This window comes from Alosa sapidissima, chromosome 20, assembly GCF_018492685.1.
Source record: "Alosa sapidissima isolate fAloSap1 chromosome 20, fAloSap1.pri, whole genome shotgun sequence".
NCBI lineage: Eukaryota > Metazoa > Chordata > Actinopteri > Clupeiformes > Clupeidae > Alosa > Alosa sapidissima.
Genome location: NC_055976.1, coordinates 5,639,635 through 5,845,581, shown reverse-complemented (window position 1 = coordinate 5,845,581; position 205,947 = coordinate 5,639,635). Strand labels below are relative to the sequence as shown.

The window sequence follows — 205,947 nt, the reverse complement described above, 5'->3', positions numbered from 1 at the left end:
TGTATCGTACCCGCCGACCTTCAGTCTCACAAAGTCTCAGACATCGCGAGAAGCAGGATCAGTTTACATCTGCATCTAGCACAGAGGCAGGCTAGTGTAACCAAGTGCAGTCGCACCAGGGCCAGTGACCTCCCGGGGCCCGTCGCTACCCCCGCCCTGCCTCCTTTTTTTTTTTTTTTTTAGAACTTTAGAATGTTAGAGCACGGAGAGTGAAGCGTCACTTTGACGATCTATTGGAAGATGAGCGCTTAACCGATGCAGAGAGATACTTCAAAGTGCAGGTATTTAATGCAACTCTGGACATCATAATCAGTCAGCTCTCCCAAAGATTTGCAAGTATGCGGGAAACTTGTCATGTGTTTGAGTCTTTACGTCCTATGACCCTTCAACTCGCAGGTAATGATGAACTGCTTGAAAAGGCAAGACGTTGTCAGACCATTATAGCAGGGACATTGCATCGACATTCCCAACACAACTCCTCTCATTCAGGTCTTGCTTTAAAGCAGAGATTTCATAGAAGTCATCTATTTTTCAACTTGTCAAAATGCTGGTGGAAGATTATGACAGTGTAACATCCACATTCTGGGAAGTGTGTAGCCTACTCATGTTGTTTCTGACATTGCCTGACTGTGGCAACAGCTAAGCGATCTTTTTCCAAACTCAAACTTATTAAGACCTATACCTAAGGAGCAGCATGGGCAGGAGAGGCTCCGTGGGTTAGCTATCCTGTCCATTGAAAATACGAGAGCCAGAGCATTAAATATTGGGAACATCGTTGACGATTTTGCACAACAAAAGGCTCGTAAGATGGCCTTCTTCTAATGGCCTAATTCACACATATTGGGGATTGTATGCATATGAATGATTTTATTTGGTTTCTGGACGGTTAAATAAGTTAGGCTACATTAAGTTTTGTTTCTGCGCAGTGCGAGTTTATAAGCAAGCAATCTACGCTTGCAGTTTCAGCAGAGGGTTGAAGGCGCATTGAGTGTTCCCATAATTCCATGCGAGTTGATGTTAATGCAGTAATATTAGATTACCCTGACCTGCAGGCTGTTAATACAATTTTTTTTTTTTTACATTAGTTTTCACATGTAATGGATATGTAGTCGTGTGTTTTTTATTTGAAATTGTAATCTGTAACTACTAAACTACTTCGGTGCCTCAGGCCCTTTGCATAAACAATTGAAGTCACCCTTAATGTGTATTGCATGTATCAGAGCTAATTCATCCTGGGCCTAAATTCATTTGTATGGGGCCCTCGTGCGAATTTTTTTTTGTAGGTAGGTAGGGTGGTAGCGGAAGACTGTCTGTGATTGGCCAATACCGCCCTACTCTGTCTGTGACTGGCTGGGATATGCATGAGAATACGCCCTACTCTGTCTGTGAATGGCTGGGGTTATGCCTGATTGACAGTTGCTGCCCCTCTGGCTAAATCAGACGAGAATGTTAAAAAATCTAAAGACAAAAATGATGGGCTTCTATCACTAGTATCAGCCAGAAATGTTAAATATCCCACCTAAATGTCTGACTATGACATGTTTTACGCCTGCAGCAAATATACAGTCCTAAACTCCTGTTAATAAATTATGGCAGTTCAATTACCCTGATAACCTAGTTACCTTAATGCTATCCCTGTTATCTAGCTAGCACTACAGGTTGCTATGCTAGTTGTCAGTTTGGTTGTGGCTCACGAAGGATCCACTAGCTAGTAGCTAGCGCTACCTATCAGTAGGGAATTTATCAAAATAAGTTGGGGGGAAACCCCCCAAACCCCCTTAAATACTGTAACACTTATTCATCATGTTGACAACATAGACTGTAAACAAGCTATTTTACAGTATTTGGTTGACAACTTCAACCCTAACCTTAATCAATGCAATCCTTGTTAGCAGGTTGCTATGCTAGTTGTCAGTTAGATTCTGGCTCATGAAGTTTAAATACTACCCATATATAGAACAACTATCAGTAGGGAATTTAAAAAAATAAGATATAAATAAAATTAGTTGGGGGGAAACCCCCCAAACCCCCCTAATACAAAAAACCTATTTTACAGTTTTAGGTTGACAACTTCAACTATCATTAAAATTGTTCAACGTCCACGACCAGAATGATGATTTGATTACTACCCATCTCCATAGAAACGGACGAGGTACTAGCCTTCTAGCCTCAGCTGGCCAATCACAGTAGTGAGTAGGGCGGGACTCTACCACCCTACAAAAAAAAAAATTTGCGGCCCGCGTAGCGTTCTCGCACCTGGGCCCACCATTGGATTGTTACGTCACTGAGTGTAACGCTAGTGATTGTTGCAAACGTGTGTATGATGGCAGAGTTGGCGAAGAAGCAGCGAAAAACCCTTGACGGAAGATGCAAAGAAAAGAAATAGAGCATCAGACCGAGCGAGGGCTCGCACATGTATCGACACGTACAGGCGCTAGGGGGAGTTTTGTAGAGAAAAAGCATCACGCTTGCCTGGTGTCCCTTTAATATTGAACCAGTTGTGCCAATACAAAGACATTGTATAATGCATTTGAAGTTTTATATGATTCCGGTGATAGACAGCACTGCCACTGATTCTCCCCTTTCATTTGCAAATTGAAGGCATTGGTTATCATACATAATCATGGCCCATGGAATGCCATGGAAGCAGTTGGGCCAATCAGTGCACCCCTCTCAAAACTATTGCAAACCACTGGAGTTCTGTCATTGAACTCTCATGTAATGGATTTTAATGCACATTTAAGTGCTTTTCGTCACTAGTGCAGTCCTCTGCGATTTACATTTGTGGTTTGATTTACATTGTGAACATGAACTAACAAGGTGTTGACTGTTGGGCCACTTCCCCACTGAAAGTGAAGATGGACCACTGCAACTGTTTTTAAATTAGACTTGAGCATCAGACTGAAAACTTCAATATTTTAAGGTGTCAAAGGACACAGAGGGCCTAAATTGCCAGCAATTTTGTATATCTATCACATATCAGGACAATCATGGACTGAACAGAGTGAAAGGTTTCTGCCATCAGTGAGCGAGAAACTAACATTTATTAGCCAGGCGAACACTGCCCCCCCTTCCTTGCAGGCAGGCTGCTGCTGAGGATGTATCCTCTTCCCAGCTTAGCTAATGCCGAGGCTATCTTCCTAGCAGCAGTGCAGCTTTAAGGGGATGGGTGGGCTGGGAAATGTTCTGTTGGCTCCTCCCCCGACGATGATGTCAATCGGAGGTGGAGAGGTAGGCAGTACTAAGGGACTGAGTTCATACTATACAACTGAGACTGCTAGAGCTTTGCGTGCACCAACAGCATTACGTCCAATTCAGCCTGTGTAAGTGATGCTGCGCCAAGGCTCACCCGCATCCTACTCCGTTGGGGAACGCAAGCACTAACTATAGTTCATGTTCATATCTGTGTGTTAATAATATTTATTATTTTTTTTATTTTTTGCAAACAACGATTTTGGTTGCACACACACGTACATACTGATGACAAACTATATAACACATTTGAAAAGCCTTTCTGAAAACAGTTGAAATCTAGTGCTTATGAACATTTTTTTTTTTTTTTAAAAAAGCTCAAGTTCGGTGTGATGTGGTTCCCTATCCACTTTTTTCTAAGATGAGTTGATTTATTACTTGAAATCAAGAGGCTCATCTTGATCAATCGACTTGGACCACCGGTGTTTGCTGCTTATGGAATTGAACCAGAGTGAACCCACTGTCTGAAGAGGATTTACATCGCATCTTCAAAAGTAAATCACCGTTCGTAATTTTTGTCTTCTGCGTTTGGACCACGGACATTTTAGGACATGGATACTTTTCTACGCGTGGATACCATTTGAGTCGTTAATTACTTGAATTTCTTTTTCCGAAGAGGATTTTCTTCTCCGCTCCACTTCAGTCTAATTCATGGCACCTCATCTCTTAAAGCACTGATGTGTCTACGTGACAGGAATTTCGAGTGATTTTTATCGAGAAATTCAAGGTAAGAGCAGATTAAATTACTCTTTTCTAACAGAATGCTGTAGCTCATCACATGCAACATGCATCTAGTCAACTTCACTGGTTTTGTGAACGACTTGAGTGACATGTTGGTCGAATGGGCTATATGCGTTCAGTGGAGAGTGTTTTTGCCTGTAGGCTGCTAAGCAATACTAACTAAAATGAAAACAGAGAATAAAGTGCCTTAACATAACGCGAAAGTTAGGTAAGTGTCGCCGGCTCATGTATTTGGTCAATGATACTTAGGCTTTGCCACCGCAATCACCAAACATCGTTGCTAAAGTAAAACGAGTTGCCTACGTTTTTGTAATTGGGTCAGGTTGTTGAGAATTTGAATGTTTTGCGCACATGACAAAAATGCCATATCAGGATAAAGACCCAACTGTTTGCTCCAATTCATTCTAGACGTCCATAAAATAAACTGGTTGAAACGTTACAGTAGGCTATACTTAAATCGACATTTCCCCTCAGTCCTTTTGAACAATAATCGCATGTGTTTGCAGTATTTTAGGTTGCTTCAAATAATATATTCTTAGTTGAATAGACGTTTCGTGTCTTTCATATGATCCATGGCATTCTCAATGCACGTGAATTTCCGACTGCGCTGGTCACAGTGCCCGTGCGTCGGTGGACTTCAATGCGACTCCAAAAAGGATATCAGATGTATTATTTATAGCCTTTTATACGGGCTATCTTACTACAACCACGTTTAGGGCTCAATTGAGCTCACCATATGGTCCAACAGAAGTCTATAGTCTGGTTAGTGATTAGTTTGTGACTTTAATGGCATTTAGCCTACATGTTTGATAATACCTATCTGAATAATATTTATGTCCTGGAATGCAAATTTCTAAATTATACAGCGAACAAAGTGCATAGTGCTAGCAAGTCAGCTTCACGTATAGGGTACCGGTCAGAAAGGGAGTCGGTTATACGGCACGGCTAGTGTCCACCGTGGCCGTGATGCCGCATTCATGCAGCTCGCTGGTACTATTTTCAAAGCGGTCTTCTGAATCTTATCATCTCAAGCAACTAAGTAAGAACTCAAAGGCTACTTACTACTCCTTGCTGTCAGACACAACATACTCTGGAAATATAAACCGTGTCCAGGGCTCTATTACTGGCACTAGTTAAAAATCTGAAATGTCTCATCATGATTGTCATCCTTCTGAACATACAACCCAAGTAAGTTTACTTTTTAAGTAAAAGTAAAATCTTCTTTGGCATGGCTATGCCTGCCTTTGGCGCAAGCATGTGTTTAAAATTCTCCTCTCTATAAGTTCTTTATAAATTAGGCTAATAAACGGATTCAGTTGACCATGCTAAATACACCATTCTTGAATTAGGAAATAATGCAAAGTTTGGTCAGTAGTACAATGAGATGTCAATTTATATTTTAACAATGGTAACACCAAGGATGATTGGTACATGTCGGTGTATGGAACACATTTCTTGTCATGGTAAGAATCATATCACTTGCACATAATTGTTGAATTATTTCTCTGTGCTCATATCAATTAAGGGATTTTAACCATAAACAGAAATAGTTTTCAGATTAACTGAGAAGTAAGACTATCTTAAACCCTGACAAGACATGCAAAATACTGAGCAATCACCCAGATGAGACATGTTAAAACCAATGCATGAAGGAGTTTTTAAACTGTCCTGCTCTTAGGTGATAAAATGAACTAAATTGAGTTTGACTCACAAAAAAGAGTAAAATATGTTTATGAGACACTGTCATTTGTAATAGAAGTAATGGAAGGATTGTGTCATATTTGTGTCTTTTTGCAAAACACTTTTCCCAAGGTAACAGGTTGAGTGACAGGTCAGTTGCTTGATTTGAAAATGCAATACTTCATACTCAAAGTAAAGACCATGTATAAAACAATTAATCTGAAAACTAAACTATCAGAAGGTTCTATGTGTAAATGAAAGGAACGGTGAAGCTCATATCCAAGCAATGATATTACTAGTGTGGTTTCAATGATATAAATGTATTATGTTAATTATCTAGGTCCTGCTCCACTCAGCTGCATACATACTGCAATTACTTGTCTAAGTCTAACCACAAGCATGTATGGCCTTTTCTTATTAGTTAGTGTGAGTAAGTTGAATGACGTTACCCAAATGTCTGGTGCAAAACTGATACATTGTAAATCTAAATGTTAACTGCGTAGACAAATATAGTAGGCCGTAGTTATCATTGTTATATTAGTTGATATATCATTGTGAAATACACTGTCATGGGACATATGTAGATACCTTGCAAAACATCCCATAGTTATGATTTTCCACATTTAGATTGGCTAGTTAACGCAGATCTTTGAATAGGATTGTTATCCCACTTCTGCCCCCTATGGGTTGGTTTTTGTTCCGTGTCTTTAAACTATTGTAATAGCAACAACAACAGAATACGTCAGTTATTGGCTATCCCTGTGCATCAATTCCCATGCAAAAAATCCTTGTGATACAGGGAGTGATGTTAGAAATCTCTATCAAGCCTCTAGTGTTACAGTATACTCATAGCTTGTCTTTAATTAAGCAATTTGTATCAACTGCCCACACGGAATATCTGTCATGCGTTCTGTCACTGGGAGCCGCTCTGCCATCACTTAACTGTAAGGCTACACTTTTTTAAATGGAAGATATGTGTGACAAGGTAGTTTGTCATTCAGTGATATGCATGTGGGCATATCTGGTATACCCAGTGGTTATTGATTCTGCTTGACACTGGAAAAAAACCCCTATTTTATTTCAATTTCAAAAACATAAAAACCCTCATAGTGTGTTCTATATGTATTTCAATTTTGTATGTTGAAAATTAACCAATGTAAAAACCCTCTCTGAAGTTTGATCTTATTGGCTAACGGGCAAATAAAGTGTCTGCCTGTATGTCCAAGATTTTTCACTGACAGAGCAGATTGTTATTTTCTTTTGTCATTTGCTGGGCGGAAACGAATAGGTGAATGGCTGACATTGCTTTTTGGTTGCATAATGATTGCTGACAGACATAAATCGACTGGATTGCTTTGACTACATGTGTTTATCCTTTTCGATTGACAGCCTATTTAAGATGTTAATACCTCACGATTGATCACCTAAAGCTCTTATAATCAATGTAACTTCCATCAAGGCCACTTTGCAGATTGGCCAACATCCACTGCTTTACATGTTGAGAAAAACTCTCTCCTCTAATCAGCAGTTTACACCAACATCATATGCACCAAATATAATATTCAACCCAATGACCTACAGCCTCTTTACGGACTTACATTTACTATGCAATAAGCACATGAACAAGTCCCGCTGTGTTTGTAGGCTATTGTGTTGCTTCAGAAACGAATGATCTAGGTGTAGGGCAAGTCTGCACAGAAAATACAAGTAGGGAGGTGGAGAGGCCAACCACCCACAAATGGGTCCCACGTGGGTGGTGTTGCGTGGGATGATTGTTAACTCAATCAAGGCATGCTTTATGTTTTTTGTAAGAATAACAAGTGGCCACGGGGTTGAAATAAATTTGGTGTCGAGAATGCTGCTTTCGAGCATTCATCTTATAGCATAATTGCATTGAGATTGACTTTAATTACTTGTGGGTGACATTTTTACTGAACATGCCTCAGAAATAAAGTAATATAGTGTTTACACATGCAGGCCTTTCCTAATGGACCTCCATATAGGCCCATTGTATGTATGTGTGTGGTGTCCCCATAGTAGTCCTGTATATTATACATGGGTTTTATGTAGGTTTATATACATATAAGATGATAGATACGTTGTCTTGCTTTCTTCATTAATGGCTGATATTGTCCTTTTCATGAACTATGCCAAATGTTCCTTGATGTCATGGGAAAAGCTGGTTAAACAGTTGATCACACTGCAAAATTATTGGGAGAATGACCACAACACATTCACCACAGTCATTATTTTCACTACATATATGAGGTGTTTTGGGACCTAAATGCATGAGGACATGGATGCAAACCTTTTGTTTTTTACTCTGTCCTTCTCCTTCAAAACCATTAGTTTTTCAGTTTTTCATCAGAGTTGAAATGCCTGCAAATCCTTCCAGCATATAGTTTTGAAGGCTAGTCATCGCTCCCCTGTGTAAAACAGAGTAGAAAATGGCTAAACAAGTTTTTCAACAAGATAAACTGTCCTAAATATGGTGAGGACTGACGTGTGGGATCCCTTGTGGAGTTTTCTAATCCCAGCTCTATATCCCTTGATGACAGTGCTGCTTACAAAATGCCAGACACCACTCACTTTCAACTTCCTTCTATTCAGGACTATTTTTGGTTATATAAGTTAGCCCCAGGCCCATTTTATGCAGGGCTCCACAATTAGTGATATTTGAAGCCAGACCTGAAATAAGCAACTTGTCGTGGCTACAGAATGTGATATGCAGTAGTAGCCATCTGTGGCCGGTGATGCTGGAGAGCTGTTTATGAACCTGTCCCTATCATGGCTTTAAAGAAACAGTAGTAACATGTTGGAGAATCTAGATCATCTTTTCATCTTTTATTCACCACACTGCATCTCACTCCTCAGCCAGTGTGTTCTCTTCATTATGCATCGTTGGCTATGGCCTTGGACTCTTTCGAGCTTATCACAGTATAGTAGGTGAATAGTAATTGCCTGCTCCTGTCTTTCTCTTTATTTCACATTTTCTGTGGCTGGGGAAAGGGACACACTTCAAACGCTGTTTTCTAGGCTTTTCTTTTTTTTTTTTAAACCACAACAACATGACACTTTGTGAATCTGTTGAGGAATGTCCTCCACATTGATCACTGTCATGTAAATACCATTAGAACAGTTCTCCTACCCAACCAACCTTTAATGAATCTCTCCTGAGGTCCTTCCCGAAAGACCAGGAGAAATGGAGCATTCTCTGACAATAAACACGGCTGTTGCTCATTACTATTCTCATTCAGTCACAACAGGTTTTATGTTTTTTTTTTTCTGGTCTAGGATAGTTTTCTCCTTTCAGACAGTTAACATTAATATTGTGATAAAAATGTCACATTTATCTTATCTTTTAGTGGGGTTGTAATGGGCGTATTAATGTAGCCTTCGCATCATGTGGTTTCAGCTCGCTCAACACTTCTCTGTCATTTGAGACATTTTATTTACCACATAAATGAGAAAGTATGTTAGGGTGAAAGAGGGACTTCTAAGGATGATCAGTATCCCAGTGGAGTCCTTCAGTGGGATCTCTGAAATGACTGCAAATGTCCTGCTTGCCATTTTGCCAACTTCTCTTTCACATTATAACAACTTTTTTGCTCTTCATGGGGGAAGTAATGAGAAGGAATCTTTTTGGATGAAAGACGGTTATCATCACCAGTGGGCCATCTGGTGCTTTTAAAATGTAAATCAGGACATGGCTCTTAAGTTAAACATGTAACATCCCACATCTTGTATATAGGCTGGGATATTTACACATCTTGCAAATAGTCAAGCTTTTCACTTTTGGTCTTTTTGTGTCGGAAACAGTCTACTTAGTATGCTAGCACTATATATAACTGGGTGTTAAGAAATCTGCCAGCATTTGGGACAGAACCCTTTATAGTGCACCAAGTTGTACCAGCTGTACTTAAAAAAGACCTTGAATATTGTTGGTAAAGCTTTGATTAAAGAGAAAAGTTTAAAAGAATCGCTTCTTGGGATGTCAGGGGAAATTACTCAAATTACATTCTATCTCAGACACTGCATTAAAAAAAGAGCAGGAATAATACCGACAATCATGCAATAATACAGACAATCAAGCAAGTCTCTCCATTTTGTCTCAGTGACCTAGTTGCATTTTTTGGCACCAAGTTGGGATTTCAGCCCTTTGGCTATTTTTTTTATATATAATGCCCTGACTGGATTTTCATCGAAGGGATATGAGCAACCACTAGCAAAGTGCTGATATTAAAATCTTGTTAAATGATGATAAGACTTCTTGGACTTCCATTTCTTATTCTGTAAGCTACTTTGTTGAAGATGTCTACTTCAATCAACACTGTACAGTATCCACTAGGGGTGTGAATCTCTCATGTAAAAGACGATACGATTCGCATCTAGATACATGGGCACGATTCGATACAAGAAAAGATACATGTTTATACAAAACGATTCAGTACGATTCGATGCGATGCGATTCGATGCAATTCGATGCAGTTCAAGAATGGAAAGCATTCTGAAAGATTTTTTATAATTTGCTCAAGGTGCACATTCATTTTATATTATCAATTATCATGGTTGTCAATTAGGCAACAAAATGTGTGAATATGATTATCTAAACTGAGGTTTGTTTCATATACTGTATTGAAATGAAAAAAGAATAGTCTACATTTCAGTCAAACACAGCAACCAAATACAACATAAAAATACATTTTTATAGACGTTACAGATTTTATAGTTATATCTGATTGTTTTCATGGAGCTGTAGCCTTGTTGAGGTAAGACAATACCGAAATAAAATAAAACAGTGCTTAAGACACTCTTGGCCTTTTCTCATATAGGCCTAGCCTACCCTACAAGAATAAAATAGGCCTACAAATCATTGAACTCTCAGGGCTTATTTTGTTCCAACAGTAGACCTAATGCAGAAACCTAAAATGCCACAAGTCTGAGTGAATATGAACAAAATCATTGGCCAATAATTTATGCATCGTTTTAGCAGCAAGGGCCAAATTATTATTTAACATTAAGGAAATCCCTTCATCAAAGGTAAGGCTACTCTACAGACTATCGTTGCTGTTTAGGAATGCTGTAAATTCTTAATTTCGCGCTGGATTTCGAAAAACAAAAGCCGACCGAGTGCAAGTTGTCACAAGCTTAAGGAGATGTATGGGTAATGAGGTCATTTGACCACTTTGGGCAATGAATGTAACCAAAAACGAACTGCATTACCCACAATTCCGTGCCATGTATAGTTTTAAAACCAGAAGTGGGGTGAACGCGGTGCTTGGAACGTAAATGAGCGTCTGAGCGAGCAGAAAAGGTTGTGCACCGATTCATAACAAGTAAATCGATATAACGACTGGTTCATTTCAGTTTTTTCCCGATACGGGGCTTCACGTATCGATGTAGCCGTATCTGACACGTTAAAAATGGATACCGATACGTATCGGTTTATCTTTACACCCCTAGTATCCACCCCTCTCATGTTTTTCTAGTGAACTATGGAAAAGCACTGAAAATACTAAAAACAAACAACAGCAACAACCACAACTGAAAAAATAACATTTGTAGCTCAGTAGGTGCAGTAGACAGGGTTGCTTTTTATTGTTGTGGACATTCCCAAGACATAGAAGGGAATGGAACCATGAAAAACTCAACCAGACTACACAAACGAGTATGTACAAATTTAATTATCTAGTATTAATCTAAATAGGTGGTGGTTGCCAGAATCATATGAAAACACTGTATGTTTATGTTTACTAATAAAAACATTGCTGATGTGGTGTCTAGTAAATTATCAGTAGAATAAGATATTTATTGAAGCTGCTGATTAAATTTAATAAAGTTGTGTGTGCGTGTAGGGTTTGCACACAAGAGAGCCCTGAAGAATAGCTTTACATGTGGTCTCTGAATGAGACATCTATCTCTAAACACAACAGGAGTTGAAACGTCCTTTATAAAAAGAACAAAATCCACCAGGGAAAGTCGACTAATTAAAGAGCAACATGTATGCTTGTTTCAAAAGCCGTGGCTGGTTTTAACAATTGCCTTCTTTTTTTTCTCTTTCTCTCTTTATTGTGTTAGAATTGCAGCCCATACACAAGAAGCTCATCCACCCTGATTATGGACTTGGCAAGTGAGGCCCATGCTCTGCTGCTGTTGCTCAGCTGCCTGGTCTTGCTTTGCTGGGCCCAGGAGAAGGAGTACACGGTGAAGGAAGAGCAGCCAGAGAACATGCGCATCGGGAACCTTCGCAAGGACCTGGACCTGGCGCTCGACCCCAACATCAAGCTCTCGTCGCCGTTGCAGTTCAAGCCCGTGTACAAGACGGGCGACGTGCAGCTGGTGCGAGTGGAGGCCAACACCGGGGAGATTTTCACCACGGCGAACCGCATCGACCGTGAGAAGCTCTGCTCGGGCATCTTCGCCGAGAAGCAGTGCTTCTATGAGATCGAGGTGGCCGTGCTGCCAGATGAGATCTTCCGGCTGGTCAAGATCCGCTTTCTAATCGAGGACATCAATGATAATGCGCCCCTTTTCCAGTCCACGGTCATAAACATTTCCATCCCAGAGAACACAGCGATCAACAACCGCTATCCTGTGCCCTCTGCCTTTGACCCAGATGTGGGGATCAATGGGATTCAGCACTATGAACTTGTCAAGGTGAGTGGTCCTAAGTGTGAATTAAATTGATGGTGCATGATGCCCTAAATGGCCTCTTCCTTGTTCTCTCACTCTCTTTATTCTCTCTCTCTCTCTCTGTCTATCCCATCTATCTCTATCTCTCTATCGCTCTCTTTCTCTCTGTTGTGTGTGCATCCCTCTATCTCACACAGACACACATACGCTCTCACATACCACATGCTCTTGCTCTCTCTCTCTCTCTCTCTCTCTCTCCCTCTATCAGCTAAATGCATTACTTAATTGATAGGTCGACAGATTCTAATTTGGTGATTGATCACCTGCTCAGAAGAATCAACATTTTAGCTCAAGGTTCCAGAGGTAATTTACTATAATTTGTATATGCTCAGTGTGTAATTGAACAGGAGTGGAAAATACATGCAGAAGGAGGCTTGTGTTTTCTTTCATCATTTAATTGGTGCTCTATGGATAAATAGTGCGGTAGTCTCAGTGGCTTAATATAGTGAGCCCAAATGAGAAACTAGGATAATTGTATGCATTTTATTAGGGTCTGTACCACATCTCATATATTGTTGGGATGGTATTTATTGAAGATATTTCTGTTGGCAATAAAATTGTGTTTGAACATTAACATGTATATATGGTATGCACAAACAGGTAAACAATATAGTTTCATAGGATGTAAACAGTCAGAGAACAGTCTTTCACTAAATTAATGCAATTTTAGTCTGTCATGTTAGAATGACGAATGCTTTGTACTTTTGCTCCTGATTAGGAATTCTGATTGAATGAACCCCAACCATGTTTGATTCATACATCAATTTGCATGGGAAGGGCTTTTGCAACCAGTGTCTGTCTTGCCTGTCTGGTGGATGTCAATTGTTATGCCTGGAAAAGGACCAATCCAGTGCAGTCGCAGGCCTGCACACATTACACTTCAGCATCTCCAGAGTGCGCATTCCACACTCATTTTGGATCAGCTCCTAACTCAATGTCTGTGAATCACTTGCATCTTGAACCCAGATGGAGGCTCAGTTGTATTGCCTTTACAGTTCAAGGAAAAGAGAGTGAGTGAGGGAGAGGAGAGAGAGAGTGAGAGAGAGAGAGAAGAAAAGCAAAGCGTTTTACACTTGGAGTGGTTTGAGCAGGCTCTCCCTGGAGTAGCTGCTGGCCCGAAATCCACCCCTTGGACTTTATTTGCATGGTCCTCAGAGATTATAGCAGAGAGCTCCCACACAGCGATGCTTCACCCTGCATCCCTGCCTCGTCCTCAGCGTGAAGTTTGGTACGATTAGCCGGCACGAACCCACTGCTGCTGCTGCCGCCGCCTCGACTCCCTCACAGTAGCCAACCAGAACCAACACGAACAAGTCACTCCCACTGCCATGAGAAAGTGTAAATGAGATTACCAGCTTCTCCCCATTAGTCATTGATGTGATTTCATAGGCAAGACTGGCACGTTCGTGCAGAGGACGTTCATTGGGCGTAGTGGTTTCATTGAGGTGAAATATTAATTGTTCTATCAGCATTAGTCTTGTTATGTCACCTGGAACGATGCGCTTAAGGCACTTTCTGAAACGGCCAAGGTCAGCTCGGGGAAAGTAATACCATGCATGGCTAGAGGAGGGCATTCCATTAGAAGAGATTTTATCACTTAAAGAGAAGCTCTTTACAAGTTCTATCTTGGAGCATGTGGATCAGATCAGGCTCAGGGGATGGAGCTATTGACTTTTTTTTGTTGCAGGGTCCACCCAGTCCATTGTTATTTTTGAACCACCATTTAAGGGTTTTCTCCACATTACATGTAACCAGCTTCTCCTCTCCTTCAATCCCTTAAGTCTTTAATCTCTTCAAACTTGGCCCGCTATTTATTTATTGGAATCTGTGTCGGCTTCACATACACCAAGAAACAAATGAAGTGAAATAGTGTTGCTGTAATTTGTTAGGCCATGGGCACATGTTATTTTGCCATAAGGTGGCAACTCTTATTTGTGCTAATAAATCATTTTCAGTGATATTTTCCTAATGCTGTTTTTCCAGTTCTTTGAGTTTATAATTGAACAATCTATCAAAGAATATAAGAATCAGCCACCGCGGTTTGCCAGCATTAATATGTATCCATTTATAAGCATTATTCTCTTGTATATTATATATTACTGGGATGCGATTAACTATTTTCACTAAATAAATATGTTGTTTCTCAGAATTTAGTCTAACTTTTAGAAGATAATAAATTGGCACTAATTAATCCTAAAAAGTTTTTTGCAATTGGTTCGTGTAGGTGTATTTTCCCTTAGTCTGTTCATCTAAAAGTAATGAATGGTTGCTCTTCTGTATTTCATATCAGTCATGACTTATTGAAAATAATGAATGAAGACAGGGAGAGAGAATTATAGCTGAAAGAGAGTGTGTGTGTGTGTGTGTGTAGAGAGAGTGTATGAGAGAGGGAGAGGGAAGACAGAGGGAGGGAGGGAGAAAGTGTCCAAGGGAGAGAAAGAGATAGGAATAAATACCTTTTTGTCTGTGCCATCCATTGCCCTCAACATCCATGAATTTCTGATATATTCAGCAGACTTTCAGTCTCCATTGACTTTAATAAGGTCATCACATTGATTTGAAGATGCAGCAGCTGATAATCTGAAGCACAAAAAAACGCAGCTTTCTAGTGGAAAGCTGTGTTTTTTGTGCTAACGCCATGCAACCTGAAACTGTCTGCATGGGCCTGAGATCTCTACTTTAAGTTACAGTGCCATAAGGTTAGATTGTGTGATTGTAGCACTCTAAGGTTACCACTCTCAGTTGTACTGCTCATCTCTCTTGATTGCTCTAGAGGAAACTATTTTCGGTATCAATTACTTCTATTATATATCATCATCTGGCTGTGTAATATTACCTGCCTGTCTTTCCTAAGTTACAGGTCAATTGGAGTAAGGTTAGACATATATTTTTTTCCGGTGGCATGCTTATTATTTTCAAATGATTGTCACTTCCCTTGGGCTGGTGATTCATGCTCGTCTTGCTCTTTCTAAGCCTGCCCTGGAGGTAATCACAATCCCCAAGTCTCATTTTGCATGTGAAGAAATAGAGAGAGAGAGATGATTGATCACTGATTCAGCCACAGACATAGCAGCACCGTGTAGCTTATTGCATTCAGCAGGAGCATTGCCAGGAGTAGTTTGTGTAAAACTAGAGCAAACACAGACAAATAGAGGTCCTGTCCATAACCCATAGCAATGCTGTTCTATTTCTCTGTTAGGATTGTATTCTTTACACAAGAAAGCTTTAGGACGAGGTTGGAATACTGTAGAGCTGGGCCCCAGATGGAGAGGGCAATGTATGGATGAGGGCAGAGAGGGATGGAGACATGGATTGATACGCAGACAGTTGGTCTGGAAGTGGGACTGTTTTACATTTAGTTTTTACATATTAAAATAATCCACAAACAGGCCACAGATGGTGACAACACAGGCTTTGGCAAACACTATAGAAGGATGTCACACAATCTTGGAAAGCACAAGACTGATTTTGTCCTCAATCGAGAAGTCGTTTGCATAGACAGTTACTGCGCGGATCAAAGGCAGGGTTTTGTTGTTTTTTAACACATAAGTCTGGTTTGTTTGTGTTGTTCAAATGCGGTTGGGCAGACCCTTTACAAGGCAAAAACACATATGTTAATCTCGTATGAAAGATATGCCTAGACAGAGTAATCGTTCAGTGTTTGTGTGTAGCATGAAGCTTATCTCTTAAGAAAGATGCGTTTTCTTGTTTCAGCATGAAAATATTTATGACTGTAAGAGCATCAAAGAGTCTCTTTGTTTGGCAAATGTGTTGGGAGACATATTTTTTTAACATTATAGGCCTTTCTCAGTCTTGTTTTTCAAAGGTGGAAATGTACCAGCTTTACTCCATAGCTGATCTGTAATCATAAATATTAGTGCTAGTTTTAGAGGGGAAGGCAATTACTTTGAACAGTCGAGGCTGGTGTCTCATGAGGATTACATGTGCATTTGTTTTCATTTTCCTCAGGCTTTTAAAATGTGCTTTTCCCCCCTCTCTCTTTAATCTATGGCTGTCTTGCAGCATATTTAAAATAAAGCTTATCTCTTGGCTCCCTTTTCAACTGTCTCTCTTGAATGTGAACTTGAAGTCTTTGGAGGTGTCTCCATACCAAAAGCAGACACATGATTGTGAGGTAAAATGCAATCTCATTTTGGGTGAAGCATGGTGGAATGGATCAGAGTGGGGGGACAGAGCTGAAATCACTATTCCATTAAGGCAGCGCAGTGAGACTGAATCGCATGACTTTGTTCTTTAAATTGGTTTGTTGGTCGCTGTACATCGGGCATTCACCAACAGAGAGAATTGCGGCATCAGGAGTGTCAAGTGTGCCTGTGGCACCACTCGAAAAAATATACCTACACAGATGTGTCTGCTCATGAAGCCAAGTGGAACACCTTTATTAGTGATTCAACCAGCAATGTGGGCTCCCACAGAAGTCAATAGACTGCTCCTCAGATCTCTCTGATGAAAAAACATGAAAGTTAATTACTATTTGCAACCATCACTCCATCGATCTCTCTATCTCCCCTTTTTATCAGTTTATCTTGAGCTATTTCTGTCTTTGCCTGTGTCTGTCAGTCTTCTTGCTTTTATTGCTCACCAAAACTCAGATTTACTCTGTTTAAGAGGAATAAAGCAAATGTCAAGGGCTACTCATGGAGCATAGAAATGCCTGTACGCATGGCAGAGGGTTGTTTACCTCCTCTTTAGCATCCAGTGTTTGCTAAAGGCTTTACGTTGCTTAAGTAGTTTTTTTCCCCTCTGGTTGTGTTTTGTAAGTCAATATTTTGAAGACCCTATGCATAGGTTTGAAGTACTTTCACCCCAAGGTTTGTTGCTGCTGTTAAAGCAAACATGCTTTTAAGGCTAAAACAAACCACTGCCTCTGAGTTTTGGTTGAAATCCCAATAGCTGAGTGGGATTTATGCCCCTTGTCTTTTTTTCAGAGCATTATTTTACAGCACAAGTAAAGGTTGAATGGTCTGTGAATGATTCATCCATACACAATGACTAATGGCTTTGATGCTTAATCCAATTTTAATGTAATTTGAAAAAAATAAATAATACTGATTACCCTTTGTCCTCTCTCTCTCTCTCTCTCTCTCTCTCTCTCTCTCTCTCTCTCTCTCGCTCTCTTACTCTCTCTCTCTCTCTCTCTCTCTCTCTCTCTTTCTCAGAGTGTCAGTGAGTTTGGCCTGGACATCATCGAGACTCCAGAGGGAGACAAGTGGCCCCAGCTCATTGTGCAGCAGAGCCTGGACCGGGAGGTCAAGGACACCTTTGTGATGAAGATCAAAGTGGAGGACGGGGGCACACCACCAAAGTCCAGCACCGCAATCCTGCAGGTCACTGTGTCGGACGTGAACGACAATCGGCCCGTCTTCAAAGACAGCGAGGTGGAGGTCAGCGTTCCAGAGAATGCGCCCACCGGCACATCCGTCACCCAGCTCCACGCCACCGACGCTGACCTCGGCTCCAACGCGCAGATCCACTTCTCCTTCAGCAACCAGATCTCGCCCGCGACCCGCCGACACTTTGCTATTGACAGCAACACTGGATTGATTACCGTGAGACAACCTCTGGATCGGGAGGTCACCCCAGTTCACAAACTGATTGTGCTAGCGAGTGATGGCAGCGCCACTCCCTCAAGAGCTACAGTCACTGTGAATGTCACTGACGTTAATGACAACGTCCCGTCTATAGACACCAGGTATATAATAAACCTGGTGAACGGCACTGTTCTCCTGTCAGAAAATGCTCCATTAAACACAAAGATAGCTCTAATTACTGTGACCGACAAAGATGCTGATCTGAATGGGAAAGTGACGTGTTACACAGACCCAGATGTACCTTTCAGGTTAAAGCCTGCTTTTAACAACCAATTTCTGCTTGAGACCGCTGCCCCCCTCGATTATGAAACCACCAGAGAATACGCAATTAAGATAGTTGCCTCCGATTCAGGAAACCCTCATCTTAACACGTCAGCAATGGTGCTCATAAAAATCAAAGATGAGAACGATAATGTCCCCATCTTTCCTCAGCCCGAAATTCAGCTCTCTATCCCCGAGAACAACGACCCTTCCACCCAGTTGATAAAAGTCAGTGCTACTGATGCAGATAGCGGGCAGAATGCTGAGATCATTTACACCCTTGGGCCTGACGCCCCTGATGGATTTAGCATAGATCGGCGCTCCGGAATTCTCTCGGTGAACAAAAGGCTTGACAGGGAGAAGCAGGAGAAGTACACATTCACAGTCATTGCGCGGGACAATGGATCCACCTCCCTGCAGAGCAACGTCACTGTGAGACTGATCGTCCAAGATTTAAATGACAACAGCCCGGCCTTTACTCACCCTGAGTACAACTTCTACGTGCCTGAAAATCTCCCGTTGTATGGCACTGTGGGATTGATCACGGTCACAGATGCGGATGCGGGGGACAATGCTGTGGTCACCCTCTCCATCCTCAATGCTAAGGACAATTTCATTATTGATCCCAAAACCGGCGTCATTAAGCCTAACATCACGTTTGACCGGGAGCAGCAGAGCTCGTACACGTTCATGGTGAAAGCAGTGGACGCGGGTCAGAAGCCGACCACCTCATACGCCAAGGTTACCATCAATGTCGTCGACGTGAACGACAACCGCCCTGTGTTTGTCATCCCTTCCTCCAACTACTCCTACGACCTGGTCCCATCGAGCACCAGTCCCGGCTCCGTGGTGACCAGAGTGTTTGCCATCGACAACGACACGGGCATGAATGCAGAGCTGCAGTACAACATCATCGGGGGCTCACAGAAAGGACTGTTTTCCATTGACAGAGCCACTGGGAATATTACACTGCAGGAGAAGATTGCTGCAGCTGACCAAGGCTTACACAGACTAGTGGTACAAGTCAGAGATCTTGGCCAGCCGGAATCGCTGCACGCCATTGCCTTAGTCCATCTATTTGTGAATGAGACGGTGTCCAATGCCACCTACATCCAGGAGCAGCTACGCAAAAGCATGGAGACCCCACTGGACCGCACCGTGGGAGAGAGCGACGTAACGCCACAGGCCAACGGCTATGTGATTGTGGTCATCGCCATCATCGCCGGCACCATGACCGTCATTCTGGTCATCTTCGTCACGGCTCTCGTGCGCTGTCGGCAGACGCCGCGGCACAAGGTGGTGCAGAAGGGCAAGCAGAGTGGCGAGTGGGTGTCGCCGAACCAGGAGAACCGACAGATCAAAAAGAAGAAGAAGAAAAAGAAGAGGTCTCCCAAGAGCCTGCTGCTTAACTTTGTCACTATCGAAGAGTCCAAGCCCGACGACCCTACCCACGAGCACATAAACGGCAAACTTGACCTGCCCGTTGAGTTGGAGGAGCAGACCATGGGCAAGTACAACTGGGCCACCACGCCCACCACCTTCAAACCTGACAGTCCAGATTTAGCCAAGCACTACAAGTCTGCCTCCCCCCAGCCCACGTTCCAGATCAAACCGGAAACCCCTGTTGCACCCAAGAAGCACCACATCATTCAAGAGCTCCCTCTGGACAATACGTTTGTGGTGGGCTGTGACTCACTCTCCAAGTGCTCCTCCACCAGCTCTGATCCCTACAGCGTCTCAGAGTGCAGCTGTCAAGGGAGTTTCAAGACTCCTGGGCAAATCCACACCCGACAGGTAATTCATGACTTCCTTTTTAAGCCTGCACACTGCTCCCTCTCCCACTCCCCCTTTTACTGTCCTTTTGGAGATAAGAGTGGGGTTGGAAGGTGGCAGCCAGGAGGGGGGGTGGAAGGGTTGGTCAGGGGATTAAACCACACAAAGGCGGAAATGTGCATGAATTTCATCAGAGGTGAATATTAAGAATATTGTACTAAGATGGGGAGGTGACATATAAGACGTGAGGAGTTTATTTCCCTATTTTGGCTAGTTGCTTTGGTCCTTAAAAACGACGGCTTCTGGTTGTAGTCCACGGGCAGCTCCACACAGTAGGCAGTGATACAGCGGCGGGTGAATGCGTTGAAAATGGGGCTATTGTGATGCTCAGTTGAGTCACTGTTGAGTAACTGCTGTAACAAGGGGAGAGGAGATGATTGGGACATTATTTGGACCTGTTTAGCTTCTGTTAGCTTCTGTGTTTTTTTTTTCTCTTGAAGGATAGGATTGCTATTTAAAAGGTCTAATTAGGAGATAAAGAAAATGGTTTAGGATACATGAGTGAGCTCCAGCTGACTCACAAAAATGCATTGTGCCACCACCAACTGGCATAACAAACCCAAACATGCCTAATAGATAAGCAGAGTCCCTGGGCAACATCAACTTACAGAATTTACATTTTACAAATATACATGCCTAAGCACAATAGTTGCTTTTAACTCATCTGATAAGTTTGATATATTCTTGTGTGGGTGTGTTAGTATTCTCTCTCTCTCTCTCTCTCTCTCTCTCTCTCTCTCTCTCTCTCTCTCTCTATCTATCTATCTACCTCTCTCTACCTCTATCTATCTATCTATCTATCTATCTATCTATCTATCTATCTATCTACCTCTCTCTCCCTCTCTTACATACAGTATAAATAAGAGAAAGACATAAAGAGAGAAACAAGCATATTCTCCAACCTTGTTTTCATTGTGCTGTACATGAACCATTGGCAAGCTCAGAGGCTAGGAGATAGCACTAATGAGGCAAATGTTTATTTAAATACTGGCGCAACTCAGATCAGGATTCCTGAAGAGATATGCCAGATGCAAAGTGGCTAATAAATAAAAGCAGGCGAGGGGAATAAATGTAAATCAGAGGTGACAAGACCGGCCTCACACTGCTGTAGCAGCCCGCATGGAGCAGAACAAAGACAAAAGCATGCAATTTGAGGTCACAGAGACCAAGGTTAAGCCCTAGCTGTGGGACTGAGACAGTCCAATGAAGGCAAGGGGGATTTAGTAATCACTTTCAGAACCCATCTATTTTTACCAAGCAAAGCTCTTTTAGTGGTGTCCAAAGGAAATATGTGGTTTAGTTTCACACCTTTGTATATGTATACAAACAAAGCAGCACACTGCTATTGATGTCAACACTGACTAGAGTCATTAGATGAAGGTTTCTAATGCGACATTCAGGTGGATCTGATGATGATGGTGTAATGCATTCTGTTTGACTCTGTAGTTCATTTCCTAATTACCCACCACTCTCCACACACACACACACACACACACACACACACACACACACACACACCTGCTTCTCATCTCCTTGTAGAGTCAAAGGCTCTATTTTTTTTTTACCTTCTGACATTATGGGTCTGGTTTCTCAAGATCTCTCATCCTTAGAGCAGAAAATCCTTCTCTGCATATTTCTTGCAAATGATAGTATATCCACATTGTGCGCATGGTAATTTAGGGTGACACCCACACAGCGCTGATATTCCTTTCTCTCCATCCACCTCTCATTTGGAAACCATGCGAAAGCTATGCTCAGCCACGCTTCATTACATGTAAACCTTTCCTAGACAGATTACAGAAAAAAGACAACATGTAAATCAGTTTATGTTTGTAATACTTCTCTTCAAATTGTCCAAATGACTTTTTGACCGGCGTGCCTAAGACTTTTAAATTATCAGTACACACACCGCAACATGTCCCGAGTGCACAACAAAATGAGACTTTATGTTTTGGGACGATAATGGGGGCTGACCGATTTAATGGCAAATTTAATGGCCTGTATTAGTAGTAAGAGCTCTTGCATTAGATAATGCAGTGCTACCCATAATCAGAGCACGGACACTTATTGAAATGGCTTTGAAGATTTCATTCAGGCACATTCAGAGTCACATATAGGCACATCTAAATCCGAAGGTGTTGAGATCAACTCCTGTCTTGTCAGACAGTCACTCACCCCCATTCATGTTGCACAAGCTGTACAATGGAGAGGCACAGGCATCTAGGGATCCCTAGAGAAAACACCGCATGGCAGATGAGACACTGTGCCTGAGCAGCGAGGTGCAACATTAATAGATGTAGAGTCTAATGCTACATCGAGACACATGTTATTGCTTCTTTCACAAAGTTCATACAACTAGTTCAGAATAAATAAAATAAGAATAAGAGAAACAGAGGTAACAATGACAGATTACCCCATTACAATAACATTAAAATAAACATTATCTTATGGCACCAAACAATGTGACTTATTAGCATGTGGGTTATATATGGCCTATTCTAAACATGTCTCTCCAGACACATAGACAATAAATAGAACTAGGCTATACTGTAGGAGTTAGTATACAGTATCACTGCATATAACCCATACATGCTTGCTTACTGTATATAGAACATCGGCATGAAATTAATTAACGACCGTTTGTACGCACATTTGGACCTCTGATGTTGTTTCCATGACAGGAGTTAAGATCAGCGATGAGCAGTTCCCTGACAACATGGATGCTGAATGCCAGCGCTCAATATGGTTAATATTTAATAGCTTGTGATGTTCAAAGTCTGTTTGATAGCACAGGGACTAGAGTGGAGTAGCTGATGTTTGTACTGGCCTGTGTTTGTAGGGAAACAGTAGCCGAGGTAATAGGAAGTGATTTTCCTTGAAATCCATGCATATGAAGGTCATCTGAATGTTGCGCGTAACGACTTAGGGATGTGGCGACTGAAGAAAGAGGCTTGTCAAAATGCATTTGCGAGCGGCACCCATTTATGGCACCATAAGGCTCGTAATACTTAAAGAGGTCCATTTGCAGGACTCAGGATGTAATGTCATGAGAGCCTCTTTCCCTCTCTTCGCCATTTCTACTCATCACCCTGCTTTTCTTTTATCTCTTTTCTTACTCCTCTCAGTCGCTGATTTTAGAGGTCAATCCCCCCAACCATCACCCCCCGGTGATGGGTATCTTCCGTCTGACTACATGCTTTAGCTGTGGCAGATCAAATAAGCCCCCACCCTGCTTGACTGATCTCAGACACAGCAACGCAAATGCAGGAGCATAAGAGCCGATAGGATCTATGTTTTTGCATCCTATTGGCAGAGCTGGTGTTTTTTCCAGGTCATTCTGTGTGTCACAGTAACCTACTCGTGACCCCATTCAAGAGCTCCTTGTGCATTCAGTGAGCCTACTCTTACTCTGTTAGAAGTGTGTTTGGTAGTTTGGCGCGTTGATGGATGAATCTAAATAAGATGACACAAGTGAAGCGTTCACAGACGTGTCGCACAAAAGCGCACTTTAAAAAAAGCCCTTGGGGAAGAAGTTCTTGTATAAAACTTTTCAGTTCTGCAAACATTTAGACTACTTTATTTCTTTAGCCAGATGGCTATCTTGTCATTTACCTAGTAACTACCTAGTCAGTAGTTGGTGTAGAAGCAATGCATATTGCACAGGGAATAGGCCGCAACAAGGTAAAATATGTTCTTGTTACAAATTTATTGTTATTTTACATATACTGAAGAGGTCTTTGCCCTGTCAGGAACAATTTCCTCAAGGTTTTCCATCTTGTGAACAGAAAAGCCTTGCGGCTGATTAATTTGCCTCAAGCTCTGGCAGAACATATTTCACTTTATTTTCCTTGATGCTTATCACTGTTTGCATGCATAAAATATATACTGTAGATAGGTTGTTGATAATAGCATCAGTACAGGGAACAGCAAACCAATTTGATACCCAGATTAGGTTGTGTCCTACAGTACCAGTGGCCAGGGGGCTATTAGCCTTCTAATAAGACTTAGAGACAACATTTTGCACAGCCCAGTATCATCTAGTTTCTTTCAGCACCACAAAATGCAAATTGAGATAACAGAACAGCATAAGCTCAGTCACCAGAAGATCCCAGCAGTAGGCATGATAAAATAAGCATGTGTTAATATAAATCTGAAAGGTTAGCAGCAATGATAGCATGTATGTGAATTCTGAATTTTGACGGTACCATTGGGCATGAATCAATGCATTACACACGCACACATTTCGGTGTGGATCCAGTTAGCGAAGTATAGTGCAGATGCCCAGATAAAAACACCATTTACAGGCAAAAGAGGGTGAGTGTTGCTATACTGTGGTGGATATAAAGACAAATTCATAGCTGAAACGTTTGTGTAAATTTGCATGCAGTGACTAGTAAAATGCACCAGCCGATAAGGCAGACAGCAGCATTCTTCAAGGGAATCTGACAAGGAAAAATGCCCTTTGTAGTTTGGCCCTTGAAAAATGCTCTTTCCTCATCGTTTTTTTGCTCTATCTCTCTCTCTCACTCAAACTCACTGTATGCATATGTAAGTATATGTAAGCAGGGAGAGAGTTTTTTTTTAATTTAATGTTATTATTATTATCCTATACTAGAGTATGCATACTGCCGCTTAGCTACCTAGATGACATTGTAATTGCAATCTCCCTATATCTGTCTGTCTCTCTATATTACAGGAGACGGCACTGAAACCACCACTGTATGGCACACTCTGTGGCACAGGTACAACTCGCTCCCAAAGGATAAAAATCAATCTCTAGCTGCCAGTTCCTAAAGAGAGGGAGTGAGAGAGAGAGAGGAAGGCTGTGACTGAAGAGCTGAACCCCATACTGTACAGGTTCTCTCCCGCCTCAAACAAGACCTAGAGAGGAACGAAAGACTAATTGAACAGACTCGACACATCTTGTTGCCTGCTTGTTGCCTGTGCAATCTGCTAGCGTTGTAGTAGAAGGTTTGAAAAAATTCTTTGTCGAATCTTTTGTCCGCACTTATCAGTGTCACCGTTAGGGCACTAGATGACTATTTGGAGTACTTCTCCCACATATTTCACCAATATCAAGCATAGGAATTTAAAGGAGAATTGTATAGTATGTTTATGTAGATAAATGTACTTAACTGTATACTTAACACAGTCATGATTGTCTGTGTCTATTGATTCTGTTTGCCTTGTTTTGCAAAAAAAAACACTTTCACAAAGATTGTGAAAACACTGACCTACCGGGTGGTTGTTTGATATCACTTGCTCCTACCACTAAGTTTGCCCCTCGTGGGTTTGCTCAGAGACTTAGGTAAATGGCTGATTATGTGCTATACTCTAAGGCTCTTTTGTGTGTGGAGGTATAGGTGACTGTTCTGCTTATGTCAGACAGTGCCATTTTGTCGACGACAGACTTGTTAGTGACTGGGCCTTGAGTGCAAGTGTAGAGTGTGGCTATCATTTCAGTGCATGGCTGTCCATAGGAAGCTACACCACACTAAAGTGTTCGTGCAACAGTGTGACTGGATGCCTCAGTTTGTCATTTGGGACTTGAAATTAAATGAATGAAACGAGTTTTAATACTTTGTGCTAAGCCACAATCACAAGGGACTGGATCCTTGCTTAATAATCAAAAGCTCTTTGTGTATGACAGTATAGAGGAAGACTAAGTCTGACCTTTACATGTTTGTGTGTAGTAGTCAGACTGTGAAATCAAAGCTGATTTAACCTGTGGGATGTGTTTAATTGATTCCAAAACGGAAAAGCTCAGGCAGTCTATGAGATGCGGTAGGCTTAAGGAGAAATTCTTGGATATGTGCACATATTTCAATCAATGTATTATGTATTCAACAAGGATTAGAAGACAAAGTCTATTGAACACCAAAACAAGTAGAGTATCCAGGCATCATATTATCAGCAATAAAGTAACCATAGGGATCCACAACACACAAGCACATCCCTTGTTTAAGTTACTTTGACAGTGGCTTTTTGTCCTCATTACTGAAAACCTGTAAACCTTCATCCTGGATATATTTATTTATTTATTGGACCGATGGGTCACACGTTGGTTTAATAAGGTCAGCATTTATCTGGTATGGATACTGATTCCGTAGGTAGAAAAAAGTCTTCAGGGGTTATGTTTGACCTCAATATTGATATTCTTTACAAAAAAAAGAACTTCTGGCATAACTTTCAGACACCATTATGATATCAAATACATTATGATGCTATAAGGATAACCTTTACACCCCATCTATATAAATTTAGCACTATGTAAAAATATTAGACTTGCCTGAATTTTTTGGAAATTAAAAGGAAATATATATACAGAGCTTTTGTATTAGTGGTGGGGGGGGGGGGGGGGGGGGGTTGGACACCATCACTTATGTCAAATGTGAAGTACGTTATGCACCTTAAATTATCTTTGTACTATTCTTTGATTTGCCAACATGTGAAGTAAAACTGTATGATGTTATATTTTTTTGTTGATGTATGTTTTGGGCTTCTGAACTTTATTAAAGTCTTTTGCATTGTATTGCATATTCCTATGAGTCATTTCTTAACAAGGTGTAATTCCACAGCATTGTACAGCATCTCTCACCATATATAAATCATTATAATTACATGATCATACTTTCATAACAATATCAGGTAACTGTCTTGGAAAAAACTTGGAATTGAACTGAATTATGTTAAACTGGATAGCTTCTATCCAATGTTTACTGGATAGCTTCTTTAATGAGTATATATACTGAATATACATTGAACTCAAAACAAATTATATTGCTTATGCAAGCTGATATAATAATTAAAACTAAAAAAAGTCAAAAACTATTTATTTTTAATATTTACTCAAGCACTATACTGTACCTAAAAGAGTCATTCACTAATTTCACCTCCACCAGCAGTAAGAAGGCACATACACATGTTGCGTCTCAATTTTTTAAATTAAAATCACCGCTCATGCAGTGGTTCTGGGGTAAAAAGGTAGGTGCGTTCAAATTTCCATTCATTCACAATATGCGCTAGTGCACTATAGGTCAGTGAGTGAGTATGCTAATTGTGTGCTATTTACTGAGTAGGGCACTTTGTATTACACAGTGTAGTGTGAATGAGTGGATGTTGTGAACGCAACTTTGTCTTACCACTGTTGTACCACTACACTACATTGTGTACCACTACACAATCTACGTTATTACACCTGCTGCACAAATGTTGACAACAGCACATACTGTATCCATGGACAATATTACGTCTAACTAATGCTCTCAAGCTGTCGTTCCAACCGCCAAACTTTCCGACCCGGTTTTTCGGTTGATATTGGAGCTACCCTTTCTAGAAACAAATCCACGAACCAACCGGCCAAGTTTGCAACGGAAGTTAGCCAACAAAGCTTTCTAGAAACAAGCTCCAAAACAATATTTACACTACTAGAACAGACAAAGGGCCTTGTACAGGAGGCCCAACATGAAATCGTTTAGATGTTTTGTGGAACTTTTTTTGCTTTGATGGAAGTTTGATGGAACTCCCATATCTTACCCACCCATATTTGTGTTATGAAATTGAAGATATTGATCGTGGCATTTTTTTTTAAGTATATATTTTTGGCCTTTTATGCCTTTAATTGACAGGATAGTAGAGAACCCAGGTCGCCGGCGTACAGTGCAGGTGCCCCAGCCAGTTGCACCACGACTGGGGCCTACTGCTGTGTTGCCCATCAATGAATTTGAAGGCTAAAGTGTTCATTTATGCATCAATAGAGCTGTTTTTGTTGTAGTTTAATAACATTTATTTGAATACTGATGGCCATATTGTTGTAGTTAAACAAAAAACATTGAGGTTAGTGTTTTTATTCTAAAAATTGATGTTAAATCTCAAGTCTGACTAGGCTTCTTTGTGTGACCACTGTTTAGCCAGTCATATAGCCCTCAAGTTAGTGGGTTTCAAAGAAACCGATGCAACAAGACCACAAGAAAAAAAGAACAGAAGATAAGAGGCTGAGGCAATAGGAATAATTTAATTGCTTATCAAAGTTGCTTTATATTGCACGGCCAGAGAGCTAATCATTTCCCCTGAGGGAAGTATGTCCTTGGTGATTAGCGGAAATGGTACACACCAGAGTTGAGTATGCCCATCGCTCTCAAAGAGGGTGTGCAAATGTCAGCCTTCTATTAATAGCTAAATGTAAACCTGGAAATTCGCTCATAAAATATTAGGATCTCAAATGGAGCTCGTTGTGTTTTGAATCATGGCCCTCTGTGTGCAAACCATGGACCAGAGTATTATCACACATTCCTGGCATCCCCCTTTGAACATGTTACATGAGTCATCGTGCATGTGCCATACTCATGACTGAATGATGTTTTTTTTATTAAGTCTCACCAAATCCTTGAAGATTATATTGCATCCAAAAAAATGATTTACCGGTAATATACACATTTGATTGCATTTGAATATCACACTACCATAGACCTATCAAAAACTCCATCAATACAGATATGTCAGACTTTTGTCTGCATACCATACATTTCTACATTCCATCTGGAGAGTGAAGGGTTAGCACTGGCGCAGGCAGGAGCCAGGGAATCTTTCACTCCTTGCCATATTCATTCATACATGTCCATTATTTATGAGGCGTATGTATTGGGTTACATCCAACCAGCCAAGAATATGATCATAAATTGTAACATCAATTACCCATAATGCACAGACTAACACAATAAAAACACACACACACACTCTCATCACTTGAGAACAGCCTCCTCATTCTCTTCAAGTCCACCCCCTCACACACACACCCATACACAAAAGAAAAAAATGTGGATTTGTATCTGTGTGATTTGCTTTCTATTTATTAAGTACATGGTAATTCTGCTACCTTCTCAACGTAAAATAAAGTAAACACCATAATGTGTATTTACAAGCGCCTGCTCAGATAGTCTCTTGTGAATTGCCAGCAATTCTCATATATAGTATATCTTTCGTCATGGCTGCATAATATAAAATGTGAAACCTCATTAAAGAATGAATCATAGCACAGTATAACATTAAACATAATGCTTGTGATTTAAAAAAAACACCAGCTGTAACATACTGTACAAACACGATGGCATAAATATGGGAAATCACCTGGGCATAAATTGCATTATTACTAGACTGTTGTCTGCATGGTGTGCATACATTAGTACACATAGCGAAGAGTGTGGGAGATAATGTCCTCAAGCTGCCAAGGCCTCCACACTGTATATGTGGACTAGTTTTCACTTCATCGGCCTGAAAGTCAGGTGTCATTTTTGTTGCTGTATTTGTTGCAGAATCATACATACATGAAACATGAAGACCACTGTGTTATAGCCCTAGTTGTAGAAATATGTTGTGAGCTACTGCTTTGTGAGGCAGTACAAACCTATAAGTGTAGTATAGTATTATATGTGGCATTCAAACCTATAATATAGTATAGTATTATATGTGGCATTCAAACCTATAATATAGTATAGTATTATATGTGGCATTCAAACCTACAGAAACTTGGACGATGATAGCTCTACAAAACTAAGATGGAGACCTGAGGGAAATCACTGAAAGTGTTCACTCTAAAAACTAATCACTCCATAACTAATGACTTTTTTTCTTTCTCGGGAAGGAAAAAAAGTACCCTGCTGTAGGGGAACATTTAAAGTTTTAGGTGAGAATTCAGACTATCAACCTGAACTAAACTCTCTAATTTCATATGGATAGAATCCAGCTCTCTGAATCGCATCACTTATAGCTCATGGGATAGGGGCACAGGGGGCAGAGAGAAGAAGACTTTAGACAAGTCATCCATTGTTGTAAATGATCTGTTGCACTGTGTGTGTGTGTGCGTGTGCGTGTGCGTGTGCGTGTGCGTGTGCGTGTGTGTGTGTGTGTGTGTGTCTGTAGGCCCCTAAGGTGTGCTGATGGTCTATGTGTGCATCTATTTATGCAGGGTCTGTGCAATGGCGCAGGAAACAGGAAGATGCTTCCTCGATGCTTTCTTGCACTCAAGGCAGCACTCCAGACAAACTGCTGCCAAATCTCTGCCAAACTGAATAATTCAATCATACCTTTGCCGAGGCAGTGTACCTTTTTGTGTACTAATCAAATCACAGCAAAAGCCAGCATGGGGTCTCGCGGAGACATCAAGTACAGCTATGGCCAACATGGCTCCAGTGATCAAATAAAGCATAGTGTATAGTGTATAGAAAACAGTGCGGATATTTTAGGAAGCATGGATTTATGACCCACATATATATTTTTATCCTGTGGCTTTGCACTGTAGCTTTGCTCTGCAGTTCTCCAGTCTGTCAGTGGCGACACGGCTTATGATTCCTTTGTCCCTTTTTAGCAATAAGTAAGCAAGGGCCTGGAGGGCTCTAACCTTCACAGGGGACATTCTAGGTGTTCAAATACATACAGTGATTACAAATTGCTTTTGAGCATGGTTGTCATACATTGTTTTTTTATGGATGAACAAGCCTTACAAGCTTTGTATTGTTTGGAAAGAGACTCCTTTTTTCAGATTAAATACTCCAAGAATTTCATCTACAGTGAATGTTGTTCCATCATAATCTCCACCAGGAAGCTATCTTAGAAATGCACTTTCCTCCAATAGGGATCAAAATTTAATTTAGGGAGCTTGTACAGAGTTTGGTTTTGTCTATACTTTCTTTTTGGAGCAGCAGTTGAAAGAGTGATGTATAGATGACGAGGTGTGTGTGTTGCTCTTAAGCTTATCTATGGTGATTGTTGACAGACTGGTATGTGACCATAGACTTTAAAGCACTCTTATGTGATAGCATGACTGGGTGAATTGTCTTAGTGTCCTAATACAATTGTCCTGATTATGTTGTGACACAAATTAGCAAATGAATGCACCCTCTCCTGACGACCATTGGGCTTAGGCATTGCTTCTAAAACTTTTTGAGTTACTTTTTTTGTCTGTAGCCTACTTTAATAACAGATGGAGAAATGGTCATTTATTTTCCAGACAGTGCCAAAACTGAGATGCTGCTTCTTTTCAGGAAGAAGTAGAGCCTTCGTGAGTTCTTAAGTGGTGATTGGTGGGTGGTCAGAGGTTGGTTCCTGTCAGCTTGATGGGGACTGACTTAAAGACACAGTCGAGAGCCTTGTCTTTGACCAATTTAATATCGCTAATCCGGCACGGAATGCTGATTTACTTGTGTAAAAGAGATTGGGAGACGATAAGAGCCAAGCCCATTTTAGAATAGCTGGTAATCTGGTTTGGACAGAGGACTCAGAGGTATTTACCCGGCCTTGACATTTGCCGAAGCAGATGGCAGGAAGGGGGGCAGGAGTAACTGAACTTCCTCCTCCATCGACAACGGGGAAAAAGAACAGTGGATGATAATCAATGTTGTTTATTTTGCTGCTTGACTCCTTAAGTACTTTCAGCCAGATTATAGGCTTTCCTGGGGATAATCGGAGACAGCAGACAATTGCCTTTTTTTCATCCCGAAAGTATCCCCTGCGAATGCGTAAAGAAGGCGGTTTAGAGTGGATGTCGGCCCTTAATTCCCGATTAGTCCCGTTCCAAACCCTGCTAAAATTAACTGGGCAGGGTGCTAATCACTGTGCCTCAGACACCCTCTGTTCTGTTGTTGAGTGGACATTCCACATCTGACATGGAGTAGATGTCCCACGAGGGAAGCCCAATTAGAACAGGCTTTTTGAACCTCACTCGCCCGCATTATGTTGACCACTACACAGAATAGGCTGCTGTCGGACTCGTAAAAAGTCACGTCACGTTCATCCGTCACCATAAATTCCATCAGTCACTGCTGAACCACAGAAAAAAACAGATTCCTGTGAACAATCCCTACCACTTGTCTTATTGAAGGAACTGGTTTGAATACAACTGTCCAGATCTCTGGAATGGACAGTGTTTCGCAGTATTCTACGTGCTCCCTTGTCTTGTGCAAAATGTAGTATTGTGAACACTGTGTTGCACGGTCCTAACCCCCACCTCTGCATACAAACTGAATTAAATCACGGCTGCTAGCCTCTTCTTCCTTTCCACCATGGGCTTTTGGCAGTCTCTTCAATCACAACTTGGTGTCTGCAACAAAGGCATTTTTGTCTAATTAGCCCAGAGCATTGATTAATTAGCGCTTAGAGCAGCAAAAGAGACCAGGCAAGCCTGAGAGGTGTTTGCCCGTCTTTGTAACCAGCTCTAACTTTACATTTCCAGAGTATGAAACAGTTCACATTTGAGAAGAATTAGCCCATCAAGATGTTTTAATTGGACCAAGATTCTGGACTAGGAACTGGTCAGCCAGTGCCATCTGTCACTCCTTATCTTCAGTCTGACCCATGAAGCAGGCTGTCAGGCCCATTCAGGATGAGAGCAAATGAGAGTGGACGGCCCGTTTAGCATTGAGACAGGCAATTACGATGCTAGTTTCCATGTATTGGAACAATGCAAGGCTATAGTGGGAGAGAAATGAACTGGTAACAAAAGTACATTAATCATACAATAATGCTTTGATGAATTTAGTGGATATAAAATATTAGTCAAATTCTGATGATTTTATTGCAGGTGTTACTCAAAGCCTTGGCTAGCAAAAATCTCTATACCCTGCCATATATCACTGGGTTTGCATTTCTCTTTACATTTCTTCAAAATGTATTTCATATTTATATGCATTGTGAAAGGCAGCCATTTCAGGTACAGTGGGCATATGAGACATACTGTTCTACAGATTGCCAACCTCAGAGAAGTGCCCTTGTGAACCCACTGCTCTTCAGATGCCTTGCTCTTGCTGAGTAAGCATTTTCAAAATCATTGTTTAATTCACTAGCCCACAGATTTCATTTTTTTTTGTCTTGGTAGAGGCTATCTATTGTGCCTGATCTATTATAAAAACAATCTTTTAAAAAAAAAAAAAATCTATAAGTCTTGGGAGTTTTATATATACATTCACTGTATCTTTTTAAGTAAGTTCCCTCAAAGGCATGTGACATGTCATGATAGAATGTATGTGAGATCCTCGAGGAATGGGATGGATGTTTATTTTAAGGCACTTCTGAGATGAAAGACAATATTTACTTTCATGAACAAATCCCAACCATTGCCTCAATATATTTACCATCATTTTGACATCAGACCTCTCAAGTGGAGTGGTGACATATTTTGGCAATATCTAGATCTATGTATCTTTAATGCGACAATTTTGTTCAGAGAGCATCACAGTTTTCAGTTATTACACTATTGTAAGACAGGCTGTCAGAGAATGGTTTAAAGCCCAGCTGCATTTGAAAGAGAGCTTTGGCTGCAATCTGTCTGTACAGGACAATGCATCTGTAGTGCCATGGGTGGTGGATGCAGCAGATCTCAATGTGCAGTAGCCAAGAACATGGGCTGATAATTTTATTCATCCCACACAATAATTATCTACGGTCTGCTAATATGAACAGCCAGATACAGCTAATGTGATGTGTGGAGTGTGTCAGAATGTAAGGATCGGGGTGTTCTGAAGCAGAAGGTGTGAAGGGACACCAATTAATTCCTATTGATCGTGTACATTGCGTTTCTCATAAGTCACTGGAGCATGCTTTTGATCTGAGCGTTGTACAGGTTATTTATTTTGTCACATGCTTTTTGAATCAGTGGTTGTTCCTTGCATTGTTGGAGATATGCGTACTTCACTACAACTACACACACTGTATCTATAGAATACATTAATAAATACAACAATAACAGTAATGCTTTATGCAACATACTGTAGAGAGGTAGACCAAAGAACAATTTTCTTTCCTCTCTCTCTCCAAACAGTGAGATACTAAAGAGGAGCACTTGGAGAAGGTCTCCCAGCCAAAGGACAGTGGAAGATGTCGGCCCCCCGATCAGTAAATTCATGGCCAATCTGTGATAATTAAAATGGAGAAGCCAGATTGCTGCTAGGCAGGCAGGTTTGTCTAACCTGATTTAGGGCCCAGCGGTTCCAAATCAAGACTGTAGAGGAGTGATTAGATGTTCAATGGCAGAGAGTGCCTCTCACCAACGAGAGACCTTTATGCAGGCCTACTTAAATTTACCAGATATACAGGGGAAAAGAAACCCCCGCCTGGATTGCATGACTGACCCGTGTGCGTCAAATGGTTTTATTCTGTTATTCTCTGTAGGTTGCGAGGATGTCTCTCTTTTGTCATGTTCCCTTTTCATATGTGTGCCTGTGGAGGACCAAGATAAAGGAAGGCTTTGTTGAGCAAATTATTCCAGATAATTCACTTCGTAGATTAGCACAGACTGCACAGGAGTGGTGAATGCACATGTGTGTAGCCCGAGGAAATGGACAACACTTCACTGAATTGTGTGAACAGACCTCATTTTATTGTCTGGGTGATTGTGTTCTCTTCCCTGAGATAATGACTTTGGCCTCCTTTGACTTTGAGGCACTGACCTGAAATAAGGCTCACAAGTGAAACCTGAGTTGGCTTGAACCTGAATGTGATTAAGGTCACACTGACATACCACATTTGCTTGACCCTCTGCTCACATCGACCGCAGTTTGGTTCCAGTGGGGGGTATTTTTGCCGTCCATTGTAAACAGTGGACAATGACGGTGCTCCAAGCGCTCTAAATGTGAATGAATATTTTGATGTGGATGAGCATTGCCAATTCCATTTTTTTATATATATTTCTCACTATTTTTCCAAATGGTGGATTGAGCTAATATATTTCTGCACTTCCCACTGCCACCAGTCAGTTTCCTTCCGAATCACATCCAGTGGGTTCTGTATGTATACTAATGGCAACAAAATGGATGAACGAGAGGCACAGCGAAATACACAATGTGTGTCAGGCTCCTGCCAGTGCCTGCATGCAGAGATTTATGAGCTCTTGCTTTCTGCTTTTCCCTCAAAATGTCTCTATTTTCCTGCTCACCCTATTAGGCCTTGAAAGTCATCCCCGGCTTTTGTAACTTTTAAGTGTCCTGTCTGCGCTGACCAGTGCTGTGGCCATATAGTATAACCGATGACTGTAGCACAATATCCTCAAGCTCCCGTGTCGAATGTTGCTCTGTTCCCTCTGTCAGTGCTGACAACAGAGAGAAACACACTGATGTCACTGCTACTGCTGCTGGGAGCACCACTGCACTTGCCCTTGTACTGTTATGTGTAGAGTGAGTCATGCCATGGAATTTAGACATATTTGTTTCACAAGGAAACAACAAGGTAGGGGGAAAGGTAGGGTAGAGAATGGCATCATAGCACAAAGCATATTTTGAAAGCGTTTGGAAGCCAAGATTATATAATTCTGTTCACTCGACTCTCCTCGCTTTGTAATTAATATTTAACCAGTTTGGGGAAAAAAAGGGATTTTTTCCCTAGTATTGTCCTCATTGCTCTGACACAGTGTGCTTTTATGCTAGGGGAAAGCATGTATAACATGAGATCATGGCTGCCCTGAGAGATTAAGGAGAAAAACATGAGAGTAGCTTTCCATCTTGGCCTTCTCAAGAGGGCCATGGGAGGGTTGTCATTTCTACATGAGAATCTCAGAGAGGCGCAGTCTCAGAATAGCATAGGTCAGGTACAGCTCTTGCTGTCAAAAAAGTGATGGCCCACAGAGATTTCCCCCTATTAGAATGTAAGAGCATAACTACCCCTCGCCACATTTCACTTGATATTGCCATTAGAATCGTTATATCATGCTGGACACCTCGGTGGCTGTTATCCCTTACGGAAAACCTGTACAGATGGATCTGGATAGAGAAATTGTTTGTGTCATACTGTAATAAAAAAACTATCTGTGTTTTATTTTGAATTACAATAGATACACCATATGTTATGTATACTACAATACATAATCACCTGTTTTATTATTGGGACCACTGGGAGACACATATTTTGGCTTCATCGTATTTATTTGAATAACAGACTGTGTAGGTGTTCCTGATAGAATGAATTCAGAGAACCTGAATTCCATAGGGCAGTGCGCTGAAGTGAACCTGAATTGACCATCTATGGTAGCTTTCCTGGCATGCTATAGGGCATTGAGGCAAGACTCTGCAGAGAATTGCTGCATCACTGAATAATGTAATTTATTCATGACACCTGTACCCCTCAGTTCATAGTAAAGCCACACGGCTTTCTTTTAGTCTCTTAGCCTTGTAAACAGGGTGTCTCGCATTATGGCCGTAGAGGGGCATGAAACAGGGTAGAGGTCCATCAATACATTTTTTTTGCCGTGCAGATTAGGAGCTTTCAAAACTAACTGTCCTTGACTGCTTAACTTTAAAGCACAGACTTAAAAGGCAGTGCGAGAGTCAAGGCATACATTCCCCTGCAAAGTGAGAAATCCTGCCTCTTATCTGTTTGATTTTGCACTTGGGGAATTTTTCTTCATCTTCGTCTTCAAACATCAAGTGCCAAATTCATTTACATGGTCTGGAGGCAATGGGAGTTGAAACAAAGGCATATGACTGAGCAGGGTTCACAGACAAAGGGAGGAAGAGGAGAAGGAGGAGGGGGGGGGGGGGGGTGGTAGGAAATGGGAGTGGCACAGCAAAATGCAAGGGGAGGGGCCGTGGGCTCAACAAATCACATGGATCGGATTGACATTGGCTCCCTCTCACCATCCTCACTGGCAGCTCCGCTAAGCCGCCCAAAATGACTTAAAATGCATGAATAATTTAGCAGCTTGGACTTGAGAAAGCAACGAACCCTCTCTGACTTCAAAACTGGACAGAATAGTTATGATTAACTACAAGTTGGCATATTTTGCAGCAATTAATACCAGTGTCTGGCAAGTTGTCATAGAGATGCAGCTTCAAAGCGATACTTACCAAATTAACTACTGTCCATGAGAAAAGGGGAGACAAAGACAAATGTAATTTATTCAGACCAAAAGTTTTGCTAACATCTGCTCCACTTAAGTCCAACTGTTGTAGACTACCTGTTTTTCATAGCATCATTAATGTCCAAATGAGAAGGCAGATGGGAATAGATGAACAAAGAGATCCAGTTATTTGTCGGTATAGTCAAAAAGCAGTTATTTGCCGCTCATATGTTTTGTGATCAGATAATAACAGACTTTGCATCTCTCGGCCATTTGGTTAAATTGTGTTTAGCCATTTGGTTGACAATAATGGATAAATCAACTCTGAATGTATGATACAAGTGACTGCTGGTAAAGAAATGTAATCACACTGTGGGAATTCATCGCAGATTCAAAGATCTCTTTATAGTGTGATATCATGTGCAATAAATGCATGTTAATGCACTGGGGTATTTTCCTGATAGTTATATAAATATATTAGCAGAAGCAGTTGGCTCAGTATAGCCTTGGATACCCAATGTCTTGTAGCCATTTTGAAAATAAATTACAAGCACAGAAAATAGATCAAAGTTGTGTGCTAAGTCATAAATAGTCTTTAAACCCTTTTCCTCACAGTCTGAGAGAGAAAAAACTAATTACCAGGAGGCCCTGTTGATTATGCTTCTCAAACAAGAAATATTCATCTTCCTAGCCTTGAAAAAAAAAGTTTGAGCTTGGAATTGGATGCAGTTGGCAAATAATATGCATTGTAAAGTGAAGTACAACACACTATTGGAGGGCAAACCAATTTCCAGAACCTGCCGCTGTGAAATATATGTAGACAATCCTAACTAGCTATGGGAGGTAGTACACAATGTCCAGGAAACATCCACAAATATATCATGTAAATATTGTTCATTAGATATTGTTTATCAGATTGGAGGACAAAGCCAGGCAGAGGGAAATGTTTTCCTGCAATGCATTTTCAGCCAACCATGAATATCTAATTTATCAATTGTGCTTAAAGAGGCATACAATGCAAGGAAAAAGGAACATTATATGAAGGGGGTAATCCTTTACAAGACATAGCCTGGAGTTGCCTGGGGGGGTTGCAGAACAAGGGCACAGATCCTTCTTTCGAGCGGAATTCACAACTGTTATCTGGTTCTCCTATCCTCCTGTTTAGTGGTATTGCATGCTGCTCTTTGATATTCAAGTTAATCCTTGAAGTGAAACGATTTAACCCAAGATTATGCTGTTTTCTATGAACATGGGCAGAACCACTCTCGTGTCTGCGGCGCTACTCCTGAGGCGGTGGCGTAATGTGAGCTTTGCAGTGGGGGAGCTATTTCAAACACACAGGATCTTACGTTTTCACAAAGCTGTTAATGTGCTTTCAATGCATGCAGTACACACACAAACACACACACACACACACACACACACACAAACACACACACAAACACACACATACACACACACACACACACACACACACACACACACACACACACACACACACACACAAACAAACAAATTGTCAATTGGAAAATGAATTCAGTAAGCTAAGGTCTCATTGAGATCTGCACATAAAGTTAATTGTCATGAAGCTAATTGTCATGACCTCATCTTAAAGCAAAAGAGTGATTCACATGTGGCTGTGTGGCTTCCTATACATACTAGCAGTGATTCAGTAATGCCATTACACTCAATTAAGTTCTTCAATGTCCTTTCATGTAATGACTGCATGCTTTCTATGTGGTACAAAGAGATGTAATTGTTTCGCTGTTGTTTGCTTATCATAGAGAGAAGCACAATTTTGTTTTGCACAATTTCACATATTTCACATATTGATCTGTCTCAGTGCTCTCATGTCCAAAATGAAATTGATATGCTTAAGTCTATAAAAGTTTCAATCCCCACATCCTATTCTGTCACTGTGTGCAGGGCATGGAAACTAACATTGTGTTCAGACAGAGTTCTCAGCTACTGACATTGTTAGAAATAGCTTACATTGCCCACGATGAACTCCTTAGTCATTTAGGCCTTGGCTATCCTTGCTATTGACTCATATATTCTGTTGAAGGTGCATTTTTGTAAGAACAATCAATTGAAACAATCAAAAGCAATGGCTTTTTAAATCAGACTCTTTGAGTGCTGTCACAGGTTATTATGGGCTGCTGTTTAGCAAAACACATTTGCAGTTTGAAGAGCATCCTGAGATATTAGTAGCACCTAATTGCATTACCTGGAGGAGACGGATGGCGCCAGTTAAAATGGTTGGCTGGAGCTCAAGCTGTGTCGAAGACAAGTGCATCTCTACAGCTTTCACATCGCATATCCAGCTGGGATCCTTTATTGTCAACTAAGTGATTTTCGAACACATTTTTACCCCTGCCCACCTCCCACTTCCACAGTATCAAACCAGTCAGTGATACATATTCATTTTTTTTGTGTCTGTGCTTTATTGAACAGTGTTCAGAAATGTAGTAGTTCCCTCCTTTGGTTAAATTGTGCAAATTGGGGAGGTAAATTGATTCTAAATTAAATTACATTTCCTCATTCTACAAGTAATTTATTAAATGTAATGGGTAATTGTGTCGGCCCCTCAAGGAAAGTGCTTATAGTGCAGTCAGCACCATCGCTGAACTTACTCCCAAACTTCTATTTGGGACATATTTATTTTTATGATTTTCTTGAAACAGCTTCAAGGTCTCAAATATGTCAGCCCACTGCACATAGCCAGAGGTAAGGAAATCAAGGTTAAAAAAGTCATGTTTTTTTATTTTTCCCGAGGACAGCATGATGGAAGTAGTTCATATTGTTTTTTTCCAAGCTTAAATGCAGAACAAAAGTGTGAAATATTGACCTTGAGGGTAAAGACTTGGAATACAATACATACGTTACCTCTCATGACCCGTCGGTCAAACTGTTGCCTTTGCCAGAACAGGTGTCCATTGAAAACACCTTTCATAGGCCCGGTTCAAGTAAACTCAGATCTTTATATTGATCAGTGCATACATGAAACATGACCTGGCTTCTAACCCTGCATATCTATATATTTAGCTATACATTCCCCTTCCGTTCAAGGACTATGACCTCACACATTTCAGTCAAAGTCAAAGCACAACCACATACACATATTTATATATCATATATGACACTCCCAAATATACATGAGAACATTGTGGTATGTCTGCGTACCCCTCTCACCTGATGTGGACTGTAGACGGAGAACTCCAGTGGCATATCAAAATATACTGCCAATTTAAAAAGGAGGTTTCCATAGCAATGCAAGTCAGTCCCTCTACCAAGCTGCCACAAGCAATATCAGTGGCACTGAGGATGATTAGATGAGCATCGCCAAGTGACCTACCCAGGTTGTCATAGCGCTTGTTGCAGTTGGAGATTCATGGTGCACTACATTGCACATGGCACTGAGGCTGTGTTAAGCGGTCCCGTTGCAATTCCTGTTTCTGCAGCGAAACTCCCGTGGAGACAGACACACTGGCTTAGGAGATACTGCTGAGAGCTCTGTTAATTCAGCTCGGAGTCGTGCATTTATAGGTGCAGAAGCCACACTGATTGTGAACAATGTAATGGATCTTTTAGTCAAAAATGGAGAAAGCCCTGCCGAAAAACAAGGCTCCTCGGAGGTCTGACTGCATCAGCTGGTTCAGGGAGATAGAGTATGATACATGGAAGTGAACCAGTCTCCTCCTCCAACTCGTCTATATGCTCACCATCACATGGATGGCAGGGAATGCCTTTCTATCCAAAGATAGCTCATCATATTATGAGGCTAAAGGACAAGGAGTGGCAATCATTTACAACGCCACTTCTCAGGTGTTGCTCATTGTGAAGTGATAGAAAGCTACATTTCAACTTGAAATTGGTCTTTTGGGAGTCCTATCTATTGGGACTGTTAACCTTCCGCCATTCAGCTATAAAGGCAATGAGTTCCATTAAAATACATAATGCATGAGGTACAGTGATTGTGAACCATTGATCAGCACTTGAATAAATTGAGTTGAAATCCTATTAACATAACCAGCAGTTATGCACAGAGATGGATGAATATTTAACAATAGTGCAGTTTTTACATGTAGTACTGTAGAAATTCCTCAAAATCGTGTGTGGCCATTCAAAAATATTCAAAAATACATTGAATCAAAAATACATCAAAAATGTTCAAAAATACATTGAATCAAAAATACATCAAAAATATTCAAAAATACATTGAATTGGAGGTGATGTTTGTATTTTCGTCGGAGCGTTTAGATGTGTGAAAATACGGTAGCAGCCAGTCGGTTGTTTTTCAGTCAAGCAGGTTTGTTTCAAATGATCAGGAGCCTAAATACACTGGGCTTTTTTTGGACTGTGTGCATTTTACAGTCCACCATGGGCTATTTGTCTCTGTTAAACGGTGTGCATCTGCAGAGGAGAGCGCATTTGTCAGTTTGAGACGAACAGCCCAGTGGCTTTGCCGGGCTCTGTCTCCGTGGCGCCTGTCTACTCCACCTCATTGTCTGTGGAATAGTCGGGCCTTTTCCCTTTCCCCCTGTGACCGCACTTCCCTCGCTAAATGCATTTGCATGTACTTGCATTTAAAGCAATTAAGGCCTAAGCTGTCATCTTGACAGGTGGTCTCCATCTCCCTGAATGTGTTTTTTTTTGTGTGTGTCCTGTGTTACGCACTAAATCTTCCTGGGAACAGGTAGACGAACCAATGGCTTTATTCCCCCCTGTATCGAGAATAATTAGGCCAATTAATTCAAGTGATACATAATCAACATATGTGTGTTTTCCTGAATAGATGCAGCAAGGGTCTGTCACTTCATCCCCACGTGGACTGAGCATTGACCCAAATTAAGGAAGAGATCCCTCCCCCTTGCTCCCTGCCAAGCCCTCCGTAACAATGCCAAGAGCTGCTGCCAGCTGAGGCCGCCTTAATAAAATAGTAATGATAATGACAATTTGTGAGCCACCATAGTTATTGTTTAGTTCCACTACATCAGGCATGGGGGGAATTGTTTTGTGGGTGTCTATTCATGAACGATGCAGTGATTATCCCAGAGTGCCATTGTTTGGTGAAATGTCTCTTTCTCAGCCTTGCGCACAAAAGTGCAAATAAGCGCTCCGATGTGTCATTCGGATCCGCTTTTGTGTTCCTTTTGTGCGAGCACTCAAAACCCAAGAGCTCAATGTTTTCTGTCATCTTTTGAGTGTTAGCATTATCTTAGGCCTCTGTCAGAGCCGCGGCGCAAGATTACCCTCAGGGATTTTGCACTGAGAACACAATGAGGGAATGTTCCTCACACAATCCAAAGAGTATGGCGACATCTGTCCAACATATCTTTTCAATTCCGACTCTCCGGACAGGCCTGTTCGCTCATGTAATGTGTGTGGATTTGAGAATGAGAATTGTGTGTTAAACGGTCATATGGCTCGGACTACAGATGCACAGATGGTTATGGTTACTTTTGATTATTTTTTTTTCCAGTCCCAGGATCTCACGTGTTATTTCTTTAAAGCCTTGCGGCGTTGAGTAGGATCACAACCTACATCACAACACATCGTCTCTTGCTTTACAAGACTCCCAGTGCTAAGTACTGTGGCATGTCCAACATGTGCGTACATGAAGCTGAGTAATGATAATAATGTCCCCAGGCAATAGTATTACTAGAAATGCTAGATAATCTCAATGACATGCTATCACTGTCTACCATACTATGGTCATTGTATAATATGCCTTCTGTCCAGACATTGAATGGCCTAGACATAACCTTTGATTACACTGACCTTGAGGGCTACATGATGCAAAACAGGATTGTTTATTCAAGATCTCTTATCTGTTGTTATTGTCCCCCTTCTTCGTTTACCGTCTCATGCAAATGTAATGCAAAGAAAAGGTGCTGTTATCAAAAAACAGCCCCGTGCTGAACCACACCTATGCAAAACATACGTGTGTGACCAACTGAATGTTTCTCACATTTTATTTGACTCCTAACATTAGCAAGGTGTTGCTAGTCGACTTTATGGGAGTTAGTCATGGGGGAGTGTAAAAACAACACAGAACACATACAGTGACACCCACCCCCACCACCACCACCATTCCGACTTGTTCAAAACACCAGCGACATGCTTGGAAAGTTCAAGTACAGAAGATAACTTGTGGCAATCTCATGAGAGACTGCGACTGTGTGGTGTGGATGGTAATGCAGTCTCTTTCATGTCAACAGAGAGTATCTTAAAAAAAAATCAAATGAGACTATCTGTCAGTAGGGCTCTGGGGAACTGCATCCAGATTCATGTCCATAAAAGCTGGGTGTGGGGATGCACACCATGAGTAAAACAAGGCTTCTGTTTTTTACTTCGCTACTTTGTGTCACCTTTTGCCTTAACACTCGAGGCAAAACAACAACCAAGTTCCCTTTTTTGCCCAGAGAGAGAAAGGGGGGGGGGGGGGGGGGTGTAAAACTAGATGTTTTGTGTCTGTGCTCTGGCTGGCAAAAAAAAGAAACTGACTTTGAACCTGCTTTTGCCTTACACACATGCACAAGCTCACACATCACAACAAAGCTTGGGCGTCTGTGTGTTCACGCTCACCACAGCCTTCTGTGTGCAGGCATGTAGCACCCAGGCCCTGTTCTCAGTCCGTTTAGATCACCCTGCAGACGTTCTTAGAACCCAACGCAGTTCTAGATGTGTCGTATGTGTATTATGCAAGACCATATGGTCCATATATGATACAAAATCCACCATTGTCTGTAGCTTACTCAACAGCCCTACACCCTTACATCACTTGCAGACTGCTGGTTTACAGTTAGCTCACTGTATGTAACACTAGCTTGGGCAGCCAAGGTAAAACATCACACCAGTAGGCCGTCAAGTCTGTTAATACAAAGCACAGGTGAGACTTTACTTCAAGCCAGTATCTGCAATGCATTATAAACATCATATCGTATCGTAATGCATTATAGTATAATGCATAATGCATTGTGTATACCGGTTTTAAGTAAAATGTCTTACATGGGGCAATGAAACTGCATTTACAGACCATTTAGCTCATTGCATATTATCTTGAATGATCAAACCGCGCCATTCCATATGGTACTTCAAGACTGACAGTTCCTATGGGCCAGTTTGAGCACGTTTTGTGTTCACGGGAGCCGTCTGAGTTGAAATCCTCTTTGAGGAATGAGCTCAAGTACCACAAGTACCAGTGCGCCAGAGCAGCGCTCATAATAATATGCAATTATTTACAATTAGAACGCTGACAGGTGTGCGAGCATCCCAGAAAAGATGTAATGAGGACAAGTAAAACAATGCTTAAGGAGGAATATATTTACATCTGCTTGAATATTTACTCTGCGCTGCTTATATCCCCATGGCAGGGTGTCATCCTAGAGCAAATGAATCTCTCATAGGAAAACAAAGTCAGGTGATCTTAGCACACTTCCCCCTGAACATCAAAACCCTCTCATGCATGTATCGCCAGCATCATTTCCATGCTACAAAATAGCTGCATATTGTTTAAAATGTGTCATAATTTATGAAACATCAGACAGTCCTTACTGGGAATGAGAATAGTGTTAAGGCAGACAGTGTTGCCGGTGTGCTCGAACACATTTGTTTGAGTTTGCAATTTGCACACTACACAGTGAACGCCAAGGGATTTAGTTGAGTTGGGAAAAGTTGAGCTGAACATTTGAATACGGATATAATTTATATTTATCATTTACTCTTTTGCATTTACTCACAAAGAACTGCAAGTTCATAGAAATGAGATAGAGTTGGTGCATTCCATTCAATCAAGTGAGCTTCATTACCATAAATGATTAAGAGGAGTTTCTGTACACTAAGTTTCCTTAGATTGCAGATTCAATACAGAAAGGGAGTACTGGAGAGGTTGGGGGAAAAGTGCTGAAATTGCTACTCTGTATGTTGTTCAAAAGACTCTAAACATCTAGTGGACTTCCTTAAATGAGCATTTACATACGGTAATGGCACTTTAAGTTGATTTTGTTTCAAGCGCACTGACGGAAGACATGCATTGTTGAGTCAGACAGATCCCTCGCTTAGCTCACGTCACGCCATCTCACAGTAGCAGCTCGCTGAGCTCTCTGTGTTCCCAGTAAGACGACAACTGCTTGACAGATTGTTTCAAAGAGTGTTTCAAAGAGCATTCTGATACCTGAGGGGAAGCATGGCAGGACTGAGGGAAATCACAGGAATAACATACTTATGCAAAAAAATCATGCTGAGTATTTTAAACTTCCTTCAAACAGGTAACAATTGTAATTATATACAGTATAAGGCTAGTATGTCTTTATGCGATTCTTCATGTTGAATATATATAGAGAAACATGTAGAATAAACTGCCGCTGGAACAGCAACATTGTTATCGGCAAATATGTAGGCCAGAATGATATTGCTTTAATTGCATTGCCTGTTGCTTATCTAAAACAGCTGGCGAATAATATGCATGCGCTCTCGATATGACGTAGATTTTATTAAGATGACTCATCCTTTGCAATAACCTGCTTTAACAGTAGGCTATGCAACTGAAAGTAATATCACACTGGCTGCAATATTCATTTCATCATGAAATATCAAAGGCATTGAGCTGCTTTCCCGTTCTAGCAGTATTTTTTTGTCCTCTGGTTTTCTGATGAAGTTATCCAAACAAACAACCCTCATCTGCACCTCTGGTCACTTTGCAAAGCTGTGGACGTACAGTAATGCTTAGACATAACATCTCACAAATCACGTGGGCCATGACAAATATGACAACTTTAGCTTTTCACGCCTACACCAAAGGTAATTTAACCTTTATCTGTACCACATTTGAAATTTTTTGACATAATGTCTTTACAAGGTTTGCGTTATGCCAGAGCTAAATTAAGCCAGGTTATTCATGGAGTCTCGTTCTCTCATAACAAATGACTGCAGTCAGTATATTACACAGTGCCATTTCGCACTAATGTTGAGCAGGGCTGCGTTATAGGAAAAAAACCCTCATTAGCAGTAGAAACTGGAGAGTCCCAGCGTGAGGCCTGCTCTGGCTAAAAAAGACACAGGGGGCTTTTGACCACGATCACCCCTCTGACAAGCTGAGAATGTGAATGTGTTGCTGCCTTGTCAGTCCAGGAGGCAACATTGCCTTGACACATGTGAAGATAGCCACCACATCCTTTAACCCATTTGCTGTTGGCATTGTCAACAACCCTGACATTCTCATTAGGCTAATCTAGCGAGCATGTCAAACCGACCCCCATTAAACCTGGACTTGCCACGGAAGCAAAGGGTAGGGTGGGGGTAGGGGGTGGGGTCAACCAATCTCATTCCAACACATTGCCAATAACAGGTTTTGACATGCACCTACATCAACACTGCACACAAAACAAAATTGTCATAACCTGTGGTGTTACTGTGAGGTTACTGTAGGTATGTAAGATGCATGCAATTAAGGTATGACCATTAAGACTGGCTATCTTCTTTTAACATACTAAGTTAATGACTACAACTGCAAAATGTGGCGTTGAATTTGTCATTCATATTTAAACTTTTAAGCATTTTCTGTAGGGAGATATACTCCCATACTGTATATTCTCTCTTGAAACCTGGAGAACTGATGGAATGCATTGGGTTTAACGCATAATTGGCATTATACATTCTGTTTTAAATCCATATGAGGAATCAGAGCTGACACATCCTCATTAACACGCGGACACATGTCTCTGCACAGAAGCTAAACCTCTAGAGCTAGACCACTCTGATAATTACGCCAGTGAGTATGAGGAAGTAGGAGAGTAAGAGGAGGAGGTGGTGGAGGAGGTGGTGGAGGAGGTGGTGGAGGAGGTGGGAGAGGAGGTGGTGGAGGAGGTGGGAGAGGAGGAGGATTGGCGCATGGTTACAGGTGGCACTAATTAAGTTTAATCTGGCAGCACACTCCTCCATTTTTTTTTCTTTTCCCTCTTTCTTTCTTTTTTTCCTCCTTTTTGGTAGGCTCTCTCTTGCTCTCCCTTGCTCTCGCTCTTTCCTCCGAGCATCATGCCTCTAGGTGCGGGGGCTCCGAGGCAGCCTCCCATAATGAGCTCCTCAGCCACACATTGGATGCCCTGGAGTACAGTCCCTACAGAGCCATAATGAGCACTCCAGAGCACCACTCTACGCCTCTCAGCCAGGGGTGCCAAGCCTGCCTCCCCCCAGACAATGGCACACGGGTGGGCACGGCTTGTTCGCCCTCCTCCTCACGGGGAGGTCTCCCCAGGGGTGGAAGGGGAGGAAACGCTCGCCTGTAAGGTGGGAGGGATGGCCCATAGCCTGGGGTTGGCAGCAGCCGCCGTCAGCAAGCACGAGGGGCCGGGGAGGGGGAGGTGTGTGTGTGTGTGTGTGGGGAAGGGGGGGGGTTTCACCCTGCAACTCGCCAACAAACCATCTTCAGTATACACTGGTCTGGCGGGAGAGAGAGCGGGGAGGGTTTTAGGGGAGGAGGTGCGTGTCTGCGTGGATGTGTGTCAGTGTGTGTGGGCACACATATATTTCTGAAAAGAGGTGAGAGAAAGATAGAGAGAGAGAGAGAGAGAGAGAGAGAGAGAGAGAGAGAGAGAGGGGAAGCGAGAGAAGGAGAGAGGGATGAGAGGGATGGAAAGGGGGAGGGCTGTGGAGCAGTCTATCCTGCTGTGCTGCTGCATGGATTCTGCCCCTGTAAGCAGCCAGGAGGTATGCTCGGATCTGAGCGTCCACCAGACTGGACCTGGAAGCACCGCATCAGCACAGAGACAAAACTGTTTTCCTCTGAGAAAGCTTTTTTTTCACACTGTAGATAAGCAGTTGTAGAATGAGGCAATGTGCTCTGTGTTTTAGATACAGTTTGTGTTTGTTTGGGTGTGAGTCTATCTGTGTGTGCCTGTCTATCCGTCTGTCTGTGCTAGGATGTGTGTGTACGTGTGTGTGTGTCTATTCGTCAGTGTATCTCTCTCTCTCTCTCTCTCTCTCTGTGTGTGTGTGTGTGTGTGTGTATGTGTGTGTGTGTGTGTGTGTGTGTGTGTGTGTGTGTGTGTGTGTGTGTGTGTGTGTGTGTGTGTGTGTGTGTGTGTGCGCGCGCGTGCGTGGGTGTATGTGTGTGAATACATGTGTCTCTGCACGAATGAGTGCACTCCTTTGATTATCTTTGTTATTTAATGGATTTGCATAACAATCAGCGAGATTTTATTAGCTGGTGAAATGCAGATAACAATCAGTGCCATGTTGTTGTGAGGCTCTTAATTACAGTGTTGAATAATGTCAAGCAAATGAATCAAGCCAAGCACCTCTCACATCAGCTTTCATCAGCGTGGAGACTTACATAGGGAAGGCTCATTAGGCATGCACTGTGTGTGGATCTTTGTGTTGGAGCCAGGGTGGCTTTAGAATGCACTGCAGTGCAGCTTCATATTTCTCCAAAAAGCCAGATAGGTTGAGAAGACATCGGATAAAATTATTTAAACATTACTGGGGCAGGGGGGAAAGGAACAACAATTTTTATTACTCCATATTTGCAATGACTTTACCTCTTTCTCTCTCTCTCTCTCCTTCTTGGAAAAAAGAAACTCTCCCAGCTAGAAATGTCTTTCCTGAGACTACTCCATCTGGGAATAAGGATTACATTGTTATTATCTTTCGGGAGGATTAAGGATTTGTGTCTACCACTGAGTGGTGCAGCAGAACACAAGTAAATCACAACATGTTGTTATTACTGAGCTTCTATTGTTCCTTTAGCAGTAATCATCTTCACAGAGCCATTGACTGATGGCTGTATGTTGTTTTATTGTAACACTTTCAGGTCTTCTGATCATAGAAAAAAGGTCATACTTACACACTCTCACTCTTCTCCGAGAGGAATGAGGTCAAATATTAAATCTACCCCCCCCCCCCCCCCCCACACACACACACACACACACACACACACACACTTGGAATTTGATTGACATAAATTCCAGGAACATGGACATATCAATGAAACAGTAAGGTATAAATAAATAGGTCATTGTGTCACACTTTTATCTTGTCTTGATCAATACGTAAAAAAAAAGGAAAAACATTGCTGACATTTATTAAATTACTTTTCTGCTGCATAAACACCAGGGGATCCTTTAAAAGCTTAACCTTTGTCTTCTTAATCAGGTCAAGTCTGACATTTCTGCCAAAATTCATCACTTCTCAAATTCACAGCTTTAGCATGAAGCAGTATAATTGCCAGTTTCCTAACAAATGGAGGCTGAACTGAAACCCCCCAAGCCAGCCATGACCTTTGGTGCTTTGGCAACTTTCTGCCACTCATGTGCTGTTTTCCACAAAATTCCATGTTTGGTCTTTGCCTGTGACTCCCAAATCAGCAAGTTCATATTGCAGCCATGTGAGCAATAGCACCAGGTGACCACCGCCTCGGTTTTTTACACCAGCTCAACTCTGCTCATCGTCGGCCATACTTTGAAGGAGAGCGTAATTGGCAGAGTGGAACTGTAGGATTACAGGAGCATGAAAGAGAAATTGGCTCGATCGTCGAGCAGGAGATGACATTGTTTTCTCAAAACAGCTTAGTGTTGGACCCTTAAAGGTGTAGAAATCTACTGATGGTGACAGTGAAAGACCTCTATGTAATAGCCCAATCACGTCTTTTTTTTTACATTTTGTTCCATGGAAGAGACAATAACATGAAAATGTGTCTGGATTCTAAATATAAAATTCCAGCTCCATCACTGCATATTTTTGGTTGCTTGTCAGAGCACCAGCTGATATGTAATTTGGGGAACAGATGATGATTTGCATGTACAATAGCCAATTCCGACTTAAAATTAGCCTCTCTTTTGATCCCCTAATTGAAACTTTCATATATTCTTTGTTCCGCTCCAGCCTGCTATCTGCTGAACTGTCCAGCAAATTCTCCAGAGGCAGGGCTTTACTGGAGAACCAGAGGACAGGCTCAAAAAGTATAAATAACCGCCATTTACATTGAGCAGAGGCAGAGGAAATGTGATCAAAGCATTTCCTATCATGGTAAATTTGGCAAGGATTCACAGCCTGCCCCCCCCCCCTGCCTACATCCATAGTAGTTGTGTTTGTGTGTTTCCTTGTGTTTACATGCTTGTCATTTTTTATTTTTCTCACCAAACCTTGAGCACTCCCACAGACTGTGACATTCACAACTTCTCTGCCACAATATGCTGCTTATAAATCACTTAGGCGCTTCTGATGCAAAAACAATGGTGAAGTGAGTACAGAATCTCACTGAGCCACCGCTCATGCAAAGCTGTTAGAGAATAATACTTTTCCATCCAACATAATTTGGTATTAATGGATTGGATCAACTCACAATGATAAAAGAGACGGCACACTCTGAGTGGCACATTGTCCCAAGCTGAAATACGTGTCAGCAGGAGGGGAGTGTGTGAAACCATTGGGCCATTTTTTGCATTGACCCCCACAGACCTTAATCGATTAGTGCAGCCCAATTATAGTTCACATTCTCAATAGCGAGAAACAAAGAACAATTCAGTCTCGCTTTCCATTCAGTGATAATTGTATCCCTTTTAACGCACATTCTAGTGGGTGAGCTGTCGACTGTGTCAAAAAAGAGGGAGGAAAAAGTTCTGTAAAGCCGGTTCCTCTGTTCTTCTTCCACTGAGACCTTGGATCAGGAGGCTGTAGGGCTTTTGTCCTCGCATCGAGAGCGTGGAACACTTGGCCTTGTCCCTGGGTGCTGCCAGGATCAGAGCCCTCCGTCGCCATCATCTCCGAGCTGGCAGCAGAAAAGACTGAGCTCCAAGTGACAAATTGGCCGGCAACACAAGTGACAACATGCCAAGAGACACTCTCAATATATTTGCCGACTGGAACTGTAAAATATCACACTGAAAACTCCACTCCAAACTCTCGACTCTGGCCGAGAAGTATGCACTACCTTGGGTACACTGAAAACGCATTTATCCTGACAAGTGGGGCATCGGCCCTGGGAAGTAAGAGGTGGACACCCCACACTGATAAGCTGTAACAGAGCAATGGCGAGCAGAGAGCTCTCCTCTGTAACGCTGCCTGTGTGTCGTGGCTCCAGTGCTCTGAAAATGGAAAGACAACAGACTATTTGTGACAGATAATTGCTGTGAACGCAGCATGATGGCGCGTGATGTAAGACACACGCATACTTTATTTTTCCTTCTGTATTTTGTACAGCTTTACCTTTGTTGGGTACTTTTGTTGTCCATAATAAAATAGCTTGTAGAAAGCTTTAGCTGGCCTGGTGTGGAGGAAGCTAGGTCTGCTATCCCCACACCGGATCTGTTAAAGGACTATAATTACATTGTTTCCATTTGTGTTTGGGTGTGCTGGACACAGTTACTGGAGCAAGGTCAGGAGAGCTGGAGGAGAAAGCCCTCCTGGGAGGTAAACAGAGGACACATATATATGAGCCCATGCAATACATTAACTATATTTTGTCAGGCGAGTATAACAACGGGTTAGAAGCGCGAGCCTCGGTGCTCACAGCACAGGCACCCATGTTTTTTTTCTCCAAGCTTGCTCTGAGGTGCAATTTGATAGATTGGAAAATAATAGATGCAGGCAATTGACTAGTCATGGCATATTATTTAAAGATTAGTCAAAACACTCACGTTAGACTAAGTTTCACACTAACATTACTGGATATGAGCTCACCTCACACCTACAATAAACATGTGCTTCACTGAGCTTCACTGACACCCACAAGCCACTTGCCCTGCTGTTGAAGCTGAACTATCTGTAGTCACCGGGTCTGATTTTGCCTTCTCTTCGTCAGTACAGCAACTGCATGCCGTTAGAGTCCCTCTGAGTTACAGATATATTCATGTATAGATTTAGTTTGAAAAAAGATCCTTGAAGTTAACCGGCACCTCAGCTTTGTACACAACCCAAGGCACTTTTTCTATAGCATGCAACATTCCACTAGCATATCTGCTCTCAATTTGGCCGTGACTGACAAGACCTATTTAAGAATGTGGCAGGTGGGTGCTTTTGCTGCCTTGTAGGTTTTTTGCTATTAAAATGATATCCAGCTTGTCTTTGATGGGTTGCGCCTCAAACTACGCCTTATAATGATTTCAGGTAGACCATGCTCAAATTGGAAGCATTTGTTACTTGAAGCCATATCAAAATAATTGTTTTGATTTGTCTCAGCTTTATTTGGCACTGAAATTAATTGGAAATGATCCCAGGGAACAATGACTTTTTTATCTTATGAAGAAAAACGCTGGCTGAGATACGCTACAATCCTCTGGCTCACAATCACAATGTATTTTTATCTCTTTATCATTCCCATGCAAAGTCAGTTCAGGGTTTGTTTTTTTCTGTGGGAGGGTATGATAAATGTACAGTATGGTACTTTGATTGCACGGCCAAAGCACCAACTAAATAATAATTCATGGGCAGAAAGGCTCTTGCCTACGGCTCTGAAATTGCTAATGATCAGCTGTGGTGAGGCCGTCTGATAGCGGTGCCTAGGGACTCTGATGCAGATCCACTATTGTGCGTGCGGAAAGCTGAGCTTCGCATTGGAAACAAATGGAGGCTGCATGGAGCGGGGAAAAAATCAACAACAAATGAATAATCGGCAACTTCTCCAGCCATGTAGATAACAAGGGAGCTCAGACGACACACACACTGCACATAGCCCACAGATACCCGTCCGTACACAGACAGAGCATGCATAAGTATTGCTCGATCAAAGCACAACTACATGCAATGTTTCCAGGAAACCAAGGTGTGTGACTGTTTTGTGGGAAATCTGTCTAGAAATGTTTCCGTGAATGTTATGTTCTTTATCTCCCCTACCTAGAGCCCCCCCAACCCACCCCCCACCCCAACTGTCATCGTTCCTTGTCATATTATGCAGTGCCACTGGCAATAAGATCCACCAGGGTTTTTTTTCTCTTCTTCTTCAATGTGCTGAAAGATCAAAAACACGGGAGTCACATGATGAAAAGCATTTGATAATCCTTGAAATACAGACCCCCTTTAATCCCATAGAGAGGAATACTGATGTGTTGTTTTTTTTTTTTTAAAGAAAAAAAAAAACAACAACAATGTTGCAAACAGGAATAGAGAAGCCACAGCAAGTGATGGGAATGCAACTTACTTAACGTCAGGCCATCTTGAGTGGCAGCCAGGAAGTACGGAGAGGAAAGGGGGGAAAGCGAAGAGAAGAAAAAAGGGCACAAAGTCTCCTTGTATGTGGGGGAGACTGCCGCTGGGGCGGATCGCCTCCCAGTGCCAACGTGCCAAAAATGCCCGGCGCTTCTCTTCCAAGAAGGTGAATAGTGTCCTTGTTTGATGGCTGAGGGGGAAAGCAGCCCCAAGAGTGGCTAGTCCACCTGGTACAGAGTGGAGAAGACAAGTTAATGTGACAAACTCGGAGGATCTCCCCGAGACTCACATCACAGAGAAAATAGTGTTCATGTCTGCCAAGGCCTTGTGTGGCGCTTTCAGTTTCCATTTCATAGATGGGCTTGGATGGTACTTCGCCTCGAAAAAAAAAACTGGCAAGAACGTGTTATGGTCTTTGTAAAGGATTTCTTATCAAATAAGGAATATATGTTAGGATTTGGAGGGGATACATTTTATCTTTCAGTCACATTCTTTAGTTTTTGTAATGAAAGTGTGTATATTAAGTCCCTGCTAAATTGCATTTGTTATGATGAAATATTCATGGATTTCATTAAAGCATATCCGTAGCAGCAATAAATTAACTTCTGTGGACAGCTTTTTTAAAAGTGTTGAAGTGAATGAAATGACATTTCTAATACTGTAAATCTTTTTTAGAACACATACCAAATTCGTAATACCCTGAGGATTTGTGCACTTACGTGTGTGTGTGTGTGTGTGTGTGTGTGTGTGTGTGTGTGTGTGTGTGTGTGTGTCTGTCTGTGTGTGTGTCTGTGTGTGTTTGTCTGTGAGTAAGTGAATGCATATGAGCATGAATGTGTTTGTGTGTGTGTGAGTGTGTGTGTGTGTGTGTGCGTGCATGAGCGTGTACATGTGTGCTTGTGTACATGCATGAATGCATGTGTGCCTCACCCTAGAAGGACCTACTCTTATGCATTAAGGCTGCTGAGAGCCTGCAGTAACCACCATGTCTGGAATGCAATGCTCTCTGAAAAATGTATAGTTTCAGTAGCAGAGCAGACGCACTTACCCGACTCTGTACTGCCAGTTCCAACATCTTAATTGAGACTTCACCCTGAACCCCTTCTTTCCTTCTCTAAAAAGAGGGATTCACACTGTCTAGAAAATGAGCACACCAGGAGGAAAGATCCTCAGCATCTTGATGCACTTGTGGGAAACTGTCATTTCAAAGAGCAGCCCCTCTGTAACTATGACACATGGAGTGTTAGTCAGTTTGTAGACGATTATGGCACTTTGCAAAATGCTGTCTATATTACTTCTTTCACAAGAACTTTTTTTGAAGTCTTATTGAAGTCTTTATGTAAGGAAGCACCTTTTTTCAGTGGAGGGTCAAGCACAAATTGCACTTTAAGTATTTCTGTAAAAACTAGACGAAGATCTTTTAGCAAGAGATCCTGTCCTCTTCCAAAATGAGGCTATTGGCCAGGAAGAAATCTATTTTCTCACAGCAAGGCAGTCTATACCCTCTTAGAGACTCTCCAGCTAGGCAAGCAGTTTATGAGAAAGAGCCATTTTAAGAGAAGACTTGGGGGAAAAAAGAACAGTTTCAGAAGTCTTTGTCAGTGTGCCTCAACCTTTCTCATTCTCTTTGACTCGCTGAAGGAGGGGAACAAAGACTTGACTCCAGATGTGGTCTTTCACATGCGCTCTTCAGACATAAAATCACTAGGTGATCACATAACAGTGCAGGCCTGCCCAGGGCAGAAAAATTAGCATACAGTGCTCTATGCATCAGCATATCGTTTCACCCCCCTATCAGACAAAGGTCACTCCGTAAAACATACAGGTCAGCAGTCACGGATAACAGTGAAAGTGTGTACACATGAAAGTGGAATCAAAGTGGTCTGCTGTCACATTCAGTGTGCTGTGATTAGTGGACCACAACAAAGCCCACAGAGCTGAACCATAAGCTTTCCATCGGAATCAACAGCCAGCTCGGAAAAACTCATTGAGAAAGGATTGTCCGTATGGTGGCAATCAGTAAAACAAGCTGCTCTGTTAAGTCCGATAATTTAATAACTTCTCCCCTTCTAAAAACATTGAACTCATGCTATTAAAGGGGAGTTCAAAGACACCCTAAATTGCTAACATTTCTCAATGGAAGTGGTGCTATTGCCAAGACTAATAGCATGCAGAAAGCAAAGCGGATGTTTTCCTTTATCGAAATACAGGGCAGACCTGGAATCAGTGCAAGAGCCGCTGACACCGGCTCACTTAAATAAACACGTCCTGTTGGTTGCCCTTGCAACCAGGCAAATGTGTGGTTTATTAGACCCCAAGCTTGCCTACCTGTGTCAACCGCATTCAGCTTACAGCACGAACACTCCTCGGGACAAGCTCATTAAATCAGTCCGAGGGAAAAAAAAGACAAAAAACGAGGTGTCTGCAAAGACAGATACGACAGCTGAGAAGTGATAATTGGTCAGCCTCGGCTGCTATTAATGTGAAATGTATTATTATGTTTCTCCCCTTGGCTTGGCTGATCTGGGAACAGTTAGGACCAACCCCCTCAGTGTATAGTGTATAATGTATAGTGTAAGAGGGCCAGGGCTGTACCCACAGTCTGTTTATCTTTTATGAGCTGCTGTGTGTGTGTGTGTGTGTGTGTGTGTGTGTGTGTGTGTGTGTGTGTGTGTGTGTGTGTGTGTGTGTGTGTGTGGATGGGGCGAGTACTAGCTAGCTAGCGCCTGCCTCTGAGTTTATGTAGGCTCTTTTAAGTGGATATGAAATATAGATGTTGAAGTCTGGACAGTTCAATGTTTCATCTCTCTTGGTGATACCATAAGGAAGCCATTAATAGTGTCAGGGAGCATTAGGCATACCACAGGAAGATAATTGGATATGAGGGGGTGACTGGCGGCACCTGCTTGGAATCAATGTGTCCTCCCAGGAGGTCGACTGAAGTGAAGTTTGTGAGGCCCGTCACCCCCATCGCGAGCTCACCTCCCCAGTGCTGTTTTTCATATATGTCTCTGGTCACCTCAAGATGGTTCTTTTTTGTCCTGGGCTGCCATTGTCAGTGGGCCTAACATCCTGCATAATCGCAAACAGCAGGACCATCTGTTGTTGGCTTGTTGACTTACCTAAGCACAACCTTTTCAGTGGTGTTAGCCATGTATTTGCAGGCGATGTGCTGTATTTACAAAATGGTAATCACTCAGCTAAAAGCTGTTTTTGAGATTGCACATATGTTATGTTAAAACGCTGTGATTACCACTTGAATAATGCATTGGCACGGCCGAGACGTCTGTTCCACCGTCCTCAAGGGTCAGGGTTTAACGAGGACTCAAGATTTATGGCCTTGACCTTTTTTTGTGGCCGATTTGGACTTCTAAACTTTTCGACTTCTCAAGACGGCACAGGCTAAAAGGTTGTGCTGCAGATGCTTTAGTGGAAAATTCCTGCCAACACATTTTAAAAGACACACTGACATCAATGTTTACCATCAGTTCTAATAAAAGTCTTTTTGACTTCCTTGCAGAATCAAAGTTCAACTCCAGACAAGACATTCACTGCTGTGCCCCAGGCGTGCCCTCATAAAGTAAGTCGTTAGTATTTTTATATTTTCCCCACAAATATCTTTTATTGTGGCTTCTTTTTTCTCTTTATCATGTTTAAGTCCCACAAAATGTTCATGAGGAAACAAAGCCCTGGAGAATGTTTCTGCTACACATCTATTGTATGAGTGCGTTTCAAGTTATTTTCCAAGTCTCTGGCTAGTACCAGGGTTACCTGCCATTGCTGTTCATTTCTGTGTGCAAATGAGGAGCTGTGAGTGCGTGTGTGCGGATCACCTCTGGATGAAGTGTGAGGCCGTCTCAGTAAATGCCATTTCACAGCATGGTAGCTTCTGAACAATCCCCCCACTAATTTGCCTCTGCTGGCGCCCACTTGTGAATGTGATAATGTGCTATATAGAGAAACTTCACAGAATTTCCAGTCGACTAACCCAAAAGTGTCAAAATGCTTGTGTCCTTTTCTGGATGACTAACCAGGTCAAGAGTAAAAAACACAACAGAGTCTTATGGAGAAAAAGAAGCCCACTGGAGTGCCATGTCTGACAGCCTGTCAGCAAGTGGTCAACCAGACAGTATCTTAAGTGTAGTGCCTTCTTCTGCTTGGTCGACTGTCGAACTGGCCGAACTGTCTTGGACCTGCCAAGAGGAAGCCACAGCTCTGGCTCCGTCATGGCACATTATGTGAAATGACATGAGCCCTCATGGTAAAATAATAAAATAAGGCAATCAACTTTGTCCTGAGCCGGCTGACATGAAATGAGTCTCTAATTGCCGGCCTGTCCTTCACTCCGCGCCGGCAGACAGCGGATGCCACGTAGATCACCCCTAATGATAGATTCCGAGTTGTGCTGATGCGAACTGAGTCACCTGAACAGTCACCTAGTTGGCACACATTGTCCTTGAAATACGGGGAGCGCTGCAATTCCACCACCTCCCCAACAGTGGCATGTTGTTGTCAGCGACTCTATTGAGCAACCTATCTGGACTGACGTAGTGGAGGGATGCCACGTATTGGTGGCATTGTGTCAACGTTTCCCTACACCCAGCAGAACATAATCTCTTTCTTGTTGAGACCCATTAGCATCTGCGCTCGGTACAAATCAATATGCGAAAAGGGAGCAATGAAGCAGCGGAGTAATTGAGAGTGTCGCTCAGCGTCCAAAATGAAAGTATAATAGGTAAATGGGCGGACGTGATTTATATAATCAGGACGTCTTATGATGTGGCACTAAGAACATTCCTATTCCTTTTGTCTGTATTGTGCGCGTTCTGAATGAAAGGGGGCTAATGAACAGCGCGCTTATAAAAGATCTGTGATTATGTAAAGGCAGGAGAGGAAAAGACACAAAATGGGGCAGAATGAGCATAAAAAGAGAACAGAATGTGGGCATGTATATGAGCACAGCAAGAGAGAGGAAGGGAGAGAGAGAGAGAGGGATGGAGTGAGATGGAGAGAGAGAGAGCAAAGCAGAGGGAGGGGGAAGAACACTAAGTATACATAATTGCTGCTTGACACATTGGCCAAATTCTGCTGTGCCAGGATCAGAGTGAAGATGATTAACGGCTGTCCGAGTGGGTGGGTAACTTGGTCACCCAGGGCCACTGGTTTCCATAGCGATGCTACTCCAAAGGCCATACATTAAATTGTGAGCATCCCCGGGGCCCAAGCATTGTTAAGCTCCATAATAATACCTCACATTATGCGCATTGTCCTTCCTCTCTCCGGTTATTCATTCAATGCACCATTATTCACCGTCAGATGGCACGCTGGAAATGGAGAGGCTCCAAATCTCTGCCTCACCAGTCAAACTGGAAAGATGGCACACCTCAGCATTTAAGTGTGATAAAGTAGCCCCCCGCTTGAGACCGGTTATCACTTCGCCCGCATTAGAAAAGCCATCGTTTCATGTTTCTCCCCTAGTGATGACTACAGGGCAATCTCTTCTCTCTTTTTTTTTCTTCTTCTTCTTTTTTTGAATAGCCACGTTTTTGCTATGGAACAATGTAAATCTCACGACTGCTGTGAAAGCCATGCAAAGTAAACACATATAGCCCTAACACCGTGTTGGTACCACAGGGCTCACAAACAGATGGCAGATGGAGGAGGATTTTCAAGCCTCCCTCGGTGTGTGCGAGAGGCATGCTGAACCCTGGCACCGCCAGCCAAATGAGAATGTTGTGGCCGACGCCCCCCTTCCCTCGCATGCCTCTGGGGAGGGAGAGAGTGTTGCGGCTATTCCATGATGTCACATCCTGTTCTCACTTAAACACTCTCCCTTGTAAGATAAGGCAATGCATTACCATGCAGTTTTATTATAAGGGCACAAACATTTTCCCCCCTCCTATCTCCTTGTTTTTTTTTCATACTCCAGGAAACCCAGTGGTGAATAAGCACATCTTAATAATGATTCATACGGGATAATAAATGGAAATCCCTGCGGCGCACAAACAAGAGACTAGTCATGCAGCAATTAAGCTTCATTCCATGTGCGACTCAAGGCAGCAGGCTCTGGGGTGAGGGGTCTCCTCGTATACGCCATTTCAGCAGGAGTAGGCGTGATCCCGGCAGACAAGCAGCCAAATGCCCCGCGCTCACGACGCCCGCCCGTCCGACCGCCCGCCCAACACACCGCCCGGGGACGCATCGGTGGACAGCTTCAGACAACCACCACGTGTGCGAGGAGGAGGAGGAGGAGGAGGAGGAGGAGGGAGAGAGAGAGAACTGCACAAGGGGGGGGGGGTGGGGGGGCGGATTACACAATCCGCCAAAAGGTCAGGAGTGACCTCTGGGTCCAGTCCTAGGCTTTGGCTGTCAGCGCAGGGCACAGCATGTCCATGTCAAACAGTGCGAGGTACGCTGCGACACCACTCTGTTCACCAACAATGAACAAGCCCGGTGTACAGAGCACGTTCATTGGCTCATTGCGCTAGCCTGTCCCCCACACAGGTTCCACAGACTCATCTGCCAGCTTCACTTTTGCACACTTACATCACATCCAGCAACAAACTGTGCTTTCCAAAGGGCAGATCTAAAGATGCAATGTGTAGATAATGACACTGGCACTACCCAAAATGGGCTATTGTGCACAGAAAAACATCACATAGCACTAGCAACGTAATACCTCAAATAACGCCTCTAATGGCCCAGAAGCAGACTGCTTTATGGTTGCCCATTTTTCCACTAATGGCGTTCGTTAATATGGTAACTTGTGCTGTGTCTTTGTTTCAAGGATGTCTCCTTTTGATATGCCCTTCCCCCATTAATTATAAATTGTATATTAATGCACAGTCAGAGCCTTTTCTCTAATTGGCAGATAGAGGCTGTTTTTTTTTTTTGGTACACATATTAAACGCTCAACCCAGGCGTAGTGCACTGTGTTTATAGACTGGCCCCCTCACAAGGTCTCTCGGTTGAGCTGACCCAGCTAATGAAAAGATGAAAAGAAGTCTAACCCCTGGAATTACAGCTGTAAACCTGCTTGGATTGGGTGATTTATTGCATTAGAGTGAGATTAATTTGTCTCATTTTTCATACATATTTCAGTTAGAATCCGTGTGTGACTTCACCGGCGGCAAGTAAAGCGCCACCAATTTTTAAAAAAAAATGTTATCCCCTTATTCAGTGGCAAACTGCCCGGCTTTTCCCTCTCTAGTCGTGGCACAGATCCTCCTATCCTTGGTTAAACCAATCAGGGACTTAAGCGTCTCACATCCAATCAATTAAGGCCCAAATCAGCACTGGCCTCTTTGATATGGAATCATTTGTCAAATGGTCACAGATGGCTGGGTACGGGTACCTCAGTGTCAGAGGTGGTTGACTCCATTCCACCTGGAAATCTATTTGTTTGGATGCGCTTTCCCAGTGCCCACCCCCCCTCCTCCCCCCATTAACAGGGTGTCATTGTGCACACTGGATTTCCCCCAGCTCGGCCTCCCAAAGCTTCCCCATGCATTACCTCCTCCACTGAGCAACTTAACCTCTTAATTTTTTGAGAGCCGGTTCCCGGGAAAGCTTGATATCCCTCTAGCCTACCGGCCATCAGGATGGAGATTATTTTGTGCCAGGCCCCCTTTTTGTGCTGATTGCATTTATTGCCATGCGATACTGCTGCACATCTTTGCTGCAGCTTTAAAAGCATCGCTGATAATTTCATTACGGACCCATCCCTTCCTAATTTGTATGCATTCATGAGTATTTCAGGAAATCTCACACATGCAGACAACACATCATTTTTTTCCATTCCAAAGGTTCACCAAAGGTGTCTCGCAAAAAGGAAAGTTCTCTACGACATTACACATCTCAAAAGTGCAAAGTGCAGGTTGTTAGGCGCAGAGCAGGAATGGACTGTTCAAGTGTGAAGAAAATTCCCTGCAAGTCGTGGCTTTGTGCAAGAACTTGGTTCCCTTTCAAATTCCCTCTAAATTCATAGATTCTTTCTGACCACAAGAAAAATTTGATATTTCTTTTAATTATGACATTCATGAGCATAATGCTATTCAGCCGTTTCTTTTCAGCATGCAGTTACACTCTGACTGTGGTTCCATCCACTCATTATGAATCAATGCAATGCAGTGAGTTGATATCAGTGGCAGCTTCCCCTGCTTTGTACCCAGGCGGGTTCTCTGTAGTCCTTGATGTACTTTCTTCTGACAACCACCCCACAGATGAGTTACTACTCGCAGAACAGAACAAAGATCAACTAAATGAAAAGAGTAGCATGCAGTGGAAAACAAACTATGGGTTTTAAATTCAATCGCAAATGTGATTGAAATGGAGTAATAGACAGTGTTCCTTCAAAGCCTAACACCTGTTTCATCTTCTTTCTTGTATAAAAAACAATGATAATGAATGAAAAAATAATAATGATGATGTTTAGTGTTCTTAGTACATGCCACCATTTGTCCTTAGTAAACAGAAGATGGTGACTGATTCTTGCAGTTCCATCATAACCTCATTACTTTCATCTTGCATAACAACGTCTTATTTTATTCCTTTTTTGTGTTCAGTGCTCTTTTGCCTTCTGGTACATTGTAATTAATCAGCATTGTCTCATGCAAATTTTAAAGCCTTTCCTCTAGACTGTGTGCTCCACTTCTAAAAATTGGAAACACACACACACGCAGACACACACACACATGCACCACCTCCCTACACACACAGACACACAAACACACACACACACACACCCACAAGCACCATCCCCACACATGTACATGCACCCACACACGCACATTCACCCACACGCGCATGCACCCACCCGCCCCATACACACACACACACACACACACACACACACACACACAACCCGTACGACCTCCTTTAAGCTTGAATTGTGCTTATTGGTGGCTGTGAGGTGTTCCTCTGTATTGCTGTGTAACGCTGATCTGTCCGTGAGGACTCCCGGCTTGTTTAATTTGGACTAAGATGCTAATGACCGTGTGTGTGCTTGCGCGTATGCGTGTTTTTGTGTGTGTGTGTGTGTGTGTGTGTGTGTGTGTGTGTGTGTGTGTGTGTGTGTGCGTGTGTACACTGCTGATGGCCTTAAACACGGCTCTCCTCTATCTCCTCCTCCTCCTCCTCCTCCTCCTCCTCCTCCTCCTCCACTTGTGTGCAGGGCCACTCTGGAGCTCCCATAAGCTTAAAAGCAAATTAATGCCTCTCACCTTCATGCAACCTTTCTCCCTTCCCTCTTTATGCTATTATTCATGGCACTTTCTGTGCCAGCTCCTGCAATCATTTGTGTACTATTCTTAAATATGTCCCCCAGTACTCAGGAAAAAATCATGAACATCGTGGATAGAATGGCGAGCCTTTATTGTTCATTGTTTCTTTTTTTTACTTTGGTTTTTAAATCTTGATGCTCGGGAGTACAATGGACCATGAGTGGGCTTTATTGTGGGATACTGGCATTCCTAAAATCATTGTCTGACCCATCAATTAGAAATTTCCTGCAGAAAGGGCAGAGGAAATTGCATTAGAGTAATTACCATTAAGATCAGCGTGGGCTTTCTGTAGAGAAAAAAAGAAAAGCAGAAAGAAAGGAGAGATGAAAGCAGATGAGGAAGTGTGTTTGTCTCATCCAGCTTCCTTTCAATATTTTATTTTGCTTGAAATAGCATAAGTTATTTCAAAAAGACTAAAAGTCTAAAAAATGTAAAAGCTTGAATCATTTGAGCACCAGATAGTATCATTTCACTGAAACTGTGGATACGTTAAACAATAATAGTGACACGTTATATCTCTTCATGCTTTTTTGGACATTTTTAAATTTATTTCCAAAGCAAATGGATTAAAAAGGAAACAAAGAAGACCAGTGAGCAGTGAACAGAATAAGGGCCTCAGACAGCTACTGTATCAAAGATCCTTGATTACTAGCTCCGCTTAACCCTCTCTGACTGTATGGCCTCAGCCTTCAGCCAAGTTCTTAAGCATAGTAACAGTGCACCATGACAACATATGCTGATAAGAACACCGGTGGCCAGAACACAGTGTGAGGCTTGGATTGTGAACATCCTGTAAATGCTCTCTCTATATAATTTGGTAACAAAGCCGCCGACTTTAGTACATAAATAATAAAAAAAAAAACCCTTTGGTTCATTTGTATTTTTTATGCATTTGGGTCTACATGTTGTTTCCTGTTTTGTGTTTTTAGAGGCATTAATGGACCATTAGCATAAATTGAAATTAAACATGCCTGGGCTGAAATGGACCCCTCTAGTGGAGCATCCCTGATGCTTGTAAATAGAGTCTCACTATTCACAGGAAGCCATTTCTTACTCTTACCTGCGTTGAGCTGCCTTGGTGTCATCACACAGCTGAGGTAGTTCAGCATCTCTTTCAAGAAGAAGCCTGCACTTTGTTGCTGTTATTTCCAGCTTCTGCAAACATAAAAGGGCACTCTTACTGTAAAAGCAGAGACCAACAAAATAAGTGTTCTGGCAGCGAAGTATAGACTCACGTGCATTTTATCAGATGCAGATTGAAATAAACAGTGTATTTAGCAAAGTGAATACACCTTGAAAGGAGAGGTAAATGCCATTTCTCTGAAGTGGTATGATTGCAGACGTCACTGTAATATCATATTCCCATAGTATAAGGGTGGATATAAGACAGAGTGGAAATGGCTCCAGATTTATTCCACACACTAGTGTGCTGTTTTTCATTCCTTGTTGCCCTTCTTATACAATCAAAGCCATTTCCTTATTTTTTACTGTTTATTGCTTTACTTTTACTGCCATTTTCATTCGGAGATATAAACACATGACCTTGTCTCCATGCCTTTTGTTTTTTATGAGTTGCTCTGATGTCTGGAGCCGCTCCGCAAGTGGATGGGCTTGCATCAGTGCCGCGCGTAAATAGATGGCGAATTTGTCCGAGAGAGCTGGTCCTCATTTGTAATATTAAAAGGTCTCTTGATGGGTATCCTTTGCTTGCCAACATCAGTTGTGACTCTTTAAAAAATGCCTTGGACTTGAAAGAGACGGCTCTCGTGGAGACTTGGACACGTCCATAAACACTTGGAATGCGGGCGGATATTATTGTGCTAATTAGCCTGGGCCTATTAGGATTTTCCCACTCCTGGAGCACCCACAACGACTCTTTGTATTACAAAAAGCCCACCTTAGCTATGCACAATCTGTTTCTCTCTGTTAGAAATCAGTCAATACAACTGCTATTAAAAGGGTATTGCTGTTAGAGGAACAAGAGCCAAGTCATTATGTTTAAGCCCACCAAAAGCGTAAATAAATCCTTGGGTGGATAATATTGGACTGCACATTGCATGGCTATGGACAATGTATATAAGAGGAGCATAACTATCACCCCTTTGTGAAAGTGTGTGTGTGTGTGTATGTGTGTGTGTGTGTGTGTGTGTGTGTGTGTGTGTGTGTGTGTGTGTGTGTATGTGTGTGTGTGTGTGTGTGTGTGTGTGTGTGTGTGTGTGCGCGCATGTGCGTGTGCGTGTGTGTGCATGCGTATGTGTACATTTTATACTGCTTTAGCTTGGAGGTTATGTTTTGATGAATAAAGGTTAGAGTTAAGGTTAGTGTAAGGGTCAGAGATAGGGTTAGTGTAAGGGTCAGAGTTATTGTTGGCTAACCTACGTCAAACCTAAACCAAAATACTTCTGGTCGCTATGACCCAAAAGGTTAGATCTTTCTTATTTTAACTAGATTGTTTTTAAATATAAAATGTAGCATATCTTGATTTGATTGATTTTGATTGGATCCAAAATTATCAATAAGCTTTAAAGTGCAACCACATGCATTGTGTCACTAGAAATCAAATGCCAGTAGTCCACTTTAGATACTTAAGACCCACTCCTTTACCTTTTCAGCAGTCACCTATAAGGCTACCTCTAACCTGGCCTGACCCCTGACCCCACATAAAGACCTAAAACCTAATGGCCATCTCACTCCCTCAATGGCCACTCTCCCTTTTCCTCAGACTGAGCCTATATGTAGTGCCTGGGAAATGCAAATAGTGTGTGACTAAAACAAGCTAAATAAGAAATATGGGCATACAGCAGGGAATTGTAACTAAATAGTAGCTTTAGGATATTTTCCAGACCGAATAACCATCTGTTACCATGTGTGCTTTTAGTGGCTGTTAAAATGCTTACAGTAGAAACTTTTTTCAGTGTGTGCTGTGTATAAATTACATTTTATGCAAGACAGCTTGCCCTAATTTTCGACTATACAACTTTATATCAGGCATGTGCCATCAGTGTGCAACTGTGAATTTATCAATGTTGGGTTAATATAGATGTTTTGCAACATGGACACATAACTATTTATATTTATAAGATTAATGCAAATACTTTAATGTAATACTGAATACTTACTGTAGTAGCTGAATGGATATTCAGATGTCACTTGGACTCTTCCTGGTTATGTAGTTAACTCCTTAAATGTATGAATATCAGTAAAATGCATTAACGTGAACCAATCAGGAAATATCCAATAAGACAGTCATCCATCATGTCTGCAAATCTGGCATATATACTGTAACCAGGAAGTGGACTCCTGCAGCGTGTCTGTGTGCTGCAGAAGTTAGCATGAACTGCTAGCATCACATCCAGTGGCTTTAAATACAGTATTAATCCAATGGGCACCATGGAGGTCCTGCTGCGTTAACCACTTTCCTGAGAGTCATTAATCAGTGTCGCCATCATGTGTCGTGTTTGCTAAAGGAGCCATAAGTGACAGTGATAAGTGATCCTGTCCTTGTTTCAACATCAGCCTTAATACAGTGAGCCTCACACATAATCATCCGAGGACAATGCCAGTGCCACTCTCAATGAACAAGACTGTCAGGGAATTCAATGGGAGAACAATCTACAGCATTAACAATTTAAATGTCACTGCCAAGAAACGGGTGCTGAAGGTTGACACTGCAATGATACTGCTGTTCTTTTTTTGAATACTGCAACCTCCAAAACCTATCCTTCATTATAAAATGGAGTCGCAGTGACATTGCTCAAGTAGAGTGCGGAGGACACGCAGCTTCAGTAGACTTACAGGTGTCATCATACACCTGCATAATGATTCTCTCATGTCGCGCACTGTCAAAGTGAAGCAAGCTCAGTAAAATACTTCCATTATTATGACCTTGTCTTAACACACCATAGTTTCAACTTCCACTCAACATCTAATATGTTATTTCAAACTATGAACATAAACAGTTGTTTTCTTACATAACCATTGAATGATATAATATCCATACGATTTCAAGAAAACATGAAAATTGCCTTCTGCTGTCAGTTTTTTGAAAGTGAAGTGTTTTTTTCCTCTGTCTTTAAATGCAAGCAATTGTCACAGAATGTTTTTGCACTGTCTGATTCATTACCCGTCTCTTGGAGTTCTGTGTCATAACCCCCCTCTTGTTTTTGTTGTGTTATGACTGATTGTCTCACCGTGTTGGGCTGAAATGTGTGTGTCTGGCCATCGTAGATGCACTCATCACAGTCAAGGAAATCTGCTGTCAAAATGGTACATTACAACGGAGGATGAGAGGAACTTTATTTAATCTCCTCATAGGAAGCTCTTTTTGAACTGTTTCCTTACTTTCAAGTCAACCTTGCTAAGCATTTCACTTAAAGTTATTTTGTCTGCTGGAAATTGCATTATTTCATGTTGCTTTTGTCTCAGAGACTGCTAATGTGAAGCATATGAGGTGAAATTGTATCCTCACTCTCCTTTTCACATGCCAGTGTGCTCCAGTGAGATCTGATTATTAAGTTAGATGTTGATTTATTATGGGGGTTGTCCTTCAACCATGCCTGCTTCCAGGGAATACTTTGAAAAACACTGACTGCATTTTTTTGCGAAAGCATACCTAATTGAATTTTAATACGTAATTAAATTAAGCAATGAATCAGTTCATCTCCCTCTGCACCTGACCATCCAGCTCTCCAAAGCATTGGCAGCCAACTATGATGAAATTACGAATTGGGAGGACGAAATGATACTGGATGACTGCTTATATGGGACAAGCCCAAGCCTCGATCTCTGAGGGCCCTCAAAAGGCAGAGTTCTTTACCATAAACCCAGGAAGTCCCCAAGCTCCCACACAGTAGGTACTGTATAGCTCTGAACATTGGGGCTTGATTACTACACAGGTCCTTTGTATAAAGCATTTGGATGCAGAGGTGTAAAATCCCCAGTACCACCTACCCCCAAATGTGTGTTTGAGTGTGTGTATGTGTGTGTGTGTGTGTGTGTGAGAGAGAGAGAGAGAGAGAGATAGAGAGAGAGATAGAGAGAGAGAGTATGGTGGGCGGGGGGGGGGTGGATTCTGCCCACAGGAAACACACTTGGCCGGGCCCAGCCCACACAAACACAGAGCAGCCGGGCCTCGTGGTGAAGAACCCAATAAGCCTGGAATAACTCCCCTAAATAAATCCTCTACAACCATTACTGGGGACTCCTGCCTCTGCATAATGTGATGGGCAAAGGGAGCATTGATGAACTTTTTTAATTATTACACCGCCTGGGAATTTGACACTGCCAGCTCAGGGATCCTTGCCGTCAGGCATTTCAGCGTTTTTTTTCCCACCTCCCTTTTTAATTCACCCAATTTGTTGGACCGAATGAAACACTGAAAGGTTAGAGAGTGGAGTAATTAACAGCACAGAGCCTAATGTAATCAGGAGGGGATGGTACATTCCATGAGGATCAATACTGGTCTTTGAGTGTAGGTTGGGTGGGGAATTGTTCAAGGAAATGTCAACCACTTAATAGTAATAAGCTGATGAAAAGGCAGGAGACCCACATGTAGGAAAGGGAGATGGCTTTGAATATGAATAGAGATGTCAGTATTCTATGTCTATTCAACAGAATCAAGGAACTTATGTGTGATTAATATGGTTAGAAGATATGTCTCTGTGAGAAGGCCTTGTCCAAATATTAATATACTGTATATCTACTATAAAAGGATAAGAAACCCTTTATTTATGCTCAACAAAGTATGCATACAAAATTCGAGGTAAAAGTGCTGCAATATTTTTCTACTTTAAATATACATGTAAACACCATGGAGTGTGGCATATGTATCATGTCATCTTTTATGTTGACCTAACACTTAGCAGAAATATTTATGCTTCTGCACCATCATAAGTGGTGAAGAGAGTGGCGCAGAGCCAACACATACTTAGTTAAGGAGCTAGAGTGACCTTTGAGAGTGCTAAGAAATGCCTGTAAAACAATGAACCTGTGAAATATGCTCTTGATAAAATGAGAAAGGGCAATCATTGGGACAACTGGCTTGCAGGGTTCTTGTAGAATGCCAGGATAACTAGTTTTCAGTTTACATTGCATGTGCATGATGACAGCAAAACATAAATAACCATATGTGTTAAAAAAAACAACAACCAACAGACGAATACAACAACAAATACAGATACATAAATAGAATATTTCCAGAGCAGAATTTAAGGTCAGGAAATTACAGTGTATGGCAGTTGTCATCATATACACTGTATGTACTGGTATGCAGTCTCTGTACTGCATGTGTATGTGTGTGTGTGTGTGTGTGTGGGGGGGGGGGGGGGGGGGTGGGTTGTGTGATTGTGTGCATTCTGTGTGTATACGCCTGCACAGGTGGGTGGCGGGCTCTTTGGGAATATGTGCCCAGCAAGGCGCGCTGAGATATTGAGCTTCCGATGCTGTGCGCCGTATTTCACATCCACCGATACCGCGAGCATAAACAAGGCTTCCCCCGGAAAACCCGCTTGATAGCAGGTCACATGATCTCCTCACCTCCACTTAACAGCTGAGGTAGAAGTCCGAGGCCCGCCTGACAGTTCCGCAAGGCTGAGCTGCCATGACAGGCCGCGCTTGACGGTCATTTCACCGAATTCACACATTGAGCCCTCCTGCTGCTCCGCCTGCCAAGGAGCTGCACGCCACAACTGCAGTGAAATGAAGCCGCCACTCTGGCAGCCAGAAACACAAGACTGGTCATTTCTCCAATATTTGGACAAATGCTGTTTGACTCCATCAAGGAGCTTTTTGACGTGAAGGGGCCTAAATTTGTGTTCACAAGGACAAGTTGAAGGTCAGCAGTGTGTGAGCGGTGTGTGAACGTGTATTCTGAGGAGTTAATGAGAGTTCTGAGAGGAATTGTGTTAACGGTATTAAAGCGGGCATCAACGTTCATCACGACCTGGGTGGCCTACTCCAGAAATAGCTTGAACTTGACTAATGTTGTTCTCATTTTCTGATCAGAGGATTAACGAGTTGGTCAGCCTCAATGCTCATTGCAAAGAGCCAGGGCCAGTGCTGTTTTAGTTTTCTTAACATGTTAGATGTTCAGATATTCATGTGTTCAAATGCTTCACATTTTATAGAGCATAATGCAAATTCCACAAACATAAACCCATCAATAATTCCATTTTCTTTAGTGGATTAAATGCTGGAAAGAGCCGTTGGAATTTTGGTTCCCATGGCCACCGACAAGGAAAATATATCATTCTCCAGAACACACACACACACACACAGACACACACACACACACACACACACACACAAAATATGTCCAGCAAAGGCATCTGAGTTGAGGGCTGGAATTAGTCCCTAATGGTATTTCTACATGCCAAGTCTTAAGAGGCAGGTTGGATGAGTGAACTGTTGAAGGACACATTGTATAAGTAGTCCCCTGAGATTTCAAACCCCTTAGTAATAATTTTCCTTTCACAACGGGGTCACTTTTACACTTTACAAGGACATATGAAACAACAGGGCAACACTGGTGAACAATTTATTATATTCATTAATATCTTTGTCCAGTTGTCATGCTATGTTATACGAAGAGTTCTCTCATTTTCAGTTGAAATAGTACAAAGAGTATAGCCTGGGTGTTCCCATGCTGCCTTGCGCGCGATTTGATTCACGCTGCTAAGGCAGCCTGGAGACCATGGAGCAAATTTTCGCCTGAGATAGGGAACCAATCACAGAACAGGGGGGAAAGCAAGACGATGATGAGCTATGCACAGACGCATTTGATAGACATCCGTGGCACCCAATAAACGGATCCGGGCATTTTTTTCAAATACGAGAAAATGAACGTTTGGTTCCCAGACCACGTCTCATTGAGAAGTGGTGGTGCTAGCCAGGCTACAAAGAGTATGTATCTGATTTCTCTTTGCATAAAACATTGTGGGAGATCAAACTGCAAACTAAGAATGGCTAGAATTGAATGGGAATTATTCTTGATACCCTTCAAATACATTTTGACTGAGTTGGTGCAATAAAAATCACAGAATGTGATATGAGACATTGCTTGTCTAGCACTCCAAATAAGCTCTACAAATTATGTAAAACAATCTTGAACAAATGCAATTTAAACCCAGTATTAAAAGAAAAAAGTAAACTTTGCTAACAAAAAACTAAATGTATCTCTTTGTTCATATTCATAAAGACTGTCATACTGAGGGGCATTTATTTCACCATGCTGTCTGTTTGGATAACAGCACACACGAGACCAGCAGGATTGGAAAATTGTGTCAAAAATGTAACATGACTTTAAATTCATGGCATTCCTTTTCTCCCTCAAAAATGGCAAGTGCAGTTGTGGGCATATATTAGCTATTTTGTTTTGAAATATTTCAGTGTTTTGACTGATAACAGACTTTCCTCCAATCAACCATGCATTCCATTGACTGCTGTCAAGGGATACAGATAAAAATGGTTAGAATGTCCAGCCCATCATGTGGCCCATCACCATCTCTCATTTGAATTGCATGTCTGTGTTAATCAGGGTAATAGACACCCCCCATCCCCCCATCCCTCTCATTTGAAGAGAAAATCGTGGCTATGAGTGTGCCATTCTGGGAATTCCACAATATGCTGACAGGAATGGAATATACTGTATGAGCGAAAATTAATGTGGGCAATGACCTGTAAGAATCTCCCTCTGTGTTCATCTGTGATTACTCACAAAAATAATGCCCCAATTGCATCATTATCATCTAAAAATCCTACCCATTAATGCATACCCAGACTATCTTACCAAATGCAAATGCAAATGCAAAAAGGTTAATGCAAAGTCAGGCGTAAATTGTGGGCTTGCTCACTGTCATGCACAATATTACATAGGAAGTATCCCGATACTAAGTATCTCGGAGACATATCCATATATTTATTCATAGGAGAGGAGACAGTCTCAAGGTTGGAATAAATTGGGAGCTAGAGACACAACACAATAAGCCTTGGTGTTTTTAATCAATTATTAATCCAATATTTTAATGATCAGAAAGCTTGGCATGATCAAAGCCTCAGTTCATGCCTCTCTGCCTCAGTTCTCTCAGACACACTTCTCGTCTTTGATGTGCTTCGCCAACAAATGCACTTATCTCCACATTTCACTCCCAGGCATGTATGTGGGGGCTTTGAAACCGCTGGTCTGGAGAGGCCCTTGCCAAGAGGCTAGGGTCACTGACCTGCTCCATCATACTGGATCTCATGTACAATTCTGGGCTCCAGCAGCCTCTGGTCTGTGTAGGCAAGTTTTGCCAGTGCAGGAACTTCAGTATTGTTACTTCAGTTTATTTGTCTTTCATGAATGCTTTCATCCATCCTTACAAGATATTTCCCATAATAGTGGACTACAACTAACCATGGGTCTACACAAGTGTGTAATTTCAGTGTCAGTTTCAGTGCAGTGAGGATGTTTTTGTTAATTGTCTTGGTTGTTTCTGATCTGCTGTCATGATTACAAATTCATTTTAATGTTTATGTTCATGTTCACGATTGCTTTGATGCTTATGTCAACTCTGACACCACGTTTTCAAACAATTATCGCGCAAGTCTAAACTAAAGCATGCTTGCAAAAGGCTCTTACTCTCTCAAAACATTTAAAACATGCAGCAAAAGCAAATTTAGCCTCCAAACAACATCTTGTAGTCTAATCACTGTGTGATTTCAATAAATCATTACACACTGGACAGCAAAATACAAAACATAGTTCTCAAAATGTGCCGATCCATACTTGCAAGCAACACAGAACAGACATGGTATCTCTTATGGATAATGAATGATTGGTGATTGAAGAATTGTGCACAGGAGATTCACACAGGCATCAGAGATTCAGACTTATGCAAGGAATGTTGACCACCTGTGAATAGATGTTTTCTTTTTGTTTAGCACAGGGAAACCAATAGAGTTTGGGGTCTTTGAATGACATCCGTGTTACAAAAGGGTGGGAGAAATGGTGTGAGAAATTTGTGTGAACCCAATGGAAACGTGTGAGCACGTTTGCAATGAAAACGTGTGAGCACATTTGCAAAACTGTAAGTTGTTATTCAGTTATTAGGCTTTTAAACCTAAATACAGTTTCTCAAGTTTTTTTACATGCTTCAAGCTTATTTTTTGTTTTCCATAAACTATGGTTTAGCAAAATAATTTGTTAAGTAAAAATGATCTCTTCCCCACATAATCAAAAATGCACATTCCAGAGATATAGCCACATCAACATTGTATCTGTTGTGGACACTGTTATGTTGCTGCCGCTTGCCACCCAAACGTTCACGCAGGCAGGTTTCATTCAAAAGTCTTTTGCAGTGGCAACGACCACCACGGTCTAGTTATTGTTGGTCTGTAGTCTCATAAACCAGAATAAGCTAAATGAAATTGATCGGATGCAGGCTACAGTAAATTGGTAGAGCCAGGCCACTACTTTCAGCAGACTAGCCTATCCTACTCTATCTCACCACTGGTAAGTGAATGGCTTATCACAATCATATCAGCAAAAATATCAGAAGTTGGATGAAATCTCTGTAGGCTAGGCTATGTCCCTTTATGGTGTTGTTGACCTATTTCAACAACTATTAATTTACCAAAAGTAGCCTACTATAGGGCTGGCCTAGCTATTAGGTTATTACAGGATAGCCGCATGTTTTTTTTCTTCTTGCTCATAATTCTTGTGCAATAGGTTAAATGACTCTTTTTCATAGACAGCAAGTGCCAACGTGAGGCTAAGTGATTCAGTCAAATATTTGCCAGCAGTTAAACAGCATTTACTGGAAGTTTTACAGGCTAGACGATTTATTCGCACGCTTTTGAGGCACACATGGTTAATCCATTCATATAAGAGAAGCTAATATACCGGCTGTTGTAACTTGTCCACAATAGCCTCTTTTTCTCCAGTGATTCCTAAAGGGTTGACACTAACAGCTGGGTTATTGTCATTTCTTGCAAATGCCAAATAAATCGTGCAGTAGCCTATGTATAAGAAATCTAATTCATATTTGGAAACCTGTTCATGTGCGTCAAATTTGGTTGCAGCAACTTATAAAAAAAACAGAGCAACTTTCAACAGTCACAGTAGGCCTACACATAGCATAGGCCTAGTCAGTTATTGTGCTAGTGAAACATCCAATCTCCCATAGCAATACGGTCAACCATAGTAATAGATGATCCCATACCTAAGTTACCACCACATTTTTGTGGAAACTGTCAGCTTAGAACTTGTATTGCTGCATTTAACTCTCTCAGATATGCCAAATTAGGATAGGCCCCAAGCCACTAAGATGATGACATAATTCACTCTACACACATATCAATAGCTTGTGTTAGCTGGATGCAGTAAAAGCCAAGGATGCTTTATTGAGATCCTAAGCTTGTGTATCATTCCAAATGTGCTGGGTCTGAGCCTTTGTGAGCTATTTCTTTTTCAATTAAATTTAAATACAACATTCTGTCACCCGATGCAAGGGCATAGCACACATTAACTCTCCACACAAGCAGAACCGGCTGGAAGGACTCCCCGTTGTGAGAGCACAGTTCCATTCATAGCTTTAACCTAATGAGCTAATTAATTTGTTGATTACTATTTTCTGCCTCAAGTTGGATTGTCACATGGCAGTGTTTGTCTCTGTGAAGAACCAAATCATTCAAGGGTAATACATTTAGTGATGACTCCAATTGGAGTCAACACGCAGAAAATGTGGAACTCCCACAAAGAGAAGGAAGTTTATTAACAACTGGCAGTTGCACACAAACAGCAATTTTGTTTTCGGAAGAGAGATAGTATGTCTCAAGATGGCATACAAATAAACCTCTTCTGAAGCTCCTTTGACAGAGATGGTTGGTGTCAAAATAAGTTACCTAAATGGCACACGCGACTATAAATAGGCTATGTTGACTAGTTGTCAAAATAAATGGTCTCTTTGGAGAATAAATTAATCCCAACTTTTAATAAATTCATTAGTTTATCACTGACTAGAGAAAGACTATTTTTGACACTTAAGGAGATAAATTCAAAATGTCTTCATTGTTTGAAGTGTAGCATTATCTATTGGTATATAGAGAAGGGATGTCTCAAACTGCACAACAATGGAAACGGCGCTCCTGTCTTAACGATCTCTTCACCCTCCTCATCATCATCTTCTTCACATTAAGGGTGGAGGCCTTGTACTTGGGTACAGTTAATGCAACTCAAAGTAACTTATTCAAAAGGGGCTTAATACGAACATTTCAATATTTGATGGATCCCAGTTGTTTACAGTAGTGCCACTCATTTTGTCTGTCCCGTGATGTGTTGTGTAGTGAGGTAGTGTGTGATTGGATGTACAATGGCACACGAGACCCTGCTGTGACAATGTACTCTGTAGCTTAGAGGACCTGACAGTCCACATCACTCACCCCAACCAGGCTGTACATCTAATGCGCCTTCGTCACATCGCCACTGAAGACCGGGGCTGAGAGCGTTCTGTGTGATTTGTTGATTTGTTGACATGAATACTTTGCTTCCCGTTCACTTGCAGATCAAAAGACATAACCATCATTTCACCTCCTGCAGTTCTACCCATTTTCTCTTCATCATCGTTGCTTCTCTCCATCCCATTTATCTCTCGTTTGTGCGTGGCAAGTTGTGCCGTTGGATTTTTGTGCGCACGGAACAAAGTAAACAAAATCAGTGATTAAAAATTAAATGCCGTTATTTCTTTCGGAGCTATTACCGGGGTCCCCCGAGAGAGAATATTACGTTGCTGCCTTGTAGGCATCTTTTGTTCCCAATCTGGAGGCTTGTCACTATTTATTGTTAATTTTTGATGGTTCATTTGATATTCTGTGCTCTTTCTCTGACATGCATAGATGGCTTCATCAGTCTGTCACTTATTGCTTGTTAGGCCTAAGTCGTGATGTCAGGTTCTCACGGCACAGGCAATGCATTTCACCACAAGGTATGTCAGGGAGCTAATTCAGTAATCATACTTGACTGGAATCCCAGACTACAGAGTCTCCATTTGAAATCAATATATAGTCACAATAAACAAGCAAAGTCATGCCTTAAAACTGGCACATATTGGTGGAGGATGATGATTAGATTGAAATGCCTGGCTTTTTGTTATTGTGTAAGTTTTTGCCATTTTTGAAGTATTTCCATTGTTGTTGCCTTATGGATACGTCTAAGTAGCCTGCTGCTGTAGCATGGTATGTAGTCTTTTATGTAACTGCTGTACAGTGTATGGTACACTTGTGAGCTGTTGTTTTACTTGCTTGTATGAGACACTAATTAACGCAAACAAGACAAAGGGAAGACACGTTGAGATCTTTCCTTAATAGCCTTATGTCCTCCAGCAGACATTTTAAGGTGCCATTATAAAAGCAGTGTGTGTTCACAGTGTCTTGTAGTTTGAAGACGATTCCAAATCAGTGACCTTGTTGGAATCGAGTCTTTGCCTTGCCCTTTGCCTCCACCTGGTAAGTGATATTGCTGAGAGATGTTCTTCCTAATGAGGGTGGCAAATTTTCCATCACATGTTTAACGAGGCGATGGTTATTCAACTCTCTGTTCCCTTTCTTAGCAAGTCCGGTTTTGGCCATTTACCTGTTTAATACAACTTGTTATTTTCAGAACCATCCAAAACAATTTGTTTATAGGAAATGTCACATGGAAATGTACTGTGACTCAGTGTGTTGTGCTAGGGGACAAGCCTGAGAGAGCATTCTTTGTTTGTTTCAAGACTGTCTTTCAAGTTTTTGAAGTACCTCTGTGGATGCTACTTTCATTACTGTCAAGTACTGACCTAGGCAGAGTGGTTATTTGAAAAAAATGAGATTACACACAAATCTTTTGCACTCATTTGCATAATAATGTTTTTATAGTCTAGTTGGGTTTTTGAGAAAGTCCCTTTTTATTCTTTTGTTAATTTGCTGCTGTTTTGGGATGCACTGAGGTCTAGTTTTTTGTGGAATCTTGACAATCTAATGTCCTTGTAAAAAGCGGTGGTCTTTCGAATCTCAGCCGTTCAACACTTGGGTGTCATAATGGTAGACGACATCATAGACATCAGGCTTCTTTTTGCAGAAAGACTACAGAGTGTTTTCACCTCAAACAAGCCAGCCTCTTTCCTCCAAAGCTGTAGACTTTTGCACCATCTGCGTGTTTATTTTCTGATAAAAATGCTCAAATTAATCAAATATTTAGTGTAGTCCATCTTCTGAACCATTTTTCGTGTTGCAGAACACATTGCTTTTTTCGCCATGCCTTATCAGAACATCAAATTTGAATGAGTGATTAAAATATCCCTCCAAGTACAATAAAGCAAGTGGACACTGACAGTGTTAAGAAAATAAAGTGGAAAATATACAGCCGTTTACTTTGCAGGGTGCTGTGATAAAACAGGGCACTGCTCATATGCCCCCCCTCCCTAAACAGCCGCTGCGAGGATATCTGGAGAGCTGCCTGCTGGTGCTTTGCTGGTTTGTGAGCAGCAGCAAACGAGAAAATTAACCATAATGCTATTTCATGGTGCTCCACTGTTGGAGATCACCCCTGCCTGGATCTGCAGTGGCTAGATGGGGCGAGAGCAGCAGCAGGACTGCGGGTCACTCGGCATGAGCGCTCACATATTAGTTAGCTTCTCATCTTCTATTCATGGGTACAAGATTTAAGCTGCCCAGAAAAATAAAACTGATGATGATCCCGCATTCAGGAATTGGCAAGGGAATGAGGAGAAAACTGTTAAGAAGCTAAAGTAGATGGGGGGGGGGGGGGGGGGCAGAATGGCGTGAAGGTTCCAGCTCGCTCGGAATCAAAGAAGCATTTATGGTGCATTAGCAGCAGGCTTTCGTGAATTTCCCACCACCCTTGCTTTGAATAATAATGTCACATGTACTGAAGATGCCTGAATAGAGATGAGTTGAGATGTTCCATATGCTTTATGTTTTCCTCTACCGTCCTTACAGACAAAACAATCTGTACTAGATGAAAGCATTTCACATCTTATTTCTTCCAAGAGACAAACTAGTGTTGTTAATGACTTCAACATCTATCAACAAAATTTAGAACGCTGTCAGAAAAGTATGCAGCAAATCACGCCAAAGATACATTTCTTTACCACAACAATTACTGTACACGGCTCTGCTTTTGTATGCAGAAGCTTTATTCCTGGATGTAGTTATTTTGAGTCGTATAAAAAACTGCATCTAATGCAATCCTCAGACTACAAGACTACTTCTATGCCTATTGCACACGTTTACTTTCTTGATATCCTAAATATTTTCAACTATATCGACCTACCAATCCTGGAATAAACATACTGGCTCATCATTTTATACTGATTTGGTTCTGTTCCTTGTAGGGATGGTGTTTATGAACCATGACATGATTATCCTTATCCCTAACCTGAGTCTGAGAGATGTACTTACATACTCAGCGGTGCCTGATTTTAGGCTTAAACTCTTTCCCAGTGGATGAGAGAGGCTACATGAAAAAATAATCCCATACATCTCTTTTTTTTCCCCCAAAGATCAAACAGGTATGTATGCCACTTAGATCCCATCTCCAGCATGAAGAGCAAATCTCTAGTGAAATACTACACTGTGGTCAGAGTTGATTCATCAAAGACTAAGGGGGGGATTTAGCCACTATTGTTCCTTGCCAATACACATACACACACACACACACACACACACACACACACACACACACACACACACACACACACACACAAAGATGTCCACTTCTTTTTGAATTAGACTTATATTCAGACTTTGCATGGAGGAGATGGCGATTCGTTGATCTGTGACTTCCCTGTGGACCAGGTGGCCGCTGTGCTGCCTCCCGTCCTCTCCATTTTAATATGCGGGGCATCTAATCCTCTAACCGATGAATCCGGCTCCATCTGCACATTGTCTGGTTTGCCACCAGCGAGGAGCTTTGGCATGGACTCGCTCGTTGGAGAACTTGGCTTAATTTCCACCCCTCTCTCTTTTTATCTCTCTGCACATACTTTTGATGGCAATGTTTTATCTGGTCAGACAGGCTTTGTTTGGTCTTGATATCTCCTCCAGCAGCTTGTGTTTGCTTTGCTGATTTCTGGCATGTTCTTTAAACAAGTGATAATGCTTCACAAAACATACACACCTTGACATTGACTTTTGAAAAGCATATATTTTACTTATATACACATTAAAATACATTACAGAAAGATGAAAGAGGGAAACAATTAATGACCAACTGTGGTTTCTTAGATTGAAAAAGTCCCGATTCTTTAAAATTGTGGTTGTCCTTATTGTCCTTGACAACTGTTTTTAATCATTTCTGGCACTATATTCTGGAATATGTTAAGTAGTTGCAATATAAGTACACAACAGCAGTCTCTGATTTCCAGGGGCTTGGCAATCCTCTCATAGATATTTTGATAACTGGCGTCCCATTGATCAATTGAAGTTGGCCTCTGTTTTTAAAAAAGTTTGGAGAAAAGGAATCCATGTTTGATTCTCAGGAGACTTATGTAAACTTTTCAAAGCAGCGAGTAGGTCAGACTCTCTCACAAACTTGTTAGTTTGATGAGAGTGTAATTAAAAGTAAAATCACAGCTGGTGTTGTGATGCCTTATTTTTATTCGAATGGCTTGTGAATAATAGACCGTGATTCTCATGCAACATTCTGTCGCTCTGTCAGCTGTTGTCATCAGTAAACTACCCAGCAACCCACTCCTGTTCAAGTTCATGGGACTGAACAGTTGCCTCACTCCTGGTTAAAATCCACAAATTATATGGAGAGGTGTATTTTGCTTTACAAATGTTTGCCTAAAATGCAAAACAGGACCAACTGTTGTCTGTTTTCAATTGAACAGTGTGGCACTAAAGCCAGTATATTTTCAGTGACAGACCACAAGACAAAGGGAACATTATCCTACAACACTGTACACCACACGAGCCAGGCTCTCTAGTATCAAATACAAGCTTAGTCAGCCAAAAAAAAAAAGAAAAAAAAATCTTTATGTTATGTGTGTCAGACACACATAGCCATTTCATCAGTTACTGTAATACAAGATATTTTGATTAAAAATCTTGTTATGTGCAAAAAAGGTGTGACCACCAGTCTTGTGTTAGGATATATGATATGTATATCTTATCTCATTGTCAGGCAGGCCTGTGATGCAATAGGCTGTGTGTTTTTTGTCAGTTGTTAGTGTTTTTTCCTAAGCCTCAGAACGTCTGATGTTATAGAGGGAGTGGGAGGACAAGAGGAGTAAAGCTACCCTAAGAAAATGAATTTACACCCTGACTACTAATTGTGAGGATTTTGTTTGAGGAATCCTGCTGATAGCTGTTAATTTCACTGTTAAGCTGTTTTGAGATCTGTTTTTTGGCAGTGTGTGGCATTCATCTGCTGCCAAGATGTCTCTGCCACCCATTCTTCAGTCTGCCTTATCAAAAGACGTTGAGGAGTTTATCTGTGTGCCTCAACAACCACATTTGCACTGATTGCTGAAACTCAAAAGAACGTTGCATTAGCTGAAGTAGTCACAGAAAAAAATCATTTGATTTATTTAGAAGTCAATTTTTCTGTGACTGCTGATGTGGTAAATGAAGATGTTTGGGGATGAATGAAATGCTTCTTTGATACCTGGCCAAAGAGCAATTATTTCTTAAGTGTGCAGGAGGGGGAGGAAAACAGTGAAGAGAAAAAGAGTCAGACACACAATGGGGAAATACAGGCAGAATAAATGGTTTGAATTTACCGCCTAATGCCTGCGACACAGAATGGAAAATGTCTCCTGCCCAATTTCACAAAGAATCGAGAAAGTCGGTTCTCAGAGTTGCCTTTGGCTGTTTCCCTAGTTCCACCAAATTGAGTGTCTGCAAAAAGGTCACGAACACAAACCACTCCGGCTCTCCAGAGAGATGGTGTGTTCCAGCTTTGAACATGAAAATCTACATACATTTCTCAGGCCTGCCAGTTGAAAGCCTCTGCATCTCCCAAACTAGGCCACTGTGTCACAGGTTCAGCGTGGTGAAACTCACTGAATATTTAGAATAACTGTGGGCAAATTACAATCAGTTTAAATCTGAGCAGATGTTGAAGTCACACAGGGGGTGAATGTTTGGTGGTGGAGTCTGGATCTTTGTTAAACTTGAAGCATTAATGTACATTAAAATAAGCCGCAGAGATGAATTTTCCACAGCGGACTCCCATCTCAATACCAACCAAAGTCATTAAGATTTAATTAAAAAACCTTTAATTAGAAACCTTTAAAATGAGACTGATTAACTTGTTTTAAGTATTGTGGGATTTAATGATCATCTTAATAGGCCGTTGTAATAATTGTAGGTTTTGGTTTTGTCTTTTGGTATTGATACAGTATGGTATTGTATTTCAGTGGCCTAAATGGACATTATATTCACAAAAAATCTTTTCCATGATACTTTTACTTTTCTTCATGTCCAAGGGATGCATAGACCTACCTTTGCTTTGTACATATCCACTTCCAAGTCAATTTTATTAAAACAAACAACACTGACTGAGACGAGACCCTCATATATTTAAATCGAACCACATCCACCACCAACACCAAATATTGTTTCTACTGTAGGTCCGTTTGTTTGTTTGTCCCAGATCAACAATTGATGTGTCTGTATCTCTTGTGCTTCTTGCAGACGCAACGGCGAGTGACATTTCACCTTCCGGACGGCTCTCAGGAGAGCTGCAGCGACAGCGGCCTTGGGGACCACGATCCAGCCAGCACGGCCAGCACCACGCAGCCCCTGCCCCTGGGCTTCCCGCAGGAGGAGTACTACGAGCAGACCTCGCCCAATAGCCGCACCGAGGGAGACGGCAACTCCGACCCCGAGTCCAGTGAGTACTGACCACTAATTCGCAACCCAGGCCTGGCCTCGCCTGTTTATGAGGCGGGATTGGCAGCGGTCCACACCAGGGGATGAGAGGTTTGCGTCGAGGCCGCGGGTACGTGGCAACAGTTATTGCACGCCTATCAGTTCAGCCGTTGGCTGGCGCTTAGGAAACAGCAGATGTGCTTTGATGCTTCACGCCATATTTTCTCCCTTATTCCTTATAAGGAACTAAAAAAAAAACAACAACAGCAGTGGCTTCTTTTGTTTGAGGGGTTGTGATGATGACATTTTCTTTGATGACAATGATTGAAAATTTCAGTTAGAGAGGGTCAGTGGTAAATGCCAGGTGTGGGCTGTGAGCTCTTGGTGTGTAAGGAAAGCTTGTTAGTGAGCTCCCTGCTACGATTGCTTAACGATCGAAGCAGAAGGAGTGGTAACGCTTAGATTTATGGTTTCCTATTTGTATGACCGGCGGGAAAAGTTGTGCGCTGGCGAGGATTTATGGATATCGTCTGTCATGTAAATATTAAGAAGCGGGCGCATTCTGTGACCCAGTGATGAAAAGCCGCTGGTATTTGGCGGGCAGAATGCAGTGGAGCTGTCAAAAGCCAGCACAGGATGCTTTGATTCCGCGGCCATTTCCACACCATAATCAGAAAGCAGTGGGGTGACTCTGATCAGCATAGATCTCTTCATTTTCTGTGTTCTACACATCAATGATATGGGTGAATTACCATAGCATCGCTCAAGTTGTCAGAGGCGACACAATTTGCCCCCCTCCCCCCCAAACTCTTTTTTTTTGCGGAAGACAGAACACAGGAGAAATAAATTGCTTGGCGTTCACCTGGAGATCTGCTTTCAGTCTTGGTCATAAATGAGACAATAGCCACTCACATGTCTCCCTCTCTGCATTGCAGCACTGTCTTTGTCAGAGCTCGGTGTGTCAGTATGTGACTGGAAATGCATGTGAGAATGTGAATGTGTGTGTGTGTGTGTGTGTGTGTGTGTGTGTGTTTGTGTGTCCGTGATTCTTGGTAGGCGCTGCTATTTCCATACACATGACTTTGTAATCTTCTGCTTGAGATTAGCTGTTGTGAGGCTAGCCAGTCTGTGGTAATAACCCCTCTGCTGAATGCTGTCCTGATTAAATGGCCGCTACTTCAAATCATCCCCTTTGTATTAGAAAGGGGATGAAAAAAAGACCCTATGTTTTTGTACTTCTGCAACCAATATTTTGAATGGCTGTCATATGGTCATATTTGTGAAGGACCATTCCAAAGAGAATTACTGCATGAGCTTGGCTTTGTTAGAAAACAGATGAGGCAGTCATTGTTTTTTAGTTCGGTGATGGCCATGTTACACTGTTGACAGTGATGTCGGCTGCTGTCATTAAAAGATATGTTTCAGATAGCAGCGCACATATGAATATGTAAATGCAGTCCATCAAAATCTCACTACACCCATCAAAATTGACAAAAAAATAAGAAATTATTAATTTCTTCATAAAATATGTAATGGCTGTGGTCTGCTTACAGGGGAGCGTTTGGTGGTTTATTTTAGTTTCCAGAGTGACAGTCTCATGCATAAACATTAACAACCACGGCTGTGATAAATCAAGGACACACCACACGTTTTTTTATTTTTGCTCATTTTCAGAAAGACGCTTGGCCATTGTGCAAGTGTAAACGCGATAGGATCTTGACATGCATTCATCTTGTGGGGGCAGTCCAGAGCTCTGTCACCTAGACCAGTGAGACTGAGGGGTTCCTTAAAAGTTCCTCCAGCCTGAGCAGTGGGAACCTGAACATTACGCCATGCTAGGATAGAAGTCAACCAAGCCTTTCAGACCCATTTCCTTTGCCCAGAAGTTCACTGATAAAACCTGACACTGTAGTCGAGGGTTCAAAAGGAGAGATAGATCCGCTGTCTGTTGACAGACTCTGAGACGAGTGCATTGGAGGCGTAGGAAGCCTGAGACGGATTAGATATGGTTTTATCAATGAGCAGCAGGCAGCGGTGGCTGTGGCAATCGCTTATCTTGTCGTCTCAATTTGAAAAGAGTGAGAACAAGAGAGGGAGAGAGAGAGAGAGAGGGAGAGAGGAGAGAAAAAAGACAGAAAGAGAGGAAAATCAGGGAGCAGAGGAAGACAGAAGGAAAAGGTGAAGTGAAAAGTGAGAATAGGGGTAGAGAAAAAGGATACCGCGACGCTTTTATGTTTTGAAGGGTGGTCTGGGTCTTGGATGTCAACGCACCATGAGTAACTACCTGTGAGAAAGCAGACAATGCGGCCTTGCTGGGACGATGAATTTCTTGACTCCTCTTTAAAACAGCATCTTTATTAGACCACCCACTCCTGAAATAAAGTTCATGTGGCATTTATGTTTCTATTATTTATGAGATGGGAGGCAATTCATTTTATGGCCTCTTTGGCTTTCCTTCCTGGGCTTGCTTTATCCGACTGTCAGCAGTCCCACTCCTGCCACCCTGTACCCTGTGCCTGTCAAACATGCCACTGCCCCTAGCCCACTGGCTAAAAGCTTCAAATTAGCATGGCACACGCCGACTCCACCCAGCCAACCACGGTAACAGATGGCATTAAAATGCACAAATAATTAGCAATTATAATTCCGTCTTACCTATCCCTCTAGGCTGTCACCAAAACCTTTGTGCTGCACATCAAAACACGGGATGCATAGACATATATGGACAGTTTGGATCGCCATGGAAACAAGGAGGCAGGGCATGTGTGTATTTGTTGTCTTCCTTCCAGGTGAACAGGCCGTCCTCCCCCCCTCTCTCCCTCTCTCTCTCCTCTCTCCCTTCCCCATGTCATCTTGATTGTTCAAACAAACTCTGGAATGCTGAGTAGCTCCGTGAAATGTTCCGCACAAGAAAAAGGGTGTCATCTGTCTGAGATTGGGGCGCTCCAACTGCAAACCCTTAATATTTAATTGCCATGGTTGTTGGGAATCATAAATAATTCTCTAATTACAAATACTCTGGCAAAGTGCATCACATTAATTGTGTCAAGACTGTTACATGCAAGAGCTAGTGTCTAGTAGAGAAAATCAGAAAGAAAAAGAAATCACCACAAAAGCTAATTTGGCCTAATGGTGTGTCTCATAATTGCATGAGTCAGTTTGTTTCTGTCCAAATAAGTCGAATTAATTACATAATGGATATTTATATATCTTCCCCACTGAGAAACTGCAATGTGTTGATTTATGACTTTAACAGCCCTTCAAGACATCCTCTGGTCAATGCTGCAGCGAGCAGTGCTTAAGTAATCAGTGGTGTCCACTTTGAGTGAAGTTGCCAAGCATGATTTGTTGAGCTTGCATTAAACAGACAGCTTATCTAAAATCGAATGAGCAAAAAAAAAGCAAAATAATAAACAAATTAATTTTAAATCCAATATTTTTTGCGTCAACATATGGTATGACATGACTTTTTACAAATGACACACAGTGCTCCAAACAAAATACTTTAAAGGCAAAGGATTTTCCGCACACAACATAATCACTTAGATAAAGTTAAGAGCCATGATGTCTGCTTGGTGAAATCCTCACATCAAATCCACCACTTCTTCTGGATGGCACAGTTTGTGGTCCAATCAATTTGTGAAACCATATTGCAATTGTATTGTACAGTACTGAGTGTTCGGATTTGCTCTTAGAAGGGAGCCTCCATTATAGGGCCTAAAAGCATGTGGCTAAATGCACTGCGTTTGTATGTGTGAGTCATCGAGAGATAAAAAATATATCCTAATCTCTCCCATATGGCCTCCGATGGCCATCATATGCCTTGTCTTTCAAATATCTAAATCTGCCATGAAAATAAACCCACCCTTTATATTCATTCATCTTTAATAAGATTACAGATTTAATCATACACAGTCTTAGAGTAAGAGTTTTATTGAACACTTTCCCTAAGTGTCTTTGGGGGTAATTATTATTGTTTTCCTCACAATCCTGCACTTAAGTAAAGAGTGATCCATATAAAACATATTTATTGGATCTATTCCAATTAAAGCCATATCTATACCATTACAAAGATCTTATTATTGAAAATGTCATATGTTGTGTGACTGCTCTGAGGGATGCTTAGAAAGGATGCCCCTAAATCTGAATGCGAACAAACGTACTGTACCGTACAGTGTGGAGTCGATGTGTAATATGCTTTAGATATGTTAACATATCTACAAATCCATAAATTGCAAAGTAGTGACCATGGCTTGTTCATTTGTTGCAATGCATTTCTTTGCAAATTGTGGTTTATATGCATCTAAAGCATACACTTTGCACTTCGACTTCACACTGTAGTAACTAACGCCATCTCCACTGTAGTTCACAGTGTCAGCAGCATGGCCATAGAAATGTGGAGGAGGTCTTTCCTTGTGCAGATGTCATTCATTCTACCAAATAGCCCCATCGTTTCATGCATTAAGTCCACATTTTTTAAAAAGGGTCGTTTTACCTTGGATTTCAGTCAATATTCCTCCAATGTAACATGCAGTATTTGATGGTGAACAGACAACTGTAGTTCAGGTGACAGCCACACCTAATCAGTTCAAATGTAAGACTTACGCTGTGACCTATGAGGGAGGGCATGAGCGCAGCTCCTTGGAACTTGGCATCAAATGCACCTCGTGAACTGCCAGTATACCCTATAGTACTTCAGTAAGACAGTGGTCACTCATGCCATTATCTAAGAAACGTTCAATACGTTAACCTGCTGAGTGTGGAGAAAAATAATAATTAAACTTGAGGAAGTCTGTGTAGACCTAATTGCCTAAATTGTACTAATACATTTTTTTTGCATCAACCTTTATTTGGGAAGTGTCGTTTTACAATCTTAGTTCCTAGTTAACACTGACTAGTTATTGTTATTTATAATTTAGGAGTGGTGGTGGTCGTGCAAGTCACAAGTTTACAAATACAATATCTGCCCTATTTAACACAACTTCCAACATAAACCACTCCTTCTTCCGTTCTGTTGGTTGATACCATGATAATGATGTCACAAATCCAACAGTTTTTTCGTCAAAAAATGTTTACTAGCGCAACCAGACGGTTTTCGCAACTTGTAAATGTCGTCAATATCACTTCTGTTTTATTAAGAGTGAAACAAAACCGCTTAACTTTAACGGAGTAATTATTGTAGCTGTGCAGCCAGATGATACAATCAAGAGTTAGGGTATTATTCACGAAAAATAGGATTTTATTAGGTTGAGGCATCAAGTGAGTAGTAGGATGACAATTTTCTTAAAGGCTAGACTGAATAGCAGAAAAAATAGTTTATTTTACTGTCTATGGAGAAAGATTTGCAGCTCTGAAAGCCGTTGGACCTGGAAAGAGATGTATTATCCCACTATTGCATCATCACTTAATAACTGAATATTTCTAATGTACTACATCATTTGTTTTGTAGAGGCTATGTCTTTTATAAAGTGGTTGATTAAGCCTATCAGAGACTTAAGCAACATTTAATTTTGTATATTCTTAGACCAGTTTCCCTCTGTGGGAAACACACAATGTTATTAATTATAATGCATCATGGCACCACTTCAGCACTTAGGAGTGAAAGAACATGAAACTTAATGACATGGTGCTGTGTATGCCTCTAGTCCCCAAACACTCTGATTGGAAATAAGTAGTGAGACATTGACTGACGCGTCATGACTCTAAATCCATCCAACACCCTGTAATGCCCTTAATTAATGCTAAATCACCATAAGCATCCGCCATCACAAAGTCATTCTACATTAACATTGAGACATGTTTTTTTTCCATAACAGTTATGTAACGGCTTCTAAGGCAAGTTTTATCCGGCAAAGTAGCAAATGGTAATGGTCACATATGAAAGGGAAAAAAGCAAAGAAAGAAGAAGATAACAAGACAATAACTTAATTAGAAAAAAGTTAGTTTACTCTACAGTTAGTTTAAAAACTATAGTTTATTCTAAAGTCTCCCTGAATTTGCACAACATCATTAATAGGTCCAGCAATGGATGTAAATGAGCATTGTTTGTCTTAACCTATGTCTTTGCCCTTTTTATATTCTGTATTTTTTTTCGTAATTTAGGAATCAGGTTGGCCATTAAGACATTTGAATGATTTAATTTGTATATTTATCAGAGGCCGTAAGGTTTGTGGATGGTGGAGGTGATCTAGAGGAGAATGCTGTTTTGTCTGGTTCAAATGCCACTGAGAGTTGTCTCTGGGAGACAAGCTATTGATCTGGAGCATCAACTCAAATCACTGAAATCTCCTTTATTTCCTAAGAAGAGCCAGGAAAGTGTCATGCAAGAAACCTGCCCTCAAGTAAATTAAGCAGTCAGTATTGGTGTTTGAGCTCTCAAAGGGCAGGAGAGAAAAGCTGAGTAAGACCCCAACCTTGCACAGTGTGATTAATACAATATTTATGGAAATATATCTAAGGATGTAAATGTAGCTAAGTTAACTTTTTACACCAAGATGTTTTTAAAAACAAAGATTTGTTATTTATTTTTCTACCTCACTCATTGTGGCTTTTTCTGAAAACATTTCAGAAATCCATGGATTGGATGTTCATAAGTAAGTGATTAATTAAACGATCAGGTAATATTAAGTGATAATAGTCATCATTACTTTATTTTCACCAATAAGAAAGAACAAATCCTTCAATTTGTTGTTTGAATGAGAGCTCTTTGTCAATTGATTTGCTGCATGGATGAGCGAAAAAAAGCACAACGCAGGTTCAACTTCTCCCCAGTCACGGGCCTTCAGAAGGCCTTTCAAAGACTTTCACAATTAAAACACCCATTCTGAACTTGTTACCACGTTCAGCAAGGCTCATGTCTGGTTTGGAAATGGATCAATAGCTGCCACGTTTGATTGTATCTCCGGACACTGCGGGCTCAACTCCGCAGGGGGAACATCAAAAGGCTTCCACAAAGACTCTGGCTAACAACTAGCTATCATTTTTTTGACACACAGTGTGATTTTCTAAATGGAAATCACCTTTCCCAGAATACAAATCATCTTGAATCTGGCCACGGGAAGACCGGTGTATAAATTATTTTAAATACAGCACAAAAGAGAGTCTGAATGGATACTGTACAATGTGTTTCGACCGCTGCCATTTCAGCGTTGTTTTTGACCAAGCCAAGCCATTGTGCCATCATGTCACTGACAGCTTGAGTTGGGACAAACTGCTCATTTTGGTGTCAAACAAGCAAACAACCAGCTTCACACATCTTTAAAGTGCGCTTACCGAACCAAACATGGCCACTGTCCACGTTTGCAAGTTGCCAAAGTTGACTGCACTGCCAAACCACCGTCTATTTATGTGACTTGCACATCAACAAAAGGATCCGTGCGACTGCCTCCAGTCCAATTGGCATGATCCCACTGACACTGTTGGTGTGTTCATGCCAGTGAAATATGTACTGCAGCTCATTATCAAAGGAGTGAGGAGCAGCACGGGATGTCCAGGGCTGGGAAGTGTGTTAATGTTTCATGTTCCCGGTTGCGATGATGAAATACTGGCTCCAGCTGTCTGGAAACTCCTTTGCAATCCTTTGAGATCGAGTGCAGTTCGGTAGCCCGGCAATATCTCCGTTTCATTGATTCAACATAGAGCATGGGTAGCATGCTCCAGACCTGCTGCTTCGTTTACATACAAGGCAGGGAGTCCTAGAAAGCCAATGAAATATAAATATGGTGATGTTTTATTAAATGCCATTTGTTGCAGATAGCTTTCACAAGATTTTCTCTCTTTTACACTTAGATCTTGTAGAGTGTGTGGCCCTTGCCTTGCACAAGGCCAAGCACAAGAGGTGCTGTGCGTGGCATGGGAATCTGTTGATGCACACGACTTGGGATTTACAAATTATTGTTGTCTTTGGTTGTGCATTCCAGTTACATCTCTCTGGTTTGGTTTCCGTTCTGTTTGTGTATTATGTGTTTTCTTTCCCTATTTGTTGCAGGAAATGCAGTTTAGATGTGAATGTTTTTAAAAGTGGAATGTTTATATTGATCATTCTCTGCAGTCTCACCCTGCTCTGACTTGAGTCTTCCCCTTCTACCTTTGATTTCAGCAGAAATCTCTTGTTAGCTTGGGAGTGCTGAGATGAGAGAGAGAGAGAGAGAGCGAGCACCCAATCATTGCCTAACAATTTGAGTAAAAATCCCTTTGGCTCTCCAATTGCTCTGCACAGCGAGCAATTTCAATGCTGCTGTCAGTGCAGACAGCTGTAATGTTTTCAAGAAATCCAAAAAAGTAAATAGCCCTTCCATTTGCACTTAACATAGGCAACATTACTGACCAATTACATCCAGAGTGTTTGTCAAGAAAGAAAAAATCAAACTTACCGCTGAATTTCTATATTTTCTGTTGCTACAACAAAAGCATGCAAAGACTCCCAAAACCCTCCCAAAGACTTATATCCCTTTTTGATCAGCATCTGATCTCCAGGCAGCTGAGGTTATGGGGGAGGCACTGTGACGTTTCCCTTAAGATATGGCGTGCTGCATTGATTAAAATACACAGCCTCATCCCCTTCTCATTTTTCACATGCAGACAGTTTCAAGGATAAAGATGGGTCTGCTCAGAAGGAGTTATTGACCAAAATAACCGAGCATCAATATGTCCCCTGAAGGCTGTACCGACTCAGCAGCTGAGGGGTTGTATTTTTGGTCTGTCTCCGCCATAACGCTATTGACCTGCATTGTCCTTATATCCTCGGAACAGCGTGGCTATCATGTCAAACATATGCTGTTGCCATTTAAGAAGCCACTGCTGTCACATGGAATCATTCTAAGTTAAGGTGACGTAGAGTGAAAAGGCAAGATGGTTGTGGAAAGAAAAGACAGGTATTGTTACTGTACATCCAGTGCTGTTATGTCTCTTATAGTGTTGTTTTTCAGAGATAGCAGTCACCAAAGCACAGTCTTTCATTATGCATTTTTAACAAACTATACATATCCTTGAGCAATTTTTCTTCATTTGAAACTATAATTAAAATGGATTTAAAGTTCAATTAATCACCGCAATAGAATCAATTTGAATATTTAAATAGCATAATTAAATTTTTTTTAGCTTTTTGCTTCTCATTAATTTCACTGCTTTCACACATTGAAATATGATTTTTTAATATGGCAAAAATTAGGGCTGTACAAACATTCTGTACATCAGAGGTAGATTTTCCCATTCATCCCATTTAAAAGAGTCTGGGAGATGCAAAATCACACTGTGCCCTGACAATGAGTGATGGTAGAAACTGCGGCAAACCAGGCCTGGTCTTGGACGAACAATCCGATATGAGTAAATACTGCTTCTTGGTGTTCAGTCTCTCATCCTCTCTCAGGTCAGGGTGATTGGCTCTAGGTGTGTCTGTGCATGCGTGAGGCAGATTAGCGCGTGACACCCCGCAGTGTGCTGATCAATGCCCCGCACTGATTCTTTGATAAATTGGTATTCCTGGACAAAAGGAGGACTTCAGAAGGCGCTAACACAGACAGATGGAGTGTGGGAACACCGCTGCTTTGCCGAATGAGGAAAAAGGATTGCGGGTGGGGGTGGGGGTGGGGGAAGGTGGTGGCATGGTGGAGGAGGATGGATTAGAAGTTCCTTGGCAGGAAATGTTTGGGCTAACAGCGTATGACAGGAGCTTTTGAGGCCCCGACACTGAACACACAAATGTGGATGCATTCGTCACATTTGCTCTGGTCAACTTTGCAGGGCCCAGTGCCTTTTTGCTGTTTTTTCTTCCTTCCATGGAGCATCTGTGGGTCCTCAAGGCAATGGAGCACCAGGGAGGTCAGTCAGCTGCCTGCCACTCCGGGCTGGGAACAGCAGACACGGCCACCGGTCAGAGCCAGAAGCCCTGCACCCAAGCCACGAGTGTCCCTCTGCCCTGGTTCCCTGTGAACACCTGCTTGGCTGCATTGATTTGTCCTCATTCAAGTCATCCGTGACTCCCACTGGACCTGACTGTCTAACATCTGTCAAGCCGCTCTGTCTGTGCCCATAGAAAAGGGCAGATATTTTAGTGAAACAGCTAGCATTATTTGAACAATGAGCCAATTTAGTCCATTATCAGTCTATTCTCAGTAATTAGCAGTTTGTTGTATTGAAATATGTACTAAATATTACAGTGGCCGTGTGCTCTATGGCATTCATTTAGATTTTCTGCAAATATATTAAGATGGAAATTAAAGGTTATTAAAATATTTGACCCATTTATAGATAATTAATCCTTTTATAATTAAATTGGCCGTTGCTATTGTCTCAAGTTTCTTGTGATTATAATATTAAAAAGTGCAGCTTCGTTACCACCCACAGAGCCACCAGCACGGGCAGCACCAGTGTCCTTGACTGTGCAGCTGGCTCAGACGGTCAGGCACGGGGGAGGGCATATGTTGTCTTGCGGCATGGCCCTGTGCTCCTAATGCCGTGCTGCTCGGTGTCACTGCACTTACAGGTGCATTGGGCCACCGAGCGGCCTCTGCCTCTGTCTTGCCCGTGGCCATAGCTGCAAGAGGTGGAATAGATGGGGAAAAAGCCTATTAGATCCAGTGAGGTATAATAATTGATGATCAGCCCTGCTGTCCATGTAGAAAACCACTGGTCCATACAGCAAATGGCACGGCGGAGTGTGCGGCTAGCCGCTGAAAATGGCCCGTGACGTGAGAAACTTTCACAGGGGTATAAGCAGCAGCACCTGCCCAACTGGCCCAAGGAAGGCCCGACCGTGCGCTTGCCAGATGAGGGTTTTGTCCTTCAAATGGTAGATTTGCATTCTAATGATGTGAGAAGCACTGGAGGTGATGGGGAGCCTTGATGTGTTTCAGCCCATATATCTCCTCTCTCCCACCTCTGCACACGGTGCCCCACCCCCCCTTCCCACACCCCCAGCCCCAGTTAATTATGCATGTCTGCATTGAGACGCAGTGTCTCCAATGGCAACACACAGGTACTGAGCATCTCAGTCTGCCCGGGCCCCGCTGAATGCCTTATGGATGAGGCGCCTCTCTCTCTTCCTCTCTTCAGCAAAACTGTGTGGTTTTTCCATCAAGCGCAAGCTGCCTCCCCTCATACAGCCTCCTCTGGGATGGCCTTATAAGTTAATAATGAGCAGGCTTGAAGAGCCGTAAACAAAGCTCCATAGAGATGGGGGCTCATTGTTGCAGTTTGACTTTTGTGGCAAAGAGTGGCCTTATTTATGTATTTGTTTATTTATTTATCTGTCTAGTTGTCTGTCTATTCAATTAATTTTATATAGTTTCTTTCTATATTTGGATGGATGTAGAAGAAATCATGTGCTCTGGTGTCTTCTAGCAGACAGACGTGGTGTGGCATTCTTTCATTGTGCCACTTTTTTTTTGGGGGGGGGGGGGGGGGTGATTTGGTATACAAACATTCCCTCTTTTAATTTTGTATGAGCTCTGTTGACAGGGAGCTTCTTTGTTTTACCTCCCTGAACCGCAGCAAGAAAGCACATCAGTGTTGTTACGGCACAAGCAGGATTTGGGACTGCGAGGTTTCCATTGCCACAGGTGTTTGGTTGGTTCATTTTCTTCCGCAAATATGTTGTACAAGGTGTTCTCGATTGGATATTTTATAGTCCATTTCTTTTGCTGTAGCACTGAGCACAACTGTGGGTCCTTTCGTGTGTACGCCTCATCTGGACGAATCGGACAAGCACCTGTTCCTCCCAATCTGGGAAGTACTGTCCAGCGAAGCAGAGCGGCGCTTGGCCTGAATGAGGGAAGGTGTCTTTAATCATGTCCAACAGAACCATCCCTCACTGGCTCCTTATGTCCCTATACTCATACAGTGAGAGTGACTGGGGAGAGGAGCAGGGGGGGAGGAGGGGCAGCAGAGTGTGGGGCAGAGGACATGCAAACACATGCAGTCTGTACTTGCCTTAGTAGAGAGCATTTTTTACCCCTCCCCCCAGTTCCCCCCACATTTTGTTGTAAGAATTATTATTCGTATTATTCCCCAGATAAAAATGCCCATAGCTTCGGCACTCTGAAGTACATCCCATCTGTTTTACCTTTTGGAGCATCTGCCATGGCTTGCAGGGACATCCACCTCATGAGTCAGAGAGACAGAGGGACATCTGTCTCCGCAGATAGAGAATCACCGTCCACTGCGTCCACGCTCCACTGAGCTTCGTGCGGCGGCTTACAAGAATTTGCCATGCTATGTCTAGGCAAATGGGTTTCTTCAGCGAAGTTGGTGTTTCTAATTCTTCCCTTGCAGCCATTCTGCTAACCGATAATTTGATAAGCTCCGTCGTAATCGTCCCGCTGGATCTTGATAAATGTGTCTAATGCAGCCGTGGGTAATGGTAACTAAAATAATAAGCGGACTCTCCACACTAACGCCAGGGCCGAGTGCTGCATTTAGGGCGCTTCCATATGTATTAAGGATACCCTTTTTTATTTGGGACTAAAACACTTGGAGTATGATAATCTGTAGATGAAATTTGCAGCAAATATGTGCTCTGTGGCCTGTTTATTAAAAAACATTCCTCACCCAGATAGCCCCTCAAACAATTCATTTTCAATATTGTTTTCATATATTTTCATTTCAATTATTATGCCCCTCTCACAAACATTTCATAAGAACAGGCCAGGCAGAAATAGAACAAAGAGAATTCATCATGCGTGCGTCATAGCAAGCCAGCCTTAACTTTTCATACATATCTTGTAAATGCACTGCTTACTGCTCGCCCTCCTATAGGAACTCCACTTAGGGTCACAAAGCCATTGTGCTCTTACCACAGAGCAGTCATTATTTTCCCTTTCTTTGAGACCAAAGCAGCATGAAAATGAAGCTGATTTGGAAACTGACCTATGAACAAACAAACTTGCAAGCTACGCTCTCTCCACCCCCTCAACTGAGGGCTTAATCTGTGTCAGATTTTTCCCTTTTCTGTTAAAATATTCTGTCTGTGCCTGCCAGTCTCTGTGAGAGTTGCTGGTTAATCCTCATGAATACATGACTTTGTGCGCATGAATAAATAAAAAGCTGCTCGCCGGGTAATTGAGGTGCTGTGCCACTAACAACGAGGACACAATTTGTAAATGAGATATTTCCCATCTAGGCTTATGATGAGCTATATCAAATTAAAACCATTTACCAAATCATGAGAAGGAGGCGCCTCAGCCTTCCTACCACAATCCCATTGCGCTCTCTAAAGACTAAAAAGGATGCCCCGATTGTTATACATATTTTGAGACTGTTTTTTTTCCCGTTGTATTTCTCAGCCCAAGTTCCTTAAATGTTTTATATTGTAGTCACTTTTCAGTTGTCAGTATCCACACCCAAACCTTCTGAATTAGTAAAATGGATCATTGCTAACTGTAGAAGTGCAATGGTATTAAATATTCACATAGTGAAAATTGCACAACATAGGTTTTGACCACATCAGTGGAGTACTCGAGAATGTGACAGGATTATCCGTTCCCTACTTGGTACCATTGTTTATATCTTATAGTGCTTAAAATGTCCTTCCCATGGTGGAACATACAGTAAGCACACTAATACAATAGCATGTATGTTTCCGCTCTGTTATATTACAGTCACTTACTGATCACCTTTGCCTGCTCTCACAAATGCCCTTGCATATTGTTGTGAGGTTTTTTTTTCAGTCAGGGCTGTACTTTGTTCAGGCAGCGTGGAAATTCAATGAATAAACAGTACAGGGGCCAAGCATTCTTGTTGTTGCTGCTGGGAAACCTTGCGGCAACAAAGGAAGTGCTAACTCAAGATAAACCTACCTCTGCCATGTTAGATAGATAACAGAGTTAACCTAAAGCAAAATAGCTTATCTGTGTAAAAACACACCTGTGATTCGCAGAGGAATGTTTTAAGCGACATTATGAGAGTGTTTAGTGCTGAGTATACCCGTGGCAAGATGCCGCAGGCCTGAGTGCGATAAATAAATTATTTCTAGTCGGGAGAAAAACGTGCGCGATGCCTCTGATGTGTGTCTTCTGTTTTGAAACAGTGACACCTTGCCAGGAAGGTGAAACATCAGAAGGTTCTGCTACACAAACTAGCAGAATATACAGCTCGGTGACGCAGGCTACCATGTGCGTTGCACTTTTTCCCTTTTGGGGCTCGTAATGTACATGTCAGATGGTGCAACTGTGAGTATACTGCTGTAAATAGAAATCCATTTGTCAGAATGGTCCCTATGCAGAGGGGAGTAGTCATGAATGACCGCTGTGTCTGTTGTTTGCAGTTAAAAGCACAAATAATACCAATTATCTCCTGGTGGGAAGAAATACCCTGATTCTGGTTGGTATAGCGGGGGGGGGGGGGGGGGCTATGAAGTTGATCTGGCAAAAAGTTTAATCACTGTTCCATATCAATGCTCTTTTCAATGGTAACTAAAAACAACTGTCGTAAATGATGGCCGAACTGGGAAGCAGGTTTTGCAACAATGGAATCAACTGCTGTAACCAAGCCAATTACCCACCGTCAGTAACCAAAGAAAGCGCAACAAAGTCTGCTTCTTTTTAAACTGAACTGCATGTTTTCTTTGTGTGCTATTGTGGGGATAAGCGGATAACAGCCTTCGAGGTATCCAGATATACGGAATTAATAAACCTAGCGGAGGAAATTCTTTGAGTCTGCCTTGTCCGTTAATTCCGTATATCAGGACACCTCAGTGGCCACTCTCCCTTACGTATTTCAGAGACCATATGTTTAAAAGCAAATGCTGCTTTGGCTAAAAAAGGCCTGAGTCAGCAAAGCATACGGTAAGGTAAGAACTCGATGTGTACAGCGAGAAGACACTAACAGGAAGACAGACAGGCTTGACTCGCCCAGGCAGCACAGCACAGGCCAGCACAGGTCATAGCAACATGATGCTCCTCGCCTGTGTTTTATGTGTTTAAATGACTGCGGCACTGAAAATATGGAATAATCAAAGGTGAGGATAAAAAGATATCGCCCTCCGTCCTGTCATACACCACTTTGCAACACGTTTTATGGTGTTCGATATCCTACAAAAAGCAGCCCCCTTGAAGAGAGCTCCATTGATTTCTGAGGTCCTCTTCTCTCCCTCTGCCCTTGTGCCTGGTGCTTGACCCACTTATTTTCTCATCTTTCCTGGTTTCCTCATGAGGGTTTTGCTTGCCTACTGCTTTTCCCATTACAAAGTGGATGCCCGCCAAGTATCCCGTACAACCTCCCCGAGAATGAGTTAGGTGATACCAGCTCAGTTAGTCAACATCATAAATCACCAGACAAATTGACATATGTGCCACGGGAGAGGCGAGCCTTAAAAGAGTCTGACGACCACATACAGCTCAAGCGCTGTGCCATTGTAATGGTGGATGATGAATATTGACAAAGCACTGGGGTTAGACACAGTCTGGGTGAGGGCATTTGCCCCAATTCCAACCGTATGGATTTCTAACAGTAATGGCCATATCGAGGGAGGTCTAGTTCCTCCAATACCAGAGAGCCACTGAAACAGCAACTGTCGGATGTGAAGTTTGTTGAATGTGAACAGTGAAGTCACTGGCACTGGCTTTAGCTCCCCCAGCTTCCCTAGGTTCCTCCTTTTGCTCAGGCCTAATTTGTGTAAAGGAGTAATTTTACATGGAAGACACAAGAACATGATTCAGATGAAGGAAGTATTCACTTGGGGTGTGTGTGGGGGTGGTGTATGGGTGGAGGGGGCAGCAGTAGGCCTGCTCCCAGAGAGGCTAGGTTTTTTTTCTGCACCTAATTAATGTCTCTTTTTCAGCTCAAATCATGCAAAAGGTGAATCTTAATGGTTTAAAAAGTGCTCTTTTGGAATTAAATGCAACCTATTGTGGCAGAAACTCCCAGGTGTGTGTTCCTGTTCTTTCAATTAGTTCAGCACACTTCTGCATACATTGTTTTAGGTTTTGCTCGGTGCATTTCAGTGTAGAACAACTCAGTTTTACAGTGACCTTAAGACCAAGATTCTATCGGGCGACAGCTCACTGCAGAAAGATGAAATAAATATCAGCAAGGCTTCCAGAGGGATGATATTCTGAGATTTCTTGGCACAGACAGCATAAGAAAGTAGGAGTAGTCCCAAGTATTCTCATGTAAAATGCTGTGTAGTTGTTCATAACAATCCTAGAACAAGACACTTGCACTGAGCAGATGAGATTTCCCTTCCCTGCTTGAAATAGCTTTCGGTTACCTGGCAACATTGTATCCACAGCCCCAATTCTCTGTAGATAAACATCCAAATTCATATTATAACATTATTATAAGATATGGACTTTAAGGAAACATATCTCTAGAGATCGATTAAAAATTATAATGTTGCTACTTTCCCTTCCCTTGTTTGATATTGAACTATGTATTGGACAAATCATTGAAGAAAAGGGAACAAACTGAATGTGTGTTGTACTAAATAGCTTAGTTGTTTGTATGGGAAAGGCTCCTGGGCACCCTGGACTCATTGAGTAATGTGGGAAACCTACAGTAACTACCCACTCTACCCAGGTCTCTCTCGTCTCCCGAGACACCAGCATGGCAAACCTGCCATCGCTCTTATATAAGACTTGACAGTGGTATAGTTTGACACATGGTGTTTTCTTGTAATGTGGAATTGCAGTTTGTACTCTGCATGTCATATGCAAACATACTCCTATGCAGGATCTTGACAACTTGCAAAACATGGGTGCAAACATTGGATAAGGAGATTCAGACAGGCACTAATTTTGTCTGATTTCCTCTCATTTTTTATGTGCGCCATCATGTCACTAAAGGAAGTAGCCTCGTTATTGTATCTTAGCTGAAACCTTGTACAAAAGTCTGCATCAGCACTCTACAGTAACTTTGTACAAGAGAGATGATTGGAATTATGAACAGGAGGGCTTAATAGGATTGCAAATAGGATAAATATAGGAAATGACCCAATTTAGATTAATATTTATAAATAGCCTTGAAGAATACCGTACAAGCGTTTCTCTCTCTCCAGGCCTCTGACTGCAAAGCATTTGGAGAAGTTTTCCTGACAGGAAACATATTCTTATTTGCATGCTCATGTTTACTGAGCATGAAACTACCCAAAGCAGACTCTGTTTTTGAGCATCTAGTTTTGTGAGTCTGACTTATTGTGATTCACTGTAGTGTGTCTGTGTGGGTGTGTGTGTGTGTGTGTGTGTGTGTGTGTGTGTGCGTGCGCGTCCTTTATTCCATATTAACCTAGTTTAGTAGTGTTGCAATACCGTTAATTCCGTTATTAGTACAGTATGAAGTGAATAATCACAAAAAGCCTACCTAACACTTTAGTGTATATACTGTACCTGTGAAGGCGTTTTACTGCAATCCTGGTTTTATTCCAGCAGATTTGTGTTTCGATATGAGCAGGATTTGAGTATGCAGGATGATTGCTCTCTTTGCTGGTTAAATGTTTAAAGAAGACATGCAATTTGAGTTGCTGCAGAGCTCATCAATATGAAATTGGTGCAGAGCAGATGAAAAAATGGAATGAGACAGCCTGATACTCATCTTCCCCAAATCCAGGACTCAATCCATTTTATAAAGCCTCCACCTGTCAAGATCAAAAATTGTGTAAAAAACAAAACTTCTAACATTGTAGAGTTGAGGGTAGCGCATACTGAGCAGTGTTCAGGAAAAACGTGAGCGAAACTCAAGTGACATCATGAGATTTTTTTTTAGGATTCTTACCACATGTTGCAGGAACGTGGAATGTGGGACGGATTTGTACATGGTTAGCACAACGAGGAGAGAGCAATGTGAAGCCACAATACAGTTTGTTTTTGGACATAGAAGCGTGGGGGCTGGCCTATATAAAGAAAAAAAAATATTGTTACATGTGATCTGTCATGGTTGATGCACTACTATAACCAACCTGTTCAGCACAATCACATACTGAGTCAGCTCTGAGATGAATTGCTTCTTCTTAACCGAGTTGGCCTTGCACATTCTCCTACCTGTGTGTATAAAAAGCTGCAAAAAAAAAACTCCTGTGTCCAGTGAAATTAGTATTCCGCGATGTGTTCAAGATAGTGTTATATTAATAAAGGTGCATGGCATGTTCCGTTGTAAATGGCAATTTATTCTGAATTGAAACTTGAGGCCATTCCTGCAATCTCCAAGGCTGATGAAAATGCAGTCAACATTAATTTTTTGACATATATTGAAACATATTTTCACACTCCCCGTGGAATTGGGCGTATAAAGCAGATAGGGCCTGAGTAAAATATGCAGCGTTATATGGTCTCTGAATACATATTACCCCCATCTCCACTCCCCTCTGTTTTAGTGGGGGAAGGGTGAAATTAATCATTTAATTATGAAATTGTGGTGCCACGGCACAATGAAAACTGAGTAGACCAAGCATACAGTCTCCCGACTCCCCCTTCAAGGAACTGGTGGGTTCAAGGAGAGGTCTCCCTGATGTATACGATGTTGATGATGGACAAATACATCCTTGCCCAGTTTATCAGTTGTCAGTCATCGTGTGATGTCTGTAGTCGGCGTGGTGAGATCTGCAGATGCCCCCACATTGCTCCCCATTTGGGATATTTTGCTGTGTTTGAAGAATTTCTGCTGCAGGAAATGATAGAAAATAGTGTCCCTTAATCCCCTGAGTGTTAGCCTCAGCAGAACAAATGTAATTCCTGCAAAATGTTAATGACCTGAGGAGGAAACGAGAGCCGCAGTTAAGGGGGGAAAAAAAGGACCCAAACTATAAGTGAATCCAGGCTCTTTATCACTTGTCTTGACAACCGTCCATCATATTGATTAGGTGGGTTTACAGTTGAATACAGCAGCCTGGACACAAATCAATGACGTTGATTGAATAATAATTTCAGAGAACTGTCAGAATCCAGTGTGGTCGCCGTCATCCGGTGCGGCGTGAGATTAAGCGCTGGTGGCGGCCGGGGAGGAGAGGCAGACATTTGTTGAGTTGACAGATTTAGCCGCGGATGACTTTTGAATACCTGAGTGCAGCTCCTTCTCGTCAGCGCAACCCCGGTGCCCTCCACGAACAATGGGAGCGATGAATCAGCCTTTATGGGCACCTCATGATACCGGGGAGGCCAATCTACGCGATCGGGCCGTTAAAATAACACAGCGCATGACCGGGCCTTTTTAACAAGCTCTGAGACAGGGTTCAGTGCAGGGTTGTGCCGAGTGAGGGACCCCAGCTGCACACTCTGAGCTCCAGCACCATACGTTGTGGAGCTCCCCGCTGACATTACCCATAACAGTTAATCCATTCCAACATGCCATTCCTTCCCCAAATGATCATGAGACTGGCCCAGCATGTGCTGTTTTTGGTGCTATTGCTCTTTTTTCTGATGCTATTGCACTGGAAGCAAACTGTAATGACATAATAATTGCGGTAGCATTCCTGAAAAAAAACAGAACACTAGTTTTCCACACCCTTGGAATTGTTAACACCTTCACCCCACAATGTGTGCCTCTTTTCAGTGGCAAACAAATGAATGGAGGAGCATAATCAAATTACCAAATGCTTTGCCTTGAGATATATTGTAGCTGAACAAAAACGTGCTGGCTTATTGTCTCTCTGTTGGCAGCAGCTGATGAACTAATCTCTTTGAAGTCATGTCCCTTTCATCATTAAAGCCCAAAGGCACAGCAGGCAGCCAAAATAAAAACATCCAAGTAATCACACAAAACTTGCAATATTGAAAATAAAAAGGCTTGCTCAGACAGTAATTAATTTAGCATTTAAGCCTACATTATAGAGGGAATCAGTGTGAGATGCTGTGTATTGACATTTTGACACTCTTTTGATTTAGACAGTTAAATTAACACTGGAAAGTGTAGGTGTTAAGCTATTAGGGGTGGGTTTAAAAACTCAATTTTCTGATTTGAATCGATATTCAAAAAAATGGTATAAGTTGAATGAATAAAATCCTGAGATCAATATATTTGAACACTTTCACCAGAACCTATATGAGAACCTGCTCACTTCCTTATAAAACCATTGTACTGAAATTGTATGCAGTTCACCTAGAAGGTGCTCACTCAGTGAGGGAGAGCGGTGAATAGACGCTCACGATCATTCGTCAACAACTGTAACGTTACTCTGCAGAGCTGGTGACAGTATCAGATGTGTTCAATGTTTAGATTATTAGGCTAAACACACTTTACATCGAAATAGAGAATACAGTGTATGTGCCCAACTATGAATTACAGTGTTATAGTCTATGAATGTCCCACACAGTGTTTCTTATGTCTATAAGGCATAGTTTGTCCATGGTGAGAAAGAAGCTAGCCTCGCTGCTAACCCAGCTTGCAAGCTAATCTTAGCAACATATTTGTTTTTTTTATTTACCATAGGCAAGGCAAAGCCCTTTTCTTGCAAAGTTATGAAGACTGCTGTACATGAATAGCTCAGTTAGTGGACTATTTAATGAACTAGTGCAGTGCCTGTTCAAACATGCCATTCCTGTAGAAAACCTGTAGCCCAATTACTTGCCCGCAGGTATGCCTGCTTTTAAAATAGGATGATAGGGAAAACCATCCTTCCAGCTAAGCATTCAATAATAAATACTGAAAATTATATTATTATTATATTATATTATATATTAGACATTTCTACAGATCAGAATAACATAAGCCTAACAGCTGATTTGAGTTAAGGCTATATGTTAAGCTTATTGAATAACTTCCAGATACTGAAGACAAACCATTTTGTAGAATGCATCACCGTTTGAAATTTGCACTGATGTGACATAATCGCTGGTAGCCTAGGCTAGCCAGGCCTATAAGTGACATCACGCTCTGTCTGCCACTCTTTGTCTGTAGCTGATCAAAATGACATAAGCCTAAAGCTTTGATGATGAAGGCTATACTGTATGTTTAGCCTATTGAATTGCTTAACGATATGGAAGACAAACCATTTTGTAGGAAGATGCATCATCATATGGGATTTGCAATCCCATGTGACTCAAAAACAGTCTTTGGTAGCATAAGTGACGTCGCTCTGTCTGCCACTCGTTGTCTAGCTGTGTGGCATGTCTTCTGAAACATTGTTACATTTGGGACCATTAGCCTATTGCTTATTTAATTTGGGACTTTGCAGTTGGAATTGTCGTTTGTTTATTCAAAGTCTCAAGTTCAAAGTAGCCTGAGCTATTCGAAGCATCAGTTTATTGCACATACTTTTCATGTAATTTTGAATAGCCACTACATACGTACCTGTGTTTGTTGGCGTGTTGTTGCAAATACAGGAAGTCTTTATTGTTGAGGTCAGACATGATAATGATCCAAACACCTTGCATCTTAACCCGTATTTCAGTGCTGCCAAAACTCCGCTCATCATCTCTGCCTCTAGTCCTGCGCTGTGCTGTGTAAGAGGGGGAGTGGCTACGCTAGAGCGGAGAAAGCCAACGTGTGCTTCTTTTAACGATATTTTTAACTGGCTATTCAAAGTGTCAGTTTATTGCACATCATGTTTTACATAGTTTTGAATAGCTAGCAGTGGCAAACCTGTTTTGTTGCCGTGTTGTTGCAAAATTCGCTGACTCATTGTAATGCAAGCGAACTGCATTTAGCAAAATCCGCTGACTCATTTTAATGCAGGCACACCGCATTTAGGAAGTCTTTATTGTTGAGGTCAGACATAATAATCACATACCTTGCACTCGCTTAACTTTTTACCCGTGGATTCAATTCTGCCAAAAGGCCCGCCTATCCTCTTAAGTAGCCCACAGTGCTGTGTGAGTGAGAGGGGGAGTGGCTACAGTAGAGCGGCGAAAGCCAACGTGTGCTTCTTTTACCGATATATTTATGTTTATATTTATATTTAATATTTAATGATATTTTTTTGCATTTCCTATACAAACAATCTCAAACTTGGCACTGCCCTTACTTGTGCCTGTGGTAAGACAAGTTTGAAATCAACCAGATACAGTATGGGAATAGCACACAAACACAGAAACGGGGGAGTAGAGCGGAGAAAGCCAGTGTGTACTTATTTTACAGATACATTTAAGATTTTAGATTTTGCACTACTTATCCAAACAACGTCAAACTTGGCACTGCACCTACTCGCGCCCGTAGCAAGACACCTGTCAAGTTTGAAATCAATCGGACCATCGGTTCGAGAGATGTGCGAATAAAAGGCACACATACAGACATACACACAGACAGACAGATGTTCCTGCAATTTTTGATTTTTTTTTAAAGCTATGTTTTTAAGTCTAAAAACACACCACTGGTTATTATGTACAGATTTTTTAAATGTGTTTTTTTTTTGTAGAATACAGTAGGATGCATCCTTCTATCACTACCTGTCTACTGAGTACACTTGTCTTAAGGGTGCACTGACAGCGGCCCCACAGTAATGCCCTCTTTTTACACTTAAATCCAACAGACATAAGCAAGTGCTTCCCACCACCACTTTGACATGATTGATTGGATTATAAACTGCCAAATGCTTGGGTTTGATAGCCATGATGTCAGTGATGTATTACTGTGCTATCTGATTGCATCACCCCTGCTGAGAGGAAAGTGATGAATTCCATCTACCTGCATAGGACCTCTATATGCAGCTCTCCATATAGTCTGCATACGTATATGTACTGTGTGTTTTCAACTAATATGTATTCAATTCAGCTTTTAAATTATATCCTATTGGATTCAAAATCTATTTCACTTGTTATAATCAATCATTATAGGCCTTTTATCTTACATATTTCTAGCAGTACTGCAGCAGATTTTTCTTCTTAGTCAACATTCAGTTTGTATTCAGTCCCGGATCTATTCTCTGTGTGGTCCATGTGACTTTCATTTCTCTGCTATAGGCTCTACTGCATCGACCATTACAATAGTTTCCACGTTAGCACTTAATGCCCTTGCTGTTGTTTTGTACCTTTGTGAAAAACAAGCATGACCGGAGGATGACAGTAGGAAGCGGGCCCCATCGACTTGCCTGATTTCACACTTGGAGCTGAGTGAGGACTTTGCCACATGCCATGCCCCTGAGCCCTGCATCAGGACCAGTTGATCACTTTCCAGCTGCTACAGGCATGTCTGCCCCAGCCATATGGTGCCTATCCAACTCATAAAACAAGTAGCACACGAGCGTATCCTCCCCTGCGCAGCAGCTCTCTGAGCATAGATGTTGACATTGCCATCAGTGTTGATTTGGGAGCTAAAGAAAATGAAATCATAATAAAAACGGCTTGGCATTTTCAAATGAAAGAGAGGAAATTTGAAGTACTGTACTATTGTACTATTCACATCATGCCCACAGTAAAATAATCTCCTACATCAATATTTCTAATTCTGAACAGTAAATCTGAAGTTTTTTTTCTTTAAATATCGACAATAGTAGTTCCACAGATGAAATTGTAGATGACATGACATGAGAAACGTTTTTTTTTTTTATTTAAAGCCTTCATTGGAATGGATAATAGATGTTGTGTACCAAATGTTGGCACATCGAGTTGAATCACTCACTTTTTTTCTTTTTCTTAAAAGCTTCTATGGATGAAAAGCTTCCCTTCTTTTCAAAATCTGGTCCAACGATTTAGTTGTGTTGTCATGACAACAGAACAGCCTAATGGAGACTATTTATCCATTAAAAACAGTAGACGTACTGATGGACAATCATGTTCGTGGGAAGTTCCTTTTTCTACAAAGTTCATGACCGCTGAGACATTTGCCGGAAACTCATTACACTTAATCAAGTTAAATACAGCCTTTGCCTGCAAAAAAGAGTGATCTTTGCCAGATGTCATTAAACCGCGTGCATCTGTCACTCAAATTACTATGAGAACATTCGTTTTTTAAAAGCAAGCCACAAAGTACGTTTCATGATCTGGCAAAAAGCATAGCTCAGATAGTAATTTTAGCTTAGTCTTTGTCTCTGATCTCGTTGCACTATGTTTGCAGAGCTGTCAGATTTATTTATCTGCTCGGAAGCGACAGGAAACGTGTCTGTTGCCTGATATAAGGTGATACGACGCTATATCCTTTCATTGTCACTGACATCTCTCAAGTTTGATGCTTCATGCCATCTGGGCTTTTTTTTTTACTAGCCCTGATGGAAAAACATACTTACATTATGCAGTTTGCGTTTAGACACAGAACCTATCTGAGCCCACAATAAGGCACTCATACAAACACTGAATGTGCATTGAAGGTGCTTATTATGTGATGTACAGTGTGCCAGAGAGGTTTGCATCTCTATCCTGATCCCAGCTGATATCAGCAGTTCTGGCCTTTCCCCCAGGCTTTTTCCTTTAAAAAAATCTTTCTGTTAAATGTCACTGTCAGAGTCTGACAGAGAAACAGAACTTAACAGTATCCACGCTGTCAGTCTCTATTTATAACAACATTTACTTGACTTCTAAGAGCAAAGGGAAGGAGGTGTATTTTGACAAGAGTTTTTTTTTTGTTATTTATTATTTATTCAGATGTACAAAATCATAAAAGTACAAGTAAAAGTGAGAGTGAATCAAGTGAATATCTCATGAATATATGTACATAATAATGTTTCTAGGGCCTGTAACTATTTTGCTATAACAAATAAAATTAGTTTCTTAAGTCTCAAAGCGTGACTTAGCAGGACTGTTTTTTAAATCATACAATTACTCGCATGATGTGTTCCACTCTGAAGCAACATTCAGCAGTGGCTAAATGTCAATTCAGTTTAATGCCTAATAACACAACATAGCATACAAAATGACTCAATTACATTATTGAATCAATTGTAAATTGTATTTGTATGGATCATCCAAGGATTAATGGCACTGTGTACTCAACAGTACTGATAAAATGACAAAATGCAATTTTGTTTGACAATTAGCCCTTAATTATTAAAATGTATTAGTCTTCCTTTCAGACAGACACCTGATTCCATGCCATGAATAATAGAATTAGGTCATATTATTGCACAGTAACTCAGTTACTGTGATACAACAAACTTTCATGCATCCATTTGAGGCATATATTGAAAAGTGGGGGAAAGAAATTGACTTGAGGAGATGAAAAATCATCAACAAATGTGTTCCTTGGGGAGATGATGCTATTGATGAGCTGAACTCTAAGCCCAGCACTGCTCCACACCACCCTGAGTCCTTCTGGCATGTGCGCTGGGTTATCTGCTCCCCCAGTCTCCAGCGCTGTGTGCCCTGGGGCCTCCCCGGTGGTTCAGCCATATCGCCCTTGACTGTCACCACTCCCCTCGGAACGCAGAGACATTGTGATTTCTGTTTACCCTTAAATGTTACTTGCCGAGCTTAATGGGCACTTAGTGGACACTGATTGTGCTTATTAATTTGGTGCAATCTGAATACAATCCATTTAATCTAATTATAATGGGCAACACAGGACCTGCTGCGCTTAATACACAGTTTTATACATTAACTTAATTGAGAAGAAATTAGGTATAGTGCTGGTTTATTGGCATCATCGCTATTCAGAGCAGTGCGTGCCCTGTTTGACATGAGGTAATTTCCGTTTTTTTTCCAGGTGTATGTGTGTGTGTGTGTGTGTGTGTTTACCAAGAGGGTGCCCGGCACATGTGTGCTTTACTCATGCATGAGAAGTTTCCGGAAGGGCTCTGGATTTCTCACCTCCGGATAAGGAAAACTTCAACAGATGGCAAGCCTTTAGGGTCCATAGCACATTGTCGACACTGAATTAGAGTCCAGAGGGAGATGGGATGCTTGATAACCTCCATCCCCTGGTTCCATCTGGTGAATCCTAAGCAAGGACACCATTCTCAGAAATGCAGACAGTATCACACCAAATCTGATGGACAATAGCAGAACAAGTGCAGTTCCAAACTTAACACCCCCCCCCATCGACACAGCACAAAGAAACACACACACACACACACACACACACACACACACGCCACATCCCCTATCTTCCCGACCATTCCTCTAAGGGTGCCTAACAATTCAATTTGGGATCACAACACCGGCTTTGAAAGCACATCCATGAATGTTTTCCATCCAGTCCAATAATCTGGCCGATTGAGAATGTGTCCGTGTGATAATTGGCACGGCGACCGTTATTAAAAACCGCACAACGCCCCCTCTTAAGTTTTCCCCTCACACATCGTCTCCCTGACCCCAACCCCCCCCTTCTCCTCACACCTCGGGGGCTGTCCAAGTGATCCTGATCACACGTGAAACCCCGATCTGATGACAGGAACCTGAAATGAAACCGTGCACTGACCTTACATTTTGTTTGGGAAGCTGATCCACTGCCAGCCTGATAGCTTGTCAAGACCTTGCCACATGGCGGATGGGATGATGTCAGCAGATCATAACATAACCTTCATGTCCTGCCGTCCATTTGGCAGGTCGTAACATCAAGATTAAGGTGCCTGCGCTTCCACTAAGATGTAGAGACACGGTAGTGTGAATTTGAAAATGTGTCTTGTGTGTGTGTGTATATATACAGTATATATATAATATATTTAGTTATTTTTATATATATAAATAACTAAAACATCTGCTTTGAGTCTCCTTGATGAAATGGTCGTCTTTATGTTGCGTCTCTTCCAAAAACGGAGGATTTTTTGTACCATTACAGTGTGGTTTGGTGCCAAACTCCCACCATGTGTAACTGGTGGTGGTCCAGACACATTAGTTTTATTAATCTCACGATCCTGACAGGACTACTAAGCACTCGACTCAGTCCCTCTCATGCTGGATAATGAAGGACGTTCTTTTACCTCCAGGAATGGTTGTGTATGTGTACTCTTTTTTGTGTGTGTAAGTGAGTGTGTGGGCTTGTGTGTGTCCGGATAGAATGAACAATTATGAAGGACTACGGCACATTGATCAGTGGGTGGACATCGCTCAGAGATTACCCAGTTCTATGACAGGCCTTCAGCAAAGATGTATAGCACAATGCCAGACCTTAAGCTCACAATAGCTTGCTTTGTAATGCCATACATCCTGTGCTCAGCACACAGATTGATGAGAAAACACTTACGTACGTTCTACTGCAGAGCATTTGTTAAGAGTCTATGGAACATAGTGGAAAGTAGGAATGATCACAGCATTGTTCTGTGTTTCATCCTCACTAAAATAGGAATTTGTGACTCCTTACAAAGGCTGTATTTTTTTTTTGTCACATGAATGACCCAGATACAAAAGGCTTAAAATGCTTGTAATGTATATTGCCAGAAGACTGGTGCAATACATGCTATTGTCTCTCTTTGCACAAAGGTTTTTATGTCATTGTTGGTACATTTAGCGAGGAGTTGAAACAAGAATACATAACAATAGACCATCTAATTCTGATTGTTTTGCATCAAAGCTGTTGTTTTGCCTGAATGGCTGGGAAAGACGCTGTATCTAATTTGAAGACAGTCCTCCATGTTGGGTATAATCTCGCACAATACGTGTTGGTTCCTTTCACAACATGCTTGTACCACCACCCAATCCTGCGGCTTGCAAGTCATTTAGCTGACATTATTACTGTTGCTCCTGGCACTGAATTCCCGGCATGCTCAACCTAAGCGTATGAGGCCTTCATTGATATGCCATTCTGTATGCCCTCGCTATGATTGGCGCCAGAGTGTGGTCACACATATTTAAGCATAGTGGCATTTGCCTATTTTTTTGGGGGTGGACATTTTTTGAAGCGAGCCCCTGTCTCTCTGCTGAGGAGAATCAGCCAATGTCTCCGCAGCAGCTGTTTCCCCTTACACAATGGCTGCAAGATGTCAGTTCATATTCTGGCTGGTGAGACTGTCACAAACCATTAATCTAGGTCCTTCTGCAGACCACACTGTCATACACAGCACCGTGGCCCCCGTGGAGAGAGGGGGGGGGGGGGGACCATGCGCGACGAGAGGACGTGCAGGCAGGATCGGCAGCTCTCTTTCATCCTCCCCCTCTCCTCTTCCCCCTCTCTTTCCCTCTCTGTCACATGTAGAGGACATGCTAGCCACAACCCCACAGCTTCTCACCACCTCGCCTCTCCTGCACCTGTTACCGGCCGGCGTCTTCATTTAGCAAGCCATCCTCCGCTGCTCTGATTATGCTCTCTGTCTGTTTGTTTGCGGTGCCTGTCACAAGTGTTAACAGCCTTAATACTTCACTAACGACCAGAGCTTCGTCTCCCCCCACCCCTCTCTCTTCTCTCCCCCTCTCCCATTCTCTCTCTCCCTCTCACTTATTCTCTCTCTCTCTCTCTCTCTCTCTCTCTCTCTCTCTCCTTTGGATTCCCTTTCCTGTCCTCGCTCTGGCATTCATTATTCAGTCGAGTGTGGTCAGGATAACGCACGCTTCTTTCTCAGAACTCAGTAGGCTTATGTTCTCAGGTCTGGCCACTGGTGGACAAAGGCCCACTAACAACAGAAAGGTAGAGCTGCATGCCACAAGGAGTCTGGCGCCCAGCAGAAAAGGCAGGAGTGCTTGTGCCTTCAGTAAAGTGTCTTAGAGTCCTTGAAGCTGCAAGGGAGGAGGGGGGGGGGGGGGGGGGGCACACGTGTTTTTCAAGAGATGTCACATGCCCTCTACTGGCCATGAGAAAATAAAAGGAGACGTGTAAAAAAATAAGTTTCAACTTTTCCAAAGTCCCATTCAGCCCATTCATTCAGGCCTGATGCCCTCACATTAGTATCGGAGATTTCATTGGGAGAAAGCAGAGCTTGACCACTGTGCACGTGCTGGAAAGCCACACTGCAGAGGACAGTGTGTTAGGGGTGACTCTGTTCACATTAGTCAAATAACTATATGACTTAATTCAAAGCAGGAAGCAGCAGCTTTCATGTACATTTCAAGGCAGAGTTGACACAGCATTTGCACCACATACATTAGCACCCTGACAGAATCAGCTCTGTTCTCGTCTCTCTGCTTCTTTTGCTTTAGCACTTCCACCAACGTTGTTACCAAATCTATAAAAAAAAGAAGACCCATGAAGTTCTGTAGTGAAAATGTGTTGAAGGGTCACAGTAAGGGAAGATTTGCTTGTGGGCTTTTTTTCTCAAATGTGTTCTCAGACATCTAAAAACTCCATAAGTTCACAGCCTGGGTCTTTTCTTAGATGTGCAAAATGATTTTCTTTATAGCCTATTGAAGATGCCATCTTTCAAAAGATTAAAGAAAACTAGTGTAGGGTGTCTATTGTTCTGTGTATGGTGAAAGAAGACATTCAGGTTTGCGCTTGAATCACCTTTTTCACATGAACTACAGTTTTTCTAGAACTAAATCAAGTTTGTTCTCCACAGTTCCTACACTCCTAAAACGAATGTGTTGAAAACAACACAACTTGCGTTGTTTTTAACATATCTCTGTGTCCAGATAGGGACAACACAGTTTGTGTTGTTTCCTTTTTTATTTGTCACAAAATATGTGTTGAAAATAATATAGCTTGCGTTGAAGAAAACATAACTTGCGCTGTTTTTCAACACATCTCTGTCCAGATAGGGACAACACATTGGTTTGAAAAGTGTAGTGAGAATGATTTTGATTCAGCAGAGTTTTGCCCTAACTCTTCATGGACACTCTAATGTGACCAAACCAATCATTTTCTTCCAAAAAAAAACAGCCAGTGAAATAGCCGGGACCTTTAGCCCAGCAAAACATTTAATTACTTTCTGAGCTCTTGCCCCCGCAGCAAGTGGTAACAAGGTGAATGAAAATAGGAAATGTTGAGACAAACATGAATCGGTAGTTAAACACCCACACCTCCATTTGCTGACCCCACTTTGGTCATGAGGAGAAATGTGTCCGCTGTGCCTGGCTCCAACCATATACTCAATCCTAGGTGTTAATGAGTTGATCAGTTCATGGGTCAACATAAATTAGCCCAGTGCTTTCCAAACCGGGGGTATATTAAGTTATTGACCCTAATTAGAATGGATGGCCTTGTAACTTTGGTAGTCTCTGACTCTCATGTAAAGTAATGTAAACTCATTACCTCTGCTCCTTTTCTTGAGAAGAAAAAAAAAAGGCACTGTTTATGGCTTGACCTTTTGAGGTGGTCATTGACAAAGCCATGATCCAGTGCAGATTTCATTACGGAGGGGAACTCATCTTCATTGATCAAACCGAGAGCGTGGTGGGAGCTCGCTACTGGAGACGCAGAGTAGCAGCGGAGTGATCAAAGAGCTCAAACCACAATGTCAACAGGCGTCTGGGTTTGTCCTCTGCAGGAGAGGCAACCAACCCCCCCTCAGCTGAACAAGTCGGGCACACAGGCAGTGCGTAATCTGATACAGACACATTCAAATGGACCTCTACAAGCCCCTCTTAAGGGTTCGACTTTGGAACAAAGGCAAACAAGTCTTTTGTTAACAGAGAAAAAACAGGGGCGCATCAGCACTTGTTACTGTCATTTAATTAGAAATGAGTGGTTGCAGTGATTTTTTTTTTCACTTTTATTTACTTCACAAAGGACATCCTTTTTTTCAGGGTGTAAAGTTCATATATTCATATTTTATTAATTGATGCACTGTCCACTGTCAAGGCGTGGTATTCCATGAAGAGGTAGACAGCATTCCCTTTCTCTTCACATTCTAGAGTCGCATTCAGAACAGAGAAAACATCAAAGGCAAAACTGAGGACGACATGAATTAATTAACAATATGGAGTGAATGTGTGTACAACAGGCTGCTGTTGTGAATTACTATTCATTTGGAATAAGACACTTATCACAGCTCTGCAGACAGCACAACACACCTCCGAAGAAGTTGTATTGACACAGGGAGGCAGAAAATACATTCCTCCCTCAGAAAGGAGAATTATCCACTTCAGAGGCTTTTGGTTCACAAAGACAGGCAGACATGTTGCTAAATATTCTGAAAAACTAATAATACCGTGCATGCCTCTACTTTGTGTTTACTTCTTTCAAACGTCTGGCCATTTTGCATTCCTGTGTTTGTTGTCCTGTCGAGAAATACAGACAGGAGAGGCATGTGTGCTGATATTTATAGTATTATCCACTTTTATTTTGACATATTTGGGCCTGTCACAATATAGATGTTTAACAGCGCTGCATCATGACACACTTAGCAGACGTTCTTAAGGAGGCTAATACCGTTTGTGGTGCTTTACAGTTTGTTTTGTTTTCATTATGCCGGCAAGTCCCGCTGATTGATAGTTTTACAGATGACCCATGAATCAGACACCATGACCACACAGCAAACACGCTGTCGACACAACACTGCGTGATCACGCGACCGGCCGCAGCATCCAATATAAATGAAGATAGAACCCTTGCCCAAGCCCTTTTTAATGACTCTGCTTTACTTTGCTTTCATTTTCTAGGCAGTTGACAGTTGAAGTATTGGAGCAATCTGTGCTCATTTACGAAGTTCGATACCTCACAGTGCTCCCTTCTCCATATGCCCTTGCTCAATAGGTTAGGTAATGACAGAATATATACTATTTTTCATATAAAAAGCCAGAGAAGAAGCCTGGAAAGGGCGTGCAACCACTATAAATGGTAATTGTCCCACACTGGTGCTGCGCCGTGTATGGAAAGCAGTCCAGTTTATAAATGAGACCTTTTGCCAGATACACCCTCCATATGCTCATACAGTACCAGCCCCTTGTAGAAATTATTCAGCCCCTGCTTTTAACTGTAAGGAGGACCTGTCAGGATGTCCTCCTTCAAAGGTTTCCGATGTTGTGGAAGCTTTCCTTTGTCGGTTTCACAACATAATTCTCCATCATTCTCTTAACACAGTGCTTGATGTCTGAATATATTTTCCTAATGGATCATAAATAAAGATGACCCAGGTCGCCCACTAGCAAATTAGTAAATTAGCCTGCAGCTTGCCAAGGAGATGGATAGACCACACTTACTGTACAGTACATACCCAAAGTCCTAATGCTTGGCTTGATTCTCTCCCATTCAGATGTTAATAACTCACGCACAGCACTGTGATGTGAGTCAGAACATGACGAAAGTTTTTCTTTTTTTTTCTTTTTGATAAAAGACCTAAGTGGACCGTTACAGTGAGGAAAATAGCTCTCTCTCTCTATAAGTCTCAGTAAGCCTCTTCCATTTCCGGTCAGAGGAAACCCATTTTATTCTGGGCTCTTGTGTTCTTAAAATGCAATTAGTGTCCTTGACATTTCACTGCCAGTTGTTGAAAGTTTATTTCCTGAAAATGGAGGCGAAGGTATTTTCGTTATTAAAACAAGATAATTCACAGAGGACTGTTCGGTATTATGCCTGGGCAGGAAATCTGTGTTTCGTCGTAACAATCTCCCCTTTGCTTGACATTTCTGGGGTAGTGACTGGCTATTACAGCTCAACACGGCCATGCCTCACATGAATTCACATTAACACGTTTCCGCTGAAATGATCATTTGTGCTTTCAGCAAGTGATCACACCCCATTATTCTGGTCATGAACCGCGCGTTGCAGGTTTAAGACAGCAACAGTGCAGTGGGAGATGGAGGAGAATGGAGAGAAACAAGTGAAAATGTCAAACTCAATGAATTCCACCAGGCTACCTATACATGCACGGAACCATGCTAAAGCTAACACCACTGCTGTACATGGCCTGCCTGTGGGGGGCTAGCCTCTCTGCCTCTTTCAGAGTTCAGTCAAGGAAATCATAGAGTAGTTTGTCATTCAGGGCCAGGCGTGACACATGTTGATGAATACAGTGGCAGGTGGAATTAATGTCACTCTCAGTTTGAGAGGCCATCGCTTCTTGTTGCTGCTTATCTGAGGGGCAGAATATGAGAAGTCTTTTAGGGGGACAAACCGTATTGATTGCCAAGGCTGAGATGAAGATGCTCACAGGACAAATAAGTTGTTTTATAGCACCTCCCACAGAAATCAGGACAGACACTTTTATTTACATATTTACATGCTCTCATTTGACCTCCTAAACTCAATTTTGCCAGTGTCTATAACACATGTTGGGTAATTTGAGTATTTTGCCAGTGTCTATAACACATGTTGGGTTATTTGAGTATTTTGCCAGTGTCTATAACACATGTTGGGTAATTTGAGTATTTTGCCAGTGTCTATAACACATGTTGGGTAATTTGAGTATTTTGGCTAAAATGGCAGTAAATATGAGTGGCCATAGGAGTGTTATTGGGTAATTAACAGATTGCGATCAGGAGTTGGAACTGTGTGCAGTAGGATGTTTTTTTTTTCTCATTTCCATAGATACATTGTCCCAGTTTCTCTAGTTCCAGTTTAATTGTACATATTTTGAGTATACTCTAAACCAAGACCATGTGCCTAAACATTTACCTTTTTTATGCTTCTTCATCGTAATCACCATCCTCATCATCATCTTCTACCCCCCTGTGAGATCTACTGATAGAAGATGAAGGGAACTGTAGGGAATCTACTCTTTCCATCAATTCTGAAAGAGATGGCATTGTCACTGATTTCCCAATGAAAAGCAGCAGCTTGCTGAATAAACATGCAGATGATTGGCACCAGATTGGGTCTCGGGGTGCTCTGATTGCGCAGCACTTTTACTTCTCCAGTGTAGGACATTATCCTTATTTTATTCATGTCTGAAGAAACAGTGCATCTGAATCACTGAATCATCACCATCTGAATCCCCTCATCTAATCACCTGCATATATACATTTACAAATACACTTGAACTCTCCTAACCTACCTAACATCATATATTCTATTGCATTATTTATATTATATAATATTATACTATATATTACATTATGTTTTATTATGTTGCAGTATATTTTTTGATAAAGACACCAAATATTGATTTGTAATAAATGGTAGTCATGAAGTCACAGCTCCTAATGAAGATTTACAGCCAACATGTGTCAGGCTAGTAAATAGCCCCAGCCATAAATTTAGGTGGTATACCATCAAGACTGTGGGGTTAATTGGGTCAGCAGTAATAATCACTTCAAGGATATTGTTCTACCCTGTGCCTCTCTGTCTTGAAGGGGGTGCATGCATATAGATTAGATATAGCTAGGTCCAAGTTCAATTAAATTTTATTTTTAAACAGCACTCTGAGGTGTCTGTGCATGGCGCTGGTCTATATAGAGCATTCCCCTGTTAGGATGAAGGTCACTAGGGTACACAAGTTTTAATTGAAAATGAAATTGTCTACCTGATGGGTTCGCCTAATTATCAAATATTTGAGTGGAGAGCAGGCGTCCAGAAAGTGAGAAATTACAGAGGGATCACCTTGACTATGATGGGCCATGGTGCATTCTCAACCCTTCTACTGACCAATGACTAGTAATTTTTGCCTCGAAATTAAACGTGTCCCCTAAGCAGGGTTACAAATTCAATTCAAAGTCAGCGGTTGTAATTTTAAATCAGTCATCTGTCCAAGATTGTCAGTCTCAAGCCTTTTGGTGTGCACAGCCAAGTGATTTGTATCATGCATAATGTCTTGGTGCTGCCATGCAGAAAATGAGCATTATTATCTGCATCGAATCAGTGTGCACACAGCATGGTCCGGCCGTGGTGGCTTTAAACAGACTGCGGAGCGGGGCGGAGGGAATAGGTTGTGACAACAAGCATAGAGGATTAGCCAGGACTCCAACTCCGCTGTGCACTGAGGATACACCCTGCATGGAGCTGACATTTGGTGTAGCAAGTTTATGCCTTTCCATGGCATCAACAAGCTGTGCTAATGGGTCTTGACATTACATCTGTACAATATGCCAACCATAAAATGTGACAGACAAGGGGGTTATCGAGAGAGAGAGAGAGAGAGAGAGAGAGACAGAGAGAGAGATAAAGAGAGAGATAAAGAGAGAGAGAGAGAGACTGAAGCCCAATAGCACACACCATCCACCCTGCTCTGGAGCTACAGGACGGGCAAATCAGGGTGAAGCACGGGGTGTATAGAGCCACAGATCCAGTGTGCACGGTGTTAATGTTTGATGGTCATAGCCTCGGGCCAAACACAAAAACTTAAGGCAATGGGGTCAATAGGTTTCGGGCTGTCTATTGAGCCGAGCCCTGTGGCTATTTGCCATTCGTCTGGACTGCGGAGTGTCCTTCTTCTCCTCCCCCCGAGCCCTTCATCCGACTCACACATCCTCCGTCTGTCTCATGGTGGGCCTGTCTCATATGCACTCGCATATTCATGTGCTACTGGGTCTTTTTTTTCCTCCTGTTTTTCATATCTGCATTTTCCTCCATTCACATCCATTATAAACACAGCTTGCCCCACACCACACACACACACACAGAATTTCGAAGATGAAATCGCTCTTAGCATATAAACTTGGATGTCAGAGGGAAGATGCAGGTATGGACTTACTTACTAGATAAAGAAAAAAATGTGCTGGAAAAATGGAAAGGAATATAACCCCTCAGGGTATTTTTTGAGAAAATCAGAATTTGTGGATAAAACTAAAAAATGTTGTTATGTCCCATCATTTGTCACTACATGGCACTAAATTCCTTAAAATGTGGTTGTGTACTAGACAGTGTGAGTGTTCTGTTTGTAGGGCACTGACAGAATTACTGTATGTTGTGTCGGCCGCCATGACATTCTGTGGGTTGTTATCAGATGACATTCCCTTGAGTACCTGATTTGAAGCATTTTTAGGTGTACTTCCCAGTTCAACAGCATCTTTTACTTCAGCAACTTTTACCTCTGCTTTGCTCTTGACACCTCACTGAAATGATCACACTTGCTTCTCAGAGTCCTGAGAGTATAACTCTAAAGTATATATGACTCTCACTAGGAAAAAAGCCTTGTAGACCACAGTTTATCAAATATTCTCAACAGTTAATTAATTAGCTGTGTCATTCTTGCCCTCACAATGTAAAAGATTTTATCATTTCCGAGAGCATTAATTCCCGGAGACAATGATGAATCAGTGGCAACTAGCTCTCTGTCCTGGCAGTACGGAGTTGAAAGATGGGATCCCTTCATGCCATGTACTTACTATCTGCCTGACCATAGAAGCAGTAACAAAAATATATGGCTGTGGGAAGCAGAACAAATCACATGTGAATAACAGATATATTGCAGATCCGGGGGCTGCTTTATTGCCATCTAACACGCTGGAATACGCTGAAAGGAGACTGTGAACAAAAGCAAAAAAAGCTTTTTATTTTTTGATACTTTGCTTCTACTTTGTATATTTGTATTAATTTATTTTTAAGGGTAAATTGAAACCTTTATTCAATGTGAAAAATCGTGTTCTTACAAACTTACCTGGAATGGAGATGGTGTATAAAAAGGTGGAGGCAAAGGTCTCTGCTTCAAGTGTTTGAACCTTTAAGTCTTGGAAGAGCATTTTGCCTGCTAGTTTGGTATGGCTTCTCCTTTATCATTCTGGGCCACCTTCCATGCCAATGGCGTCCCTTTTTGGAGACACTTTGCTCTACAAGTTACAGCTTCCACTTGAGGTGGAATAACTATTTTGTAAGTCACATTAAAGGAAATACTTGCAACATCTTAGATTCTTGAAGATGCTTCAGCTTGATGTAATCGATTGCTTCAGTTAGACCGTGCCATTGTAATGCATTGCAACACTGTTGTAAGATTAAAAGAACAGGTTTGGGATTCACATTACATTCATAACATCCCAACATGTATTTATTGACCCAGCAGTGCTGTTCATTAAGGAAAACATCAAAATAAATATTCAACCAACATACTTGGATGTTTTTTTGCAAGGCAGTTTCTTAAGGTCTCTGATGAAATCTTGGGTCTACTCCAAACTCCCATGCAGCAGTATGGGCCTATCTCCATTTGACTGACCTTTCCATTGAATGAACTGACACACCATTCCAGATTTATTCATTTCAAAAGGCTGCAGTCTATTTTATATTCCACAATCTCTGAACATTTCACACCTTATCTTCCCAGGCCCTCTATCGTGTGATCACAACATGTCAGCTTGTACAGTACATGGGTCCTATGGTCACCTGGGACTGCTTGTGGAAAAAATAAGTTTTGTAACTGCACATACAGTACATACATGTGTTGGGGTAAACAACAAAATATAAATACAAACCTCATCCAATTCATTCATTCATTCATTCATTTCATTTCATTTTTAGATTATTGACATCCATCGTTTGAATGTCTGTACTGTTTTGATCATTTTTTGGTTTTCTACATTGGCATTTCCATCCACAGAAATGGTTTTGAAAGCTCCTCCGGCGCAGGCTACCTCCCACACTGAGTCAAAAATCGGGCACCATGTAGATCATCCACCTTTACAAATAAGTGATATGAATGGCAGCCTGGTTTGAGAGTGGATAGAGCATGGCTCTGCTGGTGCCCTTACCTTCAGAGCTCCCCCTAATCTCTCCCAGATATTGCTCCATCCATCTTTGTTATCTCTCCGCATGAGTCCCCGTCTCAGTATACAAGGTGGATGTTTTACCCCCATGAAATTGTTTCCTTCCCTTTAAATTTCATCACACATTTTCCCCAGAATATTTCACTCCTGTGACAAAAATCTAGACCACCCTCCCAACCTCAAAACAGACAAGCGAGAGAAATCCGCGCGGAGATACACGGAAACTTCTCACTTGATGGCACTGTGAAATGTTTTATGAGGAAAAGAAGAAGAATTCTCTTTTATTCGTGTTCTTCTAGCCATCCAAGTAATGTATTAATGTATTGCCTTTTTTCCCCCTCACACTGAACCTATCCACACAATTACTGGTCTTGGCAGGACAGGAGAGCGCAGCATGGATCTTGTAGGACTCTGTGTTATTATCATGATCAGTGCTGATTGCTGATTGTTATGGTGTGGGTTGCCCTCCTCTCCTCGCCACACGCTGTGTGTTTGGGCAGTGTTGATTGTGTTGACGCTGACACTCTCAACCCACCAGCACCCCCACACCCACCACCCCCACTCCCACTGCCCAGCTCTCTCTCTCTCTCTCTCTCTCTCTCTCTCTCTCTCTCTCTCTCTCTCTCTCTCTCTCTCTCTCTCTCTCTCTCTCTCTCTCCTCGGCTCTTAATGGAGGGCTGGCCCCGCCGGAGGAGAGATGGGGGCCATCAGACATAATGAACGTCAGACAATCAGAGCCATCAAATAAAAGAAGTGGACAGAAAAAGTCAAGTAGCGAAGAGACGGACAACACAACAGAACACAAGGCGGCTGTAGCGCATGTTTGGGGGCTGCTGGGGCTGCTGGGGCTGCTGGTGCTGGCCTTTGTCACAAAGGAAAAAGGACACAGAGAATGACAAAGCCAGGGAGAGACTGGATGTACAAACAGAAAATGAATGAACAATTTATTATTCAAAAGGCTGTGTGTGTGTGTGAGTGTGTGTGTGTGTGTGTGTGTGTGTGTGAGTGTGTGTGTGTGTGTGTGTGTGTGTGTGTGTGTGTGTCGCGATTTATTTATTTATTTTGGGGTCAAAATCAAATGTAATCTGTTATCTACACTGTGTTTTTAATCAACGCCAACAAAAAGAAAAGAAGCAAGCAGTTGACCCATAATGTTCACTGGGACACTTTTTTCCCTCCGTGTGCTTTGTCCTTGATTCTGCTCTGTTATTTGTTTTGGTGTTTTAATCTTAGCCAAGTCAATAATATTCTTTGTTGTCCGAAATTGTGTGTCGGAGTGAAAAGTCCTGCTCTTTTGTTGAAAGTACCTGTCTCTGACTTCTCTTTCTAGGACTCTCAGATAAAGTAATCATTAGATGTTGTTTTCTGGGTGCAATTACTTTCAGTTGCATTGGGTCAAACAACAGAGTAGAGAGTGGCGGCTTGGGGGGTTGTAGGGAAGAGGGGGACAAAATAGTCCTGGGAAGAGGCAAGGGGTGTGCAACAGCAGTGCTGCTACAAACAAACAGCTAAGTGTGCAATTGAAAAGGTAGAATGTGCACAATTGAATCCCACATGTCATTATGTTCAAATGTGTGGTGCAGTCCATCAGAAGAGAAGACATTTTGTATGGTCAGATCTGCATCCTTTAATGTACCCAGATGCTTTCTTGCATTCTCATGGGTCCTGGACAAGCGTGTCCTCAGTAGTTGGATGCAGCAAGAAACCCAGTGCAGTGAAATATTAAGAAACATTATTTTGGGATGTTTAAGAGACACAAAGCAAGACAAACACAATGTAAATAAACATCCCACAAACAGAAATGTCAATACGTCAAAATGAGTTTAGCGTACCTCAGTTTTTGCTTGGGATAACCCGCTGCTACAGTATACAGTTTGACTTAATGTTTAGCAAATTGTTTACCCATGAGATAAAGAAGATTTTTTTTTATTTCTGGGTTAGCAGCAGTTTGGTTACTAAAGGTAACATTCCCTTTACACCTCTTTGAGAAATATAGCTACACTGAGCTGACTAAGGACTACAGCAATCAGTTTATGGCAAGGATGAATATTGTCACTATTGCTAGAATGAAGCATCTATTCTTACCCAACATGCCTTATAGGTGCTGATTGAGGAACTTTAGCTAACTCCTTTTGTTTAATAAGTTTAGAAGTAAATGACATTTGTATCCAGTGATAATTAATGAGAGAGTTTTTAAAAGAATGCGATGAAGGCATTTACACCAGCATGTTTTAATTGGTCTGACATGGCCTGAGTTGAAGTCGAATGCTATTATGTTTATGTACATAGCAAACACAAAAGCAGAACGTTATCTGATTTAAGTGAATGCATGGCACATGAAACCCAAACACTGACAAGGAGTCTAACCCTAGAATAGCCGTGCAATTAACACTATTAGAACAGCCACTCTGCCTGATGACATCATTGCAACAAGCAGATTTCCCTATCCACGTCCATTATCTTTTAATTACATTTGCAACGCTTATGTCTTTCAGGCTTTTTCAAAACAAGACAAAACAAAAACACTGATCAATTAGTGGAAACATTATCATTCATCTCAATTTGTGTGTCAGAAGTACTATGATGTTATGGCCACAGGTATAGTAACAAATTGAACCTTAAATACAAAGCAGCAGCTTAGTGGATTTGCTTTTCTTGTTCAGAAATATGTAAGCAGGGAGTATAAAAGTTTTATTTGTTTTGTCAGCTAAAAATGAATCTAAGCAGTGTTTCCTTTGGGCAATGGATGTTTGTTTGACCCAGTCAAGTCAGAATAGGGAGGGAATGGGAATTTGTTCAATTCCTGTTATCAAGCTGTTATTAGAGCCTAGGGTCATAATCTCATACATTTTAAACTCACTAGTCTCCAAGTAGAGCCAGCCACCAGCACGTATGCGTTTATACAATATCATTTGCAATAAGCCTAATACATTTGGTCAGCCCAACGCTGAATAATGTGGGCTTGGAGCAGCTGTATCATCACCACCAGACAATGGATCAGCTTGGGGTTGATTTCACGAACTTCTGTCTATGTCGCTTTGAATTAAAGCATCTGCTATACAGCAGTCAACTTTAACTTCACCTTCAATAGGATTGTCTCTATCTAACAGGAAATTATATTAAAATTAAGACATGACTTAAATGATATGCTGTTATGGGATCTCTTAAAATATCCGGATGGCTATTCAGTTTGCATGATTACGCTACCTTGATGAGCACTTTTACAGATCATCAAGTGACGTTCCTCCCTCACCACACTTGTTTGTTATGCTGCTCCAGTGGACTGTGGTTATTGTTTACATTAGATTTTACATCCTTGTAACTGCAAAGTGAAATTTGGATTCACTGCTTCTAGATATTAAAGGAATCTCCTTGTTTAGCTTTATTTGCCTTTACTGTGGCCAGGTGTAATAACTCCACACTCTTAATTACAAAGTTTACACAATTATCTTTCTGCTGTAGTAGAACAATAATGTGTATGACATGGCTTCGGTACTCTAAGAAAGCTCAAGAATCTAAATCAAGTTCTGTTCAATCATGTGGAGATTCCATCACCATGGCAACATAACACATATACCAACACTGAGTAAAGATTCAAACTTGGTAAATGAGAATGTCATGGAATCTGCACATCCTTGTGGGAGCGACATGAACGCACCTTGACCACAGTGGTCACGGCACAAATAGTCCGTCCTCAGTCTTAGGCACGGCCATGTATATTACCTTGAGAGAAATGCTGCTGCTCAGACCATGAGGAGGAAAATCTGTGCTCTATAATAGTGCAAAACTTGCCCGGCCAGTGGAACACAAGCCCTGCGCCCCTTGTATTTCCATAAAATATAGGCAGGCAGGGGGTGTGGACTGCCCTTGGTCCCCGGCACCCATAATTTATGTGTGCAATGCTTGTCATGGCGTTGTGTATATCACACTGTACATTTGTACATTGGTGACTCCATGAATACATAATGGCAAAATGCAGCATGAAATCATATGGATCCCCCTGACAAAAGTAAAAGTATAAATCACTCATAAACAGCGATGAGTTATTAGGGTGAAGTAGAGAATGAATGGTGATGAAATGCATCCCGAGCACAGTAAGTGGCCTTTCACTGGTGCACCACAATGAATTGTGGGCTCCTTATTTCAGCTGATGCTTGTGTCTAACCTCGGGAAGAGAAATGACATCTTTCCCCTTGTAAAAAGCCCACGGGGTTAAACAGCTTCATTATTATTAATGGCCGTCCATTTGCCAATCCAGATGTAAAGTCGGAGTGGGTGTGTGTGCTGGAAAATGATAAAGTCAAAGTAATTACAAACCTAATTATTTCCTTTCAAATTTCATTTGTTTGACAGCATGAGATCTTGTTAATCACATGCACTTCTTTCTGCCCTCATCTGTGGTTCACTCACACATACACCAACGCCTGTGCATGCCAGCCAGAATATAGACGTGAACAACTAATAGATATACAACCTCTTATAAACGCGCTTGCACACACACATACACACACACACACACACACACACACACACCTGTATGTACAGACAAATGACATGTGCACACAGCATGCACACAGGCTGGACATAGAAATTGCACATTCAATACACACATGCTCCATCCATTTTTATGCACAATCATGACCCACATGCACATGGGACCACACACAGACACACACAGACACACATACACACAACACACACACACAGACACACACACACACACACACACACACACACACACACACACACACACACAGAAACACTCATGCAGTATTTCTCTATGAACAAAATTTAATATCATTTGACTCTTTAGGGGACAACACTGTTAGAATTAGTTTAGGAACTTCTATGAATAGCAATATGTCTAGTTTTATTTGGTATTTTACCCAGTTCTCCGGCCCAGACTGTACTGACATTGAGAAAGCCATTTAAAAGCAAACTTTTCACAAGAGTTTAGAACTATAAAAATAACTCTGGTGAAGGACAACTCAGTGGCACAAACTAAGCGTGACGTTTTGGCATTAAGCTTAGGAGACCTTAAAATGTTTATTTATTTATTTTATTTTTTTATTTTTTATTTATTTCCTTGTAGCGAATGCCCAGCTAAATTTTCAGCCAGTCGATAGTATTGTGTGAAATTACACGCATGTTAAAAGGCACTCCAGCCAATCAAAGGCTGTTTAGAGAGTGAAGATAATGTTATTACTTTTATGAAATTAGCCATTTAATTGACCGTAATGCATTTGCACATGCTGACATAATGACTAAAGTAATCATTTCCTCACCAACTTTGTTTGAATGCCCATCCATGTCATTCGGTTGGACATCTTTTTAAAGAAGATACTAAAAGTGTCAAGACACATCCCTTCAGCAATAGAGAGCATGCAGTATGATATTTAATCTCTGTGGCCTTTTTACAGAAAACTTTTCAAAAATGACTTTGTTGTGGGGAACAAGTAGCTACTCTCTGACTCATGGCTTGGTGCTAGTGATGGTGTTGACAGTCATAGAGATATACTAGCAACATTCATTGTATAGGAACGCTGACAATGTTTATATATAGATGATATCTTAAAGGCATAAACTGGTTTTATGGTGGTGCTGTGAATCACAGGTTTAGTGTTGTTGAAACTGGGAGGGTGTGCTTACAGAGGCTGTCTCGGTTCTCCCCCATTTCTGAGAGCGATGTTGCAAGGCACCAGCAGGTCTGACCGGAGGAGACATGGCACCATTAATGATGAACATGTTTTGCCCAGTGATTTGGTGGGGGAATGTTTTAGTGCAACACGGCCAATGCGCCAATGCTCCAAAAAGCAGAATAATCCTGGAGAAGTGGAAAAACCCAAGCAAGTCCACAGTGTGTGTGTGTGTGCGTGCGTGTGTGTGCATGCGTGTGTGTGTGTGCGTGTGTGTGTGTGATTCCTTTTGAAAGCTCCATGGGAGTGTTACTGTTTCCCCTGAATACAAAAGGCACTTAAACAGCTTCAGAAGAGGAGGCTCGCCTCCGGCTGACGACTGCAGCCAGAGCTGTCACCGACATCAGTCAAGCAGTACTAGTCCCTGTCGAGTGGAAACCGATAGCAACTACAATCTTTTGAGCTGTTTAATATAAAATTTTCCATGCACGGAAAAAAAAAGTGAGAAGGTTGCACACCTGGATGTTGACATAGCCCTGCTGACAGCTCATGCTGTGCAGTCATACAGATTGCATCCTGGAAAGCCCTTCACCATCAAACATTATGTAATTACACACGTTCATCACACTCCCCTCTTGTTTTGTTTTTTTCTGTCTCAAGCACCAACATTTTGCACACTTCTTTGATTGTGTGAGTCAGGTGCAAAAAAAACACCGAGCAGCAGGATGTTTTGTGTGGTGATATGTTGCTGTTAGATGTGTGTGTGATTCTCACGTGCTCGGCTCATTACCGGAGCAAGCCCCTCCCTTTTGTGGACACTCACAAATACGGAAGAGACGATTAAGGGGGCCGCCTAGGTGGCAGACCTGGCTGGGAGTCTCAATCGGTGCCTGCTGAAAAAATGAGTGAGCAGGATCTTTTTTTTCCCCCCACTCTCTCGTTCTCCCTCCCTTAATGAAGTTAGTGACCCAGTGAAAGGTGACACGTTTACTGCTCCGCTGATTTACTCACTGCGCTCAAAGGCAGGGCAGATCTGCCGAGGGGGGTGTAGAAGGTGTAGGACTGCCAGCACTACCCCCCCCCCCCCCCCAATATCTCACCACAGCCCATGCGGCTCACATCATATGAATATTACTGAGGGAACATGAGCTCATATCGCTGAAATGATGTGAATGAATGCTACCTTTGTAGCATGTGTGTATAGCTTGTGTACATTTCTGGGATGAGCTGAAGCCTGACATGAGCATGCCAACTTTTAAGGAAATGAAGAGATCCGTAGCGTGCAAAACAACCGAATGTGGAGGGAGAGAGTCATAGACCCTCGTCCCTCTCAATTATTGATAGCATTCTTACTTATGCAAATATGCTAAATTATTTCTATGTGACAGCTTGAAGCTGATGCCTGCAGGACTGATGTGCTGTTCAAACAAGGCCCTCCTTTTCTTAGTGGGTTAAGAAACATAGCACTCCGGGCTCCTGGTTGCCTCTCTGCATACTGTTTTACATTCTAATTATCTACGTTGACAGGCTTTATTGCCAGGGCTCAACAGTGAGGCCTTTTTCCTAGACACATCTCACACGCGATGTCAGTGAAAGCCTAATGAGATTGGATAGTCGGGAGTGCCTCGACTTTTTTTTTTTCTTTTCGTTTTTTCCACCCCCCATGCAAATCATGCGCAGCTGCTTGTAGCCACACTCACGGAGCCACGCGGGTTGTCAGATATGCAAAGCAGCATGCCGAGGAGGCGGGGATTCCGGAGATTCTGCGAGTGACACATGCTTGATTCATCTAAACAGACCAGACTAATCAGGAGTTGAGCAGATCAGGGGAAACAAGGTGTTTAGTGACAACAATTGGAATAAACAATGGTTTGTTGGGCTGTTCATTAATTTTTTAATATGGTAAAGTGAATATGAGACACAAACAAGAGAGACCATTTTTTAAAGATTTAATTAAGCTACTGGGAATTCAGTGCATATTGGAGGTAAACACTTGGAACCGTGGGAATTCCACTGGAAATTAAACGTACTGATGGTGTTTTTCTCATTATGATATGAATTAAACATTTATCTCTGCCTTTTCATTCTTCGGTTATGGCTGACATTTGCAGGTCAACTTCACAAGAAAGTGCAGCTTATTCTATTTGGTTTGTTCTTTTTTATACGGTCTCATCCCTCTGCAATTTTGTAATCCTTAAAAGACTTTATTGCTGAGAGACGGGGAGTGCTCTGCTGCTCTACTTAGTAGTGCTTATGGTTTTGCCTTTTTTTCTGTGTCTTGTCTCGTCTGCAGCCATTGAAGTGAACCTGCAGAAGGCCCTGGCAGAGGCGTCCGAGACGTGCACCCAAGAGTGCCTGATCCTCGGCCACTCGGACAGCTGCTGGATGCCCCCGGCCCTGACCCAGTTCCAGACGTCCACCAGCACCACGCTGCCCTCCTTTGGTTTCCAACAGACCTGGGCCCAGGGCGCCAAGCCCGACGGCCGCCACACCCTCTGCAGGTCAGTGCCCAAAGACGATCTCGACAAAGGGAGCAACCGGCCACAGTTCTACAACACGCTGGAGAGACACTCGAGCAAGAAGGAGGACCCGGTGAAGGTCATTCCTTTAGCCAGCTTCTCTTCATCGCCGTCGGGGCAGCAGACTCCTGCCAACATGGGATCGTCGGGGTTCTTGCATGAGCATCAGCTGTAGGAGCATACAGCAGAGGTCCACCCAACACACAACTTCGGCTGAAAGATACAAGCCCCGTTATCAATTGCAGTCAAATCAACATGAGTAAAAGAGAGACAAAATCGGTTTTCAAAATGGTAATCACACATTAAAGGATATTTCAACAATTGTGAATATAACTGTGAATACATTAATAATGATAAAAGAAATATGATGTCATAAAACAAGAAACGATAGAAATGTTAGAAAAAAATATTTTAAATTAAGTCAGTGTACAGAAAGTAAATGTTAGTTCTAAACCAAAGTAGCAGCTTAAAAAAAAAAGAACAAAAAAACTGCAATGGAATGAGTATGTGTTTGGTAGATAGTGGCACGTACCGTACATTAAACAAAGCTTCAGAGATTTGCTGGTGATTAACAAGGATGTATAATATGTTTGTTTGAGTTTTTGATATGCAGCCTAGGTATCCAAGTAACAAGTAGAGTGGAGACGTATGCGGTCAGTTCGGCTAATGTCAGTGTGAGTCTTGTATGACTGCTGGATGTGTTAGGGTGTGCTAGAGTAACATTTGCAATGCGTTTTCTGGAACCATCCACTTCCCCTGTGAATCCCAGACAATGTAACTTCAACCCTCTCCTGAATGTGCTGCTGATATTGTGTCCCTATCAAAGACTGTGCGGACATGTGATTAAGCCTCAATGCAAAAATTGGTCTTGCTTTGATTAAGACTTTAAAAAAAAAATCGTTTGCCTCAGTTTACCTTGCGCTTCTTCAGCATTGTCTTGTTTTCACCACAGAGAGCCTAGGTAACTGTCCTCTGGTGTTCACACATTTGATGAGCCCTTTCTACGGTTATTAAGAAACTACTCATTTTCAAAATTATCTCATTACCACAGTCTTGGAAGCCACAGACAGATGTGCTAAAGAGACATCCTTTGTTTTTCTCCTCTTTTTGCATCAACTTCCCCCTCTAAAATATACAATTTATGCACCATAGTGCAATGGAACCAATTATGAGTGTTTCCCTATAGTATAATTACTTTGATCTGTAATCACCATAGCAGTCATAGTTATGGAAGACTGCACTGTTATACTTTAATTGGCTTAGTTTTTTTTTCACCTATGTAACACTCCTCTGTTAAACCACCGAGGCCTCGGCTATACCTATGAATAAAGCCGAAAAACTGCCATTTTATTTCAAAAGCATTTTTTCAAGCACCATATGGGCATTGACAGTAAGATTTCCATGTCTATGCTCTGTGTTGATGTACTGTTTGTCCTTAGACCTCATTAGATGAAATAGAATCAAACACAGCCTTATTAGATAAGCATGCCACAATGCTCCAAAAGCTACCGCTCCTTAAAATCACTGCTGGTGTAATGATTTTGTGTAAGGTGTAATAGCTTTAGATGGGAATGTGAGACATTACGTTTTCACTTAAAGTTAAAAAAAAAAAAGTTTCAAATATTTAAGTAACTATTTTGCTCATTTCTACTGCTGATGGGTTACCTGCTGAAAGCTGGCAAGGCATGATAAAAAAGCAAATGACATTTACAGAGATATACGCAAATAGTTCAAATGTATTCATAAATTCATAAACAAAAAGAATGATAAAAAAAGAACAATTGCAATTTATTCAAGGAATGTTTTGGCTCATATCCACATTCCTGGCAGTGTGGTTGATCCTGCACTCATGGTGCACTGGCAGAATAACAAAGCTGACATTTTCCGAGGGCATTTACCTCTTAATTTAGTGGCTACTCTGCCTTGTGTACATTAATGACACCCAAGCCCATGGGTCACTGAGCCAAAAAATTACTTTGCACTGAATCAGCTGAGGGCGGCACAGACTAATATGTGCCACAAGAATGCTATGACGACCATGACCAGTCTGTCATTTTGTTGACCTAAATGAGGGCTTACATTGGTTACATTGGTGGGCAGTCCCTGAACAAACTTAATAACTGTCTAATACGTTTAATCGAGGAGAATAATTACAGGACAGGGAGAGCATCTTGTAAATTGATGTTGGTGTGTGGTGTAGCTTTTGGCTTCCGTCTCATGGCAGGAGAGCATGTCCAGGATAGTAAGAAAAGGTCGAAGACGACAGATTTTAATCAATAAACTTGATTGTTAAGCATTGAGACACAGTTATTTTTTCTTTTCATTTGGTAACTAATAGTATAATTGCTAAGTCTTGGAGCATTTAAGAGCAACATGTAGGGTCTGGTGACAGCAGTCTGTGAAACCCTTTAAAGTGTGCATAAAGTCTAATTTCACTCTTAAGTTTCCATTCTAAAATCTTGCATGTGAGTCCGAATGTTTCATCTGCTTTCAACAAGTCCAAGTCCACTACTAATTCTTACACCTGCCTAAATCCTATAAACTATCAATTTTTGTATCCGATTAAGAAAACCCACACTTAAGGATCCTATATGAATACATGTCACAATTGAATAGGTGTCACTATAACATGGCAGGTGTACTTTGTGCCAAAGGTTTCCCAAGTGGATCAAAACTCAAAACAGAGTGGGAGCAGCAGGAGTCGACACATCTGTGGTAATATAATGCCTTTACGATTTGCATGCCTGTTTCTCCTACTTCTTTTATACTTTTCTAAAAAAAAAAAATATTTGCAAAATGAATAAAAATGTCTGATAAAAAATAGATTGAGATAGACACGTATCAAATACTGTCCTCAATTTAATTTCAAGAAACAGTGTAAATGTTGATCATCTGTATTTATTTTACTAACTGCTGAATAGAGAAAGTATTTTTTCAAATGTATTTGCGGTTTCATTCCACTTGAACATATGGCATTGACTAAGCTGTTCTCAACCCCAGCAGTTGTCTCCCATCCCCATCTGCATGTAGTAATAATTCACCTCCCCATAGATGACTGTGATGATTACTGCTCAGTAAGTGTAGTAAAGCCTGCAGGTGGTGTCTGCTGTCAGACGCCCATCATCTCCGTCAGACTGAGAGCTGGTCTGGTCATGATCCTCAGCTCAGACGCTGCTCCCACTTACTGTAGGATACGTGGGGAGAATGCCTTAGTTAACTCATAGGAGGCATAAACAGAGATATTACATAAGACCTTTTGAAAAAATTGGAGTAAAAAAAGAAACAATCAACACAATAAATGGATGTGTACATATCTACTTGCAGTAGCAGTATCCCGAGAAAATTGCTGACCAACAAATGTATGTATGTATAGCAGCAGCAAGACTGGTTTCTATTTGAGTTGTCCTATGACAGTAATGGAGTAAAGAATTTATGAGAAGACAATCTCTGTTATACTGTATATGAACACATATGCATATGTAGATGTGTGTGTGGGTGTGTTTGTGTGTGTGCATGTATCTATACTGGTTTAGACATTGCCAGAATATTGTAAGTACACACCAATTATCTTGTATAGACTCAACAATATTGCATAGTTGCTATAATACAACTGCTTGTAAGTAAATAATTTGTTGTAATTCACTATTGCTTTCAAATAGCTTTCATACTGTATGTGCCAGATATATACAATTGATTAATTAAAGGTATATGCCCCTGTAAAATATGTCATCAAAATCTAAGAAAAGAAACATTTACATTTGTTGTAATGATTTTTCCTGTCTTGAAATTTTACTTGAACTATTAAATATTGTGTATCTTTAACATTGTGTTGTGTGCTGTAGGATTTTTTTTCATACTCAGTTTGATACTGTTGGAAGAATGACATTTTAGAATCAATGATATTCAGTAGACATGTAACTGCTGACAACAGGGATTGCTTTTCTCATAATCCTGACAAAATAATGTTTGCTAGTTATTTTCAAATAGTCAAAATATCTCATTTAGACATAGTGCTAGTAATAGATAACTATAGTGAAGTAACATGCAGTATTGTGTTGTTATATTGCTTATTATCTCAATTTACTTTATATAGTCTGTCATATTATAACAGTGCTTTCCTCTGAACCAAGAGTGGAGAGTTCAGAAAAAAAGAAGAATTGATTCAGCAAAAGCCTGAATTTATTTCTCACACCGACCATGACCAATGCAAAATCATTGTGCACAAAGCAGCATTTGGTCTCACGTTCAGCTTTGTACTTTACATCAACTTGGCAGAGCCACTGATGTGGCCATGGCACTTGAGAGTGCTTATCAAAGGTAAAAGAGAGGGTTTGGCTCTTGTCAGGATGAATAAGCCAGGGCATCCCAATATCTGTTGCAACTGCAAAGGGTGTGTTCGTGGAGCGAAACATACAAAGCACCACTTTTCATTTTTTATGCCTTAATCTCTATAGATGGGATGCCGATTTTTGGAACATTTTTGCACATAAAACCCTTGGACACAGAACCTTACTAATACCAACCCCATAATCTCCCAAAATGACAGGACATGAAGTCAAATAAGTTACAGCCAGTCAAGACAAAAAACAAGGGCAAGATAAAAATGCAGATGTTGACTCGCTCTGACAAAAGGGCAATATGCAGAGAGGCAAGAGCCAACGTCAACAGAGAGAAAGCTCCAGATCTACTAGCACACAAGGCCTTGGCAGCAAGCTGGCAGAGTAGCTACTCTACTCACTGTCACTGAGTCTAGCTTGTGGGTATTATGTCAGCTATATTAGACGTGACTGCTTCCCTTAACAGTGTACAGAGCTAATCAACCCTATTTTGTCTTGATCAATTCAGAAGGGTGGCTAGGAATTTGAACTAGAGGGTCTTTTCATGTCGATTCTTTTCAACAACACTGTAACCAGCGGGTTGTCTACATATTTCTTAAACGTCCACGCTAGTTCATGTTCTGGAGGGCACACTGCATACAGTCCTTGAAATCCTGGAAGAATCAGGACCTGGAATTCAAACCTCTTTTGGTGTATGTGTTCTATATACTAATTTATAAAAACACTGGCCAAGAACATTATTCATGGCAATATGTCACTCCATTTGTATTGGATAGAATGATCTGGGTTGTGCACCAAAAGAAGAAAAAAATGTTTCAACAATCACATTATGAATTCTCAGCCATCAAGTTAACTTTGCTTATCGGTCTCTTGAGCCAGGCCACTTAGTTTTCAAAGTACAATCTTTGAGAAGCTGTGGTCAAACATATAGAGTGTGTCAAATAGCATGCTCATTTTAAATTGTAATTAAACTGGCCATCAGGTACCTTGAGGCTGTTTGGTCAACAGCAGGATACTAATTACTATGAAATGACCTTTGAAATAATATCTGGTGAATAATTCATAATTGAAGAGATTGCTTCAGAGATGTTCATCTGAGGAAACTTTACTGATACAAAACCAACTCAGTGGAATTTCAAAATGGTTTGTGTTATAGTCCAAAAAATTCAACAATTCCATTATGTTCTGATGATAATACATGTCCATGGGCATCAAATATAATTGCATGTTTTTCACTCACATGTTCCAAGTGTGAACATCACCAGTGCAAGACACGGGAGAGGTGTTGTGACAATGCCTGTGCGTGTGCGTGCGTGTGCGTGTGCGTGTGCGCGTGCGTGTGCGTGCGTGTGCATGCGCGTGTGTGCGTGTGTGCGTGTGTGTGCGTGCGTGCATGTGTGTGTGTGTGTGTGTGCGTGTGTGTGTGAGTGTGTGTGTGTGTGTGCGTGTGTGTGTGTGTTACAGAGAGAGGAGGGTGGGGAAAGGGTATCATTTCAAATACATTACATCAGATCAAATAAACAACCTGAAAACAATTAGAAAACAGATCCCATGTACGTTTCCAAACAGTCTCAAATCCCTTGCAAATAAGCAGCTACTGAAATCATTTAACACTGTTAAATTAAATGAGTCAAATTGAGCAGTCACAATCGGCACTGTAGAATATGTGCAGTAATCAGAGCACATCCCAAATCTCACCTCTTAGCGCTGGGCTGACTGGCTAGCCAGCTCTTATCCCAACCAGTCATTATGCTGTCTCTAATCCTTTGCCCCTGACTTTATTCATTTAATGCTGCTCCCAACCATGGTTAGCACAATCATTTCTGATGGATTATGGCATTTTCTGATAGAGTCTGCAAAAAGTGCAGATTGTCCAAAGAAACTAACCTATCATAGGTAACTGCTAAATGTCAATGGATGTTATCAAATGGTTACAGAGACCTTAAGCAAGCATTACCATTGTATAGGAAATATGTTATTTTACAAAATAACAAATCTCAAGACATGACCAACACTAAATAACATTTGATGTTGGAGCTGCTGGTGAACATCACTGCAATGTCCATGCTTTGTTTATAAGGATGGTATGGTTTTATGCTTTAAGATTAAATCACTAATGTCCAAAACTGGCTCTAAGTTCTAAGTCTATCCCAAATTAACATCACACTGTCATCATGACATGCAGGGCTTTGAATGGAAGGTGATCACTTTGTTTGAGGACTGAATCCTGACTTTCCTCCTCAAGAGAGGAGATTGCATTCTTTTTTCTTCATCATGTTTGGAGAGACACAGTTGAGTTAGATATGCTCCGTGGGGGTGTGTATTGTAATCCCTCTTGACTTGTACTAGTGGGCTCTTTATTCTTTATTTGAAATTTAACATTTAAAACAATTATAATGACATTACAAAAACTTCAGAAACAGATTTTACTTGAATAGTATATGCCATGCAATATGCAATGCAATCAGGAAATCAGACAGATCTGACCCACCATGCAACACTTTAAATATGGTTCTCCTTTATCCCAACCACCTGATGTTTGTAACAACTGCAAAAGGGGGTTGTTTTTAGGTCTGGCTAGCGTCTGTTCAAATCTTTTTAAAGCAGGGGTCAGTTAATTCAGTTATTAATCACAGCCCAGCCACACCGGTGTGCATGCCCTGCTACAGTAATGGCATTATGCTGTCCGGTCGGCCTCACCTCACAGGATGGATTCAATTTGCCATGTTTTGCCACAGGCCAATTCATTTCTACAAGGAATGGGAAAATAGTCAAAGAAACTGCAGCAATGACAAGTCCAATGCCTAGGTGTTACCAGACACGCTAAAATTATTTCTCAACCATTTCTTTTGATTGCTAAATGTGAACAGTTACAGTGCTTATCTTGATGTATTGTTTTCCATTTTGTGGGTCTTTGATTCAAAACATCTCTTCCTATATTCCTATCCTGTCTTAACGATTCTTTTTTCAATTCCCTGCAATTATATTGTCACAGTCATACTTAAACACATACATACATACATACACACACGCACACACACACACACACACACACGCACACACACACACAAAGTGAAACACCCAATCCTTATAACAACTAGAGACAACAAAGAAAAAGAGGTTGTGAAAAAGAAAAAAAAATCAATTGCAATTATGTTTGCTGATAATGGACATCAAGGTGTTTGGGCTGCCAAAAATAGACTTGACATAAAGCCAATGCAAAGTGGGCAAACATTACAATGTGTGTGATGCTACTTTTGCACTGATTTAATGTCTCCAGGACAGAAGACAGGAGTTTTTTTATGGCCTCTATGTGAACTTTGGAGACAGTATATATTTGGCTAGAAGAGCCTTGCACACATGCAGGGGCAAATTGACATGGGTTCAGTGGGGCTATCTATTATTGCACTAACACTAAACAAAAGCTCCCTTTCAGACAAAAGCTATTTTCAAAGTCAAGGTAATAGCTGAATTGATTAAAACAATGAAAAATGAGTCCACTATCTGGAACAGTCTGAAAGGTTCTGAAAGGTTCACCTTTAGACCTTCAGACCAAAGACAATAAGTTAGGGATCTTAGTGATAAGAGGAAATGAATCCGGGAGTAATGAGTTGACAAGCATGACAACACTCTGACAGGCCCTCATTGAGACCTGATTAATGACTGACAACTCCAGTGCCTCATTTAAATAATGCAAATCTAACAACTGGATAATGATCCTTATATATCCTCTAATTGGACGCTGCCAGGAATATGGGGGAAGGGAGCATGTATTGTGCCTCCGAAACAGGAATTTGCCACACAATAGCTGTTAACCTGTGCATGAGGATTTGCAGTACTCTGGACTAGCTAACTGATACATTTGAACTAATGGTGACAGAGGTAGATGATACACACGGACAGACAGAAAAAAATGACAGAGGGAGGAACTACCCATCTTACTCTATTGCCGTTAACTTCCCGTGACATTTGGAAGACAATAAGCATATGGCATGCGTAATAAGCTATAAAGCTGTAAAGATAGTAGACCTTTCCAGCATCTGCTTCCAGCTGCTAACCCACAGCAGATGTGGATTGGGAATGTAATGAAGTTTAATGTGGGTAGCTTCTGACTCTTTTTTTCTTTTTAGATAGTTGTCAATTGTTTAAATTATTTTATTTATATATATATATATATATATATATTCATTCATAGTGATTGTTGTGAGTGCACTGAAGTGTTTCATGCTCAGTATAAGATATTTGTATTCCATAATGCATAAAGCAAGACTCTGAATGAAACATTAATCTATCTAAGCTTCAAAGCCACATATTTGTGTAGCTTACTGTACATCAAAGCTCTATCATGTGCCTGCACTTGTTGGCTGGATAGACTTAGCACATCATTGGATGACATATAGAGTAAAATCACAATAGGACCCAAGTCTATAGTATGTGCCACCACTGTCATATATCAATGTTTATTTCAGGTCAGAAAACTAAACTTTTTAGAGATTCATTAGCCACAGTTGTTGTTGAATAGTTGTTGCAGGTGTTTTTCATTTCATTTTTTGCCTTCATCTTTGGTGTGCAGATACAGTCCCTTCAGTCCCAAGCAAACAAATAAACCAAATGCCTAAACAAACATTACATAGTCACAGTCTTATCTCTGTGTCCTCAACTGTGCCCAGTGAATGCAAAACCCGCCAACGGCATTCTCAGCCTTCTGTGGCCTCATTGTGTGCTTTATCTTTATATCTAACTTTTACTCATAAACAAATATAGTTAGCTCTGGAATCACTGTACACACATAGTATTGTACCATTGGGCCATTCAGCCACTGTCCACATCCTGACATTATGTTATTATATGGAACCAAGAGTTTCATCAAAAGATAGAGGAGCCACGACACACTCTGTGACCTCCAACAATATTACCATTCTAATGCCACCTTGTATATCACTTACTTGTTGGGCGAGTTCAGGAAAAGGTAGACAGCTTTGATATTGCAGTCTTGTCTCTCGGGCCCCCACAGCAGGATGAACCTCTTGAATAACCTTTGAGGAACACATAACTTGCTGTGTAGGCCCTTGGACTGTTGCCATGGCACTATGCAGACCATGCTTCTTCTGATAGACAACCTCATTGAATTCTTTGGAGAAAATAGTGTTAGCCCACTGGAATATTAGACCTCTTTCATGACAGTGAGGAAAGGTCTGAAGACAAATGCGGATGAGACTGAACTGCTAAACATGGAGAGGAAGCCGCAGGGCTAGAGAGGTGTTGTGGAGACAAATGGGAAAAGTACATGGAAAATAAGTCTGGTAATCGTAGCTCTGCAAGACTTGTTTAATTATCATTTAAGTTCCACAATCAACACTGAATTTAGAGGGTGAAATAACCCAACCCATCATAGTCCATTTAGTAGCTACAATTCATGCATTTAACATTGCGCGGTTTTCACGTTCTACTCCATATCGCAGAGTTAAATATGCAGAGGAGAGAGCGGTGGAACTGTCCTGCCTAATTGATTTGCTCCTTTATTAAAGAAATAAACAGATTCAATAAGGGCCATGGTTGATGAAGAGGGATAATTATTTTTCCACCGATTTTACCTGTGAAATGATAATTTCAGATGTTCCCTACTGAGAAAGTCAATGAGGAGTGAAGAGGCCTAAAAAGTTAAGGGAGGCTGTATCTTAATTATACCAAGGGAAAAAATACTTTCTTCAATATACCTGTAAATATATATTGATTGCACGATGCCACACTAATACACAGTTTAAAATGTCATTAACCTAAACGTTATTAAAAAAAACTGTAATAGAAAAAACAGACACTTGCATATTGATGCATATTCAAATATCATGTGTTTATTGGAAACATTCAACTCTGCAGAGCATTCTGTCGACATTGATATGCAATGCATAGAAATTCTGCACAATTTTCATTTCAATCCATTCTACCTCACGGTACCAGTAGCTGCATTCTGTGTCAGACAAGACAGAAGACAAGACAACTGCGCAAACAGATATTTAAACAGTGTTCTCACTTATTTGAGCTGCCAAGTGAGCATCAATTCAGTCAGTCAATTAACTGAAACAAAAAAGTCAGTGCCCTCCCCATCTAGTCAAATGTGGGCCAGGGAGTGGGTGATAAGGAAACAAAGCTCGAGGTAATGATTCATCTGTTCCCCCAATCAGTTCCCTGGAGCTTAGCTGATGGTCAATCACGAAGGTCCAGTATAAGGCCTCAAGTCAAGTTCATCTCTACAGTCCAGCACAGATCAAATCGTCATTTGCAATAACCTTGATGAGGCCTGGACTGGCCTGTTTCCCCCACAACAGACAACACGCCTGCGCCTGTGCCATCTATCCAATCAACTCGCAGCCCGACACAGAGCCAATCTTAAGAAATACAGATTTAGTGGTTTCAACTGGCATGACACAGTGCGAGACACGGTGGTTGGGTAAATGACAATAATGTTTCTATTGACATTGTCTATTGTCAGTGTGTTGCTATGGATTAGATGCCATAGACAGTCTGTAAACAAACATTTTGTGGTCTTGAAAATTCACTACAGATTTACCATCTGCAGATATTGGTTTAGAAAATGAAGGGACAATCACTGTTTCTTTCTAGCCACTGAAATGACCTCTCCAGTATACTGAATTACATGCATTTGAGATTGGGTGAATAATAACATAGTAAAGATTCTGCACAGAGCCACAGTGTCTTTAAGACTCAGCCAGAGCAGCCGTTTGCAATTATCAGCCAAAGCCTTCAAGTGTTAGAAAGCCTCCTGTCAGTCTGTGATATATGAATGTGTCTATAAATTGAGATAGGCTTTTTTGAAAAGTGGTTCTGTATATCAAGCTTGGTGTCCTTTGCTCTTGTAGTACAATGGACTTTTTGGCAACACATGCACCTTTGTTTGACTCTCTCCCCAAACTGACTTCTTGGATCGCGGAACAGAAACATCAATTCCAAAGAGGACACAACAGGAGAAGCAGGCAGCTTTGTGAGCTGATGCTCTGAGATTTGCTGTTTAAGATGACTAAGGAAAAGACAGTGAGCAGTACTCGGAGGAAAGCCTTTGAAATGTCAGACAAATCCTCGCAAGAGGCCACGACGAGGAGGTAGTAATGTTTTTGAAATGATGAAGTAATTCCCCTGTGTGCCTCAGACTCTTGCATCCTTCAGTTGGTGGGGTTGATGGTTAGTGTCTGTGCCAAAAATGACATGATGGTGGTGACAGAAATAACATGAAAAGTTTTTCATTTAAAACAATATGTTTATGTTGGTAGTAATAATATAATTATATTGGTTTAATATATTATTGTTTATCTATTTTATAGTCATAAAGTGTAACAAAAGGCATTTACATATTCCACACTGTTCAAATGCAAGTTACTGGACTGCCTACTATTTTCAAAGGTAATAAACTATCTGAAATATATACAGTATTATACTGACATGGCAATGTAGACTTCTCTCATCGTGCAGCTTGTAAATGATGCCTCCCACTGGAGACCTCTGATTAAGAGTAAATTAGGACCTGGTTCCATTAAATATTTATATCACTGGAAATGGAAATTTCATGTTGGTCAGATATTCAGAAGCACGAGATGTCAGATCACATGCTCATCAGCAACGATGAACTTTGCATTATGTATTGTATATTAATCAGGATAATGAAAAAAGTGAATTATGTAAATAATGTCAAGAAATGCCCCAAACCATACATAATTAAAGTCTTTAAAATGATCTAAAAGTTTAAAATTAAAATGAAATAAAATACATTTCACAGAGTGTTTGGAATATCTGCTTTCTGTATTCAAATACAAACCGACTCACCATTAAATCTATGCTGTACCCGTACCAAAGACATAAAACAGTGACTAGTTTTCATTCACTTTCGAGGATGAATTTACTGACCTTCAGACAACTGAGAAAATACTGAACATAATTTAAGCTTCAAAAGCTCTGTAGTCCTGTTTTGAAAATTATTTGTTTCAATGTTTTTTGAAATATCACTAAAGATGACATATGAAGAAAACGGCCTTTTCCTTATGAAAACTGGTTTTGCAGCTCATTCAATTTTAGATAGGCTTGTCTTTCTAAGGACACAGGGAGCCTTTGATAACCATATTCAAAATTAAAATCAATATAAAAATCACATCTAGACTGCAATTCTTGAATCTATCAATTTTGGAAGAGCTTTCCACACAAATTTGCAATCATCCATGTTTTGGGGTACCTGAGCCTTGACGAAAGAACAGATTGGTTCCACCTCACTGGACACTTCCCATTATTTAATGTATTTAATGTATTTAATGTATTTTATTTAATGTATTCTGGGTTCTTACAGCTTCTCTCACTGACACCTCATGTTTTCCCACCAATATGGGGGAGGTCATTCAATAACTGACACCCCTCCTTCATGCTGTAGTCACATTTCTATAACTGTTTTGGCATGTGTCACGCCTGTGAACCACAAATTCAAAAATATATCGCTAACAGAGCCTTCTCCCTGGGGAGCGGCGTAAAATGGCTTTCTGTAGGATGCCATGGACACATCTGTCAAATACTATTGATCACAGAGAAATACAGACAAGACAAGTCAATCATAGAACAAGAGCTACATCGCATCCATATAGACTGGGGTTGTGCACAATTGACTCAGCATGTTTTTTACCACAAGTCACTTTTCATTCAACAGCCAAAACACATGCCTTAAGACACGCTAAGACAAGCATGCGATAATCCAAATTAAGACATTTACTCATGAGCTAAAGATGCTTAGCCAAGCATGGAGTCGGAATCTAAAACAGAGTCAACAAACAGCCAATAGACGTGTCAAGCCAAGACCAAACACAGTACAACTGAGTGATGAATGCTAGCCGACTTGCAAATGGATTCATTTCACTGATATTTGTTGACTTGCTGTAAGAGCTGTTTTCACATTTTTGTACACAACAAAGTAAACTAGCTTGGAAGCAATGGAAGACAGGTGATTTTGTCTACCAACTGTTCAACAATCACAATGTTACGATGTTACAAAAACTGGCTAACAAACAAAAAACATCCCTTAATAAGTCAATACCTGTGCAATTTCGCTTTAAGATGCCAAGTAATTGAGAGTTGAATCCCTCCCCATCTATAGATATCAGTTTTTAATCATGGTCTGCTACACTATATAATCTGCATCAATTTAATTGCACTGTAGCTGCAGCAGGTTTTATTTTAAGATGTTGTGCAGGCTGCAATCTGCTACCCTGGCAACACACAAGACAGCCATCTCCAGTTGGAAAGGAGGCCCATAACTGTCATGGAGCAGGTGTTTAGGGAGTTCAACTCTATTCCTCTGACTGCAAACAACTGTACCCTGGGACCTTACATATTCCACTTAGTATTCACAGAGTTCATGATTCATTAGGGGTCCACCAGACTGGGTAAAGCTGGAAGCATCTGTTGCAAGATTCTAATCTTTATGTCATCAATGTCCCTAATCAGATACCACAGGTGTTTTCTGTTGTTTAGAACCAGCGTGCGCCTCTCGCACCCTTAAATCAAAAGGAGCTTGCGTGTGACACATGGAGATCCCATTCACTGCTCACAGTCGACGGTTTGCATTCAATCGATGCCAGTGACGCGACAGCTTAAAACAAACGGGATCCTGAAAATGCTACAGCACACACACATGCATGCACACGCACACACACTCACTCAGTCGCTCAAACACTTAGTCACACACACACTCACTCAGTCACTCAGTCACACACACAAACACACACACACACACACACACACAGTTGATGCTCCTCGCTGCGCATGGCGCTTGATGCATCAGGGGCTTGCCTGCTGACGAGCACTAGGCTCTCCCCCGGCTCTTGTGGGGAAGAGGGGTAGCAGGCTGTGCGCACGGAGCTGCTGTCATACGACCCGGTGAGATAGACACGTCTGGGAGATGGGGGAAGGCTTGGCTGAAAGACCACGCTTGTCTTTACATACTGTATATGCTCGGCTGCCAGTATTCTCATTCAAGGATCCCTCTCTGAATACAAATTGTCTGAACTCATATTACTAGAAACCTTTCACAGCAAGGGTTTTCATAATAATGGAAGAGAATATCTTGTCTCCTTATTTTCTGTGTTTTTCAATGTACATCTGCTTTAAATCTGATTTCATGTGAAGCAAGAATATTATCTAGAGTTAAGAGAATACTGGTTTATTAAATATTAACATATTCTTGCATAGAGCAAGGTTTTCATTGAAATCTACTGAAATGTGTCAGTTTGAGCTAGTAGTTCCACGAAAGGCAGGAAGATTTGTATGAACAAATGTCATCATGCTGCATGCAAATCGAATGCATTGAGACAAGGCAGTCTGCAACTAGAGCATGTCCTCCTCTTTTACATATCTGACATGCATTCCCATCCCGTATCCAGCAAGACTGTTGCTATCTTCCTACCGCGCCATAGCGGTGGGTGTGAGTTTGACAGATTTTGCTCACTAAACAGGGTACATGCATGATATGGCACTGATACGGCTCATCTGACTCTCTCTTGATACATGTATTATTCCTTTTCATAAAGTAAAGCACCAGGCAGAAAACAAGCTGAATAAATAGGCTGCGCGAGGATGGTGGCAGAGACAGAAGTTCAATGTTTTCCAAGTTGAGGTTAGTCCATTGCTTAGTCTTGTCAGCCTTTATCTTAGCAAACATCAAAATCCTTATACAAAAAAGAAGAAAATGAGGTATTGATTTTCTGTGCTTCCTCCCACCCCCTCCCCCCCACCCCCCCACAGCATTGTCATTCCACAGTCTAATTGAAGGTCAGTGTAGGTTTCCTTGTCAGAGTGCTTCCTCGGTTTGGCCGAGAACAAAATAAAGCACTTTATTTTTAAGCATTCCACCTCCACACAATGTGTATGGGGCCACACTAGTGGGGAAAATAGTAATGTTATCATGTATCTGAATGTTGTCATCTAGTCACATTTTCAGTCAGTTTCGAGACTGACTCTTCTGGTTCTACTGCAATCTCTACAGCCTACATTCTTCTTTCTTGTAAGAAATATTAATTTCATTTTAAGATATCAGTGGGGGGAAATATTACATTTTGTTAAAAAAAAAGAACATTACAAGAAGAGAGTATTCTCATAATATTTAACTAGATTAATTTAAAGTGCCTTCCATAAACCACACACCAAAATGATCACCCCATATCGCCCGGTTAGTGTCATCACAATAGTCCGTCATGTGCCTGCAAAAAATAAACAGTCTTTTTGATATGAGAGCATGACATCAGGGGATGGCCGATAAGCGCAGAACCTGCTACGAGGCATGGCCAGAAGAAATACCACCAACCATGAAGTGGCATGTGGAATGAGCTGGGAGAAACAGCCTGAGCCAAAACACTGGCCGTCTCAGCAGAGCGATACACTCCACTCCCCAAGAGGGGTATTGAGGATGTGCAGAAGTGTTTCATGCCCTCAGAGACCAACGCTAATATCAAAAATAGGGGGATCAATGAGGAGGAGAATCCACAGTAAGCCCAAGCCAAAAACACATGAGAGCGTTAGCATGAGAGCAAATGGGCTTTCCACGGGGGGAAATCTGGCGCAGCAGACAAGGACAGAAACAGCAGTTGGTAGTCGGCATGGTGCAAATGGGGAGGCAAAGAGGGGAGGGGGGGGTCTGAACAAGAAAGAAAGAAAAAATGTCCAGAAGTCCTGGCACTGAAGTTTCCAGCATAATTGTTGGAGCTGTTCACTACATGTGAATCCTCTTCCAAACCTTAAAATGCATAATTATACCAGAGAGAGAACAGCTTACAATCACGGAATAGGGGCTGGGCGCTTACACTGGCAGTATATTAGATCCTCACCAAATAGGAAGCATCTCTCAGACTCATCCCTGAGCTAGGCCTATACCAAACATGGCAACCATCACGTCAATAGCTCTGGCGAGAGAGAATTGCTCTGGCGCCTTCTGTCCATCACACATTCATCATTTCCCAAGGTGAATAAACTAAGCGGCCATTTCAACAAAGTCTTTGCATATCTGCCCAAGTTATTTATGGTTTACTGAGCAGGTCACTTCACTGCTTGCTTGAACAGCTGCTTCAAAGCCGACCCCTTTCAAAAAACAAGGTTTTGAGGACAAGTCTTATGCTGCGTGCTGTCAATTCTTTCATTGCCTATGAAGCTGTATGATGACCTTCCACATTGCCTTTGCCGGGGTCACATGAATAATTTATTGTGGCGTTAGCCTGACTGTGACATGTAAATGCTTGATGCCCCCAGGGGGCTTCTTCTAAACACTATCCACTCCCCCTGTGTTTTATCGGAGAATGACAAAAGCATACAGAGAGAGCCTTTCCCTGAAACTACAGAATGCACTCTGTAACACTTTTTTCATGCGGTATATATTGAGATTTCTTGCTCAGCTACAATGTCATGCAAAGCTATTTCATATCAAGAAAGCGTTGCACTCTCTTGAGAATGAAAAAGCTTTCAGAGCCCTTTGATTTTTTTGCCATTCATTTAAAAAACAAGGCTTGTCAAATGAAGCTGAGGCATGAAGTGATACATTTTTGAAGCTTCAAATTGAAACCTCATTAGCATCTCTTGGTTTCGTATTTCACACGTGCATCATCTATATATTACGTATATGTATACATGAATGCATGCAGATAAATATGTTAAATTATTGTACTTAACTAAGAATATTATGTTCTTTGACACATAATTGTTTTATGACAGCTTACACTGATACCTGGAGTGTAAGAAGTTAAGTTCCATTTAAGTTCCAGCCAAGTTGCCAGGTAACTAGCGGAGGTCAACCTAACCAATTTGAAAGAAACTCCCATACAACTTAACTTGCCTTAAGGGGTGCATGGCAGGCGCTGTATGTGCCATCTGTTTGCTTGCCTTGATTGTGTTTCACTTTTACCTTCTTCATAGAGGAGGAAAAAAGAACTTTGTAGTGAAGTGTTCTACCCGAGCGATTTTCACAACTGACTTTTTTTGTTCTTCAAGGACATTCCACCTGCTGCCAAGAACTGTCAAACAGGAGCATCTCAGTATAAAGAGGTGAGAGGACACCAATTAGAAAGCCATCCCTGGCCAGGAGAGCCAGCGGCACAGCTTGCCACAGGAAGTGGGATGTCTGACTTCCTACTCGGGGTCACAGCTGTTTATAGAGAGACTGATAGCCAAACGAAGGCATGAGCCATAGAACACCGAATAAGACGGGGCTCATCTGAATAGCAAAATACTGCCTCAATGTCACCAATAAATTTGCATTGTCTTGTACATCTGCCTAGAAGATCTGTGCCTTTGGTGAAAATCAGAAGATGTCAAGAAAGTTTAGGCAGCAGAGGATTCTGATGGCAGAATACCATATTATAAGAAAATGTTCAAGGAAAAAAAAAATATCCAAAGCAATTTTGCACATTATATCCAGTCTGGATATTTGGATGTTTATAGTATCACATTATTTTTATATAAAATATTTATTTTGTTTATGTTTCAAAGAAAAAAATGGAACATAGCTCAGCATCACAACAAAGGGTCAGATTTCTATAAATCCTGTCAGTTAAATGATGAAAACCTGACACCACTAGTAAATAACACCCCCAACAAACAGCTGACCTCACAGCAATTAAACCATCTCCTTATTGCCCCAAGGGCAAATCTTGGCACCACCTCATCAGATGGAGGATTCAAACTTGAATTGAACAACTGGAAGCATGGCAGGGATGAAGAAGTGTGATTGGCTCCTGCTATGAGCAGCTGTCAATGCTCATACGTGCCCTAAACCAATTATACTCACTGATCCCTGGCCACTCCACAGCCATGCAGTCAAACCCATTAATCTGGCTGCCTGAGGACTGGGAGGTGTGTTAACAGGGAGGTCCCAGATCACACTGCACCTGGCCAACAGAAGAGAGGTCTCACCAGCCAGTCTAACTGTTGCACATCCCTCTCTCTCTCGGACTATGCGTATATCAATTTTGTACCCCAGCTGACACTCCAAAACCTTACCCATAAATATTTATAAAATTAAAAATATCAAAAGATTTGTGCATTTTCACATTTTCAGCCAAACAGAGTCGATTTTGACACAATTCTAACCTCGAATCAATCAGATCTGACAAACTTTTGACTTGGGCCGAATCCCTGTCAGATTTGTCATGTAGTTTGAGCAGGCTGACAATGCCCAATTAGAAGACGCAACAGCGAACGTTCCAACTCTGGGCTGATGCAATTGGATTTTCTGGCATGTCAGAATTTGTGGTCGGATGTCTTGCACAGTGAGCAGTCGAACGCACACTGTGAGCACAGCGCACGCATCCAATTGAGACATACAGTGTGCGTTACCATATTGTAAGCTACTGAAAAAAAAGAACACAGTGTCTGTCAGGCTTTAGGTTGTGTGTATGTGTGCATCTGTGCATTCACATTCCCTCTCTTCAACAACTTCATTCCTTTAACAAACATCCGATGTCTTTGCCCTCCCCACAGCGAGAGATCACAATCCAGATTAGTGGCACCTCAGTGGAAGAATGACCTACCAAGCACTTTCCATTCTAGTGACAGCTGCGGTACATTTATGAAGAAAAAAACTTAATTGGGCTGGGCATGCTTATTTGGTACAATCCCTTCGTTTTTTAGAGTATTGTTGTCTATATTATTGATGTTATTGTTGTTATCTTTAGTATAATCAAATATAGTATTTCATTTTCTTGTTATTGTAATATGCTAAATGCTTTCTCAATGTTATCAACATTCTTTTTTTCAAGTTCTTGTTTTGTAAGTTTCTTTGGACAAAATACCCTAAAACTAAAGTTACACCGAAGATGCCCTATGAACTGCATCCGAGGTCAGTTATTGCAGGGGGTGGGTGATGGAGTCCTAGCTTGCTGTTACTTAATCTTCCAGGGAACTGAGTGAGTGTGAATGTGTTAATGGTGGTAAGGTGTCAGACAGTGTAGTCACGCCAGCACAGGGGGAAAAATTGAACACTGTGATTCTCACGCCCTGAAGGAAAGGGACAAGCTAAATTAAGTGATATTGAAGAGATTTGGAAGGAGGAGATGGATTTTGCAAATTACAAAGCAACATGACCCAAACAACTAAAATGTTTTTTTGTCTGTGTTTTGTATGCAATAGCAAACTTCACAAAGTGCAGGTTCCTTGGACAAAATAAGGCCCATGCTACACTACACCGCATCAGTTTCGATACGGGTTTTCGGATCAAATCAGATCTGCGTCCACAAACACTATATCAGTTTGGGAAGCTTTAAAAACCTGCATTAAAATTCATAATTCTGATTCTTGAAAATCATGACAAACGCACAGTCAATAAGTAGGCCTATGGGTAGGCTACAAGGGAATAAATAACCATCAGATAAAATCTGAAAACTAGGGGGAAATGGGCAACGTTTGGCCTGGGTGCAATAGATAGCTTGCTCGTATGCTACTTTATAGGAATTCACATTATAATGCCAGGTAGCTTTGTCGACGAACGACAAACGAAATGTTTAAAGTTAGCTTCTCGGAAATTCCAAGAAGGCTATTGCTGCGTTCCAGTATCACCTTTACGAGTTGGAAAGTGTAAATGTATCGCGACATTTCACCAAGACACTCCCCCTTTTGGTCATAAGTTCCACTGTCCACCTCGGGGCTCCTGAGAGTACACCGAGGTGAACGAGGAGAACTGTAGGAGTTGACAAACAAAGATGGCTGCACCTGTAATTGATGAAGTTGAGATGTATTTTCTTTGTATTTGTACTACGTTGGTCGATTTAAAGTTAATTTTAAATGTTCTCACACACTTGATTACATTGCTGCTTTAATCCGGTCACCAATTTATGCATTGCCCGGTCTTGATGTGCGTGCAATACAATGTAAAGTTTTGTTTTCAAGCTGGTTTGCTAAAGATGCTATTAGCTAACGATAACAATCTTTATTACTTTTTTTTTATTACTTTTTTACTACTTTTGCCTTTGTTTTTGCTTACTAATTATTCTTTATTTTTAATAGATTTTACCTTGTATTTTATGTTTTCTTTTTATTATGATCTTTACCTTTTGAACTATTCTTTGACTATATTGCCCTTCTATGCTTTTATTTGTTATTATTGTTTGGTTTTGTTTATGTAAAGCACATTGAATGACCTCTGTGTATGAAATGCGCTACATAAATAAACTTGACTTGACTTGACAATAGCTACTACCCCCCTTGTGGCTTGACAAAAATGCACAACACTTGTTGAAATTAAAATTGTAAATGTGATGAAGCTGGAATATGAATGCAAGTGTAAATCATCCCGTAGCTTATTTAGATGAGCTACAAGCTTGCTCTCATGTTCTAGGCAAGCGCCCAGCACTATAGAGACAGCTGCTGCCCTGGTGGCGTCCATGTTCTTTCCCACAAAGACAAACTGGAATGCTAAGTGCTACAAGCCAGAATGTACCCCAGTCAGCTAGGCTATTGCATAGTATTAAAATCTGTAGGATAATTGGGTTGGTTGCAATTTTCATGTGCCCGCGCTGCACGAACATATTACTGTGTTAGAAGTTATTGCTCCCACTCCATCGTAGGTGATTGTTTGCATGTCATCAGACACTGTTTCCAGCAGGTTATCATCATGCCCACATTTTTTTCACTTGAGTTTTGAAGAACATGCAACAACAAAATCAACTGTGCCTATTGATCGCTCTTGCAGTGGAATAGGCCTACTCCAGTTTACACAGAATGCCAGGTAGCTTTGTTGACGAACGACAAACGAATAAAATAGCCTACCTCGTGTGATGGAGATTATAGAACATACACTGTGCTTTTAATGATCAAGAGGGATTTATTTGTCACATACACAGTTACAGTAGGCTATAATACCTACAGTGCCTTAAAGTTGCACATAAGCCATTTACTGTATGGCTGTCAAATGAATAAATGTACTTCTCAAAAAGCAGTATGGCCATCATCACGTGAAACAAGCACAACGAATCAGGGAAGGGAACATGGGCTCGTACGTCATCTCTTTCCAGATGGTTCCACAACACACCACAAGACACACAGTCCACATTTGTCCGATAACACTGCGGAGCAAAATGAGTTCGGGGTCTCCAGCGGATCCAAATTGTTCCACTTCGGATACGCTGATACAATGGTCTAATGTGGAAGGGAGGGCGAATCGTGACGAAAGTGCGTTGGATACATTTGTATCCGTCATAGTGTAGATGTAGCCTAATACCGTGTGGTTTCCCCACCATTGATTGACAGGGGTTAAGAGTTCCAATTCCATTCCCAGTACATTATCACATTTGCTCTTGTGCTTTCATAATGACTGCTTTCAAGTGAAAAAAACAGGTGAATCACTTGCAACTGAGTTAGGAGATAGTTCAAGGACACACCAAGGACACATGATGTTTTAATCCAAGCTAATCTGAAGATACGTTTCAAAGTTGATGAAGACGGAAGATGGAAAAGTCATAATAAGACGAAAGACAAATAAAATCATGAATGGTGAATTCAAAGGTGGTCACTTTCACACTTTCTACCAGTCAAAGCTACAGTAGTTCAAGCCATTGGTCACTGATTGGCTCTTACCGTCTGATTAAATCTGATAACACAACGAATTAATAAAGACCCAACCTAATGTTAATTTGGGAGCAATGGTTTAATCATGGGCTTTGTTCATAAAGATTAGACCAGTGCTCTTTTGTTCATCTGGGAACAGAAACTCATTTGCTAAAATGAACAATGTCTTGTGAGCATAAATCATGTTCCCTAATCCCTCCACTAATGTCACATAATGCAAATTGTCTCCTGCTAAAATATCATGCAAAAGAGACAATAACTGAGGATAGTTACAATTTGTCCATGTGATACAGATTGAACAACACACAGACAATTCCTTCAAAATATAGAAGTCTCATCTGTCAGGTTTTTTGTTCATTTCAGTCAGATTATTTTGAGGATAACTAGTGTATAGCTATTGTATGATGTAGCCAAACTGGTTGACCTCCAGCAGTTATTAAAATAATCCATGGTTTTGATGTCATGTTAATAAACAACTGACTTAAGCACATGTAAATCTTGGTCTCTCCAATGAAAAAAATGGGGGTAAAGATGAGGTGCAAGATAGGGTTAATTTTTCAGAAAAGCAAAACTTAAAATTAATCAAGATGGTCCAATCATTCTGTTTCCCCTTGTGGTCTGATGTCCAGGAAATAAAACTAGATGAGCTCTCACACTTCCAGGAAGATACTCTGTTCAGACTTGATAATATCAATTTGTTTTACAGACTGAGACTTGGAAAATATGTAGGTAAGCAGTGTAGTTTAAAATGATATTTGTAAGTGATCACAAAGTCAAAAGATTGGCTAATCTGCTGGGACGGACACAGCTAAGGTCAGCTTCAAAGAGATACTGTAACATCACTTCCAAAAACTATTTCAAAACAAAACATAAGCAAAAACACATCACAGCAAGCAGAACATCAGAAGACACTTTTCCTCCCAGGAATTCTGCTCTGACTGACAGCTACTTTTCCTTTTAAGGTGAATATCCACAGGTGTTGTGAGTACCTGCAGTCTAATTATCCAGGTGGCTGCGAGAAAAAAGAGCTCTGCGCCTTAATCCGCCATTGCCTGGATTTGCTGCATGATACCGTCGTGTTATTTCACTTAGGGACTTCCAATCGGCCACAGAGAGACTACACACCACACAGCCAAACAACACGAAACCCCCAATGAGACACCGCTGTGTGTTTGCTTTTGGTTGGTCCTGGAGGATCATATGGCTTCAGAGGGCCCTATTGCTGACAGCACCAACATCTGCCTTGTGAGCACAGGGCATGTCTCTTTAGAGCCACGGTGCCATTTAACAAGGCATGAGGGATTTGACTCAATGAGTTTTCAACATGTTGATCTTCCTCAAAGCAATGCATCTCTCTGAAGGCCATGTGCTTTGGCTCCATCATGGAGGACTTGCACACTAAATATAGCAAGAGAGGTCTAACCAGTGGAAATGAGTTTGGGTGTGATGTCAGTGAGGCTTTCTGAATTGATGGACTGAATGGTAATTGGTTTGATAATATGTCTCATTTGGTAACATAAGTCTGTCACATAAGTCTGTCACTTCATTTTCAGGAAAAATATAATAGGCTAGGCGGGGTTTTATTTTTCCTAAAAAAAATCCACATTGCCACATTTGGTGGCAGGTGCTGACAATAGTATTTTCAATTTGCTTAACAAAACTGCATTCAAGAAGACTAGCAATAAAGCCTCATGGGGAAGGGACAGTTTTAAGCCATAATATATTAGGACTTTCTAAACCACAATGAATACTTCTAAAACTAACTCTGGTTCCTTATCTCAGGTCATCCAAGTCCTCTGGCAGTCCATACTTCTTCTCAGTCCTGACTCTTTCATTTACATGACTCCGTGAAAGGTTTTAAACTCTGGATCTATACTGTTAATGAAGTACTGGAAGACCTTTGGAGTTGACCCTCACAGTAAGAAAAAGTCTTATTTTCCCCGTCATATCTAGTGTCCAGAGACCTCGATGTGTATGTTTAATAGGCACCAACTGGACTTTGATGTAATTGATAAAAGAAGCTGTTACCCTCACCCTAATGACACAATTCCTTATGATCCTTTATGCACAGGCTTGCTAAGGATCAAAGCACCTAGTTTGCCCAAGGCGATAGAAGATGTATTAAAAATGAGTTTGCCTTGAACGATGTATTAACTGAGCGAAAATCACCCAATTTATTCAACTGATAAGTCAGGCACTGCCATTAATTCACAGAACATATTCATCTTTCACAAGCTTAACTGATCAAGTAATTAATAAAGTAACTTTTCTCTGGGAAGAAAACATAAATTTTGCCTGTCCAAATGAGCAGGTTCAAAGGGGAGACGCTACCACATAAGAGGACACAGCACTGCTTGTGATTAACGTCCATCATGTTTGTGTCCACCTGCTTGCATCAACAACATCCGCTGCTCTGGTTAAGCTGCCTATGAAAGTGCTGAGGCTCAACTGCAGGTTTTGCGTTTAGAAATGGATCATGGTACATTCCTATTTGTTGGTTAGTAGACAAATGTTGTAGTAGCAGTTACATTGTGAGATGATTATCCTTAATTTCTGACACTATCTAAATTTTGTCCCTGGCTGTTTTTGGTTGCAAGTCCAAGATGATGGCCATCTTTGAACCTCTCACAGTGTGGTATAGGACCACAGCATTGGAGCCATATCCAAAGATATTACCATGTTTCTTTCACCTTAATCATCTTTATAGGACAGTGCAAAATCAGACCTGTTGTATAAGCACAATTAGAGCTTGTAAGCAGATGAGCATGTTTGGGGTGGTCTCTAGCCACAAAACACCATGATAGCTTCAGCGAAAGTTCTACTAGGAAGACTCGTAGTGTAGCCTTACTCCTCCCATGCTTACACGGAGCCAATCTTAACTGCCTACTTTCGGGAAAGCCCCGCAATCTGATCATTCACTCATTCAATCAGCGCTAGCCTATAGGAATTCAGTGGGCTCCTTAAATATGTTCCACCTAACACTGCTTCTGCTTCTCAGTACGCTGACTTTGACGTCCCCTCCACCTCCCCTCCAGCCACCTCTGCCAGCAATCCACGTCCATCGGGCACGGTCTGCCTACCACATCATCTTCCTTCAGCCACCGCCACCAGTTGGTCCCCGTCTCGTCATGGGGGATAGGCTCCCCGCCCCTGCCTTCATCCATCGGCAGGAGACGAGATCCGCTCATCGCTGGACGGATCCGAGACGGGGCCTACACCAAAGACTGTTACCTATTCAGGACTCTATCATGCTTGTATCCAAGCTGTTCCTTTACTCATTAAATTGTTAACTGATTCTATTCTGTCTACTGAGTCTTTCTGGTAGAATTGCAGGGATTGTGCAGGAGACGTACCAGTCAAGCAGGATCCATGCAAACAGCCGCATGCTTTACCAAAGGCAGAGAGGTGATGTAAGAAGGGGTGGTGGGTTGAGAGTGAACACCAAAGGAAGGTTGGTAGCTGATGAGAAGCGAGTTTAAATGTGGGTGATTAATATGAGGGGCATGGCAAAGTCTCCTGTCGAATATCCATTTGAAACACCATTACAAGTTTTGACATCATTTAAAAAAGTAAAACATGCATTAAACAAAAGATGCTGAGTCGATAGCTAGAAATTAGTCAAAAGCTAGAATGGGATGATTCCTATAGTTACAAAAGAATTTTGTGCAGCTGTAAAAAAAAAAGAAGTAAAACATGTCTCCTCGGGGCAAAAAAAGGCCTCCATTGAGGGCACATGTAGGAAGTGGGAAAATGGCAACGCCCTTCCTTGGCTCTCTTAGCCGTCATGTCTACATTAGAAAAAGGCATACCCACTGACTGACAGTTGCTTTTGAAGTTAATCAAATAAGGTGGTGGAGTCTAGTTAGTTTCACCCGTTGAAGCACACGTACTGTAGGCTACCCTACGTTTCTGTATTTAGTCATATCCAATCAGCATCGAGGACTTTTTTGCGACCAAAAGAGCACCTACTCCGGGGTAGGTACTCTTTTGGCCCTGAAAAAGCCTCGGAAAAAGCGGGCGGGTTCTGTGAAGGGAGTTGCACACAAACAGGTACATTTCCCAGGTAAATTCGTTAGTGAAAACGGCCCTGAAGATCCATCAATTGACCTGCTGACTGGCTACCAGGAATTAGTAGGGTTCATTTTCACCATTGGCTCAACAAGTACATCAGTATCAAAATTTTACATTTTAAATTACTGAATTAATAAATGAAATATCCAATATAATATCCCAGAGAAACTATATTGTATATTCAGTCATCTGTAAGCAATTTTGCTCCGACATAAAAATTAGTTGCATGTTTAATTTGTCTGTTTTCAGTCTTCACAAGTGTTGTTATTCTCCAACTGGATTGTTGATCATGACACACAAGCTTACTCAGTTCAGAGCATCTATTTCCTTTTTCTTTTGTTGTAATAACAATAATAATAATAATAATAGGCATTTGACAATGCTACAACAATAATAGGCATTGTTATGCTTTGTTAATCAATCCAGGATGCAGAACAAATTAGGACTATATTACTCTGAATGTATTGCAAATTAACATCATTCTCTGAAAAGGAGTTTTTATTTGTGCATAATTTGAAGTTTTACAATAATTTGTACCAACATAACTTTTCGGACTTTAATGCAGTGATAATGTTGCTGATATGATCCTACCCATAAATCAGGCCCCCATGGTTGGTAATATTATTATGTTTAGAAGTTTATATTTGTACTTTTTATTTATACTGTAGATACAGAAATTTCATCTCAAAGTCTGCCGATTATTGCAAAGGAGCAAAAGCAAATGTAAATTTCTCAAGAGCACCTGAATGCACGCACAATAGAATGAAATATGATCATAAAAGGTAAACAGTGATACATCTTGGAGGCACTCTGAATAAGGACCCAATAAGCCATGTAATATACTTTGACACTTAATATGGAGAATGGCAGTGACATCTTCTATCACTCTGGCTGTTTTTCTAGTGAAGAAAACCAAGCAGAAAGAAATAAAATGGCTCTCTAGACATTCTGATAACACCACATTTCATGAACAACGACATTTTGAAGTACTCTAAACAAATTAGCAGAATGGTGATTACTTTAATTTCCTTATCTTTCCCACGGAACTAATTAGGAGGAAAGAGGCAGAAGTTTCACAAACACTGTGTTTGATTTCCACAACTATTTAATCAAATGAGGGCTGAATATTGTACTGGTTACTGGTCACATAAAACATTTCATAAGGATCAATGTGATCATTTTAATAAATTGGAATCACTACATACCAAGTGCTATTCAGTTGTAGTTTGTTTGCACATTTGCATACCACCACCACACACATTCTGTGAGGGCTGGACTGAGACAAAAAATCAGCCTGGGCATTTTTGGCCCGAACGGCCCACTACAATCGGTCAAGCACTAATATGCAAAATGTCCGGTAGGCCTATGTCAGATGGCCAGTCCAGCCCTGCATTCTGTAATTTACCCTTTATCCAAACACACATAGCCTGTTCATCTTCTGCTCTGCTGCTGCACCTCTCATACCTCTTGTGTTGTCTGGTCTTTCTCCATCCCAACAGAGTGCCCTCAAGACACAGGCTCCTTCTGCTGCAAAAGGCACCATTATAGGAGGTCATCATGCCCACAGGAGCCATCTAGAATGACTCCCCTCTGCGCCTGGAGAGGGGACCCCTGCAATGCACAATAGAGTTTACATTCAATCAGGGTGTAGCACCGATACATATATATGGTTTTAATCATGGGAAGCACATATAGAGTTTCTATACAGAAGTGTGTTCTTGACCAGTTCCATACCAAATATAATGAGGTGGGATCTGTGGAATATCCCACCTATCACTGAAAACAGTGAACACAGCTTTTTCTTTGCAAGCCTGCTGTTCCTTCAGTGTTGGGAAAAGGTATTTTAACAATAAAATGCTGTTTCCTTCCTGTTCCTTTGTGTCAAAAGTATGCCTGCACATTATTTGCTGTCATCATGAACCTGTTAACCTGGCCGTGATGTGTTGTCTCCTATTTGTGCTTGTCCATCTCTCAGAGACCCATTTTACAGCACTCGCCAGTCAAGACTTGTTCCAAGGTCACTTGTATAATTCAGATAGGCTACTGTTGCACACAAGCTCTACACAGTGTTTTCATGGCACTGAAGAGCAAGTTTCAGGCATTACTTGCCAGACATCACTCTGAAATCAACTTCATCAAGGAGAAGAAATGTAACAATAATTAGAATGTAGAAAAATGATGATGACATCCTTAGCCTAATTTTCTATCTCAGGGTTCCTGGAAATAACTATTTTGTTTTTTAACTGAAAGGAATACTTGTGAAGTAAACATTGTGAAAAAGAATGCAGATTTTTTCCACAAAAAAAAAACTGGACACATCTGATTTGTAATTCCTCTAGACACTTCGCTTGACCCATCCTAAATATAACTGAACATTGCCATTCTGCTCAGTTGTGTGCTTTGGTCATCATTAATTAAGACTGCTCTGCTCTGCCTTATTGACCTCTGTGGCACTGGGGATTTTGATGGGTTGTGAGGAGCTCATGGCGACTGGCCCTCAGCCCAGGTTTTCTCCCCCTTTCAGTCACCCATTGTGTTTGATGCATGGCAATTTAAATCCCCTCTTCTAATTAAATGAGATCTGCACTTGAGCTAATGACATTTTTACAAAAGGATATCAGGTGTCTTGAAGACAAGGTGACATTCCACTTTCCATTATGCAGGATTATAGGTGGACTCTTGGACAGTGGTGCTTCACTGGTCTTTTTTTTTTAACTCTTCAGAATCAGTTATGGTGATGTGCAGTCAGCTTAAAGGAATCAGAAGGATTTAGGGCTTACTTCACAGCTTAGCAATCGCATCCCTGATGTCAGCACAATGCAAAGTTCAGTGCTAAATCGTTAATAAAATAATTTCATCAATGTAGCCAGCTGACATTCAGAGGGAATGGTGAATTCTAATTATGGTCTTTGCTGTTACCTATAGGCCTATTTGTCACAACTGTAGATGCACTGATACGTAGAAGCAGGATAGAATCAAACCTGATAACTTTACTATAAGGCCTATAGTCAAACTTTAAAGAAGCCCTATGCAACAATTTGAGCAAAAATGACCTTAATTATGCAGGTTGAGAGTCGTTCTGATGGTTCTACAACACTTTTTGGGTCGTTTGGTGGGTGCTTCGTCTCCCCCTAGTGCTTCTCCACGGAAAAAACGAGTATGCAACTTTCTGGTCGCGGTCTGAAAACATCCGGATGTAACTCAGCGGAAGTATCCAATCGCGCCTCAAAAATGTAGTCAGATTGTAGTTTCTAAGAAGACTGCAAAATGGACTCCGACTTGGCTTTGTTGCTGTTGAAATTGTAAGTAGCCTACCCTTGGGGGAACTTCGTTTTTGTAATGTGATTTGATAGTCTCTTGAACAATGTGTTTGCTCGGCCGTTTTATTGTGAGCCCTGTATGTGTTTAGCTTGGTTTCTTGATGGCTAGCTCGCTAGCTAGTGGGGGTTTAGCGTGGCAGTCACTTTCTACCGAAGCTGCAGGGGGAGCTATGTCATGAAAAATGCGAGCCCAAATTAGGCAAAAACGCAGAAACAGCGAAGGAATAACCAGACCTGCATAGGGCTTCTTTAAGGTAGGGATGGGCAAAGCGAGGCTTTATGAAACACTGAAACGTTCGAAGCAATTGTGCCAAATTGTTCCGAAGCTTTGAAACAATTCCGACACCTCAGAGCTGTTTAGGGTGAAACAAATCTGTCAAATGCTTCGTATTGGAGATGTAGTCTATAAAGTTCGTGGCTTGCTGAGTTACCTGTGTTCAGTCTTTGTCAAAAGTTAAGCAGCATGCCCTTGGTCAATTACTGGATGGGAGACCACATGAAGTCACAATAAAGAGAATCTTATTGCTGCCATTATCTGTTCTCTAAATCACTTTCTTCTTATAAAAACTCTCGATTTTTGACCATTCTGAGAGTTTAGTTGAAACTGTGTGGTTAATGGTGAAGTAAGAAAACTTAAACAGATACGATCTGAAACAATACCTTACAAATCAAACGGGGATTGAACCACATTTGAGCAGCCTGGGCTACCGTGCAAAAAACACCCTCACTAACCACTACACCATCATGGTTATTGCTTAAAAGAAAGCTACACTGTTAATTGAACGCGCGGTGAACGTGCCGACACCGGTGAAATGCATCGAAGGTTCACTTAACTTTGGTCACATGACATGGGGATTTTGAACAATGTTTCGAAGCAGTGTTTCGAAACACTTGTGCTTCGAAGCCTCGATACTGATTCGAGACGTTGGTTTCGAAAGTCACACCCCTACTTTAAGGCAACATTGGACATTTTATAGCCTACTAAATTGTCCCAATGTGGTACACTGACTAATATGGGACACCTATAGCTCCAGTGCGGCTCTTCCCCAAACTAATGAATTCTTTCACACAAGCTTACATCGCACACAGGTGCAAACAATATCGAAGTTTGGTAGATTTGGAATGGAAAAAATCGAGCCCAGACCCTCGAGCCAAAGCGAGGTAGGCCAGGCAGTGCCAGGGCTAATTGCTTTCACACCTTCAGGGATCAGAATATAGCCTAGCCTAGAAATCTAGACGCACCCTAGTGGAAGCAAATATAATTTGCTGCCCGGGCTAGTCTAGCAACTCTTCGTTGGCTTGCGAGCAGGAAAAAATAAACTTCAATAGGGCCAGTCACACCGTGTATAGAGACATTAGGGGGGCTTAACTTGATGATTGATGGCAGAGTTGCAACTTGTTTGGCTTGAATTCCCTGCTACTTGAAAACAAAGAAGATGGATGTTGCTGTTGGCGAACAGCGTGACACGAGTCAAGCTTTTTTTAAGTTGGCAAAAGTTTGAACTAGCCAACTAGCTCCGCTGGTGGGAAAACGCATGGGACTCATGAGTTGTAGCGCTGTCCTGAGCGCGTGCAGAGGGAATTTGAAAGACAACCGATTATCGCGTCTTTCTAACAGAGATGGAGATGGAGGCGGATCACGAGATAGGGTAGGCTACCTCAGATTACATGTGTAAGCTAGGAAAGTGTATTTTCCGCTCTTTCAATGAGCAATTTTGACGTCACATTGTCGCGCTACCTGTCAGGAGTGGTGAGTATGTAGTACCCTTAAGGCTCTGAGAGTGGTGCGTTCAGCTGAATATACCATAGGGGCGCAGCTCCCTAACCTAGGGGACATCTATACCAAGCGGTGTAAGGACAAGACCACCAAAATTCTTAAAGACCCCAGCCACCCAGACTATGGTCTGTTCTCTCTGCTTCGCTCAGCAAAGACTGAGAGACTCAGGAAGAGTTTCTTCCCCCAAGCCGTCCGGTACCTAAATGGCACTGTTTAAGCACTTTTTATTGTGTATACCACTGTTCCCCTGTAGAGAATACCACTTCTTACCTATCTGCAATAACCCATCTTGAATGTATTGTTTCTTGTCTGTTACTGTTTTTGGTAGGTTGTTCTGTGTCAGTTTGTGTGTTTTTGATTGGCATGGAGCCGACTGTAACATTTCACTGCATTGTATCTATGTGACAAATAAAATCTGAATCTGAATCTGGGGGGGCCGTATGAAACCTGCTGGCAGGCCTGATCTGATGGGCCTTACGTATGTTTGACACCCCTCCTTAGACAGTCTTTTTTCACTATTTTTTGAATACAGAATTCAGTCAGTCAGACTTTACATTTCGTCTGACATTCATTTTGACATTTAATTTGGAAATGGAAATATTTAGGTAAAATAAAATATATTCCTTTTAAAGGGCCCTATCCTCCATTGGGGCCCTAGTTATGAGTCCCACTGTTCACCCAGTCCGACGCCCTTGGATCTGCTGTACTCCTTTCCAAATACAGTTTCTCTGAAACTCAACATGGGCCTGCCTGCCTCAGCTGCCTGTAAGCATCTTTTCAGTTGTGCTGGATTACTGTCTACTGCAAAGCGAGCAAGGATATGCATGATTTTTCACATAGATCTCCGTTTCCCGCGGTCACCAAGTAGGCTACTACGGAGCCCCTAAGGGGACATGAGCAAAACAAAATCTAAAGTTTAGTTTCATGTGCACACATGAAACTTTCATGTGCGCACATGAAACATGATTTTGTTTTGCTCATGTCCCCTTAGGGGCTCCGTAGGCTACTGTGGTACAAGTAAAAAAATGAAAACAATTGGTTTTACCTCGCTCGAGTTGCTGCAGCCAGCAGTTATGAGCATGGGGGCTCACAAACATGCCTCCAGAGTGTAGCACTGTAGCTGCCTAGCTGCTTTAGCTCCTGGCTGCAGCAACTCAAGCTAGATTGTTTTTTTTTTGGGGGGGGGGGGGGGGTAAGTAACTTTTACTTAAAGTACATTTTAAATGAACTATTTTTTACTTTTACTTGAGTACATTTTCAGATCACTAAACTATGCTTTACTAAAACTTAGCATTATTTTATTTAATTTTTTTATTATTATTAAACTTTAGTGGAATGACTGTTCCATACGGTCTCGCAAGCAGCCTCCTTCAAATGAGCCGCTGAGCGGTAAAATACTGATGAATTCTTTGACATCGCTTTGCGCTGTTAAAGGGAAAGACAGATCTCATTCTCATTGGTTTAAATGATGTTACGCCCCAAACACACCCATGACTGATTAAGAAACCTAAGAACGACTTGTTGCGCCATCCGCCCGAATTTTGATAACAAAAACACTCAATGTGGACTGGACATCCTACTAAATTTGAATAAGCTTTTGACTAGTGACCATGCCTTTAGACTGTCATTATAGGGCCCTTAATGTCATATCTTGAGAATGAGATGCCAAAACATTGTTTTATCGAAATAACATAATCAATTCAATATATTGGAAAAACATGAATATTTTATTTGTTGTAGAACAGAGTGGCAAGTATTGAGGAGCATCTCATTTCTCAACTTCTATGGCTGCTGAAAATAGCTTGCCTTGCCAGGAAAAAATCCACTTTAGAAATATTGGGGTATCAGGCATACTGTAGTTGCCAACTTTGAAGGCTGACCTGGTGTGAGATTGACAATGATTGACCAACACAGGAGTATTTTTTGGCGTGAGATGCATTGAAGTCAATAGATCTTTTTTTTTTCATGCTGGCATGAGACAGAACATAAAAGTGTGTGTCTCACACCAAACGCATCAGAGTTGGCAACCCTGTATCACAACCTATCTTAAATAGCATGCTATTTTGCAGGCTTCGCTATGATCCCCAGTCAAACATCAGACACATATTGCATTCTTTTACTCTTCTGACAGACACTAGGCCCCACAGTTCGTAAGGTTCATGAAAAACTGAGAAGGTGCACAAAGTGCAGCCAGTGAGGCCAGACATTTGGTGAGTAGACATATATTTGCTTGCAATTGTATTAAAGCACACTGCAACTTTACATTAGTTTGTTATTAGTTTGTTGTTGTGTCATCACAACCGCTGCTTTTCATTGTTGGTAATGACAGTAACGCTATACTGTATGCTTTTAGTGTGCGTTTTACTGGGATCTGTCAAAGATGAGGGTCTATCTCGATAACTGCATGTCCCGGTACAAGTGTGTAACCGATTTCTAGGTTTTCTGTTATAGTGATATACTTTTGTATGCAAATGAAATGTACCGGAATCAGGATAGATTTTATAAGAGCAGAACTTTCACACTGAAATGCATCAGTAGGCCTATGTGTTCTATCCTGGACCACTGGTAGCACCAGACTATATCCCAGATTATTAGTATATGGTAGGGATTATTGGACATTCCTTCCAGTTTGAGGCACTTCTGCCAATCAGGGAGGAATATTGTTCAAATCATGACAAGAGTAGGCAAGAGCCCTTAATGTGTTAATTGAAATGTGGTTTAGTGAATGTGGAAGTTGGGGATGACCGAGAAGAGAATGGGATGCTACTGCGTGCACTTTGAGCTTCACACAACACGTCATGAGCAGATTTTACAGAAGGTTGCTGACCTTAGTGAGCCTCTCAATCATATAGTCTCACAACCATGTGAGAATCACCATGGGATGGTTTATTATAAAAAGGGTATAATTATCTCCGCCAAGTTAAATTAATGTTGCATGTTCAGTGACATTTCAACAGGGCTGATGGCAGACAAGTATTAGATCATAAAATGCATAAGTGCCTTTGGTTGATGATGTTGTCTTTTATCTCTTCCACAAAGGAAGACAAATTAGTGTGTGCAATAAGATATGACAAGATATTCTTATGGAAACAAATCTATGGATGCTATGCTGTGCTGTTCAAACGTTACTTGATCATTACAAGCCATAAAAAGGTCTTTCAGAAGGTCTTTGAAGTCTGTCTCTGAAGAGCCCCTTAGATCCTTTTAATGCTCTCTGACCTCCTGTAGTACACTTGACAGAAGCATGTTAACAAAATCACTGTCATCACAGACTGAGAAGGTAAAAGTATCAGAGCCATCTCCAGATGGGTACAGCTTCAGCTGCAAATGCTGTTTGTACATAGTTGTGTTAATTGGTAAATGAAGACATATAATAATAATATAATAAATTGGTTGTTTTTAAGCGTATCATAGAACAAGTTCAATATCTGAGATTGTCCAAGCACATATTATACGATAGTAATATTATATAGTTGGCAATGTAAAGTCATATAGTTGGCAAAGCTTTTCTTACAATTGTGTGTGATGTGCTGTCCAAAATCACAGGACTATGTAGAGAATAACCTGCTAGCAGGAATTACAGGTGTGTTTATCTGTTATTGATATGACATATAATATCAAAATAAATTTGCAGATGATACCAAAACTGGCTGTCCATAAAAAAAAACATACCTCGGAAAGGTATAATACATCACTATTTGTTTCATAGTGTTGCTTTAAGAAATGTACAGAATAATCAGTTCATTTTAAATCTTTAACAATGTCAGGGTTTATCCCTTGCCTTGTTATTTGGGACTTTGGCAGTTATAGAGTCATATCACCAAGCACAGTTATATCCAGACTTCAAAGTATCAGATAAGTGCAACTTTGGCCAGTTCTCACTTAATAACACATACAGAAGTGATTATCATGGCAGCCAGCTTTCTCTGCACAGTGAAAAGAAAGATGACAATTTGACACTTCCTCAGAACCTTCTGATGCCTTGCGACTCCTATGTCAAAACAAACACTTGATTGATGAGTCATCTTTGTCATCCTCAATCTCAGGAGAAATACCACTTTACAGAGTTAGGGGAAGAAAAGTGTGTCCCACCAATATTATAGAATGTTCACATTGACAGCACAGTGTATATTGGTTGTTGTCGTATGTGTTGTTGGTATGTGTGTATGATTTTGGAAGCCACGTTATCTGTAGCTCCTTGACGGTATCTAGTCTCTATTCAGTATTGGTTAAAAGCATCTCGAAAGAAGAGCGCCATATCTTCTGTCTGATGTTTGATGTGTGCTAATGCACTTTGTGTGTGTGTGTGTGTGTTCTTGTGAGAGTGCATTTAGGCTGTATAGGTCTGTGTATTTGTGTAAAATGACCATAAGAAAAGGGGAAATGCAATCTTTGTTTCAACTACAGTACATGAGTGTACTCTTACAGAGCGCCATGTCAGAGTACACATCAGCATACTAAGTCATAACTGAGTATTTAGAATAATGATGACTTGTCATCAATCCTGCAGTTCAGCAACTTGTGCGACATGTGGAGGAATAGACAAGAAAACACTAAACAACTTGGCCAAAACACTAAGAAAACACTAAACAACTTGGCCAAAACACTAAGAAAAGATGCAATATACCATCAAAATAAGGAAACAAAATCATATTAGAACGGTTTACAACTCTTTCAGCAGATAAAATCTATAAAATATTTATATGGTTGCCTGACCTACAGTACTCTCATTGCATGGGTCATATTGTTAGGAATAAATGAATTGTCTGTGGATGCAGACTGGCAGCTCCATAATGGTCTTTCAGTGCCATTGCAATATTAAGTCCATAGTTTTGTGAGCGTCACTCACCACAGTAAAAAACCACAGCATTTCTGACCATGATGTCATCAGGTGAGTGGATTATATGCCTTGCCACTTAGCTGCCTGATGTGTCATGTGACCACATAGAGTGCACCATGTTAAAAATGAGTGTACCTTTTCTTGTTTTCACAGGCCCAAAATGACGCAACCCGCAAAATGTCAGTCAGTATCAAGGTTGTACCGCTCTTTGGCATTTAGAGGTTTTGGGTGGAAAGGGTTCTGAAATGTTCTACAGCCATTTTACTTCTCACTACTGACAGCACTTAACCTTGCTGCAGTGTTTGTTCAGTCAGTTTGGAGGTGGAGAATTAAGACCATGTTCACACATTTAAGCTTGGTGCTTTGGCATGTCAGAGGACAATTTGCTTCTGGTGACTTAGGACTAGACCAGAGAAAGTTTATGGGCAGAAACAATACAATACACACACTGGAGGCATTAGTGTAGTCTAAGGGCAACTCCCATCCCCACAATGTGTGTTATGTAGGCCATTCTATTGCTCTTTTATGAGCATAATAGCACAAAGCTCAAATGTTTGTTTTTGTCTTGGGCTTTACTAAAAATTAAAATGAATCACCTGCCTGTTTCCCTGTCAGTGTCTTGACAGCATTTCACAGATAAACCACAAAGAAAGAAATACATCAGAGAAAAAGTCATTTACACCTGATGTTGACATGGGATCAGGCCTTGAGACCAGATTTCCTGATGACATGTTTCCCCCTGTTTTTTTTACATTGAATATCATGGCCCTAAGTGGATGCATAGGGCTTTATTTAAAACTGGCATGGCATGTGTTAAAAAGATTCTGAAATCCTGTTACTCTATTGAATGTTGCCATATGCAATAGTGTCTATGTGTCTTTGGCATCCTGCTGACTTCTGACAAGTGTGAACCTCTGTCAGAGTGTCTGGGTTACACTTTGCAGTATGAGGTTCCTTAGTTCAAGAGTTCCAAATGGCTATATGTGCTCAGTGTTTTTTCTTTTCTTTTTCTATTTACACTCAGAGATTTGTAAAGTGCTCTCACCAGATGTAAAGACCAACATACCTAATGCCCAATGGAAGCCTTGTCCTTTCTGATGCTAAAAGCTGACCTGAAATATGAGCAACTTGCCATGATTTGTTTGGTCTGCCCCTGCTGCTGGGACCACTCCTGAAACGCCACTAAGGTCACTGGTGAGAGACCTGATGGCCCCTCCACAGTGCCTGGTGGGCCATTGAGAAGTTCCCCAAGGAGAGGCCATACTGCACAGCAAACCTTGTTAGCCATGCCAGAGGACAGTGGGGACGAGGTCAGGCCAAACACCAGAAACTCTTCCGTGGACAGGCCTGAATTGAAATCGGCCCACATCATCCTGGATGTTGCTGTTCAAGGCCAAAAGGACCGCTTCCTCCTATAAAAAAATATGAATTTCGACCCCTACAGAAAATCCTCACTTGATTGATTCTCAGTGTAAATGCAGACACTTCCTGCTTCTTTGAGTATGAGGAGGATCATATTTGCTTGTGAGGAGAGTTAAAATGATAAACTTTTCAGCAGCTTCTCCTACCCTATCTGTCTCCTATGCACCCTCCACATTTATTGGCACCTCTAACGATGAGTAAAAAGAGGCGCTAAAAATATTTTGGTGTTTTATCTTAGTTTCACAATGAAATCAACGAGGAAAAAATAAACGTTTATGAGAAGAACATTTATTTAATAAAGATGTATTATTATTATTATTATTATTATTATTATTATTATTATTATTCAACTTCTTTAAGGTAATCAGAGTTCTTATAAACATTCAAGTATTAATCCGTGATTTCCTGTTTTATTAAAGTATAGAAAAAAAGTCACAGAGGTGAAACGCCCTAGGCATTCTTCAACCAGGGGGAGACAGGAGAATATACAATTCGAATAAGGGGAAAGTGCATTGACCTTGGTAAGCCAAGACATGCATTGAAAATCAGGTACTTGTCTAAAAAGGCCCATATTTACAGTTAAAACAGTAATTAAGTTCTAATCAAATGGAACTGTTACAGACTTGCCTGGAAAATGATCCATGTCTGTCTTGCCCCTACGCACAATGAGGAGAATGTCAAGAGAGGTAAAAATTCCCTAAAGATCACTGTTGGAGAGATAATGATATAAGTTACGTCTCGTCTAACATCTTGGCTAGTCCAATCTGGTGTGCAAACTCATCATTCCTTTTCCATGCATGTGCTTTTCTGTCCAGCACCCAGTACTCACTGTTTTTGGATGTGCGTGCTGTACCTTTGAACTCTCATCCTAGTCCAAGTCCTAGTTCATCTTTATCACAGCTCTCATCTTTACCAAGTGGCAATTATTAGGAAGGTTATGAATATAACTAAGCAGAGGCCACTGTAATTATGAATGCCTCTGAATGCTAGTTTCAATCAAATTACTGAATGTCATCATCCCAAATGGAGACCTTCAAAATGTATTATGCCAAAAGATTTGACTGGGAAGCTCTGAAGGGAGCATATGCTGCTTTTTCATACCTGTTAGTTTTAAGACCTGTACCTTGCACAATGATGTTTAGATCACAGAAAAGGTGGATCTACAGTTGTATCTTTTCTTTAGTGTTTTCTTTAGTGTCCCCTTATTGAACGGGCAGCCGTGGCCCACTGGTTAGCACTCTGGACTTGTAACCGGAGGGTTGCCGGTTCGAGCCCCGACCAGTGGGCCGCGGCTGAAGTGCCCTTGAGCAAGGCACCTAACCCCTCACTGCTCCCCGAGCTCACTGCGCTGGGATTAGTGTGTGCTTCACCTCACTGTGTGTTCACTGTGTGCTGTTTGTGTTTCACTAATTCACCGATTGGGTTAAATGCAGAGACCAAATTTCCCTCACGGGATCAAAAAAGTATATATACTTATACTTTTCTGGTAATGTTGGGTAACTGACTCTTGTCAATGACAAGAAAGTCAGGACTGTGACCTTGTGGCATTGAAGGCATGGTTTTGTTACAGATAGCAGTGGGATGTTTGAATGAGGAAGTTCAAGTAGTTAGATGCATGCTGTATGCTCAAGCTACTCTGTGGGCCCCCTTCAAGACCTTTGACTTGATGTAGGCGCCATTGGGGAGTCGAGTGAGGTGGATAAAGAGGTGTCCTATGTGTGGGAGTGTACAAGTGTTGGTGGAAGAGGATGTCTAGTGTGGTTATGTTTCTATGAGGATGAAATACAAAGCTTTCATTCAAGTAGTGGCAGCATATTTTCTCCCAATTTTGCTGTTTTTGGACTTAGTTTGTGAGGATAATGAGCCATTTAATTACTTTACTTGCATATTATTTGTATGCGTTTAAGTGCTTTTTAAATATACACCCATGATTTAACTGGCATCGTTGAATGTCTATGATTTAGTAACTTAAGTCATTAAATTGGTCACTTGTTCAGTGCAGATACAACACATTGTCTACAACATTGAAGTGCAGGGTGGCAATGTGGTCTGATAGCTAATGAGGGAAAGAGTAGGAGGGAAGACCCCCCCCCCCCAGGCATACAGCTATGCATGTTTGTCTCTTCCTGTCGTTACCTTGTATTCTTATCGACTAAACAGGTCAACAGAAATCCCTTTTAATGCACTGAAAAGTTCCCCTGATAAATGGTCATCTTTATTTCACTTTAGATCGTTGATCACCAGGGTAAGCCTGAGTCAACTCCCACAGGATAGGCATTAGCAAACGCCCACTGGACAAGCCTCATCTGCACATTCGGCCTGCCTTCTGATCCGGCTTGCATGAGTAGGAGGTCACTGCTCATAGCTGCCCTCTAGAAAGCTCACAGGGCCTGGAGAAAATGAGTTGAGCTGAGTAAAAGAATGCAGAATTCAAGAACTTTCACAATTATACTATAAAAAGTACAGATGCCACAGGAATATGTATATTAATTTCATTTATCTCATGTGGGTTGAAAATGCCAGCTATTTTATCAAGACCCTTTTCTGCCAAAAAATATAACCACAAGCGGTGATTATTGGGGTCCAAGCAGATTTGTAAGAAGTGCCCTTAAGCAGGAAAAGGTTGCAGGTCACTGAGGAAAATAAAGTGAAGCAAAGCACACAAAATTTCACATTTCTACATGTGGATATTGGCATGTGGTAGTTTTAGTGACCCCTATGTACAGAATTTCACAAAATTTGGTATTTGTCTATGGGGTGTGGTGGTGATTGCATGTACCAAGATTGCAAGACAATGGTAATAGAATCATTGTGGGCCACATTATGACATTTGATTGATGTGTTTGAAAAGGAGCAATGAATCAAAAATGTAGACATTTTGTATTGATGTTGTACTAGTGCAGTGCCCGTTTAAACATGTCATTCCTGAAGAAAACCCGTAGCCCAATTACATGCCCACAGGTATGCCTACTTTAAAAAATAGGATGATAGGGAAACATCATTCCAGCTAAGCATCCAATAATGAATATTGAATATTATAATATATGTAAGGGATAATGTATAGAACGCCGGTCATTACTGGGAAAATAAGTCCCAACAGGGTGAACCGGCCTGAATAATTAATGTGGCCTCTAATAAATGTGTAATACATTTAGGCATGGCTGCATGTGACATTTCTACAGATCAGAATGACATAAGCCTAACAACTGTTTTGAGTTAAGGCTAAATGTGTATTAAGCTTACTGAATAACTTCCTAATACTGAAGACAAATCATTTTGTGGAATGATGCATCATTGTTTGAAATGTGCAACAATGTGACTCAAAAACATCTTTAGCATAAGTGACGTTGCTCAGTCTGCCACTTGTTGTCTAGCTATGTGGCATTAGCATATCGCTCGTTTCAATTTGGGACCTTGCAGTCAGAATTTTCGTTTGTTTAGTCAAAGTCTCAAGTCCAATGTAGCCACTACATACCCGTGTTTGTTGGCGTGTTGTTGCAAAATCCGCGTAATCATTTTATGCAAGCAAACTGCATACAGGGAGTGTTTATTGTTGAGGTCAGACATGATAATCATCCAAACATCTTGCATCTTAACCCACAAGTGGTTCCCGAGTAATCTGTTTTTTAAATTGCAACTGACTACGGCCTATAGGCTATAGAGTAGGCCTATAGGCTATGGTATGGCTATGGTATGGTATTCTCTCCGATATAATAAATACAACACATTGGGTTTGGCAAGAAATTTGGCAATACTACTTTCACACAATGGCACCCCTGCTTGGAGACAGAAGATTGTCCGTTTTGCTTTAAAGGATTTCATCTGCAATGGGAAAAAATGGAACAACATGTAGGCTATGCTTACTTTAGTGCTGGACTTGGACTCGACTTGATCAATAGGGACTCGACTCAGACTCGACGTGGATCAATAGTGACTTGACTCAGACTTGACTCGGATGAGTAGTGGCTTGGAATTTTTTTTTAATGACTTGGACTTGACTCGGACTTGAACACTGGGGACTCGAACCTGGACTCGGACTCGAGGCATAGTGACTTGACTACAACACTGCTGTGCTGAGAACTTCCTTATCTGTGCGCTGATCTACCAGTCATTGTGTGTAGCATGGTGAGATATGGTATTAAACTAGCTAAATGTTTTGCCCATTTCATTAAATGAAAATTAGCTTGTGCAAGTGGTTATTAATGTATTGCACTGTGTATTGTGTGTTACACCAAAGAGAGCCCTTAATGTATGTCATTGCTGTGGGAAATGTGTGTGGCCACAGGGTAACACTTAACTAGGATAGTCAGCCCACAGAGACTTAACAGATCATCTTTTAAGATTGAAGTTCAGTCTTGTCAACAGATGGTTTGTTGATAATCTGAGCATCTGTAGATAGTCTGCAGGCAGTGTGCATGGTTTGATCACAAATGCTATTGATTTGAATATATAGGTATTTCACTTTGTTTATTTATTCACTCTATGGTTAAAAAGGACCAACCAGGTGGAGCTGTGGTGCAAGCGGCAGCACCATACCACACTTGGGTCTTAGTGCCCATGGGGACCCAGGTTCGATTCCGGCCTGCGGTCATATCCCGATCCCACCCCATCTCTCTCCCACTCGCTTCCTGTCTCTCTCCACTGTCCTTGGGCATTAACTTCTCCTGCAGGCTATTTTCCCTGAAGATCATCAGGAAGTAGAGTCATTGCTGTGCTTGTTTGGGTTTAAATGTGTGTAGTGTATCCAGGCACCTTTTCACAGTTTCCTGATGATGTACAGTATGATAGATTTCTGGAAGTATAGTAGAGATCCACTACTTCCAGAAATCTATCATGAGTTATTTTACATTACATTACATTACATTTGGCTGACGCATTTTTAACCAAAGCAACTAACAACATGGTAACAGATTAAGTTTTAAAGCAATTAAGTTTTAAAACAATTTTAGGACAATTAAAAAAAAAACGGTAGAGCACAGTAAGAATAAGTGCATCAGTGAGTGCTGTTTTTAACAGTTGAGTGTCAGTTCAAGACGGCTGGTAAGTGCTGGTAAGACGGCTGGTAAGTGCTGGTTTTGTTTTTGAGGAGTTAAGGACACGATTATTCTCTGAACACCATCTTTATCCCTGCAGGCTGTCTCATCTCCTGTTGAGATACTGACCCTCAGTACATTTAGCAACCAGTCCTAGATGAAGGTGTTTATGGCAAATGTGATGTCTATGAAGAGCATCCTTACATAGCCGTCCTGTTGTCAGATGGGCCAGCACAGTGTGAAGAGTGGTGGTGATGGCATCTTCTTTAGACATGTTTGTGTGGGAGGATGGTTTTGATATACTGCTGGACAGGCCTCTCGAAGTGCCTCATGATGACCAGTGTAAATGTGACTGGACTGTAGTCGCTGAGGCTACTGATGGCTATTTTTTTTAATCCAGCAGTGGAAAGATTGTGGCAGACTTTAGGCAAGGTGGGATGATGGATTTAGTCAGAGACAGGCTGGAGATCTTTGTGAAGACCTCAGAGAACTGGTCCACACATTCCTTCAGCACACTTGCTGTCACGCCACCAGGGCCAGCAGCTCGTCTTAGGTTCACAGCTCTGAACACACGCCTAATATCATACACCTATACAGTGATGATGTAGCCGCTAGAGGCTAGTGAAGGCGGTGTCATGTCCAGGGGCGGACTGGGACCAAAAATCAGCCCTGGCATATTTGGCCCAAGAGCAGCCCTCAAATCGGTCGGGCACACCTAATTAAATACAAAATCTTTGCATTACCCTTGAATATGTATATTTTCAACTGTCATGGAGCACTGAAAGTGACGTAGGCCTCATTCTGACTGATCAGAGCTAGGCATGGACCACTTGATCTTAGCAATTATTAAAAAAGAGTTTCTGCTTGAATTCAAAGTATCATTTCAAATTATTCAATTGGCTACATTTAAACTATACAATGCTGTATACAATACAGTGCTGAGTATTGACAGCAGCACCAAAAAAATACTGAAGCCTATGTGTAAAGTTAACTTACCCAGATTGTCGTAGACATTAATGTAATTTATACCAGTTATCACTGTAGGACAACTGAAACAACACGAAATAAACAGGGAAATATTTTATTCCTGTAGGCTATACTACCTACCTACATTGCTGGTACATTTTGGAACAGTATACTGTAGCTACATGAACTAATCTTTAGTGTCTTCCAGTTCCAGTAGCCTATCGTATAGGTTATATATAGCTTAGTTGGCTTGTGCATGACTTTACGTTTTGTAGCCTACATTTCCGTCAGTCTATACAGTCTTTAGCCCATCTTTACCATGATAACCCTTCCAAGATAGAAGCCTTTTCTACTTTGAGAGACCAACCACCACTCATGCCATCGATGTTGAATTTTGGGTGTCTGACGGAAACTGATTAATCTGACCAACAATTAACGTCGATTTGACACTCTTTTGTTGTCCGGGTTTGTAAATCATTCATTTAGGAAATTTAAGTTGCGCTATTTGTAATTGTAATCACAGCACGGCTTTACTATGTTATCATTACCATATCATTACATTATCGCAATTAATAAGTCATCATAATCTTCATCGTCAGCATGGCATGTCACACACACATAGCTCACCTGCTCCACCAGTGAGTTCTTATCATGTAGCCTCAACTAGGCTCGCACTCTCCACCACCTGCTCACTTTCCCTCTGACTTACATCCTCGTTCAAAGTCAACAAACTTCAACATTGCTGACATATGCTAGCCTACTTGCAATATTGTATTTTTGAAGCTTCTACATTGGTGTTAATTTTGCACGCCGCAATTTCGTGTAGGCAACTTTGATTAACTTTTGATGCCTCTGAGCCAAAATGGGAGGGGTGGGGCCTGACGTGAGCTGTTATTGGATCAGTCCAGTGTCAATATGGAAATGTAACCAATGTACCGCTGATTGTCCTTCCTTTGGGCCGATCGTTGGCCAAAATAATTCAATTATAGGCCTATATATACTGTAGCCTATTCTATCGGCCCAAAAGGTGCGTCGGCCCACCGGGAAAATGCCCGGTATGCCAGATGGCCAGTCCGCCCATGGTCATGTCTATCTCCACTGCTTTCTCCTCCTGGCGAACAAAGAAGCACTGCTCTTCCTCTACCAGCAAATCATCAGCGTTATATGTTGTAGGCCTATGATTGCTGGTCTTGTGGTTGGTAATGTGCTGGCCTGGGTCGTTGTTGGTGAAGTGGTCCTCTATCTTCCTCTTGATGTTGATGTATACTCCTCCAAATTCTGATCCTCAAAAAATGTTTCATTAGGCTTTCAAAGCTGCTGTAGGGAAGCTCCCTCAGGCCATGTCTTCCTAGTCTTAATGATTGATTGAGCTTTCCTCCAGAGGCAAGCTGCAGGTGCAGGTGTATACATACTGTAGGCCCCCCCCCCACCTTTGGTAAAGTTGACTAAAAACAGGTTTAAATGGTGATTTATTGTAATCTCACAATGAAAACAATGAGGAAAAATCCAACCGTAAAGGGAAGCAAATTTATTCAGAGAAAAATTAAAAAAGAAATAAATATTTGTATTAAAGCAACACCAAAGAACTTTCCCTCTGTCGCACGCACTCTATTTGTTTAGGCTATCCAGCACAGGCTTTGCAAATAACAATGTCCACAGACAAGGTAGAATATTTTGCATGACTTATAAAAGTACGATGTATTGCGACATCAGATGCAAGTCAAATTTGTAGTTTCTTATGTCTCATTCCATCGAACAATATAGCCGATAGAGGGCCGTGAAGCAAATGCAGAATTGCCGTTCACCCTGTTACGAGTTGATGAACCACTGAAACGATTTTGGAAACATTATTTTAAGGTATAAAAAACTCTTTGGTGTTGCTTTAACACATCACCCACAATTATTGGCACCCCTGCTTGTAAGACCTTAAAGCTACATTGTGTAATTTTTTGGGCCAATTCTTAGCAAAAACTAATTTTTTCTTTCAAAAATAGGTGCTCATTCATGTGTAATTACTTCCACCAACAAATCAAAGTATTCTCATACTGTAAGTGTAGGATCTGCCATTCAGAATACATACGAGCAAGTCACCTGTATGGCCTCTATCTTTAGAATACAAGGAGTATGCCCGTGAATATTCAAATGTGTAATAGAGTTTTGCAGCTGTACTATAAAACAATTTGTGCTTGTGCACGGAAACTTTATTTTGTGCATGTGCGAAAAAAAAATTGTCTTCGAGGATATTATTTGCACATGTGTAGAACCGTTTTGTAGCTGTGGAATTAATTGGTCTGTGCAAAAAAATAGGCCTACCTGCAGAAATATTTTGAGCACATGTGAAAAACACGTGTAACAAAAAGTGTGACATCCATCGTTCGAATAGGTCCACACTTGTGCATTCTTCTATTTGACCCACCACACTGTTCTTAGACTTTAGATCAGGGGACTGAGATGGCAATGGCAGAAGCCATTTTACATGATACATCTTTTATGTACGCCAAACCCACCTAAAGTGTTTCTTGCCAAAGAGTACCATTTTCATCTGACAATAGACCACAATTCCAGACAAAGTCAATGTACCATTTAGTAATTCCTGCCATTTACATTTGTAATTAAATGACTGGAGAGGCTTTTACTTGGCATGCCCTCTAAATAATCTATTAGCAGTGAGACTTTTGAAGATTTTTGGGGGGACTTGGTGACCCCAAGATGATACATTTTTCTGTAACTCTCCAACAGTGATTGTTATGGAATTTTTTGCCTCTCTTACAATTCCATACTGTGCGTGGGGACAAGATAACCATGGGTCTTTGTCCAAGCATGTTTATCACATTTCCAGTTGATTAGAACCTTTCAATTCTTGTTTTACTAATTATGGGCATTTTCAATAAGGTATTTTTATAGCCATTCCCTGACTTGTGTCAAATGTCTTTGACACAAGTCAGGGAATGGCTTTCTTTTTATTTAAATTTAGTGTATTCTCTTGTCTTTCCCATGTTGAAAAATGACTAGGGGATTTAGCCTCTGTGTCACTTTATTTTCGTAGTCAAGTCATGAATTACTTCTGAAAGTTCACAGACATTATGATTAACTTAAATAAGTTGAATATCAATAAGAAAATGCTTCTGTTACATTTTTATAGGGTTGCCAATAATTGTGGGCAATGTGTTTTTGTTGAGATTTTGTGAGATTTTCCTTTTCCTCAGAATTCATTTGCTTCCCTTCAATGTTTGATTTTCCTCATGGTTTCTATTGTGAGATTACAATAAATCACCAAAATATTACTTTTTATACCAAATTTTTTTACCAAAGGTGCCTATAATTCTGGAAAGTACTGTATGCTGGTGTGGAGTTTGATTGTCAGATAAGTGGCCTAAGTGTAATAATGGTAAGCCACAAGCTAAAATCACCAATGATAGGGGCTCCTTTGAGATAGATGTTCTGCTGTGAATTTATAGCACTGAGCAGGTAGGCTAAATGCTAGCATTAACAGTTACTTGTTAGTAATCATAGTTATTGTATGTTATGTGGTTTGGCATAGATAAGTAAGATTCAGCCTTGGAGTGAACTACCGGTGATTATTTTGATAGCTTCTATCTTTTGAAGGTATATGTCTATGTGGAAGCTAGTGTGAGTTGAGTATTGATTGTCTCTCATATGTTCCCACTTCTGCCAGTTTCCAGGTGAGCACCTACAGTAATTAAAGTTAATTTTGAAAATACACAGATTGATCACCAACAAAATAGCCTAATCCTTCATATACATTAAAAAAAAAATCCACCTTCTCAGTAAGGTAGCACCTGTTAAAACCCAATATCAACATGCCTGGATAACACTGCTGAAAAGAAACAGTTGTGTTCAGAGCACACTGATATTTCCCCCTCTGGGAAAGGCTGTGGGTGCTGGCAATATGGAGGGAATAATGTTTAGTGATATGATGGAACTCAGCTATCTCGCCCTCACCAAAGGCTGTTGTGTGAGATTCCAGTATATAAATGGCCCCAATAGACCTGCATCCAGCAGAGGTGTAGTGATAGCGCTTGAAGTTCAAAGTGTAATCTCTGCGGGTCTGTAAGGAGAACTAATGAGAGACTGGGAAAAAGAGCGGGAGATGAGTATACTTTACATACTAACCTTGACTACTCAGCCTGTCCTTTAATGACAGCATAATTCAGCACTCACCTTGAGAGGCTGCCATAGATTTTGGTTTATGAGGTCACCTGTGTAACCTCAATCATTCAAGTGCAAGCTCTGTCTTTGTACCAGTGACTCCCTCTTTTGCACCGTAGAAGAAGTGCAGAGATGCCGCTGTTGCCGCTGTCCCCCGGCGCTACAATCAACAACCTGCCGTGCTGCCTTGACTTTAAACATAGGTGCCCATATGGTAGGTTAGGGTATGTAAACATTTTTTGTATATCTTATATATCCTATGAGATTTTCCAATGCAGTACACACGGTTTCTTGGAGACCACAGAACTTGGTTTCTTGGAGACCACAGCAAGATGTCTATAGTACACTGTACAAAATGTTTCTCATTTTTGTGTTAGTGTTCATGAGAGAACGATGCCTGTGGAAATGGCTTTTAACAGAATTACTAGAGACAGGAAATGCCATTTGAAGAGATTATCAGTCAAGGCATTTAGACTTTTAGGTTGATATTCTTCAGCCTCACATGAAAATCTCATTTGGTAATTCGAAATGTGTGATGTAAAGGTCATGAGCTTTACTAAGCAAATTCTAAACTTGTCAACGCTCTCCTCATTATTGAGGTTCGTGTGCATGTCAGTAATTCTGATAAGAGCCTGTGTAATGACAGGCTAAAATAGGTGTTTGTTGTTGTGCTACAAACACATAAACAAAAACAGTACACAAAAGTATCAGTGGCGAATGTCTCAGTTCCATACTGTACGTTGCCTAAAGCAACATTATTAAACAATATTGTTCAGTGTCGGGTCTGTTCACACATGTGTCGTCTTAGACTGCAAGTATCATATGCCACTATTATGAGCCTATTTATATACTGCCTTCACAAGTCACACACATATGCACTTACACACCTTTCACTGTGCTGTTGTGTTGATGTGCGGTGTCCTCAGAGATCTGCATTATTAAAGCTCTTAGATGAGTTTTGCTTGTTTCCAGACAATGAAATATATTACCGCTCTGCAGGAGTGGGGGGTCTGGCCGCACAAAGACATGTTAAAAGCCGCTGCCAACCCAAGGCAGAGAGTGAGTGCATCTGTGAACTCCACAAACGCAGCAACTTGGAAAACAGAACACGAGATAATGCACTCGTGAGAAAGTCTTCGTACACACACTCCCTGAATCCAAGAGTAGGACGAGCAAGATATGTGTTTAATTTTGCAGTTATGCATGACTGTCCAAAAAGAAACGAGTCGACCACAGAAATATGACTGCCAGTATAGAAAAACTTCAGTTTATTTGCAAGTGAATATGCTGCAGGAGCATGTTCACTCTGGACTTCGACCTGACAAAATGTCAGATTGTTAACAGATTGTTGCAGAAGGTGAAACCATACATTTTGTTTCTGTGTATTGCAAGTGCTTTAGTGATTCCTTCAGATTGGATCTGAATTTAACACAGATAGTGTTCTCCATGCATCAGTTTAAGTACCTTTTGTGAAGGATCGTTTTCATGCTAATGTGAGAATGTGCTGGGAGAAATCACTGCGGTGTCTGGCATGCCTTGTCGGTTCAACTCCCTACCCGGGACCTGTCACGGTTTTCAACAGTGCAGACAGGATGAGAGCTCTTCCAAGATATAGGAATACCATTGTGTGTAAAACCATCAGACCTGTCTCGAAGATAAAATTCTTATGGGAGTGGGGCCTTTGAGATATAACAATATATAAGAGGAAGTGTTTTGTCTGTTAGGGATAATTTTAGTGCAAGAGTGATTGGCTGTAGGCCGTTGTGAAGTACAGTAGTTATGTATTATCCAGCTCTTAATGAAAAATATCATACTAAAATACTAAGTAAAGAATTTATTGTTGGTAATGCAGTTAAATAACCACATAAATAATATTGGACATGTGAACTGAGTGTGTTAATTGAGATTATATTACTATCAAAGATAATAACAATATATTATATTCTTTAAAATGATAGCCAAGGCCTATGTTGTGCTTCAGAAAAAGCAAGAAAAAAGAAGTCAAATGGCCCAATCTTCCCATGTTTTTAACATTTACCTTGTGTGTAAATATCGTGCAATTGTGATCGAGGTTGATAGATGGAGATATTTGTTGTTTTGTGTCCAGCAGAAGTCTGCATGAGAGGCAAAAGAGGTTTAAAGATGATTGAAATAATTGGCCTTGGCTTTCATGGCATTTGAGGGCAATCCTACATTAGTGCTATGTTGGGGATATGTTAACAGATTCGCTTCATTTGGCCTTTTCACGTAAGGGAGAGTCATTTCATTCTATTTGTCTCATACCTTCCTGAAACATCTTATTAAAGATATAATGTACAAGACTGAATGAGACATGAACTTTGCCAGTTGCCTATTAAATGTAAATCTAATTCAAGTGAGATCAAGATAACACAGATGCAAACAATATATTTGACTGAATTTCTATTAACCTTGAATGAAGAGATGATATTAACTTTTTTATAAAGATACACAGAAAAGACATATAGCATGTGTTAATTACTTGTGAAGACTGAATTAGAAGTTGCTGTCACCAAGTATGACTTCTCGAATGTGGAAAACAGCGTTCAGCTTTTGTTCTCACTATCAGTGGTGCATTTGAAGGAAATACAGATTATTTTTGTTGCTATATTGCCACCTAGTGATACCTCGGAGATGCTTGCTTAAGTCCTTGAGGAGATAACAGATGGTTGACATTGTGGAACATGGCTGAAATGGACTTGCCATTTTGAACTGCTGGATTAGAATTAGTTCTGTGCAGTTACACTGCACTTGAAGCGGGCTCCCATTGAAGGAGTTGTGTGGAGCTCACAAGGAACAGTTACTTGTTTCACTTGAAGTTGCTCAAATACCCAGACTGCTGAATTTTGTATTAGACTCACTTCTATGGTAAACAGCTCTGATGGGCACGAGCAACGTGTTATTCAGTTCATCCCTGCTGCAGCTCTGCTCATGAAATGAGCAGTCAATATCTGGATTGCAATAAATTATTCACCTGCTGACAATGTATTCCCTGACAAAGAGCATTACTGGTTGACAAACTGTATTAATCTCGAAAAATGATTATTGATGTAACCAGAATGGAAAGCTAATGTTAATAATGCATTAAGTAAGGGACTTTGGATGAGGATAAAATTATTCTTGGCACTGCCTTCTTCTCACCAGGTTCCACAGGGGACCTGGGAAAACCCAGATGAAGCTTGAGGCTGGCAATAGAATGGAATGTCTTAAGCTCTGACAAGAATAACAAAGATTTGGGAAAGGGAGCCGTTTAGCGCCGTGAGTTTCTATTTTCAATCACACCACGGTTGAATAAGGTACAGCATCTAAGATGTATGTTTCTTAGGCTTTAGACTTTCTGTATCTTTCATCAGAAAATAAAAAGCATTGTTGAAATCTAAACTATTGTGAATGCATGTTTTCACATTTCAGAGCAGGGCAGAATCGTGCATGTAGAATGACCCAGGTTAGTTGATGTCGAGGTTGTCGAGGTTGATGTTGTGTAGCGCTGCTGTGTAATGTGGAGCCAAATTAAGCAGATTAGTCTGATTGTCGGTGTAAGGTCATTTCTCCCTTTCAGGTGAGATGGCACAACCTTGAGATAATGCTGAATGCCTCTGATGTGATGCTGCTAAATGTGAAAAGAAACTTACCAATCAGATCACAGCGTCAGGTGGGATGCTGCGTTATAAAAGCCTGTCAGCATAGCAATTGTCTCTGAGTCATTTTAGCCTGGATTGCTTGTCTGGCTTGATCAATGGCTTGCCTGTGTTCTCCAGGGAGGTAGGGGATGTCGTGGTGGGAGGGGCATTTCAGTCATTAACTGCACACACCGTCTTAATGGGATATACAGTAGGCATGACTGGCATGCTTTCAGAAGCCATCCTGATAGAACCAGGGGAATATTACAACTACCAAATTAATATGGAACCCTCTGCAAATGTGTTTTGTGGAAAACGGAGGTGTGTTTGTTAAAGCTGTACCTAAAGGTGGAGAAATCGAAATTATTTAGAGAGGCTTTTAGGATGGAAATAAACCCGTGTGAGTCAGAATCCTTGTGTGTTTGACAGAGAATAATAATAGCAGCGTTGTCAGTGTACACCCAGGACAGGCCTGAAGTGTTTGAGAAGGAGCAAGGTGCACTACCGGAGTAGAAAGCCGCTGTTATCTGTTCTGCATGCAAATGCATTGATAATGAATCTTTACCTCCACTTTGACGCAGTATGTGTTATCTGATCTCAAAACAGAGAACCAATCATATTTATATTAACCACTAAGGGAGGTCTTGAAAGATTTCTCTCCCTTTGAATATTGAATGTAGGAGTCTTAAAAATTGCAGTGAATTTGACTGTGCTCTCAGACTGTGTAGACGAATGAATGTTGAAACTACAAACACTATGCACACATTTTCCTCCTGCGTAGTTCAGCAGAGCTCTATTTACCCACACATACAAAGCTATAATTGAGATTTTAAAATATACATAGGGCCCGTATTTGAATATAATCACAGTTGGTAGCCTGCAGTGAATCTCATGCAAAAAATAAGCAGACTACAGAATTCAAGGACTCCTTGTTCCTCTCCCAAGGCATGCACAAGTCCATATGCAACAAGTGTGCAAAGCTGGCGAAAGAGTGAAGCACTTTGGTCAGATATATTCAGTAGAAATTGTTGGAAATTCATCACATGCATTATAGAACACAATATTCTTCTGAATTTTACAGTATCAGATATGCAGATATTTTGGCAAGTCATGACATCACATTGTTCATACAGAATGATTTAACGAACATCTGGTTTTCAAAATGTGTTTAATGATTTCACATTCATCTTACTCCAAATAGCTAGAGTGCATGCAATTACATTTTTAATTAACTGTGAATATGGTTTTGTCAATTGCAGCAATTTGTCATTCTCACATGAAATATATGGTTCCACATCCGACAGGATGCATTCATTCAAATTAAATAAACCGTCGGTTTCTTTGAGCTTGAAACTTTTCTTTTGTACAGGATTCTAAAAATGCAATAGGTTTTTTATCTGTCTTAGCCCCTCAAAACTTAAGAGCCTGCTAAGTGCAAAGTGACTTAATTACCCCCAAAAAACAGTCCTCAGTCTGACATCCCTGTTGAACATTGAGGAAATCTTTTTGAGGCAACGTTAATTCCTCGAACCTTCTGTACCATTCAAAAATTTGTCACCAATCAGAAAAGCAAATGGCTGCATTTAACCGTGATGAATGGCTCCCAATATGGCTTCTATCAATCCAGGAGCTCGAAGAAAGCCTCCCAGAGTCTGCCCTGATAGTCATTTCTCCAATGGATCACTAATTCCTCATTAAAAATGATGAGCTTCTTCATCACCTTGCTTTTGGAAAGGTTAGGCCCCGGCCCCAAGGAGCAGAGGAAAGTCCTTTAGCTGGACCCAACTGATTTTTCACAGGTCTGCTCATATTGATCTGGGACTTCAGGTTGCCTTTCCTCCAGTTGAACTCAATGTGGGGTCTGCAGTGCGGCATACTAAGCTGATGTATAATCAATGATTCATAGCACAATCTCCTCTTGTGCCATCCATCAGAATTGTATACCTCAGCAGCTGAATTTTTTAATTCATTTATTTATTTATTTTAAACGAATAACAGCTATCGGAGTGTTCTTGGAAAATGTAATGGAGACTAAAATAACTTTTTTTTTCAGGTTTAGCAACAGTTGCACTCACACTGGAAATAACTCTTTCTTTACTGTTCTGTTTATATCAATACATGACAACGTCCTTTTTCATCTTCAATGTTATTGCCTCTATCTGTGTGAGCGTCTAGTAATTGATTAGGCCTGATCACTGCGGGCAGTCTAAAGCGAAACGCCCAGTGGACGATGCAACAGCTAGTCTGAGATTTACATTCCTGTAGCCTAGTTCTCATATCTTTTTGAATAACCTTTTACAACTCACCAAGGTAAGCCAGTTTGAAAAAGTAGCTGCCATCCCAAAGCAAAGTTTGCAGTAAAACAAAGATATGATCTAAACTGTTTTGCACATGCATTTGAACAATATGACTTGAACACTGTGCACATAAAATTATACTTTAATGGGGTGCCAATAAAGAAGGAGGAATGAAAAGTGGTGTGACATCCTTTTGACTGAGTCGAGAGGTAAACTGCACTGCATTTGGAAGCATCAGAAGAGGTTTGGCTGTAGGTGCTGAAAATACATTGGGCATAGCAGCAGTCTAGATGTGAGATCCAGTTCAGTGTCTGCAGTAGGGGTTGTCTGGTGCACATGGACAGGTAGGGCCTAATTGCTGTCCTGGGAGAATCGCTCTCTTGTACATAAGAAACAAGGTGGTTATTTATGCCACCTTGGAACTTCTCCTTCCAACATCTTTATACTAAGAGCACTACAGTGCAGTACTGCCTTGTGTTCCACTCTCCTTAAGCAATACCGTGTGGTGAGATGTGCACCTTCTCTATCTCTTTATCGGACTGTTTATCTATATGTGTGTCTGAGATGGATCATGAAGAAATCCATATGAATGGGAGGACCTCAGGGCCATGTGGGTGGCATGTGGCAATTATGGCAGGCTACTGTGGAGTCTTTTGGGAAATGGAGGATGGGGTACCTGCATGTTGAGGTCAGGCTTATGAGGTCAGGCTTATCTCAGGGTCAAAATGCTGAAGAAGAGCGCTGTTTGTCATCTTTCATTGCTAAACAAACAGTTCATTATACAGTACATACCAAGTTTGACTCATTACAGTCATTTGATGTGATTATCAGTGGATTTCTGAGTATATTCACATTTACAGTACTTCCCAATTCCTTCATTATGTGCCATACTGCACTGTTTTTAATGTAATATTCTGGCAAATGAGGCAGTTGGAGTGTTCTTGTTCAAGTGGTGTAGTGTTTCCTATAGTAATGAGATTGCAATTGTGAGTTTAAATGAGCAGGTCGCTATGATTTACTAGATTATTAAAGTGTATGCGTGCTACCCTGTCTATACCCTGTTTATATTAGCATGAATTCTTCTGTTGGTGATGTATGTGTCTGTAGTATGTAATGCTTTTGTGTAGTTGCCCCGTGTTAATGTATCTGTCTATCCTAATGTGTAGTCTATGTGAATGAGTGATGTCTCGTGTAACTACATAGCTGTATCAATCCCTTGTGGGCCTACATAGTGGTATCAATATATATATATATATATATATATATATATATATATATATATAGAGAGAGAGAGAGAGAGAGAGAGAGAGAGAGAGAGAGAGAGAGAGAGAGAGTATCCATTTCTTTGACACTGGCATTCCCGAATGCTCAAGAAACCCTTGTCTCTTCTGGCCATTATAATACTGTTATTTTATTCTACCCTCACACATATAGATTATTGAGTGTCATGTTGGAATGCATAACATGCATGCTCGGTATAATTTGGCTCTTTTATGACTGCTATAGCACGTACGTTGTGTATATGTTTGTGTGTGCTCTGAATTGATCTCACCTGTGTAATGTTACTCAGTAGTGCCTTCATGAGCGTTATGAGCCCGCTGAGGGCATGCTCTCATTGAGATGGGCTGTTGGAGGCTTCCCTGAGCGAGTATGCAGAGTTCGCTCTTTGTTTATAAATGGTCAAGTGCGTTTTCAGAATCTGTCCCAGCACCAGTAGCCATCACTATGGTGATTTAGCTACACAGTTGTATTACTGTACTTAATCCTGCATAAGTCAATTTGTCACATGAGTGATTGGGGGACCCATTTGTTGAAGAGCTGCTCAACAGAGGAGCTGAAATGTATAGATTTATGAGCAAATAAGAGAAGCTACTGTATCTAGGCCGGCGTAGCCCCTTACTCTGGATAACCAGAAATGTTTGTGAGATTCTGTTAGAGAGTTATATGTTCCATGTTCTTGTGAAATTCATGGATTAAATATTGTCTCCCACGTCTCAAGCAGGATCTGTGATATCTTTGCTGTTGAAAATGCAAAGTGGAAATGAAACCAGAGTGCACAGAGATGGATCTGGTTATGCAGGCAGCTATGCTTAATGCATCATCCCTACAAAAAACTGTTAGCCTACTACAATTAACAACATCCTCCAGAAACAGTTGGCACGTGCTAGGACTTCACTTCACTTCACGTGGTCACTCTTGCTCTCCCACTTCACAATGGTGTTCTGTTATGAAAGGTTTAAGAAAACCACAGAAGTCCACTCAAATTTGATAGCGGAGTCCTCTAATGCAATTCCGAAGTAAAGTTTTCTGTTCAGATTAATAGCCCCAGTGTGGTCACATCATTTGGTACATAATGCATTTAGGTGTGAAATAGTTTGCCCAATAACTTTCCCAGCAAGATGTAGAGCAACATAATCAAGCCAAGCCGTGCCATCCTCTGCCATGCATGTGTCACTAATGGGTGAAGGGGTGGGGGAGAGGTGGACAGGATGGAGTGACCAACACCCAGTGGCACTGGTCAGGTACGTTGCCAATTTGCATCCTAATAGTTTGTAAAAAATATGATTAATACATCTGCAATTCAATTTCAAGCACAAATTCCAAACTTGAGGCAATCCAAAAAATTGGTTGACCACACGTGCACCTATTTCAAATAACCCTGTGTCTCATCAACAGTGTCTTTGTGTCGCAATCGCTGAAACACCTTTTGATATCCACTATCTGTTGTCACCTGAACAAGCCAAACTCATTCTGGGAGCATGCCCTAAGGACAAATGAAACAAAGTTAGAGGGTTTTTAATTAATTACAAGTAAACCAAACTCATTTTTTTTCCAAAATAGAAGCTTTTAAAGAAAATAATGCCTCAAAAGTCCACCATGGAGGAGAGTCACTGATGGTGGGGTCAATTTGCTGCAAAGATGGCAATATCATGATTCCCTGTATGGCTTCATGGTGGTCCCAAATATTCCATCCAGTGTCACGAAGTTGCATCTCTGTTGATGGTCCTCAAAACAGGCATCAAAAATCACCCAGAAATGATTAAAGGAATCCAATGTAGTTTCGGGTGTTTTGGCAACTCTAGAGCTCCCCCTAGAGTCATGAAATATTTATATTACACAAATACTTCTCATGGCTTGAGTCCATCCCCTGGACACGGTACTGTACATGTGTGATTGTTTTGGAGCCGAAGGACAACAGGTGAAGACAATCTCTAAAGAGCTATATTTACTGACCAGGTAATTTCAAGATTCTCATGAGATGTCTCCAGGTCGACAAGACCTAAATTGCAAGGCTGGTTCTCCATCTGCGGGTCGCTGCCAGCTATGATATGTGAACGATTTCCCTATTACAAGTTTGTTTACCATCAAAATGGCTTCGAAGCAGTTATATTAAGGTAAAAAAACTTGCATAATATTGCTTTACTGTAAGTGTCCAACAATGAGTACGTATCTGCATCCCATTTAACACCCATGGAGGGATGGCTGTGGCACTCACCAAATATCTACAGTGTCAACAATTTTGCTTGAAGTTCTGGATCAACAAACAAGTTCAAATATTAAAAGTGAAAAAGTTGTTTATATGCAAGGGTGCCAATTTTAATTTTTAAATCACTTAATCACTACATAACATTCAACTAAGGCCATGTTTCTTTTTTGTTTTGTATTATTATTGTTATTATCTTGTGATGGATAAGGACCCATGCCATGTGTGGCAGAAATATTGACACTCCTTTCATACTGTCATTCAAAGTTGCCTCTGTTGCTAAGTGTGTTTTAGGTGCCAATGATAACTCTGCAGTGATTTCTATTGATCTACGGCTGACATGTTAATTTGCGTCTACTTTATGTTGGGCTCCTCTATGTACCTTGCCTCAGCAGGGTAGTTCTGCACTGGCGGAGTGAACGAGAGGCAGCTGCTTCCCATTCTCTGTCTGTCATAACAATAATGTTGTTAACAGAGCCGGCGAAGCGCCGTCTATTGTGTTGGCTGCATTACTTTTGACAAGGCAGGGGGAAATTGTTTGATTGATGAACAAAGTCATTTCCCACTTGTAATTAATATGAGAGGATGTGAAGCCATTTCCAGAGCTGAGATATTCTATTAACAGGGTTTTTCTGTCGAGGAAGAGTCCCACTAGGCTGAGAGGCCATGTTCTCGTTTATCAAAGCACACTCAAAACCTCCACGGTATTATTAACATTTTTGGGGGGCTGAGGGGGAAAAGCTCTTTAGGAGGCAGAAAGTGTTGGTTTGTAGTTTACTATTTCTAGTGATACATTCTACAGCTCATCTGGTAATAACGAACAATTACCACAAATGTACTCATTTTAGAGTCAGAATTGCTGTTCATTTTTTTTTATTTGAAAGCCTTTTTTGTTAGATTTTGATGGAACTGAATAGATACTGTTTTTATGATACCTACGGTACAATACCAAGTTAATGAGTTTTACACATCTTAGAAACTTGTGTCCTTCCACATGTACTGTACGTATGTGCGATCTTCATACTGTCATTTTTATCTATCCTTCAGATCAAAATGTGTCACAATTGTTGCCCATCAATACAAATAGAGCCCTTTCGCCAAGAAAACTTCTCAAAAGGTTCAAACTATAAGGTGTTATGTGTGTTTCAGGTTTGTGCTCTGATATCACCGATTCATGCTGGATAGATATGAAGCCTTGAGAGATCCTCCTGAAGGTTGCTGAATGGGGAAGATTCCAGGTGCAGTTCTCATTTATAATCCAGTAGACTTTTTTTTCAACTTATGTGAGCTTCACCTCACGCTCCTGTCTGTCTGTTATGCATGTGCACTGAAAAAACACTTTGGTGTTTTACACAGTCTTGGCTCTCTAATTGGGGAAAAAAACAAAGAGGCTTGGACCAAGTATTGCATTATTTCAACTAATCAACAGCATTGCTTCAGGAGCTCTGAAACGAGGGGTGTGTTTGATTGGCTGTTGGATTCAAGTCACAAACGTTCTCCAGGGTTGATGAATGCATTAAAGCACATGAAGAATTCTCAGTTTCTCGAGAATTCTCAGCAAGATGGAGAATGCAGTATTCGCTGCGTTTCTTCACAAACATGTTCTCTGCGAACGCACACAAATGTGAAAATACATTATGAAGCGGAGGACACCAACCTGAAGGGCAAATAATGTTGCTTTGGCCAAAGACCCTTTATAACACCGTCTCTGCTTTGGCCTTTGCAGTTGTAGTTCCAAATGGCAGCATTCCAAATGGCAAACTGCAATCAGCTCCACTGTTTAATTGTCTCTCCACTTGGTGTGATCCATATCTGTATTAATAGCAGCCCATGTGATTATCGCAGTGAACGTACAGTTATGATAGAACAAACATATCTTTAACATCTGTCAGTAATAGTATATTGTATGTGTGTATAAATGTGTATATAGATGCTTTTCCGAAGACAAAATAGCACCCATAACATCACAACTGAGATTGCCTATGGCTATACTACGGGTGGTATTGTCTTTTTCCCGGATTGGTTGCAGACTCCCAGCATAGCACTCAGTGCATTCATGGCCTCTAAAGAGTGTGTGATTATGTGAACTATAGTTACATTGGTAAACATAAAACGCAGTCGTTAGTGGCGATGGTAATGTTCTGCAATGGTCGTTGATGTGAGTGTTGCTTATGTAGAGACAATAAAGTAAACTAACAGTTTAGTTTAGTAGGTTGTGGATTTGTGTGGTTCCCTGAAATGCACGCACAGAAACACAATAATAGAAATTACTGGATGGAGTCATTCGGACATCAGGCACAGTGCCATACAACCATCAGAGGAAGTGAGTTTGATCGTGCCCAGTGTAGTACAGTATTGTGTTGTGAGACAGTTCTAAACGTGAACTACTGTAACGCAGGGAAGGAGAGGGGACTGGCACTGTGCATATTGTGTCTCCCTGGAGACCCACACAAATATCATTAGCAAGGTTTGTTTTGGTTTTGTAATTAATATCATCACTTAGTTGTCAGTAGATTAGATATTCAGGGTACTAGCAATTAATATACAGAGGAATGTGCTATGCTGTTTGCTGCCACATTTTGAAATATTCATGGCAGTGTTTAACTGCAGTCTTGTGATGAATCATGTAAACAGAAACCCTAAATTGAGTTGCATATCAGCGCCTGAGCAGCATATTTGCGTTAACAATAACAACTCCTCCCCTGCCATTGCTTTGGAGCGGCACCCTGCCAAGCTCACCCACCACCCCGTCTCAGCATAATCAGATGGATACTTGTCATCAGTAAATTGCATAGAGAAAAAAAAATTGGTCCCATGTAAGTGCATATATCTGTGATTGTCCATTGTGTTTACAGTAGTAAAGTTTTACTGCCGGTTTGCTGTGTGGATGATGTGAGAGTCCTTTTCTGTGGCTAGATTACTGGGCAGGTGTGATAGAGGAAATTTATTCATAAACAATCTATTTCTCATACACATCTTTCTCACATCTTAGTTTTGGAAGAGTAAAATTAATGTGAGCTTGACTCACTAAAAAACTGCCGTTTCCCATTTACCACCATGTGTTATGTCTTAACTATGTTGCCAATGAGATATTTGCTCTTGTGGATAGTGAGTTTGATAAAAAAAAAAAAAAATGGAACAACCTTGGTTATAGATTTTACCTCAGAGAAAATATGCAATCCAAAGTCTGAAATGCCAACTAGCCAGGACAGGAAATTTACAATGAATTTATACATTACCCAGTTCTATTCACTCTGGAAGAAGATAGCTTACAAACCCTTTAAAAATGCAACCACTGTTTCCTTATTTTGCCTGGGGCAAGGACTGATATTGGAGCATTTGCATATATATGCATTTGTAAAGATCCAATCAGACATCAAGGTGCAAACACAATTCCTGAATTCAAAGCAGAGCTAGTGCTTAGTAAAACAAATGCGTATAGCCTCGGGAGAGAGGGGTAAAGCTGCTTTCTGTATCTACCTATAGATTAGTGAACACAGCTCTCTAATGTTAATAGAAAAGGTATAGATGTTGGAGGGTAAACTTGTGAATGCCTGGCCATTATTTTCAGCACTTTATCATTCGATTACCCATTATTTTAGAATTTATTTTATGAGAATCTCCTATTAATGCAGATTTTTCTCTACACGGTGAACTAGTCACATCTATCTACTGTATGTACACAGGAGAAAATATATTGATATTAGGTTCTTTTCATTCTTCACAGTTGTCAAAGTAATTTTTGAGTGCTTCATCTATAGGTGATAGCATGCTCAGGCATCTGGTCTGTATTTTTCTAATAACTTTGCAGTAAGATTTCATTTGAACTCTGCAATAATTACAAAGTGTCAAAAAGTGGAAGACAGAAAGAAACGCTGGAATACATTAGACTGAGCGAATGGAGATAGTGGAAATTTCCCCCGTTCTGAGACTTCAGAATGCATTATGAGGGAACAATTTCAACAAGCTCTTAGCACCACTCATTAGAGGGTGTATCAAACCAGAACAAAACTCACTTCTCTCGACTATGTGGGGGAAGTGGATTGGAAAATTAAATGCAAGAGATGGCACAGCCTTTGCCATGGCTCTGTCACCAGGCCCTGCGAACGCTAACAAGTCCGCACAGCTTAGAGTGCAGCTAATTCACATGCTCCTTAATTTCACATCATTGGCCAGCATTTAATGCTTTGAATGTACCACAAAGCACAAAGATAATCTCCCTTTAACCAAGTGTCTCCCATTCCTATCTAAATTGCCACTGAACTTTTGTGCTGTGTGTAAGTATGAAAGTTAAAGACTTGCTGGATTTAAGTTTTAAATTTGATGGACTGTCTATGTTCTCATCTAAGATGTTGAACTAAACCCAGGCCTCACAGTTCGACAAGACACACGATGAGCCAGAGGTGAAAAGGAAATTAATAGAAAGAAGTCTATCCATCTCCACGGTGCAGTTTGTCCATCTCCACGGTGCAGTTTGTCCATCTCCACGGTGCAGTCTGTCCATCTCCACGGTGCAGTTGTGCATTCTGTCCGTCTCCACGGTGCAGTCTGTCCATCTCCACGGTGCAGTCTGTCCATCTCCACGGTGCAGTTGTGCATTCTGTCCGTCTCCATGGTGCAGTCTGTCCATCTCCACGGTGCATTCTGTCCGTCTCCACGGTGCATTCTGTCCATCTCCACGGTGCAGTTGTGCATTCTGTCCGTCTCCATGGTGCAGTCTGTCCATCTCCACGGTGCAGTCTGTCCGTCTCCACGGTGCAGTCTGTCCATCTCCACGGTGCATTCTGTCCATCTCCACGGTGCAGTCTGTCCATCTCCACGGTGCAGTTGTGCATTCTGTCCGTCTCCATGGTGCAGTCTGTCCATCTCCACGGTGCAGTCTGTCCATCTCCACGGTGCAGTCTGTCCATCTCCACAGTGCAGTCTGCATTTTCATTTTGATCAAACTAATTTGTTCAGTTTTCCCCTTTCTGTCAGACCTTGACAGAAAAAGAAGCTTTCAAAATTACCTTCTATCGTCACCTCTTAGCAAAAAGGTTCTGACATTCACCAATCACTGTATTTTCATCTATATCTGTCAACACTAAGATGTCTCTTTTGAAAATAACAGCCATAGCCTAAAAAGAAAGCTCATCTATAATTTTCTTTTTACAAATTACACGTTTTACCTTAATATTCCTCCAATTTCAGCAGTAGGCATTTCAAATTTACATTCTTCATTAGGAGGCGAGGCCTCGGAAGTCACTCACACACGCTTTAGAATTAATATGCTTCAGGCCCTTCTTTTTTGCTCTGTGATGACAGTGCTCTAACTCAGGCTGAATACCTTATGAGTAATATTTTATTGGGCTGGCATGGAGTTGTGTCAACTGGCCCTCCTCCTTCCCTTCCCTGCACACTGCTGGCAACCCTCAAATGAGTCTGGTCTCTCCTCGCCGTCTGCTACAGGGAAACAGATAAAAGCCTCCTCAAAGAAACCTGCTCTCTCCCATAAGCGCTACGATGGGATCACACAGCCACCTCATGCGTCGGCTGGTGACAGGACGTGACAAGGTTGCACCTCGACTCCTCTCCTGCGGGATGGGGAGGGCGTCGCGAGCGTTCGGAGAGAAAGTTTAAAGGGTTTTTATGTGTCCAAAGCAATGTGGAGAATCCAATTGTGTGGACACGTTGTCTTTGTTTGGTGGTGTCTCTCTAGGAAGATTGAAGTTTGTATAGACTTTAAGACAGGGTGAAAAGTTGAATTGCAAAGTAAAATTTCAAAACACACAGTGATCTTTTAGTGGACTTGCATGACTTCATATCATTATGTTCATGATGATATTTAAAGATCTTTGATGAGGGTAGATGTATATGCTCACTCGAATCAACATCACTGCATCTACAATGCTAATAAAATGGAGTGGACCTAGCAGCATGGGGGTTTGAGTGGTTGTACTGCACTAATATAAATAGCCTAATAATCTATTGATATGCTTAGGATGCAGTAGCTAGATACAGAAGACACAAGCTGTCTGTGCACCAGACAGGCTCATCAGCAGGCCTTTTTCCCTTCCTTTTTAGCGTTTTTGTTCTTACTTCCCTAGACAACAATACATCTGTCAGAGGAATATGATTTCCATAAACATCAAAACCATCTCTCTCTGTGTCTGTTAGCGTACACTTGAAAAAAGTATTTGCATATCAAGGTTGTGATTATGTCAAGACAACTGCGGTTTGCATCCAACTTTTAAAACTCTTTAATAATCATTATGTTTTTATTTTCCCATTTGATTGTGACACTGGTCCAATATAAATGTTTTCTGTGCATTTGATGTTCTTCAGACACAAAGATGAGAAATGTATCATATATTTTGGGAGGAAGTAGGCAGCTTTTCTTTTGAACGGCGTTCAAAGACAATGATTAAAAATACCTGAAAACAAAGGTCTTATTGCCCTGACAGCCAACAATTCACAGGCTTTGATAATTGAAGTGGATGCAACTTGAAGATAGTGTGCGGTGTGGTGGGCAAAACAGTTCCTAAATAATACCCTTGATGTTAGAAGAGAACCAACTCCTTCCAAGCCTGAAATATAGTGTGATCATCTGAAATCCTGCTGTGCACCTCCCAGAATAAGGATTGAGAAAGTTTTGCTTTTCCGTGCAGTTTCAAACAAAAAAATAGGTGCCAGAACACAAAATAAATGAAGTAACAAACCAATTCATTTCCTAAGTTCTCGCTGCAGACAGTACAGTAACACATTGGAGTGAAAATGACACCTTTTGGAAAGTGTGCGGCTGCTCCATGGATCATTCTCACACTGATTGCATTTTGCATACATGCAGTAATGTAGTGACTTTCCTTCTTCTCAATTGTTCCATTGTAGGCAATGGTAATTTAAGACCAATTGTACATAATCTAGATCTTGCAAGTGACACAATTTGTATCCATATCCCAAATTTCATTTATTTTGGCGAACAATGAACCTCCTACCTACACCGGAGTTTGAGCTTTTCAACAAATTATACGGCTGCAACTTTCCATCAATTTCACGTCTCAATCATAGTCAAAGTGGAGACTAAGGCTTCATTCAGTATCTAATAACCGGACTGAGTGTGCATGTGCGTGTGTGTGTGTGTGTGTGTGTTTGTGTGTGTTTGTGTGTGTGTGTGTGTGTGCATGTGCTTGTGTGTGTGTGTGTGTGTGTGTGTGTGTGTGTGTCTGCGTCTGTGTGAGTCGTATAGAGCAAGTTGAGCAAGTTGAGGTCTAATTCGATTTATCCAGTATGGAGCTGTTGCCAACCATTTTCCATCTTGCTGCTCGCTCCCAGCTGTGTGTTTCCACAGAGCACTCTAAGGCATTCGCCTCAACCTTATGCCAAAGAAAGCTGCTGCACTGGTCTGCCTCCTTATAGTTCATCCACAGTACCATCGGCACTCCACCTGAAATGACTAAAAACATCATTGAATCTTTTAACCTGTTTAGGTCAGCACTGGTCTTCCTATGCGCCCAAACACTACAGGACTTTTCAAGCAGATATAACAGGCTCTGTCAATGTGATGTCCAGATACTATGTTTGGCTTAGCTCTCTGATCAATATTCTATGAATTTCTGAGGTTCATTTTGCCTGAGAGGCTGTCTTCTCCTGCAGGCAGCAGGGACATCCATGTCCAGCACTGCTTGCAAAAAAACAAGAAAAATCTGGTGCTAGATTCCTACAGCAATTGTTTGCACAAGATATTATTATACCATTTCAACATTCCCCAACAGGATAACTACAGTAGCTGTATGGAATCTGTGGCTGGTGAAGGGAGATCAGTCCTGGCATACAAGCCTGTGCTCTTACCCTCTTCACCAATGATCCCGGCCCCCTGGTATAAGAGCCAGAGCCCATACCGCACTGCAGCGATATCCTCCATTTGGGGCCTATGGTGTCACTTCACACACCTTGCGCACATTCCAAAAAGTGTGCTTTACCCACCAGTGGATGCGCCATGTGTCACCCATATCACACAGGACTTCATATATATATATATATATATATTCCCTGGGCTTCCTCGTACAGTTCTACACGCCGGGCATGCCGCCAGTGAGCCGACCTCACTGTCCCACTGACAGCCAGGTACTCCGGCTGCATCGCCAAAGAGCCCGGGCTAGTTAGTATGGCAGTCAGATAGCACCTCCAGCCGAGTCGATGACCAGCAGCTTCACCCTATAAGAGCAAATCTGTACATCCTCTCTCTCACTACACAGATGAAACATGTTATGTTTCATTTTACCTCAGAGAACACCGTCCTTCACCCTCAGATAATTGCATTCTTCAAGACTACATCCCACAGGTGGAGCAGCATTAATACTTTAGGTGTGACAGTGTGCGCTGGGTAGAACTGGTGCCGATGCAGTTCTGCAAGCATATCAGTTAGGAATAATGCATGCCAGTCTAGTGCCGACTTGGGTACTCATCATAGGGTCCATAGTCTCAGATAAGATATAAAACATGACAACTGGAATGTTTTTGCATTCATCGTGTAAAATGTTTTAGTTTTAAAGAATTAAATAACGTTACCTAAATGTCTTAAATTTCATTTTGTTCCAGTTTATGCCATCATGTTTCAAACGGTTCAGTTTATTTTGCCAGGCTTAAGGATATAAGCCTTTTCGAATCCCACTTTCATCAATCTGTCAAAACAAAATATTCAATTCTGCCTTGCCTGATCATCTTTTAATTGCAGATGAAATAGGTGACATGAATTATTCATTTCTCAGATGCATCTTAAAAAGTTACTCTTCTATGAAAACTGAGAATGTGTTTTTTTTTGCACTGAGTTACATCACCTCAAGGTTTCTTTCAAAGTTGAAGATATTCACACTGACACAGGTGAACTTAGTATGCAGGATGAGAGGGTCGGTGAAGCTCACTTATCTTTGATTTAAGGTGTAATTACGCTCAAGCTCAGCAACGGAAATAGATCCACTCAACCTTTAACAAAAGGCATTTGTGTTGTGACACTTTGTAAGATTTCCCAGGAGGCACCAAACAAGGCCTGATCACATGCTTGGTCATCTGTCCTGGAGATTAATTCTAAATTGCAGGCCATAGATGTACTGATTAGAGGTGCATAATGCTCCAAAACAATGATCACACATCATCAAGTGCCATTAGTAGCCATTCACCCAGGGAGGAAATGCTTGCATCATTGTCTGCGACTGAGTATAATTTTTTGACCTAAACAGAATTGGATCTGAATAGACAACTTTAGAGCCTTTATCCTGGCATGGCTTTGTGCACCTTTCCTGAGGATACCTCAATATTAGATAGTCTTGCCCATCATTCTCTTCAGACCTTGTTTGCAGCCTGTTGAAGATATGGCCTTGTTTTCCTGCAGATAGTTAAGGTAATCAATAATTGATCATATTATTGTAAGTGTGATGATTTTCAGTATTTCAAAGCTTGTTGTTGCTGTTGTAGCTGCTGCTGCTGCTGCTTCTTCAGGGTAATAGTATGGATTTTAACATCGTTGTCGGGTTACAATCATCAGTTAAATGTTGTGTACTGGGCTGGAATGCCTGTTGGCGAATAATGGCAGCGAGTGAGTGATGCTTTTAGACAGCCTCATGATGTTCCTGCTGGTACCTCAGTTAAGGCACCACATGTCAGCCTTCATTTGAATCACTCCCACACTTTACTGATCCCACTGTACGCGTCATGTACGGCACTTTGATAGGTACAAGTATCCACGCTCATCACGGCCACTGAATGCTAATTTGCTTTGGCACCGAGCAAAGCATTGAAACAGGGGCTTCCCAAACGGACCAATGGGTTTCGCGTGAAGCGGGTCAAGACGTGATGTCGGCCAACAAAGGGGCTGAATCCGTAGGTTGCCTTTGTGACCCAATTATGGGATTACATGTTGCAAGAAAGCATTCAAATGTGCTCATTTTGGATGATGTGGTGAGTTGTTGTTATGGATGAATCAAACCATTTTCCATCAAAATAATGAAGTTAAAATATATGAAAATGAATTGCTTCACATGACTAGAGATGCTCAGTGTATATTGTAGCCCACTCCACGTTCCACTACACCTGGATATCTTACCGTAAAATTCACCTGCATTTGAGCTGTGGAAATCCTATTTTGTTGAAGTTCATCCTGTGGAGGTGAGTGTTTGTGAGGATTCAGACACGGTGCTTCATAAATTTGGCACCTGTGTTGGCTTAGACCTGTGCAGAACCCTGTCGACCACCCAGGACTGTGAATCTCTCTGTTAGCTTTAAAGAAGGATTTTAGTCAACTCTGAAACAGTGCTTATTGCTCTGTTATCCACTTTTGCGGTAATGAAAAGCATGTCCTGAATCTGTCAAGGGAGATTAGGTGAATGTGATTACTGTTGTCCTTTTGCCAATGTAGATTTATATCCACTGGGATTACAGTCAAACCATCCGGATGTGGATAACCTTCTTCCTGCCAGCGAATATTATGAAAGGTTGGACGGGTGATAAGGAGTTGAAATAAAGAGGTGTCATCGGAATTACAGTCAGAAATGTAGGGAGTGCACCTCGGCATCCTCCACTCGTGCACGGAGAAAGAATCACTTAAACAGGTCGCACAAAATCTGCTCTCCTCATTGAATATATTCCCATGGCTCATGGGGGTTCCAACTCGCAGTTCTCTTTTTATTCTGTCATGTGTCACATCCCATGGCAGGCAACAATAAATCAGGCGTTACTATTACTGACACAAATTGCCCATCGTTGCTTATGTATTGGCAATAATGTCAAGCTGCCAATTTTGGGATATCAGTGTTCTGGATTAGGAAAAACTTTAAAAAGAATTCTAGATAATTTTATTATCACTAACACAATGGTAAAAAGTAAGTGTAAGTGCTTCTCAGTTTTGATTAAGGCGTCTGTATTTACTTTGCAAAAGCTTCTATGCAAGTGGGTATTAGGACTAATTTCAGAGATAAAGAAACAAGACCGGGTGAAGACACTATGCAGGAATACTAATTGCAGAGGCTAAACTACTTAATATAGCACAATGGATACTTGTGTATGACGTACACAAAATCACAGAGTGGCAACATGATTGGCTAATTCATTTTTTTTTAGAAATGGGAATAAAATGAGAATCCAACCACAATCCCATTAGAAGTAATTCTGTTATCAGAACAATGGGCTTCTTAGGGATGACATAGCTGACACTTTAATCGTGTGTTTGAGTCTCTATCGAGCTCAGACTGGGGATCTCTTTCAGGCCACAGCTCAGAGTAAATTAGTTCATTATTACATTTGTGGAACAAAATGAACTACAGCTAATATTGAACTGCAATTGTTATACAAGCAGCATGTTGACTTTACACATGGAGAGGAACAACCGAGAACATGATGATCTGTGTTTCAGTGTAACAGAGCTTAAATCGAAAAAAAAAATAAGAACTTGATGCAAGCAACAACAACAAAAATGCTGTGGATTAGAATAGACTGTGGATAGACTATAAAAGCCCCCCCAACCTACACACACACACACACACACACACTCAGAACCAGATTTACCAAACTCCACAAGAAGTCTGTTTCAGGGAAAATTAATTATACTCTACAAACATGTGTTCAATTTCCAAATTCCACCTCTGGTTTGTTAGATATGCATGCCAAGGCAAACCATCACATGCTTGGCTGGGTAATTAACAACTGATTTATATGATTGCATGCATGGTCATTCTGTTATCTATTATATACAGTACATGACCCTATTTGGTATAGAGGGAACCTATTTAAACTGACAAATGATTTATGTGACTGCACATAGAAATACCCCTGAAACGCAATACAGTCAAATGTTTAGAATATCCATTGTTACAGGAACTATAAACAAGACAGAATATATAAAATTAGGATGGTGTTAGCATTGCCGAGGTGAGGGGTTCAATTGCACTGATGAAAAGTATCCCTCCCATATTTGTAAATTACTTTAGATGAAAGCGCTCGCTAAATAGATAGCTGTAAAAGCACTTCAACTCTAAATTGACTATTAATGTTTTATTTATCATTTTATCTCTCATAAATCATCACATCTCTAAACCATGGGGTTTGTAGATGTGAATCGAGGAAGGAGAGCTTCATGAACTGTGATTAAACTTTATCATGGTGTCCTCATCAAAAGCATGTACTGTATTTCGTATAAAAAGGCAGAGATGATGTCAGTCAGTCACCCCCGCCCCCCACCCCCATCACCACCGGGAACAGTCTTCCAAACACTCCCAAAAACCTCTGCCCCTGCCCTGAGCCCTATAGGACTTGTGTATTATCGAGCCCATTCTAGAAGTGACCACGCTTAATGATTGAAAGAGGGATATTGAGCCCGCTTAATTAGCTTCATCTGAGGAATTATTAAGCCCTAATATAATGGCGTGATTCATCTCTCCCACCATCTGGTTATGGAGAAGTGCTCCTCTGGTGCTGATTGCTTCCCCCGGTGCGGCGGCGGAGGTAATAGGCTGTTCAAAGGCTGCTCTGCCATGGACAGCTGAGCAGAGGTGGAGCCGGAGCAGCTGGGGCTCAGTCTGTCACCAGCTGCCTGTCACAGGTACACGGCTCGCCACGGCCCTGCCAGCAGCCACCAGGGGTGGGGAGGGGGTGGAGGAGGAGGAGGTGGTGGTGGTGGTGGTGGAGGAACATTAAGCCTCGTGAGCATTTGTCTAGAGGAGTATGAGACTGATGAGTCAGTCTCCCTCTATTCAAAAGCCCTTCCACATGGGGGTGATTATTCCTCCCTAAAATCGTGTTTCTCTCTCTCTCTCTCTCTCTCTCTCTCTCTCTCTCTCTCTCTCTCTCTCTCTCTCTCTCTCTTTCTGTCTCGCACAGGAATTGAAAGCATCACGGACAACTCTACAAGCAACTCAATTGGAGGCGCGCACAGAAGTCGCCTCTGAAGACTACACAGTCCAAGTATGCAATGCATTCTTGTCAATTTTGCATGACCCCATGGGCCAAAAAAGCATTAGAGGACCATTTGAATAACAGACATAAAAGATGCCATTCATTGAAGGAAGAATTGAAATGGCTGTGCTAGCCTGCACTGCCTGCGAGCTTGTCACTGAACCACAAAAGCTTCCCTTGCAGAACAACTCGCTATTGTAATGTTTCCCTCAAATACTTTTGGCAGCAGAAGTTCTCAGGTGGAACAGAAGCAGGTGCAGCTCTACTCTGAGGAGGGTCCAGCTCAAGATATCTGCCTTTTATCAGTGACTACTTCTGTCTTTTCCTTTCCCTTGTGATAGATTTACAAAATCTATCTACAGTAACTTTAGTTCTCTTTCAATTATTATTGTCCTGTTTTAAATGCTTCACAGAGCTAACATCCAAATGTTCTCAGGTTTTACATCATTTTGTTCTGGGCTTGACATTACTTCTTGTCGCGTACAATATGTAAAGCACACAGAAATAAAACACTCCAACATACTCACAGAAACCTACAACTGCTAAAACCATACCACAATCCTTTCGCTACAATTAGAGATACCAGTAGTCTCTTTGCAAATGAAAGTCACAATTAGAGATGCCAGTAGTCTCTTTGCAAATGAAAGTCACAATTAGAGATACCAGTAGTCTCTTTGCAAATGAAAGTCACAATTAGAGATGCCAGTAGTCTCTTTGCAAATGAAAGTCACAATTAGAGATGCCAGTAGTCTCTTTGCAAATGAAAGTCACAATTAGAGATGCCAGTAGTCTCTTTGCAAATGAAAGTCACAATTAGAGATACCAGTAGTCTCTTTGCAAATGAAAGTCACAATTAGAGATGCCAGTAGTCTCTTTGCAAATGAAAGTCACATTGAGAAAAGTGTGCATGCTAGTGTAACGGGTCATCAAAGCAGAAGGTTACATCCAGACTTGCCCTCTATCTTTCCTCCACTAACAACACAGCAGCGGAACTTTATGGTGATGGTGGGGTTTCATCATGACCGCTGCCCTGGCTGCAGACTGTAATTTGGCTGCTCCTGGGGGTTGGGGGAGGGAGGTCTGTGGATTTCTCACCTTATTGTGTAGACAGAGGTCATGTGACCTAAGGCCTATTTCAGCATCCTCCCAGTGGTGAGGTTTGCTGGTGATGACCTGGTGATTGACCCACTGATAGGGCGTGCCGTTATTTACGCCCCGTGATAGAGGTCGAGCATCGCTGTTTGACTTTGAGGATGGCCAGACGCCAAGCAAACGATGCTCTCTTTCTAACTCCACCTTCTTACCAGCACAGCCACACACACTAGGCTATAAAGCATAATTGTCCAACAATATGCAGTAATACTGTTGGGAATCCCACTTCATTGCTGTCCAGAAGGCACTAAACAGCACTATGTGCCAGTGTGGCAGAGAGAGAGAGAGAGAGAGAGAGAGAGAGAGAGAGAGAGAGAGAGCGATAGTGCAAGAAAGAGAGAAAGATAGTCTTTAGTGGCACTGGCACTAGTTGTTGGTGGCAGTCTGGTGGATATAGATCTGTTCCAAGAGGAATCCTCCCTCTTCAGCTGTCACCGAGGAAGAGAGCAGAAATCGTTACAGTGTTCGTTTGCCATCTCTTGGAACCACCACCTGGACAGACTGGAAAGACCTCAGCATTTGATGTCATTATGAAAATGCCTTGGTAAGAGGAACTGTATCAAAATCATTCAATTTCATTGGCCCCAAATGGGCAGTTTTCTGTCCGTCCTGTGGCTGCGTTTCCAATGACTCACAGAGACTCTCTTCACAGAGTGGCTTTGTTGCTGGCTGTTGTGCTCTACCTGGGTGGTACGATGGAACATATTGTCCTGTGGTTTAAATGAGGATCATGCTTGTGCCTGCCAGACACACAGAGTCTGATTCTGATCTGAGGCCATATGCCAGGCTTCCGTCGACACTCCTCCACGCAAGTCCTGGTCATCCTACAGTATGGGTGAAGAGATTCAACTGAGTCCACAAGAGTAAATGTCAGTCTTGTAACAATATTTACACATTCACCTTCTACTCAAGGGTATTAGGTGGATCTCAATACCTTCAATCTACACTTTCTCACTGCTATGTCCTCCAATTGGCATTCGGGGGGCCGGGGGGGGGGGGGGGGGGGGAGGCATTATTAAGGGCATTTCAGCTCTTCACATGCAGTCTGCGGAGAGAAGAACTTTGAGCTCACGTCATTAATTCAACTATTTTAAGTTGGCCATGAAAGAAATACCTCCCTGTCATACATTTAAAATGCAAATCAAGACCTGAGTAGGAGATCTGTCAAGTTAGTGTTGTTTTGATATTTTTAAATGTTAAAAAAATGGATCATATTCAAATTACAGGAATATGTGCCAGACTCTCTAATAACCAACACATCACATATACATACATAGTTTACAAATATGTTAAAATATAAGGTTATGCAAGTCCATTTCTTTAAGTCCCTGCTTGATAAGCCCAGGGATATGCTCATGAAGGTTTGGTTATGTTGGTTATGTTGTGCACATGGCATATGGCATTCAGGCTGCTGGTAGCACATGTTGTGCCGTGAAGGAGAAATTTTATGAATCACGGGTGCTATATAGCTGATTTTGTGAAGTTTCAAAATATGCCCCTCAAAGTCAAGACTCATGTCAAATTAAGATCCGAACCATATTAGATTACAATTACATAAAACAGTCTAGTTTTGAATGAAACACAACCTTATTGTGTTCAAAAAGTCATTCCAATTAAGTAATCCATTAAACTGGGGGGGATTAAACAAACTCACGTTTTTCTCTCAAACACAATGTTATTACGTTGAACTAACATTTTGCCACAGCAATGAATTTATCCAACAGAATCATGTAAGATCAATGTGAAGCACCTACTGTAAGTACTGAATCGGTAAGGCAAATGAACACGGATGCCTTGGTGTCACCATTTCATTGTGTGCACCTGTATAACACAATGACATTGAAATTACATGAATAATTCATGTAAGCTTAATTTAAACAATTTCATTGGAGTTACTTGATCAAATTGGGTAATTTTGTAAACCGAAAGAGAAATGTTGGATTAATTCTAGACATTTCATTTATGTGCAACTGATGTACACAACAAAATCAAGTAAATCCAGCGGTTCTTTTTTTCAGTGTGGGATTGAGTCTGTGCTCATAAGGGATATGCAGTGTTGTGTGTGGGGTTGTGACTGTTATGATATTACGCAGGGGAAAGTCAGAGGTGTACTCACTCAGAGTGCTCATGCCACCATTATAGGTCGTCTCACAGTAAGCTGCCTGACCACTACAGAAAGGTAGCCATGACCCACTCACCTCAGTGTTTGGCGCCTTGTTGTTTTTTAAACAGACCAAAAATTCAAACTCTCTTTGCAGACTCTCAAATGAAGTCTGGTGTTTTCAGGGCCACGTAAAGACCCACCAGGTATGATTACGCGGTAATACTCCTCAGATCTAGACCTAGACCTTAGAGGAGAGAACTCAATACCTGCTTGCCTGACTAATGAACAGTTTGAGGAATTCAGAATGTTTTGTATAATGGGAGCTTCAACAAAAGCAGTGTGTTCATAATGACAGTTTCCTTTTTAAAAGAATTTGAAAAGAATCTGCCCACACTGACCTCTTCGGAGGCTTAGAAATTCATGAATATAAAAATGGCGGTGTACTTACGGTACCATTTCATTATCACCACGCACCACTCTGATGATATGGCCACTTTGCCATTTGGACAAATCATTTGCTCCTCAGTGGTGAATCAACTGGTTGTCAAGGGGAGCCGTTCTCCAACAAACAAATTAACCCAAGACATATTCTTGTTCTTTAAAACATGTGATGTGCTGTGTCTACAATCTTGTGATTTCAATTCGAATGGCCAATTAAAACGGCACAGGCCTCACACTTCATTACCTGAGCTCTTGACAATTTGTGGGCCATTAAGTTGCTACCTGTTATGGTGGGGGAGCTTTAGAGGTGAACATCTGGAGGTTATTAGACAGAGCATGAAATGAAATGTTGCCAGCGCTTTTCACTACCTCTCTGTGTGAGAAACAGAGGATAATGAAATATAATGTTAAGGTTTCAGGTTCATGGCTGCTTGAACGAGCGTTTCAGAGACACAGCAGCACCAAACAAAAGTTCTTTACTGGCACTAAGTTGAAGGCAGTCTGACATCATCAGGCTGAAGCATTAAGTTAATAAAAAAATAATACCATGAAATGCTCTCAAGCCTCACAGAAAAAAAAAACGAAAACAAACACAAACACATTCATTAAACACGTAAACACTTCGGCCTTTGGCCTACCTTGGACAACTTTGGAGGTTCCGAGGGCTTCCATTGCAGCAACAAGTTGTTTTCTGTACACATCCAAATAACCTGAAAGAATTCCCTTTTGCTGAATAGAGACGCTCACGGAAAGTATAAGGTCTAGATTCTTTACTGAGTGTCCAACTCAGAGAAGGAATGGCAGAGAAGTAATAGGCTCAGTGTTTGAGAGAGAGAGGTTTTTATACACAATGTGGGTCCAGCCTTGCCTGTCCTGGCTATTGAGGAATCAGACAATAGGGCCTTCTACAAGCTCTCTGGAAGAGTCATATTTTTTTTGAGCTTCATGTTTTGAATCTCCTCTTTAGAATTTTCAGAGCTTCAAGGATTGTGTAAATGTATTTCTTTAATTTATGTTTCTTTGAATTATTTAGGTGTTCATCTATGTTAAATGTCCTCTTCCTCTGAAATCTCAAAATCATGTTAAACTCAGCCTTGGGCTATGTTTGAGTCTAGGTTAATCAATATTTTTTTTAAAGAAAAGGTTGAGGCTTAATCTTTCATTAACTATTAAGCTGCCACTTTGGAAGTAGTCTATCACCAGAATATGTGGAATAATAGGCATTTTATAAGAATTAGCCAGAGTTGAATATTTGATCATGTGTTTTGCTGTTTTTTGTTTATTTGATGCTTTATTTTTATGTGTATTCATCCCCTAAGGTCTTTATGCTTATGACTCCTTCACTTTAATGTTAATGCTGTTTTCATTTGGCCCAACAGCAGAACAAATAAATACAACATAGACACACAGAACCTGCTTCATTTTGAAAACAATCATGCTGTTTTCATGTTTGACTCAACACCCAATGTTTGAGATCTAGTCAAGCGCAACAAACACAACTTATCTTACTGTAATCAAGATATCAACTTTAGCTGATATATTTTGTATTTAATTCATATAAAACCCAAATATAGCCAGGATATTTTTCTCTATACTTTCTAAGACATTGAGGTTGGGTTATAGTTGAGTAGAGGAGCTCATTTTATAAGGAGCACAAATGAGACTGACCTTTGAAATGATGTTAGCAGCAACCACGTTCTGTGTTGTTCATAATGTTCTGAGGTCAGAAGGCATAAGTATATTCTGGTAAGAATTGGACTCATAATGTTAGGATAGAAGCACAGAAGAAAATGCTAATAGCATGGATTGATGAAGTGAAAGCTTTCCTGAGATGTTCCTGTGATGGAGGTAGAAACCCGAGTCCACTTGGAAATGACACCAAATCATGTCTTCTCCTGGCAGGGATTGTTACAGGACGAAGTGAGTGTTTACATTGGAACAATTGCCCAATCAGTCTAAAATGTCAGCAGTCTGGATCTGCTATTTCACTCATCAGCATGCGTGGAGTTCTGTGAGAAAGGCCGTGGTTTCTGTGGGGGTTTTCCGTCCCAGTAGCTTTAACAAGCACATGTGCCCGTTTTACCTCTCATCGTATAGACTTCTTTTTAGTCTGTCTTTCTACGTGACAGCAAACCGTTACTCACATAAAACTCTTCTCTGTTGGGGTTGTATTTCCACAAAAGTAAAGTGATGTGTTTGCCAACTACGTGAGGGTGGGGAAATCTATTTTATGTAGAGCATTGGAAAGATCTGTTTAGTTTATCAGTTCCCTATACTGTATCATGTAAAGTATGTTTACTTGCTTTGATCAACATCTATATATCCTAACAATATATTGTCACATGAAATATCATTCTGTTTGACACGCTACACAGCTACAACAACAGTTTTACGATTCATTTTTATCAAAATAGAATTAATAGATAACAGACCATGGACAATGTTCAGTATTTAGGTGTTGCATGCATATGCCTTCAAGTGGTTTGTTTTGGCCGGCACATTTCAAAGCTCCTCACAAAAATCTTGGTGAGCATGGTCCCGGACATCGATTTCTACACAGTCATTTTGTTGTCACTGCTATAACTTTGTGAGATAGCAGAGTATGTTCCCACTTATGAATAGCTTTGCTGCTGAAAGGACAATTTTCTGAAACATCCTCCTTTTTAAAAGATTTTTTGCTGTATGACTGCTGCTTTACTTACCTCAGTAGACTGCAGTAATTGTCTGGAATATAACTGAAGAAACACAGACACACACACACACACACATACACACACACACACATATATATATACAATGTAAAGCATCATATCGTCATATGATGTAATTAAAAGACTGACTTGAAGATGGTCAAGTTAATCTGTCATCAGTTGAACAGGGGTTATGGGTACTGAGATTTTGGCATGTTGGATAAGTGCAGTCATGTCCCCTGTAGTTGTCCTTGAATCCATCAGAAATCCAGGTATTAAGTTTGGAAAAATGTAGTCACAGAAATAATAGAAACGTGTCAATGTTGCCATCTTGTGGATATAAAAAATAAATCATTCAATGGTACACAGCAGCAAAAGATGTGCATCATTAACAATGCCAATTCCAGAGCAGTAGAGACTGTAGCTCTGGAGCATTAGTGCTCTGCACTCTACTTCCTGTTTTAAATCCTGACCTCACCTTGTGGTTTTATTATTCAACCTGTAGCAATAAAACTACTTTGCTGTAACACAGCAAAGTAGTTTTATTGCTACAGGTAAAAAGAAATACATAGAAATACAAAAAGAGAAATACATGAAATACAGTATGTACTTTGAATGAGTATCCAAATGGTCAGATAGATTTGGCTTCAGCCATACACCAGTGCATTTTTAAAGGCCAGTTCTGCTAAAATGTGATTGCTCATGGCTATTCTTGATATCTTGAGTTTATTCTTTGGATGACAAGAAAAGTCATCCTTGTGGTGTTCATAGGCAGCATCCATCAAACACACGCCCAGTTTCTTTCTTTCTATGTTTGATGTGGTTTCTCTGTACAAGTTGCAGTGAAAAAAACATTTGTGAAATGCCTTGCGACATTTTTCAAACTGGAGTTATAGCTCAAATTCCATAATGACACACTGAGGCATTGTGGGGCTATGACTATGCTGAGAGTCTATAAAGCCTTCTCGCATTTCTGTTATCGCAGTCAAACAGTATTTAGAATCTCACAGGAGATTTGGGTGGTGCATGTTGTACTTGGGATGATATGCGCTAATCAACTCCTTTGAGTCCCTCCTTCTAAAGCTGGCACACAACTTGCTGTGTCTTTGCGTTACATCATTCTCGGCATGGCACATTATTAAGCTTTGGGGATCCGTCTGGAAGAAAGCCTCGCCTTCAGATTTGTCATTCCAGAGAGTTGCAATTGTTACAAGGGGAGATGAATCGCTCGCCATCCAAACCAGTGTAAGCTGAGGGGAAATAATTTATGTACAGTTTTAGAGCACAGAGCACATACTTCGAATAGACATGGTTCCCATCCTTGTGATGTTGCCCCTTTGTGTATTGTACTAATGACAGGAGGATGTTTTGTAAGGGACAGGGTTTTTCAAATAGGAACAAAAAGGGAAGGTAGGTTGCCCCCACCCCTCCCCCGACCCCTCTCTCCCGCCCTCACCTCCCCCCTCACCTCACTTTGTAGTTGCCACAACGTTGTCCAATCTGAAATTCCAACCAGGTGTGCTGTGGTGTCATGGTGAGGCTTAGTTATGCAGTGGTATTTATTGTCTGCACTGCGGCGGATTATCAATGCTTAACATGCCACAGTGGAGACTGAGGCAGCTTCAAAGCAGCCTACTGGCTCCTTCTAGTTGTACATGATCAGGATGCACACGACTCCTCGAGCCCTGAAAAAAAAAACACATGCATGCACACAAACACATGCTCGCAAATACTTCTCAGTCCCTGAAATGCAGACACACACACACACACACACACACACACACACACACACACACACACACACACACACACACACACACACACACACACACATACTCTTCACCTCTTAATAAGCATGTACACACGAAAACACACTTTGTGTTGTTTCTTGGAAAACACAAAACACACACACAAACACACACACTCACATAAATGTGCATATATCGAAACATGCTGTGACGGGCATGCTTATGGAGAGAAGCACAGCTTCTGTTCTGTCTCAGCAGCTGATGGCAGTAATCGCTACTATAAAGCACTAGAGCAGAAGAGACTGTCAGTGCATTACTGTAATGCATTGGCACAAAATCACTAGACTAGACTAGACTTCGCTAGACTTCTTTCAATGTGTCCGTTATGCAGCATTATGATTCATAAATCCCATAATGTTATGTTATAGTGCCTCTGTCAAATGTCATTGTTCAACATTACCTCATGTACTGTAGCCTAGTCCTATAAGAATACTCTCCCTACTCATAATATTGCTACGTTTATTCATAAATTACTAAAAGTGTTTAATAATGTACTAAGCATAATAGTGTACTAAGTCAATGATAACTCTCAGCTGTATGTGCAGTTCATATTGATTTTCAAACTTTGTCCTTGTCTATATGTCTTGTGTGTTCTGGTATGTGAGTTTGACTAGCCATTAGATGTGCAGTCTTAACAGTCTGCATGATGGTATTTTGTGCTTCGTTTGTGCTATGGAGCCTCAATTAAAATTGTTTCACCTTTGGTGATCAGCCTTTCAAATTAAGTTTGATTTTAAAGAACAAAGAAATCTAATTTCTTATTTCTCACTGCAGCACATGGAAGTAAAAAATCTGATTAGATGGCAACTATGTAGATGCACTAACAATGGAGCAAGGTTAAATTAAATACTCTTTAAGACGAATCCATGCTTCTTTGACATTAGTAACATGTTGTATGGCATAAGCATTCCAAGTGATACCATTTTCTAAGAACAACAGAGCTTACTAGTCAGTCTTCTGGACATTTGTTCAAGGATAAGTCTTGACACGCACTCACACAAGGCTATCAATTTTCATGTCCAGTTGAGCTCTCCGTTCAGCAATCTGCACTGGAATCACAAAAAACCATAGTGTCTCCTCTCTTCAATAATATCAGCCTCTTTAAAGGCAAATTGGTGCAGAGACGAGTTTCAAGGCTGAATCTACAGAGAAAATGCTCGACTAAAATTCTAACTTGCAGTATACCGCAAGTCAACAGGGGCTCACTTGTAACGTGTATACTAAGATCAAATAAATCTTGTGAAGTTGTTAACGGAGGTAGGCTTCATTCCTGACTCCGAGCACAAACCAGTGGAATGAGGCAAGCCACTGGCAGGCCCTCTGGCAATATATGTAGAGTACA

At 41.3% G+C, this 205,947-nt stretch overlaps 1 protein-coding gene across 4 annotated transcripts; it reads left to right on the top strand.

The window, feature by feature from the left end:
• Nucleotides 1–240: 240 nt before the first annotated feature.
• Nucleotides 241–130,271, top strand: pcdh11 (protocadherin 11). 4 transcript variants are annotated; one of them, XR_006025858.1, is made up of 7 exons: nt 3,286–3,979; nt 11,752–12,330; nt 17,547–20,033; nt 56,552–56,611; nt 80,982–81,180; nt 126,317–126,833; nt 129,197–130,271. XR_006025858.1 is itself a non-coding variant. In XM_042074855.1 (6 exons), the coding sequence occupies exons 2-6, from the start codon at nt 11,791–11,793 to the stop codon at nt 126,715–126,717; spliced, it is 3,687 nt and encodes a 1,228-aa protein (XP_041930789.1). In that variant the 5' UTR covers nt 241–281; nt 11,752–11,790; the 3' UTR covers nt 126,718–130,271. The 4 variants fall into 4 exon arrangements, 3 of the variants coding, with proteins under 3 accessions (XP_041930789.1, XP_041930788.1, XP_041930790.1); XM_042074855.1 differs by lacking the exon at nt 3,286–3,979 and adding an exon at nt 241–281 and having other exon boundaries at nt 126,317–130,271; XM_042074854.1 differs by having other exon boundaries at nt 126,317–130,271.
• Nucleotides 130,272–205,947: the final 75,676 nt, after the last annotated feature.

What these genes read in the sequence shown, in the direction of transcription:
- pcdh11 (XM_042074855.1), top strand. Translation starts at nt 11,791, where the DNA reads ATGGACTTGGCAAGTGAGGCCCATGCTCTGCTGCTGTTGCTCAGCTGC. An exon ending in GGCAAATCCACACCCGACAG is followed by an intron (nt 20,034 to 56,551) that starts GTAATTCATGAC and finishes ACTTCCTTGCAG; the next exon opens with AATCAAAGTTCAACTCCAGA. An exon ending in CCCAGGCGTGCCCTCATAAA is followed by an intron (nt 56,612 to 80,981) that starts GTAAGTCGTTAG and finishes TGCTTCTTGCAG; the next exon opens with ACGCAACGGCGAGTGACATT.